Source organism: Embiotoca jacksoni, unplaced genomic scaffold (genome assembly GCF_022577435.1).
Source record: "Embiotoca jacksoni isolate LCO1_2020_lvr unplaced genomic scaffold, fEmbJac1.0.p SCAF_17, whole genome shotgun sequence".
In the NCBI taxonomy this organism is placed as follows: domain Eukaryota; kingdom Metazoa; phylum Chordata; class Actinopteri; family Embiotocidae; genus Embiotoca; species Embiotoca jacksoni.
Window position 1 is genome coordinate 11,650,686 of NW_027185307.1, and position 243,793 is coordinate 11,894,478.

The 243,793-nt window shown below is 41.1% G+C and overlaps 6 protein-coding genes across 7 annotated transcripts; 2 read left to right on the plus strand and 4 right to left on the minus strand.

Moving 5' to 3' along the window:
- Positions 1 to 84,435: 84,435 nt before the first annotated feature.
- Positions 84,436 to 91,404, minus strand: LOC138199501 (suppressor of cytokine signaling 6). Its single transcript, XM_069151627.1, has 3 exons — positions 91,346 to 91,404; positions 90,770 to 90,839; positions 84,436 to 89,608 (listed from the first exon to the last, which is right to left on the minus strand). Exon 3 carries the CDS (start codon positions 89,480 to 89,482, stop codon positions 87,872 to 87,874), a length of 1,611 nt encoding a protein of 536 aa, XP_069007728.1. The 5' UTR covers positions 89,483 to 89,608; positions 90,770 to 90,839; positions 91,346 to 91,404; the 3' UTR covers positions 84,436 to 87,871.
- Positions 91,405 to 97,964: 6,560 nt separating this feature from the next.
- Positions 97,965 to 129,619, plus strand: rttn (rotatin). The gene is made up of 49 exons (XM_069151650.1): positions 97,965 to 98,108; positions 98,386 to 98,573; positions 99,183 to 99,357; positions 99,563 to 99,649; positions 99,756 to 99,846; positions 100,137 to 100,251; positions 101,902 to 102,052; positions 102,459 to 102,627; positions 103,259 to 103,449; positions 103,729 to 103,844; positions 104,745 to 104,912; positions 104,999 to 105,211; positions 105,353 to 105,465; positions 105,574 to 105,700; positions 106,029 to 106,154; positions 106,730 to 106,846; positions 107,387 to 107,526; positions 108,163 to 108,334; positions 108,422 to 108,521; positions 109,367 to 109,452; positions 110,152 to 110,269; positions 110,820 to 110,916; positions 111,012 to 111,077; positions 111,200 to 111,391; positions 112,405 to 112,647; positions 113,309 to 113,465; positions 114,595 to 114,761; positions 115,185 to 115,404; positions 116,430 to 116,558; positions 116,762 to 116,872; positions 117,423 to 117,581; positions 118,018 to 118,095; positions 118,802 to 119,000; positions 119,135 to 119,232; positions 119,330 to 119,417; positions 119,759 to 119,960; positions 120,347 to 120,437; positions 120,738 to 120,888; positions 121,150 to 121,287; positions 122,056 to 122,258; positions 122,435 to 122,540; positions 122,774 to 122,871; positions 123,128 to 123,205; positions 123,624 to 123,750; positions 126,462 to 126,655; positions 127,596 to 127,869; positions 128,828 to 128,931; positions 129,249 to 129,318; positions 129,452 to 129,619. The coding sequence occupies exons 1-49, from the start codon at positions 98,078 to 98,080 to the stop codon at positions 129,529 to 129,531; spliced, it is 6,714 nt and encodes a 2,237-aa protein (XP_069007751.1). The 5' UTR covers positions 97,965 to 98,077; the 3' UTR covers positions 129,532 to 129,619.
- Positions 129,620 to 130,338: 719 nt separating this feature from the next.
- On the plus strand, positions 130,339 to 133,901 carry cd226 (CD226 molecule). The gene is given in 8 exon segments (XM_069151653.1): positions 130,339 to 130,445; positions 131,212 to 131,535; positions 131,747 to 131,820; positions 131,822 to 132,152; positions 132,683 to 132,788; positions 133,015 to 133,069; positions 133,768 to 133,858; positions 133,861 to 133,901. Coding segments are annotated over 8 exon segments (1,086 nt in total). The 5' UTR covers positions 130,339 to 130,381.
- Positions 133,902 to 138,832: 4,931 nt separating this feature from the next.
- On the minus strand, positions 138,833 to 185,180 carry dok6 (docking protein 6). Of its 2 annotated transcripts, XM_069151629.1 has the most exons (9): positions 184,882 to 185,180; positions 161,927 to 162,034; positions 156,956 to 157,070; positions 151,961 to 152,080; positions 148,991 to 149,180; positions 148,417 to 148,555; positions 147,185 to 147,290; positions 141,242 to 141,274; positions 138,833 to 139,925 (listed from the first exon to the last, which is right to left on the minus strand). In XM_069151629.1, the coding sequence occupies exons 1-9, from the start codon at positions 184,945 to 184,947 to the stop codon at positions 139,771 to 139,773; spliced, it is 1,032 nt and encodes a 343-aa protein (XP_069007730.1). In that variant the 5' UTR covers positions 184,948 to 185,180; the 3' UTR covers positions 138,833 to 139,770. The 2 variants fall into 2 exon arrangements, with proteins under 2 accessions (XP_069007730.1, XP_069007731.1); XM_069151630.1 differs by lacking the exon at positions 141,242 to 141,274 and having other exon boundaries at positions 184,882 to 185,176.
- A 10,843-nt stretch (positions 185,181 to 196,023) lies between these two features.
- crispld1a (cysteine-rich secretory protein LCCL domain containing 1a) lies at positions 196,024 to 208,350 on the minus strand. The gene is made up of 15 exons (XM_069151176.1): positions 208,276 to 208,350; positions 207,347 to 207,712; positions 202,496 to 202,614; positions 201,560 to 201,692; positions 201,331 to 201,446; positions 201,017 to 201,117; positions 200,738 to 200,932; positions 199,974 to 200,034; positions 199,821 to 199,887; positions 199,369 to 199,499; positions 199,190 to 199,233; positions 199,041 to 199,113; positions 198,850 to 198,925; positions 198,591 to 198,724; positions 196,024 to 196,411 (listed from the first exon to the last, which is right to left on the minus strand). The coding sequence occupies exons 2-15, from the start codon at positions 207,605 to 207,607 to the stop codon at positions 196,360 to 196,362; spliced, it is 1,563 nt and encodes a 520-aa protein (XP_069007277.1). The 5' UTR covers positions 207,608 to 207,712; positions 208,276 to 208,350; the 3' UTR covers positions 196,024 to 196,359.
- A 10,985-nt stretch (positions 208,351 to 219,335) lies between these two features.
- Positions 219,336 to 225,604, minus strand: pi15a (peptidase inhibitor 15a). Its single transcript, XM_069151177.1, has 6 exons — positions 225,518 to 225,604; positions 225,019 to 225,343; positions 223,972 to 224,090; positions 222,295 to 222,427; positions 222,089 to 222,204; positions 219,336 to 220,772 (listed from the first exon to the last, which is right to left on the minus strand). Exons 2-6 carry the CDS (start codon positions 225,292 to 225,294, stop codon positions 220,637 to 220,639), a joined length of 780 nt encoding a protein of 259 aa, XP_069007278.1. The 5' UTR covers positions 225,295 to 225,343; positions 225,518 to 225,604; the 3' UTR covers positions 219,336 to 220,636.
- Between the last annotated feature and the right edge of the window lie 18,189 nt (positions 225,605 to 243,793).

Genomic DNA, 243,793 nt, shown 5'->3' on the forward strand with positions numbered 1-243,793 from the left:
CTTCGGTGAAATGGTATAAAAGATCAAATGGGACACTCCATTGTGACATAACACGCTGCTTGCATGGCTATTGGAAAGGAAAAAATGCCACAAACCCCCAAAAAGAGAATGATTAAACGAATAAATACAGCTATTTTATATATATATATGTTGATAAATGTTTATACATTCTAGCTAATTACCCGGTTGCGACGTCGTAAACACTACATCATCATATGCACTCTTCTCGTTTACACAGTAAATACGAACCCATTTGAACGCAACACTTTTCACTGTACTCCTATTGTAACCCTTTACACAACACGACTAAGCAATACATAAAAAACTATGTTCAAATGTTCAAATCACACATTACGTCCTGCTAACACTTTACTGTACATAAGGCTGTTTAGCGTGTATTTAGCAGCTGCAGTGTGAACGCTTTGTTTTCTGTCTCCAGAGGCATCAAGGCAAATTCCGTGTATGCCAGTTGTGCTGTTTTGCTGTTCGGTATATGTGATACTGTGTAAATATACGGTGACGGCATCATGAAGTACAGATGCAGGATGAATCATTATGCATCGAATTGTTTTTTTTGCACAAGATGTATTGGACCGATCTTCTTGAGTTTAATGTAATCAGTTGCTGGACCGAGTTTCAGTTGGCACAGACAGGAGTGACATTATGGAGTATGAAGGCTGGCTAAGAATACACCCATGTGTTAACGGTCCGTCACTTATGCTATACTGATGAATACGTCGTTCTCAGCTTCATCTGATGCTGAACCGTCCAATTTACATGAATTACCAAATTAGATCTGCCCATGCGTGTTACAGTGTGAGTGTATGCGGGTGTGCAGCCCAGCGTACGTGTGTATAGACGGTGTCACTTCTATGTGTGAAGTAATGCCTCAGATTTGTTTTAAAGTCTCACTTCAACACATACTCGATGTAGTTTTGAGACTGTGTATCAAAAGATCCAGTATCAGAGAAAAATGGTCAGTTTTTGGGGGTTTGGAGTGCCGAGACGCTCACCTTGCGCTCTCTTATCTGAAACATAGGTATCAGTATAAATGGTTTGACCCCAGACCTTGAGGCAAAGAAACAATTCAAATACACCTTTGATCACATCTGATTCAGTTCTCTAAGTCTGCAAGTTCAGAGAGAGAGAGAGAGAGAGGAGCCAAGAGAGAGTTAGAGAGAGTTGGGGTGGTGGCCCTCAGCGTTTATCAAAGAGCTTTTCAGAGCCTTTGACAACGCTTCCTCACTTGCAACGGCAGCATACTGATACAGGAGCCCACGCACAGGCACACAGAGATCTCTTCAAGGTTCAGATGATGTGTGTAATGCCAAACAGAGCTCTTTAGTACGTGGAAACAGTTTGTCCGGTATACCGGGGAGCTATACTTCTATTTTAATGATTAAAATTCAGATTAAATTTCTGACTGTATTCTAGATTAATACATTCCAATGTGCAAAAATGCCGTTTACAATTACAACTTCCAAATTCCCTCCATTCAAATCCAAACAGCTTGTTTTGTCTGCCCAATGGCAAAAAGCAGAACTTATTATTTTAAATACTGTTAAATTCATCAAACACACATCATAACATCATAAAGGCTTAGTACTGTTGCATTGAAAGCCAAGCAGCCTGACACGGCATTGATATATGAAAATGATTCCTGGGATTTTCATTTTTCTTTGCGTCTTTTTACATGAAAGCATGTAGGTGTGATTCCAAGACTGGTTTTACAAGGTTCTCCTTTTTAAAGAGTCTCCTGGAAACATTAAAAAGTCAGTGAGACACGGTTCTCAGCTGACTCATTAGGCCAACGTTAGCTTGTTAATTATATAGCTGTAGCTGAGAAATAAATCAAAAACAGATAAATAAATAAGAAGCTGCCAGTTGTCATGTCAGCTGACAAAACTGACAGTTGCCAGCATGAAATCAGAAATTTTAAGGTTCAACTGTTTCAGAAATTACTAAGAATTTCAAGTAGGAGCTATAAATCTGTTGCTGTTATCATTATTCAGATGGTGCTGTGCTACACAGGAAAGCTTCACAGGCGTAGCATCAATAACTCGGGCTTAACAATTTGTCAATTATTGAAATTTACATCTTAAGAAGTTATCAGTGTCATTTTTTCAGTGCACATCTTTGTTCACTCACTCCTTCTCTGTTTCCTCTCGCTCTTTCTGTCTCTCCCCTGCCTTACCTACAGTACATACCACACACACACACACACACACACACACACACACACACACACACACACACACACACACACACATTAACATGCTACATTTACAGTACGGGTCCTGTGTTCCCTCCAGCAGCTTGTGGCCTAACAGAACGTTCCCTCAAACAGCGATGCAAATAGCCGCCCCAGCTGTCACCTATCAGGGAGGATCGGCGGCGAGTACATAACCGGTCGTGTCCCACCACTGCAGCCTACGTCTCCCTTCATTTTGCATTACAGCGGGTGGGAAAACATTGGTGGAGGCAAAATAATGGGCCTGCTTAGATATGAGGAGGAGTAATCTAGGACAGGAATTAAACTTTCATCTCCTCCAAACAGCATTTCAACGACTCGACTGATTCGTCTCTGCGCAACAGTGCCATTTGTAAACTCAGACATGAATTATTAACAGCGGAGCTTTGCATATCGTTGAGACTCATCGGACAGCTTTTACATCTTAGCACTCAGTGGGCTGCAGCCTCTCAGGCTACAGACGAGATACAGTAATAATGGAGCTTAGTACAAAACCAAATAAGAATTCCATTAATTTGAACTTAGAGCATGGTACAGCATGTTAAACACAGATTATCATTACTTACAGAACAACCATTTCTCTCTCAACACGAAAACACACACCAGAGCAAAACTACTGAAGTCAAAACTTCATTTTGTCATTACAGGAAGGCAGCATAAGGCTCCAGTTAAGGTTTCTGCTGCCTCTGCAGTTCCACCTATATATATTGCCTTGTGTATAGGAATTGCCAACAAAGTGACGATTGCAACCATATGCCAGTCATTTATAGCAATTTTTTTTCTTCTTCACAATCAGCCACAAAGATGCAGACTTGTCATTTACATATTTGCATGCAAGACAAATGGTCGATTACATCGTATATCACCACCACACACCTTCTGCAGGGAGGGACGAGGCTGATGAGGAAACAGGTTTACAAGAAGAAAACAGTAGCACAGATGTTGTTGAGATGTGAGTTTATCCTACAGCATGACGTATATTCTAACATGCATGTTTAGATTTATTGAATTGTCAGGGTTCATGTCCATTCCAGTGTTGCTCTATTAAGCAGACGATTTTATGAACTGGTGAATAAATAACAGGCGACATTGCTATTATTACAACAGGGACAAAGTGCAGGTCGTAAAAAGTTCTTCATTCCGTTAAACACAAGTGAAAAAACTCTCAAATAGGCCTTTTAATCTCCCTTTATTGCTGCAGCATATATCAAATGAATATTTAAATATTACGCATACGGTGGCCATTAAACGTGTTTTGTATACATCCTCAATTTATGCCGAATCCCCCCAGCAGACTGGAGATCAGTTTTCTGGGGTATGCAGATGATCATTGACCAAATTTAATTATAGACAAAGCGTCGGATCTTATATTTGCTTTCAATTTCTCCGTCTGTGTTTTTTTTCTTATTTAAAAAGAAGTTGTTACTATTGATTCAAGCGTGATTAAAAATTGATTGGCACTTGCGTCAGGTGCCAGGGCGAGGAACTCCCCGTGCATCACTGCTGTTTTGTACCTCGGAGCATTAACTGCAATAAAAGTATATGACTCCGGAGCCACCAAAGGGCCGACCGGGGCAGAAGGTCCCGTTCATGGAGGAAGGAGGAGGAAAAATAAGCAATTTATCCCAGAGAAAAGCAGCTCACCTCCAAGACCTCCGTTGGCAGCAACTCAAAGAGCTGGCTACTGCAGCAATATAGATACACCACTGTCAAATGGACCATGTTCAATGGCGTATTTGACCATATTAAAGCGATAGTTCACAGCAAATAGAGCTTGTAAAGATCTGATAGTAGTGTCATGTCCTGTAATGTAAAACGACATTATCTACACTGTGGAGATTTCATTTAGCATAGGTACAGAAAACGACAACGCCGGCCAATTGTTGAAGGGCGTCAAAACAACCAAGATTAATTTTTATTGTGACCACTGGTGGTGGTAGTAATTATGACTGGAGCAGTAGGGAGAAGGTCGGGGTGATTAATAGATCACACATGCTGTTTATGTCCCACGTGGAACGCAAAGTCAACACTGACTATTTTTTAACATGCGTTACTTAACCTACGACACGTATTTGAACTTCTGTCATGCACTTAACGCAAGTTACGTGACTAACATAACAAATGTGCTTAACTATTGATGCCTAAACCAAACCAAACGGAGAATGTGATACAACTTTAACCGCGTGTTTATTTTTGTTACCAAGTCGACAAAGGCCATGGTGGGGTTAAATGACCAATTGTGTCATTTTAGTGTTAAGTTGTGTCAGATATTCACAAACTACAGAGACAGTAAATAGCAATGTGTGTGCAATTCTATGCTTCTGGATTGAGACTTATAAGTGTGTCCGTACTTACAGTACTGCATTCGCAGTGCACTCGCTTCCATCTGTTTCGACAGTATGGTCATTGCTTGGGGACAAAGGTCAAACTGTGTGACACAGCGAGGTGTCAGGTTATGACGAACCTTCATAGCTCAGGGAGGTCAGATGAGCTCTGAGAGATGGAAGAGGTCGGGGGTGGTTGTGATGGTGGTTGTCGTGGTAATGCTGTGTCCCTGAAGGTCAAACTGGGAAATGGTTTTCCCCGATACATTTAAGTTTGTTAACAACAAAGTAGCCTCCTTCAAAGTCAGACACGCAATTATGACAGTATGAGTTTTGTAAGTTCTATTGTGGCTATGAATGGGTTCATACCACATTTTATAATTTTATGTTTATTTTTGTTGATTAACCAAAATTGAATCTGTCAATTCAATTTCTGCTACAAATTTGACCAATTTTAGTTCCAAACACAAAAAACACACCTTTAATTTCTTTATATAATTCCTTCAAAGACTTTCACTGAAACAACAAATTTTCAGCTATTATGGATGTGAAACTGTGTTGAATAGCAACCAAGTGAACGCATCTTCAGAAAATGTTAAAGAAAGTGTTGTGTTGTGTTGTGTTGTGGCCATTGTGCTTAATGTAAAGCTAACGCATACGTGTGTGAACACTTCTGCATGCATCCGTGTGTGTGCGTGTGCGTGTGTGTGTGTGTGTGTGCGTGTGCGTGTGTGTGTGTGCGTGTGTGTGTGTGTGTGTGTGTGTGTGTGTGTGTGTGTGTGTGCATGGGTGGCTCCGTGGGGCCAGAGGCCTGGATGAGTGCGTACAGAGTCATGTGCCCAGCAGCTCCATGCAGCAGCCTTCGACAGACACAGCACCGCTCTAATTAGCTGACCTGTCACCATCGACACCCACAGCTGTGTAGCGCTCAGGGAGCAGACTGAGCGCAGACAGCGGCTGCAAGGTGCAGTGAAAGCCAGCAGTGAAAACACAGACACTGATGAACACATTCAGGACTTCTGTCATTGCCTTCAGGGCAAAGGATGCCACCTCATACTTTTGCCTGAGAGGTCCTCCCGAAGCTTTACATCCTTCTTCGTGATTACACTGGGACTTTTTCTTCTGCTGCTTTCTGAGGTTCTTGTGGACTTTAGTTTAATGACATTTTCAGTACAGGTTGTTTTAGGATAAAAGTATTTGTATAAGCCTTGTGTTTTGCTGACACTGACTTTACTCCTCCAGTGGTCTGTGTTTAATATTTAAAAAAAAAAATCAACAAAATCAACCATTATGAAATGGTAACGTTATAACGTTGTTAAAAACCATTGAGTGTTAAAATTGCAACACTACCCTTTGCCATAGGTTGCACATTTGATGAGGGCGATAACGACGTAGAATTGTTATTACACCAAAAGGCAAAATATTTCATGTTTTATATGTTCATCTGGCTTTGCAAGAACAAATGTATTCCTGTTGTTTGGCAAAAACGTCCCTTTCCAAATGAAATGTAGTGGCTGTTATTGTACACACGTTATTTTTTGAGTTATTTAGACTCCTTGAGAGTCTCAGAACTTAGTCACTCTCAAAAAGAAGTGGTTCGTATGACATGTTGTCTCACCATGGTTGAAATCAAGAGTGTTTAAAGCTATTCCAAACAGCATTTGAAGGTGAGGTGAAAAACACTCACTTCAAGATCATGCTTATGTGAAATCCTCATACAAAGAACAAAGACAAACAAAAGGAACTCTGAAAGTTGTGACACAGTCAAGGTGATAAACTAGATGCTGTCTATCAGGCTGAAAAGATAAACATATTCTGAAGTGCCTTAAAGGGCAATACCACTGATGGCTACTAGGGCGAAGAAAAAAAACTTCTAAAAAGCTCTAAATGACTCCCACTCAAAAAGCCTCAACTTGTGTAATGAGATACAGAGTCAGTACAGTTTTTACACAAGTGATTATGGTGTCATTCATGAAATTTACTCCTGATCAGTGTTATGGTCGACCTTCTAAAAAAATTAATGGACCGATTATCTAGATATTAGGCCTCAAAGACAGGCACGTTTGGGGGCGTGACTGGTTTAATTGGCATGCCTGAGGTGCAGTCAGGTTGCCAGTACAGGTGGGAATGTAAAGTGTCGCAGTCGCATCCTCCCTTTGATCTTCCCCAGCTCGTCCAAATATGGATACTTCTGGCTCCAAAAAAACAAGATGGCGTTGGCCAAAATGCCAGAATGGAGGCTCCAAAACAGCAGTTCTCAAACTAAAAAATGACCTCGTGGTGGTCGATTGTGTAGACTTTAAAATCATTTTATCCCAAGTCCTCATTAAAAATCAACAAAAAGAAAGTAACGAAACTCCTAAAGTTATGATACAGTCAGGTAATAAAATCATGAAATATTGTTGACTGCTAAAAAGGACCCCGTATCCCCAGAACCTCAATAAAACATGAAGGTTAAGAGACTTTTCTGCCAGTAGTAACCAATGTTTTTGCTGGGAAAAAAAAGTGTCTAAAACCTATAAATATATAAAAATGAACCCCCAGTTGAAGAAAACTCTTGCCAATGAAGCATAAAGCGCATGTTTCCATCCACACAGCTCTGTAACCTAACAGCTGCTTCTCGGCACTCTGTGTCTGAATTGGCTGTTGTTTGTGCTGGGCTGCGGGTGGGAACATGAGGGGAGATGACACCGGGGTAGAGATTTAAGACACGGTGCACTGGCTATCGGAGGTCTCCTGGTAGGCCTCAGACACGGTGCTTTGTGCCTCCCTTCCTCGGCCCAGACTTATTCTCAGCCTGGCTGCCGCGCGCACACACACTTAGGCAGGGCAGAGAAATCCCTCATCTTGTATCTGGTTCAAGGTCCACTGCAGTTGATGACAGTTGATGACAATCCAGCGGGGAACAAGGGAATATCACCTGCGACTTGAAATGTAAAGCAGTGAGGGGAAGTGAAAAAGATGGGAAACACAATGCCGTTGCACGGAATAAAACCACAGATTTTGGACTTCAATTTGAAATATTGACACAGAAACCTGACATTTGCTCTGTGTTATGGTTCCAATTAGCATCTTGCTCCTCACCAAGTACCACAGAATAACGTTCAACTACAGAATCGTGTTTTTCATATTTTCTTACACTGACTCGAGAGGGATCATCAATTGATTATAATTGGAGCACACTTATTAAAATGTGCAGTGATCATACATTTTGCAACATTAAAACAATAGGGCTCTGTCTAAAAGCAATCCCTGATTTTTTTTTTTATAGTGGCAGAACCTAAACCACAAACAAACCTATCGATCTCCCGCACAAACTCACACCTCCTCCTCTCCTGTGTGCGCACACTCTAAAATATGCATTGTGAATCCACATCTGCTGAGAGCTGTGTGCCCCTGCATTATGCTTGAGTGATACAATTTATATCATTTCAGGGGGAAGCGAGCAAATCAATGAGATTTAGTTGGCAGCATAATTCATTCTCAAGGTTTGGATAAAATGTGCGACTAATGAGGGAAAAATGTAAATGTTATAAAGTTTCACTTCACCACCACCTCCCCCTCAGCCCCACCGCTGCCATAATCGAACTTCAGAAAATCAATAGACCGTCTGCAGGAATTACTTTAACTTGTCTCCATCTTTGCTAATATTTTTTTTTATTATTTTTATTTGTGACAAGTGTCCTGTTGTTGTCTGTACATAATCTCATTAAAAGTAGTATAGTAGTAGTAGAGTATGTTTTCCGTACATGTTAAAAAAATAAATAAACGCTGCTCCTCCCACCTTTAACTGGCACGCTCAGTACAACCACTATCAGTGAACACTGTTTAAAATTATACCACATTTTCTGGCCTTTTAGCAAAGTAAACAGTCACAATGAAAGAGGAAAAACAACTACTGATGTTTTCAGAAATATTTTTCTTGGATAAATATTAAAAGTCACTTCAAACTTTGATCTAGGTTCTTCTGAGCCTTTTCCACATCAAGGAAACTACCCACTTTTCATTCCACCTGTCAACTGCCACAATCTGTTTTTATTTCCAGCTACCATCTCTTTTTGGGCTGCAAATCTGCTTCCCAGACTGAGTTACCTGCCACTGAGCTATTGTCAAGTATGTTCGGGGAAAATGAAAACCACTGTGAAGTAAGTTTTTGGTTTGTGATTTTTTGTTTGTTTGTGGTGTTGCATTATTCACCTGATGCAAATAAAAATAACATCAGAGGTGGGGAAGTATATCTGTACGAATAAAGCCACTGCGGGGCGCGTCGCTCCAACACGGTGCAAACCTGCCGTCTGGTACTGTTTAACACAATTAGTGGGCATTATTGTGGATTGCATACATATTAATTAGGTGCACACAAAAACAAGTGAAATGTGCAACTGTAAGCTCAATAGTGATCATGTTACATCCTTCATCAAAGTCAGCCTCACAGCATCATAATCAGCCAACCAAGGACTAATTACTGCAGAGGTGTGATTGAGACATGCATGGCAACGAGGAGGCGGCTCAACTTCATGGTCCATCGCTGTGCATGCATTATGTGTGCACGGAGGATGTCTGAGTGTATATATGTATGTATGCAATGTATGTATGTATGTATGTATGTATGTATGTATGTATGAGTGGTGGGCTGTGAGAGTGTGAGGGTCAGGGCCTGATGAAGTGTACTATATTCACCTGGAGATGCACGTGAAAGAAGAAAGACGAGGGGGATAGATGGAGGACGGTGTGTAGGTGAGAAGGGGAGGGGGGGGGGGGATGGAGAGTGAGCGTGTGGAGGTGGTTGTGGAGAAAGTGTGTGTGTGTGTGTGTGTGTGTGTGTATGCTGTGGGGAGGGTGGCAGTGAAATCTTTAATCTGATAGGAATTCATCCAGGCAGAGGAGCTGAGGAGCCATGCAGAAAGGCAACAGTGATCTATGAGCAGTGAAAACAGCCGGGATGCAGTTAAATGGATGAGAGCCACAGTGTTTATGCCACTGACATTAAAGGAGAATTCTACCCTCAGATTCACTCACACTATATATCATCAGCTTGTGATACTCAGCGCATCTTTATGATAAAGTGCCATAATTTAGTTGGTTGTAGGACACACTTGCTATCAACTAGCCTGTAACTTTCCCTGCCTGCCTTTCATTAAAAAAAAAAACTTGCCTGGACTTGTTGCGTTCAACTCAGATGCATGTCAGAGGAGAAGACAATGATTGTGTTGGTGCTCATTGATTGGTAAAAAGCACATGTTTATAGCTGCATTGTAATGTGGACAATTGGTTTGATCACTCCAAATCTTTCCAATATTATACTGCACTGAATTGTAAGTGAGATAAAAAAAATATTTTTGAAATACCTTTGGCCAATTACCAACCGTAAAAGACTGAAAAATGCAAGTTACCCTGTATGTGGCTGTTCCTTTAATAGTGTTCAGCATCACACTGTGAGCTGGCGCATCGTTCAGGTTTAAACAGAATGCTCCTAAACTAACTTCCCCGATAGCTCTGTGATCTTTGTGTCGTTTAAACATTGTTTCAATTGCTACATTTCCCTTTCAATTGTTTTTATGCTTCCCCCAATTTCGTCTCCATCACCATAGAGGCTGATAAAACACCAAAGGGAGCACGGGAAAGAGGCAAAATCATAAATTTAAAAAGACACACAAATTGTCTCCTGAATATGAGGGAGGCAGTAGAGGCAAAAAAAACTATGATGTATCCCAGTTCCCGGTGTGTGGTTAGCGAGAGTATGTAAATTTGGCATGTCATTATAAATAGATCTGCATAAAAGTAGTAGATGGAGCACACTGATTCACATCTCCATTTGACAAAAGTTGTGTTCCTTGCTTAAAAACGTGTGCAACATTTTCACTGACAAGGAGCAGCTGTATTCATCAGAAAGTTATAAAACTTAGCTTTAAAGTGCTTCACAGTGTTTGTTTCCGTAAAGCTGCGATAATCAATATTTTACTGTTAAAAATGGAAACATTAAAGGTGGCAATGTGCAGTTCTGCTCAGCTCTATTTATGGAGAGTTTTAGCCTTCTTGTTTGTTTGTCATTTTGGACCAAGTTAACAACTAGATGATGAACATATTGGAGCATATGGCAGCTAAAGATCTCTTCTGCAGGGAGTCATCACGTGCCCAAACACGAGTCCAGAATGAGAGCTAATGTTATTCTGAATATATTGGATGTGTAAATAACCCACTGGTTGTTAACAAGTACACCATATAAACATACACACAAAATTAGAAGTGCACTCAGAGAGCACAGACATCTGTCAAGGCCAATAGTCCACTCTTTAAGATATGAAAATCTGCAACCCCAAATATGTCTAGATATATTTCTGAAACTATTAGAATGATGTCATAATATGATTGTTCCCATCTGATGAAACCTCTCTCCTTGTGTGTTTCATGATGACAGCCTGCTGTTTTAAGTATGTATTAAGTCCATGTGTTTCCAATAGTATTACTGCTAGCTGTGAATGTGAACTGTGATATAGAGTCATCGTATTTCTAGACTTGCGTTTTGTCTCGACTGAATTTTACGGCGATCGCCTACATTTTTCAAAGAAATTCTTTTCAATTCAGTTAAATTTATGTTGCGACAAACCACAACATAAGTTCAAGGCACTTTACAAAGTAAGGTAAATAACTTAAAGTGTTACAGAGAGAAACACATGAGCAGGGATTTGGCCAAAGTAAGGAGGAAAAACTCGCTCTTAACAAGAAGGAACCTCAAACACAACCAGGACCAGAGGTGAGCGAACATCCTTCTCATCAGTTACCACAGGCTTCTGTTCGGGGTCACGCTTGCTTTGCACTGTCGTCGAACCAACCTGGCTTCCCAGCTGCAGTGGGCCTGCTGGGAGACGGCTAACGGAGGCTTCGTTGGGTCGGCCTCCTGAGCTCTGATTAGATACGGGAGTTAAAAGGTAGCTTTCCATGGTGTGGAGCGGTGCTTCCAATTTAGTAGGCCTCACCTCTTATGCAGCAAAAAGACTACATTTATTAAAAATACTAGTATCACTAAAGGAGGCAGAGGAAAAACGAAACATCTCGGAAACACTCTGAGCAGGAGAGAGAGAAGGAGAAGCAGAAGTGGGAGACCGAGCCATTACTAACTGCTAAGCGAGCGAACGTGAAAAGGCACGTTGAGTATGAGATTAGCGAGGAATTTGACCACAACGGCTTGAGTAAACATATCTTACAACAAAAGCCCCCTACAGACAGATTTAGTGTTGGTGAGCTAAGATTTCTGAGTTAAGATCAATACAATGAACAACACTGTGCGATGGCACCATGAAGTGACACAACACGCTCACCACGACGTCAGACGTGACACAGGATGTACGGCATCTCACACTGTTAATGATAAAAGTGGAAAATTATTTGTGGATCCGCCTGTTGTTTCTTGTCAGGATAAAGCCAAATAAAGATATGTTTTTCTCAGAAGTGTTTACAAGAAAACAAGTGAAGTAGTTTCATTTAATGATTTAACCCCCCCTGAAAGTTTTCCAAATTCGTTTAGAAACTTCTTTCAGCAGGAGATGGCCGATATCCTTGTGTACATTATTTCTACAAATATACATAAATGCATTAAGTGATGCAATAATAGCTATCTATAATCTGTCAAAAGAAACTCCAAGGGCCATGCTGGCATGCTTGCAGCACACAATTCTTTGGTGAGCTGTTGCATATACAGGATGTGAAGTGTTTTCATCTCCTTGATGTTCCACAGACTTAAGCAACACACGGGAAAGGCAGGCAGGGAAGGAGATGTTGCTCTGGGCCTTACAAATGACCTAGATACTTGAGTATGAATTTCATTTACCTCTATCACAGCATCTAAGTGTACCTCACTTTCCTTACGCATCCATATGGCAACCATGGAGCTGGAGCAGATACAAAAACAGCCCACAGGTACGCTTTTTTTTTTTTTTTAAATCAGCATTTATTCACTCTTTCACTCACTCACGTGTTCACTCACTAACTCAAAGTAAATGAGAGAGAGGAAAGATATAGAGAGAGACACCTCCATGCTTCTAATCCCGCAGAATTTATCTGCTCAGTAGGTAAAATGTTTTTGCAATGAGCAGGATTTGGCTGTCGCCAGGATAAGGTAGATGTTTGCTATTCTGCTCCAGGACTGAACATTTCCCTCCATGTAATGCAGAGGTTACAGGTGTTAACCGCAGCCAATGGAAGTATTGATTAATCGGAAAGGCAGTTTGGCAAGCCTTCTCAGTCCACAAAGTGGCTGATCAGAATTCTGGAGCTGCCGGTTCCAACAGTTTCTCGCTGAGCGCGGAAGGAGAGGTGAAGAAATGGTGGAGACAGAGGAGAAGGAGGAGAATAGCAAGAAATGAGGGCGGTGGAGACGGCGGGGAGAGAGATATGACACATGGGGGTAAAGAACAGATGGGGGATGATGGAGTGAGGATAAAAGTGTGGAGGGAGAACAAGTGAAGAGAGAGAGAGAAAGCGAGAGGAGGGGGATGAATTGCGAGGCAAAAAGAGATGTGAATTGAAGGCCAAGTATCGTAGGTTATCATATCTGAACTGCGAGACATGAATCTCAATCCATCAATAAGAGCTGCATTTTGTTAAAAAAAAAAAAAAAAAATACCCCTGCTGCTCTTGGCCTTAATGGATAGTGTGCCGTTGAATGCATCACTTTTACTCTTCCCCTGAAATACCCGAGAGAATGGGTCTCACTCCACAAAGAGATCTGGATCAAGGTCAGTGATCAGATAAAAAGCAATAGTGGCCCTCACTTTCCATATATGCTCCGTCTGAGGACTTTGTGAATCAGAAAAGCTTGCTATTTCTAAAAAAAAAAAATCACAGATCTCCCACAGGTATAGCATCATTTTCATAATTAAAAATTCCTTCGGCTGAACCGCAACTTAGTTCAATAAGGACGCGTGCATGAGACTGTTATTCTAACATAGCTGTGTTTAGCTGATTATCTTACATACTTGGACAAGCAAGACAGAGGTTAGATTCATGTTTTATCTATAACTTGAATACGTTTCTTGGCTTTGGACATTGGATGTGTTTGCAAAGGTTTTCCAAAATGGCAAAAAGTAAAAAAAAAAAAAATGTGGACAGTAAATTTATATTTTGTCAGCTTATTTCAACCGTGTAGACTTTTTTCTTCATATTTTAATACGTCGAAAGAAAACACTAATGTTCTCACAGCCTCATTTCTTCCGTCTGTCATTAGCCTTTGAATTTCCTGCTTTACGTTACCCGACTGCCTGCTGGCAGTTGTTAGCTTTGTGCTCGTGCTGTAAAGGTTCAGCATGCTAAATAATGAACCAATCCTCCTCTTGTTTCCAGTCAGCTCTAAATCTACCTCCACTCGGCCCATTTCCACATCAGATCCTGAGGACACTTTCAGTTAACACACACACACCGGGAGGTTTAGAGCAACAGAAGTACCAGTCGTGTGTGTGTGTGTGTGTGTGTGTGTGTGTGTGTGTGTGTGTGTGTGTGTGTGTGTTGTGCGTGTGTGCGTGTGTATGGGTACAGAGCACTAACATGCAAATACAAATTGCATTGCGACATCTGAAACGTTGTGTCACATCACTGAAAGAGGAAGGAGAAGGCAAACCAGCCACCCCGGAGCAGAGATGGCAGTGGGGAGGGTGGGGGGGGGGGGGGGATTTCATGCTAGCTTAAATTTAGGCACGGTGTTTGGGGTCTTTATTGTTCCTCAGAGACCAAACTTTAAGTGAATTTCTCCACCAGGGGGGCTCTCCAGTGAACGGCAGCAGCACCGTGCACAGTAGAGTGAGCAGAGGCAGACATCTGCAATCTGCCAACGCCTCGCGTAAAACTCTGTCCTTCTCTGTGCTGATCTCAAATGAGCTTCTCCATCCCGTGCTGTAACGACTTTCCAGCCGTTGAAAATAATTCAAAAGTGGTCTGCCGTCTTGTGTTTGGAGACAGCTGTGTAATGCTTTGTTTAAAGGCTGTTCCAGTGGCAGAAAGGGAGAGCGCTTTCAGAGATGATTTTGTCCCCCTTATAATTTTTCATTGTAGATATTGTTGTGAAAGCAAGCTTCTAACGTCGCAAAAAAAATTAATATTACATTTCACAGTTTCTGCAAAAAGCCTCAGGGAAACAAACATACAAATACACAGGAGATTTCATCACATTCAAAGCTCTGTGATGTGCTGTGACCTCAGCAGTGCCTGTTTTCTCATGACTTCTGTCATGTTTCAAGGTGTAGTGAGCATGTTCGCTTTAGCGAGGCGTGCACCGAAGCAAAAGTAATCAGCACTGCGGGAGTCTTTGGAGAATACATTCTTACAGGTTTTGCAGGCAGACATTTTAAGACGACATGATAGCCGGAAAGGAGATATAGGTGGCGGCCAAAGGTCCCCGTAGGAATGGCCGGTACCTGACCTGGTGGCTGACAAGACTAAGCTCGCATTCCCATTTCACGCTTTGTGTTGCAGAAAGATTTAAGAGACAGTGGATATTATTCCCATGTTCTAGACCCCGCTGAGGTCCGATCAAAGATCCAAGCCTTTGATGTTTTGACCCCTGGCGGTTTGGAGAAAAAAAACGGGGAAAAAAAACCCTCTTCTGAACCAGATGGTGCCTGTTGCATGCTGGGAGCAGCCAGGCAGTGTTACGGGTCCCACCTGTGGTTGTAATTACAGTGCATGACGAGGGGATGCGGTGGAGCGGAAGGAGAGAGGAAAGTAGGGGTGACCCTCGCTGTTTGGTAAGGGTGGAGGAGGAGACACTGTACGTTCACCTGTATGGATTATAAATCATCGACTTTTTTTTTTTTTTTTTAAATCTCCATCTGCCACTCTACTTCCTGTTCTGCCTTGACTGACATACATCAACTAGTGCCTCACATTAAATGCGTAGTTCTGTTAAGCAGCTGAGATATAGCTTTACACGTTTACCTTTACCTGACTTCAGCTGTCGTGTTTTCAAAGCACCTCATGATGCTTCTTTTCTCCATCTTCCCTCCCCTGTCACAAAATCATCTGAATTCCACACACACGTCCGTATATTCTCTCCTGTCTGACTTCTCCTCTCGCTGGTGTGTAATTTGTGCAGATCACTGTTGCTTCTCTGCATGGCTCTCCAGCTCCTCTACATGGATGAACTCATATCGGATTAAAGTGGCACTCACTTGATTCTGACCTCCCTTCCCCTCCCCCACCCCACACCGGGATCCCTAAGGTCCAACCCCACTCCCCCCCCCCCCCCACCCCTTTTATTATTTTTTTGGCCATGCACTTCTCTTTCTATCCTTCTTTTGACATTTCGGCTCCTTCTGTCATCGAAGAGGTCCTGCTGAGCACGGGGAGAGGCAAGAGGAGAGGAAAGGACCGTCCCCTCCCCCCCAAAAAACTGCAGGTCTTCATTCACAAGGTCTTGATTATTTTCTGATCTTGCAAGCATATTCCTGTGTTGTCATGGAGAAGGGAAGTTTACATTTTACACCTGCATGAATCCCACATAATGCCGGGTCGTCGATTTTTCTCTGGTTCCCTTTCTTCGTAAGATTATGTACGCATACGCAACACGGTGTGAAAAACATTTGAAATACAGAGGGTGTAAATGTATGATCTCAGAAACCTTGTCGCTCCTTTGCCGCACTCCTGAGTATACTGCACGTTTCATCTTTACTTATTTTGACCCCAGCTTTCGGGACAAAAAAAAAAAAAAAAAAAACTTCATGAAGTTAGATTTGATTTCTCCGTAATGTATTCAGCCAAGATTCTTGAGGAACTATATATATATTTTTTCTTTTCTCCCTTCCTCTCCCCGTTTTCTGTGAGCGTGTGGAGCTGCGTGTCAGATGTGTGGGATGCCTGTAGGCTGTTCCCAAGAGAGACACGGTACGCTCATCCAACACAAACAGGGTCACAAAACAACGACTCAACCACTTGTACTGAGTTTACTTCAAATTAGCCCAACTCTTGTATAAGTGCATCGCAGCCAATCAAGCTGATGTCACGTCAGACAATGAGCTGACAACGTGAGCAAAAAAAAAACAGAGGTGATGCCAAAGGTAGAAACTGAAACAGATCGCATCAAACTAAAATGATGAGAGTCTTCTTTTTTTTTTTTGTGGGGGTAATTTTAAAATAAATTCTGCACAGAGAGGTGCCAGCAGTGAAGCAGAGAAGCTAAATACTCCCCCGAATGACAAAGCTAATCTTTTTGTTGCTCATTGTTGTGTCTGATCCACCAAATTAATTATACATTTTTTCAAGTGGTCTAACCCATGCTTGGGCGAGACAGTCATCATCACTAACAGGCAAACGTAACAGGGCTCACTGGACCTTCTGAGCATCACGAAAAGCTGCAATAAGCAGAATTAGCAACGCAATTAATATTCCAGCCATATTTTCCGGGGAGGAAGCAGAGGGCACAGCAGCTGCTCCCATATGCAGACCTTGCTGTTATGACCGTGGGGGTGATGTCAGACACCCTCCCCCCCTCCCCCACACCCCCACTCCCACCACCACACCTCACCTCCTTCCTTCTCATCCCCCAGCAGGCAGCCCCCCGCCTCTCCTCCTCCTCCTCCCACCCCTTCCTCTTTTGGATTTACGTTCCCCTTCATTTGCATTTTGAACTCACCCCATTGTTTTGTTTTTTTTCCCATCCTACTCTCCCACCTTTTCTCCAAAAAAATATGGGTGAACAGTTGGGACCAGCCTTCACTTCTGCGTGAGCAAGCATCCACCCTACTGACGTGCCTTTCAGCAAGTCAGCGGCTGTCTACCTGCTTCCACTCGCGGGGAAATTCCCAGGATAACTTGAGAAGCTGAGCTTCATTATCACATTCCTAGTTCTTTTTCTGCTACCAAATATGGTGGAATCAAAGAGGCTGGAGAACTAATTCTCCTGATAAAACTCATCTAATTGAAGAGAGCTTGTAATACTCCTAACAGGCATATTAACAAATCCCAGTGATCCTCGGTGGTCTGTGTTTTAGGCACACCACGAATCAATCAAAAAGGAAAGGAAACGTATTATTTCTCTAATTATTTTACATGACAAGCTGATATTTCCGACCCCATCCAAGCAGAGTGTGATATTCACCCACTGAGAGGAAGAATACACCATTTTTTTCACTCTATACTGTACGTCTCACACAGTTTTGACCTACTGAATTGCCATGACTTGCAGTGCACAGCTGGCCTGAAAGGGTTGCATGTTGACAGTGACAGCAGCTCTGGTCTGACAGAAATGGGGGTGAAGAAGGCGGGGCTTGCACAAATACTATAGGTCAAATACAGTTCAGTATTGATGCACTAAAGCTGTGCCCTAATTCCAGACTACACACTAAATCTAACCAAGTTTTGATTATACAGCATCACAGTAGAAAAAGTCAGAATGGACGCTAACCGTTACTTTTTTCTGTGATATTCAACAACCCAGTAGACGGTCCTCCTCCAAACAATGACCCCCATAGGTCTTTTGTTGAAGCAGATTATTACAATTCACCGTCATGTTTCAAAGTTAAGCAACCTTTTAGGTGCCACATAAATAACAACAACCTGGGTGTCCCCCGGGAAGTGGCGCAGTTCACATTACGTGATGACTTTTTCCTTGATGAAAGGAGGGGGGGTAGGATGGATGCTTTGATACAACAGTGCACTTGGGTGCAGCAGACTGCTGTTAACTCTTCCATCACCATTACAGTTTATTAAAACGGAGTTTACTGTTGCCATGACAACAAATAATACATACCTTTAAGGAAGAAATAACAGCACAGCTCAAGTCATCATTTTAAACCAAACCATTATCTTTCCTTAACCCTCGTGCTTTTGTCTGCCTAAACCGAACCAGTGGTGCTAATTCAAGAAACACTCCTGTGCGTGTTGTATCTGAGGAACCAACTTCCTATGTGGTCCTATGGGTTGGATAAAATAGTAACACAATGAAATGATTGTGTAATGAATGCAAAAAACTGTTTACTGTGACTATTAGTATGTCACTGTCCTGTTAATAACCATATACATTTGGTAGATAAACTGAAGGATTGAGTAGTCTTTAATAGGTGAGGAGAGCTTAAAAAAACCACTGTCACACAACTAAAAATAGATTTTATATTTGCTCATCAATGATAGTGGTTTTCAGGGGACAATGTACAGCAGTATGGAGTTGGGACACAACATATGTTACTGGATAATTGTGTGGTACCAAGGTGAAATTTTCTAAAACTTGAATACTTGTACCGTACTATTTCCTATTGTAAATTAAACTTGTACTGTGGTTCATTTTGTAGTATTTAGTAGCTAATTCAGTCTGGTTTTTAAAATTTTTTTTTTTTTAAATTTGTTTACAAACAGACCTCCTGAAATAATTAATTGAACTTCATTAATACTAAACAGGTTAATTTGTGTGTGTGTGTGTGTGTGCGTGTGTGTGTTCTAGGTTTGTAAAGAGTCGATTAGGTCTCCAACCTCCCCAGTTGGAGGTGTCAGGGCTGACTTGCCTGAATATAGAGCTGAGACTTTACTGCCATTCGTGTTTGTACCGTGTAAAAAAAACCCCACAAAAACAGCCGCAGACTTTGAAATTTCCCCAAGCAAGATAATGCATCACAGTCTGAATAAAGTCTTAATTTCATCTCGTCTCTGTTTTATTGTTATTGTGTTGTGACTGGGATGAGTGTTTTCATGTCAATGCAGACATTACATTACACTCTGCTTTCTGTCAATCAGCTGACGCCCACTGGAAGGAACATCAGTCTCCACCAGAAAAGGATCCCATGAAATCAAAACATTTTGCCTCAAAATGTTTATCTTATATTCCTATTAATAATTTGAAGATGGATTTGATGGTGTAATGTTTTTAAATCAAAAATGACAAAGGAACAAGGAAATGCTGAAAAATAAAATCACACACTTTGTTGCAAATGTCAAAGCATAAAAGAGGAACAGGCTATAAATGGGCCATAACTAAAAGACACCAATATGCTCATTTAAACCTATTATTTTCTGTTCAGTAAACCTGTCCTCACCTTCACACACACACACACACACACACACACACACACACACACACACACACACACACACACACACCTAATCAATGTCAGTCACTACAGCTAGCTGCCACCAGCCCTTTAAGGAACCTAAAAAATAAATGGCATACTTATATGTGCAAATGCACATATCAGCTCTAACAGGGGCAAAATGTAGACATATGTACAGCCGCCATTGTCTATCTGTGGGTCATGGATTAATAAGAGGTGCTGGCATTGCAACGTCGGTAGGAGAGTGTAATTGTGGCCGTAGTGAGACTGCGCACTGACATGTAGTCACACCTGGGTGGTTGGCAGCACAGCGAGGAGGAGAGGATCCCCCACAGTCCCCGTTATTGGTATGCTGAAATACTGCAGTGTTACAGTGAGAGGAGAGAACAAGGAGGCTGTGGAGCGCATAGAAAGAGAGCATGTTCCTCTCTGGCACTGTGAAACACAGTGAGAAAGACAGAGAGGAGAGCTTTGCCGGCCCAACAAGACATGTGTCACAGCCTGAGGAACGGTGACGGGCATCTCCTCAACCTCCAGCACCGGTGACGTTTCATCAGACCACATTCAGGGTGGGACTGTCAGCATTAAGCTGCGTGTTCTGTATATTTCACAACACACGGATACAGCAACACAATCTCCGGCAAAGAAGTTTAATATGTGTCAGGCAGTTAGGAAACAATGCTCCTGTAACAGCGTGACACGGGTGTTTAAAAGTTTAAGACTTTTTGTTTTTCTCTTTGCAAAACTTTGCTGTAAGTGACAATCCGTATGCAGCACTTTTCTATGTTAATGCAGATAGAAAGGAAGGGAGTAAAAAGCAGGTCCTGCACCAGTATTGAGTGCACTCTAAATCAAATTTAGAGAGTTTGAAGAAAGATAGAAAAACATAGCTTTGTCTCAGGGAGAAGGGAAAATGTTTGCTAATATATACCGGGGGATCAGGGTGAGATCAGTGGGTATCGGCACTGTCCAAATCTGAAAAAAAGGCCTCGATATTACAGTCACCGCCCAATTCCTGGAGTTGGAGGATTTGATTTGATTTTTCAGATCATTTTTATGCTGTTTGCATCCAAATAGCAGATTTGCTGATTGAGGTTAAATAATAACTCTTAGTTATATCCATATTTTATAAATTTGTAACACGATCGATCAAGACTAATTTGCTTCATGGTGGGCTTTTTCTAAAAACATTTCTCTTGGATGATTTTCAGGAAAACATTCAGCAATGTTGAACAGTTATAAAGGACCTGAGCAGCTCCTCCACCCATCCTCTTAAATCATGCAGTGGGTGTTTGCAGCCCGTACGCCATCATGATTAGAAAGCCTTTTTTTTTTTAACAAAAAGTACTTATGAATAATTTACATTGTGTCGCATTATTGACCATTAAAATTAAAAGGTTTTTGATCCTGGATCAAAATAAAATCCTGAACATGAAACGATCATCTTAATTGTTAAAAAGCATTAAAAAAGTCTCCAACATATACAGTATGTTTTACTTTCATGACATTTGATTTAATCTTTTCCTATCCAGCCCTGTGTATCTGCACTTTGTACAGAGTACTTTACCATTCAGAAAAAATAATTAAATCTATGTGTTAATGATTGTCTGAAATCTGCTTTATTTAGTACAAACAGGATACAGAGGATAAGATACAGTGTTGACTGTTTTCATCTCAAGGCCAGGCTGTGATTAATGTTAAATCAAACGTCTCAACATGAGTGATACATTTTGCATTCAATTATCATATAAGTAACATCCATACTTTTTTTTTTTAAGTATTTTGCCATATATATATATTCTCATGGTCAGAAATGTTTTCACTAATTTATATTTGTATACCAAGAAGCTCTCCGTCAAAACTCATAAAAAAATAAACTGTTAAACCTTAATAATTTCTTAATATGTTTAAACAATATCTTCAGTGTAAGACACAGGATTTGATGCTCTATAAAAACGTTTATGAGAAATCAACACCTTGGGCTCCAGTTCTGTCAATCCAGCTGTGCACGCGAAGTGACAGCTTTATTTCCCCTGATTCCATAACATTTTGCAGTTTAATTAAGTTAACAAACTGCATATATATATATATTGTGGTGCGTTGGCTGTACGAGCTGGTTTTCTGGTTCAAGTGAATTACAAATGGATCTTCTCTCTTTTAAGGGCTTAACCAGGGAGCTGCCTCAAACAGACTGTCAGAGGCTCACACTGAGTGACTTCAGGCCCAAATCTGGAGCAAGAAGTGAAGGTTTGCAGAGTGAGGCTGAGCGACGGCAGAGAGCGCGCTCTTTGACAGTGGATCAAAGATGAGTGGGAGGTCAAAGTGTACAGCTGGTGGGGATGAGGAGAGCACAAAACGCAGCGGAGAGATGGAATCACATGCCAGTCACAAGCATATTGCGGACAAACAGTCACACACAGACAGATGCATTCACATGGGCACACGGTTTATAATTGGTGGATGTATGGGCCCTCTCCCTGCATACATCATGCCCAGAAATGAAATGCAATTCAATTAAATCTACTTTCACAATGTCATTGCAGAGTGATTCATACAGATCAACTTTAACTGCTATGCAAAGGTTTTAATTTTCCCACTCAGTAAGGCAGAAGAGCATTGAGCGCTTTCATCATTGTAGCTCCAGTCTATAGCCAACAAATTAGACCTCCAAGATGAGATGAGGGATCTTTCATATTACAGCTAATAGTGACAAATGAGACTGGATGATAGCTACAGCACATCTAGAAATGTGTGGCGGTTTCTTTTTGGCAAATGCCATTAGAATCAGACAGTTTATGGTGCAAATTAAAATTACGGACTGTTTTTGTTTTTCATGTTAGGAACTGAAAAGACATTAAGTTTGTGATTTGAGAATTGAAAGGCCAAGAAAAGAAGATCAGCCTTTTCTCTTCTTCTTGGTCGCTAATTGCACTTGGTTCTGAGCCACTGCCTCTTTCCTCTTGTCAGGGATGTTAGCAGAATATTTGGATTGAAATGTTGATGCAGTCAACATAGGGGGAGCTAAATATAAAATGGCTGCTGTTATGCTAATGGCTGCCACTGAATAATTCAAGCATGGATGATAATAAAACTGGAAAAAGAGGGGACCTGTCGAGACCCACCACCGCATGTGTCACAGCAGGGCACTAATTTGCTGTCAAGCCTCATACTATACTTTTTGCCCCCCTCCCTTACAATGCAGCTGTGAAGATTAGCAAATATTTTGTCTGTCTCTCTGCTGTAAACAGTCTGGAGGAGACAGTGGAGAGGGTTGTTGGGAGCTGGTTTGGTGGGCTCTGGCAGGCTGGGGAATTTAACTCAGGAAGGCTAGCTGCTTTACTCGATGCTCTCTGTCATGTGTTCTCAGGAGAAGCTGAGGCTGAAGGTGGAGGGGAGAAGAAGCTCGCCTCCTCCCTGCACACTGCAGGCCATCGGGGCCGACACACAAGGGTGAAGGCCACGTCAAAAGGCAAAAAAAAAAAAAAAAAAAAAAAAAAAAAAGAGTTAAAGAAAGAAAGAGACAAGAGTGGGTCTCCAAATTGGAGAAGGGTGCTTTCTTTCCTGCACTTGTCTCAAAATCGCCTTTCCCTGCTTCTCCCTTCACTGTGCAGCACCCCTCCTGTCACCCACCCTCTCCCCCACCCTCTCCTCCCTCACTTGGCTCTCAGCGTTCACTGTCTTTTCTCTGTTAAATCAATGGATACCTGCCAAACACTCACACTGCATCATTCCTTTCCAGAAATAGTCCTGTGGGATAAATGCGCACACACTTCAAGCCAAAACACATATTCACACGTACACAAAATGCAGATGTACACATACAACACACTGACTTCTCTGTGTTGCCGAAGCTCCCGCAGCCAACCATGGTGTGTGTGTGTGTCGTCTGTTGATAATGAGATGTATGCTTGGCTGCTTTGCTATTAACTGTAATTAATATCATGTGCATGGGAAGAGGTGCAGCCGTACACACATGTTGCCAGCTGACGTATAAACACACAGCTTAAAGGTGATGTGACAAAGCCGACTGTAGCCACTTATGTTTCATTTATATTAGTCTGTTGTTTTGCTGCCTTGGCATAAAGTCCCCGTGTGTTGGCTCCAGCGTTGCTCTCATTAGCCACATCCCGCTCTTCCCCTGGTTTTTCTGCAGTATCCCTGTCCTGGGAATGCTCTCACACTATTTAGCACTGTCCCCAGGTATTGCTACCGTGTTTCCTTCTGCTTATTCCGGATGCTCCCATAAATAAAGTCCTCTCTTCCTGGCATAATACATCTTAATTCCCAGCTTTACACGAGGCATGCGGTGGCCCTTTCGCCGGCTCGGCGCCTCGCAGTGGCAAGCTTCCTGAGACGGATGCAAAAAATGCAAACGTTTCACCCTTTCACTTACTTTCAATTTAACATTAATGATGTTATTTTACATTGAGGCATGAAGATGAAAGATGTGCGCAAAGTAGCCTTTAATGAGTACTCATAAACGGCCTTCGTGTGTTCAGTAAAAATATTGGAAGAAAAAGGCAATAACAGCGCAGTCACTTTTCTTATTATTGATAATCACATTTTATGATATGCGATAAACTTAGTAATGGTTATAAATGCTACCACTATTATCCATTAAGCAAATAATAGTCAGAATGCAAGCATCGTTGTCATTTGCATACAAGGCTGAACACATCCGAAGAGACACAAGATGCATTTCAACATCCTGCTTTATATTTTTTCATGGCCTCCAAGTAAAATAAACACAGCTGTCCCTGTAGTCTGCTGGACCTTCGGAATTTTGTATTCATCGGATTCACAATTAAGGTATGAGCTTTAATAATCTTTTTTCTTTTTTGAATGGCACTGCATTTACAGTGATCATGACGAATCACTTGCGATCCGTTAGTTAAGTCGAGTGTTCATTCATAAGATCCATCTGTTCCACTAAAACTCTGGGTGAAAAGTTGCCCCTGACTTCCATAAATTAAGTAACATTTCATAACTAATGATGAGGCAAAGTCAGTCTGTGTCTCCCTGCACATCCTCCTCTGGCATAGTTTTGTCATTATTTTATATTATGCTACATCCTAAGGGCATCTCTCAGAGATAAAAAAGAAATATGCAATGCAAGTTGAGCATTAGTTCATTATTTAGCAACACTGACTCCTGAATTAAAATCCATATTATTGTGCTGTGATAATGATATAAATATAACAAAATACAACACGATTTGCATATTGCATTTCAGATGCAGGCATCATAGCAAATTAATTATCGGAAGCCAAAAGCCACTGCAAATGCAGCCCTTCATTCCGCCTGATTTTGTCTTCTTATTATCTGAAAATGAATAACGGGGCTGAGTCACACAGTGAATAACTACTGATGAGTTTATCCTGCATTAAATATTGCCATAAACACCACAGCTTTCTTACATCATGCTGTCGCTGAATGTCTTTTAAGTGTTCGAGCCAAATGTGTGAGACTTTAATGTGTCAGCTGAGAGGAATTTGAATCTCTAGATTTCTTGGAGGTAAAGTGCTGTGCAGAGATATCTATTATCTGCATATAGGCAGAAACACAATCGTAAAAAATGTCTAAGCCAGTTACATCTGTTTGTGGGCGTGAAAATATTATAAGGTGTAAAATTGAAATGTGGGAAAATGCATTGCAGAGCTGAAGGGAAGAGACGTGCAGACAAAATACTGTAGATGATGGTGATGCCAGTGAAATAGTTGGCAAACCCCATCAGATATGGAAGAGAGATTACCCCTGAAAACTAGCTTTGTCTGATGCAACAGCAAACTCATAGTTTGTGTCAAGAGCCATTTTGAATCCGCAGCTCTGCAAATATGTTTAATAATCGCAGTCCTCTGCTGTCCTCTGTTTTTGAAGTTTGACTTCTTTCAGATTTGCAAGCAAACCGTATCATTCCTTTGTTTGTTTTTTTTGGTCCTTAAACTTCTTTTCAAATCATGCCGCTCTCAGCTTTTTTGGTTTTGTTCTTCCAAAAAAAACGGATTTTTCTGGTACTACCCTAATGAGACCCTCTCACCGTTTCCATGGAGACAGTCACAAAACTGTCAAGTTTCCACTCTTTCAAAAATCTTGTGGGGGGTGTTCTGCAACTGTCAGAGATGCACTTTCAAACGGCACAACGTTTCTTTCAAAGGTAAAACCTTTCATTTTCCGGTGAATTCAGCCAGTTTGTGAATCCTTTTATCAAAACACACAGCCTGACAGTGTCGAAGAATGCCAACGCGCCGATTGTTGAATAAATAAAGCACATAAGCAGCCGAGCCATTTTTAACTTGTCGGCTGGTTCTCTGCAAAGCTTTCTATGGCTTACACTGCACAATGTGACTGTTAAACGATCCCACAGAAGAAAACACAAACCATCAGAATGAACATGTCAGGATAATAATCCAGCTAATGAGTCGCGGTTTAAGGGCAGAAAAAAGGACTGAAGTATTCTGAAATTTCTACTTTATGGATTAGATCACAAGAAACATATTTTCCTCTTTTATTCTTTATGCAACACACCAGCCACATGCCCAAAATTATTATTTTTATATATATATATATATATATAATTTTTTTTTTTTTTTTTTTTAAAGAGATTGCCTTGCCGACCTTCACTGACATCAGTAAGGCACACAGTGCTTTGATTTGTGCTCTGGTTTAAGAGCCACTGCCCTGCAACAAGGTAAATGTGACCGCAGAGGACACTGACGGATTGAAGAACATCAAAGCCTAACACATAGCAGCCTTTTGTAGAGAGAAAACGTGTGTGTGTCTCACTCGGACCTTAGGGTGTAAATGCACGCTATGGTGTCGTCCAGCATGTAAGGCCTGCAGATGAGCCCTGTCAAACTACACCTGTGTACCTGTCATTTTCTGCCGGGGCACTTGTCCTGGCTGGGAAACATTAGATGAGGCACAAAAGAAAAAGATTTCACAGTCTTCACTCGCAGCTTTGCATACAGGAATACACTCAGGAATACACGCAAACGCACACATAAGCAACAGCTCACGCTCTGTGAAATAACCCCCCTCCTCCACGCAAACACACACACACCCACACACACACACACACACACACACACACACACACACACACACACACACACACAGACACACAGACAGACACACACACACACACACACAGAGACACACAGATAGACACACACACACACACACACACACACACACACACACACACACACACACACACACACACAGACAGACAGACACACAGACACACAGACACACACACACACAGAGACACACAGATAGACACACACAGACAGACACACAGACACACAGAGACACACAGATAGACACACACACACAGACACACAGACAGACACACAGACACACAGACACACACACACACACACAGACACACACACACACACACACACACACACACACAGACACACAGACAGACACACAGACACACACACACACACACACACACACACACACACACACACACACACACACACACACACACACACACACACACACAGACACAGACACACAGACAGACACACAGACACACACACACACACACACACACACACACAGGGGACCGGAATTCGGCTCACATAATTGTATCGGTATTTTTTTTTTCCTTCCTCGTCTTCACAGTTTCTTATTCTACCTAAATGTCCTCATTTCTGTTCACACATATTTTGGCGCACTGAACCGTGTGAGAGACGGCCCCTTCTTCTCAAGCGGATCCAGACGTCAATCAAACAGCACATGGCATGCTTCCCTGTGAGTGACAGGTGATGCAGATGCACATTTCAAGAGACGAGTCGGAGCAGCGCAGCACTGCTGGCAAAACAATGCGGACAGGAGGGAAGCAGGACGGCGCATTGCATTTATTAAACAAGACAGGGACATGGACCACAATGAGCAGAGATCGGTTACACTTGGCAACGTGGCCTTCATAACACTGAAACACAACTTCCATAGTGTAATGTTATTGAAACCTGCACTGTGTAGAGTGAAATCACAAATAAGCAGCTTACAAAAGAGAGTGATCGTCTCATTTCGTGCCTCATCAATGAGCAGAAGGTTGTGTGAAGTTTGGTCCTTGTTCAAGGTTATTTAAAGCCATCAACTGAGATTTAGACAGGCTTTCTGAGGCCCTTCGAGGTGAATGATGTGGTCAGAGTGTGAGCTTTGTACTGAGACCTTGCTGTCCTCTTTGTGAGTGGCTACCGAGGAGCGAGTGAAGGAGAACGAGAGGGGGGAGAGGAAGGAGGGCGAGATTAGCCGGTGCCTGTCTGCAGGCGGCGGGCCACAGGGCAGGTGAAAGGTGAGAGGCAGTGAAGTGAAAGAAGAGTGAGGGGGTACCGGATGACTCAGAGAGCCCACGGCACCCCCTCCTCCTCTCTCTACACGGCCCTCCAGCAAATACACTCGTACTATATTCACGTATAGAAGAAAAACAGTACGTTACTAAAGATGACCCAGAATTTCTGCCCATCACTCATGGAGATATATAATAAAATGCACTTCTGTAGTGAATCATGGACTGTAGCTTCTCCCAGCTATGCCAAAACATGTCAGTAAATCCAGCTAAAAATATATTTGGCATATCACTGGAAATTCAAATGTCTGTTTCCCCCTCAGAATAATTCTATTTTTGTTGTTTTTTTTCCCTCTCCCTTCCTGTCTGTCTCTCTTTCTTCAGTTGACTGAATAATCTACTGGCATTTCGGCAAAGTTAAATGTCAAGGTCATTCAACTTTGTTTTTCCAGAATTATTGATCTTGGTGTCATCTTTTTTCGCGGCCTACGAGAAACTGTTTTTGTTGTTTTTTCTAATTATAAAAAAAAAAGATAAATCAGATGTATGTGTATGTAATGTGGATGTATTGTTCCCCCACTAGTTGAATGGCTTTGAGACAGACAGAGAGAGCAGTGTCATGTCTGGGAACAGACTTTGTTTGAAGCGGGCTTTGTTTAGGATTTGGAAATGCTAGTGGGATGCCGGTAATGGGACGAGGGAGAACGTGATCCTGTATCATTCCTTATAATCTGCTTGTATCATAAAGAATGGGTATCATCATCTACCCACTGGTTTAATATCTGATGGCTATGTGTGAGCAGCCTCACGCACTCCATTTTTTTTATACATGATATTCCTGGTGAAGACATGAATAATAAGAAGAAGCACTGTTCATTTTTAATTTAGTTCTGTTTTGTAGTTTAACTTCAGGGTGAAGAGGTTGCCATTTTTTATTGTACTGCGTATGTTTTAAATATGCTCTCCAAACTCCTAAGTTCCATAAGCATGCCAAGTCATGCTCCTCCAGCTGTCCTCTGGGACATTAAAGGCATATTTACCTGAACTGCAGCCCTCTAAGTGCCCCGATCATTCCCTGTGTCAGAAGCAATCCACCGAGGCCACCGCGTGTTTAATTAAAAAGACAAGGTTTACCCAAGAATATATCCCTTCCAGCATTCCACATACATTTCAATGAGATGCATCTTATTTCTGCTGCAAAAGGAGAGTGATGGAATTTCAAATGGCAGCATAATTATGGTGTGCTTTTCCTTCTGACAGAAAATCAGTAGCCAGTCCTCAAGGTGGAGTAAGCTTGGCTGAGTGGAGCTGATTAGAGGCCATCACGGGAGAGAATACACCTTTAACAACATTGACGCCAAACCTCAGAAATGGTCTGCATTAGCATACACCTCAGCTATGGGCTATGTAGATCATTGGATTTGTTTGAGGGAAACAGTTTAACGGTCAATTATTCAACAATACTTTGGAAAATATTGTTGCTCTCTTGCTCCTTTGATACCACAAATTCCTCTTACCTCTATTAAGTGATGCCTCACCTTGACAGTCCTAATTACAAATCAGAAACAGTTAAACAAAGAAGACTACTGTGACACACAGTGGAGACTAAATAGCTTCTGCACTGTAATGGAAATAAAAAAAACATGGGAGACCTGGCTTCCTTAATGTGGGATTTGCACTTACACAAAGGTGGAGAATTTAAAAATATAAAAATCAAATCGATGCAGTTGAGCATTTTATTGACTTTTAGTCCAGTATAAAGCAGCTTATAAAACTGCTCGGTTCTACATTTCCTATAATGCAAGGCTATCATCAGTTGTTTCGTTAGATAATAATAAGTCGGTTGTTTTCTAACGCTTTGGAAAAGTCCCCCCAGAGCCACAGAAGACACTAGAAATGTTTTGCTCAACAAGGGCCTTTAATATGTCAACCAGGGGGGAAACTCTGTATTTTAATCTGAAATATTTATCGAAACAAACTCAGTTCAACATATATTATTGATATGTTTAGCTCATGGTCTAAGTGTTATGTAATACAGGTGAAGGAGAAAACAACTATCATGCAGGTTTGACTAGCCAGTTAGCAGTGTTGTGTATTACTGGAAGTGTTGTTTATCTTCCGGCAACCATATCACCACACAGGCTCTTCAGGACAAACAAGGCCTTGAATGCTCCCGGACGCACACATACACATGGCTCCACTGTGTTTTGTTTTTTTTATTGTCTTGGTGGTTGTTGTTTTGTTATACACACTGCACAAGGACAAACAGTGTCTTCTATCTCCATCACTGACACAATGCAGGCAATCACTCCATACCACTTGACTCTGATGGGCTGCCTGTGACTAGACGGCGCCCCACACATCAAACAGAAGTGGAATGATTACTAGTTACTCAGCCAGCCAAGTGTCAGTTGTGGAGCTATGATTTGACCAAAAAAAAGGGCAATTTAGAGAGACATTAAATACACGACTGCTGTTGATGCAATAATAAGAAGACATGAGATGACAGACATGGACACAAACTGCATGTGCACACACGTACATATCCAAATATTCAGATGAATAATCAGCACTACAAAGAGAGCAAAGCATGCCGACAGACTTTTAAAAAAAAAAAGTACCACCATATGTTGTCAAATGACCTTGTGTCACTTTCAGAATAATGTATTTTCTAAAATACGTCTCTGATATGGAAGTGAAAGTGTTGTCACATAATGTGCAACATGAAAAACGGTTCTCTATTAATGATTCTTTTTTTTTTGGTTGTTTGCACTTAGCAGTTCCTCCTTTGCAGGCGAGGTGAATGTCGACCACTTGTAATGTTGTTGCTAGGAGCCATCAACGCAAATGTCAGTCGACTCAGCAAGTGATGAGATTTGACATATGGCATCAAAGCATCATTAGACCCGCACCTGCTGCAGATGGAGTCTGCTCTTTCACAAGGGGTTCAGCACCAAGGGGAGGCCTATTGAGGGATGGAGGAGGATAAGATGACCGGTAACACCCCCCCCCCCCCCCCCCCCATTGTGTCCAAATTACAATCTGTCTCATAATATTTAAAGATCTCACAAAGGCTACCTTTGTGTAGAATGACACTAAGTTTATTATATTATTTTCCTGGTTATTAAGCAGTTTAGAAATACTAGGGCACTTGACATGATTTAACCTCAAACAAGCTTCAAAACACCAACTATAAACTTCTACAAGATCTATTACGTTTTGTTCTACCCTGCTGCTCCTGTGCTCAATATTCACACTCTCAGCTTTGAAACAAGCCTGCAAATTGAACTTGTATCACATAAATACATTCAATCTAAAAATATATGTTTTAAAAATATGTCTTTCACAAATTTCTGGGGTTCATTTTGGGGTAAAAGTCCAACAAACCTACTGTATTCTGAGTCTATAATGAGTCCTGCAGGTCAGATTCAAATAGCAATGTTGGATGATTACAGCAATTTCATTCTTACAAAGATACGTTGAAAAAGCACATTTTTAGAGTATAATTATCATAGAGTGTGCTTTGTCTGTGGTCATAAATTACAACAGGATGTCAAACAGAATAACTGGAACAAAGAGTGAAGACCAGTGACAAAAATGAACATCTGGCAAGATAGTGGTTAACAGCTACAAATATACAAGCTCAGAAAAAAAAATGTCAGAATTTAATTAGCACCTCTGTCACCCAGTCACAACCTAAATTGCTGGTCGTGAGCTCACCAAAGTTGCAATTTATGGCAGATGTAAAGCGGCTGTGTGGAAGCTGCTTGCATGCCAAGGTCCTGTATGCATTAATAGTTTAAGGAGCTAAAGCTGAAGCAAATTCCTACAATATGCTCCACTGTATATTCATACAGGCTGTACGTATTTCTTCATCCTTGCTAGTTTGTAGCCAATCTCATGCAGCCAGTCTTCAGCCACCATTGTCGGTCGCCAACTGTTCAACATAGAGGGGGATCCATAATGGTGTTCACCTTGTGGCAGTCATTAGCTCTAATGACACGTCTGCAAGGTCGCACACCAGCCAAGGAATATTTGGCCATTTCAAAAGGTCCAGGAGCAGCTAGAGTGCACTCCTAATTACATTCATATACAAATAAATTGCCACAAATTGCTACCCAGTTATGTTTAGATGCAATGTAATCACTAACATGATTATATTCAGAGGCAGAACTCCATTTGAGTCAGCAGGAGATGGTAGATAAAGCAGGATGGTGGGCCTCAGACCAGGGACCAGGCTTCATGTCAGTGGTTAGGGGGAAAAAAAGCACTTTGGTCAATGTTAGAAAAGATCAGAGTCTTCATTAAATGTGAATCAATCATGTTACAATTTTTTTGTGTATTTAATCAGACCACTTTAATTTTCTGATGTTAAATGAGTCCTAAAAAAGGGAATAACGCTTTAGTCACAATTAGATTTATTAATGCAAGATCAGATATTTTAGAAATCAAATATTTTTGTGACCTTGTTATCAATATGTTCAATAGCAATGTATTTGTGACTTGTCAAATGTGTTAGAACAATTTTATGTTGTTGTGTTAAATCTGGTTGCACTTTTGTTTCCTTCAAAATATGTGCCTTTACCATGTCGTTATATGGAAACTAAATTTCTGGGAGACAGAGCTTCTGCTTTCATATCTGAGTATGCAGCAGCCATAAACGGCAAAAAACTAATTTAGTAGAGGTTTAATGAACATTATTTTCTTCCAAAAGTAAACTTTCTACTTCAAGTTTAATGCAGAACAAATCTCAATTCCCTGCTACTGTATTCCTCAGCCTGTACTTCCCCTCAAGAGGCCTGCGATGAGCTGTCTGAGCTATAAGTTAAGAAAAACAAACAATGATCATAATGTGTCAGACATAAAACAACACAACATGCTGCATCCCAAAGATGTAACTTTTTCTATTGCACGATAGCCCGTCAGATTTTTCTTGACAAATGTTTGTTGTGTGCAGCACAGCTGCCACATGGAAGATGTTTGTGCAGCACATTGAGACAAGTGTCAAGCTCTGGAGTAGAAATCCAACTGAGGAGGAGGCTAAGACTTGAAATACACTTTCTTTACGACCAAACGTTACATCGATTAAGACATATAGATTTAGACTGGAGGCTCTCCATCTAGATCTTCTCTAATTTCTTTAGTTGCCAGATGATAACAGAACTAACTGAATGAACATGAAAACATGGTTTCTGTTTTTCTGCACGGAGGGCCTGCAGTTGCTGACAATAATCACACAGTCTAGCTCAGGGTGTATGGACAGAGTGATTTACCCTAACCATGATCATTCTATCACCAGGCCAATTATGTGGTAATGAGGACCTACATCATAGATAACCACACACCAGTGCAAAAGCACATGAACACGTCTGTCTGCATGCACACACACAGACACGACCACACACACAGGCAACAGCCTATTGGTGAGTACTGAAGCATGGACATTAGAAGGGCATGATGAATGACTATTTTCCTCTTTCTCAGCATTGCAATATGTTTTAATTCAGTGTTGCACTGTACCCTTTTCTGCCCCAGCTTCCCTCTGAGGAATCTCTTTTTCTTTATTATAAACCATTAATTATACTCAACACATCTAATGGGTAGGAATGCTTTGTGAGGAAAATATTACAATCAGAGCCTTATTAATGACTATTGAACAGGAGGAAAAACGGAGTCAGCTAATGTATTGTAAAACCAAATCATTTGTAAAATAGACTTTATAGCTTATTTTACACTGGCAAACAGAAGTCCAGGCTTATATCAGAATCATAGCTAAATTGTCAGTGTCAATAAAGGGGATTGTTAAGCTCATATTGTATGTTATTGCTCCACTTCATTCAGAACACAGCTCTGAATGCTTGCAGAAAGTAATTTAAAGATGCCGCAAGGTGCATTCAAGGCCTGCGAAGTGGTGAAATTGAAATGAGTGACAGCATAACACCTCAAGCACAGATATTTGTCGGAACATAAACAGCTTAAGTACAATTTTTGTCAAGAATAAAGTGGTAATTTAAAGATTAGTGAATTCACAGTGTTACAATATTATGCTTTCAGTCGACAGTTTCCTTTCCGTTCATTGGATAACACCTATAAACTGTGAAAAAAAGAACCGAAAAGAAGAGAGCAGACAAAACACATGAAATGAGAGTTGAATAATGATCCCAGAAGATTTAGAGATATGCACTAAGTTTAAATTCTCTCAATATAGAAGTAAAACGTCATTCAGATACAAACAATCAGGAGTGATTGATTGGGGTTTTCATTTTCTTATATTTACAGTATGGTTCTTGTCAGATTACTGTAGATCCAAACTGATTGTAATTTTTCAAATAGTGACAAGAGCTGCATATTGTAAAGTGCACTTCCAACTTTTTCCAGCACTCAGGAGTTGAAAACTATCCTTTCTTTTTTTTTTTTGATGATTCTTTGTGATCATGTTTTGTCTGAGAAAAAAGACAAGAGAGAAATATATGAATCTGAACTGAGGCATATTTTTCCTGTGGGATAACAGTGTATAGTCTTAATCAAATCAATGCAGATGGCAAAGCCAATTACATTTTTGTATGGGTTTCTACTGATTTGTGATTAGCCGATGGCAAAGCGTGTTTATTTTATCGCACAGCACTACAGGCAGTGAAGACAGTGGAGGGGAATAAAAGCAGTGAAAAAGACAAAAACGTAACTAAACTATAGATCTATATCAATGCTAACAACTTTACGATACTGTAGGTACAGTGTTGATTTGAGCTAAATGCCAAAGTCAACACTAAGGCTTTGTTCAGACTGCAGGCCGATCAGATTTTTTTCTCAAATCAGATCTTTAGGACCGACTGTCTGCACTGTTATTTGCAAGTGAACAGATCGGATTTGGTTTGTCCAGACACGACCAACCTATCTGCATGGGTTGCTGGGGTAATGACGTACGAGCAGCTACGCTTGTGACGCAGCTTCCTAACACGGAAGCTGCCGGTACGGAAGTGGCAGCAAACAGTTTAGTTCGGCTTCTGTCCATGAAGTGTTGTTTGTCGTTGTCCCCTACAGTGCCACACTTTCTGATAACTGTGCTAGCAGTTGCATAGATCCTGCTCACTCTGTCTCTGATGTTGTCGATGTGTCAATCTGGATATGACAAAAATTGGATTTGGGCTGGCAGTCTGCACATAGCCTAAGATGCTGACAATGACAGCGTGGAAACATCTGACTCAAAACAACAAATGTGAACCTCATCGCGGTGGATATGTCCATTCACTGAAAAAAGTTGATAAATGTCTGTAGAAACTAAGTGCCAATCCATTGCATAGATTTTGGATATTTCACTGGATGTGAAAAACAACCTGCTGGTAGCATTTGATGAAAAGTTAAGAGACCTCCACAGTCTGTACGATCAATCCACTGAGTACCATTAGAGACGTTGGAAGTCTTTTTTTGCGAGGGGGGGGGCATTACAAAGGGGATGAGGGGGGCGGTATGGACATGGGTTACTTTCACTGTCGCACATTATATCTGTTTCTGTTGTCAAACAACAAGATGAGGATGAAATAGGGACTGAAACACAGCCCATTAAGATGACATGTTAACCTGTCACTTCTAAACTGCTGCTATAAATCCAGATTTTGTAACCATAACGTCGTCTGACAAAAACACCATACACGTATTTCAAAAGGCACACGGCTGTGCTGTGATTTCAGCTGTATTTACGAGTGAAATAATCTCTCAGACAGAAAGCTAGAAGTGACACAATGTCTTCACTTGTTCTCTCACACTGTGCACAGCCTCGCTGCCTCTTATAATAAATGCAGAGAGAGGTGTGTCTTTGGTGTGCGGGGCAGTAACAGAGGTTCAGTTTGTCTAAAAAGTCACTAGATTTGTAAAATAGGTTCCTAGTTTAAAAAAAAAAAAAAAAAAAAGGCGCAGAAAGGGTCTGAAAAGTTGCAAAATCTTGAGACAGAGTTGATACGTTGGGGACACTGGACTGTCCAAACATGTACATGAAGTTTAAAGCAAATAAGTGAGGCGCTCATCATTTCTGACAATCAGAACACTCAGCTATGAAAGCAAATACTTTATGTTGTAAGGAAATATGAAAAACTTTGTTTGGCAGAGTAATGAGGCTGAAGTTGTCAATTGTGACTATATGAACCGCGTTTCATGGCAAGCCATAAACAAAATCCCCGTGTTAACTTCATAACGTCTCCAGAGAAAAAAATCTGAAGATCATCAGAATTATTTGCGATTCATCAACTAGGGACCATGAATCCTCGTACACATTTTCATGGTTATTGAGACATTTCTCTCTTGACCCAGATGGTGGACTGATAAAATAGAAAATGAGACAGAAGTTGAGAGGAAGAATTTGGGAGTATAAAAGGTGGGAAAGTAAATTGTATTATTTTCTGCTGGGAACCCAAACTCCACTCAGCCCATACTATCCCTGTCACACATGCAGTATGAGTGCATTCACTGGCCAAACCTTCAACACACACACACACGCACACATGCACGCACGCACGCACGCACACACGCACACACGCACACACACACACACACACATACACACACACACACACACACACACACACACACACACACACACACACACACACACACACACACAGTCTGCTCCTTATCAATGCACTCCAGAGGATTTGATGGCTTTCAGATCCCGCCCCTCTTATTATGGTCATCTTCAGAGCACATTCACAGTGGGAGGATTGAAGGGACTGAATCTGTTCCCAGCATCATTCAGAAAATTCATAGAGGCCCTCAACAGGGAAATGAGATGGATGATTTTTTTTTCCCCCTTATTTTTTATGTATCCATGGGACACTTCACAGTAATATGCTTCCACTCTATTTTACCTTCCCTCGGTATTTGGCTTCAACTCACAGGCTAAGGCCCCTTTTTCCATTTGGAAGGCTGGCGTCTGGAGATAAAGGCACTGAAAACAAAAAAAACAAAAAAAAAGAAACAGTAGGATGCTGAGAATGATTCTGACTGACTAGAGTGACTATGGATCTACTGTGTGACCTTTGTTTGCATTGGAGACCCATTTCCTTGGGATTACAAGCTCTTGTAAAAACAATGCAGTCAGAAAAAACACGACAAAAACATGGAGATGACATTGCAGAACCTCAACAATTCAAACTGCACACATGCCACACAACAATCCCAGTTTGGTCCTATATTGCCCTTTGCCCATTGTCTTTCAATTGCAGGGAGAAAGACGTGATTACAGGAATCTTTGCTCTCTTGCTATCGCCCGACAGAATTGAGTTTCAGTTAACAGGACCAAGCTGTGAACAGTTGTTTACACACAGATGAGAGACAAGGGGGTTGATGCCATCTGGCCTCGCTGAGAAACAAACCCAGAAAGTGGCTATCACATGTAGACGTTCCTTCTGCCCTCCCTCCCATTGTACACGACGTGGAGACCGAACAGTTCAGGGAAACAGGCTTATTTTTTTCCCTTTGATGACAGCCTGGGAAAGCCAGGCTTTCTTCTTTGTCTTTGTGTCATTGTTAGAGAAAGTCATCATTATCTGTGGCAATTGCATTCACTCCATTCCCTGTGGCAAGGACAACAAGAGATGAAGAGTGACAATTACCTTTAACATTCAATAGCTTCGAAATTTGGATTATTCGGCCCATAAAAAATGTTGCCATTGAGCCAACCAATGAAAATCTTGTTCGAGTGAAACCCTTCCTATTTTCTTACAATTGGGAAAAGGTATGTTTTAATTACAACCAAGGTGACAGTTTGATCTTAACCTTATGTCCAAACATGAATGTAACCCAAATCTTGCTGAGAATTTGTGAAGCAGTTGTTTGTTTGGCTAAAAATCAGAGAACAGAATCACGGCCTGGGGATTGTTTCACAAAACCTAGATAAGGGATGGTTTCCAAGTATCATGGCTTAATTAAGCCTTGGTTCAGTTTCACAAAAGCAGTTGCATATAAATTACCATGGAGATTTAATCTGTAAAACTAACCTGGTCCAGACCAGGCTAACAGCCAGGCAAACTTAATTGTGGTGTCTTTCAGTCAGTGTTTACTCTGATCAGAAACCAATGTCTTACAGTTATTCCTTGTCAAAGGGAAGTTTTGCTATAAAATAAATAATAAAAGAAGTTTCACTTTATAAAGATTACTGTATATATTAGGTTTGATTAATATTTTATTGCAGTCCCTGAGATGATTAGAAACAGACAATAAAGTTGCACAGGTGTTTTGAATTAATTCATGAAGGCAAGAAAGTATTAAAAGATGGGTGTTTCTCCCTTTACAATCGCTAGTCCGTGATGATGTCATCGATGATGAAACACATACGCTACCTGATGGAAAAAGGTGTTTCGTGACCGGACGGACCCCTCTGCTTTTCTTAATGATTGCCTGCATGAGCGTTCCCCAGATTCAGCCCCGCAGAGCACGGAGCCCTGACCGTCCCAGATGATCTGTACTGGGCTAAAAAAAATAATTCAAGTGACATGTTTCTCTTTATGCAGCAGGAGATGCTCACCTTTAAGGCATTAAGGTGTACAACTGATCATTTGAACCATTAACTCCTTGAAGTAGGCGATAGAATTAGTTTAGATCCGTGTTCGGTAAATGTTTATTTTAAGGAAACAACGCATTCAGTCAGTCCACTGCTGTCTGCCACACCTGTTGAGCTCCTTAATTAAAGCAGCATTGTTCTTTTTCACATTTTGTCCCTTTTCTCCTGGTATGCTTCCATTAAAAGCTGTTTCTCACTGGGATTTCAGCACGTGACACGCCTCTTTTACATTTCACACGCACTCAAGTGAAAAGATATGACACTGACGTTGGTGTCAATATGATCACACAAGGGCAAGTCCCATGAGTACACATACGTAACACACTCACAAACACACACACATTTACAAATACACTGGGGACTGTGATGAAGATGAAGGAGAGGGGAAGGACTGGAAGCCAACTCTGCCCTTGGGGCACAATAACTCGCTGGTAAACTGTCACAGCAAGCCGCAAGATTAGGCCTGAATCATATTATTTTTTCCCTACCATCATTTTTCCTCTGCCAATGATTAGCATGATGTTGGAGTACTGAAAACCAATGGCAGCCTTGCACTTATCCCCCTTTCTCACTGACAATCTGAAGGCAGAGCAAAAGAAAGAGAAAAGTAGCCTGTAATGCGCAGAAGAAAAGAATAAAGGTAGCGAGAGGGAGAAAGTCTGAGGCAAATGAATGAAGCGGTGACTTCCTAATGATGGAAGCACTTTATGTGATTGTAGGGAGGAAAGAAAACTGATAGCAACATTTCTAAGAATTTACCAATGACAGCTGACGAATTATAGTTACACTTTTCTTTCCACCGAAATGTCAATCGAAGTCATGCCTTTGTGTTTTAATGCGAACAGCTGCGCTTATCCAAGACCTGACATTAGACGGAATAGCAGAGTTGAATATATTTACAATTTTAAAGTGCAAAGCCAGCTACTGGCCATAAAAGAACATCTAATGAATGCTTCATTTTACAATAAAACTGAAACATCAGTGACATTTTCTTTGGAATTTGCTGTTGTCTAAGTAAGCAGGTTAACACACAGCTTCTTGTTACCAGTAATGTCTCGAACATGTCAAAAAGTCCTGCTTGTCACTTGATCTTGAACTTTAACATCTTTGAAGCAAGGGGTGTGTGTCTTTACACTCATAAACTTAGACAGGTGTATTTGAGGTGCTGAGTGTTTTTAATTGAAAAACAAATCCTAAGTGTCATTCATGGAAGATATATCGTGTCTTGAATGGGACCAAGAGTTACTTTTGAATTCCTGATAACAGCCTCCTGTGAAATTTGAATTATGCACAAAATTGATGCCGCAACATGTAAAGTTGACTGCAAACAAAAGTAAGAAAATACTGACTTTTTTAGTAGTTAATTTGGTTGTGTTATTTTCAGGACACATACAGATATTGCCAAACCAAAGTGTACAAATACATTTCATTTACATAAAGCAACAGCGGAATGCCTTTCCTTTCGTTTTCCTCGTATGGCTTTAAACAAATTCAGCCAATCGCCAGAATATATTGACCAAGTATTAAGAATTTGATAGAATATTTCTTACAAAATTCATATTCAGGAAGAACAAAAAGGATTTTCTTTAAATCTATTTACTTCCCCTGCTGTTTTTGCAGCTGAAGTATTTTACACTGTTCTCTTTTCTCTGCTGATGGTTTTTAAAGTCTAGTTTCAGTTAAAACCAATTAATCACTAACAGTATTCAGGAATGAGAAATTTGACGAATGTCCAAATGGAGTTAGCTGGGATGGAAAAGTTAATTTCATTGCTGGAGAACTTTTTTTATGTGCTCCTCTCAACCCTGCACTCTGAACAACAACACTACAACAGAGAACAGTCAGACTGGTGGGATGCTGGCAAGTAGAGTGCCAGTGTCTTATGAGAGCAGATGGACCATGGTGCCCCAGTAACTCAACAGACCAAAAATGACTCATGACTTCTGCCTTTTAACTTGTGGCATCTGCTTCAAAGTCTGAATGATTCAAAGTTTGGCGGGCAGCAAGCACCGAAGTCCCACCACAGTGTCTCACCCAGGAAGTTAAACATTTGTTTCACAAAATACAACTTTTGTTAAAAGCTGGATCTGAGTAGTTAACATGTTACATCAGACCAAATGACTGCTAGATGAGGAGCCAGTTCAACTAGAGAGGCCTTACTAAACCTACTGATAGACTTCAACAACATATATGACAATTAGATTGTATAAGTGACCTTCAGCTACAGGTGTCATGGGCCTTTGTCGTCATGGTAACAATGAGAAGAAAGTAGATGTTATGACACGGTCGCAGGTTAAGACACTAAAATTACCCGGTCAGGCTGAGGAAAAATGTTTCAGTACTTAAAAACCTCATGTACAATAACTTGCATATACAACTTTAAAAAGGTAAACATTGACTTTACTTTGACACTGGAGATGAACGGGACTCAACACCAGTCTTCCGAGTGAAAGTCAAGCGTTTGACCCATGCAACCATCTCCAATCTGTGCATGGACTTTTTCCACTCTATACTTGGGCATCACTTGACTTTTTTTCTTTTTGACCCATCATAATAACTATGGCCACACAAAGTCGTAATATATACATTTGGGACAGATGTGAGAACATAATCACCTGTTCAAAAGTCTGATACCAGTCAGATCGGGTTGTTAAAGCTCACTGCTGGTCACTTTTTGTCCTGTTGAATAAAACATTTTAAGCATAAAATTCATTCATTGAGGTCACTTGTTTCCAGTCTTCATGCTAAGCTCAAGGATCTGGTGGTAGTTTCATAATGACCATACAGAAATATAAGTGGTGTCAACTTTCTCATCTGACTCCTCCAAGAAAGAAACTCAGTAAGCTTATTATCAATGCCAATCTGTTCTGAAACTACAAATCATAGTGATATCAGAGGCTGAGTTGAGCCCCTTTTTATTACTATTAATAATTAGACATAAGCATGCCAGATATTCCCTGTGCAGATCCACAGGGAGTCTGGATTTACAAAACTGCTCTGCTAAAATTGAAGTATTAAGACCCTCTGTCTTCCACCTATCACAGTAATGGTTATACTTGCCACTTTGTAACTTTGGGGCAACAGGATAGTACTCTTCGTCCAATTCAAGTATAAAGACCAGACAACACAGCTGCGCAGAGCTCTGGCAAGCATACAGTAAATGCTCTCTAGAGTGCAATGTAATGGTTGTACCTTGTCTACCTTTATCAAGGGGAATGTTACAAAGCCTCTCTAACTGAACTACTTTAATTAATGCAGTGGGAACTTTTGGGGATGGGTAAGATTTTAAAATGCTTAATAATTCAAAGAGCACAAGCTGTAGCATGTTCTGGTTTTCCTCAGATAGTCTGTCTGGCTTCGGATTAAATATTCACTCAGATATCACGCAGACTGTGGAGGATAATTATTTTTTGTTACCTCAGCTGAGTTGACCAATGCATGTGTGTGTGTGTTTGCGTGTCAGTCATGGTTGATGCCCCCTCCTCTCTCAGGTTCTATCTAGAAGAAATGTGTACTGTAATGAGATCATTATCTTCTGTTATCCAGTCTGAGTTGCTTTCTGGTTTTCTGCCAAGAGAAATTAGAAGGGGAAAAGGGGTGGTGAATATCTAGCACATTTAATCTAATTGGTGTCACTTTTCTCCCTCCATTATGGTACGTTAATAGCGCTATCTGTCTCCATGTGGCTTAGTGGTGTTTAGGGTCAGTGGTCAGGGCCTAATCTTCCTGCTCTGATCACATTAACACAGCACAGATCCTCAACACTGAGATAAACAAACCCTCTGTACACAACAAGAGCAGCAACATTGTATTTGTTTTAATTCGCATCATTAAAAAGTAACAGCGTGACTCCGATCTAGGATTTCACTTTTAGTTTAGATACAAGCTCAGAACAGATGGGTGTCTTTTTTCATGCTGAGGAGAAACACTTGACGTTCTCTCGCAGTCATCTTCGAGAGGGAACTCGTGGAGATCTTAACAATGAGATGCTGGCAAGGCTACAATACTCGAGGAAAGCCCTTTGAACGTTTCAGTGCAGCTTTGCCACTGAAACGAAGCTGGGCTGTCTGACACTAGTCTGGGATTTTCGTAAGAGGCTATTAGTGCCTCCCCACCAGCAAAAAGAACTTGCCATTATTTCTCCTGCAATCTTTGGTTAAGAAAGCTGAAAGGCCCCAGGCAGTGTTTGAATTGGGGCAGCATCAGTGCCCCTTTGCTCTGAAATCTATTATGCACTCTAATCCCACCAAACTCCAGCCCCAACAAATGTCTTTGAGTCATGAGCAGACTGGGAGTCCGTTCCAAGCCGGCATTTAGAGACTCCTCTCTGTCTCTCTCCCTCTCACTCTCCCTGGATGGAGGATTTCCACCAAGTGCCTATTCTCTGTGTCAGTTCAACGTGTAATACAGGATCATCAGTCAGCTGTGAGACGGCCAGAAGGCTTCACTGTAAAAGGATTTAGATACTCCGAGGTGCCAAAGGAAATGTCCCTGTAGGCTTGGAAGGAGGAGGGAAACAGTATTGATTGCCTGACAGGCAGAGGCAGGAAAGGAGATTTGCGATGATGTCACAGGAAGTCATCTGCGGGTCATATTCGTCAACATTGTCAAAGCTTAACGCAATGAGGCATAGTTACGAGTAAGAAAGAGTCTGTTTTAATTTTCTTTGTAAATCATTGGGAGGAGAAAAAGAAATATCAGTGTACTCCAATTGAATAAACAAAGGCACAGATATACATATTTAATGGCATGCATAATTGATCGATTTCGCTCGCAGGGAGTCCTTTGCAGTATACGCTGAGCACTGGAGAAATAAAAATAAAACATGAAGTGGGAAAGTCATTAAAACAGTTTTAGAAAACTCGTGAGCAGAGTGGTACTGACGGCGAGTTGCTTGCACTCGCAGCTTCCTCCAGTGTTGGCACAGGTGCCAGTGGCTAATTGGCCAGTGATTAATCACATCCACTGTGAACTGCGTGACCAATTAAGGGAGCCAGGGCTGCTCAACTCGGTGAGTGCAGTTCGCTTCCCAAGTCCATCACTGAAATGTCCCATGCCGCAAAAAAAAAAACAACACATCAGGTAGAGTTGTGTCAGACTGGGGCTCATTGTCTTGTAGAAAATAACTCGGGTGACCTGAGAAGGGTCAGGCAGAGTGAGAGGAGACAGGATTGTTCAGGATTGCTCAAATGGAACATTTCCTGCAGAGCTACACGCCAGGTCAAACAATCATATCACACACTGAACTTTAAACAAAATGTATAACACTTCGGTATGTTTAAACATAAAATATTAACACTCGCAAACCAACAGGCTGCCACTTACGACCTAATTAGTTATTAGGGCCAAAACACTTGCAAAGGAATGGGATATGAATTATATACTATATTTCCTAAAGGTCATTAATGTTTAATTTCAGTTTATTGCAACTTGGATCTTATTTTTCCATTATGGCCATCAACCCTTTCTGTAGTAATAACCAAGTTAATGACTGAGTTCTGGGAGTATTTATTGACAAAGATAACTGTCCAACTGGTCTCATAAAAACCCCAAACATAGCTAGGCTTATTTGCAAAAGAGAGCAATGGTGATGGTCACTTTATGACCCAAAGTCTACCTTAAAAATGACGTGTATACATAAAATTCAGCACATCATGAGAACTAAAAATTGTGAAAATAAGAAAAAATTAAGTAATGAACCAGAGTTGTCATTTAAAGATGCGGTTTGATGTCGTGGGAAATATATTTTTGACGTCCTTTCCCAAATTTGGATAACATGCTCTAATGTGTGTAAGCTATATATTTGGCTATTGCCTGTAAATGATTAGCTTAGCCAACCATAAAGATGGCGCTCTCTGCAAGAAAGCAAATAAGGGTGTTTCCCTTTATATAAACTACTCCTTTTCAGGAAAAACAGAGATGGACTAGCTAAAAAGTGTGAGCTTGTTTTTCTTTCATCAACTACCTCTGTAGTAGATTGGGTGCCAGACGGCGAGATTGAGCGGGTGTGGTGCCGCTGCCTCTGCCACCAGTTAAAGCAAGGTGGAGGTGATTCATCAAGGGCTCTGTGGGGCCATCTGTGGAACAGACTGACAAATGTCTCCCTCCTTTGTCATAAGGACACACGTCTCACAAAGCCGGCGATTAATGCCCCTTTTACAACACATTTATTTGTCACCCAGGTATTTATCCCTTTAGTGTCCTGCACTGTATTACCATGGCTGACAAGACGATGGTGCCATTCTTAGGCTGACCTCCAAGGAGCGCGATCCACCAGGGACCATCCTGGATGATTCTTGCAGAATTTTGATGGGCTCTACTTGCTGCTATCGACGCACCTTTACTATCCCGGCTCTTTGCCATGAGAGTGGAAAAGATTAGGGATAGAGATTGCCCGCAGGCTTCATTCACATTCTGGCATTCACGCATTTAATAGCAGTAAGCGAGGAGGGAGGGATGAAAGAGAAAAAGTTGGAGAGGGTATAACCTATTGTTTAAACATTCACGCGCCGATTTGATCACTTGTGACGAAATGAGACTGTAGAACAAAGAGCTGATGGTGCCCTTGCCCTGACAAAGGAGAGGGGGAGCTTGTTGTGTCAGTGATGAAATCCCTCTTGTTCCCTCTGCATTATGAACAGGTTGGAGTTGGAAAAAGCCGCCGTAGGAGCACAGACCCTTGTGGCTCTGATTGCTTTGTTGTCAATCTATCCATCTCGTCTCAGCGGTGGTGAGTGCTCCAAATACCATTTGGTAAATATGACGGAGGTGCCATTAGACAAGGTCAGGGCCACTAAGCTTGTTATCTCATCACTTCTGTGTTTTTTTTTTTTTGTATCTGGAGAACCAGTCCCTGGCCCTTCCTAAAGGAACACTAATTCATTTTCAAGAGGGACCACTCCTGACGAAATGTTGTATCTTAATCATTACACCCTCAAAAAGAGAAAATTACACAGGAACACATTGTGTGTTTTACAGCTAGTCCTATTGTTTGGCTGCTCTTTATTCGCTGCATCTTTCTTTGTAAAAGAGTGCAAATACTTTGCCTTTGTAAATGTCACCCCGGCACTTTTGAAACCATTACCGTTTTTCCTCCATCTGCAAAACAGACCATCCTGCTGCTTCTGTTCTATGAGATGCAGAAAAAAAATGATGCACACAAAAAGAGCAGTCGAAGACAAGTGTCTGTGTGTGTGTGTGTGTGCGTGTGTGTGAAACAAAGGAAATGAGACAGAGAGGAGTATAGAAAAGAAACTAAAATTCACACTCCAAAGGATGTCAACCCTTCCTCTCTTTCACAGACTTGCTCTCCTCCTTGTGTGTGCATTCAAGGAGACACACGCGCACACACACACACACACACACACACACACACACACACACACACACACACACACACACACACAAGGGTGAAAGTGAAGCCAAAACTCACACTCCAAAGGACTTGCCCTCCGGAGGTGAATGTGAACACACCAATGCAGAGTCACTTGTTGGTAATGAGGGTCTCAAATCAGAATCAATTATGAATGTTCCATCAGGAGGTTTCGGGGCCATATCAAGGGAGCCAGGTATTAGACACTAATGAGAAATGGAACAGCGAAGTATGGCCCTGCAGGCTCTGATGTCTCCAGGCGGCATGTGATTCAGTGGTTTAAATACATTTGCATTCACTCAATTCGCAATAAGGCCATATTTTATTAAAGTGAAACGACTTCCTTTATGTGCCTCTAACAATCATGCGGGTAGACAAAGCCTTTGATACTTGGTTCGATGGAAACCGCCTCTTTTATGACTGGTATGGACTGACACTATTCTACCCAGCGTTGGCTCTGTGTGTGTATGCGTGTGTGTGTGTGTGTGTGTGTGTGTGTGTGTGTGTGTGCGTGCGTGCGTGCGTGCGTGTGTGTGTGTGCGTGCGCACACGTGTGTGTAAAAGAAGAGAAAGAAAAGCGAGAGAAGGGGAAGGAGAGTGAGTTAGTTCTGGCTGTACTGATTCCAGCCAGTCAACTTGCTCTCCGCTGGCAAGAACCTCATTTGCTGCAGCCTGATGATTGATTCTTGTTTGGGGCCATACCTATGGGCCTTATTAAATCAAAATGTAAACTCACTCTCATACCAAATTGCAGGGAAAATGCCAGTAGCCAGCCCCCCCCCCCCCCCCCTCCCCTTTAGGGGTGGACCGGGATTAATCTGACAAGTTAAGAACCCAACGAGCTTTCCAGAGCTCTCCTCACCTACTCACGCAGTTTGGGTATTTCCCCTGAATTCCTCGGATATTGAGGATTTCTTCCTCTCTTTGTTTTCTCTGTCTTCATAAGGCCCTATGCAGTGCATTCGCCACTAAAATGGATTGTTCCATTCCATCCAAATAAAACATGTACAAGTGAAACCATGATAAGGTGAGATTCAGTGTGTTTTTGTACACAAATCCAGCAAAAAGACCAAAACCAACAATGAATTAATTCTTTAATCAAGTAATGTCTGTGTTTACAAAGCCTGATATACAGTCGTCAATTCCTCTGTGCTATTCCTCTGTTGTTCAGTAATATCACTAACACATCAGTGAATCACACTCTCATTCATTAGCATTAAGGCAGTGTCGTTTATTAACCTCACATACCGTACATCATCATGCTGCTGTCAACACTCACAAACACACCAAATGGATAATATTGGATATTCAGCCTGAAAACAGCCCTGAGATGAAAAAATAAAAACTACGAGACAAGATTTTACAACTGCAAAAAGTTATCACAAGTGATTATCTTTGGTCTGCCTGTTTCCAAGGAAAGCAGTGGAAACACAACAATCCCATTACAATCAGAAACGTGAACATGCATGTACTTGACTGGCCAATCCAGCTCCCCGTCAGACGGCATTGCAGCTGAAGCTGATCCTTTCATACTATTTCGTCAAACGACTCAGTCCCGTGCAAATCAACGAGAGGAAGCAAACAGTCCTCAACAAATACACTATTTACTCCCGTCTGAGTGAATCGTGTAAAAAGAACTGCGATGCCCAGCCATTTAAAAAAAATTGGGCTTGGAGCTGAATGCCACAGACAACCGAGGCAAGCTGGAAAACACTGAGAGACGGACTGAGTCATTGTTGGAAGATGTTGACGATAATAAAGGTACAGAATAACACCAGCACTCTTCAACTGCATTATTCTACTTTAAATGCTACCGATTACAGGTGAGTAGCGTGCACATGCACATGCATAGAAGCACACACATGCACACGGGCTGTCACCATCCCTCACCGAGCATAGCAGGGTTCTGAAAGGGCAACTTGGCTGGCCATCTGGCCTGTATATCAGCAGAGGTTATTGTGTCGACATCATCATTACCGAGCACATTGCTGTTTAGCAAAGGTTATCCGGAATCTGCACAATTATCTGTTGCTACATGTGTCAAAAACACAAATAGAGATATCACTGTGAAAACAAACCCAGCTATCACAGCAGAAGATTTGGATTATACTAAAGGACTAAAGGATTTAAAAATGAATTAGCACATTTTAAAATCAATGTCCTTTGAATTGATTTAAATATAAAACATGATAAAAAGAAAAACCTGTGATTTGCTTTGCAATTTTTAGCTTCTCCAGTAGCTAGCAATATTTTAACATTTACCCTACTAACTTAAATCTTCACAATCACCGTAAACTACATTCACGCTGTTTTTGTTGCTAATGTCCATCTTGTTCAAAATTCTCTCTGGTTCAGAATTTTAAATGTGAAAACTGATTAAAATGCTGATTTGTAAAAGCTCCTGTGTTATATCGATAATAATTATGATTCATGTAGATATTCACTTGCTGAGGGTGAAAATGCCATTTCACTCAGAGCTGAGCTGGTGGGAACATGATGGGTATAAGATGTTGCTGAACCTGTTCTACAAATACACACACGACAGTAACCACAAGTGCTTCACTGGGCTCAATCCCTGCCCATCTTCTAGTGGAACCATCATCAAACATGAAAACCTTCAGGCTTTAAGAAGGAAGGGGTGATGAGAAGAAGAAGAGAAAGAGAGAGATGGAGAGATACTTTGAGAGGTGTTTGATATTCACACTCGGAGGCTGAGCTAAATATGATTCCTCATTAGACAGCAAGCCAAGGCTCTTCCCAGGTACAGCCATGCACTGGTGAGCTGTAGCCACTTAGCACCTGATTAAAACGTGGAAATACTCCCTGTGGTGTTATGGGATCTGTGTTAAGCTACTCCCCCATAATGGCATTAACTATGTTGAAGTGCAAAGTAAAATGTCTCATGTCTTTGCCATGTTGTTTAATTATTTTACATGAATCGGCTGGGCCTCCTTTGCCATTTCAGACAGGGGTAGTTACAAGTTCTCCACGGAGGAGCTTGTCTTTCTCTTTGAATTCTAGGTTTGAATGTAGACTTTGCGTAATGAACATGAAAAACATCCAAACATCAAAGGCACAATTTCCCCACAAATGTACTTATCTCAGTTCAGAAAGGTTCACTATAGTAATTAACAGCACTATAAGACGCCACTACCCGACAGACCCGCACAGAGACAACCAAAGTCCCACCGGCCCTCAAAGTCTGTCAGACCAACGTTGCTCATGCTGACACCACCACCACAGAAAATTGACAAATTTTAAAATGTCAATATGTCAGGCTCCATGTCATCTGCAGCTGCAGGTCTGTCACGGTATTGTTTTAGCATTGACATGTGGCACTTTTCTATGATACAGTTTATACCATGGCTGTCAAATCATTTGTCCCATTGGTTTGGACACCTCCACTACTACTTCATATTCAGCATGGGTTTACTGACCACAAACATTACTTGAAAAAAATGTTAGGGACTTAACACACAGATATTATATGAACACAGCTGGAATAAACAACAATAGTCGTAACATCTACCTATCTATCTATCTACTTATCCATCTATTGTTCAATCTCAGTCAAAATTAATGAAACTCTGTTACCATCATTTACGATCCTTTCTTCTCAATATTGTCTAATACTCGGTGATTTGAAATTTTCAATCTACTGAGGCATAAATCAATTCAAATAAAGTTCTTAGCTGGGACTACAGGCATGGCTTGGTGACCAGCAAGGTACAGATATGGCAACATTTCACCAAGTGAGGTACCAATTAGCTGCTCAGAAAGTTACATGCTTTACAGGAAGGACTGTAACCTCAACACCTCTTCATTAAGATAGACTGGGTCCAATCCAAACTGATCTTAATGATTATTTAACCTCAAAGCTAATTTCAGGTAAAACTATTAAAAAAGGCTGCAGCTACATCTTCACAACAAGAGGGGCCTTAATGAGGCCAAAAAGCTTCAAAAAAAGACATTCTGTAGGTTAAATTTGGTCCATTTCAGACCCTATTACCACTATGGGCTGGAAAAATCAATGAAAAATCAACACTAACATGGCTTTACTGTTTTTTCAAGGCAGTTCAAACATGCCTGCCAAATTTTGTGCTATTTGAACTGAGGCACTGAAGTGGCATTTACAAACATCGAAAAGGCCAAAAATGTTAAATGGACTTCAGTCCAATTAACACTTCTTTTTTTGTATACTCACTGTGCACTATACTGTCCACATGATAACGGGCCAAGAACACATTTAGCCAAGTACTTCTATATTTCCAATCTTCTTCAAGGTTCCAAAATGTGATTGTCAATCATTTGAACTTTCAAAATATTTATCAGTGCTTCAAATGCCCCCTCCCAGGCTTAAACTCCCTTTTAGCTGCTAAATAATAAATGGTTTCGCTTATCTTCATCCCAGTATTCCCAGTGGATATGGGTATTCTATCAGCAATCTCTTTTTATAAGAGGCCCCATTTTGTGATCACTGCCCCACTTTTTCCACCCTGAAATACCATTACATTGTTAGATATAACTCTGTGACAGTCAGTGCCTCATTTTCTCCTCTTTCATTTTGTAACCTCCTAATTTTAGCAAAATGCCTTTTGACTCTCATCCCAATAAAATGTGATTTTGTGTATAGGTCTGGGCTTTCAGTTCTCTGCTCCCTACAATAAACAATAATTCTATTAAGGTTTTTGGTACAACCAAACAAACATATATTTTGGTTTTGTTATTCTCTCCTTGGCGGCTTGAATTGAAGGTAGGAAAGCTGGTAATTATGCATTTCCCACTTCTGTCTTATATACTATAAATAAGCACGAGTTATGTTTTAACCTGTAGCATCCAGTTACATGCGTCTGTGGAGAGCCACCGGCAAGAGAGTTGTTAAGGTTGAGAAGAGTTTCAGGTTTTCCTCCAAACACTGCAAATCTTCCAGATAAATTCTGCTCTGATCAATTGCAGCTGAAGCGTTTCTCAACAGAGACGAGATGTAAACGCAGAATGAATACTGAGGTTGTGTTTCTGACGTGTTAACGGCATTTTGATGTGCAGTGTTCCCTTTTTAGTGCATTAAGTGTTTTTTCCATGCTGAAGGCGCATCTTAATTAGAAAGACACTGAGACACTTTAATCCTGAATTTATGCATATGTTTTTGTTTGTTTATCTGATCAGGGACCTCAGCCATTCCTGGGGCTGTTCCCGCCTAAAGATTTTCCTTCTCAAATAGTAGTCGTTCAAGCCAACAGTTGACAACTTGTTGCACATTTATGATATCAATTTAATTATCTGACAGTTGTTTGAGTTTGGACTACAGACAAAGTTTCAGATTCCACCAGATGCAGCAGATTTCAGAGGCGTCACAAAAGAAGCCAGTTTATTTTGGATGGAGTCCCTGTCATGCTGCACAGAGCAGATCAAGTCAGACACAAGAACAGCATAAAGAATTCAGTCAATTTTCAAAATAAAACACTGTGCAGACTCACAATCACATATCACATCACTACGTCAACATCTACTGCCGTGGTTTTTCAAGTAGAAGAAATGTGTTTAAAATGTGTCTTCTAAAACGTTCCCTGTGAAGTATGAAGCTGTGCAGAGGACTGACTAAAACAGCGTTGCAAATGCGGTATTGCAGACCCATGCCATGTGGAATCTGCAGGTTTAAAGTCCAACTTATCGCCACACCACACGTTATTCTGCCTCATACCTTGTGTACCACTTAAAAAAACGATTTTCTTCCATTGTTGTTGTTACATTCAAACAGCTTTCCGTATTGGGGTTTTATTCATTGCTTTTGTAAAAAGGAAAAGCGCATTCACCAATCAGAGCAAAAAATGTAAGAGTATGTTGGTTTATTATGTTTCTGACTTATATCCCGACATTTGCTTCACAAGCTGCAAAAGTATTTTCATGGGACCACAGGACCATGATGTTCACACACTTATCTGATCAATCGGTCTAATTGACTGCAGGACAGATATTATACAAGTGTGGCACACTTACTGAAATTACAACATCCAAATAGCGAACATTTTTACTCAGTATTAAATTAATGTTGTCTTATTTGACACATCTGAACTATGGCAGGTCTATACAGTAGTCAAGATACGGCCACTTATGATGTTCTGTTCTGCTATGAGTTGTCAGTCAGCGAAGTTGAGAAAAAGTTCCCTTCTTATATTCTCTTTATCCTTTAATTACAGACCGATGTGGTGATAAAAAAATTAGATTTAAACTCGCCATCCTGTCTTTTATTAGGAACACAAAGAAACTTGGAACATGAGGCAGATGGAAGTGGCTTATGTCTCCTTGGTAGCACACTGAGATGAAACCAGGATGGCAGCCAAAAACAAACAAACGCGCACGCAGGCAGTCACACAGCTACATTTGCACGCACACACAAACACAGTCGATATTTCACCCCTTGCATCTGCCAATTATGAACTAGATTCGTTTGTGGAGAAAACATACACAAGTCTAAACTTAGCAGTGTTCCATACACACACTGTGAGTCAGTAGTGCAAAACACAACAGCGGAGGACCCCCCAGGTGAAATCCCAGAATATCGACTGGATGATTCAACTCTTTAGAGTCGTTAGGCTTTTTCTTTTTTCAAAATCTTTAAACACCCAGTGAAAAACCTTTACTCAGACAACCCCCACCCCTATTTCTTTTTTTTTTTTTCAGTTGAAATAATCCTCTGTATGACAGCACATATTCATCGTGCTTGGATGACAACAATGCAGAGTCCATTGAGAAAACCTCAGCATCTGACGCCTACCTCGCAAACAGCTTGAGGGTGGCATGGCCTCCAGGCTTCCCTCTGCCCAGGTTTGGACACAATCGTTTGATCTGTGGAGGAAGGCTACCACATGCTAAGAAAAAAAACTCATGCTATGCTAGGTGTACATTCCTTTCATGCTGGACCAGAATGAAATACGATAAGCACTGAATTGCGAGTCTCTGTGCTACACCGACCCTGATGTGCTCACTATCCATGTCAGACACTTCCCGGAGCCTCGTTTGCTACACCCTTAAGAATGCAATAGATTAGATGAAAAACTCTGGGCAGGAAATACAATGTTTGAGCTGTCATGCCCTCTCCACTGCCTCAAAGCTGTTTGTTACCTTTGTTCTTTACCCATCTGCAGTTTTCCACCGAGCAGTTCAAACTTTGCTGAATTCTTGTTTATATTAGAGGATGCAATATCTTACCCCACTCTGAGAATACATTTGCAGGAAATAATCCAATCATGTTCCATTTCGGTGGGACGTTTTATTGTTCTCTTTTGTTTCCTAGTATACAAAACTCATTAATAAAATCTTTGTCCCTTCCAAGATGTTGTCTAGCTTTATTAAAATGTTTTTATGAGACTCAGCTGGGAAAGAGGGACGGAGACACTGCTGAAACAGCTTATAGATATAGCAATGTGCTCGCTGTGATTGTAAAAGTTGCACAGTTAGAGGTTCTGGTAAGGAGAGACGTTGACAGTGAATACGGTGTGACAAGGACAGAGAAGGAGAGAGAATAATGAGGGGCTGACGGAGTGCAACATATAGAGGGGGGAGAGCATGTTGAGGGGTCCAGACAAACTGCTTTCATTAATTCCATTTGTATCTGTAAAAGGGCGTGATCGGGTGACCTTTGTAGCATCCAACCCAGCTCCATCATTTTTACTCATTATGCAAGAGCCGACAAGATTCAGGCTGACACCTGTCTCCTCGGGGAGCGATTAAACAATAAATGAATTTGCTGGAACTTTGTAAACTTACTATCTGTGTCTTGGTCAGAGAAGAGAAAAAAATAAACCACAGGATGGAGGAAAAAAAACACACTGGGAAGCTAATAAGATTTCAGGGCATTTCAAGAACCCGTAAAAGCTGCCAGTAGCCATAATAGTTTGAGCTTCAGTTAAGACAAAAGCAGCTGTTTGGCATAATAAAAATAATAAATGTTGAGCATTTACTCTGGTCTTGCTTTTCTTAGTCACTGTTGGAAATATCATTGAAAAAGGTTTACTGACACTCAACAGTCCACTTTTTTAGGTTAACAAGATATCTGCAGGACCAGCAGAACTTGTTAGATGGGAGCAAACCATGTCAGAGAAAAAGAAGCAATGCATGTTATCCTTTTCAAGTCTGAATACTGCATTGCCTCTTTAAAGATATTTTTTATCCCACTTCATTAATTCAAGCACGACAGTTAATTAGGCAATGGGTTTTTATATAAGAGAATTCCGGGCTGCTGCAACGTGGTGCACAAATATTCTGCTTTCACTGGTGAATTTCAATCAGCTACAGTGCAGCTGTTTTTTGTTTTTTTAAACAATCGGCATATTGTCAGGCAGCAGTATATGTAATGTATACATACTCCTCATGACAAACTTCTTGGCACCTCCACATACAGTCTTTCCCAGTGGAAATGATGGAAGATGTGGATGATATTGAGAGTTGTCAGTACAGCAGCTTCTACAGTATGTTACCACATGCTTATATGTTGCTACTGTATGTAGTCACCGTATTCCCACGACTTGCACTTAAATGTGTCTGATTATGTAAACAATGTGAACATTTATGAAATATGGCAGAAGTAAGTAGGGTATCAACCACTAAACCCATCAGGTTACAGAGGTGTTCACGCTTATTTTGTACAATTATATAAGAACAATGATGACTAAAAGATATTTTATAGAGATGAACTACCAGTTGGCAAGTCAGCCTCAGTAAGAGAATTAATCATTTTCTCTATTTCGGCAATTATAATGGTTATTTTTGGGTAAAGGATTAGTTCAACAGGTGCGTAAAATATTCTTACAATTTCTTTGGAGCTGTGAGTTAGATGAGAATATAGCTACTTAAAAAAAAAAAAATACAACTTTAAAATAAAACAAATTAAAAAAAATGTTCCTATTCACTGAGAGTTGTTATTATGATACCAAAAGCACACAAACAATTGTTTTCCATCGTTTAGTTTCTGTGAAAACCTGCAAATGTTACATTTTGAGTTCAATCAATACATCTTTTTTAGTCGTCACTTAATTTTACTTTTGATGCATGTTTAATCGTTTTCTGAAATTTTGCTCAGTACAATAAAGTCTAACATTGTTTTTCCACTCAACTATTTAGTTACAGTTCAGTTAAAAGACCCATTATATATGTGGTGAAATTTACCTGTAATCTAAGCGGAGAATCCGGTGCGTCCATCTCCACATAGTGGCTCCCCTCGTCCTCCACAGCCAGCAGCAGCGCCCACATCAGGCTTCCCACGCACTGGAAATCCTCAGTCGTCCTCTTGTACACAAAAAAAATTCAACCTGCATATTGTGCATTTTGATTGTCAATTGATGTCAATATTTTAAAAAATATGCAGATAGCGTGCAGTTATCCTATTTCGGATTCACATGTTCATTAAAAACAGAACATAAAATTGTTGTCAGCGACTAACATGAAATTCCGCCAGACACACGCTTCTTAAGCAACAAAACTCCACATTTCAATCTTTCACACAGTAATTTCTACATGCTGGACTCCAACATAGGTACTACGCATCTCTATGATTGTTTTTTTTTTTTCTGTAGAGCTGCAACTCGTTTAAGGTAGCATAGAAACCGGAAATAGACTCACTGGAGGCGAGTCATCAAAACACGTCAAATTCTGGTCCTCAGTAACTTTCTTGTGAACAAGAAAATACCGAAACACGGCACCGCTTTCATTTATAACTAACATCCACTTTGAAGTACAAAAACAACTTTTATCTTCTCACGGTAGCTAGCTCGTATACCCTCCTTCTTTTCCTCTTCCGGTTTTGTATCCCTCTTTATTTTCACTTTGACCTCAGCTGAGAGTGAACGCTTTCTGAAGGTGCTTAGCGCACCTTAAAGGAAACCCCACAGTAAATGTATGAGGTTTACATCGTTTTTCCAGCTCTTTGTTGCAGAATGATATCTTTTCCCCCTAAGTTGGGTCTTTGTCTCTTAGCTGTTGCTCCAAATTAAAACTTTGGGGCAGGAAGCAATGCTCCAACCACTTCCAGCCGTTTCTGTGGAGCTCCCACCCTGTGAGGGGCAAGAGGAGGCCATGCCACAGCCCTCCTTGAGGCGCCTGGGCGCCAGATTGAAATACATTAACTTTCGCATTAGAGCCTAATAAGGGAGAGCAGCGCAGCTTCTGCACCCTGCCAGTATCTTTCATGTGCCCAATTACTGACAGATCCCCAAAATCATATTCACCCTTTACCACCTTTAATTAGTTCTTTATCACTACTTCTTTTCCAGGATGTCGTCTCCGGGCCCAATGCACTCATGTCAGCATGCTGTGAGACGACTGCATTAATCAGGAGTTGATATACCCCAAAGATGCATAAGCATTTATGATGTGTCTCACACAGTGGATTCCAAGGGTTTCTGTCACCATGGGTTATCTACACTGAGCCCTGTCGTTGTGGGCAAAAGTGTAGTAGATACTGTGGAGCTCAATGGAATAAAGGAACAGACAACTGCAGGGAGACAAGCAAAGCAAAGAATAGCATGTCAGGTAATGTCAAGTAAAGGTTTCATGGTGTGTGAAATATCACTGTCATAAGCAAAGGCATCACATTTCTCAAATAAACTGAATTAACACTCCTGCAGTTTGTTTATTAGTGAGAATCCTGACAGCCAATATGGATTTAAAGTGAGAACATGTAATAGTTCTGACATGTTTTTTAATTCTACATTAACATCTTCCCGGTGGAGCCAAACAGGCTTGCCAATAGACATTCATTATATTGATTTTGCAGCAATGTCAAGTCTCATAAGAAAATGAGGTTTCTCTCCTTTTTGTCTGTCACTTAATTATTGAAAACAAGATTTGCTTCTGATTAAGGCAGCAGATCGTTGTCGCTGCAGACACATTGACATGCATAAAACACCTGAGGTGAGTGGGGGGAGGTGGGTGGATATGGTTGGGGCAAGGTCTTTCCTCCTTAAGCCTATTAAAGAAACAGATGCCAGATTTTACAAGGTTTGCTGTAACGAGATGGATTAAATGGCACCATATGTCTGGATTACTTTTCACCCATTTTAGGTGCTGAATTTGTGCAAACATTTATGTAACATTGTGACTATGTTTACATTACCAGCTAAAAACCCACCGACTGCTTTCTGGCTTTGTTTTGGCGGAGAATTGCTGCTGATTTTTCCAACTCTGTCCTTGCACTCACTGTAAATGGCACACAAACAAACAGCATAATCTGTTCATGTTAGCACACAGATCAACATTTCAAAATTATCCACCGAAAACGTTCAAACACTTGTCAATGGATGAATGGAGGGATGTTACCGTGTTCCAAAATCAGCCTCACCTACATTCCTTTGACCTGTCCAAATGTAAATGTCATTCCTCTCCATCAACTCCACTCACCAGAGATAAACAAGTGACCTTTTCTACCTCCTGCCTGTACTCAGCTGTGTGAGTGTCAACATGAAAGAGGCGGGTTAAAAGAAGGAAAGAAAGGAAACAGTTGTGAGCATACATCATTTACAAGTCCCCTATTAAAGCAGTCTCAGTTGTCGAAAGATTAAAGCTTAATTGACTTTAAGGTCAATGATATTTCACGGTTTTAACAAACAAGGGTTGGATATATCACGAAGATCTTACACATGAACTTCTCTGTGTTGTCTTATGAGGAGTGCCCTTTGCTATGTGTAAAAGGATCACACTGCCTGACACAGGTTTCCCCATCTCATATCAAGCTGTATGATAAATCAGTAATGGAGGGATCCGATGCTAGTTTGCCCTATGAAGCTTGTCCTGCCCTTTGACCCAACACCATAAACAGCCTCCCGTCTCAGGAGGGAAAAAGTAATTGCTCATTCTGTAGATACAACCCCACGTCACCAAGTCACTACTTAATTATTTACATGTCCTCCTGGTGGTTCTTTCCTGTGAATCACACAGTGATATTGAAATATGACAGAGAGGTTGGAAAACTCCCTTCTCTTCCCACCTGAGATGTCTTTGCAAATGCACAGAATTGATTTCCTTTTTCTATTTTAAGACAGTAAAAGTGTGTCAGACTAGGATGCATATTTTACTTGCATGTAGCGGGGTGATTTTCCTGTGATGTAGTGAGGCTACAGGCCCGAAGCCATCGGTAGAATGCCAGAATGCACAATGTGTGAGCTGCTGGAGTAATTGATCTGCATTGCTGTCTATTCTGGGTTTCACTGCAATATTTCTGGATCACGCACTGTTGTACAAACCCTTGATCAACATGCTGAATCATTACATGTAATTTTCCAGCTAAGTCATAAATCATATTGGGATGGAAGGAGGAGATAATGTTTTGTTTTTTCCTGTGTTTCTCTGTTTTACATTTTTCTCCATTTTTTTCCTCATTGTTATTCAAGTGCATCCCTTTAAAAGAAAAGGTGGAAAAATATTGGCTGCCTAAGTCAGACTTTGTCTTGCTACACATAACTTATTTTAGAGGTGTAAAAAAAAGATTCAGGGTACAATACAGTTGCAGACATCCCCACCCCTCCCCAAAAAGAGGAGAAAATCAATAAAACTGATAATAAAATGTGTAGCCGAGCTTTGTCTTTCTTTGGCTTTCTGTGCATGGGTGAGGCAGACTTTGGATGGCTTTGTGGGAATATGAATAATGTATTTTTCATCTACATTCACCATCATCCTACAGTATGTTAGGGGCCTTAAGAGATGGTGGGATGTACAAACGCTGAGGTTAGAAATTAGACGATTCCAGAAGGACTGTGTGAAAATGCAGTGCATCTGTTGTTTATAATCGGGCTATTTTCTTCTTCTGGCAATAATTCAATCTGTGTGAAGGTGGGGCTGATTTCAAATATAAGCAAATGTTCTCATGCAGCACCATCCAGGCAGCTAACGAGCAAGGCAGAGAGAGGAGGTGAGTGTGAGAGACAATCCTCTCAGTGTTTATCAAAGTGGTCTAATCAGGTCAGTTACTCATCTCTGACGTCAAGTAATCTCACACTTGTGCGTCCCTACCGCAGACTGATGACACTTTATGAGCCATTCTTCACTGATAATATTTACCCGAGTGCATTGTTAAATGCATTATGTCATCCAGTAATATTAAATCACACATTGCTCCATCATAAACTAAGTTTGTACCCCAATGTCAGGGGAGATAGAATTTAAAACCAAAGTCTAAATTGTAGGGTGGATGTCTGTGTGGATGAATACGGTGGGACAGATAAGGAAACCGAGACTAAGCCAGATGTTGTATTCCTGGGTGTGTCTTCGGAGTCTTGGCTTGGTTTTTCCTGGTTGCTGAGCCGAGCTGTTTGAGCAAAGCATCGTGGGAACTGTCATCTCTGCTGAGCAGTAGATGAAATCAGGCGGTCATCGCACAGAGAAGGGAGGCAAAACTAAACCAAAAACCTCCATGAAAACTTTTATTCTCATGGACACAAATGCTTTGAATAATCTTGCTCAATAAATGCTTAATTTTCATCTGAAATTAAGACAGTACCCCCCCCCCCCCCCCATCTCACCTTTTTTTTGTGCAGTTGGCAGAATTTTTCTAAACTGAATTATGTAGCAATTTGCTGCGTCTTTGATGTGATAAATTTGAAACCCTACTGAAATGTACACAGACTTGAGGGTTTGTGAGGAACCATCAACTCTGTTGTGCTATTCGGGTGTAGCGCGCCGTCCCCTCCCGTCCTGAAAACAGAGAGATGAGACCGTAGCTGTTGGGCTTTTCTGCTTTAAAAGCGCTTCATTCGGAGTCCGGGGGCTTCCTGATTGGGGCTGATTATACCGCTGTGGCTAGAAAAAATGATGACTATTCAGGAGTTGGGAAGGATGCTGACTGGTAGTACCTTGCAGGAAGAGGACAGTGAAATGAAGGCTGGGAAGCTGTTTGCTGTAAAGGCGGGGTCAGACTCATTATAATTAGAGACTGAAATTAAGAACATTTATCTGGGATGATGTTTCCTCAGTGAAATGTGAAATACAAGTTTCAAATGTGCCCATTTCCATCTCAGGTGTAATTGGTTTCTGATTGAATTTTCCTGCTAGTATACAACCCCTTTCTCTCTGTTTTGATCTTTGAGAAAGTGTTGCAAGGATGGAGGTGTGTTGTGTTTTTTTTCTCTCTTTCATTCGGCCTGGGAAAAATGCATAAGGTTCTGTGGTGTTTGTGGATCAATAATGTTGCTCCATTGGTGAGTTCCTTGGTATGGGTGACACAGCTTTGCAGTTATTTGGAATTGAATTAGGGAGGCTGGGGAGGGAGGCAGAGATGATGAAGAGTATCAATCATTCTGTCTCTTGAGTGAAGTTATTTGTGGGTCGACAGAATCTGCCATAATGAAAGTTCACTTGTTCACCACTGAGGGTTTGTGGGTAAATTTACTTTCCCCATGACGCCAGAACAAAGGGAGCGACGCCTTGACAGAGGAACCAATGTCAATACACTCTGAATGATTCTTTACAAATGTTTGTCCTCACAGTTTTTTGTTATGACTTAAGCCTTAGGGGTCTCTCAGTGCAGCACTGCTCAGCCCAGACACAGATGGCTGTGTCCGTTCAGTTTTATCGCCACTATTAACAGAACTACGTCTGCTGTTATGAGTTTTTCCTCGCACCTAACTGATGTCTGACACTGCACCTACTGTATCACCCTTCCATTTTGTAATGGGTAGTTCATGATTGCTTTCACAATCCAAACACAAAAATAAAAAGCACATTTACTGTTCTCTTTTCCCACCTTTACCCCTCACATACAAATCCGCTTTACCCTCCTCTTCCCCTTTAATCTGCAGGAGAGTGATCACCCCAGCCCTTCCAGAGAGATGTGATGACATTACAGTGGAACTGCCCTCTCTGCTGTCTCAGTATTAGAGAGCGTGGTTGCGATGGAGAACAGTTTAAGTGAGATTGATTGAACCCAGCTGGTCTGGATTCCCGGTGTGTCAGAGTCATTTATGCAGGGATTGGCTCATAACCTGTCAATCAGATGGATAGATGGACAAGGCGGTTTAGTAGAGGGTGGGACTGAGGGTGCGGGAGAAGTCGACACACATGACTGAGGGTGCTGGGGTGTACAATCAGAGTGTGTGGCAGGTGCAGGTCGCTCCTGTTTAACCAATCTGCCACCCAACAAAGATCACTGAATGGGTTGTAACTTAAATTTGGGCAACCTTCAGTGTGAGGATGGCCAGGCAACATAGACCATAAACATCTATTCAACACTTGACATTAGCTTTAGCTCTGGAACGAGCCATGCATAAAACCTGTGACTGCACCATAACATTGAAAACAAGTCTGGCGCAAAGTAGAGACGTTTAAATGCAACAAACAACATTCGATCCACCCAATTAAAACTCAGATCGTGAGAGAGTAATCCACTCAAATTAAAATATATGTGCACCTTCTGCAGGAAGCTGTCCACTGAACTCCATGTCAGAATACTTCATTTTGAGGGGTTCAGATAAAACTAAGAATTAAATGCCCTGTTTGGCTTGATATGGTTTTTCATTATCTTAAAGTTGTAATCTTTAAATGTTGTTTTTTTTCTAAGGAAATTCAAACTCATTTTTCATACTATTTAAGGTTGCCAGTTTTCTACCCGTTTAATTACTTTACTATGGACTGGAGGGAGACTTGTAGATGGGAAGCGTCATTACTGTGAAGGGTTAGTTCACTGTTATTTTATATTTGGGAGTTTAAAAAAAATCCAATAACAACATAGATTCAATAAATGGATTATATACAGAGAAAATTTAGATTTGTATTAAATCTAAAGTGCTCCCTAGTTGACAAACTACTCAATAGCATGCTTATTCTTATCTGAACACATACATATCTTTGGTATTCTAAGCAGTACAATAATGATAAAATATATATATGTGAACTGACCCTGTATTTATACAATAAAACACAAACAATTAATTTAAATCCAGTGACATTCAGAATGACAACACAGAATCTGAAACCATTTTACACTAAAGTCAACTGAGGAATTTCTGTGATTAAGTGAGTAATATTAAAAAGAGACTTGGTTGAGTTATCAAGTCTGACAATTCAAGTAAACTCCTTATAACGTTTTTTTTTTTTCTGTATGACAGATCATGAGACATAAATTGAGTTTATCAAAAGAGACAAATGTAGTCTGGCATGCATTCCTCTGGAAAAATAAAAGCATTTTGAAGACAGCTAGTGCAGCAAAAGAATTTCAGTGGAGAACAGCATTGTGTGAATTTGTAACTCTGCCAATTCAGCCAAGAATCAGAGAGGTTGATTTGCACAGCTCACATTATTTCCACACACATTATTGCCAGTAATTGCACGGCCACCCAATTTTGTATTATTTCATAGAAAGAGGAATATGAAAAACAAGCAGCTGTTCTTTACATAAGAGGTTATAGTAATGACACCATGGGTCTTCTAAACTGAAAGATTTGCATACTGATAGAGAACACCATGCAAACACTCTCCCAGTCTCCCTGATGACTAATAACTCACTTTATCTGAATATCAAGAGAAGACTGGAAGGCAGAGAACAGAAATTACTTTCCATGATTTCCCAACATCCTTTGTTTTCATACATATTCCTGTAGCTTTCAAATCTGATAATGAAAAGTGAAGTGATCCATTAACATTTCTTTACAATAACGGTAATGTGATGCACCAGTGAATCACTTTGATGTGCAGAAGACTTCAAACCAGACCATAGCTTTCTTTTTTGAAATTACATGCACTAGTGGAACATGTCTTTGTCTGTGTATTAATGTAAGCCAAAACCTTTTGGTGATGAGCTGTCTAAAACAGACAGCATTCCCTAATTTGTGTGTAAACTGATCAAGAAGCCTGTTGCCGGTTGCTGCGACTCTACAACGAATAACTAGAGAATGAGCTGATAAATGAGGTGTCTGACTGTCCGGCTGCGCTGTTATCTCAGAGCTGCTATGTACAGCAGACTGCTGTGTAGGTGGTGAAGGCAGGTGACAGAGGGAGAGGGAGGGAAAGGAAGGAAGGAAGAAGAAGGTTTGGAGGGAAGAAAGGGGGCGACAGAGTGACAGACACAAAGACATACAGAGGGTGGAGAAGACAAGAAGAGGGAAAAAAAAAAAAAAAAAAAAAAAAAAAACGAGGGTAGGGGTGGAAGCCTGTGGGTGCCGGGTCTGTCAGGAATGTGATGTGTGATAGTGGCTCATTTTTTTTTCTTATTCCACCACAGAATATAGCTAGGATGATATTTTGTCTGTGATGGTGCCACACCCCTGTCAGAGGGGAGCTCAGCTGGGTCTGAAACTAATTAGATGAACTTTGCTCCACACTGAGGTGAAGCAAATATGTGAACTCACAGTGATGGAAAACGACATACAACATCAGACTGATTTAGGAATGGATGCACATATAGGTGACGTGAGGGCGGATGAGTTTAAATAAATATACCTCAGTCTGCTGATAAATAATTGATAATGAACTTTTTGCTATGACTAAAAATGAATTTTCACTTCTTTCCTTTCACAATGCATTTTTTTTTACCACCATTTTGCAGGATTTTAATAAAGCATGGGGCACAAACTATCTAACGATTCAGCAATACAGTTTCATTTGGTATGAAAATATTCTGAGGATCCGGAAGATTCCCAGCATCGTTTGCGTTACTGTGTAGCTTTCAAATAGATTATAATTCATGAGCAAGAAGATGTTGTACATTTTGCTTACCCTTTTCCTTACCAATGAATCGTATATTAAGAAGAATGACAATTTGCAGGATTCTTGTGAATATTTCAATTATTTTGATGTCTGATGTGGGTTGCCAATCATTTAATGTGTCTGTGACATTAAAACAATGTGTTGTTTTACATTCATTGTATTTCTGAAATTAAAATGTTGTCACTTAATTTATGCGTCGTTTTATGGAAAATGTTACGGGTGACTTTGATGTTTGGTAACCTGATTGCAATATCAAAGTGTCCCTTTTCAAAACTTAAATCTATAAGGTGTATAAGCTGTGTACAGATGTATTCTTTTGTCTCTTCCCCAGCAACAGTCGTAGCCAGAGGCATTTTGTTTTTGAGTTGTTCATCCATACGTCTGTCTCAGCTTTTTGAACACAATAACTCAGGAACGCCCTGAGGGAATTTCCCCAAACTTAGCACAAATGTTTACTCTGACTTAAGGATGAACTGGTTAAATGTGCTCATCCCCTCTTGTGAACGTGTTATGAACGGGAATTTCTTTAAATCTGGCACAAACGTTCATTTGGACTCTATAATGAACTGATTCCATTTTGGTGGTCAAAGTTCATAGGCCAAGGTAACTAGGACTTCACGTCCATCCCCTGTTGTAAATACAATATCTCAGGAACGCCTTGAAGGGATTTCTTCAAACTTGCCACAAACATTCACTTGGTCCTGAGGATGAACTGATTAGATTTTAATGGCCAAAGGTCAAAAGACACGGCAACCTCACAAAATATATTTGTTGCAATAACTCAAGAATCCATATATGCTACTGGTGACAACTTTTCATACATATGTCCAGAAGAATATAATAATAAAATGATGATATTTTATGTCCAAAAGGTCATGGGTCAACTTTTGCAGACATCATGATGTTCTGCAAAAACACTTCTGGCCGTTATGCAACACCATAACTCAGAAAAAGAAATAGAGATTGTGACCATATTTTACATTTGGTCAGATTCTGAAGTAGTGACACTGATCTTGTGTGTCAGCCTTGAAAGTGTGCTGATTGTATAGATCTTTTGTGCTATCAGATTGAGGATATGTGAGGCATCCATGTTTTAGAATTTGTAGCTTAATTGCAGTAACATCTACATTTGCACCATTGTCTTCTGTCGAACATTTATTGGCCAAGCATGTGAACACATCAGACAATCAAAGTCACCACATACATTATGAGTTGAGACTAACAGATGTAAACTGTGACTTGACTGATTGGCAGGGGCATACAACCACAATTTATTATTTTAGTTACAGTTGTAACAGTTTCTACACTTTTGATCCTAATATGATGGAAATAGTAATGATCTTACTGTCATGCATTACTTTCTTAAAAATATCATGTCAAAACAATAATAGAAAGATTTTTTTTTTTTTTTTAATTTTTTAAATAAGCCCTGCAGTGCAATTATGTTTGTGCAGATTTAAAGGTTATTTAACAAATTGACAAATTTCAGTCTGGATTTACAGTATCAGTGCTGGCAGCTGGTATAGCATTAACAACTTTTATAAAGATAAAGCACAATACTGCACTTTCCCACTGCAAATTTTTAACCCATGTTTCATTCCCTTTTCACTATATATTCGTAGGATGACAACTACAAATCTACAAACCATGGAAACCCTGGCTAAAGTCTGGAGAACAGAACATTTACTATGGACTAAACACTGCCTGCTCATTATGAAAAGACGTGTAGCTGTGTGATGAAAACCCTATTACTAAAAGGTTCTTCAGTGCATTCAACCATATGCATAAGTGTGGTTTAAGAGGTGCTATTTCTGTACAATACTGTGTTTTATTAATAACTACAGTGTGTCACTTTTTAACATACAAAGAAAGAAATATATGTGGGTAAGTGCAAGGAATATTTTAGAGACTGCTTACGTCATATCTATGATGTATTTTCCGTTCATATTTCTACTAGCTCCTTGAGTGTGCGCCAGATTATGTGCCAGATATTGGAGGTGGCATAGGAGGGAGGAAAATAGAAAGAGGCGGTAACAGGAGGATGAAAAGAAGTGAAGCAAGAGATAGGAAAACGTGGATGGTTGTCGCTAGGTAGCATGCAAAAAGATGAAAATGAGGAAAAGATTAGATCAACCCAGAGTAATATGGGATAATATGGGTGGTGGCTAAGAAAAAAGAAGAGAAAGGCGAGCTGGGAGTAAAAGTCTGAGGCTACGGTGTCTCCCACGTACCGCATTTACACAAGCCGATCACCAGAGAAGCCAATAATCAAATACAGGTAATTGAGTGCAGTGTAAACTAGACAGTGTTCCTCAAGAGGTTCTATGTGTTTGAGGAGACCCACTGACCTCTTTCCTCTCTCTAGTCTCTCCTGTGTGTGTGTGTGTGTGTGTGTGTGTGTGTGTGTGTGTGTGTGTGTGTGTGTGTGTGTGTGTGTGTGTGTGTGTGTGTGTGTGTGTGTGTGTGTGTGTGTATGGCTGTACAGCAGCGTGGATGTGTGTGTTTGAAGTGTGATGCAGGGGGTTGGCAGAGCTCTGAGATACACTCAAGCAGAGAGTGAGTGGGGTGATTCAGGGGCACGCCTGACGCAAGTGGAGGGGTTGGAGGGGTGGGGAGGCTGAGCTTGCAGATGGGCTCAGCGGGGAATGTGTGTGAGCGGTGGGAGAGCTGAGGACTCTGAAACAAGACTCCATTGAGCCTCAAAGGTAGGGAACCCACTCACAAGCTGAAATATCAGCCTTCAATGTGCAAATGACTTTTAGTGAGCGGGCGAATACGCTATATTAGACCACCACTGTGTGAACGTGTAGGAGAACGTGAAATGTGAAGTTGACACTTTGGTTTTTTTCAGGGAGTTACTAAATTACTGCATCAAGTACACCACCTAAAACCACAAATTGTTGCATAATGTGTTAATTCATGAGCTTTCCATCTGTTGTTCGGCATGTTTTGTTACCTTTGCACAGAGCAAGGACTTGCTGTTTCCTGTATTCAATGCGATGCAAAATTTACCATCAAGACAGTAAATAAGCATATTTTCCCAAATTTGAAGCTGTTCCAAGATTATTTTTATAACATTGTGTTTATTAATGATCAACATAATTTATTAAGATTATTATCTGTGCAGCACAACTGTTTAAGGTCACACAAAATACTTTTCATACTGTATCAGATTACAGCTATGGATTAAATAATTCGGGTGTACTAATTAGACACACACAAACACACACAGTGCCACAATAATTGAATACCACTGGAACACGCTGTTGCATTAAGCCATTAATATAAAAACAAAAATATGATTTGGAATTAGAAGACAACTGTGGTTTTACCATCTGTTCATGCATTTGCATGTGTACATATATAAGTGTCCAAAAATATGGACATAGTAAAACATTAAAAAAAGCAACAAATATAAGTGGAGAATTACTCTTGTTGCCCAGAAATGAGCAAATGCAGCTCAACAAATATGGAAATACTACATAAATGATAGATACTTAAAGGTAGTCATTATTATAAAAAAAAAAAATTAAAAAAATTGGTGAAACTGATTAACTATGTAATGGTCAAAATGTTTTTTTTCTTTTTAGTTATAACAGTGTTTGGATTAATCTGGTAATATCCTTTAACTACTGTGTTGGTCACATTGTGCACATTCATGCTTATTTGTGTGCATCAAAATGACATAACACTGACTGTGTTTACAGTACACATGGAGGAACATCAATGTAGAGAAGTGGACATTTTAGACTCTGACATAGTTAGCCTTTCGTCATGCCATCCATGATCAGGTAAGCATCTCGGCTATATTTGTTGTAATGTAAATGACATCTGTCATTTTCTTACTTTGGAGTTACAAATCAAGTGCTCGGGGCAAGAACTCTATTTTTTTTGTTCTTGTAATAGAAGAAGACAGCAAAGGCAACCTTGGCACAATAGTCCTTTTCTGCAACTGCTCAGGCAAATAAATGGCCAAAAGGACAGGAAGGTTAAATGAAGTCGTGTAAAGGTGTTTGCACAAAAACATAGAATATTTACATTGCCTATGTGAGGGCCCTTTGAGAAGAAGGACGATGTCCCTGAACTCTCTTGTTGATATCATGCACTTTCTTCCTTTGCTCTACCATCTTCTATCTCTTGCATCCCACTCTTAACACAATTGATAAAAATGACATGTTTGCATGGAGACTAACTGTTTGCCATGCTCCACAGATGATCACAGCAGAGCTCGCCAAGGCTGCTTTGCCACAATCGCCACAGTCAAACAGAGGCAAATGGTGGAGCCAGAGAGGGGAGGGCGAAGCTAAGTGAAAGCCAAACACTCCACAGCCCTCTGGGTTCATCTTTTTTGTACACTGAGCTTGCCTACTGCTCTGTATTTATGGGGGGAAATCTGATTCTACAAATGACATGGAGTCCCCTCCAATGGCGCTGGAGCCTCCTCGTGCAGCACGGCGCGTGGTGCTGAATGCAGGAGGAACAGCTTGGCGGTTCCCACGGGAACAGACCTGCCGACTATCTGCAGCTGTGTCGAGAATTGTCATTTTTAAATATTCACATATTTAATCAGCTGAAAGGGCTCTCACAACACTCTCACACACACACACACACCCTCTCACACACACACACACACACACACACACACACACACACACACACACACACACACACACACACACACACACACACACACACACACACACACATTTCAGCTGCATGGAAAGGATGTGCTGTTGGGTTTTCTGTCAAGAAACATATTTATATTGGGATTAGTCTTTATGATTGTCCAATTTGAGATTTAATAACTAGGCTTATTAGAGTTTTGTTTATCTTTATCTGAGAGAAGCAAACAATTTTTTTATGCGACACGCATCACACTGAAGTATACTTGGAAGGATTTAATGTTCAGATTTGTGTTTTATTTTGTAACAGGATGGAAGAGGGTTTTTACTTGTGGATCTATTTCTTTTTTAGAGGTTTTACTTCAGCAATTAGTATTAAATGACCCATACCATGATCATGAATCATTAGCAGGACCATTTAGATTTCAAATACCAACACTCTGTCCTTCAAGTTGTTAATCTGTGTAGGTAATGTTTTTCTGCAGGTTTATAAATGATGCTGGCCTCAAATTGACTCAAAATCTAGATAACAGATATCAAAATCTTATTAAATTAAAAGCCAAATTTTTAATACAAGGGTTCACAAAATTGGAAAAGGAGTCTGGTTCGACAGTACATATTGCCTTGAGCAAAACAAAATATTTGCTGAACTGAGAGGAATGAATTCTGACAATATCAAGCGGAAATTAATAATAATACCTGACCTCCTTTTCATTGTTTTAAGGCAGGTACTAAATGGAAGTGATTGTTTGACTAAAAGTATTATAACAGGAATGAATTCTGGTTTACACCCACGAGACTAAATATGCATGCTTATTGATTTGAAAGTGCCAAATGTTTCTGATGCCTCAGTGAGATTGTGAGGCAGCATCAATTAGTTGTGTGTGTTGCTTTGACCTGTCACTGGGATATCTGAGCACCTTTTATCAGTGTGCACAGTGTGGAGTGTGAAAGGCATCATCTTTAATCATCTGTTGTTGTTGTTGTTGTTGTTGTTGTTGTTTGTTGTTTTTTCTTCTCTTTTCTTTTTTTGTCTTTCTCTGCTGGGGTAAAAATATGTCCCCAGACAGCCATGTTGTTTACTGCCGATTAACAAAGGGAAGGGAAGTCAAGACTATGACACCAGGTAATGTGAATGAGGTGCCACAATACCACAGCAGGAGCACAGCAAGAATTCCAAAGCAGCGCGTTTGAAAGAGAGAGAGCAAGAACAGTGGAAGAGAGCAAGACAGTGACGGAGAAAACGAGGGAAAGAAGAGGAGGAAGACAGAGACAGTGGCATACACTCTATCGATCTTCACTATCTGTATTCAACAGAATACAGATAGAGTGATTGGAATGTGGACTTCCACTGTATTAAATTATCAGAGAGAAAAAGACCCGATTTCTAGGTGTTTGTCAGACATATTCAAATTAATTGAGTTGCTATTGCCAAATAACAACATTGGAAATTTTTCAGGTCAAGTGAAAAGGTGTCAGAATTCAAAGTAGCTGACTCACGATTATTCAACATTTACAGATTCAAAAATTTAAATCCTGTCCTTTCTGATGGTGTTATTTTAACTTTACATTTTGCACCACCGCTGGATGTGGTCTTGACTGACTCACCGCGCAAGACAATATTTTAAAACCTTCCACCCCGGCAGGTTTGCAGCAAGTGACACACCTTCATTTGAGTGAGAGACACTGTGTGCTTGTCTGCCAGTCAGGATCCTCTATCATGACTGTTCTGCCTGTGTGGATCTATTTCACATTCACATGCTGCTGGATATATGAGGGAAAACATATCATACATACATTGACATTTTTATATAAATGGCATGCAGTCAGATAGCCGGTTGGTGACGTTTTCTATTAGGCTATATTGCCTATCATGTTGCTATTTTTTTATGCCTCTGGTTATGGCTGTTATGTTTTCAGGTTGTCCATCCATCCCAAAGATGCCTTGAAAGAATCTCTTTAAACTCGGCAGGTTCGCTTGGTATCAAAGAAGAACTGATTAGATTTTGTTGATCAAAGGTCAAAGGTAAGGTCACTGTGACCTCACATCTGTCCCATTCTTGTGAACATGATGTATCAAAAATGGCTTGAGGAAATATCCTCAGACTTGACACAAAGCTTTACTTTGTCCCAAGAATGAACTGATTCGATTTTGGTGATCAAAGATCAAAAGTCAAGGTCACTGTGTCCTCCCTCCCTCCTCTATTGTAAATTCAATATCTTAGGAACGCCTGGAAGGAATTTCTACAAACTTAGCACAAACATCCTCTGGGTCCCAAGGATAAACTCATTAGAATTTTCTGATCAAAGGTCAGAGGTCACAGTTACAACCATGGGTTAGTAATTCTACCTTACTATTTAACTTATGTCCATCTCCTGTTTTGTGAGACATATTTCACGAGTGTTCTTTTTTTGGTAAAAAAAAAAAAAAGGCTTACATTGATATGAATCACTTGTGGCTCATCAGCTGATGCTAAAGTTACTTTGAAATAGTAACTTTCAGAAGCTCTCAGTAACTTACAAACTCAGTAATGTCACACTGTTTTCACGGCTGGAGCTGAGATAGGTCATTGACACCTCACAGTGAGGTTAACACCACAATTAACAACAATTCAACATGACTTCCAAAGCTGAGCGGCTCTATTAGCTGCTGCTACAACACAGCTCTCCAGATGGAAGAAGCCAAATAACCTAAACAGAGAAAGAGGGGAACTGTGCGTAGCAGTCTGACACAAATATACAAATATAAATATAAAGGCAAGTGCCTTTGTTTTCTAAATTTTATGAGTAATCAAAACACAAATGAAAATAGAATGTAACACTTTCCAATGCATTGCTATTGAATCCTAAAAAAAATTAGGGGGCACATCATCTGGATCTGAAAAGGATAGCTGGAACTTTGGGGAAATCTGCTTCTTTGCTACCTGGCTGAGTTAGGCAGGAACACTGATATCAATCTTGTGTCTTTACACTTCATGTGAAGCAAGAGCCAGCCAGTGGTTAGCTCACATGAACACTTGAAACGTGGGAACAGCTATCTTGGCGATATCGGAGTGCTAATCGAGCTCTACATGTGGGGCATTACAGGTTAGCTCTGGACAGTCAGGGAGCTTTTTTGCCATTTTTAGTTTTTACCCTAAGCAAAGTGAATGCCGGCTGTGTCCTTCATGGACAGATATTAGAGTGGTATCAGTCCTTTTATCTAGGTCTGTAGAAAAGACATAGTATCAAGTCAAGTGAAGGTAATTGTTTAATATTGAGGTTGCAAACCACCTCCTCATCTTAATATAGACCACCCACCATGGTGTAACCAGGAACATGCCACAAATAACACACACAGCAGGACCAGGCATATCCTTCCCTTGACCCCGCTTGACTCTGCAAACATTTTGAGAGAAACTAATAAGAACTGACATGACACCTAGCAGAAGCAAGATGACACATCATCCCAACATTACTGTGGGCAACATCACTTCCACATTTTTCTAAAATCCTAAAAATACACCTTAAATAGGATGGGGAACCTGCCAAAGGATCAAACAGGCACAAGTGGTGCACCAGCTGGTACCGTGGAGAATACCTTGGATTCCTGCGGCACAGAGACTGACGTAGCTCTGCACAGGTCAAAGGATTAGCAGGGTTGTTAGTGACAAAGATGAGTAACAGGAAGGAAGAGGGAGGTAGAAAGTTGTTGCTTTTGTTTGATGTGCTTTTAGCTGCTTTTTTTTACAGTATGTCATGGATTTTTTTTTGAAACAGAAATATCTGACTAAATATCCAACTACAGAAATAAACTGCTTTCTTTTCTCAAGCTGATATACAACATTGAAAACATGTAAAAGACTATTTTACTACTAAATTGAAAATAAGCAAGCCCATTAGAAGAACATTAAAACATACTTTTGAATTTATTTGGAAGGGCTCTCTTCTAATTATGCCTTTCTATAGACATCATCATGTCTGATTCATGATTCAATGAGCGTACATTACTGCATAACAATAGGATGATATTCTACATATTCTCCTATAGTTAGGTCACTATTTTCTATCCCCATGGAGCCGAGTGTCAGTTGGATGAATATGGCCTATTATTTTCCTCTTCTGCTTTGCTCTCACTGGGTGTCTATCACCACACCTGAACAAATAAAGAGCCGAGCTCTGTGCATATCACTCCTGCTGGGAAACTTGCACTAGTACAAAGACACAGTCAGTTGGTGGAGGTTCTTCTGTAAGCTCCAGCTCAAAATCAACTACAAAAAATAAAATTCATAAAATGTCACCAGGAGTGATCCAAAAAGAAAATTTGGATGAAATTTGTCAGATATTTCAAATGCTTTTATTTATTTACTATACTGAGATTTTGGAATAAAAAGTTCTTTTCTGTAATATGAATGGATTTGAGATATTGAGGTTCAAAATGTTCACAAAACTTTTTCACTTGAATTAAATGTACGCTAAATAGGCCTAAATATTTTAAACAGGTGAATTGTAGATTGCATAAGCTTCTACTAAAATAGTTTTAGGAATCATGAATGATTATGCATGATGATTTAATACAGAAAATCAAATAATAAATTGATGAAGCAAGTAATAAAGTATGTTTGTCCATACAAGGAAAAACTTTAATCAAGAATAAAAAAAAAAATCATCTTTAACTTGTTTCTTTTTCTTTTTGCAGAAGGAGGATGATATTTCTGAGCTTTCACTCACCGACGAGAGGCATCAACCAATCACATTTTGTGGAACTGGACAAGGTTTAGGACAAGATCATCTTCACTGGATGATGTTGAATCCATAATTTATCTGAAGAATAAGCTGACGTGAATCTGTTTGAACCTTTTTTTTTTTACTTTTGCAAATTCGCATCATTGCCATTATGAATATTTGTGATGTTCACAGGCAAGTATTTCGCATTTTCACGTCATATATTCCTCACGCCCCCAGTAAAGACCTTAACGACCTTGATTGGTTCTCTTCTGTATATTCTGAACACTGGTTGGCTATGTAGTGACTTTGAAATAGTTGTGTCATTTAAATAATTTATGTTATCCTTCTAATTAAAGTAAAACTATAAAGTAATATTTCTAAAATGTAGATGTGGTCTCTCTAACAGTGAGTAAACCAGCGGTGCCTGTACTATGCCACAGCAGGTGACATCGTGAACAAAGAGACTGTCCTGAGGGTGGGGAACCAAGGTCCATGCCCTGGTGTGGCCTGAGTGCTGCTGAAGTGTCCCTGAGCAAGACTTTGAACCTCTGCCAGCTCCATGGGCACTGCTGTGTTGCTGACCCTGCATTCTGCCCTGCTGCGAGGAAGTGAGCAACCAAAACGGGAGGTTCCCCAAAGGAGGCAGAGGATGGTTGTAACACTGTCAGTTTGACCAGCCAGGAATGAATGATGGGGGTGTAATCAATATTTCACATGCAGGCTTTCTTCTGGAGCTTGCAGACAAAGTTCCATATGTATGTTTGTGTTTCACACGGAGAAAAAAAAATGGATTAAAGACAAACAAATAGTTATTTTGAAGTAAGAAAATTAAATTGACACAACTTTTAATTTGGGTTGACTTGTGAAAATTAAATTACATGTAGCTTTGGAAAATATTGAGGTTTGGTTTAAATGTGACAAGGTTGCAATTTGGTTGGGGTATGGCACCAAAACTGCTTGGTTAGACTGAGTAAAAGATCATGTTTGGGTTAAAATAAGTAATTTTATGTAAGGAGAGCTACGTACTAAATTACTTTAAATACATTACGTAAATGACTTACTGAAAAGATTTCAATGTTGACTTTTGTTTACTCAGACTCGAACACTGATCTGCTGGGTATAAGTCCTGTGTTGTTTTTTTTTAAATTTAACCACCACTGACCTCCTTTATTCATCACTCAAATCGTCACATTTTATGACCTCTTTCCTTGACACAGGTGGTCATGGTGGTCAACGCCAAAAGGCACCTTGTGCTCTGTCTGTGATGCCAATGGCTTTGACAAAACAGCAGTATTTAACACCCTGGGAATGAGAACAGACTGGGATTGCCTACGATTACTTAGTTAAGCAACATTAACATTAGTTTGGACTCATGATTCTAATTTCCCCGTTTTAGCTCTGCCTTTGGTCACCACCAGCCCTTGAGGGATATGTATGGTTCTTCAGCTGAATGCTACGCTCCACAATGTGCAAACAATATCTAACCTTGTCTGCCATTTGGTGCAGGGTAGGTAGCACGGATCACTGGACGTTAACACCTGCCTGGTGTGGCTAGAAATGAGCCAATAGGAACAGTGAGAGTGAACTAACAAGTTGCAGTCCAGGAACAACAACAACAACAACAACAATGAGCTAATGACAATAAAACGCCATGTAAATATAGCTGCTTTAAAAGATATTTAATTGCAGCTGACAACTAGGGGATAGCTTGAATCGAAGGTCGGCACAAAAGAAGTACAGAGTTGTGGATGCAAACATGCTACACCCCCCTCTGTTTCACTTCTCTGTAGGACCACACCTCATCCAGTGGGGTAAAAGATTTATTGGAGACTCAGTGAAGGATGTGGGTGAAATTCAGAGGCACATGTGCACTGAGTGGATCGGTTGAAAAAGGAGGGAGGGCAGGAGGGAGGTGGTGGATGAAAGGAAACCTCAGAACCCAAAGCTGGACAAGACTTTGAATGGGTGCGTGTCCGTCTATGGAGTGGACATTTACAGCTAGTCTCTGTCCATCATGGCCCTCGAACGAGACACAAAGAGGAGCGAGTGAGGCAGAAAAAAATAGACCTAGCTGACTATCTTTAACCTTTTTCTTCCAGTTAATTAGTCATTACCCATGTGCATACCAACACTACTTATATACTGCTGCAGTGTACAGGTAAACTCCTAGTTTTTACTGATGTAAATGACACTGCAGCAGTTGGATGAATAGTATTGAGGAAGTGTCATAATCCTTATTGTTGCTTTCAATGGCACTAATTTGGCTCCTGTTTCTGAGGAGGTTGTTCCACCAGCTGCTTTAACTATCACCTTTCAGTGCAGCACATCCACTTGAACTGTACATGTGAATATCACGTTTCCACTTCTGAGGAAAAAAGACTCTGTAACTCCTGAAAAACTGAACAATGAAATGGCTCTTTCCTGTTCCTTTAGGAGTGGCAGGAATTAGTCGCTTTGAAACTCCATCCTCTTGGGGTCCTTTTACACTTTTGAAAGCTCAATTTGAATAATAAGACAAAAAGTGCTCCTTTATGGTCGGCATTCATGGTATCCATTCTCTAAAGTGATGAAAGAATGGCAACTTAAATGTCTGTGAAGGTGATACCACTCAGAAACTCTCCTCTCTGCATGAATGAGGCACATTGTACATAAACGTGCTCCTGTATGAGTCACAGGTGTAATCAAACTCAGTGTAGTGATAATTCTAGCAGGTTAAAAATATGTTAACATGCGTGGAATATAAATCTATCAGTGCTGAGTTGAGGCACATGAAGATTCAAGGGTAAACCAAGAAAATTAAGCAGCTTTTGCTCTATTTGGATTCATCTCACAAGAGATAGCTATCAGCTCAGCGATGTAGGTAGGACTTATTTATTTATTTTCACCTTTTATTTATTTATATGTAGTTTTAAATACCACCCACGTCTGCTCCACATTCCTCTTGTCTCCTCACTCGTTAAGATCTAGGCACTGCAGCACCGGAGCTGACAGTCTTTTACCTTTGTGATTCATAGTTCCAAAAGCCTTACATACTGCATATTTACTCCTCTAAATGTGGGTTTATAGATATTGCAGCCCTGGCAGAGGATTCATATATAAAATGTGCATATTTGAGGGTAGAAAATGATTTCTGAAATACACCAAAACAACTGCGCAGACATGAAATGATAGCGCCACAGGTAACTTGTGATCTGTTCCAAAAAGGGAGTTTTAAATCTTCATTGTTTTTCATGTTGAATCGCAGGGGACATTTTTTTTTAATTATCTTCTTAATAACTTTGGACAGTTCAAAAAACACATCAGAGGCTTGTAAAACAGTCCAAGAGCATTTGGAGAGACGTTTAAGATCGTATGACAGATTTCAAGCCCAATAATACTGAAACTGTTGAACGTTATGCTTACAAAAGGTCTTAATAGCAATCTGCTGAATTATCCCAATAAATAACCACATCTGAAAGTTAAATTAATTAAAGGCAGTCTGGATTGATTCACCTAAAACATAGAGACCAGGGATTGTGATTAAACATTTTTTGACATGAACAGAAGAAAAGTGATACATAACCAACCATAAATACTTTATTTCAGACAAGCATGTGGTATCACATCAGTATATTCTCTTACTGAAGAGAATGGATGTTTTATTTTCACTGTGCTCAGAAACAGAGGTAACTTATTTTTAGAACACAATCAGAACAGAATCACTTGCTGAACAAGGACATCTATGGGTCACATAGGAAAATGCAAAAGTCATGACAGACTAATACCTTTTTGTTGTGGATGATAATATACATTTAAAAAAATGCAACTAAACCTATAATTTTATAATAATATTTTTGTTTTCAATAATAAACTCAAACTGACAGGAAATCCTTTCCACTGTTTTTATTTACCATATTCATAATATGACTATGATTGTCTAATAAAGCAAATACTGGTTCAAATATAAAAAATTGTACAAGTCAGAATAAAAAGGTTTCCCAGTTCCCAGTATTGCATATAGAGGTCGCGACCTGCAGTCCATTCCCCTCATATCCTTATGGCTCACAGCTTGTATGATAAAACTGAGTAACATCCTCCACCGTAATCTTCCACAGAGTGGAGGAAGCAAGTATGGTGAACATTAACCTTACTTTAAGCTGCTGTTTTTCTCGAGGGGATTTGGAAGGATTTTTATACTTAGAGCTGAATGGCACACTTCAGTAGGAGGAGCGGACATGCATGGGCCAAAGCTACTTATACTTAAAACGACACACTGAACTGATTTTTTTTTTTTTTTTTTTTTTTTTTTTTATGTCTCTCCTGGAATTAAGTTGCATAAACACAGCATGCACGTAATTGTTCACTTCATTCAGGGGATGCATCACAAAACACACCCAAATCAGCTGAGAGGGTGCTTGTTAGTGTGTGTGTGTGTGTGTGTGTGTGTGTGTGTGTGTGTGTGTGTGTGTGTGTGTGTGTGTGTTTCCTTTCCTCCTCAGAAATTACCTCACACCACAAAGACCACTTGATGTCTCTAAAGGCTCTCATTCAAATGGGAAACACCATGGTGCCCTTTTCAGGAACATTCATTTTCCTCATCATGCTCAATCATTAAATGTAGAGGATTTTGATTTTGATTCAAGAGGCTGCTTCGACCTTTGAGACCTCAGCAAAAAAGACGTAAAAAATATTACAATATTAAATGTTGTTCTAACTAATAACTATCAAGTATTTAATGTCGTGCCATAGACATGAGCTTTTTTAACTGTCAAATCTAGCTGTATGTGTATTGTAATTAAATATTTTACTGAGGTTGGTAAGTGCTGAGTCATAAACAGCAAAAATACTCTCTCAGTCTTCTCTTTTTGCACAACTATAGACTTAAATAAAGATGTCTCCGAGCCTGCCATTTGCAAATAATGCTTCCAATCAAACCATTTTCTCTCCATTTGCACCCTGACGTTAAACAAACTAGCAAGTCTTTAAAGCACTTGACAGTTTGTGAGATGAATAAATAAAGGAACACATTGTGTTATCCGAGCCCATCCCCATGGATCTTTCTAATGACAGCTGTGGATATTTAACCGTCCTGCTCAAACAGAATTATTTCAGTTCTGCTTGAGCCCGCTCCCACAGTTCATTACTATTGCATGGCCCATGGCCACTTTTACTCAAGACAGCATTACATTATTTACAAACTGGAAACAATTGAGGGAGCACTGTATTACAAGACTCATAGACACCCATTAAAAACCTAATCCTGAATTATGAATGAGTATTTCATTTACTTACATTAAACCCTTTATATGGTGACGGTGAAGGTGTATTAGGGGGACTTGCCCTTCTCTCGGGCTGCTGTTTGTCTCTGGAAGAAGAGAAGAAGACAGATTCAGGACAACAATTCTCCATTTGACTTGCTTTGGGGTGACATTGGGCAAAGGCATACCTACAAAACCTAATAGGATTGAAGGATCTCAAGCAGAGGCTACAGGGCTGCAGGGAAGCCGGGAAGGACAGACTGACAGAGAGACAGACTCAATAAATGGCTGACTGGAGACAACGTCAGTAAGATTAGCTGATAAACTAGAGAGGAGACTGAGTTAGCCCAACTCGAATGACCCGAGTCATGGTTGGCATTCAGGGAATAAATAGTGTTCACCCATTAAGCTTTCTAAGTTTGATTAAATCAAAATCACAAGCTAGCGCTTGAAAAATGTTTACACTTCACTTCTGATTAATATCCAAACATGAGATGTAAACAACAAAAAGTCAGGGGGAGAGATACTCTCATGCTGCACATCTCCAAGTCGTGCTCCAGCCAATTTCACTCACAATTCCTTCAGTTTGGATCACATTTTAAAAGACTTCCCTCCAGGTCCACTTTCAAGCCAGCAACACCTGTGTGCAGGTTTAGATTGAGCTCAGCGTTAGAGATAGTGTCCGCTCCTCTGATCTTCTCCATCAGAGAGGGGATACTGTATACATAGGATAAACACTTTTTTTTTTTTTTAAAGGGTTGCTGCATCCAAATCACAAAAACAATATTTTTCCCCTTACTCTTTGACATGCAGATTGTTGATAATGTTGCCAAAAGCTTCTTTTTTTTCTCTCACAAAATCCTGATATAATGGAGGTTAATGGAATTTGAGATATGATGATTGATGATTAAATCACCCTCTGGAGACCATAAATGTCTTTTTAAAATTTCATGGTAATCCATCTAGTAGTTGCCTAGTCACTTCAGATCAAAGTGACCAATAGATCAACCAATAGACCAGCCTTGCCAGTCGTAGAGTAATGCTAAAAGAAGGCCTAAAAAACACATTAACTTATGATGAGTAACTATTGGAGGCATTAAAATAAAAGTAGGATAGTTTTCAGAACCATCTTAAGTTTTATAAAGCCAATACAAGTACACCAAGGATGTCCTGTAGGATATTTCAAATCACCTGCGATGGTATCAAAGACATTTTGGGAAAAAACTTGTTTTACTTCAACAGATTACAGAACTGAGGGAGCCGAGGCTGCCATAACAAATCCGTTTCTCACCTAATTAATTCTCCTTTCCTATTTCCAGAGGTAGCTTTTAATGTACGACTGTGTTGCAGTGCATGACACCAAAGATAATGCAATTAAGGTTTAAAGTTTACAAAATTTCAAACCTTTAGGGTTGCCAATGTCAGCATGATGGGATTACATCATACCATAGTGGATGAGAAATTCTAAACTTACTGTATATATACATAAACATTTAGGAAGATTATAAACGGTTTAGGACAGCATACAATAGATCGAGAATTTTCTACTGAAAAGATAATTTAAAAAAAAAAGAGTTCTGGGAACGAATAAAAACGCACTGATGGTTTCAGTTTTTCTCCAGAAAGAATTTATTTAGATTTTGCTATTATGATGAATATCAGCCAGTGATGTCAAACAGTACAATTAGCATACATCTCAGTGATTAGATCACATTAACCGCCTTGGAGCTGTGACTATGGAGATGAAGTGTTTAAGCCTCACAGTCACGTAGACTAAAAAAAAAGATGGATAGCCATTTTACTTGAGAAAATATCATATCTAGGAAGAGAAATTACAACTCTGGCTTAATTGTCTGGTAAATGTTATCAAACAAAGAACTGATGGCAGCATGCGCAAAACGAATTAGGTTGTTTTTTTCTTGTAGCTACAATGGCTCAGTTTAAAAGTTACAAAGCAGATGCTACTGCATGTACCTGAGGTGTGTTGTGCAGAGAGACAGAGCTCATCGTAGCATCAGGGGCTCAGAAGGCCTTGAGCTACTGTAGCCAGCACATCAGGGTTGGAGGGAGAATATTAGCAGGACGTGGCTGCAGAGCAATACACACTCAGAGGTGGGGGAGCTGTTAATTATCATGCAACAGCTCAGCTGAGGGAGCATGAAGCACTTGTGGGACAGTGGCAGTTCAAAGAGTGGGATGTGTGACTGCAATTCAATCAAAGTACAAAATGATAGCAGCCTGGCCCCTGACCAAAAACAGATTAGAATCAGGTGTTATCAACACATTGTTCATTTTCTTCTGGCAGTGCACTTTTTTTTGTCCCAGGTAAATGTTTCTATTTGTTAACTGCCACACTCAATTAAACCAGCACTGTGGTAGCCTTTACATGTCAAGCTTTACCAGTGAAGCTCTTTTGTTTTGGATACGTTGTGAGGCTCACTGAGACCTGCGAGCAGTAGGGTAGGGAGCCTGTTGAGAAGGCGCAGTACATACCGCTTTATTGGCTGCGCTGTCGCAGACCTGCGGGGGAACTCCATTCCTCGTTAAACGACAAACCACCACCTGTTCTCATTTCATCTCTCCCATACTCGCTGTGCCTCTTGGACCGTTGGTGAAGGGCAGACACCCAGGTACTCCGTGAGCAATGGAGGCAAGTTTCCCATTCAAAACATTCCCAATCCATTTTCTGAGGGCTGCCACCTGTTCACCCCACCCCTAATCCCTACCTCACCCGCCTCCTCCCCACCACCCTGCCACACACACACACACACACACACACACACACACACACACACACCATGTGCTCCAATGTGAGGGATGGGCAGATTGTTGGGAGGGAATGAGAGTGGATTGTCGGTGTCACAGAGGGGCAAAGGAGGGAAGGAGGTGTTACTCGATGGCCCCCAAGTTCCAGATGTCACTCTTTTTAATGACATAATTATGACCATCTTACGACTCCCCTTGGCCATCAGTCTGTGCTGGAAGCTATACACTTGGCATAAGCACACATGCACATAAACACACTCATACACACACAATTCCTGCATATTATTATCATTCGATGGCTGTGCACAAATTCCACTTGTAAGTACGGGGAAGTCTTTCTGGAAGATAGTTTACAAGTAGCTCGGGTAGCTAATTTGCATTTCCCCCTGCTTTTAAATAAAATCACAAAGATAAGCGTCATAGTTAGAGGGAAATCATATTGTAATCGTATGAAATGTGAAGCATGAAAGGGTCTCACAAAAGGAATTCATTTTCTTGACAGATTATCAATCAAATATCAAAGAGGCCAGCCTCTTCTTTGCTGACACCCTGGAGCTGAGGCCATCTGGAACGGCCATTTTCTGGTCATTAAGCATGCTCGCTTCTCAAGAAGCATTGAATTTCTGCTTTTCCCTGAAAGAGTAGCTGAAGCCGGGAAGTCAATGTTCACAGTCTGAACCACTTTGTGAGATTCTATCTTTGCTCAGTGTGGGGGAGATATTGGTTTTTGGAAATGAACCACGATGAAAGGCGTTTTGATGTGGAGGCATACATCACAACGGTGTGAAATGCACAAACGTGGTGGCTACCTACTACTGAACTTCAACAAACACACTCTCCACGAATACATCGGAAACTGTGAAGAATGATCACAATGACTACAACGATGAGCTGTTGTTTCAGTGGGGACCTGCTAATGATGAAGGCAGTCCCAATTCTAACAGGGCTAATTGGGGTTCAGAGACATCTAATGTATGATAGATGGAGAGAGAGAGGGTCTCCGTGGTGTGTGGCACTGCTGGCATGAGATCACAAGCATTAATAGAGCTGAACCTTTCACTCTGGGCTGAAAGACATCTGTTGCCAGCAGGTAACCTCGGCTTTATCATTACTAGCTAGGCTCACCGATGTATTCCTGGCATGACAATTTAAAGCGATATATATGTTTGCTGGCTAATTCAAGTTGTCAACATCATCCCTGTTTGTAGGTGAAAAATGGGTGCACCATGCAGCGCACCAGATGGCGGGAGCGGATCATCAATCTGAAACAGCAGACATGTGATGGATGGATTCTCCAGAGTAAACAGTTTCAACCTAAGAACCACACTGAGAGGAAATTTGCTCACAAATGAGCACTTTTGTGTCGACATTATGGACTGAAAGAAATGCAAACGCTGCAAACACGCTCAACTTTTGCACTGAAGACTTAAAAGTTTCACCACCTAAAAATCAAAAAAGGGACACAGTCTGCTTTTACCTGAGTACAAGGTCTAACACTAGTCAAAAAACAAGTCGACAAATGTCTCCAGTAAAAAATTCTTACAGCAGCTTTAACTGTTTTTTTGGTTTTTTTTTTGTCCAATTAGGCATATATGTAAAGTTTTGTCATAATTTTCCAATGAGTGAATTTGATAATTATGACATTGGTGACCTTCAACCCCCAACATGTAATCAGGTCATCCTTGAGTCAAAGTGAACATTTGTGCCAAGTTTGAAGAAATTCCCTCGAGGTGTTCTTGTGATATCGCATTCAAAACAATGGGACAGATTTGAAGTCACAAGTATATTGCAGTTCTGACGAAAAACCAATCAGTCAGTCAACAAAGCCAATAAATGTATTTCCTTAAATATTCAGCTACTCCTTTTAATTTAACTGCAGTCTCTCTACACCACCTTCCTATATTCAAATTGTATCCAAAACAAACTGACACATGAACACAAGACGTTATGCATACACTTGTTAATGTACATAATTTCAATATCAATTAGCAGATGGGCTCTATAATCTGTTGGACACAGAGGACTCTAAAATTGACCAAATTGTGTGTGTTGCATTTCATGCATTGCATTGCATTGCTGAGGAAAGAAAACTTGAAGAAGGGCCAAAATTTACAGAAATTTACATTAACGTGTCAAGATTGTTCACCTGTATCATTTAAATCAAGGGTCTTCAACCTTTGTTTCTCTGAGTGCCGCGATCTAGCCGGTAGATCTACTGGTTAGAAGCCCCTGATTTAAGTGTTTGCTGAAAAAGCAACACATATCGAGTGACAGCTTTCCTTCAAAACGATCACACCAAAGTGAAGCACTCTGGGTAAGCATGCAACATACTGGGTTGAGAGCAGGGCGAATACTGTGTTTTCAGACAAATCCAAAACGACTGAGATGCACTGTTACATCATGACAAGTTGCACTCGCCGAGCAAAGTAAAACTTCTCTCACTAAATTCTGAACACAAACAGTTTGCCAAAGCTGCAAATAAAAAAAATAAAAAAAAAAAAAAAAAGTGGAACGCAGAGATGAGTCCTTTTATGATGGAGGAATCTCTATGACATGCGACCACCATCGTGTGCCATGAATAAATCATTGTGAACCGGGCAGAGAGAGTAAACAGTTGTGCATCTTCACCTCGGATGCCTGGAGAGGCCTGTCAGACAGGGGAGTTAACAAAGCCTACCTCCTCATCATCATGCGAACCATGTTTCAACAGATCCAAGTCCAAACCTGACACCGTTACCCCACCCTCCCCATCTTCTTCTCTCCCTCTACGACACAAGAACTCACTCTGTTTCTCCAGAGTCGACTTCAAGCGAAGTTAAAGCGAGGATGGTTGCATTGCCGATACTCTTTATCGAGTCTCTGCTTCACTTGTTTGCATTTAAAGGCCGCCCGGATTGTCTTTGTAAATTAGGGAACCGGAGCTCTGGGATAAGCTGCCAATTTGTAGCTACTTTGGAAAGAATCTCGAGACCTCTGTGGTTTTACCTATTAACACTGCTGCAAGCATGACCGAGTCCATCACTGGGTCCAAGCTATGGTATAATACGAACTGTGTATGTACGATTCATGAGACTGATGACAATAAAGCTAATTTCATTTCATACGAGAGTGTACACTAATGGTGTGTCATAGTGTGTCGTTCACAATGAGTTATAATATTCAATATAAAAAAGGCTGCACATTGTGATAATATTCAGACTGGTTGACAAAATGACATCATATCGTTTCATAGTGTAAAGTCATAATGTACAATATATGTGTGTAACTTACACAACATCAAGAAGCATGGCTGAAATCAGCTCCACGATGGAGGATATCGTTTCAAAAAGTGAAACAACTTCAGTAGTGTGAAAGGGGTTTGATTGCAAAAAAATAAAAAGTTTTACTGAGTATTCCCAAAAAACGGTTACATTTATGCAGACATATAAAACTAGAACACTTGTTTTGTTCTAGAAATCAAGAAAATGTTCAGTATTTTATCTTACTGTAAAGAATATTGTTATCACAGGAACCCTGAAATATTGAGACATTATTTCAGACACACATCCACCCTCACACAGTGTAAAAGTCTTATAAACAAAGCTATTTTTTTTTTTTTTTTTAGAATATAGTTTTATTTATAATTTATAATTGGCAGATACAAAAAACTCTTGAACTGTATCCAAAATGTGCAATAAATCACTGTTGATTTTTTTTTCCAAAAGAAAAATACAAAAGACCATCTACTTTGGAAAGTTGACAGTTGACAACCAATGTAAACTGGAGTGAACTGGTATTTCTACAGAGGGTTGACTAATCGCTACTAATTCTCTTTTCAACTGACTACGGTTGTTAAATCTGCTTCGCTCTCCCAAGATGATAACCAAAGTCATTACGTGTACATACATCTACATTGGTGACATTCTATTTCCCCCATTGTTAAATACAAGAAAGGCAATCATATCCATAAGCAGCACGAATGTGTATAACACATCAAGAAAAACGGAGTTTTCAAATTGTACCAAGATGTTCTTGTGAGAGAGGGTAAACAAAAAGGGGAGGGGCATGTCCAAACATAATGCTGTAAACAATTACCTTCACTCACCGAGATGCACAAAAGAAAAAAAAAATATAAAGTTGGCGCTTGTTAAGTGCTAAACAGCTGGTGTTAATTCAAAACAAGCATCAACCTCTGGAATCAAACGTTGAAGGCAATAATCCTTGATAATAAACTAGTGTTTAGAGAAGTTACAGCAGCATACCATATGAAACTGGCTCCTGCTTGTCAAAATTTTATAACAAACTGCAAATTAAAATGGAAATACAATTAAAAGAACATTGTATTTAAAAAAAAAAAAAAAAAAGACTATCATTTTACTTTCACATTTCAACTGAAACACACATACACGCACACACAAAAGAAAAAAGTACATCCACATTCTTGCCATGATCCCAATTCTTGACAGCCAATTAGCATTAGCAGAGGCTTTGAAATGATGCTGGTGCCTTGCCCTTTATATCCCACAGATATGACAAACACAAAACAACCTTGATTTAATCTAACAGTTATATGAACACATACGGACAAGTGTGTGACTCGATTTCTTTAAAAAAAAAAACAAAAAAAAACTGCCATCTGAGGGAGAAACTCTAGGCAGGAGAGGATCCGAGCTTGTCAACAGAGAGTAGAATGTTCAAGTGCAAATAATGTGTCATTGTAGTTTGTCTGTTTGCAATGCTTTCTGAAACTGGTCTGCAGGCCGATAAAAAAAAATATGGATGCCTCAAACAAGGGTACATTCCTTTAGTACAGCCCCATCCCCAGATGGCAAATGTCACAAAACAAAACAGAATATCACTCGAGGATTCTCAAAAGAAAAACATACATTTCTTGTACACAGAATGTCCAGCCAATGTTTGTGACAGAAAAACCCCTCTCTCTACACAGCCAAACACACAACCTAAATCCTTCATTCCTATACAACTCAAAGCTTTAAAATGCTAAAGTCTTTAAACATGCAAGACCATCCAAAGTTCCTATCTAATTTCTGCTGTGCTAGACTCATGGTAACTTCCTCAGACACCAACATTTCCAGCTCACTAAAACTAGAACTATGCGCTAACGGCCTACCAAAGTTGCCCGAGAGACCATTTTCCAAATACTTTTTAAGGACGCTGATGTCAAAAAAGATGCTCATTCATAATGTGAAAACACGATTCCCTGTCAAGTATCCATATAAAGCACTTGCGTAGAATACTGTGCGCTCTTCCCTTTACTCCGGCACGAACAGCCCAGTAGAGAGATAATCTGTGGGGTAGTGCAGCTCTGTGGGGACAATGTGGATAAGCAATGACATAAAATGTATGCTTTTAAAAACCCATATAACACTAATGATGCCAAGCAGCTGTGATTGAACTTTTTGTCATATGCTGAAACCCTGGCATCACTCCGAGATGGCAAGCAGGACTTAACCCTGGCTCTCCCAAATCCATTTGCCCAAGCTCACACCATTTTTGGGATTCCTTTGATCTGGGTCCAGCGCGTCGCTGGCATGAAGGGACTAAGAGAACAGCCTTCTCTATGTACAGATTCGGGTCAATGGACTGCAGAGCAGTTTTACAATAATTGAGGGCAATTTTCTTTACGTGTAAACCGCGTAAGGTGAATGCAACTGTGCATTTAACAGCCTTTTACTCAAGAGTTGCGCTTTAACAACACAAGCCAAAATGTCTCCCCCTTTAACCGTGACATCTCCTCTCATTTAGAGTAACTCTACAGTGCCTTTAATTGACAGTCTTAAAGCCTTTTACTACATGCACATACAAGCATTACAGATAGTGACAAAGTTGTTAGGCCTGAGCTGCGGTGCAGTTTTTGTAACATTCCTAATGCAGAGAAATTTCACCTTTAATATTAACATATTTTCCAAAAGGTTTATACATTTATTTGATGCCGTTTCTACAAACAGCACAACATTATAATCCAGCATTAGAAGTACCTTTAAGCTTGCACAATGTATAATGGCCACATGCAGCCATACAATTTAAAGCTACTGTTAAAGCCTCTGACAGACTGGCAAATTCTGGATCTCTTTTGCTGCACAATTTATTTTTGTGTTGTAAATCCTTTGCTATCAAAGCAACTTTATGGATATGGAGCTTCATTTAAATGTAAGGACTTTTCTTCAATAGATATCCATGCTCATGTTTGTACACCAGTATAGCTGGAAGTAACAAACATGACAAACTTAAAAATTAAGCCAGCACCATTTTAATACTAAAGGACAAAAGTATTTGTAGTAAGTCAGCCTTCATATTCCATTAAAGACCTGGATAATAATTTAGGAAGAAATAGTGTCAACTGAGTGAGCAATAATAGTTGTAAAAATGACCCAAAAAATAAATAAAAATCAGAGGTCAGTCGTCACCGCTTGTACGATGAAGCCTTACTTTACTATTAGACTAACTGCAAAGCATGAATGCAGAATGCCGCTTTAATTAGCAGTCTGCTCGAGGTGAAAAACAATTTAAATGCAACAGATGATCCAAAATTGGTCAGTCTGCAGAGACCTTAAACTCCAATGTAGCAGTATCTTGAAATCGTCTTTGAAATGTACAATTTAGTGGATAAAAAAAATAAAAATGAAAAGTTCTCAAATTAATAGTGGAATATTATTTGTCCTACACTGGCCCAACTTCAATGCAGATAGGACATTTATGAAAATCTGCTCTACTTGCACAGCTGGATACTACACCATACATCACAAGTGTCTAACATGTGCACTTGATGTATTCATCTAAGATTACTTGGCTGTATACCTCTGCTATATTTTTGCAATAGATTATGTGCTGGCCTATATTTCTGGAAGTAGAGCTATCTAAAACCAGAACAGTGGAATGGAGGACTAAACAGCGACAGGGACACAAATCAAGAGCCATCAGAACCAATCATCTCAAAACTGTGGTTGTCTGTAAACCTTGTTTAAATCTCTTAACTGAACACAAAAGTGCAAATTGCTACCACTGTCCTGTCTCTGTGTCCTCAGTAGTGCTTTTCCTGCAGATAATCTTTCATTTTGTTAGGTAAGGGCAGTTTTTGGATCAGGTCTATCCTTGTGTATTGCCTAATGACAAAGCGGCAAAGGTACTGCAGGGAGCGCACTTGCATAAACCGAGATACCGGGTTGGTTAGTCTGACGGGGTAGGTTGCAGACCCTGGTAAGCGAGACCTGGAATAGCAAAAAGCTCCATTCTCTGAGTCTTTGATAGAGTGTTCGATTAAGTCAACAATTGACGTGTGTCCCTCCACATCAGGCTGCTCATAGAAGCTGAAGCGTCCATTGGAGTGTTCAATGCGGGTGTGGAGAGTTTTGTTCTGTGACCTGAAACTCAGGCTGAGCAGGTACCTATCATCTGAGCTGTCTCTGACCAGAAATGAACCATCAGCCAAGTTGATCAGCTTCTCCTCTGCCTCCCAGCGTGTGATGGGACCCCAGTACCACCCCTGCCTCGCAAGCTTTTTCAGCTCTTCAGTCAGGCTGGTCACGACCATGGGCCCGCTGCTCTGGACTGAGTCGTACACCCGACTAACTCCAGGAGCTGAATTTGGGTCAAAGTTGAGGTGGTGTCTTACCCTCTCAGCTACCTGGCTGTCTGAAGAACTGAAGCCCGAAAAAGTCCTGGGGATATGTCCATTACTTATCATGGGTGGCAGGAGTGGAGAGAGGGGAGGCGGGACCTCTACTCTGGAGCTTTGGAGCATCACACCAGCAGAACCAATAAGAATACTATTAACTGAGGTTTCCATGAAGAGGTCCGGAGGCATCCCGCTAACTAGTTCGTGTTCCTCCTGTCCCTGGTCCGTGTGGAGGGACCCATTGTCTGCCTCTGCCACCACCTCCATAGGAGAGGAGCTGTCCAGGCAGAAGGAGTGGGACCCTTCCGGATACATTCCCTCATCTAAAGGCATTGTGTACTGGATGTAGTCCTGGGGCGTCAACCCCAGCACCACAGGCACGTCATTTTCATCAATATTTAGATGCAGCTCCCCATTTTGTGGTTGCTGGAGATTCTTGAAGGACTCCGCCTGGTCCTGAAAGAGCCCTTCCATCTGGAAATCATGAAATCCTTTTCGGACACCATTTAAGTTGGGACTCGGGCTAGGAGAGTGAACCATGGCTTTAACCTTTACCTCCATCTTGATACACGCGTCATCAGAGTTGACTGACCGCAGAGGCCATGGTGAGGGGCTATAATGGTGACTCCGTAAGGAAGCAGATCTAAGGGGTCTCTGGGCTTTCACCTCATTGAAGCTGATAGGCACAGAAGAAGATGAGAAGGTGTCATCATCATCCACTGAGCCTATGGCAGAGGAGCCTCCTTTCACTTTTGCCTTCTGCTTGGCAGACAGCCTCCTCTTTAATGATCCCATCAGGCTTTCACTCTTTGAGCGGCCCTTATTCTGGCCCACTTTCTCCTCTTCTGCACCAAGGTCACAGCCAGAAAGCTCTTTGGTGTAGCAGCCGCCAAAAAGTGAGTCTTCCTTAGAAAACTCTGTAGTCACTGAGGGCTGCTGTAGCATGACAAAGTCACCCTCCTCTTTGCCCTTTATGCTGAGGGACTTGCGGATGGTCTTAAGGCTTATCTTCTTCATTCTGACTGGCCCTCCAAAGTGGGGGCATGGGATGGCTCTCCTTGTATCCTGATGAAAGTACTATCCACAATGTCCTCCCATCGGGCCACACGAAACAAGTCATGCATACAGTGGAGCCATCAAACCCTGCAGAAAGAACAAAGATACACAAGATGTCAGCAGTTTGGTAACAAAAATACTTACAAAAGTTTGTACACGATATGTTCATGATATTAACTTATGCCCATCGACAACATAATGCTAAATTCATAAAGATATCCATATACAATGATTTATTATAGCAACAATACAGCACATTACAGCCACATTTCCAGGGATCATGACAGCGATTTTTGGTGTCAAAGGTTTGGCAGTTTTGTTTTTAAAAACAAAAACAATAAATTGATTATTAAAATAGTAAGATCATTTTTTTCTTTTCATTAACCAAGTGTTTGATCGCTGAAGTCAGAACACCCAGTACAATAAATTGAAAAGTAAACAATGGTTAGGATGTTGAAGTGCTGACTTTTAAGATTAAATTGCTGTAAAAAAATGTTTTACATGCAAGCTGATCTGTACAAATATGCATTGTGACCATTAACATTCATTTTTAGGGGTAAAGATTAAATGTGACAAGTTAAATACTTAAAAATAAAATAAATACATTTAATATCAGGTTGCAAATCATTTGTAATCCTCGACTGCTTTAAGTGTATGATCCAGAGATCGCCCTGGTTGTTTTTTTTCTTTGTATTTAGGATGACTGCTTTGCTGCATTATTCACTGAGGACCATAAACTGTAAAGCAAGGATGTGGCTGCAGAAGTCAAAAGTACCGGCCAACCACAACATTAAAAACCACTGACAAGTGAAGCATTAAACCGCCCAGCAACGAAGATCCCCTTCAGGAGTGAATATACTGTACTATACAAAATATTAGGAGCGCCTCTATGATTAACTCAGTACAGTTCACAGGTTCCACCACAAATTAAGTTTGTCAAAGTGACCCCGTTAAATGAATCAATCAATCAAACTGAATAAAAAAACAGAAGTTTATAATTGGCCTGTTGTATTAATTCCACTTAATGCTTCAACCAGTCAGCGGTTTTGATGTCCCAAGTATTCACTGACCACATTGACTAAAAGTCAGGATTTTACGAAAACGAAACACTAACGCCATCTGTCAAAAAAGCCATCGCAACTGTGCCAGACAAAAGACTCCCGAGCATCTATCCGGAGACATGTGCCGCTTAACAGCACCTAAATAAAGCTGCTTGATAATCAAGACAGCTGCAATCTGATTACTCACCATTATGTGCAGGAAAATGGTGACTCAGTCGGATGGGTCAAGTTCCACTTCCACCACCTTTCATCTGATGCTACGAAAAACAAAGCCAGCTCGTTTACAGACGTCTGCGGTGCTGATTAATAAACACACGACTTTTCAAAAGAAGAAGAAGAAGAAGAAGAGAAAACATACATGTGCTTGAACCTACATACTTCCGTGACGCGCCGGGTGATAAATAAACCGCAGGTTTTGTACTGAACCTGAAAAGGCCCACGGAAACAACAAGCATGCCTTTAGCTTCAGCTGCGCATCTTAGCTTTAAACTTTTTTTCCCCCACTTTCACGTCAATATCTTTTAACAGAATCGCACAATTACTGAGCAACTACAACACTTTAACAACATTAGGAAGATTAAAAAAAACAGTTAAGTTATGTAAACATCACTTGCCAAATTGACAAATAGTTATGTTGCTTGTATGCTAATAGCAAATTGCTAACGACCAGTTACTCTGTTAGCACATGTACTTTTGTAGTAAATTGCTGTGTGGTATAAACGTGTGGTTTTTTTTTTTAAATGTGCACCATATCGTCTCTTACCTGCTCGCTTCTGCTCGTATTACTGGGCGAAACAACCCAAAGGTGTTGTCGTTTATCTCGTAACAACACGTTCATGAAAAAAAAAAAAAAAAAAAAAAAAAAAAAAGCCTCGCTCCTTGACGAGCGTCGGCTACCGTTAGCTCGGCTAAATGCTGGCCGACTTATCTCTCACTACATTTCCTGTAGAAAACATTCACCGTTTCCTTCCCTTCAGTCGACTTCAGCACTCAAAAAAAAAAACAAATGTAAAGCGTTTGCACGGCCGGAGTTTTGCACTTCTCACGGGTTCGTGTGGCGGACTGTGAAGACACAATAAGGTCGGCTAACGCTCGGTAGCTCACGGCCTCTTTTCCTTTCTTCCTTTGTTGCCTGTTGAATTGTGGGAGCAGATTCAGATTCAGCGAATCAGACTCAGCAGCTCCGGCAAGTTTTCACATCCCGGAGGCAGACGACGCGACCTCTGAGTCGGAGGATTCATGTGCATAGTCAACACCAAATCAAGGATTAAAAATAAAAAATAAAAAACAAAAAAAACAAAAGATTAAATAAATGAACCAAGAAACCTGCATGCTCTTCAAAGTATTCGAGTTGCAGCAAAATAGATGTTTTACAAACAGCAAAAAATACTTGTTATTTAAAATAGCCTTTTCTTTTTTTTTTTCCCCCCTTGTGTTCCCTGCAATGGCCTATAATTTAAACAAATATGAACTTAATCTCTCCACTTAAAAAAAAAAAAAAAAAAGTATAATTATAACCGATTACTGAATGCATTTTAGGAAAAACATTTTACTTTCACTGCTCAATGGCCAAAAGTAGAACGATGCGGTTGAGACAGGTAGCTCCCACGTATAAAACTTGGTCAAATATATTTACACATACAAGGAGGTACCAAATACAGCTATGTAAATGCTTTATACTTTGGTTTAGATGCAAAAACAGAAGAAGTAAAGTTGCCTCACTGTCAACCTGCAGTCTGCAATTAACCAGACTAACATTATTAGGCTGATCTGAAACACATGTAATGTTAGTTATATCAAACATGATGCCACGATTCTGAACATTTCCATCAACATTAAAAGAAATGCTGCTTTGGAAAAGGAAATTTAACGCTGCAGAAAAAAAGAGTGGGAACGATAGACTTCTTAATGAGAGAAATATGAAAACTTGGAATAACGAGTGGCTGCTGCAGAAAGTTCCCTATTCAGGTCAATCATAATAGCAGAGACATTAAACAGCTTTCTGTGCCACATGAAAGTATTAACTGCAGTCTCTGAAGTGATTTTGCACTTTAACAAATGACTGAAGTATATTTTTTAAAAGGTGCCGCCACCCTCCCACGGACTGTGAATTTAAAATGCATGATCCAAGCTATTTAGGCTTTTCTTAAAAGGACCACAACATGGGAAGATTTAATGCAACAAGAGATGCATCCTTCTTGAAGTTGCTTTTGTTTTTCATTGTTGTCATAAATCACTACTTTGTAGTTCAATGTTTTCATGCAAAGTGTGTGTTTTGTTCAGGCAAGTTCTGTAGACAGTGTGATTACACTAGCAATGTATAATATGCTGCTGCTTGTAAAGTTAAAATGTCAACATTAAATAATGATTGACATGTGTTTTTATTTATGGGTTTATAGGTAATACATGTAGAAAAGAATTTGAGCTTTCTTTATAATTGTTTCTTTCTTGTTTGCATGGGATTTATATTATACAATATAATGCTCCCTCTGTGAACCATAATAATCAGGATTCCATGTTCTACTAGAGACATCATATAACAGTAGAAATATCAACCACGACTCTTTTTTCACATAATGCCAGCTGCGCTTAGCTTTTATGCAAGAAGATTTTTTTCTAATTTGTATTCATGAAACATCAAGTTGGCCTTCAAAGTATTTCCAAGTATTTGATACAGCAACTAAAACTTGAACTCTGAAATGATACATTGGTTGCCTAATTAGTGTCAGTATTGTTTTAAAGTAAATTGTGTTTACCACTGCCAGGCTAATTTGGTCCATATACCGAACATTACATTGTTTTTTCCACACTGTCAAGTGTATGGCAGTCCTTTCCCAACCTGCTTAGGGCAGCTGCGTGCAGACAGGCTCTATGCAAAGACTCTAATTACCAGGCCCTATTAGGGTTGATCAGGCTGCCTTCACTTGATGTGTTGGCACAGGAAGGGAGGGCTGGCAGTGGGGGAGAAAGGAGGGGTGGCAGCTTTTACACATAATACCAAGGACATCGGGAAGCAAGGATGCAATGTTTCTACAAGCTAAATTAGACCTGACAAACAAACTTTAGTGCGGTTGATATTTGTTGCCAGACAGTAAAAACAAGTAAATGTTCAGCTGTGGGAATAAGTCTGTTTTGTCAGGATAAACAGATCAAACAGTTGCTAATAGCAGTCTGTTAGGAATTTACATAAATGAAATCTTGCTCTAATAGTTTGATGGGAATTGAGTATCTGCACGATGGTATGAAATCACACACAGCACAACTTAAGAGTGCCTCAGGACCATTTCTCTCTCACACACAAGATCAATGTTTCCAAAAGAATTTGAATATTATGTGTAAGCACGACTCAAAACACTGACTTGCAAGTCAAGATGGAGCATTGTACGCATGGTGTAGGCCACACTGTTTAATGAGATACCCCTACATGTGGGGAAGCTCCTCGTGTTTCATCTTAAATTTAAATGAACGCTGTATCAGCCATAAATTATTTCCACAATATGTCTTGCACTTGCTTCACTTTGGCTCAGGCCTTTTGTCTTGACTCCGCTGCCGATGGGGAATTGTCGATGGCCCCCTCGGTGCCCACCTTCATATCCTCAACACTTGCAGCGGAGCGGAAGACGGGTACAGCAGGCATGTCAAACAGTGACGGGGCCAGCGGGACCACTTGAGTTTTGTTTCAGGAGTGGCAGTGGAATAATATAAGAAGTGTTTGCCTCAAAATACAATCTGAACATTTATGGTAAGGATGATGTCCACACCCCGGCCTCATTGTTTTCGTGTCTTACTATGATTTTAGCAGATTTCTTTTTTTCACAGTGGCTGGGTCAGCCTGTCGCATCACCTTTTCCCACCCAGAAGTTTTAATAGGTCCTAAAAGATGTGCAGTAATTACTGTTACACCAGCTGTGTCCATGTACAATGTAATGACTCAGCTATCGAGCTTGGTCCAAACAGCTGCTTGGTTAAAACAATGAATAAATTGTTCATGCTTGCTCAGGCTCTTCAGGTCTGTTATAACATCACCCTGAATTTCACATCATTAATGCTGCTAGTTACTCCTTTTATTTTGTTGCCATATGGGGTGCTGAATTTTGGGCAGTTGCAAAGATGATCTGGTTAATTAGCACGAGGTGACCTTGTTTCATGCATGAAAAGCCAAAATCTAATGCTTTAAGTCCCAAGCATGCTCATGCTAAACATTTGGAGATACACTTACACAGCTTTTCATTCAGCTTTCTCACAAATTATTAAAGGAAGAAAAGGGTTAGAAAAAAGGGATGGCTATGTTTTTTTTCCCCTTTTCGCTGAAGGAAGGGTACTTGGCGTTTTTGTTAGAGTAAAGAGTAGATTTCAATTTCTACTCACCTTAAGTTATTTTTGTAGCCTACTGAGGATTCTTCTACTTTTTCAGGGCTTGATTTTTCTTCTCATCCATCCATCCATTATCTATACCCGCTTTATCCTGAACAGGGTACAGTCTATGTCAATTATGACAAATGTAGAATAGACTACTATGGATCTTTGTGGATATTAGTGATTAAATGTTAACTTTGCCCGTAATCAAAACTCCTCCTCCTTGGTCAGCAGCATGACAGTAAGTCTAAAAAGGTTATAGATGTCATAAAGTTGCCTAATATATTATAATTTTGCATTATATTTCGTATTTCTTTCTTGTAAAACACAGAAGCTGGAATATCTATGCTTTTATTGTGGTTGACTTATTATTATATTATATTTTGCTTCTAATGACTGCATTGGTTGCAAATGTGAAAATTATTATTTCATTTCTTAACGGTAAAATTAGTTGTATCACCTCAGGACTATATTTTGAGATATCAGGAAGGTGAGGAATTTTACATCAAGAGACAGATCTATAGAAAATATGAAAAATGTTGTGGTAGCTATCGCTTAAGAAGGGAAATATGTAATTAAATCTTGCCTCATTATGCCAAATGTTTCATACAGTCCATAATGTGTTGTGCTTTTGCTCAGTGTTTTAAGGTTGTCTATATCTTCATTGTACTTTTACTGATCTCTAAAAGGATGTAGTCGTGGCTCCAAATTGAAAAGGACATCAGCAGTATAGTGCTGTTGGCCACTCATGTTGGCCAGTATGGTCAGGCACAGGATAATGACTCATGATCAGCTTTAACCATGGTGAGAGTCCAGAGACTGAGATGCTTTGAGAGTAAATCTGGCTTCAAAGTATTTAAATTGGCATGATTTCCACTCAGAGATCAGACTCATGTTCATGAATAGCCTGAGGTGGTTTCTGGCATAAGACTAATTTAGCCTGATGAGAAATTACTGACAGATAACAAGTAACTGTTTAAGACTTACAATGTTAAAAATCCTTAAACTTGAAAGTACACAAAACACAAAACATACCTTGAAACTAAACATGTACTTATAAAGCTACAGTAAAAAAACATTTACAAGGGCTATGAATGATGGGATGTGTGCAGTTTTTAAGACATGATGGAAGATTCACATAAATCTGAGGGAACATCATACACTCATAACAAATATACACAGCTGAATAACATACACCTTGTTATTTATTTAAAGTAAACTTTTGCTTCCTGTCTGCAGCCAGTGCTAACAAATGATCCAAGACACACGGTGGTTGTCAAACAGTGATTCGATGTGCACTTTGGAGAAGACTGAACAGCTACCGAAAACTTCTCGTCTGACCTGGGGCGATGTATTTTTTTTCCAGCCTCCTCAGCTTTTTGGCTGTCAGAACTCTCACTCTGTATTTTCATTGTACATTTGTAGAATGTCAAAAGCATTCACAAAAGCTCAGTCCCATCTCCGGTATCAGAGGCTGTGAGAACTGGAATAAATGTTTTAACCTCCACAGGTCAATGGACCCTCTGGCAGGTCCATCAATATGACTCATGGTGCGCAGACAAGCTCTGTTCCAACCCACAAACCTTTATTTTTGAATTCTGGTCAAGATGCAAGGGTATCCAAGGATAGCAATGTCCTTCAAAATTGAATGGATGTGTGTATAAAATGATTTTCTATTTAGATTAATAGTGAAACTATTAAAAAAAAATATCTACGATATATGAAGCTCTGGAACGCTTGTAAATATGTGATGTTGTCAAAGACTAAATTTGAAGGAGCAAAAGCAGAGGCTGGAAAGAGATGTCAATAAAATTTGCCTAAATGTGGTGCAATAAAACTGTCATGAAAGTAGAAATCATAATTTTCTTTTCACCCCCTCAAAGTTTTAAAGCATCAAGGTGACAGTTGAACATATAGCATGCTGCCAAATTAATTATGATCTTGAATCCCTCTGGAATTCTCAAAAGCCTCAAAATACTTGTATATTATTAATACTAGCATGATATCAAATTATCATTTGCTAAGTTTGTTAATTATCACCCTGTTGACTGATCATACCTGTGTCACATCTCAAGTGTGAGTTCTTGCACAACTGAATTCATTTACACACAGGGTATGAAACTTGTGTTAAGAGGCAATGCACATCAGCTTTGATTTTTGAGAACATCAATGTTTGAAAAGATTAATTTAATGACAGGATAATGTGGCTGCTGTCAAAACTTTATTCAATATGTTAGCAATTCAGAAGGCTTCAATGATTTTTTTTGAACCATGCCTTGAAACACTGATGATGCAGGAGAGACAATTTGCTTCAGCGTATTTACATTTCCAAAGATCAGAGGAGAGTGGTATGCAACAAAATGGCACATCACATGGGTCATGTGACAAACTCTGTTGACAGAAATGCCAGCTAGAGACAGGATTTCTTGGGACATAATCTGACCAGCTGTGATCTTTTGAGCATATATTTGAGGGTCCTTGCCAAATTGATGTTTGGTCCTTGTGCTGATAAGGTTTAAGGACTGTTGGTGTCATTGCTGGTGTATAAAATAATACCTCAAGTTTTATCTATTGCACTGCTACAAAGTGGATTTGACGTAATGCCAGGGGACAACCCCTGATGACGATAACATCCCTTTTGTCTTTGTTTGGATTCGCTATTGCAGTTTGTGTTTGCAGTCTATTAATGCATCTGCAACGTGGACTCCGATCATTTTTGGTTTCATTGCACATTTGCAGTTGTATTTAAAATGTTTGTAAAATATCTTACAAAAGTTATGATCAAGTCATATAAGACTACTTTTCCATGAGGAGCTCATACCGTTGCATCCACTGTAGCCTATAATATCCCTGTGGCAATGCACCGTTATTCCTGTCGCGCATTTTTTTTTTTCTTTCATACAAGTCTATGGCAGTACTCCGTTTTCCTACACAGTTGGCTTCTCTTGAACGCGCCCTGGTCCGGACTTGTACAGGAAGTGGAGTGACGTTGGCGCGGTCGTTGAAAACAAACCCGGGCAGACGTTGTTGACATGACACTGGCAGGAAACTTCTCACGAGACAGACGACCCTCGGTCGATACCTCAGCTTTTATAACTCGGTTTTGCACAAGGAAACGTACTATAACAACACACCTGGCATGGAGTTATCTGCCCTTATAAGGAAAATAGGTAGGCAGAACCGAAGTATGGAGACCTTAGCTGAACTTAGGTGAACAAACCCTTTAGCCGCTCGCATGCTAACTCACAACAGCAACTGTCTATAAGTTGACTCTAAATTACTTTCAGTAGCTGCTTTTGTTCAGAATAATATTACTAAACCTGCCCAGCATTATCCAAGGAACCTCCAACTCAGTGAAGCGTCGCTGTCGTCCCATAAGATTAGTTTGCTAAAACTTCGCTTCCTCCGCTGTTTCAACGTAACACTTTGTTTTCTACAAACCTTTAGGCCACTCTCTGGTGGAGATACGAGGTCGAGCACTGAAGAGCATCTTGTGTAAGCTGGACCATTCCCTGATTTCCGTCTGTGACATTGTCCAAGAGAAGATGCTGTTTGTGTATCTACTGGAGTGGTTCAATTTCCCCGAGGTGCCATTGAAGGAGGAGGTCCTCGGGTTGCTTTCAACTTTATCAAAGGTAGATACACACATGCATGAGATGATAAGCTTTAAATATAATTTTGATCTTGGCTTCAGCCTTTCTTTAAACAGGCTAACCAAACTTTAACCAGTCAATTGAAGGAGTCGGGCTTAGATGATACGGACAAAATTAGATTTCACAATAGTTTTTTTGAGAAAATACCTCAATATTGCAAAAAATATTGCAGGGGTGACTATTGGTGCTTAAACAAAATGTTGACACTGCAAGATTTTTAGATAAATCATTGTTGTTAATGTGGTTGTTCTGATTGAATTGGTAATGACAAATGATAGAAAAGCCAGAACAGTGCTAAATTCAGAAATTGCATCACTTTCCTAATGCAATCTTAAAAATCTGGAAAAGACAACACTTCTGGCATATTATAATATTACAAAAATTGTGTCCATAGTTTCATGGCAGCCTAAAGTTTCCTCCACATCACAAACACACTGCACTTGTATTAACTATTACCAGCGGCATAAATGTGTTGAGATTTGTCCAGTGATATTTTCAATAGCATCTCTCATGATAAGTACTTTTACAATACCACACGGTAAATCACACCAAAACTTGTGACTATTTATGTTGTTGCTTTTGTCTTCACAGCATCCTAGTGCAGCCCAGATGCTGAGAGACGTTGGTGCAGTGGACTTTCTTATCCAACTATCTCCTAATATGGAGCCCAGACTGCGAGCTGTCATCGATGGAACCCTGGACCAGCTGTTCCAGCTACCTGAGCTACTCCCTCGTCAAACAGTTGTCTCCTCGCATGGACCACATGGTACAACTCCAACAGGTGGTGCAAGTTAAGCCAAATATTTGTTTGTGTTTAGAATCTGTCATTTACAAAACCCTAAATGTTCACAGTCTTACATTAGAGACAGGTGGCATGCGATGATGTGTGTTGTCCTCTTATGGCGTATTGATTAAATATTTGCACGATGGAAAATGTTATTTCATTAACAAATCTAATGTTTCCTCTGCAGCTCCAATTGAAGACAATTTGCCTAAAATGGGTTTTTTCCTCAAGAGTATGCCAAGAAATACAGATGTACCACCTCAGAAGATAGCAGGTGCACTTTGCGAGAAATTAGCCTTTACTTTTGTCTTATGGATATGCTTGATATTTTTTTTTTATATATATGGCTTCTTTTACCATTTTTCCTCTGTGTGGTTTAGTGCACGAATCTGTGAGGTGTCTGAAGTTTTCTGTGTTTCCATGGCTGACTTTGACAAACACAGACAGACACATACTTTCGTCCAATGAGAGGTGAGAGACAATACATTTCTGTAACTAATACTATATTATATCTGTCGTTAAATTCACTGTAAAACTAAATTACGAGTCAATATAATTTATTATTATTTTTTTGTTATGCAACAGTTTCTGAATAAATAAAAAGATTTGGTTTAATACCCAACTCCACTGACAGGACAGATTGTATTTAGTTGTTTTTCTTATCACTAAACTTTTTCAGTTTAATCAACTTGACAAGCATGTATGATGTAGAAATACAGAGCATTAAATACGGTATATCTGCTTTAATTCTTTTTAAATAGCTCTCTAGGGAGCAGCAATCCCAATTTGGTACGGACAACGTGTGAACTGCTGTGTGATGTCATAATGCAAGACTTTCCTGCTGAGATCTTCCTGCAAAGGCCCAGTATTGTGAAGGTACCACTACATTACCACGGTCTTGCACAATAGTAGTACTATTGTAAATGTGCATACATTTCTGCTTACCTCTGCAGGTTTATTTGTAGAACACGGAGGGACCCGTATGGGCGGGGGTGTGCTATTGTAGCTGCAGTTGCCATTATTGCATTATAAGAGAATATGTTAGAATGACTCATATTTTAATCATCTTCAGATACCATGGATTTCTTTTGAATAATTTATGGTTATACTGATCTCAAATATGTCATGAAAAACTTGTGTTGAGGATTTACAATTTCAGCATCTTGTTGCAGGGCATTAGAGTGGATGTCGGTGCCATCACATTTTCTTTGAAGGCTCTGATTTTTATCAGTTTAATTTTTTGTAAGCGTCAGGTGAAGTGCTTATGTTCAAGACAAGTCTCTGTGTGCGATGGATAATCTACACTGTCTTAACTTTAAAAGGGTTGTTTCACTCTTGCTGTCCAAAGAGATAGAGATGTTGATTAAGAATGCTGGGGCTTGTTTATCTTCTCCTGGTTTCTCGACAACTAGTATTCTTTATTCACATCAATTATGTGGAGTGTTTTGTTTTGAGTTGCTCACATGACTGACTCATAATGGATTTGTAGGATGGTCACTCCAACTGTCAAATGAATAACCTGTCAAATAGTGACCTTGGACAAAACATCAATTTATAATTCTGTGTCCCTGATCTTGCAGGAGGCTGTGGAGGTCTCTGGAGGCTTACTTTGCTTGAGTAGGTACTAGATTGCTTTGAGGATATAGTTTGGTCATAATGTACCTCTTACGGGGTGTGAAAGTCCTTGTCAGAACATTTTACTTCTTTCCTCTAAGGCCTTATTCAGTAGCAGAGTTTCTGTATAACTGGACACAGTCGTCCGCAGGCTTTGAACAGCTGTCGGCCTTGTCATGCCGGCTTTTGAGGAATATCAACAGCTGATGCACGGGGTCACCATCCTGAAGCCTGAATGAACTCACACTTTTTACATTCACGAGAAATACTCTCTCTCCGTCTCTATGGAAGTGAGCTACACTTTTTGATGCATCCACCATTATCCTGTCTGTAACAAAGTGCATCTGCTTCCGAGCTCTACATTTCATTGGCATAGACAGTGTTGGAGGAGACATAATTTTGCCCTGATGAGCCACTATGAACATTTTGTTAATAAAGTGGTGCATCAAATTGCATTGGTCTCCGGGTGGCATTAGCATGCTGTCACCCAGCAGTCTCATCATCAGAAAGGAATCATCACAGGAAAGTACTTTTCTACTTGTGGCTTTACTTGCTGCTCCTTTGAGTTACTGGCGCAATTAGGCAAAATTAAAGGGCTTGAATTGAGAGAGATGACATCATGAGCTACAAGGGCAAGAAATCTGGACTTGGAACAAATGGGCTGTTTCAATAATTCAATTCTACTTTCCCTTCTAGTTTTTTTTTTTTTTTTACTTTATTACAACTTTTCTATCACTGTCTGAGTTTCAGTCTTATTTATACAAAGTCTTTGGAGATTGTTTGTCTCAACTTGGCTCTGTATATTGTCCAATATATTTGCCTACTTGGAAGACAATCCAAATTGGATATTAGTAGTTGTTCATCCATAATCCAGCTTCAAAGTAATACAACACCTCTGATATCTGTTTCCAGAACCTTCTGTCCCTCTTGAGGATGGGTTCAGGTAAAGGTGAGGCGAGCTACCTCCACTTGCAGGCTCTTTCCTGCCTGCGGCAGCTTTGCGTGGGGCTGAGGAAGAGACTGCGCTTTCATCAAGATCCAAGCTTCTACTCTGCAAAACAAGGTAGCATGTTTTACTAGGTCGCCTCATCTGTAGATCTTTTTACAGGTGTTTTTAAATGCTGGTATGAAGTGATTTCAGTGGTTGCCAATTATATTTGTTTGCTTGTCCTGTTTGTGCCCATATGTTTACATTACCAACTGATATCTATCAGCAGGTTGCACTTGGGCTGATTACAGACTTTCACTAAAACCGCAACAGTTTTATGTGCTAATCATCCATATCTTTCCTCTAATTCAACCTGTTGTAAAAAAATGGTATTGCTATCTAATCCGACTGATTAATTTCAGACAAGGGGGATATTGTAACATCTCTATATTAATCTTTCCACTCTATCATAAAGGCTTAATGTGCCACAAATAGCCGAGTATGCTCTGTTTTCTACTTTTTTTTTTTTGTGGCTGTGCAGATCCAGTGTCCCAGAACTCGTCCTTCTCTTACACCCAGGAGGTTTTGGGAACCCAGCGATCACAGGCCTCCTCTCCCGGGGCAGAGTGCTCTCCTCGGCCTTCTGTGGTGGGACGCACAGGCCAGAGAGCCAGGGGAGATGGTCAAGACGGCGATACAGCCTCTAACAGGTGTGTGCATGTAGGAAACTACATAACTATACATTTTAAACAGAAAAAGGGACATTGAAGGTAAATAAATGGCATCTCCTTCTGCATGTCTCTTCTTGTCTGAGATTTCTGTGGATGTTGTTAGTAATGATGTTGGCAGTGAAAGGAGAGATTCCTTCGGTTTGAGTCTGTCACACTTCAGAGGCATAAATTATATTATGTTAGTCAGTCTGCCCTGCTGGTAGAAATAACATTTTGATATGATTCAGCATTGTAGTCGATGCTGTTCATCAGATCTTAGAAGCGAGTCCTATACTTACTGGCTCTTTGGAATTTTGTGCACAGTGGGGTTTCCTGTGGCTTTGATAATGACAAAATTACTACTGACACGAGCAACTCACACAAGGAAGATAAAACAATGTAAGGAATGACAGACTGTGAAGGATTTTGTCCTTCTTAAATATGAACAATGCTAGGAGCCCCCTAGCGGCTGGTCTGTAGTGTTTAAAAATCAGTTTTGATTCCCGTGATGGCATATTCAGTTTTATGATCCATCCCTATACAGCTGATACGTCACTCCTTGTATTTGAATGGTTCAAGAACAGATCATGAATTTACAGTTGTCTCCCTCTCTTGTCTGTGATTCATCCAGTGGCAGCTCGCACAGAGGTGGAGCAGCTGTGCAGGCCCCCAGACAGATTCCCCATTCACCTGCAGATGTGGCCCCCTTGGAGCTTCCTGACCTGGGTGTTGAAGATGTCCTGGAGCTGCAGTTACGGCAACTTACTTTGGCTCAGTTCACCGTTATGACTATGGAGCATGCCATACCACTGCTTAAGACAGGTAGGAACCAATGTGTTGTTTTTGTTTTGTTGTTTAGTGAAATTGGGAGGGTAAAAAGAACATTTTTAAATACATAAATCCATAATCTCCGTCTGTTTTGCTTCCTTTTTTAATTTTTTTTTTTTTTTTTTTTTTTTTTTATAGCTTCAGTAACTGTGAGATACTGTAAATATCCCCTTCCTGTTTTTCTACTTTGACTGGATTCTATCAGCTATTTGATCTTGTCAAAAAATATTTTCTGCTCCTGCTCTGTTTCCCTCTTCCCCTCCTGTTTCTCAGAAGGTTCGCATGTGTTCCATGGTGTTCTGGAGCTGCTGTGTGACTCCGTCCTCCTGCTCGGGGACAGTGTTTGCGAGCTGGTCTGGGACGAACGCAGCCTGGTGGGGATGGAGCTGGCAAGTCAACACAACTCATGACAGCCTCTTATGTAGATGAATGGATACACTTCACTGAAAAGGGGAACTGGGTTGGCCACCAGACAATTTACCACAGACACACAAGCATACGGCACTCAACTGTCAAGGAGAATTGTGGGCATGTGATTGAGCTGAATGAATTATATAAGGTTACAAAGGCTTTCTACTGGATACAAAGAGCTTCTTACACATGCATGCAAACTTCACGTGTTTATCCAAGCACAGAATTGCTGGGTTAGTAAATGTCTTCATTTATTATGTGTATGAAGTGCACACAATACAGTAGATTGTGTTAAACAGGTGTGTTTTTTTTTTTTTTTTACCATGCAGAATCATTTGTTATCCTCCCTGGCTGTTTAAAGGGTATGTTTCTCTGCAGGGGGATTTACACACCTGTCAAGCCCAGGCCCCTGTGGCCCTCTGCTGTTTAATACATGCCCAGAGCCTTGCAACCTGCGAACTATTTTGTCATCTTTATGTGGAGAGCAGCTTCTGTGTGCCAGACCTCTAGGTTTTTCCTATGGGAATGGACCGAAGTGTTCATGCCAGCCTCAGCAATGCATAGGGCATGTACTGCCCCCTGCTGGTAGTTACCTTCTATTGTGCAGTTTCTACACCCAGAACAAAGTAGCTGAGAATAGATTGTTCCAATTTATTCATACAGAGATAGGGTGGATCTGTATCTTGTCCCAAAATAACCCTGAAATCTGATTACATTCAATTCCTAACCCCTGGAACGAACAATATTTCTCTTGGCTCCCAGCCAGTGGCTGTGTCTGAGTGTGTGAACATGCACGCGATCTGAATACATGTGCATGTGTTGGTGTGTTTGTGTGGCATGCGTGCTTTTGTCTACATTTCTGTCTGTGTGTATTTTAGAAGGAGAAGCTGCAAGCCTGCATGGAGCTGCTGGGGGATATTCTGAGCTATCACCAGAGCTGTTCAGCAGACACTCCCCACAGTTCTCAGCTTCACCACAGAATGGCCTACATAGGCACTGCCATATTCACCATTAAACTCCTACAGATCATCCTCCCTCCTGAGAAGGTGTGTGTGTGCTTGTGTGATCCAATCACATCAATATATTGATTATGTTCCATTTGAAAGTTAATGTTCCTTTGAACCCTGCACAGGCGAGTGATAATCTCCCAGAGAGCACGGCAACAGCTATTTTCCACTTATGCTTGGACACATCATTGGGAAGTTTATTACCCAGCATGCAAGAGACCGCAGTGGCCTACTTGGAGCAGGTGAACTCAGACAGCCATGACCTCTACAGGAGGTTGACCCGAGCTGCCCTCTGGATGGAATCCACATGCAACTTTCTCAAAGAAGCACAAGCTGAGGTATGAGCTGCACGACACATGAGCTCAAGTAGAGATACCGGTCATCTTTTACAGACATGGAGATTTACAGTATAGTTATAAGAAAATCTGTAAGCCTCTAACCCATACCACAGTTCTCAATTGATGTGTTCCTTCCTCAAGGGGAAAAAGAACTGGTTGGAGTTACTGGAGCTGGCAGACCAAGCCATAGATGGCCTTCCATTTCACCAGCACTTGCCCATCATCAAAGAATGTGTTCACATTTGCTCATACCTGTAAGATGATGATCTTAGTTTATGTGATGTAAAATCCTTCACACGTGCTGCTGCATTTATATATCAAGTATTTTTTTGCCAGATTACATTTTGGTTGTCCTTCATCAGGTGGAAATTCGATCAGCCCAGTCCCCTCCTCCAAACTGAGAGCCAAAAACTCTTCCTCAAGCTGCTGTCCCATCCTTTGCTGCCTGTCAAGACGGAAACATATGAATTCACTTTAAACCTGGTCAAGGTCAGAGCAAGCCATCTTATGTAGTCAGTCATTGTCTAAATGAGTGTAAAGGATTCATGGCAGAAGTATAGCAGTCTGATGCAGCTTCACTGTGGGCCTGTTTGGTGGAGCATCCCTGTGTAAATACGTAGGCTGAGTCACAGCTCTTTGACAGTGTGCCATGAAACCCCCACTTGACATTTGAAATCAGCCTTTCTTTTCATTTTACCAATCACTGTCTGAAGAGCATAGCTACATTTAAAGTGAACTGAAATGCTTGTATGTGAGTAGGAGTGAGGGGTAAGCGATAATTTATGATATGCTCTGGTGTGATTACATATACCCCCAGGACTGCCTTGGCATCCAGAATATGTCACGACAGGCAACAGGGTCGTGCACTGGCGTCAACTTCCTTCTCCACCACAGGGTGCTCTATGAAATGAGCACTTTTGGACTCCAGGACTCTGCAGAAAAGGTAGATGTTCTTGCACTTCTTTTACTTAAGAAAATATATATATATATATATATATATATATATATATATATTAAACGTGTGACTTTTAGACCTTTGAGCTCGGCCATTCTTCATTCAGTCTTTTATATGTCAGTTTAGGTCTGTGTTTTAATCTCATGATAATATTGGTATAATTCTTTATATGATGAAAAGAAATTACATTGAGATAATAGCAACATTCTGAATTGTTGATTAAATATTACCGTTACGCAGCGTAACTTGTGCACAGCAACAATAAACATCACTAAAAGTAGATATATTTCATACAGAATCTGAATCTCACTGTGTTACTGTTGTTGTTTACGAAGTAAGAACTTGGAACCCTAGTCCCCCTAGTCATGACATTAAAAGTAGAGGCATTTGTGTGTGCTGTGTGTGTTTTTTTTTTTTTTTTTTTTTTACTGTACATCAGTCTAAGGTCATACTAAACTGTCATGTAATTTAGACATTTAAAAATCTGTCACTTACATTCCTTCCTAGTTGATTTCTTATCAGTAGTGACTTTGTGACTTCAGCACTTTGCCTGTGATCTATAGGTGAATGTTCCTGCCAAGGATATCCTGCTATTCCTGCTCAAGGGACGATTGATGATGACAGCATCAACCTGGGACAGATTCAATGAGGCACTTTACCCGGTCATGCCCATATTACAGGTGTTGTGCTCTTTCTAGAGGCTGCGCAGTTATTTGCACTGCAGAGCTCATAAAGCAGAATCATGTTTGGAACTCATTACATTATATTTATGGAGGGGAGGAAGCAGTGTTTGTTCTCCACAAGCAAAACAACTGCGATCAAAAGTGCAATATTAGTGCTCTTGGACCGCAAAGACTGCATATTGAGCTGCCAGTGAGAAAAATGTAGTTATTCTCTCATTTACATATTCTATGTTATATTGTTTCCTATTTGGCTAGAAAAAACAAAACAAAACTTGTATTAATTGTTCAGTTTCAGGCAACAGAAAGCCAGGAAATTCTTCATGAATATACATGAGATTTTGACTAGGCTGTCAAGTGTGATTTAATTCAAGGAGGCCAATCGGAGATGTCAACAAGAGATGAAATGAAACCACCCGTAATCAAAGCAATACATATTTTAGCTACTGTCACACTGCTAAGCTGGAATTCCCCATTGTTTGCTCCATTGTATGCCAAGGCAGTCTGAGAATTGTGTGTGTGTGTGTCTGTGTGTGTTAGGGTTACGCCAGCACCGAGGACTCACTGGGAAACTGTGTCCTGTTGATAAGTGACATGTCGGACGTGACAAGAGACGACGTGTTCCCAAGTACAGCGAAGCTCAAAGCAGCGCTCAGACTGCTTTTCACGAAACAACCCACGTGAGTCAGGGCCTTGGGTCCTTCTTTTGTCAATGTTTGTGGTTTTTTTCCCTCTCTGTTTTATTTTGGGCATTATGCGCCTGCCCAAATGCGTGTGCATATTGGAGATGTGTGTATATTTCTGTGATGTGTATACTTCATCTTCTGTTTCTTTCTTTGTGTGAAGCCGTTTGATGGTTTTGACATTGGGTCTCAGGGTTTTTTGTTCGCCAGATAAGCTCCTGAGAGCCCGAATGTTTTGCTCTACAATACTTGTGGTGGACATATTACCCATATTACCCATGTTCCTGTCAGATGATGTACTCATCAACTCATCTAAATGCTCTTTGAGGCCTGTGTAAAATAGCTTCCCATCCAGTCCCAGCCTATGAATATTGATAGAGATGGAAATTAACACCCACAGAAGCCCTGGTAAATTTTGGCAGCAGCTAATAGATTTGTCTGCCCTGCCAGATATATTTTGACAACCAATTGCTGTTTGAAAAAAACATAAAAGCCTGGTAACATTTTCAAGCATGTCTCTGTCTTGCTTTATCACATGTAAAGTTATTTGATGTTTTTAATACATTGTATTATTTTCAACAACATTCTCAACTACAGAGTTGTGTAAATTGTATTATTACTTGTTATTAACAGTGTGAGAATAGTAGCAGTGCAACAAATCCTGCCCCACCTGACCTGCAATGATGCAGCAAACGCAGTCAGACCAGACCTGGATCAACCAGTGATCGCCTCACTCTCCAACCTCTACTGTCTCAGAAACCCTTTAGACATCACACTGGATACCAGCAACAAGTCCGTCCTGAAGGTATACATCTTCATGCACAGAAAGAACAAAAGAAACTTGCGCACAGACAGAAATAGGTACTTACTTAACGTGCTTAATGATGCCCAGGTGGAGTCAGTGGAGAAGCTGTATTGTATCCTGTACTCGGACACTGTTGACATCTCCCTGAGAAGATCGGCTGCAGAACAGCTGTCTGTAGTGCTCCAAGGTGAGCTGTCTGTTAAATGTAATAATCCGTATTATGAACTCGGCTAATGTGTTATTTTGATATGTTTCCAAGCTGAATCTTAAACTAAAACAAAGCCAACTATATTAACTTTGTCTGTAGGCTACAGCAAAACAAAGTAGGATATTTTTTTATTTTTTATTATTATTTATTTCAATGTTTACCTGATAGAAGCTCAAAAATCAAGAAAAAATGACCAGATCAGGAAGTTAGACAAAACTTTTCATCTGAAACGCTCCTGATGGGGTGTGAAGCCATGCAGAGGACAGAACAAAGCAGACCTGTGCCCGGTACAATCCACGGGTAATACTTTTAAACCACTCTCTTGGTCTACCTTTGTAAATTTCTCTCTATATCAGATCAGAGCTTGTACAGACAAGCATATTTTAATTGGAAACTCTGACTGTGGTTACATTTAGGGCCCCTTCCAGCTCCTGTATTTTTAAATTAGTCCTCTCTGTTTTCATAGTTTTACCCCACAAGTGCCAGCAAACCTAAGAATGGGACAGTAACACTGAAAAATCTACAGGCAAAAGGCACTTGCTGAAAATTCACCTCCATGTAACTCCTGATTTAAGTGCTGTACTTGTTCCAATCGGAGTTGTATATGAACTTCTATATGCTTAATAAAATATAAATACATTTTTAAAAGTTTGTGAGAAGTGAGAGCTTTCCCCTTGTGAAAACTGCAATTTGCAGCGAGTGCAGCTGTGTTTGTGCCCTCCCACTACCATATGTTTTAGACAAACGGGAAAAAGAAAATAGCCAACAATTATGCAAATGTTTATTTTTGTACTGTATATTGAAATGTTCTTTCTTCCCCTCAGACACATCAATGCACCCTGTGCTGAAAAACCTCGGGGTAGCAGATAAAGTCATTTCTTTCATTATGGAGAGTGTAAATGGCAACAAGGTAAAAACCAACAGCTTTGGCAAAATGATAAATAGGTGCATACTGAATATATTGATTTCAAAGCCAAACAAAACAAATCCTGTATTTCATGAATGCGGTACCATGTGCTCCCGTTCGCATACTTGTCCTTGTTTTTGTGGGCTTATGTGAGTACATGTGTTGCCAGTGGATGTGCAGGAAACCCACTGAGGCGTGGATGATAGAGGGATGAAATGGCCTGTATTAATAGTGTCAGACAGGCCCCGGTCAGCAGTGATTTTTACCCTCGAGTCACCGCAGTCTGCTGATCATTCCCAGGCCTGGAATCACAAACTGCCAGGGGTAATCGTCCCACATTTCTTGCTACATGGAGGTGGAGTAACAGGGTTACGGAGAATGACTTGTCTCAGCTAACAAGTGTGTAAGGAGGATGTCTGCAGGTCGTGTTTGTCCCAATTCGCCTTTGCCTGCAAACTGCGCAGTCACAAATTTAGCTTTTAGCTTATGTGAACTGACAGTAAGAAGATTCTTTTGCGTTTGCATATGAGACGCAGAACAGGAGAAGGCAGAAAGAAGGTGTGTGTGTGTGTGTGTGTGTGTGTGTGTGTGTGTGTGTGTGTGTGTGCGCGTGTGTGTGTGTGTGTGTGCGTGTGCATGTGTGTGCGCTTGTGTTTTTCCCTGCAATTAAACATCAAGTGAGTAGGTTGCTGTTGTCCCCAGAGCTTGGATTGTCTGCTGGAGCCTTGTGTATGCATCTTGAGAAAGCTGGTGTATGCTGATCCGTCTCTGAGGCACAGCCTGGCGCAGCGCAACCTCCTGCTCCTCACACTGCTCAGGGGTACGTTCACAAGACAACTCATTAAGTAACAGCTATACACGTGTCGTGTAGCTCAGGGGCACATTCTCAAGTCATCCACTGATGCGTAGCTTTAAAACATGTTGTCACTCTGCAGCAAGTGGCATATTGATATGATGCAACTTGTTGCTATGGAGCTCAGCTCAACACAAGCACACCGTCGAGAGCTTCATCTTAATGGTAGTTGGGAATGTTTATAGCAATTAAAATAGTTGTTGCATGCAGCTAAATTGTCAGTCACTCATTTAGATTAGAGAATATTTTCAGGTTCATGGTTACTTCCTGTATGTTCTTATGATGTTATCAGTCTGATTTGGACAGAAAATAGAGATATATCGGGATGTTTATGCAAAAGATAGAAGATGTTTATACATTACAAGGTTTTCCAAGCTTTAATTTAGAAATTAGTCTACAAGTGTTTACCACTTGGAATTCCATGTTTAAAATTCATTGTCATTTATTCATGAGCTTGAGTGATAAAGTTTATGGTTTGTTTATTATGTAAATTGCCTGTGTTGTGTCTCCATCGTAGCATCCTTGATACTGAAGGAGAATAAAGGCAGCGGAAGTGAGGTTGCTGTCCTGATGAGTTTACTATTATTTGATGAGATCGCCAGCATTGAGATATGGTGAGTTCATTTTTCCTCTATTTGGGCTTTCTATACTTTTCACGTTAGTGTGCCTCCATTTAATATTTTGTTGTACTGCTCGTTTGTGTCATCAGGTCGAACAAATCCAACACAAACGTGACCCTCACACAGTTCTCCCTGCCGTTGACAGTAGTACGCAGGTAAGGCCGACAACGGACAATTTAACATTCTCTTGTTCGATGTTGTCGTCTTTTTTTGTCCTCATCAAAGCACTTTTCAAACAATATTACATTTTGTAATCAATGCCTCATGTTTCTTCAAGGTACAACATCCCGTTTCAGGCGGCGACTCACCACGCTGTTAGCCCGTATTGCTGCATCCTGGCTCCTTCCTCTGACCTCCAGACCCTCAGCTCTGCCCGCCAAGCCCTGCAGGTGGCCTGGAACACTGCGTGGCACTCTGGGATAGATAACCTCCTTGAGGAGCTGCGTGGCGTTATCAGTGATGTCAATGAGTAAGATTGTTGTGTTTTCCAACTTAATGTGAGACATTGCATAGTCTAATTTCAAAAAAAAAAAAAAAATTGGAACACCAAAGTCTGTTGTCATTTTATCTTGTATAACAATTGTGATTAAATAACAAATAGAGTTAGATCAAGGTTGATCAAAGTTTGTGTCAATCAAAAGTATGCACTCCCTTACTGCAAAAGGCATTTGAGGGATTATTTATAGTTTGAATTTTCATATATGCCCATTAATCTGTTAAAATTTAGCGCTGTCGATACTCTGGCAGTTTACTTTGTGTTTAAATAACCCTGCAGTATAGTTAGTTTGGTCTAAAGAAGTAGATGTTGAAGAAACTGACCACAACAAAAGTTTGCTGGCAGGATTTTTTATTTTTTTTTTCAAAGAAAAAGTCTGCCACATATCGCTCTGGTAACAACAGTCTCTCTTGTGGGGAGTTTTAGTGAAGAATTAGATTCAGACTGTTGGCGTCTTGTGTTTCATCTATCTTCATTTACCTCTAATGTGACCTAATTCAAACAAATGGGAATGTCTCTCACAGTTTTGAACAGCTTGATTACAGCACAGACGTTTGAAGCACACTACCAATGGATCAATCCATCTAAAACTACATTTTGTTCAGCGCTATGATTGGGAGAAGTGTACTTGTTTAAGATGGATTCGTCAATGAGAATTGACCGGAGTCTTGTTTGTACTTACCATATGCTAAATACCACAATATAGAGAAGTGCTCAACCTAAAATATTGTGGCTTCTCACTACAAAGCTCAAAATGCAACAATCTTTGTTAGATATCGTCACGACATAATTCAGTTTGTGTCTCATCCCTCCGGATTGGTAATCAAATATGTTTGTTAACACACTCATTACTATGCTTCCATGGGTTCTGCTTATGCAACACACTTGTCGGCACACCACTAGTCATGTAATTTGATTTAGAATATATATATATATATATATTTTTTTTTTTTTTTTTTAACCATTTCCATTTTTGTTCCCCGCAGCTTTCATCCTGACTTAAAGATGTCAGAAGCACAGGTTGTGTCACTGCAGGCGGTGTACCCCCCCACGGCCCTGCAGGACTGCATCCAGGCCATCGTCACTGCAGCAGGACACAGCTCTGTGGCCTCTGCCCTGTCCAGGCTCAGCCTCTACTTGTTGATTGACAGGCTGGCTCTCCCTCACACTCCCACCCACAGCTGCAGAGACATCCTCCGCTCCCTCAGTTGGCAGTCAGCAGTGACCAGGTATACCGCATGCACATCCGTCTTTTATCTATATTTGGAAGATTTTATGAGTATTAAAGATTGCCTAAACAAGTATAAGGAACTTGTATTTTTTTGACAATAGTCTTTGCAAATTAAATTTTGCACTCTTGATGGAACTGTATGTCTATTATCTGCTTCATATTGTCCCTCAAATTTAAATTCAAATTATCTGGTGACATATATCTTTATTAGAATCTTTATTATTATTATCTAAAAAAAAACAAAAAACTAATTTCACCATCCTTAAGATGAAAAATTAAAAGGACTATAAAGGAATTTAATACTTTTAATATTGAATACATTGAAATGCAAGCCTCCACAAAAGTACATTCAAGTTTGTCAGTTTAAAAAAATGCTTTGGATTCGACTGATTCCATCAGGGTTTTTTTTTTTTAACACTTTAGGTTTCACCTGTCTAGTGGCATGTGTCTTGAACTTGTTATTCGTTTGTGCAGTTTATATTTTTGCTGTATGACATTTTTTTTTTACAACAGAATGAGAGTAAAATAGACAAGAATATGGTAAAAAAAAAAAAGAAAAAAAAAGAGCGGATAACACTTCAGCTGTTTAGAATATGTTATTGTTCCAGCCATGTTCTCCTCCTCCAGTAGTCACGGCCCCCATCTCTTCCTCCCTGCAGGTTTCTCCAGGTGCGTCCAGCTTGTGTTGAGGATGAAAGGTTGCTGGTGGGAATTGTTGCATTTCTGAATGCCTTCTTCAAATGGATGTGCACAGAGTCTGTGTCTGACCCAGAGGACAAAGACCTACGCTGGATACTGGAGCTGCTTCTCAACCAGGTACAGATCATTTACACTTTCTGCACAAGCATGGAAGTAAAGCACAGGGCAGTATTTCTTTTGAGAATTCAGACCCAAAGTGATAGATCCAATTCTTTTGACACAATGTGGTATAAGTTACATTGTGGATGTGGTATGGACGCGTTGGCATCGCTTCAATTCCTTCTATCTGAACATAGATTTCCCAGTACATTAGTGTCCATTTTATCAATATGTACTATACTTATCTTATTAATGTGTACTACTGTAGTATGCATTTGATGTGTTCGTGTTTGTAAAATTTGTGTATGTATCTCCCTTAGCTAGCAATCTGGGTTTGCTCCCTCCTCTCCAAAACAGAGGGCTATAATGTATTCGTGCCATGCAAGCCTGAATAAATCACACACGCCGTCAAACAAACTGAACATATTACTCCGTCACACCGACAGAAAAGTAGTATCACAGCTTTCCACCTCAGATCTGTGGCAGAGATCATTTCCTGAGCTCTTAAAACAAAAGTTGAATTCATATCATTGCCTGAGGAGAGACACTGTTTTAGCGAGGAGAGCTACTTTTAGGATCTAATCAGTCTCACCTTGGCTTTTTCATTAATGTGTGTGTAAACAATAAGTCCTCCCCTGGCAGCTGAAGCAGACTCAGACTGGATGCCTGGTAGGGGTGAGCTGCGCTGCTCCGCTCCGACTTTTCTGTAATTACTGAGCTGTTTCGGGAACATCTGTCGCTTCATACTGTTGCATTAACTACCCACTCCGTGTGCACTGCTCTGTAGGAAACGCTGCTGCTTGGTACTGCCAGAACAGAGTTTTTTGAAAGAGAGAAGGAGGTGCTCGCTTGCATACACTTCTCACCCTCTGCTACCTTTTATCTCCGGGGATGAGGTTGTCTGAATTTAGAGAGGTTGGCAGATAAATTACGCAACTTGTGTTTTACTGTCATCATATCATAATGATATCACTAAAGTTAATAAACCCTCTGGGGGAAAAAAAAAAAGGATGCATTGTAAACTATGTTGGCAGTTTAGAGAACAAACTGAAAACAGAGCAACATTAGGTAAAAACAGACACGTATGAATTTAAAATAATAACATAAAAACAAAAATCCTTGGTCTCCTTTTACTTCAATCTTCCAGGAGACGGCGTCTCTCCTTAATTTACTGCTCGGTGTTGAGACCCACAGCTCAACTCAGAGCCCGGGAGAGCCGGAGGAACTGAAGAACCATGTCAGCCAGAGGCTGCAGAGAGAGCTCACCAGCTTCTTTAACACCTTACTACTTTGTCTCACACGCACCACTGACAGGTAGGTTGATTTCATACACACAATTGTGAAGCACTTTGAATTGCAACTTTGCTCCATAAATAAAGTTGACTTGACAAACTTCTGGCTGTCCACTGGCAAAGTATATGCTTCTTCTGCATTGACTGTATCTTGAAGTCACAGAGACACAGTTGGCTTTGAGGACCTTTCCTCTGCTGGAGATATATGTTCCAATATTTTCTACACAACTAATGAATTCCATTTTTTTGTCATTAAAAATGAATGAAAGAAGTACTTCTTGTAACTGTGTGAGGCAGGAAAATGTGCACTCACTTGCAGCCAACTTGTAGGGTTAGAAAGTTGATAATTATCATCAGCAGGAATAGTCAACCATTCTAAATCTTTATTCACTCCCTTTCTCTGCCTGCCTGCTCTTCTTCGCTCTCTCCTCTCCTGTCTGTCCAGGCTTTGTTTGGCATTAGCAGGCCCCTTCAAGAGCCAGCTGGCAGTCCGTTTGCTTCAGAGCCTGCGGGTATCTGACGCCCCGCGCTTCTATGGCCTTCCCAGTCTGGAGAGGACACTGCAGGGCATGGTCAGCCTGACTGCCCAGCCTGGCTGGAGCTCCCACTGCCCTGACCTGGAGCCCCGCTCCCTCTGCTCAAAGTATCTCAGTGGGTTGCTCGAGGTGTGTGTTTGTGCATGGCCTCGTGTTTGCATGTGAAGTTCTGTTTCAGTACATGCACATATGTTCATCTGTTCCATGGACACATACAAGCCTCCTCCCCTCTCATCAGATATGAGAATGTCTCCAGAAAGGAATAAAAGGAGAAACATGGTTCTTTCTGAGGAATTAATTAAAATTGAGCAAAATGTGGTTACGGGACATGAATTGCAATGGATAAAAATCTCAGTGATTGGATATGCCACAGTGTGAAGATGCTGATGAGATTAATCAACCTTGCCTTTTCCATCTGTTTAGCTGTTCAACAGCCCATAAAACAATGGCGTAAAACAGTGCAGACCAGCTTGCACAGCAGTCCTCAGCACAGAGGTGTCCAAACTGTTGTTTTTGCCTGGGAATGAAGGCCCCTGTGGAATAGGCTATCCTGTTTACACGATACATGTTTCTCTACATTTCGTTTGTTTTATTGTGCAGCTTTCATTCACATGAATTAGCATTAAAAGAAGATTGTAGGTTACATTTGTTTTACAGTCAGGACTTCTGGGGGCTGATTCCATCTGTCTGGTAACGATCAGATACCGAACTCTTTCAGGCCCGCCTTTGAAACGCTCGGACCCACCTCTCACCTGACACTCCTAGCAATGTAGGGCCCTAAAGCCCAGCAGGCCTTGGGCTCCTCTCTTTTCATCTGCTCCTCCTGTGCAGTCTCACATCCTGATGGCACACCAAAGAAAAATAATTAGTCTCTGCTGTATTTAACTTTCATTTAGATGCAGTGGGCTGCATGACAAGCATACGGTTAACTCGGAATCAAGCACTCTTTGTTTAGTCAACTGACTTTGGTGTTCAGGGGACAATCGCACATACCAGAAGCAGCATGTGATAACAACTACGTACCAAATACTGATAATGATTATTTTTACACTTTAGCTACATCTTTGTATGATTTGAAAGTGCTGATTGGATACACACTGAACTGCAGTATTTGTAATGCAATAATGCCAATTTAATCTGTGTCATTTACACAGGTGATCTCCTCATTCTATGTCGAGTGGGGAGGTAACTCCTTGTCTTTCATGGGGAAAGGTGTGACCAAGAATGCTATCATCTGCTTGCTTCACCTGTCCCATGAGATGATGGCCCAAAACAAGGAAAAGGTAAGTGTCACCATCCTTTTTTGTTTGTTTGAGGGCACTAGGTGCAAAGAATGCTTACAGAACTGACCATAACCATATGGCTATAAATAGCTTTCACTAGTGAGAGTCTACTGTCATTAAATTTAGCACAGTACTACACAGTATTAAACCATTTTGGAATTTAAACCAAAACTATGTTTTCCTCTGCATTTGTTCTGCACCAGGACTTGATTTCCCAGTGGTCTTTGGGGAACGAGGCAGCTGCTGAGGAGGCTAGTGCTTCTCAGTTGGGTTTGGCCTGGCTGATCCCGCTGTGGGTGGACCGAGATCAAGAGGTGAATACAATCCCTAGTTTGTAGTTTCTATGTGTTTCTACAAATTAGTACTTAGAGGAGGTTTTTTTTAATTTATTTATTTTTTATTCATTTTACTGCTTCACTTTATAAACTCTTTCTGTCATGAAATGAAGTTTTAGATGTTTGGCTTTTGGGACAAAATGAAACGCATAACAGTTGCAAAAGAACATCCCAGACATAAAGAAGCACATGACAGCTCGTCAAATCAAATTCTCTGTCTGTCTCCAAAAATAAGTTCCTACACAAGTCAGTCTTCGCGACTCCGTTGTCTTTTGTCATCATCAATCTGAATCCCAGTCTGGTATTCTGAATATCCCACATGGCCACATTTACGGTTACAATTGCTATCGATGTCAGTAGCTATCGGTGGCCCACATCGTCAGTATGTTGTTTGGAATCCATCACTTTTTAATCTGCAGATGCATACCACTGTGCATCCCATAGCTTATCGCCCTCTTGTCTTTCTCTTCCAATTTCTCTCTCTTTTCTCAAACATCCATCCGAATGCGCATCTCCCCTCTCATATCAGGTGAGGTTTTCCAGTTTGGGTTTAGGTGCAGCTCTGTCCACGATGCCCAGCGGGTGCCAGGCTCTGTGTGCCAGCTGTCAGAACATCAGCGGGGGTCTGTGGGGCACGTTGCTCAACATCCTTCTGGATCAGCAGGAGAGCAGCATGGTCCGCAGAGAGGTACAATGTTAGAGCTGCAGCTCTGCTCTGTAATTGTTTGTTGCAACCCCAGAAACCTTTTTTGTGGTTTACTCTACTTCTACACAGTAGGTAACCTTTTTGGATGAGTCATCGCTCAAAATATAGAACGTTTATTTTTTATTAATACAGAGATGATCAACAAAATTATATAATTAAATAGAATCAAATAAAATAAGTCACACCAGTAAATAACAAGGCAAATGTCACTTTCAGCTAATCACTGGTCAGAAAATAAAGCTGGACCTCTATGTATTACCATCCAAATACAGGCAGATGGCGCTGTTGCTGATCCAGTGTAACTTGACTTTGTGTGTGTGTGTGTGTGTGTGTGTGTGTGTGTGTGTGTGTGTGTGTGTGTGTGTGTGTGTGTGTGTGTCTGTCTGTGTCTGTTTTTTTCTCTGGCTTGTGTGTCCAGGCTGCATTTATCCTGCAGAACTTGCTGGTGATGCCTATGCCTGCCAATGCAGAGGAGGCCAAGGACTCCCACTGGCAGGTCAGCAGATCTGCCAGACAGTTAAAAAGCTTTTAAAGACCATGAACTGTTTTCTCTCTCCCTCTCTTTCTGTTCTTCTGTTTATATCCCCTGCTCTCCCTCCTTTCCATTCCTAACCCGCCTCTTCTCTCTTGTTGAGCCCTGCAGGGTTCAGGCGTGTTGCTAGAACTGAAGCCGTACTGGAGCTCAGGCATCCAGCACTCACATCCAAAATAATTAAGTTTAAATCTCTATCAAAGCACCAAAAGCATCTTAATTTAGGATGCCATTACTTGTGAAGAGAGCTGCATGTCAGAAGTAAAAAAAAAATAATAAAAAAAGATAAAAACCTATTCGTTCTTATCTTATGAAAGCAAAGCATGTTTAGTTAATCTGATGTAGGTAAAAATGCAATGTACAAAACAAGCCATGTAAAAATAAGATAAAAACAATTGGTCTTGGTGACTTGCTGTGCAGGAGCTACTTAACAGAAGGAAAAAAAAAAAACTAGGACACAAAATATCATCCTGTAGATATGAAGTGACATTCATGAAACGAATCAAATGCTGTTTTATATCACTGCAGCAACGTAACAACTACCCTTAACTCTTCTCCGGTTTTTCATCTCTCTTAATTTTACAGTGAAATTTCAATAGAGGTCATAATGTTAAAATATAATTTGGATGTTGACATGCATGCGTTCTACATTTACCTTGTCCTCCTCCAGCACCCATGTGTCCATGATGAAGTGTCTGGCGTGTCTTTGGTGGGTCTTCCAGCGCTACAGGCTCTGCTCTACCACTGTCAATATTTCCAGCATGTGGCTCTCTGTGCCACCAGTTGTTACCGTGGCAGGTACACTTTCCACCTCCAACCATATGCTGGCACCAGCAGTGACCCTGGTCCTCAGGGGAGCACTTCAGTGGGTAAGTGCTCATTTTTTTTCATGTACCGTGTTTTTAATTACTGTCTGAATGATGGATGACAGAAAGAGAAATCCATCAAAGCTCTGATAATGTGAACCTTATTTTTCTACCCATATGTCATGTTACTTTTCTAGATTCTGAGAATTCTCTGTTGTTTTGGAGATGTGACCCACCAGCACCCACCATCAACTCTAGCAGACCCTCCAGCTCCCTCTCCACTTCTAGCACTGTGGTCAGCAATGCCCTTGTATCTTCTGATATGCAAACCCAACAAATGAACGGCTGCATTTAAGTCAAACGAACCCTCATCCTCACGTTGTCCGTTATAGGTAAGAGGTTCAGGGCTCCACACCCCGAAGGCTCCCTCCCCATTGAGCATCACAGAAGAAACCCCTGCCAGCAGACTGATGGCTCAAGGTACAACAGAGTGAAATGCCTGTGTGTGCACATGTGCATTCACTATCACTGCATGTTTAGTTCTTTATACCACATAAATCTTCACAGTATTTTCCTTTGGACACAGTGAACCTGAATTTGCTCAATGACGATTATAAACTAAAACCATTCCTGGCATTTGTGTATTAATGTTAGTCTCTTAAATATACAATCCTGAAAGTAAAACACTGTTCTCTGGCATTTGGTTTAATGCTTTTGATTATGTGGTCAGAGAATGGCTTGTGACAGATAGAGATTTGATTCACGCAGTGTGGGAAACACCGGAGAGGTGTCTATTAGCTGTCTATTGATGTGTCCCTTAGGCCAGAGTGATACAGACACCAGCAACTCAGTCACCTCGCAGGACTCCCGACAGGGCGAGCCTTCGGCCGCGGAACCTGTTGTCATGGTAACTCCTGACCTTCTGATGGCCCACTGCGGCCTGCTGGCCAACCTGCTGGCCATCCTGACAGGTTTCACACTCACTGCCATCCGACATAACCGGCTCCTCCACGTCCTGGCCAGGTAGGAGGCCACATGCTCAGGCAACATCACACCACTACCTCCCTACTTAAGTGCTATCATGAAAACAGCTGGACATTATTATATTCAGCGTTTAGTTGGTCAAGCAAATAGTAATATAAAGGTAAGATAATAATTCATAGTTCTGAAAACCAATTAGAATATCAAACAGTTTCTGATGACGGGGAGTTTTTGTCAGTGTAAACACAAAATCTGAAATTTGCCCATGCACCATATTTTTGTCATTATTTATAATAATCAAAGATTATGTGAGTAAATGTGTGTACATTTTATTCAATAGAGAATTCAAGTTAATTGTAGCCCGAGTCCCCTCCAGCTAGTTTCTTGTAAACCCACTTATTTTCCATCATGTTTATTTCCCTTCTCAGTCTGGTGGATATTGGACTCATTGAAAAATGTGTGACTGAGCTGAAGACACCCAACGTCCTTCCAGGAGAAAGAGAAGACATCAAGAGTCAGGTGAGAAACGCAACAATCGACACTTCTGAAGAGTTTTTCAACTTTGTTTTGTTATTATTACAAAATATGTAGGCGACTACAGTACAGTGCCAGTTTTAGTGCAGCTCCAGGTTATCTCAGGGCACCTCCGGATTTCAGGGTGGGTGGAATACTTAACAAGCTTATACTCAAAGCAAAGCATTGTTTCTGCAGCTTTGTCGCTATTTTTAACCATATACTTTTTTCTCTAATCTTAACTGTTCCATAAATGTTTTTGCCTGCAATGTGGTTAAATAACGCTGTATGTGTGCGTCTTTCTAGCTCAGTACCACACTTCAGTTCCTGTCCAGCTTCTCCAAACTGCTGCAGTCATGTGTAACGGCGAGCGAGGAGCTGATTGGCCAGATGGACTTCCTGAAGCAGCTGTTATCTACTCTGGTGGCGGTGCTTATGCTGGATACCAAAGGATTAGGTCTGCACCTTCTGTTAAATTCAAAATGAGGGGGTCATTTTTAGGAAATAAATAGTGGTAAAAATAGTAGACAGTATATGATTAGTAAAGACTTTAACGTACCCGATGTCATCGGTACTGATATGTTTTGATAAACCCTCAAATGCAAATTCTGTGTAGACATTTGTCTAACTCTCTGCGGTATGGCTCATAGTGCGAGCTGTGTGTGGCTTTGTGGCTGTCTCATGTCATAAAATTATGACTCACTCTTTCCCTCCTCAGATGCAGGTACCCAGGACGTGGTTCGTGTGTGCTGGGTAGACGTGTTTATGCTCCTGGCTACTCTGGTGAGGAGGGACAGCTCAGCAGCGCACCCATCTGTCTCTGCTGCGCTGGGGAGACGCTGGCGGACATTTGCAGGTACACAAATACTCTGCTCTGTGAGCAAGTAAATGCAGAAAAAGTAATTATTCCAGTTTAGACTGCATAAGTAGATGTTTAATCATATATTATGGATCACTTCTCACATCTCACAATGATATATTATTGTCTTTTTAGTAAAATTGAGGTATTCCATTTAATTTAGACAGCTCACTGAGGTTTAAGAGACAAGATCTTACTTGATGAAATGAGGCCTTACATCATAAAAGACTGATAATTGTAAATTAGGGTAATTATGCTGATTGCAGTAACTGACTAAATATTCAGGATTAGCATTTTAGGTATAATTGTGCAGCCTTCATTTTGGTAAAGGAAAAAAAAATCCATCATTTTGTCATGGACGTTGCATCATTACTGTTTGTATTAACTTTCCTGAACAGATGCTAGGGTAAGATAATTGCATCCTGTCCTTATACTACCTCTACTCCTCCTACTCATCTTCCTCTGTGATTAATGACACAGCAGGGAAGTCAGTAAAAGATGAATGTAGAGCCATTGTGTGTGTATTTTTGTCTGACAGTACATGTTTATGGTGTCTGGGTGTCTGCATTCACATCCACATGATTAGTGTGTTCTTCACCAGTGCATACTGTCTCAGTCATGGACAAATATCTCACTGTCAAGAGGTTTAAACTATGGATTTGCCATTTTGTCTCCCTGTGATTCAGTATGTATTTCAGTGTCATTCATTAAAAGAAAGCCATCCTCTGAACAACTCACACTTTTGTTTCCCCTGTATGTCTGCAGGAACATTGTCAGTGTGTGTGAACGACAAGTTTGCAGACCGTCCTCTCCACACAGTGGCTCTGCAGTTTCTCTGTACCATTTTCACAGAGGAGACAAAGAGCCGGAGTGAGGAAGTCACAACCTCAAACTCTGAACATGGCACCCCTCTGTCAGACATCCTAAATGGTCCCTCGGCCAGCCAGCTGTGTGAACTCTTACTGCAGGTAGGTGGAGGGGTTGCCGATACATTGTAGTGTCTCGGAGGTCATCGGAGGTGGGGCTAATCTCAGGATCCTTGGAACTCATCTGGAGTTATCATTGACAAAATGTAATAATCTGTTTACGATCCACATTGTATGTGCTCATGATCACTCTTTCCCTCTTTGACTGTTGATGTCAGAGTTTTGAGAAGAGGACTCTTCAGGACCCTTTAAAGAGGCTTACAGCCAGAGCCCTGATGACACTGCTAGCCTGCAGTCCCACAGCTCAAAACTATGCAGTCAAAGGTAATTTCCTAAACTTCAAGCTTGAGTTAGACTGTCACCTGTCATTTAGTCTTGGCACTTGCTGTAGTTTCTTTGTGCTGAGGCACATTTTTATACCTCGTCCCATGATGTTCCCCGAAGGTCATTTTTACCAAACCATTTTCATTGAGCGCTTCCTATTTCAATTTGTCAAATGTTAGGTAAATTAAATCTGTATAATTTCAACTTGAACCTTTGACTGCCTTGTGTTCCAGCTGGTTTAATTGACAGCTGTGTGGAGCAAATGAAGCAAACTCACTCTCAGCTCCACCTGGAGTCAGTCCGACCTGGCAAGGCAGCTCACCGCAAAAAGGTGAGCAGAAACTGGCTGGAAATTTCCAATCTCAGCATTTCTATGTTGCCTGTGTTTTTTTTCCCCCCGTTGGATAGAATACCAAACTGAATGTAACATGAATGAGTTTTTTGGATCGATATTATGAATATGTATTGTAGCTCTCAGCAAGAAGTCCACTTACTCTTCTTGTCAAGCCTGTAATGAGTGCAGTAAAGGGTGTTTTTAACTTGGGACAATTAAACATGTTGGTCTTTGTTTTTTTCCATATCAACAGGAAGAAGGCTATTTAAAGGAAGTCAAGCTGACTGTGGAGATCCTGCAGAGTGCTCTTTACCATAACGATGAATGCAAAGTGAGCCTCTGTGCCTGCCTTTTAATTCCCCACTGCTAATTGGCTTTTAATGGAACCTCAGAGTACCAGTGCTGTGCCTGTAAATGAGATTTGCCTAAATGTGCGTGGCCCTGCTAACATCTCAGCAAGTTTAGCTCCTTATTGGCATTACTTATGCAGCATATTAGCTGGTTTTCATTTTCTAAGTGGCCTTTCAGTCACTGGTGGTTACCTCGGACTAAAAAGCCAGGAAGCCTCGACTGTAGTGTTTACCGTGCCGTAGTCTCCTCCCTGCGTGCTTTTCCTGCACACTTGGAAAGACATTGAGGCATTTCATGCTGATTACTGCCATCTGTGTTAGTGCTGTTGTATGCATCTGTAATCCTGTGCATGGGGGCCTTTTTCCCCCGTGAAAATGCATGTGTTTGTGTGTGTGTAGGTGGCGGCCACAGATGCTCGCCTGACACTGGCACTCTATGCTCTTTGGCCTTGGCTCCTGTTGGACGACCCCGCCATGGAGGCGGTGCTGGAGCTTCTGTGTGTCTATACGGCCAACTGCACAACGGGTCTGTATGTGTGTGTCTGTACGTTTATGTGTTTGTGCAGGCACTGTGCCTGGCCCGTGCCTGCCCATCGCCTCTGTCTGCGGTCAGCAATCCGACTGAGTCATACACACTTCGCTCTAAGAGTCCCATTGTCCTGTCCAATGACCACTGAACAACATTGTGTCTCACTGTAATAAGACCAGTGCCTGCTTGCCTTGCAGTCACAATGGACACAGTGTCAGGACCCAGAGATCAGGCTGCGTGGCTGTCTCACTGTATGTATGGCAACCAGTTTCAAACCAGTGGGATAGGATGTGGGGAAGAACAGAGCTTCTCTGTGTTGCCTGATGATATTGGTATTCCATCATGCAAATGTAAGAACCGTATATTTGGAGATCAGAACACCAAAAGGACTGGAGGAAAAAAAAAAAAAAAAAAATTAAACACTGCTCGAGCAGAGGAAGACAAAGATTCACAGGGAGGAAACAGTTGGGAAATTTTACTTTGATAAACGGCTCGTGGTCCCTTTGATCTGTTTGTGTGTGTGTATGCATACGTGAGTGGCTGGCATAGTTGTGCAAGAGAAATCAGTTTCATCAGCGAGAGAAAGAAAGTTTTATGTGCAACACTTATGAACATTCCTCTGTGTGTGTGTGTGTGTGTGTGTGTGTGTGTGTGTGTGTGTGTGTGTGTGTGTGTGTGTGTGCGCGTGTGCGTGTGCGTGCGGGTATGTATGTGTCAGCATGTGCATCTCTATTTGATTGGCACCGGTTCCTCAGTGGATGCGTGTGCACGCTCTGATCTAAACTCACTCGCTTTAGACCCCCTGTAAGCTCAAGCTGCGAGGCATCAGAAATCAGTGAAGTCAGGCGCAGTATTTCCCTAAAGGTTAACAGAACAGCAGGTTGTGTTCAGGCTGCATGCAGCCAGGCTTAGTATTACACCATGCACCCTCAGGCTACCATTCAGTCTCCTGAGACTGCTACATTCCTCCTGGATCTTTCATCTCCAGTCTACCTCCTTCATCCAAAGCTTTGTTAGCTCTGCTAGTTCAAGTCAGATTGTTGTTTTCATCTGTGCCACACATCTTTTCCACAGATATTTTTGTAGCAGCCCCAAACGTTGCTTCCACAGACACACAGAAAGTCAAACCAATGAAAATACTCTCTACTCTTACAGGGGATGATGTGTCCTATATGTTGCATGACTGCGAAATAATTTATGAGATTTGAGGCAGCAGTTGAAACTCTCATCAGAGAAATAGATCCGTTATAAGGCAGACCTCACGGTCAATTTCATGAGACACCAGGTTTCTTGACAGATATTGAGATAGCCTCAGGCTAACATCAGCATAAGCCTGTTGCTGCATTTTATCATTCCATGATGAGCATAACCAACAAGCTGTCATGTTCTCCAATAAGCAACGTCAATCAATGTCAGACTATGTCTTGTCAGTGCTCTCTGATCTAAGCTTGGTAGTTTTTGTATTTTGCACGTAATGTGCACCTGTGGCAATTAGTCATGTCAGTTTTACTGATGTGAATGTGGTGCTGAATCAGATATTTTATTTGCACCACGTATTGGCATGATATTACAAGTGTTTACATTTCTGAACGGCCTTGTTGTAGAATACATTGTAGCCGTAGCCGTAAACTAAATAATTCCCCTCCCTCCCAAGAGCACGGTTGTCCTCATCAGTCAGAGTCCTTTCATGGCGAATGAATATTAAAAGTCAGTTAAAAGAAGAACAACTTTTGCAGGTGTTTTTAAAGCTCTCTGACTCAACCTGTGAAACTCCTTGCTTTTGAACTTTGTATTAATCTTGAGCACTTTTTCAAAAAAAATTTTTTGGCTCTTAATGTTCTTCTCAGCGGTTAAGTCTTTATTGCTCCATTAATTGTACGTGAGTTTAACTTCTCATCATTTGGCCAGACAGTTTTTACATCCAAACAAGCTGCAGCGGCGTAGAGATGTTTTGGTGTAGTCTGCAGACAGCCGTGCAGCCCAACGGGTCAGTCTTTATTTTTGCAGCTATTGGTGGTTGCTGGCCTGGCTGGTTAGTCAGCTTTAAGGTAAACCGAAAGAAGCAAGCAGTTCCAACAACAAGAAAAATAGTTTCACAATGCAACTCACGAGATTTAAGTGTGTTGTCTTAGTAGCGGGTAATTTAGCCTGTTAACATCAGTCTCAAGAAGAGTCGACGGTTCGCAGAGGTCCAGTAAGCCCAGTTTATTCCACACACCCTCCAGATGTAGTAATGTTTCAACTTACTTTTCAGCCTTAACCAACTTGACATCCCTGAGGCAGTCGATCAGGTTTAGTGCTGCTCCTTCTGGAGCCACAAAAGGCTTATTAATACAACTTGGTTCACATATGCAGATTTATAAACTAAAACTGTAAAATATGTCGTCCTCCTTTAAAGACACGGAGCTGAAGTTGGAAAATAGGGGAGTATTCTTTAAAAATAGAAGTCCAACCATGATCTGCTGGGCTCTAATAACAGTACTGAGGCGCTCCAACCAAGACACATTTTACAGTTTAGGTTTGGTACATGGATGTGTATTTGTTGGCTTGTAAGATATGTTGATGGTTAAATGCCTTAAACAGCATCCACAATATTTTATTTCTGAAACCTGTGACACCTTGCTTTTTTTGTTTATAAAACAATTTAAACAACAGCTTAATTAAACTGGTACTTTTGTTGGTTTGGTTTTGTTTTTTCCCGCTCCCAGCATGCAGTTCTCTTTGTGGCGGTGGACCTGGTGTGATACCAGGATCTAAAGGCTCCTCCGGTAGCTCTCTGATGCACTCTGTCATGAAGCTGACCTCGGGGCTTGCCCCAGACAACAGCCCCATCCAGACTCTAGCTTTCTCTCTCCTGGCTAACCTGGCCATGTCCCGGGACTGCAGATGCCTCCTGCAAAAGGTACGCAATGACGAGAGATTGTGTTCACGAATTTAGAGGGAAAGACAAGTGCCAAATCAAAGGGAAAGGTGAAAACAGTTAGACGCAGCGTAGTAATCGGTTATTCTTCTGTGGGAAGTAAAGGATTCAGGATGGAGGGACATCAGTTATTTTAAGTTTATTTTGAAGTTGAAAAACAATTTAACAATATTAAAACTGCAAGCAGTGATGTACGGGCCCTCGCACTCCCGCACGCCGCCTCCCCGGAGCCGTCTCCCCGACGTGCGGCGCGCGAGGGACCGCGTATCCCCGCTTCTCGCAAAACAGGTATATAATGTGTGGTCTCACCACGCCGGATGTACTGTATGTCACACGTTTTGTGAGGTTTCAAGCATCCGTTGACCTTAAACATCAACTTCCTGTGACACGGCGGGGGAGCCGTTTGGCCACGCCCACTCGCAAAACACATATCACATGTATCGTCTCACCACGCCGGATGTATGTGACACGTTTCGTGAATTTAGGTAAATGTGGCCGCCGGGGCATCTCTTTAGGGGGCGCTCTCGAGCCATTTGGCGACTCCACTAGAATACGAAATTTTTCGTAAATTTTACACGTGTGTATCCACTTTCATGAGTTTTTGAACATGATAAAGCCTCCAAAAAGGCAAATCACTTTACGTGAGGAGAAGAAGAACGACTAAGACTAAGAACATTTTTACGAAAAACAACAGGGCTTTCGCACCGATGCTCGGTGCTCGGGCCCCAATAACATCAGTGAGTTACAAAGTGACACCGAACTATTATTGTGCCTACCCTGTCCACAATCTGTCCCTCGCACCCTCATTTCGCTGACTGGGGGACCATTTTCTAGACGAGGGAGGGCAGCGCTTAACGATCTGTTCAAATGACACTAAAACCTTCATCCTCGTCTCGTCTGCTTCATTTCCTGTGATTCTCAGAACAATTTTGTTCAAGCCTTCCTGTCAGTGCCGTTACCCAAAGCTGCTGGTGTGAAAGCCACACCCGCAGGCGGTGGTGGGGGGAACCTCCTGGGCCTGTGGCTGAGACTGCTGGTCAGCCTCTCGTTCGCTGAGGACGGCCAGCAAAGTATTCTCCGGGTGACCGGAGCCCTGAACCTGCTGGCAGACTTGGCACCGCATCGACGACACGCGCTGCTCACCCTTCACAACCTCTGCTTCTGCCCTGCCAACAAGTCACACGTCATGGCCAACGGTACGGAGGGGGAGGAGCAGAAATAGAAGTTATTAATCTGAGCCAGGGAGATGTGAAAGTGCCGAAGCAGCAAAGTACAACAGGACCAGTACAAAAAGGCAGATTTGCCCGTGTTTGGTGCGTCCACAGTGCACACCGGTTATTATTGACAGCTAACACCCACCCCACCCTCCCCCCAGATTTTTGTTGTTCATGATAGAAATTCAGTGTACATTTTATGTTGATCTGTTACGTTTTAGAACGAATTGCATCTCGTGTTAAGTATGTAGGACAGACACTGCAGATGTATGAAGATGAATGATTCTGACATGCAAGATGATGAAAGCTGCTGAGAGTGGAGGACCGGCCGCGCCCACCACCCGCCCCATTCCACGCGCTTTCGTACAATACGAGCTGTGGGTGTTAGTTGTGGGACCAGGTGCACAGGAAACTTTGTGTTTCCTGTGGAAAGGTCACATTTCTTTCGCATGCTGTGTAAACAATACGATCTCAGTCAGTCAATCAGCTTACAGAAAGAAAAAAAAAACCTCTCATTGCCTGATCCGATATCAACCAGATGAGCAACAATTTAGAATAAATGCCCCAGACCTCGCTGTGGCATTTATTCTGAAAATACGGGCGAGGTAATGACAGCCTGGTGAAACTTTATTCCAGTGTTCAGTTTATCAGTTACTGTATTTGCACCTTAAGATATAATAATGTTGTGTTGTCTATGTGAATAATTTATATGCTAATATCTTACCTGGGTTTTCCCCGAATTCTCTGTTAAGTACATATTTGGTTAACAGCAGTGTGATAACGGGAATCCTTCTAAAGGTTATTGCTCTTGTCATTTTGAATACAAAAAAATATATATATATTTCTCTTTTTTTTATTTTTATTTTTTATTTTTTCTGCAAATCATTGCATATTTTATGATTGATGAACTCCGCTGATTATCTGCATGTCTCTCTTCCAGACAAAGCAGTGAAAGTGTTGCTACGCTGTCTGGAAAGTAAAGAGATGGAAACCCGCTGCATGGGAGCTGCTGCACTCTGGGCGCTGCTCCATAACAATCAGAGGGTACGCACACACACACACACACACACACACACACGCACACGCGCACACATGCACGCACACACGCACACAAGTACTAAAACTTGAGTTTATTGGCTGGTGTTGGGAGTTATTGGTGATACATGTCAAATGAAATCCTGCGGTGTCCTCTCTCGGCTTTGTTCTGTGCCCGTAAGTTGAGCAGATAATTCTGTTTGAAAGCTTCACCGTTCTCTCACATGCAGTACAGACGACTACTTTTTGAATCTCCTGAATATAAACACAAAAAAAAAAACCTAAAAATTCTCCCTTTAATCTGTTTTTCTAATTTGCTCTCAAAGGCCAAGACTACTTTGAAGTGTCCCTCCGTTCGATTGAGAATTGAGGAGGCACACACCATCTCTAAGAAGGGTATGCATATATTCACTTTGATGAAAGCATATTAGCATCTGTCCTGGCACTCCATTTGAACATAAGGTTGTCCTTGTTCCATTGTTAACATTTGTGGTTTGTTTCTTTTTCTTTTTTTTTTCCCGAACTGCAGATGCAGAGAACAAGCAGGAACCTACGAGCAGCTACCTGCTCAAGTGCCTCGAAAACCTTTCCCAGCTGCTCAATAGCTGAATGTAGTATTATTTATAATGTTTTCTATCATGTTTTAAATCCAACAAATATTATTTCATGTGGATATTATTAAAGTGAGTTCAGCTCAGCTCAGTATGTTGTGATTTCCGTTCAACTCAGAGAGCGGCGTTCTGACCAGTTGTGTCTTTGAACACGGCTCGTACGGTGACGGTGACGCCAAGCTGCGTTTGCACCATTCTGCCTTTGAGCTCGTTGCTGTAAACCACCAGATCTTTCCACAGAAAACCTTGTGTTGAGAGGAAGCGCACATCTTCTCACGTACTGAATTCAGCTTCGGTTTAACCCTCGTGTTGTCCTCGGGGCAAAATGACCCGCGGCTGTGTTCAACCAAGTTCGATTTTATTTCTATATTTTTATATTTTTTTGGGGATCATTGGTCGTCATTCTTTAAAGAAACCCTCACAGCCTCCTCGTCACCAATGATCCCAAAAAAATATGAAAATAAAATAGAACTTGGTTGAACACAGCCGAGGGTCATTTTGACCCGAGGACAACAGGAGGGTTAAGATTTGCAGTCTGAAATGTAATACTTCAACAAAAACAAAAAAAAAGTGCTCAGTTTTCATTTTGTATTAATAAAACTTAATTGTAAAAAAAAACAAAACACCAATGCACTATTATTGCACTATTATGTCATAGGCTTGCCGTCCATTCTCAGTCCTTGTTATAAAGTGCCTCTGTGTGGAATTAGCCAACAGTGGGCTACCGTGAAGTGTGGACCAGTAGCTCAAGTGTTTGTCTGTAGCCAGAGAGCTAACAGGAAGTGCAGCTCGGGTGCCTCTCCACTCGTCTCATCAATGCAGCTTTCATTCTCCGTCGGTGGGGCAAGATGGAAGCTGTACAGAAGGACTACTGGTACTTCGTGGTACTCATCTTTCTCCCTTTTCTTAAAGGTATGTAGTTGAAATATATATATATATATATATATATATATATGTTTTGTTTTTTTTTCCTTGAATGGTATTGTTTCATATGGCAGCACTTTTACTGACCGGGTCGAAAGTGATGTCCTCTGATGTCGTCCAGTTTATTGTGAAAACGAATTTACCTAAATCTATTTGTGATGTAGTTTTAATAAGTTGATATGTTTATATCTTATAATCGGTAATTCAAAATAAGCATCCTATTTTAGTGAATTGTGAGACGATGGGAAAGCTTGTTTTCCTAAGTTTTGTAAGACATTATTCTAACCCTGCCTCAGCTCTCCCGGGGGCTTCACTAGACTGGAAATCAGCTGTCATTCAGCTCGGATAAAAGCCTTTGAAAACTTTGGATGCTTCCTCACCAACTATTGTCAATTGTGTTCATGCGTACGGGCTGAAATTAGCCTAATTACCGTTACCCCGGGGATGGCCTCAAAGCTGTGAATAGCTGTGTAAGTCTTCAAGTAGGGGAGATTTGGGAGGAAAAAAAAAACATGGTCTTTTATGCCACACTGAGGAGGTATAAAAACAAATGTAAAAAAAAACCAATATATCAAAATATAATCAATAGTGTCAAACTAGTGAAATTTAGATTTGCTTTCTTTCTTCTTCTTCTCCCCCCCCCCCCCCCCCCCCCCCCGAGTTTAATCTTAAGAATGAATTTGTAATTCTGTGGAAGTAATGATAGACATTGTGTCGGGGCGAAGGCGTTAACAGACGTAATCCCTCCGTCCAGTTGCAGTCCAGCAGAAAGACGTCGTCACGGTCCGACTGGAGGAGGGGATGATTCTCGGCTGCTCGTGCCCCTGGGACGGCAACCTCAGCATGGTGTCCTGGACTAAAGTACCAGACAAGGATCCGGTGGCAGTTTTCCATCCCGAGTACGGAGTGTTTTTTTCTCACCGTTACCGAGAGAGAGTGGAGTTTCTGAAGACGACGCCGATGGACGGAAGTATTTCCATGAAGAACGTCACTCATCAGGACATCGGCCTTTACCACTGCTCTGTTCAGACTTTCCCTCAGGGACCCTGGACCAGGAACATTCAGGTGGAGGATTTAGGTAAATACCACGGCGGGAAGAAGCGAGGTGGAAATTCTTGAGTTCTGAAAAAAAAAGAAATGATGGGGGACGCCCCCCCCCACCCCCGGGCCGCTCTGCGACTTAAGAACGAAGTGTCGGTGGAAATGAAACTTGGAACAGTTTACTGTTTCTGTCATTTCCACGTGTCGGTTTCTTTCTTTTGACGAGCGCCTCCTCTCTGTTCTTGCAGACGATCCGCCGGAGGACGACGACGACGACGGCGTCGGCGGCGACACGGAGCCCCCGCCGCCCCCCGCCGCGGGGGGCCGTGGCCGACACGCGCCTGGTGGCGGAGCAGAACGGCAACCTGACCATCAAATGCAACCGCCGGCACAACGGCACCGTCCACCAGGTCATCTTGGAGCGGATGCTGCACGGCCAGCCCTGGGGCATCATCGGAGTGTGCAAGAAGGTGGAGGGGGGCCTGGTGGGCGAGGACTACAGCGACAGGGGCCGGGTCGGCTGCGACGACGGCGTCGACATCAGCCTGCACCTGACCGGCGTGCTGCGGGAAGACGGCGGCTTCTACCGCTGCACGTTCAGCACGGACGCGGGAACGAAGACCACCACGGTGCAGCTCACCGTCGCCGCTCCAGGTGCGGAAAACGGACGTCGTACGCCGAGACGTACGCCGAGACGTACGCCCGCGTGGCGAACAGTTTCTCGTGTTTGAAATGAGTCGGGGACGCGAAGGTGCTTCGCAGATCGCGGCGGAGCAACGAACGCAGAAAACCGCAACAAAGCGCGCGGTGTCGGGCCTCGTGCGTTCGGCGCCACGACACGGAATCAAATGTGCTGAAAGGGCAAATTCCCGCGACATGGGGTCTCACTGCTGTTGAACACTGAGCTCTGTGTGTGGGTTGGTGGGTGTGTGTGTGTGGGTGTGGGTGTGTGTGTGTGTGAGTTTGTGTGTGTGATTGTGGGTTTGTGTGGCGGGCGTGTTATTGTCGCGCAGGCTGTTAAGTGTGATGTACGTGTCACGAAACAAATATATGTCACCACAAACATAAGTGAAACTGCTTTTATCATCGCAAATGAAGGAGAAAGCTCTTGAGTTCAGGCTGGTTTGGTCCTCGTTTTATTTCAGTTTTTTTTTTTTTTGTTGTTGTTGTTCTCTTTTCCTAAGCAGGTGGATTCAGCCTGTCGTTATACATGATGTACATCTACATCGGGGCCGGAGCTGCTGGATTTATTCTGCTCGTCGTCATCCTCGTACTGGCAGTGAGGCGCGGGTAAGGAGACCCCGCCGTGTTTTCAGAGAACTAAAACTTCATTCTGATAAATATCCGTTACCGTTGTGCGTTGAATAACGGCTCACTGAACGTGCGCTGGTGCTGTTTCACAAGGAACGTATCGATAAGAAAATGTGATTTGGGTGTTCACTTACATTACATTATGGAGATCCGGTGTGATTTTTGTTTTTGTTTTTTGTTGTCTTCCGCCTGATGATGGCCACAGAAAGAAGAACAGGAGAGAGGAGTACCGAGTGAAGCTGCACCCGTCTCAGGCACAGGTAGATGTCGGGTTATTCATTTTGTCCACTCTCATCTTCGCACTCGACGCTTTCAGGACCCTTCCTCACCTTCTCATCGGACGCGCACTTCGTTATAACGCCGTCACGCGCGACGATTAATCTCGCTTGATGCGGCCACATCCCGTCGTCATCAGCTGACCGGATTCTGCTCGCTGACTTTAACTGATGCTGCCTTAACATAACCGGCAGGGTGGCGGTGGTTGGACGATGGAGAAGAGCAGCTCGTGAAAATGTTATTATTACTGTGTTATATCTATCTTTTTTTTTTTAAATATATATTCTAGCTTCATTGCTGGTTATAGACACAGTGTCACGGTGTTTTCTTAGACGGGGACACGTCTTTCCTGATAATGTAATTATAATATTGAGGAAAAAAAAAAAGGATACTCCTAATTCCCTACAAACAGTTTGATTATTAAATACAAATAAAATACATAAAATGATTTAATTACAGCAAATTTTGCAAATAGTTTCTAAATTCACATTACTTACTGCACCTTTTCTGATTCAGGATGAGTTACGTGTCGTAATCGCGTGATTTTTAGTTCATTAAAAAGCGTATTTCAGACCCGGCCGGATGGATATTTTATCGCATTTTGCCGAGCGGCTTCACGCCATCATCGCATGTCTTTGCCTAACAGCCCGAAGACTACTAACACTTCCTTCATCCCTCACAGCTCAACTACTACGAGAACGTCTCCGTGTGGCGTCCCAGGACCGCAAAGAAGTCCAGGCAGACGAGAACTTGCCCGATCTATGCCAACCTGCGCACCGATCACTCAAAGCCCAACGTCAGCCTCGTGATAAATGAACCCACGTAAATATGATGCACTGCATAATGCGAGTGCTTTTTAAAAAAAATATATATATATATATACAGTGGGTACGGAAAGTATTCAGACCCCTTTAAATTTTTCACTCTTTGTTTCATTGCAGCCATTTGCTAAAATCAAAAAAGTTCCTTTTATTTCTCATTAATGTACACTCAGCACCCCGTCTTGACAGAAAAAAACAGAAATGTAGAAATTTGTGCAAATTTATTAAAAAAAGAAAAACTGAAATATCACATGGTCATAAGTATTCCGACCCTTTGCTCAGTATTGAGTAGAAGCACCCTTTTGAGCTAGTACAGCCATGAGTCTTCTTGGGAATGATGCAACAAGCTTTTCACACCTGGATTTGGGGATCCTCTGCCATTCTTCCTTGCAGATCCTCTCCAGTTCCGTCAGGTTGGATGGTGAACGTTGGTGGACAGCCATTTTCAGGTCTCTCCAGAGATGCTCAATTGGGTTTAGGTCAGGGCTCTGGCTGGGCCAGTCAAGAATGGTCACAGAGTTGTTCCGAAGCCACTCCTTTGTTATTTTAGCTGTGTGCTTCGGGTCATTGTCTTGTTGGAAGGTGAACCTTCGGCCCAGTCTGAGGTCCAGAGCACTCTGGAAGAGGTTTTCTTCCAGGATATCGCTGTACTTGGCCGCATTCATCTTTCCTTCAATTGCAACCAGTCGTCCTGTCCCTGCAGCTGAAAAACACCCCCATAGCATGATGCTGCCACCACCATGTTTCACTGTTGGGATTGTATTGGGCAGGTGATGAGCAGTGCCTGGTTTTCTCCACACATACCGCTTAGAATTAACGCCAAAAAGTTCAATCTTGGTCTCATCAGACCAGAGAATCTTATTTCTCATAGTCTGGGAGTCCTTCATGTGCTTTTTGGCAAACTCTATGCGGGCTTTCATATGTCTTGCACTGAGGAGAGGCTTCCGTCGGGCCACTCTGCCATAAAGCCCCGACTGGTGGAGGGCTGCAGTGATAGTTGACTTTGTGGAACTTTCTCCCATCTCCCTACTGCATCTCTGGAGCTCAGCCACAGTGATCTTTGGGTTCTTCTTTACCTCTCTCACCAAGGCTCTTCTCCCACGATTGCTCAGTTTGACTGGACGGCCAGGTCTAGGAAGAGTTCTGGTCGTCCCAAACTTCTTCCATTTAAGGATTATGGAGGCCACTGTGCTCTTAGGAACCTTGAGTGCTGCAGACATTATTTTGTAACCTTGGCCAGATCTGTGCCTTGCCACAATTCTGTCTCTGAGCTCCTTGGACAGTTCCTTCGACCTCATGATTCTCATTTGCTCTGACATGCACTGTGAGCTGTAAGGTCTTATATAGACAGGTGTGTGCCTTTCCTAATCAAGTCCAATCAGTTTAATTAAACACAGCTGGACTCCAATGAAGGAGTAGAACCATCTCAAGGAGGATCAGAAGAAATGGACAGCATGTGAGTTAAATATGAGTGTCACAGCAAAGGGTCTGAATACTTATGACCATGTGATATTTCAGTTTTTCTTTTTTAATAAATTTGCACAAATTTCTACATTTCTGTTTTTTTCCTGTCAAGACGGGGCGCCGAGTGTACATTAATGAGAAATAAAAGGAACTTTTTTGATTTTAGCAAATGGCTGCAATGAAACAAAGAGTGAAACACGTAAAGGGGTCTGAATACTTCCCGTACCCGCCGTACGTCTGTCACAGCTGTCGCCGGGCCCTCAAAGCCTCCCGCAAAACGAAGCGCGCCCGACGCGCGCGCCGAGCAGAAATCGGCACACGGCGACGAGCGCGGATTTACAACGAACTCGTCGGGAACTGGTTTTAATCAGACGCGGCGGTTCGCTCTGGACCGCGGGTTCACGTCCCCCGCCGCCGTTTTCGTCAACAAGCCGAGGCTCTCTTCTTCAGAGTCGGGACGGCTCGACGCGGGGGGGGGGGGGTTTTCGTTTGCCGCGGCCCTCGCCCCCCGCCAATCAAACGTCGTACGCGCTGCATAATAATTTACCGTCGAGGAAATATTTGTTTTGGGCGAAGCAAATATTTGACGGGATAAACACCCGCCGCGCAGAAGAGCAGACAAAAAGCCCGCAGAATCGTCCCGTTGGCTTCTCTAACCCCCCCCGAGTAAAACCACTGACAATAGCCTGTGGAATTGCCCTATTTTTTTTTTTTACTTTCATTCCTCCTGGTTTCCATTCAGAGCCTGACTAATCATCTAACGGGGAAGAAAAGCAGTCACTCGCTTGAGACCGTCGCTCTCCCCGTCCGGGACGAGGGCTCTCCCCGTCCGGGACGAGGGCTCTCCCCGTCCGGGACGGCCGCATTCCGGCTGCGGCACGAACGCTCGACTTGAATTAGCTCGTCCCGCGCCGCGGCCGAGAGCTCATTGTACTTTTGTCTGCTGTTCATCGAGGAGTGTTTGTGTTCCATTTCATAAAACCTTTTGTTAAAAAAAAACAACAACAAAAGTCCTTTTCTGTGAACGAGCTGGTCAAAAACTTTTACCAAATCGTGTCCGTTATTTATTTTTTTCCCGCATTTTTCCCGAGCCTCCTTTTTGTTTTGTTTCCGGGAACCTTTCCCAGGTTGACGGCGCTCCCTGTCGCCGTGCCGTTTGGGTAATCTAACTCATTTGTCTCCATAGAAACGGTGGCGGAGGCAGTAACGGACTGCGAAGCCCGTTCCGCTCGGAAACGAGGACGGGAGGGAGAAACGCGCGGGACGTGAAGGGACGGTAGTTTTGGGCTGTCCAAAAAAGGTTCGGCCTCCGTCCTCTCATCTCGCTCGGGCCCGACGCGACGGCGGAGGACGTTTGACCGCGAGGATGCTCGCGAGGACGCTCGCGGTGCCGCGTGTGACCGAGAAAATACTGAAACCCGTGTGTGTGTGTGTGTGTGTGTGTGTGTGTGTGTGTGTGTGTGTGTGTGAAAGGTAAATGACCCAATGTGACAGAAAATAAAAGCCAATGCCACACGCAGCCTCCACCTCCTTGAATTTCCTGTCGCGTGCCAAGTGGGGAGACCCGCTGCGGAAACCGCGTCGTTCCGCGGCGAAGCGGAAGTAAGCGCGACGCCGAAACCCCCCCCCCCCCCCCCCCCCCCCCCCCCCCGCCCTTGATACCGGCTCCAAAAAAATCCCCGTCCACAAAAAAAAAAAGGCTCAACTTCTCCCTTTTGAATACAAAGTCGATCTTTTTTTTTCTTTTTCTTTTCAATAAATCCTGATGGTCTCGGTCCTTTAGAATCGGGTCCTCTGAACAGGCGGGACTTCTAAGTCCTTTACTGTCGGACGTACGGACGTCTCCGGTGGTTGATTGACAGCCGGCTGCTCCCCCCCAACTCTCACATTTGCCCCGTCTTTTGGAGAATCCTATTGAACGAACGAACAGGTTTTTTTTTTTTTATTTTTTTTTTTATTATTATTATTATTATTATTTTTTTTTTTAATACAATACCAATACAATGCAACTGAAGTAAGGGTCTCTGTTTCCAGTGAACTCGTGAGTTCTCTTGTGTGTCTCTGTTTGGCGTGGAGAAGGGGAAGCGTGTCACGGAGTGTGAAAGGCGACCAACGCACGCTTCTTCTAAAGGAGCCATGTTTGTAAAACTCCTCGGAGCCGTGAAAAGTGGACTTTTATTTTTTGGGGCGAGTCCAGCTTCATAGAGTACCGGTCTTCTGACGCAACTCTCAACGAGAACCCCCCCCGACCCGACCCGACCCGACCCGAAACGCGCCCGCCGACCTCAAGAAAAACGCCGAGGCGTGATAGAACATTCAGTTTATTACCTTTTTTTTTGTTTGTTTGTTTTTGTTTTTTTTAAATCATCAAAAAACACGACATATGTACACTCAGTGAAAACTGCAGTCCTCCACTCGTGTATTCAAAGTGCTGTTTGACGCGTGAACCTACGACGATACGAAACACGGCGGACGCAAACGCGCGGCGACGGAAATCTTGGCGGCGCGTCTGCGGGCGGAGCGCGCGGGCGGCTGCCGCGGACAACGCAAAACCGCAAAAAGGACCGACGCGACCGGCGGAAGCGCGGCGGAACGTACCGCAACGCACGTTCTCCGGCCGAGAACCGCGAGGGAACCGGGGGCGCCGGGGGGGGGGGGGTCGAGAGGACGCGAGACTCTCCTCTCTCTCCGCGCGGACCGTTTCCAAGGGACGGACCGGGACCGTTCCGTCGGCGACGGGTGAAACCAGAAAGCCCCCGAAGGTCGCTGCTTTTTGGTTCGATCCGGAACCGACCGCGGTCCGTCAGAAGGCACTTCTTGCTCGTTGCTCGGGGATACGGAAAGGAGTCCGTGAGCATCATTTCTGGGGCTCGCTGCTGCTGCTCGCTGCTCGTTCGGTGACCGTGACGTCGCTGCCTTCCAGCCGGTGCTCGTCGGTGGTGAGCGGGAAAGAAAACTGCGGAGGGCATCTGACGCTCTTTTAAAAAAACAAAACATAAATAAAGTCGTTATTGTAGTTTTGTCGGGCTGTCGGGAAGTTGCTCGATTTTTAACGTCGTTTTATTATTATTTTCAACATTTTGTAAAATATATATTTTTTGGTGGAGGGGGGGAGGGGAGGGGTGTGGAGGGGGGGTTTCCTGACAAGATTCAAGACTCAATTCAATTCAAGATTCAATTTAACTCCAATCAAGAATCGAGCAAATAAGCATATTTCCCAAAAATATCAAACTTGACCTTTTCTGAGTTCTTTGTCAAATGTACTGAGCGCATTTTATTTTTATTTTTTTTTTTTCTCAAATGAAATGAGATTCCATTTTTTTTTGGTTTTTTTTTTGTTTAATTGAATTTGAAAACTTCCTCCACGATGTTTTATCATCAGTGCCCATCTTGAACCGCAATGCCAAATTTATCTCTGCTTTGCATAACCCCCCCCCCCCCCCCCCCCCCCCCCCACACCACCCACCACCATCAGGTCACCCTCTCTCCACCTCCTGCTAATGAACAGAGTTATCGGTTCCTCCCTGTGTCTGGAGGCCGGAGCAGAGCAAGGAAGCTATTAAAAAAAAAAATCAAATCGCTCTAGTGAAAGGTAAGGTTGGCAGTTTAAAGCCGAGGCTGCGAGAAGGTTGCGTTTCATCATTTCTGACGCGACAGTCCGCTCCCGTATCCTTGAAGCGCATTTCCGAATGACTTTTTTTTTTTCTTTTCTTTTTCTTTTTCTTTTTCTCTCCTCCCCCTCCTTTTCGCCGGTTGTAACCGATCAAGGGCTTCGGCTGATTCATCACCGCCGTCGAGCTGTTCTTGTGTGAGGCGTTGATCAATTTCACTTTCTTGAGAGGAAGCAAAGTAAGTGTGGGAGGATTACGTGTCAAAACCGCTGGAAGTTGTTCTTGAATTGGCTGCTGAGGCTGCTGAGGCTGCACATTGTTGGAACAAGCCTGATGCGATTTCATCAATTTTCGGTGAAGGAAAGCCTTTTTTTTTTTTTTTTTAAACATTGTTTTACAGTGGACCTCGGTGGTTTAGTACCTTACACTTCCTGTAAGGTGTAGTGCAGTAATAGCTTTTAAAAAAAAAAAAAAAAAGAAGGTAATCATGCTGGCTTTAACAGGATAATAACAACATAAAGGACTTTCCTACTACACTAAAAAAAAAAGAAAAAAAAAGAAAGATGTTTGGTGCAATCTTTGAAGCTACCTCTGCTGTCACACAACACACAAGAACTGATACGATCCTCCTCGAGATCCTTTTCATGTTCCACTCGCTCTACAGTTGACACTATTTGTTTGTAAGTATCACCGGGAAATGATATGTTACACATGTCACTATACATATTTCTACATCCTCTCTACGGCGGGTGGGGAAAAGTGTCCGGTGTCGGTAGAGCAAATTCCCTGTCATTGAAGGGCTCTCTGGCTGCAACTCGATTCGCAGCCACTAGAGGGCGACGGCGCCTCTTCGTGGTGCCGGCTCTCCTCCTGCTCGCGCTCGTCGGACAGAAAGCTGGGGAACGTCTGCGCTCGAGGGATAAAGGTCATCGTCAGGCCGGTTCCTGTGCGGGGGGAAAAAAGGTGGAAAATAGTCGGTGGAGAATTGTTTTTTTTCTTTTTTTTTTACAGGAATAAAATAAGGCGCGTTTTATTTAACTGAAACAATGCAACACTGTTTCTTGCACTATACTTGTGATACAACTGTTGCTAAGTTACCGTGCACAGTAATAACCCCAGCATTCTTCACTTCGGGTAAAACAATCTTTTAAAAGCAACATTTCATCTGAGAAAAACAACTTTATTTCACAGGCTCGTCTTCTTCTTCTTCTTCCGTCTCTCCTTCCTGCTCTCCACCTTCATTTAAATTAATTGGACCAATTTGCTCTGCAGTTCATGTTGGTTAAGTGCACTGAAGAGGGAGTAATGGATACTTGTGGGTGGGGGGCTGTTCTTGTGCAACTGTGAGACCATTAATAATACATTAGAATGCTGTTTGGAGATGTGCACGCAGAGGTAGGTTGAGGATAAAGTGGCTGGCAGCCTGCTGATCATGCACCAAACAAGGAGGAAGTGGCCAGTGATCAATATTTCAGGAGGTGCAAAACCCAAACAGCACTGCAGTCAACTCTAACCTACAGCGCATACGGGACGCAGCGGGGCCAGGAGGCGTCGCTGCACGTCGATAGATTCCAGACGTTTTGAATCAATTCACCTGCAGAGGTTAATTGAAATTTGATTAAGAAATTAAAATTGGATTGTTTCTTCCAGGGCCATACGGATGAAATTGACAAAGAGATCTTTTTTTTTTTTTTTTTTTTTTTTTTGCTACTGTTGTTTGTGCTGAAATGCTTATTAGCAAATAGGATTTTAAGCAGTGCAAATCATTCATAATATAGTCGATGTGTGTGTGTGTGTGTGTGGGAGGGAGAGGGGTGTGTGTGTGTGTGTGTGTGTGTGTGTGTGTGTGTGTGTGGGGCCAGCAGCGCGAGTCAATGTGCCACCAAAGGGAACAGGGCTCAGGGCTCAGACCGCGAGAGACACTGCAAGCTCACCACGACGTGGAATATAAAACATGACCCAGTCAGCCTGGCAATCAATGTCAAGTGGCTGCGTGAGAGCGTGTCAGAGCCGCAGAGAGAGAAGTCTAGTTAAAGAACAAAAAAAAGAAATGTGTGAAGAGACACGGTGCACAAGTAAAGGAAGACACCGAGAAGGAAAGAAAAAAAAACACAGTAAAAGCTTTTTTTTTTCCTGTGTGAAGCAGCTTTCAGGGAGAAACACAGAGGGACCGGTGTGAGGATGAGGTTGAGGATGAGGATGAGGATGAGGATGAGGCCAAAATAACGTCAGCCAGAACAGGTGAGTCATACATACACACCTCTGCCTGCTAGTCTTTCCCCTCCACCACTCCCTGAAATAAAGAAAAATACGATAAGGCTCTAGCTTCCACGTTTTAAAAATGCTTCTCAGTCCAAGAATAAAAATTGTGCAGGTGAAAAAAAAAAAAGAGGGACACTTTCTCTTCTCTCCGCGTTGTACTTAATTGATTGCTGAAACGACTGGTGCGCAACCAGGCATATCCTTTTCACATCTTTGCCAAGACAATCCCTCTCCTCAACCAAGGCCAATTTAGGCTGGGAAAAAAAAAAAAAAAAAAAAAAAGGAGGCAGAGAGCCCAGTGCAGACAGAGGGAGGGGTGAAGCAGATCTCATCATCTCCTCAGTCATAAACAGTGGCGTTTGTTTTGTGGTGCCAGGGCCCTGACGAGAGCCACGCTTTCAGACAGGAAACACAAATGCAGACCAACTTTTCCCCAAAAATAATAATAATAAAAAATAAAAAAAAAAACAGAGAGAGGCAGAGAGAGAGAGAGAGAGAGAGAGAGAGATGATGGTGTCAGCATTCCTCTTTCTCTCCGATCCCTACGAGAAGCAGACAGTGATTTGTCAGTGCCTTTTCATTACCAGGGAAGGTCATGTCATCCTATCTGGCCCGGGGTGGCAGCTGCTGGGCCGGAGCAGACAGGACAGGCAGGGAGGGCAATCACACACCCTGACAGAGGGAGAATAGTGGACCCGGGTACACAAGCGGCTATTCATGCACGCATGTTGACACACACGCACACACACACACACACACACACACACACACACACACACACACACACACACACACACACACCTGTCTGCACCTTCCTTCTTCAAAGTGCACCAACGCAGATGGCATCCCAGTAACAGCTGTAACCAGAGAAATGGAGGGTGAATGTGCCTCAAACTCCAGATTATGCTAGACTGCTGACATGCATGTCTGTGTCGTGAAGACATCGGAGCAACAATGCGCTGCAGGTAAAAAAAAAAAAGAAAAAAAAAGAAAACATCAATCTAATGCACCTTAAACTTTGGGTCAGTTCATTTAAATTTGGATTCAGCTGCAGTGCGCTGATGACTGAGATTAGAAACTTTCCAGGCATCCACCAGGAAGAGCCTGAAACAGTTGAACTGAGTTTTACCTGCATGAATATTTCATGGGGTTCAGTTTTTTTTTGCATCTACAGCTACAATATTCCATGTTGCCTGTTGGAGATAAGGCAGCGTTATCATCCTGCTCCTCTGTCATCTTGCCCCCGCATCTTTGATACTTGCTACCTCTCGGTAAGATCCGCTCGTATCACTCCCGGCCGATCAAACTATGAACAGAGCTCCATTTTAAAAAAAAAAAAAAAGTATTATAATTGCTAATTCTAAGGCACTTAACTGTGGAGCACAATAAAACACAGAGTGCTTGGGAGAGGAAGAGAGAGTGCATGTGAAACAGACCAAAAAAAAACAAAAAACACAAAAATGGGTACACGAAAATATGCAAGTCCCTTCTCCATTCCAATATTAAAGTTGGTAATTGAACTCTTTCCGACAGGCGCGGCGCCTTGCTTTCAACTCGAAAACTTTAAAGTGCACTTATTTCAATGCATCAGCAAACTCAAGAGAACACAGCAGTTTCACTGAAATGCAAAAGAGTGAATAACATTAGGAGAGGAGATGTGGAAGACAGCAGAAAGTAGATGCATTGTCTTAGTATATACTGTGGTCTCTGGAGATTAAACCATATAGCTTAGGCTTTATCAAAAAGCTCAATTCTTCGGGGGCTGAATTTTAGGCCACATCTAAATATATATATATATATATATATTTATTTATTTATTTTTCTTAAATGAAACACATTTAACAATTATTATTTTCAATTATAGCAAACGAGGCTTCAGGGAGGTATTTTTGAGGCATTTCCAGGTAAACAAAAAGCAGATGTGCAACATATTCAAATGAAAGAGTTGCACTCCTCCACTGCCAGGTCCCCTGTCAACTGAGGAAAAGAAATAAATAAATAGGTGACTAAACCTCAACGGGCTAAAGAGACTATGTTCCTTAATTATTCCCCCGCACCCGAAGGGTATTTGAAAGCAACCCGAGCATGACTCAGCAAATTGACTGTGCTGATTGGATATTCATCATGCACACAGTGATACAGCCAGCGAGCAAACACAGCCAGCCATCACAGTCCAAAAACCTGATTTCTTGCCTCTATTCAGATCCAAATTGTTATTTTGGGAACTAATGGTAGGTACAATTATTACTAAAAAAAACAAACAGCTAACCTGCATTTATGTCAACCGACTGTCAATATGTATGTACAAGTATTTTAAGTGTATTTTGTCATTTTCCCAGTGTTAATCACAAATGTTAAATGCAAATGGTTGCAAAATAGCTCGTCAAGTATGACAAAATTGAAGTAATGACTTGGTTAAAAACAATTAAAATGTATTTACATATTGAGTCTACCACCTAACACCTTCACACGTGTCAAAAACCTGTTAGAAATCAATCAGAGTGGTGAGTCAGCTCATTGATAAATGGTTTCAAACAGATTACAAAGTATTTGGAAAAACAGCTGAAACGTGACCAAACATTGACAGCTGTAGGAGAAAAATAGGTAATATCCGCTGTCATATATGCATAACATATTCCGATACAAATCTTTAGAGGGTGAGAGTGTAGCCCGGGTTGTTTTCTATCGAGCACCAACTTGCAGATATTCCCTAAATGTCTCGCGTTGTAGTTATTTCTCGATACTGTAGTTTACCAACGTTCCCTAAACGCCTCACATGCTGTCAGCAGATGCCATCAAGCCAGCTGCGCACAAAGAAGCCTCCAGTGGACGTTCGTTCCGGCCGGCATGAGGGAAAAAGCTCGGGTGCGCTAACGAGGGCCGCGGCCCACTTAAGTGAGGTCCACTGTCGCGGTTTACCGGGGAAAGACTAGACAGCGTCAAAGTATTGAAGTTTAGTACCCAGCCCAAATGCCACCGGCGAGGACCTCCCTGTGTGCGCGCATAACACGTCAAATGCCGCGTTCGAATGGAACTCGTGAGCTCCTGGTTACAACAGAGGACCGCTCGGTTTTCAACAGGTTCAAGGACTCCCTTTGAACGCAGCATACGACTTTTTTTTTTCAGAAAGGTGGAGACCTCCTGCCGACGAGGAATCGATGTCTCTGCGCTCGTCTCGGAACGGCACGCAGTCACGCGAAGAGGCATCACCGGCCGCCCACGCGCCTTTCACAGGCCGAAGCCACCGCGTGTCACAACAGGACGTTAACTCCCATCACTCCCCAGAATCACCTTGTCGTCCCCGCTTGTGCGACGAGACCTTCTTCAACCGCCGTCCTCAGACACACCGATGCATTCAATTTATTCATGGGAAAGGAGGGGAGGATAATGGCAGCGCTGAATGTGTACGAGCAGCAGAAGGTTGAGGGTTGTTCCGAACCGGACGGACGCACGGAGGGAGTGTGGGAGGACCAGTGGCGACGCCAGGTTGATGGATGAGGGGGAAGCTCCTCTGCTCGCCAGAGTTTGGAGAGGAAGAGTTTAAAAAGGAGACTTTGCAGAGACTGAGCTTATAAATAATGACCCCGAGGTGGAGCCTTCTCCGTTTAGTGTATATGTGGAATAACATGTTGACGTTGGGAAAGGAGGTTCTCCTGTTTTTTTTTTTTTGCTTTTAAGCTTATCGGGCCACAATTAAATGATAATGAAAAAAGAAAAAGAGAAAAAAAAAAAACACAGCCGTAGCTTCTTTAAAGAAAATGATGACGTCAGAGGGACTTTCATCTTTGCCTGGCTTTCTGTTTTGCTCTATCAGTGAAAGCCAAAAGGCCCATAATCCTCAGATAAGTCTACTAATCAACTAATACCATGGACAGAGCATAATCGCATCAGCTCACTAATCACCTTTCTGCCTCTGGTCTACATCTAGACGGAAACACACACACACACACACACACACACACACACACACACACACACACACACACACTCTCTCTCTCTCTCTTGCTCTCTCTCACTCACAAGTAGTAGACATGTACATTAAGTACACAAGAAGCACAGCTGAGTTTGGATGCTGTAAACCACTTGCTGCATTTTAGATTTTTGATGTGTGTAGGGCGACTCTCCCTCCGTCAGGAACATGAACCCGTTTGTTTCCTTGCGGGACCACACTCGCAAGTAACTTGTCGTCTTGCGTCATGTCGTTTCTAGATTATAGCTGTCTGTTTGTGTGTCTGCTTTTGGTCATCAAGGAAACAATAAGCCTTTCTTCCAGAACTGATCCAGTTCAGCCGTATTCGCGGTTTGTCTGGTGTGTTGGTAGGACTTGCGGTCGTCCTACAGAATCTCCGTCGGGTTAAAGTCTGGGCTCAGACAGGGGCAGGCTCTCCTCGTCGGCCTCGCTGCAGAAGATTTACTTTGATGTCATTGTCCAGCTGCATCGCTCTGATTCCACTGAGCCTCAGCTGGAAAGCCTCCCTGACTTTATCGTCTAAGATACCTTGATAAAACTTGGGAATGTGCTTTCTCCGCGACGACAGCGAGCTGTCCCGGCCCAGAAACAGAAAAGCTGTTCGTGATGTCGCAATGATCCCCATGCACTGTACCTCACCTGTGGGTATCCATTGCTTGTTTTATGTCATAAATAGCGCTGTGTGTTCTTTCCAAACAATTTAACCTCAGTTTCACGAGGCATTGAACATTTACGAAGTTTCGAGGTGCTCATTGGTCAACTTTACGCGTACAGCGATGTTCTTCTTGAAGAGCAGTGGCGTCCTCCGTTGTGCCCCGCCCACGGACACCATGCTCCACGCAACCTTGCAGCATGGTCTGTGTATGTTAGAGTCATAAACAGACCTGTTAACCGCTGCCCAGCTATACCAGAAACCTGACTGCACCCCAGCCATGTCAATCAAACCAGGCACTCCCCCAAACCTACCTTTATCTTAGGCCAAATATCTAGTTAATTATGTAATTATATTTAGAAGGACCCCCTGAAAATGTAAAAAAAAAAAAAAAATCAGCTAATTGACTTGATTTATTGAGTATTTCATTGGAGAAGTTGTGAATGGGAGTCTATTGGAACCAGATGTTTTTTGGAGCCAGCCCTTAGCGGCTCTGATTTTATTGCATTTGAAGGCACTTCTGCATTGGCTTCGCTCTTCAAACACGGAAATGAAGTCCTTTTCTGTTTAACAGTTTACAGCTGTTATTTGTTGTTCTTGTTTTACCTCACTTGTTGCTTGTCTGTGTTGTGCTTTTGGAGTCGTCTAACCAGGCGCCCACTTCCAGGGAGGGTAGCTCCAGAAAGAGTGTTTCCATTTATACTTAATTTGTTTGTGGACTGATAAATATCTGAATTCTTGGCAATAACTTTGTAACACTTTCCAGCTTCATGAAAATCAACTACTCTTGATCTTAAGTCTCTAATAGCTTTAATCCACGCGGCCAATCGTGCTCCATTGATTGGACTGAAGATTATCAAACTCCTGACACCAGTCAACTTTTGCTGATGTCGTTAGCCGAGAGGTACAATGTTTTTCCAGCCTACACTGTGAATGTCTCAATACTTTATTGAATATTGACAAGAACAATACAATCATTTGTGTGTTATTAAAACACTGAATTGTGTTTAGTCATAATTGTAACTAAGAAGAAGATCTGACCATATTTCAAGGCAAATCTGGACCGAAGCTACAATATTTCAAAAGGGTTCAGTTCGTTTTTCTTGCCACTGCGTAATTACAGAATGACATTGTTATTAATGGAAATCAAGTCCCTTGGGCTGACTATTGGTAAATTGACAATTGTTGTATAAATCCTCATTAGCACTGTACAATATTGGCTCGCTGTGTTCCTGTTTCTGCCCTTGTCTTCCCTTCACAAGCGGGTGAAAGAAATAGCAACACCACGCACATGATAATTAGCAACTTGCTGTTTGTACCTTGGTAACTGTAGAGATCCCCCACGCTGGTCTGCCGCGTGATGTGCTGCCAGTAGGCGCTGCGTGGCAGGGAGATGGACTTGGTTAACGTCTCTCTGGAATGGATCTGAAACAAGACAGCGAAAGCTCAGTGTCTCTCAGTTTTTCTGTCATTCTCACTCAGTCACAGCAGGGGGAACTGCTCCGCGTATGTCGGTAAACAAAACGAGTGAATAGTACGCTACATTACAAGTTGAATGGCATGTTTCCGCCCTGAATGGCTGTTTGATGGGTGAAATAAGCATTCATCTGGGATCATGATGTTGTTTTGCCACCGGATGATCTGTTTTAGATTTCTACTTGCAATGTGAAACCAAGAGCTCCATCTAAGAGTCAGAAAACGTCTTAAAATATGTGCAGTATGTTGATATTTTACCAAAAAATAAACATGTTCTCAGTAGTGAGCATGTTGTTTTACCCATTCTGCGACATGAATGGTCAATTTTGTGTGGCTTTCCAGACAATTCGTAGAGCTGAGGGTAGCTGCATTTGGAAATGTTCCTGAATGGTGGGGTCCAAGAGCACGGCCATATGGTCAAGGCTCATCAAACACTAGGCAGGCCTACATAAATAAAGAATACAGATGATAGCGGGGAGGAAGGAAGGAAGGGATGGATGGCTGTTGTGATGGAAGGAGGGAACTGAGGCCAAGACCAACGGGGTGTCGGAGGGCTCCTGGTCCAAAGCAGCACTCTTGAGGGAAAGACCAGGCAGCGGTAGCTTGAGAGAAATGTGTATTCTCGCACGTGTGTGCGTGTGGACATCTCGTGTGAAAATCACGATTTCTTGCCTTCGCCGGTTTCTAAAAATAATTCCGTAAACATCCTCGATGAAATGCTTTTTTGATCAGCCTAAATCGAACAGGCAATGAAGAAACCATTGAAATACGAGAGAAACAAGGCATTTTTCAAATGAAAATGTGTTTCTGTGTGTGTGTGTGTGTGTGTGTGTGTGTACGGACACAGTGTGTGTGCTCTGTTTTTTTGTTTTTTTTCTGGCGTCAGTTGACACGGGATATTTTAGTGTGTATGAAAGCGACGCACACTACGTAAGTATCGTAATTATTCCTAAAACAATGGCGTGTTGACACCCGCGCTCGTGATTAGCTGTTTGTAATGCTGGCAGGACAAGCATACAGTCGCCGGTCTTATCATGAGCAGCTGCGGTTAAGAGATAAACAACCGCAAATGTACCTGGGAGCTCTTCTCCATCTCCTCCATCATCCTCTCGTGCTGCTGGGCGATGGCCAGCGTGGCCGAGTGGACCCGCTGGTAGATCATCTCCCCCTCCCGCGTCTGGAACGTGAACAAACCCTCTCCTGTGTCACACATCCTGCGCCAGGAACACACACACAGAGATGCACTTTGATCCGCGCTCACTCTTGGATTGCTGATTTACAAATATGCACGGTTGAATGTTCAGTTACAGAGGCGCACTGCTACAACAGTCGAACACACACACACGCACACACGCACACACACACGCACACACACACACACACACATAAATGCGTCAGCAGATACAGTACACGAAGAAAGACACGCATTCACAGAGGGACCTGTCACATCATCGCCTGAAGGGCTGTTGATATCCTGGGATGTTTTGGGTCTGCAAAAGTTTCTGTAAACAGTTCCAAAACTAAGTTTCTCCCTCCCACTGCTAACATTTCAACCGCACAAACACACACACACACACACACACACACACACACATACACACACAAGAACAACACGAGCAGACTACACCCGCGTGCGCGCCCACACACACCTTCCGGACTCGAAAGTGAACCAGGTGGAGTCTCGGCCGTATCTGCGCAGGGAGCTGAGAGGCCACATGACGAGTTTGAGGCGAGCGTTGTGGATGTCCCACAGGTAGATGTTTTCGTGGGTGATCTGCATGGTGCACTCCCCGTAGATGTCCAGGTTGGGCGTGGGCATTAGGTACACGTTGAAGCGCTCTGAAAGAATTCACAAGTGCACTCACCGGTCAGTGGGATCTCACAGTGAACAACGCTGCTTAACTGAGCACACACTCCGTTGGCCAGCCGGCGTCGAAGAGGTGGTTCATGTAATTCATGAGAAAAGAAAACATAATCTCACTGACCTCTGGTGGTATTTAGCTGCGCAGATAGTTAGAAAACTTGGAGCAGTAATTTCTCTGATGTTGTTACATTCCGTTGAAACCACAATGGCAACTAAAAGTATAATTCACAGCAGCTTCACAAAGTGTGCTTGAAACCTTTCTGTCGTATTTGTAGAAAAGTAAAAAAGGTGGACAATTAGTAAGTCATATGAAGTGAATACTCTGGTGTGTAGCTTTGTTTGAATCTTTAAAGCATTCTTATCCAGTCATGGATTATTCTTCCCTGTGTGCTATGTGTGTCACGGTCCATGTCATGACTCCTTGTGTTTCTGATGTTTCCCTTTTCTCCCGTGTCTCCGGTTGCATTTTGTAATTCTCACACGGTTTGTTGTTCCTGGTTACATCACTTCCTGTCCTTGTGTGTTTCCCCGCTCGTGTGTTTAGTTCCCCATGCACTGATTCGTTTCATCTGTCCCTGATTATCCTCCTCTCCTGTGTGTGTTCCCCTGTCTTTGTGTCAGTTTGGCTCCATTCCTGTTCGTACTTTTGTGTTCTTTGACTTGGCCTTTGTAGATGTCCCAGCCAGCTCCCTGTGTTATAGCTGCTTCCTTGTGTAACAGTGCTCATCTCCTCTTGTCTGTGCTGAACCACCTGTTACACCGCTGGCTTTTAAAGCAAAGCTTTGGATTGCTCGAGCCTTCGGCCTCTTGTGTTGTACATTTAGCTCCTCTCTTTCTCCAGTGAAACTCAGGGCGTTTATACACCCGAAGGTCCAGACCGAGGTTTGCGTTGTTGTCACATCGTGTACATCGGATCTGGTTAGTTTTGGTTTCACATTGCAATTTTTTATGTTTATATAAAAATGGAAAGACTGTGAATGCAGAGACAAATGAAAAGAGTTTGATCGATAGATCGATAGATCGATAGATAGATAGATAGATAGATAGATAGATAGATAGATAGATAGATAGATCGATAGATAGATAGATAGATAGATAGATAGATCGATCGATAGATAGATAGATAGATAGATACTTTATTAATCCATCAAAGTGAATTTGTTACGCTACAGCAGCATGTACAGGGCAAAGCAATACAATTTACAAATAAAAAATAAGAGGTAGTAAAAAATATAAATTTTATTTAAAAATGCACATTATATACAAATAAGAATAGAGTAATATTAAATTTAACTAAACTAAACTAAACAACAGTGCAATGAATTAAACAAACGGACAAAGAAACAAACAACAGTGTTTGGATGTTTTTTTTTTGTATGTCCAACCAGTGATACAGCCACAACGTAAAACTGAGGTTGCTACAACCCATGTCTCAGTTTTACGTTGTGGTTTCCATCCAAAATAGAATACTTCACCTGACTTCAACTACAGCAAGTCTATTTAACCATTTAATCAGGTGGACTGGGATCAAGGACCCAAATCTGCTCATTCACATTAGACTATCTCTCTGAGGCAGACAGAGCGAGCATGAGAGGCAGGGAGAGAGAGAGAGTTCTCCCGGATCTAAATTAGTTCTCACTAATTACGCTTAATGATTCAAAATAAGCCTCGCGTCTGCAGTGGATAGAAAATGGCAATGTCACGGTGTGGCATATTTTTAGGGACAGTGAAAATGAACTCTGATCTAATTATCGGCCCCTGCTGTTTGGGGAGGGCTACTAATTGAAATTGCCTTTTGTTTCATTCACTGAAAGTGGCAGCAGAGAGGTACGAGTTCAGCTTGTCTCCATAACACACGGCTGAAACCTTTGTATGAATGCCAAACAGCAGGATTTCAGCCACAACAGAAGGTATTGTGTTGTTACAGTTCAATTGGTTCACCGCAGCTCCGTCAAAAACTTGTGAATTGATATCTTAAATAAATGAGTTACGTTGAGGGGTGCATTTTCACTTTACGGCTGCAGTGAAATGAAATGGGTTGAAATGATGGCAGATTCTTTTCAATTACTCGCCCTTTTACAACTTTAAACTGTTTCTTTTTTTGCCTGTTGCCTTTTCGATTTCCTCCGTGAGTTTACAAATTACAGAGAATGAGCTCTGCTGTGATAGCAGAGCGACGTTGTCTCCTCTCTTTTCCATTTCCTGTGAGTGGAATATATAGGGAGGCACATTTATTTCACACGGCTTTAGGAGCCATAATCTCATCCATCTCTATGACAAGCTTCATTATGAGGGAAGCCAGTGATGCACAGCACTTCTCATTAGGCCTGGAACAGAGCCCCGGCCACAGCCTGTGACCTGTACACACACACACACACACACACACACACACACACACACACACACACACACACACACACACACACACACACACACACACACACACACACACACACACACACACAGAGGTTTCATTCAACACACACATCCAAACATACTTCTGAAGTTGAGCTAGTGTAACTAAAGACTGTAACGGGGGACTTCGAACCACGTATTGACAAAAAAAAAAAATGGGCCCTTATTAGCCAGGCCTAATTGGACAGTGGCTGTTCCACTCCCCTAACCCTCTGAGATCTCAGTTGCTTTAACACATAGAGGGCCGGACTGCAATAGCTTACTGCTTGGTGGCGGGCGGAGTGAGAGAGATTGACCCTGAATGGCTGTCTGTGTTAGCAGGGACTAATTGGGCACTCACCGTTCTGCTCCCGCTGCACCCCCGCTGCTAACAGGTCTGGCTCTCCCAGGCTGATGTCGTTGAGACGGCTGCCCAGGCACTCCACGCACAGCAGCTTACACCATTCCTCTGCATCCAGCTCTGCACACAGTGGCACAGCGTTAAGGCATGTCCAACATCAAACACACACACACACACACACACACACACACACACACACACACACACACACACACACACCTCCTCCAAAATCCACCACTGCATACATCATAAAAGATGCTGTCCAGATAATACAACCACAACTCTGTTGCCGTTAGTGTGTTAGTACATATGCACATAAATCCCCCCCTAAGGAATTTCAGAATAAAATATATCATGTACAGAATATGATTACAGCAAACATTAACCTGGGGGAGAGTGTAAGAAAAATCAATCTGATCGATTCGGTGCAGATTAAAAGAGGCGGTGGGTTCAGCAACGGTGAACGACAGATGAAGGCCGGGTTTCTCCTCCCTACTTTACCAATACTCAGTTCAAAGGCTGCACAATATAAGTACGGCCAGAGTCACTGTATTGTCTGCACTATTCAGACAATCAATAAGCTATTTTCCAAATTGAAGAAATTATTTTAGCTTGTTAACTGGAAAGGAAATGAATACGGGAAACTAAATAATGGATATTTCACCTAAACAAGTGGTTACAAATATGCTTTTTTCCCTTTCTTGCTGCGAGTTGGATGTGAAGATCAGTACGACTATCATGTTAAATAGGAAACTACAGCCAGCAGCCAGTTAAGTTAGTTCAGATCAAAAGACTGGAAACTGATAACCCAAAGGAAGAATATTGAACACTTTTATCTCATTTGCCTAATTGAGCTGCTGGTGGGTAGATTTCTTTTTTTTTTTACATTCAGACAGAGCCAGGATAGATGTTTCCCCCTGTTTTCAGTCTTTATGCTAAGCTCGGCTAACAGTCTACTGGCTACCACATCGCATTGAGTAAATAGGCAAGACAGCAGTATCGATCCTCACATCTAACTCTTGGCAAGAAAATGTGGACGTTTCCTACAATGCTGAAATATTCTTTTTCAGCTTAAACGGACAGAATTTCTGATTTTTGAGGGCTGCTTAAAAAGAAAAAGAGCGCTCAAACAAAACCCACCTACCAGCTGTTTAATGGTGTCACAGTGGTATCAATTGTCTCTCTGAACTATCAGCAACAGAGTAGATAAGTACTCCTTGAAGGATTTGTTGTAACAGTAATTTTGAGAAATTCTGGACTAAATCAGGACAGTTATGACGATGACTCCTTTCAAAGCGACAGCCTTGGTCTTAGGAACTGATCCCGGAGTGGGAAGTTATGTCTGCTTTATGCATAACAGCTGGCACTTAAAAAAAGGGAGAGCATTCATTGTAAGACAGATTTTTTTTTTTAATTAGAGGTTAAGGGGGGACAAATCATTTCATGAATCAAATCTAGAAGTCTGTGTGGTCGTCTGTTGTTTGTAAATACAATTTTTTTTTCTTCCTGTTAAGTCAGAAAAAAAAATTGTGTTTACAATGCAGAGGATTTCCAATTGTCTTATGTGAGCTTTTGGTCAAAGTCACTGAAGTGCGAAATGAGGGAGACGCCAGAGTTGTTTATCTTTGTGAAGCTCCCTGGCCCTGGGGAATTCTGGGATATGTAACTGTGGCCATTCATGTGTACAGGAATACATGTGGAAGTGTGGGAATGTCAGCATGTCTCTGTGTCTGCTCATCAAAAATCATCACGGGCTTGAGTAATATTGTCTGTGTGCATGGATAGCTCATACACTTTGTCTTATATACTTACATAATCTATCTTGTGTAATTGGTGGCATAGATAGGCTGCAAGATGTGTTTGTCAGATGCACTCTTAGCAAAAAGTGTAGAAGGGACAGATCTATTCTACTTTGCGGGGTGAAGGAAAGGTCTGCTGCTGCCTGAAGCACTTCTTTCACACATAAGAGAAAGCCAACGCAAATTCATAGGCAGCAGCTGCTTTGCACTTTAGCTCCTTTCCTCATACTTCCCCAAATGCAGCTTTTCTCATTCAGAGTTACTATGGCCTTCAAGTGCCTCTAAACTCCCACACTTTTTTAAGGCCACTGAGTGGAAAATCGGCTAAACAAACACCTCATCACCAAAGAGGCAGCATGGTAACACTGCGTGTGTGTGTGTGTGTGTGTGTGTGTGCGTGTGCGTGTGCGTGTGCGTGTGTGTGCGTGAAGGTGTGTGATGGAAAAAATATGGAGTGGGGTTTTGGGTTCGCAAAGAGTCCTAGCTCGCTGGAGTGACTGGAGTGAGTATATGTGACAACTGAATTGAACAGTCAGGGCAGCAGCGAGTGTCATTCTACAAACAAATACAATATGTACCACCCTCTTTCGACTGGGTAAAATGTAAATGAAGAGAGAATGTGATGTTTTGCAAATCATTTAAACCTATATTTTATTGAAAATAGACCCGAAGACAACATATCAAATGTTGGAGCTGAGAAATTGTATTGCTTTTTGAAAATGTATGCTCATTTTGAAATGTCGTTAAGCTCGAGCGATGATTTCCACGACAGAATCGCATCTGTTTTTAATGCAGTACTGCACGAGGGCCCGACAATCACGGCCATCCGATATTGGTTCTCAGCTTTGTCCCTTGCGTACAGAGATTTCTCCGGATTCTCTGAATGTTTTAATGAGTTTATGTATCATTGATCGTGACCGACCCCCAAATTCTTTGCAATTTTACGTGAAGGAACATTACTCTCAAATTATTGCACTATTTGCCCCTGAGGTCTTTTACAGCAGTGAACCCATTCCCATCTTCACTGCTGAGACGCTACCTCTCTAAAATGCTTCTTTTTTTTTTATACTCAATCATTGTACTGATCAGTTAACCTTTTCAGTTGTGAGATGTTACACCAGGTGTTTTTTTTTTTTTCAGAATTACACAACGTTTCCAGTCTTTTGTTGACCCTGTCCCAACTTTTTTGAAATGTGTTGCTGGTATCAAATTCAAAGTAAGCATATATTTGTCTTTGCTCAATTTTAAATTAAGTACGGTATAACCCGATCTACAAATCATCACATTCTCTTGAATTTACATTTTACACAGTGTCCTAACCTTTTTGGAAATGGGGTTGTGTATTCAGTTCTATTTAAATTTTTTCAGACCCAATTCAGCTGTGACATTTAAGGAATTGACGCACTGGATAGTATTCATATCTCTCACCAATCTCCAGGTCACTCTCATCTCTCTTCACAAGCACATTTATCAGATGCACCCAAAGCTGTCAAAAAGACATTTTATTATTATTTTATCCTTTTGTTCCATTCCTTGGTTCATTGACAGCAAACTAAACACATAACACTGCTTGGGTGGAGGAATCATAAAGATTTTTTTCTAAAAAGTGAAATATCAGGACATCTTCATGAGGCCTAATTACATTTATTTTCTTTCAAAACAACAGTCAACACTTCTGATTTTATTGGGCGTAATTGTACAGCCAAAATGTCTTCATAAGACGCTTGCGGTTTGCCCTAACATTGCACTGTAGTGAAAAGTCGCAGCGTGTCAAATTAGAATGTGGTATAGGTTAGCTTTAAAGCATTCATGTTTACCTTTTTACAGGTAATTTAAATGATTAATCGTGTGTATTTCTTCATAGTGGATATGGTCATCATGTAAAAGCTCACATGAGGTACTGTGGAGTGAAGGGTGAACAACTGAAGGTGTTCCAGGAAGTGAAGGACTGCAGGAGGTCAGTGGACACAGGGTGATAAAGACATCCATATGGTGGTGTGAGGGCAACGAGCCAACGCAGAGGAAGAAAGCTCATGGGAAAGGGAGTCAAGACAAGAGAGAGTTCACCGCTCGAAGTTCAATAATCTACCCTCTCTAAATCTCATGCGCACACACATGCACACCTGCAAGGCTGGAGTTAAGACTGATACATTGGTTATTATCTGATAACAGCAGTGCATTAAGGTGCATTCACCTTATCGTGCCCTCGCCTTTTCTCCATGTCCAGCTTTGCACTTAAAGACAGTTGCGTCTCAACCAGCCACGTGCAGATCGCGTGCCTCCTCGGCTTCCTCTCCACGTATCAGAAGCCAATCTCTATTGTTACAGTTCATAATTGGTTTGAAACAAACCGCAAATTATGCCCAATATCGGTTTTCAGACCTGCACTATGAAAATCAATATTTCGGAACAGATCCTCCCACTTCTTAATATAGCGGCAAATGAGCATCACTTGGCTAAAGTCCAATCCTCCGCCGCTGCCCTCATTTCATTCTTTCTATTTCTCTTTCTCCTTCAGCCTCTCACTTGTTGTTCTACCTCCACCTCTGTTCAAACTTTTCAAAAACCTTAAGTCTTCGTCCAACACTTACGAACATAAGCTCGACAAAAATATAAACTCAAGACTCCCAATTTTCACGAGTTGACGTAAAAGATCTAAGACTTATTTTTTGCTCACAAAATGTTTATTTCTCTCAAATTGTTTTTTTTTCACAAATTTGTTCAAATCTGTGTTACTGAGCCTTCACCTTGGCCAAGATAATCCATCAACCCGACAGGTGTGGCGCATCAAGATGCTGATTAGACACTATTATTATTTCACAGTGTAGTGTGTGCCTTGCACCAGTCACAATAAAAAAAAAAAAAAAATTGTAGTTTATATTTGGTCATCATGTGATATGCCACACCTGTCAAGTGGATGGATTGTCTTGGCAAAAAAGTTAAGTGTTCACTATCTGAATTTTAACTAATCTGTAAAAAGAATTTGAGAAATAAACATTTTGTGTGCATACAAGATGGGAGCGAAAACATTAGTGTTGTGTATATATATATATATATATATATATATATATATATATATATATATGTATTATCATTTTATGAGTTGTCTTTTGAAGAAAAAAACATACTCCCTCCCTTGCCGTGCTGGGACCGAAAAAGACTAATCTTAACTTTGCATGGAGGAGAAGGCACATACCTGATTCACAGGCGAATGTCTTGGACGTGTCGTCACAGAAGATGATGGCCACGGCATGCTTTTTTGTCTCCCGTGGCATCCGGGTAATGTTCTTGATGTTATGGAGCTCAGTGATCTAAAGAGGAAGGCGAGAGTGGCAGAAGCACATTACCTTGAGTGAACACAGCCTCTAGCTGCAACAGCAGCAGCGAGGCTTAATTGCCATCTTGCACGGCTTTGCTGAAAGTGCAAAAGTTGTTGGAGGCTTAGCATATAAAGAGTCGAGTAAAACAGAATTTGGGGTGTGATCTTCAGGGGGGGAAAAAAATAAATAGCAGTAGTTATTCTGCTGATTACAAAAAGCATCTTCAAACAGTAAGAAATCATCAACAATATGATGTGGCTGCAGTGTGTGTAATACACATGTTATTTTAAAAGCAGCCTTTTTTATAAATGTGACCTGCTGCTCATACTGCATACGCTGCACATTCATTGTTCAAGTGCATCTCATTGAAACAGCTCTTCTAGTCAATAGAGAGCAGTGCGATCATAAGTATCTAAATCACTTTACCAGCAGATTGATCGTCAGTGGGGGAAAAAAAAGAAGAGAAGATTACGTTTAATTGAATATCACCCGCATTTACAGGCCATTTTGCTCAACAGCCTTCCCTCCGTTCACTCTGCCTAGTAGATAAGGCCCATTACATTATTGTAGGCCATTGTGTGCTAACCGTGGGCCCTTTGCCAGGCTGTTGGGAATGAATTAGCTGGGCTCTCTGCCCGTATCGTAAAGCCTGACTGTTAAAGGTTAAAAGACCAGACCTTATGACACGCGCAGCATATGTGGACTACAGATTTCGTTGTTCGATAACATCACATGTAATGAATTTCCCCTCTACCGTCAGATCGCCTCTGCTCAACATTCGAGCTCAACAGAGGGTTTTTCATAAGCGTTTCAACAACAATGCCAGATGAAAGAATGGAGCACAGGCTACAATACTGGAAGATAGCAGATATGTTTCATTTGTTATTTCTTATCCCCTCTCAAAGAATCTAAATATTTAATATGATATGCAGTATGTATTTGTCCTCAGGCAAGCAATTCATACATACAACTGACACAAAGTCAGCATCAACAGTGAGAATGTCTGAGCCATGAATTCCACCAGCCTCGCATCCTTTTCTTTGTTTATGCTTAGTGCGTAAATGTGCCTGTTTTGGTCTTTGTGTGTGTGTGTGTGCGTGTGTGTGTGCGTGCGTGTGTGTGTGTGTGCGCGTGTGTGTGTGCGTGTGTGTGTGCGTGCGTGTGTGTGTGTGTGCGCGTGTGTGTGTGTGTGTGTGTGTGTGTGTGTGTGTGCGTGTGTGCGTGTGTGTGTGTGTGTGTGTGTGTGTGTGTGTGTGTGTGTGCGCGTGAGGGAGAGATTTGGGTGCATTCCCGGCCTGAGGCGCTCGAGTCCGAGCAAAGTGAATCATTTGTGATGAGACATATTCCTCATTTCCTCTCCTATTCTTACCTCCTCATCTTTATTTTCCTTTATTCAGCGTGTAAGAAAACGAAGAGTCTCCAACCAGCTCAGTGAGGCTGCATACTAATATCCCACCATGACAACGCTAACATGCTGATGTTAGGCGGGTATAATGTTCACTGTCTTAGTTCAGCCTGTTAGCATGTTACCATTTGCTAATTAGCACTAAATACATAGAGCAGTTGAGATTGATGAGAATGTCGTATATATGCAGTGTATTTTGCATGTATTGGACAAACTGAAGTATTTTGCATCATGACACAGGTTTGTGTGCCAAATTTCACAGAATTTTATCTAATTCCTTTTGAGAAATGCCACTAGAGGCCAAAAGTTTCACAATGTTTGGACTGAATGTTTGGAAATCATCCACCTTCAGTGTCCATGAGTAGTGTTTGCAAGGACCTGAGTCTGCATGAGTTCGGTTGAGTTTTTCTGTTTGTGCTTTAGGGTGGCGCTTTAGCCTGCATCCCATGCATTTGTTGGCCTGCTGTATTTCTGGTAAATCAACCTTTTTACAAGAAAAACCTCGTTTAGCCTTGACTTGCTGCCTCAGTGTGGTACCTTTGGGCTCTGCTCCTTCTGGCAAACCCGAACAAACAGTGCCAACCTCCTGGGGGGTGAGAAGAAAACTGATAGGGTCACCAACTTTTCACCATGAGTTAGCCTCATCCTTATAGACCATGAATTTCTGGACAGAATTTAAAAAGGAATCAATCCAATAGCTGTTGAGATATTTCAATCTTGACCAAAGTGCTTGATCAACCAACTGTGCCAGTGTGATAACAAACTGACCGGCCCCCCCTTACTTAACTGATTTATTTCTACCTCGTCTACAAATTGTTTCTAGGCATTTAAATACAGCTCCATCTTTTGATATTAGATGTCTCTGTCGGGAGCTCGGGAGAGCTCGGGAAGTGTAGCACCCAGAAAAACAACTTTACAGAGAGTTAAAAGAAATTGCTAAAAATATTCAGGGACTGTTCTACCGTGTGGCCCAGTGCTCCTCAGACATAGAAAGCTGCACAAGGAGAGAGAGAGAGAGAGAGAGAGAGAAAAAAGTGGGAGAGAGGAGAAGGAAATGGAGAGAGGAAGAAAAAAGTAAAAAGTGAGGGAGGGGAAAAAAAAAAAAAGCCAATCCTCTTTGTGTTGATTGTGTAAATCAGCCACCAGTGCAGCCTATTTCCCTCTCCCAAAGCACCGTAGCGTTGAATGAAGCCCTCAGACGGGACCTTTCTTGATCTTTGTGGCGATGCATTACCAGGTGCACTGGTGCATGTGCGCACTCATCGCTCACTCCAGCGCTGGGTGTATGAGATGCCTCTGGGAGGGGGGGGTTACAGCAACACAGGACGCCCCGTGTGACAGCATGATGTAGTAGGCAGAGAGACGCTTCATTCACAATACATGGCTCATAGTGTAGCAGCACGGCGTGCAGACAAACTGGATCAAAACACCAGCTAGCTCGTGCTTACAAGCATTCTGGGAAACTGAGGGGGGGGGGGGGGTGCTTCATTTCCAGCAGAAATGAAAACTCCCCAATCTACAAGATAGTAGAAAGAGTAAGTCGTCTCTCAAACCACAGGCACATAAGAAACCTGATGTCACAGTCCCCTGTTATCTGCTGTTATCTCCTCTCATTATGATAAAACATTGTTCACGGTGCTACTCCTTTAACATCATCTCCACTCACCATGGTAATGAGCTATAATTGGAGTATTTCAAAGGATTTAAGAGGCAGGGATAGAGACATTATACTCTGGATTATTACTTTCAAAAGGGAGGAAAAAGGTCCTATAGTACAAGATAAAGTTGCAAAATGTGCCTTAATAGATCCTTAACTCTGTCATCTGTGGCCGATGGACAGAACTTTTTATATGAAGATGAAAACAAGGTTCTTATCTTGTGTTAAAAACAGCTTCGTGCTCAATGATATCATTTATTCCATAAGTTTAATACCTTTTCTCCTTTAATGCAATGTGTAGAAAACACCATGAGTTACAGAATCTCAAACAATAAGAAGTACATTTTAACAAATCCTTGAGAACCTTTTTTTCTTTCAAATCAGCTCATATCACACTTATAACAGAACACTTGTTTCAAAAAGGTACTTTAAAGAGAACACATCCTCAGCCAACATACACTTCCTGTCTTATCATTTCAGGGCCAACCAATGGCGTCAGATTTTATCAGCCGAAGTTAATTAATTCCAGCAGTTGGCCAAACTGCAGGATGAAACTCTTGGCTGTTGTCGGGTAATTGTGCTCTGCATGTCGATGTCAGTAGCATTTAGGCTCGGCCAGAGGCTGCACCCTGAGGAGTGACACTAGGTTTAATCTCCTTTTGGAGTTCAAGAAGACGGAGAGTAAACAAACTTTAAGCTTCGTGGTCTTCTGAGGACTACGAATATCCTCAGGATACAGTTCATCATATTGGTTATCGTAGTTCAGTGCTTCAGTGCTGTCAAATGGAAACGGCTGTCTGATGACAGCGTTAGACAAAAGGTAAAAGTGTTATCCAAATCATTAAGAATCATACCACAAGATTATGAATATTGATTCTTAATTTCACGGAGATGTGGTCATACGTGCTGCATTAGCTTGATCGAACAATGAACTGACTGACATCGGCATCCTTAAATCTCACTGCTTTAAAACAAATGCTCATTTGACTTGGCTCGCTGAAGCATGGTGCAGAACACAAAAAATAAATATTGATTAAAAAAATACATATAGCGTCAGACAATCTTCATATACTTTGTGTTATTTGCTTTTGTTGTAAAGCACTGTTAAAACTTATATTTTAGAGAATCTGTTCCCAGTTACCACTACCTGGTAAGCTATTTGTTCAGAACCCTTTTGCAAATGTTTGTGATTCATCTACTAACTACTTTATCGGTCAGTTGTTCGGTCCACAATATGTCAAAAAATGATTTCAAAAACGCCCATTACAGCTTCCCAAAGCCACGGGAGACATAATGAAAATCGTTTTTGAGTTTTGCCAACAGTCCTAAACTCACAGATATACTGTTTGTAATCATAGATGACAAAGAAAAGCAAAAAATCCTCACAGGTGGATTATTTGTTTAACACATTTTTAGCAGTGGATATGCTAAACATAGACTTCAGCGTTTGAAATGTGAATTATTTATATTTATAAATATAATACTTTTTTTTTTTTCCACTTTTGCTTCCTTTTAGTAAATTGGAAATTTGGGTGGCTGGTCCAACTAACTTGGGAAAATATGTCAGACATATATTATATACTAAATTAATCCTGAAAATAATTAGCAGATTAATCAATGATGAAAACACTTATCTCAGACTGATTATCAAAATAATTACCGGTTGATTTACAGTTCATCATGAATCACATAATTGACTAATCGTCTCATCTTCCAAAGGAGATAAAACAATGGATTGAATAAAAGAAGAATGAAGTTAATGATGTGTCTCAGTCATTTGTTTACCTTGTGGAAGCTCCTGAAGTAGGCTGCCTTCTCATCTGGGTACTTCTCTAGCCGTCTGGGTCCTTTGCTGGAGGCCTTCTTGAACACGAGCCAACACCTCCGGAAGATCTGACAACAGACAGCGAGCAGAGAAATACATTACAGTAACTGCAGAAACACGGCAAAACGCAAACCCCGTCCAGAGAGGTCGACCTCAGTGACCACTCAATAACAGACCAGGAGAGATCAACCTGACATCAAATTCACGAGACACAAAAATTCCTGCTGTACCAAAACAAACACAACTACCATCCTACGATCCAACCATATTATTACTGTAACTACACTAAACACCACCTCGGCAAAATTTCCAAACAGCGAAGCAAATAAACACATTCAAATCAACTGTGTGTATGCTTTTCCACTGATCAAAATATGGATTGGCCCCTGGGCTCTTTCATGTAGTTTATTATGAGAAAGCACTTATATATTGTCAATGATTCTGATTTTTACACTGATTAATTAAGTAAACAAGCAATAGGGAATATACTTTTATATGAAATATAATAAAATATGAAACTAAAAACTTTTTGCAATTATATTTTTGGAATACATCTCATTCAAATCTCAGTATTTCATGAATTTTGCTCATAAATGTGTTTATGATAGCTGATTGTGCATTATTATGAGTTTTAGCACATTGAGGTTTCATTTAGGTCAGTGGCGTCTCCAATTACTCTTCTTTTGATTGAATGCATGGATTTGTGACGCTTACGTTTTGTGGACTCAGAGGACATTCAGACATGCGCCTGCAGCATTAAAGAACCTGCTACTCTCAGTACTTTGATGAGATGCATGATTAGAAAACATCTAAATGTGTGTTGAAATTCTTTCGACTCTTTTGAAGAAATCATTTTCGAAGGCACGAGCACGATATTGTTTTGTATTTGCCAGTACAAAAATAGGCTACCATGGACGAACTATCTGTATGGTAATGATTGAGGGATTTACATCGACAAATAAAAGTCAAAATGTAGTTCTGGGACCAGAACAAAAAAATTCCGCAAAGCCAAATCTTGAAATCAAACATTTTAGAATGACTTCAATAAAAAAAAAAATAAAAAAAAAATAAAAAAGTCAATCTACTCTCAGTGCCAGGACACTTGAAGTCTTAAGGATTGTCTCTGTGTTATCACATTAAATATTCATGACAAACTAAGCAACAATTTAAACAAAAAAATCCAGGAAAAGCATCCTCAGTTATTACTTATACAACTTATAGAAAGGTAACTTTAGCTAAACAGTGACTATTATAAGATAATTGTAAAAACTAAAGTGTTACAGCAGCAGAAGTAAATATCAAACCAGTTACATAGCAACATCAACCCGAAGTTTTCTAATATTAGCCACTGAGGTGCTGAGGTGCAATGCATTGCTATTGAAGTGAAGAGAAAGAAAGTGTTATTCTTCTTTCAAAGGTTAGATTGTCACACGTTGAACGCTCCGAACTCCCGCTAACCTGCTTCATCAGGTTTGTGAAGGTGTGGTTTTCATCAGATTTAATTGATGTTGACTGGCAGTAGAGGAAAAAAAAAAAAAAAAAAACTCCAGCTGTCATCAGATTCAGATTAAAATGTTGCTAAATCCTGCATAGATGTGACATAACCTTTTCCCAGCTGAGCACAGACCTCTTCCACACAGGGGTAAAGTTTTTATTGTCCACATTGTATTTTTGTAGACTGAAACTCACATTGAAGATGTAGTATTTGATAGAGGGACAAATACATTTCTAACCTATGCAAAAAACATCAATAGCGTCAAGAAAGCAAGCCTTAGACTGAATCCAACCAAAGCAGGAGACTTTCCCTCATGCCCCATTTGCTTCTTTGCATGCACAGATTATTATGTAATAATTGGGTTTGATCCCTCACAGTGTTCATAAATGGCAGAATCTCCACCCGCAGTTTTGTCCTGAATGTTAAATATAAAAGCCATGCCCACCAAAAAAAAAACAACTTTGAGCATATGCTAAAGGGAATATGATGTACATATTTATCAAAATATTTCACGAGAGGAAATCAAGTTAGTAAAAGATCACTTGATTTATTTACAGATCTTTCTTAGTTATTAATTGATATCCTAAATTCTGCATATTTCACTTTAATTCAATTATGAATTCATTTCGTTTTTTTTCATGGCACAGTGCAGTGTTTATTTATAAATACGGCCTGAAACTGGCAGCATAAAAACTGCATTTCAGACAACACGCAGACACAAATATTGTCCCAAAACCTGAAATTAGAGCTGATGTGTTCAAAACACTTCAAAATCAACAAAAAGAACCTCGTGTTCCTGAGAGATTTGGACACGTCACTGTAAAAACCGAAGAAATGTATAACTTAGTTTTGACCTGGAGTAACGTGATTCCATTTTTAGATGCTGGGGAACAAACACACTCTTTCTTTCTCCTGTGATACAATGTGCACGCGTACTCACACAGACACACATAAACGTGGAGACACACACTGTTTTCCTCTCTGGTGCAGCTGATTATACCAAAGGACCAGCTTAGGATAACACCAATTCAGGATTGCTGTATATCGGACTACTTCAAGATCCAATCATGAGGCGGAACATAAAAAAAGTCACACCCACACTTACAGTACGTAGTGCAGTACAATTTTATTTCCTTTTTTTTTTTTTTATTATAAAAATAACAGAGTACACGCATGCATGAATACACAAAAATTCATCAATCTGTTTTTGCAACCGCAGACTGTATATGAAAGTGGATGCAGCTTCCAGGTCTGAAAATTGAGGCCAACGTGGCAGTGCCTTAAACTGCAAAACATTTTTTTTCATAATGTCATAATGATGTCATTCAATAAAATCACTCCTCATTAGTTTTCTGGTGGTCCATCTGAAATAAATTCCATCATTAGTTAGATATCAGGCCTCAAAAAGTGGAATTTTTTTCTGTTTAATTGACAGGTTTCTGCTGTAAGTGGACGAATCCTTGCGTTCCCAATAAAACCAAGTCGGATCACCCACTCACTCTTCCCCAGTTTGTCCAAATATGGTCACATCTGGCTCCAAATGAGCAAGAAGGCGACAATCAAAGTCCGAATTCGAGGCTTCACAGCTTCAGTTCACAAACCAGTGGGGGATGTCGCAGTTGGTTGCCATTTGATTATAACCCTGATATTTATTACTGTCTCTAAATATGAATCAATACAGAGAACTCTGGAGATTATTATTTTTGCCTGTTTATTGCTTTTTTTAGTTGGACAGGCTATTGGGTATTTGCTCCAATTTATAATGCTTGCAAGGCATTTGGAAAAGCCAGAATTCCAAAACATAATCTCTGTCTTTACAAAGCCAATAGAAACCACACAGCTCAGCTGAGAGACAGAATATGTGTGAAGACCAACAGCCAATGAGTCCTAAGTGGTTGCCCATCTTTAACAGTAGGACCCTTCTGCTTGCTGGGGGAGACAGTCGCTATCACTCTGTCTGATGTATGATTGCCGTGGGCTGCATGGTTGCTTTGGGGAACCACGGCTGTACAATTAATTTGTTTACTCAGCTGGTGTACTTCATAAAAGGCCCACTGAGTTGAACTTGGCATTTTGCAGTAATTGACGAGAGTGGATCCCTAGGTCCTTATCAGTCTGCCTTGATTGGCCTCCATTCTAGTTAAGTGTAGCACAGGCCCATTATAAACAGCAAACAACAGTAAGGGTCTACTCGCTCTCCAATGCACTGTGGATCATTTTCTACACCGTCTATAAAATGCTTGAAAGAAGGAAAAAACAAAACAAAGGGGTGATAAAAAAAAAAAAAATCTTCATCCAAATTGAACATACTGTATTTAAGTCCATATTTATGGCGATAAGAAATAAAACAAAACTGCTGCTTTGACAGAAAAACACATCGATGTGAATCCCTTTTGACAATGGACATTCCTATGTTTGCAACTTTAAAACAGTAAAATTAAAGCAAGCCTCAATTCCCCTTTGGGAACTTGAATCAAAGCAATGCTGCCTGCTTGCTGCACACAAAGTAATTCACCCTAGGAGTGCTCAGATTAAGTAATTATACCAGCACAAAAGCAAGCTCAGTGAGATAGCTTCTGCATAATAAGAACTAGGGGGTATGAATGGAGAGGGCTTAATTTTGCCTGTTCCACAGTTGTCGCTTTGTCGAGGCAGTTCTTTTCTCAGGCTGCTGGTGGGTCTTATTCAGAGTCGCTCTTACACTGATTGTAATTACATAGACGTGAATGAGACACTGCTAGTTTGGTGTGACTCATTTTATTCCAGGATAGTGAAGAATACAATGTTTGGCACCAGAGATGAATTCACCAGTTCCAGGGAAAAAAATAAATAAAAAAACATGTATTAATGAAATAACAGTTCTGGTGAAAATAAATTGTCCTAGTTTTTACTTTGAATTGTTTTCTGATTACACGTGTGAAAGCAGTACCACCTCCTCCCACCCTGCGGTATACATTTGGTTAATTACACAAAGTCGTAAAACTTTCACACACAGATTTTGGCAAAATGGCAAGCATGTGACCAAAAAACAATTCCAGCTTTGGCTTTGATCACTGCAATGTGCTGGCCAGCCGGCCTCGTTTCCACAGCCTCAGTAATTCGTGCTGCTCCTGAAACTCAATGACAACTAACAATGTCATGATTGTTTTTTTTTTAATTTTTTTTTTATACTAAGTCTTTTGAATCTTACTTTTAACAAGTCATTGTACTTCTTGTTTTTATTCTTTATATCTACTCCAATCAATCCAATTTCATTTCAATTAGGAAAGACACCACAAGTGAGCAGGAATGATGAATTATTCAATAGACTCTAGCTTCACCTTGTCACTTACATTAACCTTTAAGAGGAGGACCATGTACATAGAACTGCCGGTGCTGCTGGTGAGAAACAAAGTAGATTATCTGGTTTAAATATTCTTCTGTGAAGATGCTCATTGGTTCATAGAAAAGCCCAGAAACAGATTCCAGTGAAATTATTCAATATCAACTGAGAGATATTTGAATATGAATTGTCTTCCTGCTTGAACCTGCGTGAAATGCCTAATTAGTGCGCCTTTTTATTTTTTAAGATTAAGCCAGAACAGAAATTCTTGCAATAGTCAAGCCTGTTTGAGAAGCCTGCTAACTGTATATCTGTCTCTGTATCTGTTGCTTAAGAAGATAAATCGACCCTCGCTTTTTTTTTTTTTTTTTTTTTTTTATTTAATCCTAAAAAAGCAGATGTGGTGGCATTCCCATATAATACAGAGGTTTCATGCCTGTTGGCATCCAGGCACTGAAATACATCTAAAATGAATATCAGTTGGACGTTTGTCATCAGAAAATGCAGCCACATATAGCAACGTGTCATCAGTGTATAGCGAGCGATAGCCTGTCCACTGTTGACTCCACCAGGGGACGTCTGTTGACTGAAAAGTCTTGGTCCCAAAATAGGTTGTTGAGAAACCCCACAAGTTATTTTTTTGTGTTTTAAGAAATAATCATCCATTGAAAAAAGACAAGCATAGATTTGCATATTGAAGGAGACTCAGTTAGACGACTCAGTTTAGGTTATGTAAGAAGAATTTGATGATCAGCAGTTTCAAAAGCAGCATTTACACCAAGTTTTGCAAAACTATGTTTGGATGACATTAAACATGCCTGGAGTAACAGTGGTTCTACTGGTATTCACTTACAGTTTTCAGAGAAAACACTGAATTCTGAATGGATTTGTTTAATTTAACGATATGAAGCAGTAGCTCCAATTATCGCCTGCGTCTTCTACATCAGCAGGTGTCCTCATAAAGATTAAACACAGCTCTGATGTCTGAACATTTCCCATAATGCTGACTGGCAGTTCTTGTTCAGTCTAATTTAATAAGCGAGGGATATGTCATTAATAGTCAGAAGGCTTAAATATTGCCAAGTCTCTCTGAGACATTCATTCATATTTGTATGATCCATTGGTCAAAATGTCTCTCAGTGAACAACAAATCCAGCAGGTTACTAAGGTCAGAAAACATGAAAAGCCGTCCATGAAGATTAAAAGCAGTCAATTTATTGTGTATTCAGTGAAGTTCTGGGTGGCGAGGTGAACCCACAGGGCCTGAGGGTCATTAAAATTTAACACCTCATTAACATGATCTGAGAAAGATGTATTAAACAAAATGATTTTTCTCAACAGAAGTTGCCCATGATTTTACATAATATGTGTGCAACTGTCCTCTTCATTAACTGAACCAACCAAAAACAGGAGCTAATCTAAAAACAGTCAAAAATCTTAAAATGTCCGGCATGTTTTTGTATGTACATTTGTGTTAATTTACATCTCATCAACTAAATATTACCCAAAGCATATTCAACCGCTTAGAGGTTGACCCTTCTTTGCAGTGAGGGGTGAGGGCATCTGTCTTTGTGCTGTCTCAATTATTTAAGCAAAAACTAAGGAAGAAAACATGTTTTTAAATAATGAGTCATTCTGCATGTGCATAAATGCTTTTTAAACCCTGAATATTTTGGGAAAAGTGACAGTAAATAGTACCTGCATTGTTAACCAGGACAAGTGTGACAAGATGATCTACATTTTCCAATAATATGGAATACTGTACAATGTGTTTTCCATTTTGCAAAATAGACACATACAAATGGACAACTTAAATATATGAGTTTAAAGTTAAAACTGCTGTAGGTTCAAAATGACTTTCGCATGACTAAAGTTATTGTGATGACTTTTCCTAGTGCATTTGTCCCAACAAACTGAGCAACAAAACAACAGTGACCTTGACCTAATGGAGTTAACAATGTTTGAAACAAGAGCCACAACCAGGCTGCATGTATTAGAGGCAGAACAAAAAGCCATGTAAGAGAGTCCTAAAGCAACATATTTTGAAGTCAGATGGGAAAAAAAAAGACCAAACTCTTCAGTTATAGTGCAAGACTGTATCTGTAAAAAAGAAGGGCTAAGCTCCTAATCCATGTACGCTTTCTTCCATGAAGAACACTGGTGGCAACATCAGTCATGTATTCTCATGTAAGGATGCAGAAAAGAATAAATGGAGTCATATCATGTAAGCCGTTGATAAGAATCTGCTTCAGAGTGCTCAAGATCTTTGATTAGAATGACTCTTAGCAACCAGCGAAATCAACAATGAATTGGCTGCCGAGTGGTCCTGCCTGAAATTATGTTCACTGAAAATAGCATTGCTTGAAAATTGCTTTCCACTCACATCACCAATTCAATTTGACTGACCTTGAGCAAATAATGTAAGTCATTTTCAACACGTATTTTTAGGTATAGGCTGACTGCAGATGAAATAAATGTTATATTCCATACTAAAAAATGTGAGAAAAGTCAAGAGGTTGAATCCATTCTTAAGAAAAAATGAAAAAAAGGCAATTCTTGAGTTCTATAGAGCATCTTTACACGATCAAAAATGAGGAGCACATCACCACACATCCAGGCCTTGTGTATAATAGAGCAGCAAAACAGAGAGAACATTTCAAGGACAATCCAGTCACTTTTAGGGAGGTCTGTCCGTGGCAAGGATAACAGTTCAGGAGGTACTTGGCAAGGTGCAGTTAGTTCATCATTGTGAGCTTGACCACGACAGCAGAGACTGTTGTACGAGGTGGACTGCAGGAAGGATGAGTCAAAGTATGATCACTGAGAGACAGATGGAAGTAGAATGTTCAAAAGGCTCTAAGGTTCAAAGGGAAGCTCAAAACAGATGTGTCGACTTAGAAAATAACCTTGTTTTATGATGGAGTGACATTTAATGTGACAATAAATATCTTAAAGTTCAACTTAGGTTCCTAACACGAGAGTATACAACCGTGACTGAGAGGTCTGCTAGAGAATTTAAGGACTCAGACACCTCATGGAACAAAGTAATGAGCCATCTTTGAAGCCACAGTCATTTTCTGTAAGTGGCCTCAAACACAAAGTCCATTCACTTCACAGAGCATTATCAAACTTCTGCCATTATTGAGGAACTGTCTTGCCTCTCAATAAAATATGGGCCCTATTCCCCCCAGAGGCAAAATCACTCGTCATTTGGATGAAGTGAGGAACTGTCTAAAGACATGAAAATGATTTCCTATGACAGCTCGCTTCAGCTAAATGACTAATCACAAGGCAGAATAAAAATAGCTGTCTGCTGGATTAGGAGAACTGGTGAATATTGAAACACAATCGCAATACCTCAGAGGCACGAAAGCATTTATTACTCCTCAGATATTTGATAAAAAAAAAAGAAGGGACAGATGTGGGAGGTTTATAACCTCTTGATGATTCATGTCCTACAAATTCTGATTTAAAGATGATTGCTGCTGTACTTGGAGGCAATATGAGACATGAGAGCACTTCAATCAAGGTAGTCCTGCAACACTCAGACATGATGTTAACTCACTGAATTAAGCTAGTACTTAGGCTGCTGAATAATTTGCTATTTTTAACGGTATTCTGAAGAAACTGATAAACGTTTAACCTTGAAATGACAAAGAACACATTAAAAACATCATGTGACGCACGGCTCCGTCTGTGTTGTTGTTTTCTGTCAAATTCCTGCCAGTAGTGTGGATGAAGTCTTCCTCCTCATTCAGCTCTGCATAAGGTTTAGTGCTCCCTTGGTGATAATGACGCCTGATGGACTATGACAGACCAGACCCGGCAATATCAGCTCCTGGTGCTTGCAATCAATTTCAGAAGGCGGCGGGGTCTATGCTGGGATGTCCATCTTTATAATTTGATTTGTTATCCCGTCGGACAGTTGTTACAGCAATCATTGCAGCGATCACTCCTCCAGCCGCGACCACAGCCCGCGGCTCCCCTTCCCAAATCCTCCCAAGACTCTTCCACCATTTTCACAATTCTCTGCCAAATGCGACGGTCACAAAAAAAAAAAAAAATGTTGTGTTAATTGCACCACCGCTCCCTCTGTCACTCTCTTCCCTTGCCGCCGGCAGTCACCTTTGACTTCATACATAACTCTCATCCCATCCAGCCTACTCCTGCCTTGTATGGAAATATATTTCCCGCCGCATCTAAAATGTTTGGACATCCCATAATTTTGTAATTCGCCCCCGACTACAGCTGTTGGCAGGGTGGCGAGCCAGCCGCGCCCCAGTTAATCATAGATTACTTTATCTGGGCCATTCCAAATCCTCATGTGTAATGCAGTGCTACCTCAGCAGCAAGTAATCACTACCCCCCCCCCCCCCCACACACACACACACGCACACACACACACACACACACACACGCACACACACACACTCCCCCTCCTCACTTTCTCTCCAAGTCTGATTTGTCTCTTGCCCTTCTCTCTTCTAAATTTCTCCTCTCCCATTCCTCATCTCTTTCTTCTGTCTATGCATGATTGGACATTCTCATCAAACATTCATGAGCCAAACTGGTCCCAAAATGTAATATCATAGTATTAGCAGCCCTTATTTCATTTGTTAAGGCCTTGGCTGTGACTGTGTGGCATGACACACAGTATTCATAGTCGAGTATTCATAGCAAAAAACTGGATCCCGGTCACAACGTGGCATGAAATATGATGGACAACAGGTTCCAGCTGATTCCTTGCCAAAAGCAAAGGGTCCGTCTACCCAAGATGACAAAGAGCGCAGGGGCAGGCGGTATTAAATGACCATGTAATGGACAGTAATAAAAGAAGGCAATGGAAAAAAGGGGAGAAAGCCAGAGAGAAGGGAAAATAAGAAAGTAAATAAAGAGACAAAAATACGAGTCCAAACGAGAGCTGAATAAATTTAAGTCTAAATGGCCGTGAAGTGGTGAGGGCCGCAACTGAAAAACGGCAGGCCAGAGCCAAGGAGGCAACTGGCTTCTGTCCTCCATTAGGATTCAAGAAATATACATTTTTCAAGATCTGGAAAGCTGCAGGCCGGAACTTTCTCCAGCAACCATATAAAGTCCCGGCCAATTCACATGCAAATAACATTGGTGAGCGCAGGGAGAGTATTTCTGCTGTTGTTCCTTATTACGGTGGGGAAGACAAGGGAGATGTTTGACCCATGCTGAGCACTATAGCCTTGAGCGAACTAACATTAGTTAAAATGTCACACACTGTGTGGATCCAGCCATCACGCATCGCGGAACGTTTTTTTTTTTTTTTTTTTTTAAAGCACAGTACAAAAATAGCACCCAAATTCTTCTGAAGGAGATGTGGGTCAATATTGAAGTTTCTCCCTCAGGTATGAGGGAGCCAGGAGAAGTAGAGTGGGGATTTTTTTTAGGGAAATTGTATAAAAAGGGCGGCACGTTGCTCGTGTCGTTTTACAGAACGGCTTTTACTCAAGGGCACTGGGCATGGAGACAAGTAGAGGAAACAGTGTTTTTACAGGAAAGGAGAGGACAAAAGATTACACTGAAATCATAATCTCATAATCTACCAATACAGTTTCATAATGTTGCTTACTTTACTGTTCACTATGGTATTTTTACACCGCTATCGATTCCAATGACGCCGAGGTTGGCAGGAAGTTGGCTACAAGGCTGCGGTGGACTTGCGTGCACGTGTAAAACATTTTTACGGCGGAACAGTTTTGCTTCTAGTCCTCATTACGACAATTGTGTGCTCTTTAAACCATCCCTCACCCAAACCTCTTTATGTATTACAGCTTTAGTCAGCAATCCTCTGCGCGCGCGCACACACACACACACACACACACACACACACACACACACACACACACACACACACACACACACACACACACACACTGCAATTTCCATTTAATCCATGTACAAGGCTGGAGCTTTCACAGACAATAACACACAGACAAAGAAGAATTTGACTATGGCAGGATGCCCTCGCCGACAAGCGCACTGAGCCCACCACAGACAGAGGGCAACAATACGGTGCAGTGTTATTTTCTTTTATAAGACTGGAATGAGTTGTCCAACACTGTGTATCCTCGAGCCAAGCGGAATATTAAACTGAACTAAATCCATAAATGAAGGAGAGTACAGTCTGAATGCACAAAAAGGCACAAAACTCCATTTAGGTCTGGCTGTAATGTAGGCAAAGCCTCATTCTCCGCTTTAGTATGTTGGTGCTCGCGTTGCCGGCAGCTTCCAGACCAGCAAAATTAGCATCTAGGCCAACAGGTGAGGGGTTGTTACATGGAAACCAAATCCAGTGCCTCAGAAGTGACCGACTAGCCTCTGTGGGAAGAGAATATAAAGTAAGAGGATGAAAGGTGCTCTTGCCCACAACTTGCATACGACTCCAACAATTGGGTAGCTTAATTACCATTAGCTGACCGCTTGATTATCATATCAATAAAGACTGTGAAATTGAATGAGGCACAGAACCACTGTGCAGTGTTCCAGCAAATATTTGCATGTTTAGAAGGATATTACGAAACGCTGAGTGTTTTCCAGGACACTTTGTGCGAGCGTTTGTTATTTGAATTTCATCAGAAGCCCTAAAAGCAGTAATCCTCATGCATTGGTGCAGTCACCCCCCCCCCCCCTCTCCCCCCGGCTCTCTCTCTCTCCACCCCCCGAGGATTAATTCTAAAGAGGTACTCGCTCACTGATGTTCGGGCTGCTTCTCTGATACGGTTAGCTGTGAAAGCAGCGGGCTCTGTGTCTGCAACAACCATTTCCTCACAACCAGAAAGCAGAGATTTGTGCTCGCTGGAACTAACTTGACTCCGGCACATTCGGTCTGCGAATCAAAGAGGACGCTGGGGGAATGCACGTGTGAGGGCGCGAGCGCGAGGGAGATGTGGACTTCTCTAGTCAAAAAGAACAGGGTCCGATGGAGTTTGTCATATTGTTTTTGTCTCATTTCCTCCAAAAGAACACACTCCCTTGGAATAAGTGGGCTGTGATTCAGTGTCACTCTGTGTCTCAGCATGAAATCATTGAGGAATGCAATTATCACTTCGCCCAACAGACATTTCTCTGAAATGAGAGCGAACAATTGGGAGCATAAGAGGCGGGTGTGAGAGGGAGGGAGGGAGGTAATGTGTCTGAGCGGGGAGGAGCGGTAACACCAGTTAATGTCGACCCCAGTGCCTGGACTGAACTTCTAACTTCCCTTTGGTAAATTAGCTAAATCCTAATCTGCTGGCGTATTTACAATTCACGATGGGTCAAAAGTTTGCCCCATTAACTTCTCTTTCTTTCATATTTCACTTTCAAACTTTGTCCAATAACCGCATGTTTTCGATTGTTTTATGACTCTTAAGAGCCATTATTTCCTCCATTATGACCGTTAAATGATCCGCTCAAACTGACACTGCCAAGGCTACTATTGTGTGCTCCATTTCCCTTGGCAGACCTTATCCAAAATTCATTCCCCGAACAATAATTCTCAGGGAAATATTAAAAGCTGTTTAATAGAAAGGGGATCAGATCGCTGTAGCCTAGACTTGAGGTCATTTCGGCTCATTAGGACGGAGTGCAAGTTTAAAATGCAGGCAGCTTTTGCAGGCAATGGGGGCAATGAAAGTAGAGCTTCATGCCGAGCTGGGCAGGTACCAAACTGTCACCCCAGTGCTCAGCAAGAGGTAAACTATCAGCTTCTTACTATTAAAAGAACTCCCCTGAGAAAGAAAGAGGGAGGGAATGAGAGTGGAGTGTACAAACTCAGCCTCAAACAAACAGAAACAAACAGAGCTCACACACTGACGGGCGACATGAACCGCTTGCTTTTTTTCCCCCCACTTACACAAGACTCTGAGGTCAACCCTTTCTCAACAACACATTAATAATAGAGCGTCTAACAATTAGTGCCACATAAAAATGCCTTGCTCAGTTGATAGCTTGGACATATTTACATTATTCAACAAGGCAATTTGCCTGCATTTAAAGCAGATGAGGTGCAATATTTAATTATTTGTTAAGTAAGAGCATAATAATGTTTACCTATGCACCGCATTGAGCGAATTAAGAACACAGACACAAAGACAAGCCCCTTAACGCACATAGACACACAGCGGAGGCTATCTTTGGCTGCGCGCTGCACTGAATGTGCTTGGCAAGCAGGCCGATGAAAGGTAACTGCAGGAGAAGAACTCTTTATAGATTGTGATTCAAACATAAAAGGTAGGCGGGGCCTTTTTCCAAGAATAATTTCATCTGCTTCCCGTTTCAAACTGCATGTACACATTTGACTTCTGGGCATGACAACTCATCGGGATTTGAGACAATTTCTCCGGATCACATCGCAACTAAATTGAATTTGGCAACACTTTCAGAGTGATGACTGACTGATCACAGATATCTCAGAGAATCTCTGACAAATCTCAAATTTGTATCTGGTTCTTAAAAAACAAAATGAAATAGCGCACTTTGATACAGAAAGCCAATCACCCTGGATACAAATCATTTGCACACACACACACACACACACACACACACACACACACACACACACACACACACACACACACACACACACACACACACACACACACACACACACACACGAAATCGCCCAAGCGTGTGCGCATATACAAATGCACACAAACACATCGCCCACATACTGTACGCAGGCACACAAACTGAAAGTGAGCTTAGCTGCAGAGTAGAGGCCCCAAGGGGCTGGTCTGTTGATTAATGAGGGGAGGAAGGGAAGGAGAGGAGGATGAAGCAGAAGTGCTAATGGAGCTATGATAGATTCCTCTAGGCCTGTTGTTTTATAGGTGAGTCTCTAGTGTATCTGTGCAATGTAACTGTAAAGCCAAAGCCCGACATGGGGGGTGAAATATGTCAATCAGACGGAGGCAGATATGGAGAAAAATACCCGTACCTTTTGAAATCACAACATTTGAATATTATTTAAATACTTTTTTGAGCAACAAAATAGAGATTCAAATCCAAAACAACTCTACCAAAACCAGGCTCTCTTGTAAAACATTACAAGGAAACAGACCCTTTGCTAACTAACTTCACGAAAACTGTGACTGCGGGAACATCCAATTTGTTCATGACTGCAGGCAGGTGGAGAAAAATCTCATTGAAGTAGAAGTACAGTATTAAAATAGTCTTAAAGAGAAATAGTCTTTCCCTAAAAGTACTCACTGACTTGAAAGAAAGTGGTAATGCTCATCTAAAATAAATATATTTGGTCTAAAATAGACTTTACTGTGAAGAGAAGTGGGTATAATTCATCTCTGAGATTTGGCTTTGATATATTATATTGATGTTGTCCATTTTTTAAGTTTTAGAAGATTGTCCAGTATAATACAGACATGAACCAGCAGAACAGAACAGGAATCTGAGAGAAATGGAAACCATTAGTTTGAATACCTACTGTATTTTGTGCTAATGTATTATCTTTTTCTTGATTGCATTTTTAATATTGTATGGCTTTGTGGCTGTGCTCAACCCCATGAAGATCGCATTTATATTTAGCAGGTACAAACTGTTCACCATTCACCATCTCAGGTCATTTTATTAGTGTACTTTGTTCAAAGTATTGGACAAATTACAGTTCTGACTTAATGGTGGTGCTGGAGGAAAAACTCAAAGGATTACAATTCATCCTAATGGGGGACATGAGTATAAAAGAGTTCATAGCAAGCCATCTAATATTTCACTCAAAACCACAAATGTGAATCGAATGGTGGTACTATGAGAAAGGAGCCTCGCCAAAGTTTGTACGTCTCACCCTCTGGGGACTATGAATGTCAAATGTACAAATTATCATGACTATTCGTATAGTTATAGAACTCAATGAAGAGATATTTCAGTCTGGACCAGTGTGGTGGGCAGACTGTCCAACAGACTGTCAGCCATTCATACAGAGCAATACCACCACGGCTGAAAAAATACGAGGCACAATAAAAGAGAGTGTTGATACAATGAGGCTTTATTAACCACAAGCCTTTTCATGGTGCATTACTTAATGAACTGGGTTTTGCACATTACTAACTACTAATAACAACATCTGTCCCTGTTCACGACAAAAAGCTTTTCTTATAATTAGGAACAACGGGAATCAATGAGGTGAAATGTTGGAGTGAGGTGAAGGCAGAGATTTATTTGTGAAAGTGACTATATAATAGAGGTTCATTTTTCACCATGAATAACGACTGTTGGGCTGTTGTCCCCATGTCCTGCTGGAAATGTAATTCATCAGGGCCAATAAGAGCTGGCGATTTGTCTTCAGGTCTTTGTCTGATGGAGGAAGCTGATGAACACCAAAGGAAATGACCAAACAATGTGTAGCTCTGCATATCTGTGAATTAATGCACCAGGCCCAAAAACATCCATCACAAAAAGAGGAACTAAGAGTAAGCTATGCAAGCGCCCACAAGGCACAAATAAAATCATGAACAAAGCTACATTCAAAATCCTCTATTTGCTTCAGTTATATAGTTAGTAATAACACAGAAGAGCAGAATGCAGATCATTTTAGCCAGTGATGGTAAGAAACAAGCGTTTTACTAATATATATCTATTCTGATTTCATTGCACAACCTCAGTCACATTTATCCGTGTTGTTAGGAAGTCTCAATTGCTGAAAGTCTAACACAGCTGACGGTGTATTTTCTACGCTCCACTGACAAGTACAGTTCCTGCGATGAAAAATCTCCTGACATCCACCATTCTGGACAGCCTGTCATTGTTAATAGTGAGTGCATGGAAGTGGCAAGATCCTATCTTAAATAGCTGTGCCATCTTGGACAATAGACACATTGTTCTGCACTCCTTTGCCTCTGCTTTGGGTGGTTGCCTGTGTGCCAACACAGGGGGAACATACCCACACACCATCACAATACATGCCGTCCTCATAAAGGCCACTGGTTGCTGGACACAAATACCCACTTGTGAGTCCAAAACAGCTGAGAGAGACAAAAGAGGGATAAAAACTGTTGATAACGGCTAATGGAGGGAGTTACTGTACACAGACGGGAAGAGAGCAGCACTGGGTCCAAAAAAGTACTTAAAGTGTAATAACTCTTGATTTTGTGGTTATATTTAATGACCAAAAAGACAAAAACCTACTTTATTTGAGCTTTTAATGTCTTTGTAACTATGTAGTGTAAGCAGTCAGCTAAGTCTCAGACTCGGGCACCAAAGGTCTCCATAGCCAAGCCTTTTGAACGTTTTAGTATCTCTTTCTAAAGATGTGCGTTTTAGAATCACTGAAGAAATCTTACTCATGCCAATTTCAGTCATGAATAGTATGTAATGGTATGCACCATTGTTATGTTTTTCCCAATAAGAGTCTACATTGTTGGAGTCCAAGCTGAGGAAAATATTGTTTGTTCTGAAATGGCTGTTTTAAAGTGGTAGATTATGTTTATTGAATACATTTGATGATTTGGAAGTTCCCTGTGTTGCTTGAAACTGGTTGAGGATGAGCATTAAAGTTACATTGGAATTTATCTACAGTTCTTTATGTGGTCAAGACATGAGAATCGGGAATGCAAGAAATAATTATTTTCATTTTCAATTAATTAATTCTCAATTAAAATAATCTCTATGTGAAAAACAAACAAACAAACAAACAAAAAAAGGCTCTTCATAATTTCTTATAGAGTAGTCTGACTCACCGGATGTAGAATGCTGCTTTAAACCTGCCAATGGTGGACTATTTCAGTCAACATTCTCCTCCCCTCCCTTGTCTTTTCTTTTTTTTAAATCCCCATCACAAATGGGAAACAACATCAACAACATCCAGGCTGCAACTCACACCCTGAAAGAGGAAAAGTTTGACGAAGATTTGGATCAAGCAATAAGACCGGCCAGCTCACTGCTTTTTGGTCTTTTATTATAACCATTCATTATGCCCCTCGGGAAAGTGTTCCACAAACACAAGTTCCCGCCAAAGCTGCTTTGCAATGGCGCTGTCACTGTAACCAGTGCTTAGAGCCGCCCAAGACCATTGTGATTGGTTTAAAGACCATTCTCCAGCGCTGGGACAGTGGGACAGCAATAGGTCTGAATGTGCGTGACTAAGAACTCTGATGTTTTCAAACACATTGGTGTTGACCGATCAACTGTCCAATTATCCTAACTGAGAAGTTGAAACCAGAGAATGTTTGTCACGTTGCTTAAAAACACAGGTCAGGTTGTTCCTATTCAGTTGATTGATTTATAAATCAAATAAGTGCCACTTCAACTGGAGTATTTACAACCCTAATTTCTTTCCCAATAGTGCAAAGACGAATAGATTCATGCATTTTATATTAATCCCATGAGTAAACATTCATGATTAGTGTCTAACCACTGAGCCATTATGGCTGATTGAAGTATTACTCCATGTAATTTGATGTGTTCAAACAGTCACAACAAATTATTCCTCACTGTCAATTTCTGCCAAATCTTTGCGGGGGAAACTTTGTTTTGTACTTCTTTAGTCAAACACTGAAACCTGCAAAATACCTCCCAACAAGACCAGAGCTGGTGAACATCTAACACACACTCAGCTGCAGGAGTTGTTTATGTTCTAAGTCCTTTAATTGCAAAGGGCTATTTGCAACAAAACTAACTGTACTCATACACAACACTCATAAAAAAATTATTTCAAGGCCCCAAATCACTTCTGCAAACCTATCAACAAGACTGTAGTGGTCTTTTTGCAAATGATATCCTTGTGTTAAGATGATGAATACCTTAAACTCTCAGCCTGCAGCCCCGATTATTGGTTTACTGATTATTTGTTTACAGCCAGACTTTTGGCTGATTGTATTTTTACTCCTCCATATTCTGGACCAGAAATAATGCCTTTTTAATGTGTTTTCTGCTTTGACATTTAATGTTGCAGTTTGACCAGAGCGCTCCCAAAACTGCACTCATACGGCAGTGGAGTTGTCCCTTTCTATTGTGACTCGCATTAGCAGTACATTATGTGCTGTATTTGTATATTTTTACAAAATATGTTACTTTGTTGATTTTACTTTTAGTTGTGCTTGAATTTAAAGGAGAAAGTTAGACCAACTGTAATGGCGGTAGACTCCCTGATGGTCTAAAGCACCTCCGAATCGTAAGAATTTATTCCAGCTCACTAACTGATTTTGAAAATCAGTACAGTTCACAAGATGTTGAGCGAGAGGTGGGGAAATGTGGGATTTGTTCTTCTAACTGGCAGCAAATTAAATTCCATATCAGGGTTTGTAAAGGCTATGGTGGTGTTACCTTATAAAATATGACTGATCCTATTTTTAAAGGCGCTATAATCAATACTTTTTATATATAACAACAGCTCAAAATATGTGTAACATGAAAGGGGTTATTTGTTGTCACCTAGCAACAAAGAATTATGATTCTGTAGTTCGGCTCTATCCAGCTTTATAGCATCTTTCAGCTAATTGTTTTGCTTTTGCAGTCCCCAACCTTTTCTGTTTTGAGTCATTACCATCGCTCTAACATTATTATGGCCACAGCAGAAAGCTGTATTCAGTGAAAAAAAAAAAAAAAAAAAGGCTGACAAAATGACACTTTACACATTACATTTGACCCCTTTAACATTATGCAAAGTCATGTGAACCGTTGGTAATAAAGGCATTTTAAGTTTGTATGTAGAATAAGCAAATGCTGAGTTTACTACATGTATTTGTTGAGATAAAATGATTCTGTTTCAGTGGTGAGAAATAACATTTTAACAAAAACCCATCTAAGTGTGAAGTCCATGTGTGAATTCCTCTGTTTTCCTCTTAAAACACTACGTACCTACTGTACCTGTGAGCCAGCATCTGACCTGCAGCTCCTTTGAAGTGTCAAAGCATGTTTGTGAGAAAATGGCAGACAAACTCACCTACAGTGAACTCAAACTGACCAATTTTGTCAAGGCTCAAAGAAAAGTTGGAGAGACGGGGGAGAAAATATTCAACAAGTGACCTTTTCTATTTACCACCGTGATCCTAAAGCTGCGAAACATGCACCTGGACTGAGACTGTCACACAAATTACTAAAAGGTCACGTTATTCAGCCTTTCAAGAGGAGTCCATCCCACTGATAGCACCAGCCTGGTTTTGCTGAAAGGTAACAAAGAGCCTGCATTGATGACGCCAATATCACTTCTGCTGTTTTCCAAGACACAGCCGGATTTTGTTTTTCTTTGCACAGAGACATTTCACTTGTTTCATGTAGTTTGTCTTCATGTAGTAAAAAAAAATACAAAAAAATACTCAACGGTACAAAGCCAGAGGATTAAAATTAATTGAGAATCCACACACTGTTCTCTGGCAGCAGATTGTTTACTTGTTTGTCGGGCGCATGTGCGTGCCAACTCTTCAACGTTGAACCAAGCTGGTTTGTGTATGTGTGTATTTGTGTCTTTGCACTGTGTCGGGGGGGGGAATAGCCTGTTGGGGTTATGGAGGGTGCAATGTGGGGTGATGAATAGGATGCTTTTGTGCTCGGTCCCACAGCTGTCTACAAACCAGCGAAGGAGAAGAAAGGTGAGAGAGAAACGGGGGACACGGTGAGGGAGATGGCCAGATATAGAAGAAGAAAAGAGGAAGGGAGATAAAGTAGGGGAGAGAGGATGAGAGCGACACGGTTACATGTGGGGAGTGCAGGTGAGAGCTGGAGGACGAGAGGTGAGAAGAATGGGTTTCAAGGTGAGGAAGAGGAGGGAAATGTGAGAAAGCAACGGAAAGAGAGACTACTTGTGCATTCAAGAACACTTGCATTGTCTCTTCAGCCAATGAAGAGACAAAGAAGTTGGCAAATGTAGTAAACCGCTGACATTCATGTCAGTGAAAAAGGAAAACAAACGTCCCCCCCCTCAAAAAAAAAAAAAAAAAAAAGGGTAGAGAAAGTGCCCCAGTCGGTAATTTTGATCACTCTGCAGAACACAGGTCTGACCTCGTGGCCTCAACCTTCACACATGATGGGGTCTGGAAATGAGCCAATCATAGTGAGTGATGCTGATGAGTTCAGCCAAAGCTGTTGGTGTTGCTGTGGCCACTTTAATACATATCACATAAGGAGAACCATTCAACTACTACTTTTTTTTTTTTTTAATAAAAAATAATGTATAATACATTTTAAATGGCACAGCATTACAATGGAGACCAATGTGGGAGCATTAGAAGGTCAGCTGTGATGCAAAGTCTTGATATGTGATATTTGAGAGACCTTTAAGGCACCGGAAAAACATTAAATAACCATCACAAGAGGAGGAAAGCACCAAGGACCTTTCTGGCCTAAAACTCCAGCTGAGTTGAAACAGTTCACACAGAATTCAGCTGCTGTGACAGGCCGGGCATGAAACCTCAATACTTCTTCAGAAAAGAGCAAAATCTGAGAACCAAAGCCATCAAGTCTCGAGTCATAAATCCATATTGTTTCCTTCTTTTTTTTTAATCAAATAGCTCCTAATTTAGATTAAAATGTTGCCAATTTGAGGGGATTTTTGATTTGACGAACTTTCCTGAAATGCTGCTAGTGTTGATACATTCAATGTTCAAGCATTTTGGTTGTTGCGCTGAATAGATTTGACATGATGAAAAATTTATCCACAAAAACGTTGGTGATCAAGCAGAAAATGCCTAGAATGCATTAGTTCTGGTTTCTTAAATGTGAAGATTGTAATTTTCCTTTGTCTTGTACGATAATAAATTTAATATCTTTGAGTTTTGGACAGTTTGGGCAAGTAAAATACGGACGATGAAGATGTCACCTGTTCTGTAATCTCGCAATGGGAATATTTAACAATTAAATATTAAACTTCTTTTTTTTTTAAATTTGAGGGACAAAACTTGACTAAAGATTTGAGAATATGATTTTATCAAAGAAAAAAAGGGCATTTTTACAAAATAAAATGGTCAAAAATAAGTTAACAAGAAAAATATTGGTTTCATATCAGTAACAAAACTCCGGTTGCAAATCAGATGTATTGAAATATTTTAAAATTAGACCCCAGTGACAGGATGGATCGATGGCTGGATCGCTGTGTTGCACTTTTTCCTGCATTTCATTGATGAAAAATCCAAAGAAGCAAAGAAGTCGGTGCATCTCCCTGTCCATGTTACTGAATATGAGCGTATTCAGTTACCCCTCTGGTCTGAATCTCTCCACAGCATACTGTATGAGAATAATGATGCCTCCAGTCTGGCTCCACAGCCATAAACATTATTGAGCTGCTGAGTCATCAATAACAAGAAAAAATTAGGATAAAAATAAAATAAAGTTAATATGATGCAAATGGGCTGCAAAACAACACTTTCTTTGGATTTTAGCCAACTGTGAATCATCCCGCTCCAACCATACGTGTATCTTTCCGGTCAGCCCACACGTGTCCCAAATTTGGATTTTTATCTCTCATAATACTCAAAAATAACAAATGAAATGATCCAGTTTCGCAATGATGATGATTACCCCTGCAGAAACAAATGAAGGGTAATCACAGAGATGTATCGGTGCCTGTTGATTCAGACATACAGCTGTCTGATCCTCAGTTTGGTTGTTTTGCTCTGTCCGATTCAAAATGAAAATTGTCCTGGAATAACTAACCCCAGCGTGGACGGATAAATGCTTTTTTGCCTGCCCACGCTGGGGTCCTCTGAGGCTATCGCAGCATGACTTTTCTATGATGACACGGAAGCGAGCGGTGGAGGGCTGAGGGAGTGGGCGATCAGGACACAAACTGCTTCTTCTTTTTTTTTTTTCTCCACAAACAGCAGGATGAGATGCGGAGCTGGCAGCGATATGCCATCCATACCTCGAGCGCAGCCAACACAGCATGCGTCCTCACTGGCTTTGCAAAGTCACAGGCTATCCACATCTCCTTAATGCATCTCGCTAGTAGCATATGCACCAAGTAAATAAACAAGAGTCAACTGTATATGAGCAAGCTAATTTGCATGTCAGCAACAAAGAGATGTCTTGTGCTTCCATTTGTTCACGTCCCTCGCTGGCTGCTTCTCTTTCTCCCAAAATCTCCAAGAGTAATCAAAGATAGCCTCAATAGCGGCAAACAACGGCAGAATAGTGTTGATGAAGCCAGGTGATGATGTGAGGAGACAGACATCATTAGCCCCCATCATCACACTTCATCAGAGGACAGGAAGTGTGGCCGCTCTGTTAGCGTAATGAGCTGGAAGTATGAACAAAAGCAGATGGCTTTATGAGTCAGACAATAGGGCGCTCATAATTGAATATATATCATTCATTTCAATTTAAGCAGTCGAGGCATTTTTTTTTTTCCCTCCTTGCCGTACCTCAATGGAAATCCATTATCTAGGCATTGAGGAGCTGAATCAGCTGCACTTCAATGAGACTTTACAATTATGGGAACAATTCGTCGAGGCTGAAAGAGAATTAAAGTATAGTAAGGCTGTGCCGACTGACAATCCCCAATGCTACAAACAACACTCGGCGTTGCTGTCGTCCATCTTACAGTCATCATACCACAATAATAAAAGGACTTAAGTTACCTTATTAGACCCACCAGTATGTCACAATACATGTATGGCGTATTTGTGTCTTTGCTATAACATCTCTATTATTTCCTATTATTATAAATTATGGGATGAAATTTGTAAAGTTGGTTACCTGTTAAAAAAAAAATGTTTTACCTGAAAGTCGTGAAACTAGTTACAGCCTTAACTTTCTAAAAGAAAATAAAGTTACAGGCTTCAGAAACTGGAAACAAAAAAGGGGGTATGATTTCTATCCACATGCACATGACATCAGCTGTCAATCATTCAGACTTCACCAACATCTCAGCGTGTGCAGAAGTGTTTGTGCACGAGGCACCAAGAGAAACTTGCTGCTCGCGCTGCTCTAATCTGTTTTTCCTCTTGAAGAGCTCGCAGCAGGACGGCTGCCGATGGAGCAATAAAAGCCTCTTTCTTAATCCAGCTGCCCTTGACTGCAAACAACTGGAACTCCTCTTCCCCCACTCCTCCTCCTCCTCCTCCTCCTTTTCCTCCTCCTCCACCACCTCCTCCTCCGCCTATTTCTCCTCCAACGCGCCAGACAGCAAGTGCAACAGTACTCACCCCCAGTTTCTTACTCCGTATCCTCACGTATCCCTGCTTGACTATGTCGTTGAAGTTGGAAGCCATGGTGAGGGGAAGCGGGCGGCTTCCTGTCCGAAATGAGGGGGCAAATCAAATAAAGTGACCTCTTTTTGAGTGTCGAAGTCTTTTACTTTGAGGCGACTCGGTCCGTCTGACATCCAGCAGCGGGAGAGCGAAGCCGTGGGCAACCTGCTCCGGTGTCGGCTAGCGCTCAGGCTGGCCGGCTTCAGCGGCGCGATCCATCCGGGAGAGGAGGGAGATACCATTCGTCAGCTGATTCACTTCAACCGGAGAGGAGAGCAGAGCAGAGGCGCGCTTCCTGGACCACACCATCCCCGGAACAGCGAGGGGGTGGGGGATATCTGCTGAGGAGGGGGGCACTTTTTTTTTTTCTTTTTTTTTCTCAAAAGCCATCGACTCATTCAGATATCCTCGCACTTGGATATTTTCTTTCTTTTTTTTCTTTTGTAATATTATTATTATATATATATATATAAAAAAAAGTACTGTGCACCTGGATTGATAACTACAATGACTCATTTCCCCGAAGGACCTATAGGTTAAAGGTTGTCTACTGGATTAGCCGGCGTTGGTCTTATTGGTGGACTGATTATTTCACTCTAATTATTTCAGTCATTTTATGAGGACCGAGTTCGGTCATAATATTATTGTCATATGGCTATGATCAAATATTTGTATAAGTAACTTTTAAATGAGAAAAATAACACAGTATTTCACGTACAAATAAATAGCTAAATTTAGTCAGTTGAATTCATTCAATTTGTGGATTAATTACGAGTTTATTATTTCAACTAATGTTAATTACTTTAGATTTTTGCCCTATAACTGCATTGCATGAAAATAGTTTTGTTTTTGCTGATCACAGCCAGTTGAATTAAATTGCTGACTTGTAAGCTGTTGAAATGGTGCTATGTAGAACCAAACATATTAAGATATTGGGTCATTAAGACAGAATACATTGTTGTATATTTTTACATGTTGCCACTTTAAAATTTCCCAACTTCTCATTATAGTTGTTCTTTTGTTTTGTTTTTTTAAATCTGAAACAATTAGTTGATTAATAGATTAAGCAAAGACAGAAATTTAATTGGACTTAATTTAATAATCATTCAAGCTTTTTATTTACAGTTTTTGCTGCTTCCAGCTTGTCAGATGTGAAAAATTTGCCACTTTTCATAATTTTGTTTGATAAAAAATTATCCTACCATTTCATAGATTAGCCTCTCAGTTAAAAAATCTACAACAATTATCAGACCAATACTAATAATACAATTATATGTTTGTTGTAAACCTTATATTTTTAAAGGCACTCGGTTTTGTAAATGTTGACATTGAGTGGTCAATAATAATGTTACACGCTCATGTCATTTGAAATATCGGCAGTGAACCAGTTAAAGCAACATATTTTTATGTTTTGCTGTACAACCAATACAAACGTGGATTCTTTAGATTAGCTCAGGAGTTTGTCGTTCATCCTTTAGACCACTCAATTCCTGTTAAGCTGGTGCTCAAGGTCAAAATCAAGGTGCTCACTTTGATCATTTACAACACTCGATGTATTTACTTCTTGTTTTGTAAATTTGTATGTAACTTTTGAAACCTGAAGTAACCATTCAAATTCAGTCCTCTGCTCTTTCCCCTAAACAATATGTTCAAAGAAAGTATGCAAATATACAACAGAGCTCAGTGTTCAGGCTAATTGGCAACACACTTTGTACCTTGCCTTTTGGTTATTACCTGTCTGAGTATGAATATAATTTCCATATTTTTCACCACACAGCCCACTAATAAGGAAATACATTTTTAGATTGCCTGTGTGCTAGCGCTGTCTTTTGTCATGATTAGGTGGCCCTGAATTGATGCTGTTTGATTTGTTGAATAATAAAACAAGATTGTCCGGTTGCCCTATAAAAGGATCAAATGAGATGTAAGCAAAGCAGACTGTACAAAGCATACAACCGCAGCGTGCTGCTTGTATGTTGTGGATACAATGCTGCAGATTGGCAATAAAAAAAAAAAAGCACAGAAGCAAATTTTGATCCCTGCCAAAGCTCTAATCCAAATCAGGATGTAGTGAGAGGGGTAGCTTGGGTTGTGCAATCGCAGTGTCAAATCCTTGGTATTAGACAGCAGATGGCTCAGGTACATTGTTATGACAGGCTGCTGTTACTTATGTTGTTTAAACTGTGAAGAAGAGAGGTGGCTTATGTAAAGAGTTATACAGTGCATATAACAATATGATTAAGTGAAGCTCCGAGTCTTTTAATCCCAGAATACATCTTTCCAGATTTCCTTTCTTTATCACTTTCAAGTCCAACAAGCAACAGAGAAGAGATTTTATTTGACAAATGAGGACACAAATGTTCCAGTGCAGCCTGTCTATTGTTTCTCCACACATTATCCTATTGCTCGTACTAATTTATTTATTTGTTGTTTTTCTCTGCAATGAAATATCCTCTGCTGAGGGGAGGCTTTGTTCGGCGCGGCATTGATGGCTGCCACTTTGAGGAGTGCTATTCTGTCAAGCGTCAGCTTTTGAGTCCGGAGGTAAAACTCAATGTATTTTCATCACATTCACAGGGGCACACAGAACAGCAAGCTGCCACCCCTCCAACAAACAGCTTGACTTTGATAGTCTTCATATCTCCCTGGATGTGTCCTCAAATTTCAGACTTGTCAAAGTTGTTTTGTCTTCATAATCCTCTTTGTACAACATGGCCCCGTTCCATTCCCGCTGCCTTGTCATCCCCTCTCTAGGAAAACAATGCTGACAGCAACAATTTCTTTTCATGGCACTAAACATTGTGCTCTGGTGACTGTCATTACTAGGAACTGTCCTAGTTTTGGGGAAGTAATTGCCTGCCGTGCTACAAGGACCAACAACCGGCTCGGCCTCATGTTGGTCTCAGGTAGCGAGGCTGCATGCTCAGCGTGTAGTGCTGCCACACAAACCAACATATGGCTCCGACATACATGAACGGCTGCCAACGGGGTCAGATGTGGTGAGACTCACTCAAGAGCAGAGACCTTCACCAAGGTCAGGAGCAAAGCAGCCAAATATGTGCTGAGCTGGAGAAAACAACTCTTGTCCAATATGGCAACTTATCAGGTACTGACCTCATAATCATTGCCATTTTTCATACACGTTTCGCATCACAACTCCCTTCACGTCTATGATGATTAATACGGGGTAGACTGAGCTGCTTGCAGAGAAACCAACATCATCCATTAAAGCGCTAAGCATTCCCCAAAAAAACTACCCCGAATTGTTTATTCAGTCACCGCCGAGGCAAAAGCAAAGTTTAGATGGTTTTGATGGTCTGGTGAAATATTAAAATTGCCTTTTTCATTAAATGCTTAGTTTGTCTCACAGCTATTTGGCAAACATTCACAAGCACAAACAGCTAAATAATTAACACATTCTAAAAAGATAAGCAGGGTGAATGAGAAGAAGAGAGGGAGCGTGAAAGCAAACTGCTTAGTTGTTTGCCAGGTAAGCATTTTTGCACGTAGGCGGAGGAGAGAAAATAGAGATCACACAGGCAGAGTTATGGTAATGTTCTGCTCCGGGTTTTTGTGCTCAAGCTTTTTACAGCAACTCGTATCAGCCTGATATGTTAATAGGCACAATGGGATTTGGGTTTGATTAAATGTCAATGCCTGGAGGAGAAAAGCTAGTGTGGAAAGAGAAAAAAAAAAAAGCTAGTTTCTCAGAATAAGAGAGGTAGGTTGTTCTGAGCTCAGTGGGTCCTTGGCCAAGCAAGGAGGAGGTTGGTCAGCCACACAGTATTGGACAGCAAAGGTTGTATGTAGTCCCAGAGGAGCAGGCCATGACATATTTGTGATTTACTCCATAACAGCTAGAGGAAGAAGTGTTGGAGGGCTTCTCTGTCCTTCTATAGAAGGTGAATCATGAGAGTGGGCGAATCAAGAGGGTCCCTTACTTCAGTCACAGATGAGTGTTCGAGCAGAGTATATAAGCCTCTTACAAGGGATCCTCTCATTACCAAATTAACCAAAAAAATAGAAGAGCTCAGGATAAGATTTAATTTGCAGCAGCATGTCTTCTTCTACAAATTAATTTGCAAAGTGATCAGATATACCTTTCCTTTTAAATTCCAGCCATCTCAAATGAAATAAAATAAAGAGTGCATTTGCATTCAGACAGGAATTATAATTGTAAATGAGTGCACAAGTCAGAAAATGAACTTTGGAGATAAACTCTGCAGGTACACCAATGATCATTATGTTAATGGGAGAGGATGTATGGAAATACAAAGAGAACGCTGGTAAATAAAGTGAGTGTAGAAAAAGACATACGAGGATGAAGCAGAGGGGAGAATACAAAACAAAATGAAGAAGAGAGGCAAGGGCACGGACACCTGAATAGAAAAGGAATGGATCACTCTCAGGGACAGAAAGGACCATTCCTCCTGTTGGTTTGACCTAGTCTTTGTGTCCTAAATTGGGGTCCATCTTGTGTCACAGTGGGACTGAACTCTGGGCTGGATCTCTGGAGACTTAGCCGTTTTGCTGCTGTGGCATTTCTTAGAGAAAAACGACCAGGGGAGGCTGAATCCACAGTTCATCAGACTCAGCTACTCATGGAAGATAGAGGAGTAAAATAGCTGCCTCAATACACTCCCACAAGGGTGATGAGACGCCTGTTTTGTCTTTTTTGTTTTTGTTGATGTTGTTGGTACTGCACAGCTAATGTAGGGACCCAAAGTCGGATTCATCAACCTTCTAAGTAAAGGAGTGGCTGGTCTTGGATCACTGACCGGGTCCTTCATGCAACTATCTCATTAATTTTGATTGTGTGTTTCATACTCAGACAAGAATGATGATGAATTATAGACTGGAATTGAATTATAGCAGACTTTTTAGAGTTGTTATTCTAACATGTCACTAATCATTTTTCTCAAAACATTATTATTTTTATGTTAATCAATTCATTTAAAGTTACAATGCCAACATCATATTTGTCGTGCATTTTCTTACTCTTGGTCACCTTTTATTTTAAATCTCAGTTTTATTAATTCTATCCATGTCTTCATCAGTTGTGCCCTCCACAGTGAGGTCAAAGGTCAAGGTCAACTACAAAGCACCACACATTAAGCCAGTGGGGATGTTTGCTGGAGGACACCCCAGCAGGACAGATGCTCATGTCAAGAGGGTGTGATCCAAGGTCTTCAGGTCTGATCACACTCTCCCTCCTCAGTGTGCCACCCCACAGCCGCTGGTCCTCAAGCTCTGTAAACACTCTGTAATTATACATTCATCAGCTCATGTGGTGCTGAGTTTCTTTAACTCATCATAGCCTCCCCAACTGAAAAAAGAAATGAGTGGAGACAGACAAGCGTGACTAATGTGTATGCCCTGTAGAGGGCAATATTGTCTGCAGCGCTAGGAGTACTTTGAAAGGGCTGTTTAAATGTCTTCATGTTTCATCTGTATGACAATGAGATCTCTCTCCTTGTGCTATAATTTTATAAGGTGATGAATAAGCAACATAAGCTGTGTCACAAATCATTTATATTGCAGCATAAAAGCAAATATCAGTCAGTTACAGAGGAAGTGATTTGTCATTTATGTTTTAAATCCATATATATAAAGATGCTTTGTGGCCTGTTGTTGCTTGTGCTTGCTCTTTATCATTGTGGATCTGCTTTAATGTTTAAGTGAATCACTGTTTAAGTGCAGATCCATGCATTTCTTTACAAGAGGTGTTTTTCCTGTCCCACAACTCAGTTTAAAAGCAGTTATAACAAGTATTATCAGAGCAGCTGAGGGGCAGATTTGGCTAAAACTTTGCCTTGAGCACTGCAGGTTATTGACTTCCGTATTTAATCTGACAGGTTTAATATAAAACAGGTTATCCTTGTGCTTCCCTCAATGGCCGTGGCTTGTGGGCCCTTCCTTCTTCGGGACTGGCAGAGGCACATGGGACTGCAGGACTCAGCGTCCAGGTTGGAACAAAGCTACTCTTTTACCTCCAGGGCCCGCTTCACAACGGCTCATGTGTGAGCATGGAAAAAGAGTGGAAATCAAACCTCCTCCATAAATACATGAAAGGTCAACGATGACGTCAGAGTGCAGGGACAGCCCCGTCCATGACTTTGCGGCCCATCTTCGGTGGTTGATTCGTTGCAACTCTTTATATTTTGCACTCTGTGCAGCTTTGACCACGATCCCAACACAGACATAGTAGTGCACTACTGTCACAGAATTATGGTAGCCCACTGCTCACAGTGTTTAATGTGCTGCAGGCTGCTACAAAAGGAATTTTGCTGACTTGCAGAAAAAACTTGAAATCAAACTTATTTTTGGATTCCTTTTGATGTAGTTTACAATGAGCTGTTGTTGTTGTTGTTGCTTTATTTAATGAGTTTTCTCAGTTTTCACTCTTCATGCTGTTATCCTCTCCCACTACCCCTGGGCCCTCTAAGCCTTGGCCTAAGACTCTCCCACTTCTTTTTTCTTATATTATGACTGACTGCAGAGGAGTGTGTGTGCCCATCTGCCATGCATGGCCTTATTGTTTGGCCATGACCCTCAACTTGACTGCATAGCTGTTCAGACTGTTTTTGTTGTACTGGCAGGGATCTTACTTTCTGTTCCAAATCTTTCTCAAATTTTATTTTCCTTCTCTTTGCAAACAAGTTTTTGTTTTACTCACAGGTAGTCAGATTGGGCCTTTGAAACTCAGTCCATTTCCTCTATTATCCATGGCTTTGTGTGTGAAGATTGATGCCACATCCCGTGCAACAATATTATTATTGTTGTTATTATTAATGTAATCTCATTTGACTCACATCTGGCGAATAAACAGGAAACCTCGGCCCATTTAGCTGCTCACTTGTAACAATACCCACTGTAAAATTAAGATTGCTATTAAAGATTGTGCTTTTGAAGTATCTGGAGAAAAAATACAAGCTTAAAAATTGTTCCACAAAATATGACTTATGCTCCTCAAAAGGAAACATATTAATGAGTTTTTTAAATGGCCAGATTTGATGCAGACTGTCATTATTTGCTCGAAGGAGCCGTTTAACAGCAGTGCAGTCTGGGAGGCAGCCAGCCCCTCCTGGAGAGGTACCGTAAGCACAAATTTCCCTTGTGCTTGTTTTAGGAATACTTCTACATGTGGCTCACATCTGCATTCAGAGCATAAAACTGCTTCACTGACACCTATTTACACAGGAACAAATGTCCGTTTTGGTGTCGAATGTGTGCAAATTGTTGACAATAAATCATCTGATGTGCAGGGTTTTTTTCACCTCAGTAACTAAGAACCACTTAAAAATAAAGCTGTAGCCTTGTCATGACAGAAGTAAGATGAATGTATGCTCATCATTGTGTGGAGACAGAGATGCCAGTGTACATGAGAGAAGAAAACCATGACAGACAGCACATGTAAATATGCAGATAGGAAATATGTGTTTAGCATAATTTGGAAAGAATAACTCTGCCAGATGTTCTTAACTGGGTTTACTCACCTGGGTATACATGAACAAAATAATCTTGCTGCAGCAAAAGCTCACAATTCTTAATTTTCTATCAAACAAAGGAACCTTTTCTTGTGGAAAGCCTCTTTTATTTGTGTTGGATTGGAAGACAGGCAGGATTTGATCTGTTAAAGTGCCCTGCAATTAACCTGGTACAACACATCAGCCAAGTCTGAGTTTTTGACATTGTGTAGCTGCTGTAACTAAAGCACTCTCCAATGGCACTGTTTTGTTCTGGGATTCAATAAGCGCCACTGCGGCTTATGTTGCAAATATACAGCTGCATGCCATGGCCATTCACACGCAGGCAGCCGTTAGTTTGACACTTGAGTCACACTGCCTGCACCCCAACATGTCACGTACTGCTCTGGCTTTTGTGAGGATATAAATAATGGACAACCTGTTTTATGTTTCAAGGTGACATCATTATAAACATGTTTCATATAAGAATACGAAGCATGAAAACATGTACAAATGGATGTCCAGAAATCCAGTTTTATTGCAATTTGAGCAATACATGCAAAACAATTTCCAATTTCAGTTAAGTTGGGTGGATTGGTCACAGGAGAGCCATTTGGTAATGAATGGTTATTATAAATCAAATGTCTAAGATTTGTCAGAGGTTTGTTTTACAAGCATAGAGGCCTAAAATAACTAAATAATTATATGAGTCACCTTGCCACTCAAAAGCTTATTTTTTTCTCCACCAAAGTACCCACTCCATCTTTGCAAAAACTCATTCATAGTGTGGCTATGTACATGTAATATTTTTGGATCATGCGGGTAAAAAAACCCACTCCCTGTCAAATGTTATGTTTTGTTCATCTGCCAAAGTAAAGGTATGACAAGAAGGAACACAGTCATTACCACTGGCAACCATAACTTTTCACCTCGGTGCTGACGGCTTCCCTGACTGCATCACTGCTATCTGATTCTCATCCAACTATAGTGGGCCAGGCAGCGCAGACACAGCACATAAACAAACAACTGGGTAAAAGAAAAAAAAAAATACCCAAAAATACAGCACATGCACACACATATACAGCACAAAGCACATACAAACTCTGTCTGGCTGCCTCTCTCCACTCTCTTTCCCTCTCCTCAGGTATATATGGTCTCTTTGACACAGTCTGCCAGTCTGCTGCCATGCAGCGCCACATTTAGCTCTGCAAGAAGCGCCAGACTGCAGCAGAGCAGAGCACAGTGAGGAGGTTATTAATGGCCTTCCTTATTTTAAACGACAGTCTGAAAACACTCGTGGCACCATGCAGACCCTGCTAGCTGCAAGCTTGTCTTTCATCCCATCTGTCTTCACGGCACTCAATCTCCTTGGTCCTAATGGGCCTATGGCTGTCGCTCTGTCAGTTTACTCCTAATGCATCCGCCTCTGTCTGGTGGGTCCAATGAACAGTCTCAGTGGGTTGCATGTGAAAGCGCACAATAATCTATCACTATCAAGTAATTTGTTGCAGTTCTTCTTTAATTATTTGAAGGCTCGCAGTATTTTGTTTGTATGTCTAAGTTCTAAAACTCCTCCTGGAAAACTTTGTTAAATTTGTTTTCATAAAGTCTAAGATGTAGGAGAAGATGAGAAACTGTGCAGAGGGTATCCTTATGTTATGCCCATAAAGGTGTCAGAAAATCAAAACTTCACACTGTTTTCTCTAACCTTCATGTTATCTCCCTGCCCTTTTCTCTGTCCTCTGGTCTCTCCCTTTCACTCTCCTGCTCGTCCTTTTACCTTTCATTCTTCAGAGCCTCTGAATGCCACCTATCAACGCACCATGCTGTGAATTTTGACACCTGTCTGATGTATGCCTCTTTTTTCTCTCACAAGACCTGGGTGCACATGGACAGCCTATCAATCTCTCCACAGACCCTTCTCCTGCAGAGCTCGACCAATCACAGGTGATCAAGTTTAAAAAGGACACATTACATTGAGATGTGCAAGGAAGAGCAAGAATATATAAATACAAATAGTGCTAAGGTGTGTGGGAATAGATATAGATAATAAGTTACTTTATACATACTAGAGGTGGTTATGCGTATGTACAGTATATACTGCTGGCTTAGATTGTATTTGAACAATTTGTAGCTACAATAAATAAATGTGTTACTGGGTTTTTGCACAGTGATTGTTTTTGAGTTTTTGGGCGACTCAACAATGAACCTGAAATAATATATAGTACACACTCAAACACACAAATTATCTCCTCATTTCATTGATTTACAACTACACTCATGCGCTTCTCAATGTGTGCACTGACATTTGCTAATGCAAATATATATGTAATTACGATTTCCCTCCCACTGACACCTGTCTAACACAGACAATTAATCTAACAAGATTGCATTAATGTAGTGTCACATTGGTGTCACCAGGCCAGTGCCTCTGCTGTCCATTCAGCCTATCATAGAATATTTAGTAGCACTTGTCAGGGGAATAACAATGACTGGCAGCTTGAGTCACAGCCTGTTGGAGCCAGCAGACATCATAACACAATCAGATATGGATATGGTGGGAAGCCATTATGGGTTGGTAGTTTTGCTCTACTGCTGCTCAGAGGCAAATAAAGAGTGGCGACCTCACTCCCATGTGACAGACACTAAGATGACCCCACTACAGATTCCCAGCGTAAATCAAATACTAACATTAGTCTGAATGAGACATTTGTGATCTTCAAAAGTAAAGTTTGGAATTAAGAATTTCGGGGCGGATAAAACAGATCCTTAAAGTCCTTTCTAATGTTCTGGAGGATTCATGGCAGAAGGACATCCAGCATTAAACCTAATTATAATACAACTAGTTACAGACATGTATACAAACAATAATGCAGAAGACTTTCAACCAAAACATCCGTGAACTATGAAATTGACTTTAAATGCCAAAAGCAAATGTCTGATAGAAAATCGTGGTCATTCTATTGTTTTATTGCAAAATGAACTTTTCCTAACCAACTGAGGTAGGAAAATCGATGTAATGCAGAGAGGAACAGAGACAGCAATACAGTTAATTGCTCATTGTAATGATTGCAGCTCAGAGTAAAGCAGAGAGCTGGTAAAATTATGAACAACCTACAAATTGTCTGAAAAAAGCTTTTGCATATTATTGTTTCAGTTCATCAAAGTCAAATAGAGATGGTTAGATATGACCTGAAAATATCTTTGGAGTAGCAAAATCCAGCAAAAATGCATCATGAAAGCACGTAGGTTTTGTTAAGAGAATGACAACTCTAAGGGATGAGTGTCCTTCCCGACCTGCAGGGAGTTTTAACTAAACCACAATATCTGGAAAAATACAAACAAAACCCATCAGAATTAAAATAACAACACATAAAACAAATAGCAGCATCCTTTACAAATCATACTGATGTAAAGCATAATCATATAAAAATAAATGCATGACATTTTTCCCCCAATCATTAAAAAAGTACAAAATATAACAGGACACCTCTCCAAAGCACCAATAAATGTAAAAAAAAAAAAAAAAAAAAAAAATGTGCCAGACTTAATACAATGCAAATGATATTCATTTAAAAGTGCCATTATAATGTTATATTATAGGATTTCTATACTCAATATTAATACAGATAGCTGTTTAAAAGGCAAGACAATGGCACATAAACAAAACAACTGTAATACTATTCACAAATATGTACAACTAAATAATCAGCAATATTTACAGTTTATAAAATAACAAAGCTGACAAACTGCGAATTCCATGAGAGTGAGTACAGACAGGTTCTCATTGTGTACATGTCAAGTTTTTGTTGCTGGGTTTACGCTGTCATGGTGACGACCTCTAACCTCTGAAGTGTAGCAAAGCCAGAAACATTTCAGTCATTGAGTTTGACAACATGGCTTGATTACCCCCTATTCAACAGCCCAAGTGCGCTTTTATGTTTGGCGAAGCCGCCCTCTGGGGCACTCAAATCACAGCGAACACCCGGAACGCCTTCCCTCCAGGAGGGTTTTGAAGGCTGAAGGAAAGAAAGACACGAGAGGGAGAGTCAGTCTGGGCACGGCATGTGTCAGATACAGAACATGTCCCAGCCTTTTGCGGGGAGACGCGGATGACAGACACACACAAACAGATAGGCTGTTTTTTGTGGAGAAATGTACGCGTCAGTGTGTTGTCTGACACTCTGATGACAGATAGGACACAAACAGATAGAGGCTGAAGTTCCCTGAGAAAACAAATAAACCAACCATTTTTACACAAACATAGCGGCCTTCACGTGTTAATCCTACAAAGACAGACATGTTGTAAAGTTAAAGGAGACAGATAAATGATGGGCAGACGTCAAGCATCTCAGCAGTGTGACAAAGATAAATGAAGTGGAGACAAGGGAAGTGAGAGCAGACGAAAGGAGAGAGGAAAGGGCTTTTAATAAATCAGACTGTGCAAATCAGTCTCTCCTCTACATAGGCCATGTTACCAATAACTATTCTGCAGACCACAGAACAATCCAAAGTAGGTGCAATTTAATATCTCTTAAAAACTGGAACACAGTATGTGGGTCACTTTTAACTTAGAAAAGAGGCTGGTATGAACCTGTGACCCAAATGCTGCAGGAGGGTGGTACAGCATGTATTCAACACATGCCCTCACTTTATTAGCATCAACAACGTCTTGACTGACCAGCGGTTTTATTAAAAAATGGTCCCCTCCTTCATACCGGAGATAGGTTAGAATCTCCTGACTCAGATCAGATCTGCTTACTTCTCTTCATACAGAAGAGCTCTGCAAAAAACAGCATTTTTCCACGGCATAGATTTGAATTGGGTGAGTGCTTTATTGCCTGAATTAAGCTTCTTAACATTCCAACAGCCACCGTACAAACCTATGATGTCGCTAGTTTCCTCCTCTGTGTTAGCACGTGGCACCAACAGGGGCAGGCTACTCTCAACTCTCCTCTTCAGAGTAAACATGGAACAACAGTGGGGTGATATCAGCAAAAATATTCCCCTTTGTGGACGATGAAGTGCTCTACGTGCAGACCTGCCTTGAGGTGTTTTATCGTCTCTGACTGAGTATACTATTGTTAACCTATGAATTTGCTGTCTTTGTCTCAATTTTCACGAAGCTTAGTCCTCCCTCTATGCAAAGATATTTTTGGTTTACTTGCAAACTTTCTCAGCATCTTCGTGTAAATTACCGACATGGCCAATATAGTCTCAGTGTTTTTGACCCTTGTATGGGTTCAGATGCAGGAAATTATTCATTTCCTTCTACTGATGACCAATTCTTACTGTATTAGAACAATTAACCACTCATGAAAACTATTCAGAGGTCAATTTAGGTTACAGGTAAGACTTATTCTCACTTTGTTAATTCGTGACCTTATGTTGTTCTGTACTAGGTTACAATTATGTTTACAGTCTTGAATATCATAAACAAACCTGAAACAGTCCTACTTTCAATTATTACAATATTTCAACCTGTTTAACATTAATTATTTCACACGCTTCTGCAAAACAAAAAACTCAAACTTTTTTTTGCATTTGCTTTCATGAATCTTATTCAGCTCAAGGTCATCCACCATATTGTTTGGACTAAGCTAAACCTGTCAAAACTGTCACCCAGTATTGATCCCCTTTGGGATAACTGCTGTTAAGATGCTATTTCCTCACTGCTTTGGCTTTTCACTGCTTTATGTGCTTGTTTGTTGATATGTGTTTTTTACTTTATCTGGGCCACCATATTAAACATTTGACTTGTGTTTACTGGTTGTCCTTCCTGACTTACAACCAAAACAAAACAAACCAATAAAGATGCAATCAATTTCTCTGAGCTAATTGCAAAACAATTAATTATTTCAAACCAGAAGCATGCTAATCACCCTCCCATGTGCACTGCATGCAAGATGTAATGAACTGCCTGAATCTTGAAAAGATTGGGTCCACAAGGAGGAAAGAGTGGATACATTTCTCTCCACCTGTGACCCATTGATTTTTTTCCTCCTCCTCTCTGGGCCACAATGCATTAACCCCTTCACTTTCCTCCCTTAGTGTTTCTACAATGGTGGTAAAAGTTTTCGTTGCACAATGACAACAAAAAAGTGTTACTAATTTCACTACATAAGCCACATGCCAATTTGCCCACACATGCTATCCACATAGGTCATGTTTGTTACATGTAGATGAGCTATCTCTTACCTCTCTGAGGAAATGCCATTTTGGTATGAGGCGATGTAGTATTTCCGTTTCTCCACTGGCATCACATCGATGTAACCACCCACATTGTTCCTGATGACTCCAGTGTGGACTGCAGCTCGACAAATACTGGACTTCTGCAGGATCATGACATAGGAAAAGTAACATTTCAGAAAAGTAACACGTTATTTCTGTTTCTAAATTCATGTAGAACTCAGACGGTTGTGAACAGGTACTTTAAGCTTCATAAACAGGGACTTACATCTGAGTATATTCTGGTACCGATTACTCTGGATATGTGAGGATTCTCTTCTAGACAGTTTCTTGGGCAGTACAACCTAAAAAGACAACAATTTGAAGGTAGTAACAACTGTAATAGACATGAAGCTGGGCACCATAAGTTATTAAAGAGACTGACATTCGGTAAGACATACAGTACAGCAAGGTCCATACCTCGGACAATGTTTTGCAGGTTTTTCAAATGGACACAGTAGTGCAACTGTGGTTTCACAAGTGATGGCTTTAACTGTAAGAAAGAAATACAGTGAGTGTCAACATACTGGTCTAGCAAATTTTATAATAAACAACATTGTCAGACTAACCTGTCACTCTGGAAACTGTGAAGGAATTAGCACTTTGGTACTTCCTGTTGAGAGGACATGCAGACAACAACATCAGATTTCATTATTTCCATTAACACTCATTGTATTCTACCAATATCACAAACAAATATCTTCAGTATAAGTTTACAGCAATGTTGTTTCTAATATTATTGTCCCACCCAAGCGATTGAACTCCGTTCTTGTTGGATTTGATGAAAAAGTCCTTTCTTCCTTGTCTTGTTACATCCATCCATCCTCCATCATTATCTATGATACCAGCATGCAGACCGGCTCTGCACGCACTTGATTGCTGAAAAAAAAAAAAAAAAAGATTTTATTGACAACATAATTTACATTTTGTTGACACAGCAGTTAGAAGTTAGCACCTGTCTTTCCCAATGATTTTTTTTTTTATTGAATAGATACAGGCTGTAGTGAAGCGACACAATTTGGTTTATGCCTTGTTTAGACTACACTGCAGTATGAGCATGAAAGTAGCTTGACCCAAAAGACGGAGGGAGTTGGGTTCGAAAGTGGGCGTAAGAAAGGACAATTGATCATTGTATCCTGTGTAGTGTGTAAATGCCTCATCTTGGACGCCTCACATGAGTACATCCACTTGTGTCCTCACCATTTCATAGTAAACTGTCCCAACTACTTTTCCTGTAGTATCGAGGCATCCAGCTGGACACTCATATCTGTAAATAAAAAAACAACCATTTGTAAATTGACTGTATAGTTTTCTTTGTGTTATGGTTTTTATCCTGTTGTACCTTCCCCGTACCTGTTACATGGTGTTCCTTTACACTGATCTCGAAGCTTGGTGTCACAGGTCACTAGCTGAGCTGAAACACATAAACACAGATGCCTTTGAGAACTGGAACGGGCAACAACACGTAGGTTGTAGCAGCTTTGATGCAGGTGACTGCTTTCTAAAAGCTTCAGTTGAGTGAAAGTCGGTGGAGACACTGTTGTGATGCTTCAAGAACCAAAGACAAGAATTCCTACAACAAGATTCAGGGTGGTCACTAAAACTGGAGGAAGCATCTCATCTTACAAGCACAGGCCCCTCGCGCTGCAGAGAGGAATCCATTTAAAAACCACAGCGAGCCCCTCTCACCCCACAACCCTCCTCAGCCAGCCAAAAACAAACACACACTCTGAGTATCATGCTAAAATAGACCTCCCCTCCCTGCTCCAAAGAGTGACTTGCAATATTAAGTACACTTCAGAAACTGTCAGGGTTAATCAGGGAGATGACATATAAAGGCCACAGAACATCAAGGCAATTTAAGATAAATTGCAAGAAAAATATTTCCGGTCAAGGTCTATTTTCTTTACGCTTGTTATACATTATTGCTTGCTCAACACTTAGCAAGCGGCTCTTCTCCATTTCTTTGGTCACAATTTTGAAAAGTTTTCTTTTTCTGTAAAGTGCACATTGTCCTGTACTTCCACTCTCTGCCCCTCCCACTCCTAAAACCATATCCTACAACCCCATTTTGAGATGAAACCAGATCCAGAATAAACAGTTAAATGGCAGCTTACACATCTGCTGTGTGTTGACCACTTCATTCTTCGGCAGGTCCTCTGTGGGGGGCTTGGTGGGGGCCAGGGCGGGGAGGCTGGGAGGCTCAGGCTTAGAGGCCCTGGACCGGGGCCTCATAGTACGGGGGGCCTCCGGCTCAATGAAGTTGTTTTCTTCTCTTTCCTCTGGTGGAGGATTGGAACTGTCATCTTCAACTAAAGTAACAAAAACAGGGTGTGATGTGCAGTTCTTTCCTCAGGCTGTCTTACTCTGTCTTTCTCTGTGTCGCTCGGGCATACCTTTGTAGCAGAGGTTGTCCTTGCAACCTCCTCCATAGCTGGGAGGACAGGCAGAGCAGGAGGTGCCATGTTTATAAGGTGCGTGGCCCCACCAGTTTCCTCTGTTCAGGTGAAGTAACAAACAAGGATTATTGAAGCGAACACATTAAACAAAACTCATAACCCACACCCAACTTCAAGTATGACTGAAAACATTTTCCAATTAATCTGCAAATGATACTATGATGTCCCACTGAAAGGTTATGTGAAAGATTCTTGTTACTTTTGAAGCCTGTATATCAGTCACGCAGTTGACACACAACATATGTGCTTACTTTGGTGAATAGTTGCAAACAAGATAGACTGCTTTGGCCCAAATCTGTCCCCACACATTCATGTCGTAACACAAGTTGACGGCACAGCCGATCCGACTGCTGGTGGCCCAGACCAGCTACAGAAGAGTGACAAGATGGACAGTGAAACACAACTGAGTGACACAAATTTGCTCATTGTACAGTCTTAAATCTCTAAAGTCTTAAAAAGGTATGGTAGTGATCTCACTACCTGTGTGTAATGTGTACAAACTGGGCCGGAGCATCTGAAGGGACAGTAAGGGTTGCACTCCTGAGGGTAAGGGAAGGAGTAGTCTTTCACTTCGTCATACCAGGCCTGCACGTGGAACGTGGGTGGACGATGCCTGAAGAGATCAGTAGCCAAATGTATGATGACAATATTACAAGAAACATTTCTTTAGTCTTGTGTCTCTGCTGGGATGTGTGCAAGCTCTACCTACAAACTTTCAAGAGTGTCTCAGAGAGATTCTACTAATGTTATGAATGGATGTAATGCATTTCTCACAGTTATGATCTTCTGTCTTTCTGCTTCTCAGTTTTAAAAATGTGTTTCCTTCATTGTCACCTCCACCCACCAGAGGTTCCCAGTCTCTCTCGCTCTCTGCCAATTTATTTCCTGCCACACCCACCCTACCTGCTCCCACTTCCTGAATCTGTTCACCTGTAGCCACACTACCATGCAGTCCACTCTGTATGTCTGCTCTCTGTTTGCCATATCTTAAGTTTTTGTGTCCCAGATCATAAACCTTAGTTTCCCTAGTGTTCTGTTTCTGTTAACTTTGTACCCAGCCTGTTTTTTTGCCTCTTGTTCCCCCTCTGCATCGTGTCCACCAGCTTGGGATTTGTAACTTTACCAATTGTTGGTAAGTAAGTTGTTGTTGTACAACCTGCCTCACTGTTGTGCTTTTGGATCCACTTCTTTACAAAAATGACAGCATTTTACAAAGCTAAATTGGTCATGTGAAACAAAACAGATTGGTCTGCAACAAGCAAGCCACAGTTCTTGTGATCCCACACTGACAGAAAAGTAAAAATGACTAGTTTTAGAGGGAGAGAAAAGAACATGTTTCATGCCTTTCTTTGGGCTTTATTTGGTCATCAAATGTAAAATACTTGCACAAAGTGTCTATACTAACAGATTGTTTACCTTCCCCAGTGTGCCCCCAGGTTCTGCCCGATCTGTGGCAATAAGCTCGCCGGACCGTGCTCCCACAGACAGGTCTCTGCCCACTCCTCTGCTGTACGCTCCAACTCGGTGTCCCACACCTGCACAGGAGGTATGATGGGGAAAAAAAAAAAGTAGATTTTTCTCGATTTATATTTGATGCAAAGTGGTGATAAATAATGGCAATGTCAGGTTAGAGGAGTGCTAGTGAGTACATGGAGATACTACTGCTGTACAGTCTTTGTTCTGTGGTCAGTAATGTGATGAGAGATGGTAGACTAATTAAAAACATATTGAACAAGCATTACTTATCATATGTCATGATGCGTAAGAGGGACTGAGCTGCTGAAGAGCTCCACTGATCTTTAAACTAAACTGTCTTGATGTGTTGCTGCTGCTGCTGTGGAGCTTTTTAAATTTTCTCGCTGCCACTCAGCTGACTTTTCTCCGGATGGGGTTTCCCGTGAGATTGGATGTTATTCAAAAAATGCAAAAGCTGTTTTTCTTTAAGTAATACCTTCCATATGTCTCTGGTGAGATGACTGGGTGCAAGCTTTTTTTTCTCTTTACCTCCCTCTGAATTGCCCTCTCAAGTCAAGTTTGGCTCTGGTAGGATACTAAAGGATCGTATTTCCATTCTGGGGTTTTCTGGGAATGCAAAGAGCGTCCATCCTCCCTGCTGACCTACATTCTACTATTCAAATTTTTTTTTAGAATAATACCAGCTGTAACTCCTCTGAAGGACACGGTGTGTTCCTTTAATTGCACACCTTCACTTTCACCTTTTGGGATGACTAATATAACAGGATTCTACAGGGAAGTCAATTAGTTTTGTGTGTGTGCGCACATGTATTAGTATACGAGCGAAGGTGTGAGAAGTTTTTGCATTTCACACATCGGGCCCTGGAATTCAACTTACCCTCAGTGAAATCTCATCCAATAACAGACACTAAAATAACCCCACTTCCACCTCCTCCTCCTTCTCCATTATCAGTCACCCACTTTCAGTCCCACCAGAAACAACTCCTGCTCTCTGCATTACTCCCGAAACACACACCTACCTAACAACAGGATGTCTGGCAGTGCTGCAAATTAACTCTTAACTGAGCAGTTTCTTCAGCTGTTTCTGGGAATCCTGTTGGCTGTTGAGTGGACATATTTGTTTAAATCAACAACACCAGCGTGATATTGTTTGACACAGAGGGGAATGTTAGATCTGAAGACCCGAGACTTGTGGAAAGGTTACATAACTGGCATATAGAACAAACACATAAAAATTCTCCTCTACACCTCCAAAGAGGGAGCATATCAGTGTTAACGGCAACTTCATCTGCAGTTGCCCGTGGTCTGTCTTTCACAGTAAGGTCAGATGACGACTGACAGAGCCAGGGCTAAAACAGGAATGAGAATTTGTTCTCATGAGTTTGAGTTTGACCTCTGTTGGCAGTGAGCTGCAAATAAATATCCACATGTCAATATTGTCATATCTGTTTTTTACGTCACCAACAGATTTAATCCTGGTCATCATCCGTATTGGAGGAATGTTCAAGGAAGGCCATCAATTCATAACCTTGATTTCTGTCTACATCATTTTCCTCTTTGATTTTGCCAAAGAATGGCTTCCTTTTGCAAAATTCATTATTTATGCAGATTAAAATTGAGTTGTGGTAACTGCCAAACGATCTGCAAACCACAGCACAGAAGACACTCTGTACTTGAGTGTGGTCGACATAATGTTTTGAACCATTAATAACCGGGTATGGATCTGAAAACACAGACATGATTTGTGATAAATAATGATAACTATAAGCAGCTCCTTCAAGGTGAGGGACTCATTCCATTATCCAGAAAAGTTGCAGTAGAAGCAAGCTCAGAAAGTGGCGACTGAGACATATTTTTCAGCTGTTGAGTCTGTACAGTGCACAGCCGGCATGTCAAGCTGCTATTTGCACAGTTAGCCTGGCAGAGCAGGCCTTATAACCACAAACCCCGCCGCCCACCAACCTCTCCGACCGCACTTCTGCGGGGCCCGTAAAGAAAAACACCTCCCCTGCTAAAGTCTTTCAGCGCTGTGCACACTGCATTGTTTATTTCGCATAACACTTCATTTGTGGCCGGGTTTTTTTTTTCTTCCTCGGTCATCTGGTTGCATTCTGGTACGGAGGGCTACTTCCTTTGCAAGTATGGGTTTCCTGCTCATAATCAATGGTGCATGCCGAGAAATACTGAAAAGCAGGGGAAGATATGAGAAATGGGAAAGTAAAGCTGAGGGAAGGATTAGATAGGAAGCCTTTGACCAAACTGTTTGGAGTAAGGGTTGGGATACAGTCAGTTCAGGTGAGGCCCCATGAGCGTACAGCTTTGTGACTTCAGGGTTGCTTTTTTTGGGATACTGTTGTCCTTTCGACTTTACAGGTCTGAAGATGTATTTAGCAGCTTTATTAGTCTAAGCCAGTTTTCCTACCATTCATCCTGTCTAAATACTGTTTCAGAAGCTTGTCCATGTTGCCATAATTAAACATATTGGATAAATTCAAGGCAAATGTATTCGCCAAGACCTTAATTAACATCTCTTTTGGCTCCACAGGTCATGAATCACATCAACCACATTATTCAACAATAAATTAAAACAGTAGATGCTTGCAGGGAAGCTCCACTTCACCCTGGCCCTAAAAATATCACCAGCGCTTTATTATAAATCACAAATATCACAGCCACCTCAGACCTGAGTGCAGGCCAGCAAAGCCAAGTTAAACATCAAGGCAGGCAGGGCCCTTTCTCCCAAGATGCCATCTGTTTGTCTTCCAGGGCTTCAAACGCTGACACTTCTCTGTTTATACCTGTGGGTCAACATTTGAGTGAGAGGCAGAACCGCTGTCCCCCCCTACTGACGCTGCGTCGAAGCTTTGTGGATCACTACGGAGTGTGAATGCTTATCCGGGGAATTTTTTGGGCCTCTGTGTTGGATAATGACAGAATGGGAACGGAGCCACAGGGATAAGGGAGAGGGAGGCAGAGAGAGAGAGGGCAAGAAAAGGAAGCAGACGAAGGGGGAGGAAAGAAGGGGATTTGAATCGATGTTATCTCCAAGTCTCTGTGATGATTGCCACAGAGGGTCACTCGGGTTGTGGTTTAGTACAATGGCGGACAATAAAAGAGCTGATGGGCAAATAGTTATGTATGTGCGCATGGATTTGTGGGAGTGTGTGTGTGTGTGTGTGTGTGTGTGTGTGTGTGTGTGTGTGTGTGTGTGTGTGTGTGTGTGTGTGTGTGTGCGCGCGCATCTGCATGGATGAGTGTGTCGGGAGAGCAGGCGAGCATGTCTATGAAGTCTTCCAGTACAGTGAAGCTGTGAGGTTTCTGAAAGGTGACAGCAGTTCAACACAGACAGAAGGAGAATCTAAGAAATATAGGGACCCTTTCAAAATAAACTGCAAAAGCAATCACTGAAAATCCACTTTGTGACCTAAACAGTTTTAGCCTAAAAGATATTGACACCAACAGAAATGCATGTAAGATTTCAGCTTATTCTTACAAGTGTTCCAAATGTCAGTTCTTTTCTGATTTCTTCTAACCTCACCTCTTCATCTTCACTTTAATTATTTTGATACCTGTTTTGCTATGCTGTCTCTCCCTCCATCTGCCTCGCACTTTAATCATTTTACGCGTCTATTTCTATTTGTCTTGCATTCCTTGCTAACTTTCACTCTCATTCTCGCCCCTCACATCCTCTTGTTGCATGCCTTTCCATATTTCACCCCTGGGTGCCCCTGGAGTTAAAAAAAAAACAAAAAAAAAACAGCCAACTGTAACAGGAGACAGTAGAAAAGAGCTGTGCACTGCTGGCTCAGCATTTCTCCACTCGCATGTGTCTGTGTCTGTGTCTGTGTGTGTGTGTGTCTGTGTGTGTGTGTGTGTGTGTGTGCGCGTGCGCCTCAACCAGAAGCCTGCCAGGCCGAGACACACACACACACACACACACACACACACACACACACACACACACAAGTGGTCCCCAAGTCGAACCTCTCAATTATACAATTACACAGTCCAGCAATTGCCCCCAGCAGGAACTGTTTATTTGCCTTTACCACAGAATAATCCTGCCTTTTGTTCTGCAGCTCTTTAAATGAGGATGAAAGGACGATAAAACCCTCATTACCTCCTGCACATTGTATTGATTTTTAACCTCCTACCATTGGTGACAATGCACTGTATTGGTCAAGCTGTGCCTACACATGTAGTGCATTTGGAAAAGTTCCAGATCTGTGCAGCACTAAGTTTCAGAAGGTGTGTGGTGCCCATGTGCATGTGTGTGTTTAGTGGGGGGTGAGACAGCTGGTAAAACAAGCCCTGGTGCCGTGCTCTGATTCTAATTGCACTGTGAAAAGTGATCTGGCACTGTACATACACGTGATGGCTAAAGGATAAAGTCAAACAAATCTCTTAGCATGAGTTAAAAAAAAAAAAAAAGAAAGAAAAGAAAACGCTGGAGAAATGTGATTATTGGCAAGTTGATGAAATTCTTCTCTTCTGGCAAAACAACCAAAGTCACATGGGTACAAATGTGTGTGTGTGGAGGTTCATGTGTGAAAGTGCTTAGATGCTGGCATGCTGCATGTGTGAGCCAAGTGGGCGAAGTGCCAGGCAGTCTGGTGACTGGGTCACTTCACTAAGCTATATGGCCCACAAGTGTGCACGACTCTTAAGGAGTTCAGAGTAGGGTCAAAATGTTTTAACACGTATAAACAGCATGGAGATTAAATGCACAGCATCATGGGAATCGATCACAAAGCTGCACAGACAACACCTCTGCATCCTCCATCCACCTACCATGTACTCCATGTTGGAAGCAGGAGGATAAACCTGGCCTCTGAGCTTGTTGTGAAGGTCCAGGATTTGCTGAGCATCGCTGTCGGTAATGGCCCTCTTCCCCCTCTGTTTGGCCTCCCACCAGTCCCCATCCTCGTCCAGATACTTGTCCAAGATCTGCCCCCAGCCTGTGGAGTTTGGAAGCATCACCATGGATGTCGCTGTCTGGAGCAGCAGGAATAGGGACATGCCTCTCAGCCAGTGCGGGGACACGCGTCTCATCCTTGGAAAGTCTGGTGCTAGCAATGTGGGGATCCTCTCAAACTCAAGTGGGATGGATGGGGTGGAAAAAGTTGTGTGCCAGAAGAAACTCCTCTACAATGTGAGCTGGTAAAAAAGACGAAAGGAGAGAGAAAAACAGGATTATTGGAAGGATTGGAACTGACGTTCTGTATCAAATTTGCTGAATAACTTGGGTCAATATTGAACTTGGTGAGGATGGTGCACTGGCTTGCAGACACTTGGTCTGTGACTGTGCCACAGGTAAATGAATGGGTTCAGCTGGGGTAATCTGGCAGGCTGGGAATGACTAGAGGATTGAACAAAATCAATAACAAGTGTCCAACCTTGAAGATTTTACAACTTTGTCCCTAAATACAAATAAAAAGAAGGACATCTTTTCGGAAAATAAATACTGCATTTCAAATTTAAATGAGTAGTACAGCTGCTATAAATGTAGTTAAGGTCACAGAATGATGCCTAATGTGGCTCCTGTATTCACAAAGCTCGATGTAAACGTATGCTTTCATTGAACTTTTTTAGTATGCAAGCAGCGATGCTGACATAGGCTGATGTAACGAGCCAATATCTAATGGAAAATGTGAAGAGTAATGCGTTTTGAAACAGCAATGGAGTGGTGTGATTTAATGTAGGCTTTGGAAATAATTTACCTTTAATGAATCGGAAAGGAGCCCGCTTCTGGAGATCCTGACAGAGATCTGGCTGTGAGAAAACGTCTGCACCAAGAAGGGTGTTTAAAAAAAAAAAAAAAAAAAAAAAAAAAAACGCTCCAAAGTCGGTAGCAGAGCTCAGGTGGAGCGGTGATGACTGTCGTTGTTGGGTGCCATATCAAATGACTCAAAGATGAGATGTGGTCGCTTTACTGGGTTGTCATCAGTTTGAAAGGGAAAGGTTGGTCTTTCTTCTTTCGGGATTTTTGCACCAAAGCAGCTAAAGCATCACTTATCCACATTTTATCCTCAACTTGGCTTCGCTTGGAGAGTGCCGCCTCTGACCACGCCTCTTCAAAGGTTGGAAACAGCCCACTTGCTCCTGCCAAGACCTCTGTGCGTGTCCGAGGTAGTGCGTGTAGAGCCCACAGTGTGTTACAAACAGAATCTCTTTTTATTTTACCCAATAATGCGCTCAAAAAGTTCAAATTCAAACTTTATTAGTTTAAAATTCACAGAAACCCTGCAGAGAAAAACATATTCACGGACTTTTATTGTTTCCATGGTGATCTTAAGATCTTATTTATTAATTGTGCTACCTGACCTCCTTCAAAATAACTCCATAATCTAGTCTGATTAAGTGTTATAAAAGATAACAGATTCTGTTTTTGCTATGATGTTTTTGCCATAAATCTCCTCAGAACAGTGACATACACTAAAAGGTTATTGTTTGAATGTTGCCCTCTTACCTGGTAAAAATACATTAACTTAAACCAGATCTGCCTGCTGTGTGGGGCCAGGCAGCAAATGTGGCCCCATTCTCTGGAGTCTAACTGTTCACAGGTGACTCCTTGGGGGGATTAAAACACAAACCAACTCTGTTAATTCCAAGACCTGAACCTGTCGTCACTGTTTCCCCTCTCCTCCGCAACACAGGGCGAATTCCATAATGGAAACAGGCAGGTTTTGTCTTTTATCATCTGGTCATTTTCACTGTTAGCTGTGGCACATGTGGAAACAGTAGCTGATCACCAGGCCACAGTGCGTTTGCCCCCCCCCCCCCCACACACACACACTCCTCCCCCGTCAGCCTTACTTTCCACCAAGGGGAGACACAATCTTCTTGTGTTTTGACCTGACAAACAGAATAAACCAAACACTGGCCAAGTCGAACATGTGCCTGCAGTGATTTTTCTATATGTCCTTTTAAGTAAATCCACTTGTTTCCATGACTCCCAGATGTTTGTTTTTTTAGCCCTTACACATCAGGTGCATTAAGGACTACATTGAAGGCTCTGTCGTTCTATCAATGAGCTTTGTAGGGTTTGACATCTTTGTCAGATTTCAGATTCAACATGATTACTGGACACACAATTTTACGGTCAGGATAGAGTGTGAAATTATACTTAAAGCTAGACAATACCAGCTTCATTTTAAGGACCTTCTTGTCAGTGGTGGTAAAAGTAGCCTACTTTAATAATGCAATCAGAGCACAAGGTAAAAGTCATGAATTCAAAATACAACTTGAGTAAACATACGGAACAGTTATGAGGGAAGTGCACCTCTGCAGATAGATGGACTGCGTTACCAAAATATGAACTACATTGTTACTACTAGTAATGTGTAAATAGCTTTGTACTGTTGCAGCTGGTCGTGGTGGACCTTTCTCTGATCTCTGCTTTTAGATGAAATATTGGCCTCAATGGGGATCAAACAGAACATATGAGTTGAAAAATCTGAGTGGACGGGAATTTGTTATTTAATTGAACTGCTACAGTAACATCTTCAAAGACATGTGCACTCTTTTTTATACATTGTATTTTGTCAGCCTTCAGATAAATATTGCAGTAAAAAAAAGTGTATATTCCTCTGAAATATCAAAGTAAAAGTGTGAAGTGTCAAAACAAAAGGATCATACAAGTATGTCAAACTTACTTGAGTAAATGTTCTTTGTTGCTTTCCACCACTGGCCCCGGTTGATGAACCAGATCAGTGTGTACTGAAGACTACAGACATACAAAACTTTGTCTTCCAGGGTGCCTCTGCAGTCTAACCTACTTCTGTAAATGTGATCCAAGAGCTCTCACATTGGGGACCCACCGCATTCTGAACTTCCATAAACCCAGGGTTTACTGTCTGCTCCCTGGGTCAGTAGCATGGACCTCGGCCACAGCCCCAACAGCGGCCGCTCTGCGGTCAGACCCAGTAGCACCCTCTCCTCCCCCCTTTTCACCGCAGCTGAAATAGCAACGCTCTGCCTTGCTCACTACTCCCAGGAGGGAAACAACACCGACAACTCTCATTCATCTGCCATAGAATTAATGCTGCACTACATTTAGGTTTGTGTGTGTGACAGGATAGAAGAGTGTGTGTGTGTGTGTTTGTTTGTCTGTCTCCGTTTGACAGTAAGAGAGTGAGAGGTGAGGCAGCAAAGAAGTGACGGGGTGCATGCGTGTGTGTGTTTTGGCCCACATGCCTTCATAACATAAATATAGGAGTCAATACATAAAACATGCAATTATTTGAAACACTCAAAATAAGTTTTATGGGCAGGAGGTATGAAAGAACCTATATTCCATTAAGGTCATAGCTGAAATACACAGACCCCGACTGTAAGAGGATGCCTCTGACCCCGACTATGAAAATTAAATTGTGTGGATAAAGGAAATATTTACCAACTGCTCAAGGATTTTTATGATTTACAATGTGGTAATTTAGGTCAGGCCATCTGTAACATACAAGATATTCTTTGATTAATGTTTATTACAATGACTGCCAGTAAGTACACATTATTCGCGCCAGCAGTGGAGCAATATAAATGATTTCATGCCAGAGCTTTTCGTGTTCGCAGATTTCAGATTTCTTTCTATCACCCTTTCTTTTTGGTCATCTATTGTTATCTGCTGTTCTGTTTGTCCTAATATTTCACATTTTTCTTTTCTATTATCTGACCTCCTCTTCACCTGTATGTTTCTGCCAGGCATGTGCACACACACATTTTCTCTTTTTCCTTTGTTTTGTCTCACACAGTATCCTTCACTTTCCACTCCTCTGCTTGCCCCCCACCCCACCCCCCACCCCATCTCCCTCCCTAGCTGCGCTCCCTCTTGCTCTTTCTATCTTACCCACACAGTCATTGTTAAGCCTTGTGCCCAGATGCTCCATTTTGTTCCTCCTCCATTCAGCATGTGGTCTTGTGAGAAACCCCGTGAACCCAGCAGAACGCATCGACCGTGCCAGGCATCCACACAACAGTAGCCTCTGGACACAACAGCAAATCACACAAACACTCTTGAAGAAACACTTTTCTTTGGCCCATGTTATCTGGCCCATTGCTCCCTAATGGTTCTGGTTGAGCTGAATTGAGGTCAGTGTTGGAACGGCTGCGGGGTGAGAACGGGAGTAAAGAGCATCAAGGTCATTTGGCAGATGTTCTACATCATTGCTTGTGTGACATTATCAGCAGTGTTCAGCAGAAGGCTGCCTGAGATAGCCACCTCGGGTCAGTCTGGGCTTAGTTTGTCTACGTCTACCTCCTTGTGGTCAACAAATGCCAGTGCATCTGTTAGGAATGAACGTACTAGCAAATGTTATCTACTCTAACTGCAGGGTTGTAATCAGGGTTTTTGTTTGATGTTTTCAACTGAAAGACACAAAGTGGGTAAACACAGAGCACACATTTTTAGTGATCCCTTTTATATCAACCAATCTTGCATCAAAATTCCTCCACAAAGACAATGATTTTGTTAATCATATATTTTATGATCTACCCCTCTCTCCTTTTTACTTTTCATTTTCATGCACAGCACTTTCAAACCACATATCTAAGCTTTACAGTATGTCAAAATACTTCACAACAAGTAAAATTTAAGTATTCTCCACAAAACTCCACATGTAAAAGTACTTATGTGGGACAATGGCCTTTCTATTTACTACATCACAATGTTATTAATGATGAAAGTAGCAGTTTACTGTGAGGTGGAGCTTATTAACCTGCAACAATGCACCAATTTTCATGTTTAAATTTATATTAAATTGATCCCTGTACACTGATCAGCCATTATATTAAAACCACGGAGGGGTGAAGCATTAAATAAAATACAACAACTCAGCAATTATTCTTCCCTTAATGAGGATTATAATGTTTAGTTGTTATCGCGTCTTATTGAGAGAGCTGTTGATTTATTTTAATGGTCAACAGCACTTCAAAAAACAGTTTCCAAAATGACCACTTAAATAAATGAACGCTTCTCTCAATTAGAATAAATAGCAGATTATAGTAGTTTTGGTGCTGGAGAGGAAGTATTGTAGGAAATGATGTTAATACTCGGGTAAAGTTTCAGTTTCAGATCTGAGTCTCATTTATCAGTATCAGTGGATCTTTATCAGTAAGTGTTTTTGTGGACCAAAAGGAAAAACTCTAACATTATGTGTCATTTTTAGTTGTGCTTGTAGTGTTTCTTTATCCTCCTCCTGTAATACAATTTACATGCATTGTGTGTTTTGCAACATGTATACTGTAATTCTGTGGGTTTTCTACAATGTTCTCTGTCACAACTTGAAGAAAACTACCAGGAATTGATCCATATGTTCATGTGTTTTATAGAGAAAAATGAATTGTGAATCTTGCAAATAAGTGCAATAGATATTTATATGCAGTAGCCTAAATAAGCCTAAATTAAGATTAATTATATGTCATAACTATATACAGTATTATTCAATCTTAAAAAAAAAGAAAAGAAGGTGAATGTTCAGCAGGGGTCCAGCGGTTCTTTAACAACAAGATAACATTGAGTGCAACCCCTGCATCATATCGCCTCACATGACATAGAGCATTTCATTGAATTACTGTTATGCTTTTCCCTCTGAACAATAGTGGATGTAATTTTAATAGATTCCACATGATACGACAACTGCAACATAAAACTTTCAAGAAAATTTGTGAGGAAACATCTTGACTTAGTAGAAAAATGCATGACAAATGTCAACTGTTCTTATAACCACCAGGTGTCAGTGTACTTTAACATAACGTCAGCATGCTGTGGCTGTCAGACAGAGTGCATCTCATGGTAGACTTCAGTTCAAGTTGGAAATTTTCTTTTTCTTATCTTGACAATAAATTGAAATGTTTCAGCACCTCTATTTTTTCAACAACAAAAGGAGCTCTTGGTAAACTGAGACAATTATTCATCTCTCACTCGATTAGGGTGAGATCCAGAACAAACAAAAAGGCCAATGTTTTGGATGATGTAGAGGCACTGGGACTTGTAGGAATTGTTGAAATCCAAATACCCCTTTGTTTTATGTCAAATTTCATGAAACTACCAATCAGCAACTTCTAGCAGAAACTCAGATTACACTTTGTTTTTGCTTCCCTGAGCTGAATGCTTTACTGATTGCTGCTTGTGGTGCAAAAACCATAAAATTTCACAATGATGTTAGATGCATTCTGGTGTACTATCACCAAATATCATCTCCTGCAGAGAATTCAACAACCGAGCATTTTCTTGGATTTGATGATGGCTGGTTTGCCACATTGGATGTTGGAATTCTTTCCGTGATCTACTCAAAAATTATGAAAAAAATCCACATTAAAAAGTTGTTTTTTATGAATTAAGTCAGTAAAAAAGTAGAAATTGTGATTTATTCTATGAAGCTACAATGCATTACTGGAGAGGGCAGGTCAGTGTACTGTAAGTAAATATCAGCATCAAAGCCTCACTGAGCTTGTCGTCTACGGGTGCAAAAGAGAGTTGAGAGAGAAGGAGGAAGCCCATCTGATTAGGAAGCTCTTTCCCAGCACTGTGCTTCTGCAAGGACATTGATTTTGGCCCATGTCTTGCAGCTGCAGGATGTCGCTTGTCTGAAGTCCCTGCTTAGCCCCGCAAGGAGGCTAATGTGGCCCCATCCAAGATAAAGACTACATGGTAGGATATGGAAGGCAAACACGGAACACGGTCCACCTTCTCCTCAGTTTGTGTTCTTAGACTAAACCAAAGTCCAGTTTCTTTCAGCGTCAGACATCGACTGCAGATTTATTCTTATATTCACTGTGTGTCTGACCTGTTGGATCGACAACATGTGATTACTTTTAGTGTCACATATGAGGTCAATATAGACTATACAGTTTTATGACATAACATCGGTTTAAGTCCTCTGTTGTAAAATGGAATATCTGCTCTGAAGTATGCCAGATATGCTTTATTTATATTTTACTAGACCATGTTAGAAACTTACATTGCCAAGGAAAAGTCACCAGACAAGAAAAGTGACCGTAATGTAAGCCATCCAGCTCAAACTGAACTAGTGTCGTATTTCATTGTGGCTGATTGCAAGGAACGTCAGCACTTGCTGTAAATCCAGCCTTAGAAACCTGAGAAATGAAACATTTCCCCACATATTATGACCACACTGTCCTAAAAAAACAGCATTATGGACAAAAAATAGCCCCCTGAGACACCGCAAATGATTTGTGTACCCGAAGAGCTTTTTTTTTCACTCCTTGTTTGAAGTAAGGGCATCCAGCTTAAAAGGAGAAGGACTGCAAAAAAACGTGCCCTGCAGTTAACTCTGTTGCCCCGAGAGATTTATGGTAGCAAAAGGGTTTTAACATGTACATGCCAACATTTGAGGAGATCCCAAAACATGCTTCAAGTAGCTGACATCAGTCTGTGGGAAACACATATGTCAACAGGCTCCCACCTGACCGATACACATGTCAGAGCTATGAATACAGTCAGTTTACTTCAGTTTAAGTGATATTACAAATATTTGGGGAAAGTCACTGCAGCCAATGTGAAAAAACTGAGAATCAAAATTAGGAGAAAGGTTGTGTTTTGTCATGTCTGCTTAGTCTTTGGAAAATGTTTAATCTTGTAGCATGGTCAAATGGGGTTTGCTTTCATAGACCAAGTTGATTTTCCTCATGGACTTGAACACTCGTCTACTGGGTAAAAGTCCTTCGTTTGATCTGTCAAACCTCCTCTATATTCAGAAACTGTCACTCTTTTTTGGTTCTTTCGCATTCAGTTTATTATCCAACATACTTGTCTGTAAGCCTTTCTGGAGTACAAGGGCTTTGTATAATGTTTGGTTCTTAATGATAATGATCTTTTATGTCAGTACAGCAGGCTGAAATCCCAACTTCTCAGGATGACAGATCTTTACTTAATTTCGTATTTATTTTCTGTTCAGCAAATGAGCACAAGTAGCCCAAGTACAACTCTATGAAGATACCCTTTACCTCGAGTCCCTAAAGGCAATTTCATCAAAATGATTTATGCTTCAAATATGAGGTGATTTATTTTTGGGGAATTTTCTTTTACATTTTGTCCACAAACAAATTTACAGTGCTGTGTACACACAGCTCCTTTTCTATCCTAAAAGCAGCTCCACTCTCTGCCAGTGGAGGATTTTTGGGGAGGTTTGAAGACGGAGTGCGGCTAGGACCGGGCACAGGGTGCATTTCCGATGGTTGAGCTGCAAGGGGAGCAAAATAAACATAGTTGTTGTGCTTTCAAGGGGAACTGAAGAACAAGAAAAAAAATACAATGAATTAGAGAGAAGTCTCTCCCAATATCCCCCTGGAGGCACAAAAAAGCCAAGTTTTCAACCGCTCTGTGAAGTCAGGGAGGGCAGAGAGGTTGTAGAGTACAGAGATGATAAGGGAGAGGAGAGTCTCTGCAGCTGCACAACAAATATAAAAAATTAAAAAAACTCAGAACCATTACCAAGTTTTGTGTACACAAAAGATTTTCCCTCTTTTTCATTAACGTGCCCTGTTATAAACTCTTTAACTTCTCACTATTACTGGAGTTGGATCACTGATTCCACATTTGGAAACAGACTCCCTCAGCCTCACCCACTTCCTGTTAATAATCTATTAACCTGCCACGCTCCCTATGAAGTCTCCATCTTCTCTGTAAATAACCGTCTCACCACCTTCACACTTGAGGGAGACTAAACTCCTTTAGCAGATACAATTTATCTGACTGGTCAGATGAGCTTACAGATGCGTCACAGTTACCTCAGTAGATGTTGGCACTGGCTGATAGCACGAGTCAGTTGGATTTATTCCTGCAGAAACTGCCGACTGAACATCTTTTTTGGCTCCATCTTTTCGATTGTGTTTAACTTGCTCCTGTTGGTCTTTTTTCTTAACTATCTGTTGGGTGGGGAATCAGTACCATAAGAGCAAACAAAATTAAGACACTCGAAAATTAAAACAGTCAAACTAAAACCCTGAAGTTCACATGTGCGTATAGCTGAAAGTTATACACTTGAATATACATATTTAAATATACATACTTAAATATATATATATACTGAAACAACTGCTGTTTTGATTCTTAAATACAAAAAGATGTTGAATTATCAGTCAAAATGTAAGTGGTTATTAAGGTTGAAGTGTCAATGTAAGTGTATGCACTGAGTGAAGTTAAATCAGAGTGATAAGGGTTGAATATTCAGCTGACATTCAAGCACTGAAAGACATTTTGGTCCAACTTTAATGTTAGTGGAAGAGATAAATTGTGGTGCACGTCCTGAAAGAAGTCAATGTTGGTATTGGCTGATAGTGTATGAGCTGAAAGCTCATGCCAGTTGAAGTGTTTGCTCATCTTTACTGACGTATAAAAGCTGTCATAGTCAAATATGTATTAACAGTGGGAGTGTTATGAGTTGTTGTTGCGGTTCAAAGGTGAGCACCAAGAGAGTTTAAAGCATCAGCCAACAGGTGTTTTTCAGTGTCAAGGATACATCCTTGGTAGCACAGTTCCTTCCATGTTGGGTCCTATGCAGCCTTGACAAGACGTCTTCCTGGCATTCAGAGAAAAAAAATACAGTCCAAAGAGTGTGCAGGTCTGTGTCCTTCTTCTTGGCAAATTGCAACCAGGTGGAGCATTATACCCACCTACTGCTTTGTTATAGAGTTCTTTATATTCCATGTGTGTGTCACTGAAAAGGTCCTGCCATTGTACATGCACATAATATGGTGTGGTGCTTTAAAAAATGCTGAGGATGCATCCTTGGAAATTCTCTGAACAAAATACTTGATCTGGGAATGGTCCTTCGGCAAGATTTGATGAGAAGCTGAAAAGATCCAATTATGGACATAAAGTTCAGTGTTTCCATCCAGTCATAAGAAGAAAAAAAAAAACTCCAAAAAAAAGTTCAAACTTATGAATGATATTAAAATATTAAGAAACATACTAGTCTTACAGAAGCCGAACACAAAAACATGAGTGTGTCATGCTGAGATTGAGCATACTAATAATTAAATTATGCTGTAATGTTATTTGTTTCCAATTCACACTCTCTTTGCAGATGTTTTTCTTTTCATATCCTTGAGCCATCAGAGCTTTCATCTCAACTCAAATCCATATCCTTAACCTTTCGTCTTTCTCCACCATTGATGGATAAGCCAGGTAAATGTCGACAGCAGATTGTCGAACTCATCATTGCATCCTGCTCCACATCCAGATAATGTGCCTTTTTAAACATCCACCAATCATCCATTTGGCTCTGCGTCTGGCATTTGCGCAGACCGAAAGATTTTTCCCATGCATACTAATGCATTCCTCGAAAACTCTCTGCTGGTTGTTTCCAGGGAATATGCTGGTCTATTAGGGCTGGTCGGCTGGCTGCATCAATGGAGCTTCTTAATAATGTGCAGGAAATGGTTTGAAACCCTCATGCTATGCAAAGTTTAGCATTCAAATGTGAGATAATCTGACCCGCCAACGTGTCTTGCAAATGTTTCAGTCTTGAAAAGATGTTTACTGCAGTCATGTTTGCACTTGAACTAACTGTTCATGTCTTACTTGTTTTTCCCTTGATTGGTAGCCAGTTGATCATACATATACCATTAGGGCAGATTGGTCAGGGACAATTCACACGATCCATGAGTAGACATCTCGTAACTTCCGGGATAATCATGGTGCACTTTAATGTTTTCAGTTGTAGTTTATTGTCGTAACTGTGAGGAGAATTGCGTGAAGACCTGGATACATTTTTTTTTTAATGATGAGTTGTTTTAAGATTAAGCAGAAATGATTGGTTTATCAACAGCAAAAGAAGAAAACGTTACTACACTGTTGTGTGGCTCGATGTACTAATTCGTTGGGCAGAGGCTCAGACTTTATACAAGATCCACAGAGATGAATTTAATCCAACTCTAAATACTCGCCTCTGTTGTAAGCATTTCCAGCATGTGAAATTGTTGTGACAGCAGGGATACTCAGCAAAAGACTTGTGCATTCTCTGTTTCACTGGAATTTAGACCAATACTCTTATTAAGGGAACAAGGGAAGGGAATCGGCCAAGATAGCATTACCAACCAGCAGATGACTCCAGAAGAGCAAATAGCACTTGAATCTGATTACTGCGTTACCTCATTGGGACCTTCTCTGGTATAAACACCGACTGTGTCGACACCAGTGGCCCTTTTGGAGACCAAAACTTGGTCCAGAGGCAAGTTGTCATCTCTGAGGTCCTGGTTAAGGTTAGCGGTAAGATGTGAAATTATTATGGTCAATGTTAGGGTTTGGGTTAAGCTGTCCATGATGACTGGAAATCAATGCAATGTCCCAACCAGTGTAGCTGTGCGATCTATGTGTTAGTGTGTAGAAAATCCTTTTGTCGTCTAAATCCAGCATCAGAAAGTTAACATGCCTGTGCTCACCGTCCTCAAACAGGAAATCGTACAAACTTGACTTGGACAACTAGCCAATATTATACTATCCAAGCCGCAGAGAAGAGCAGGAACTTCCGCATCTGTTGTACACATCAGTGTATTAATGGCTTTATGTAGACACACAGTCGGGGCCAAAGTCAACCTTCTCTTATTAGGATTCAGTTGTAGCTCCAACATGTTTTCCCTTCTCCCTCTCAGCCTTTGATATGCAGGATGTGGGACTTTTCAAGGGCACAGTTTAATTGAGTATGATAACTGAGAATCAAAGAGGCAGACTGATGCTTTGGGCAGAGCAGCTAATCAATATCAGACAACACAGATCAGACTGTGGACGATGATACAGATTTGGCAGGTGGCAAGACATGGGTTGAAGATAAAAAATAGACCATTTTATTACAAATACAAAACACAACAGGAGAAACAGTTCATCGCATAAATAGCTTGTTGTTGATTTAAATACAGTCAGTGCTGAAAATGTTATTTTACTATTTTTTTTTTTACTTTTGTGTTCTTGAATAAGTTGAATATGTTTTTATTACACTGCAATATTTTTACAAAACAATACAAAACAGAATATCACTTAAATATTTAGTCCAATATAAAAATGAATAACTTACAGTATACGTGTTTTAAGATAGTCAAGGTATAATGAGTATCTACACATACAAAAAATAATAATTTCTTGGTATTTTGGAAATTTACAAACAATTAAGGTGCACTTGAGTGCCTAACAAACTACATCAGTGATCATAACAAAATATAAACAGTATCAATTGGTATATGGTATACCAATATAACAAGTATGATTACTAAACAGATATGTGGGTCAACTTTATTGTATGTGCTCTGTCTGATATAAATACTATACGAAATATGAATGTAATCTGTAAAATGCCCCAATGGATGAAATAATTGTAATGAAACAGAAGTGAATTAGGGCAGATTAAAACTGAAAATCCACTGTGTAATTGTTTAACCAAACTTTTGACAACAGAGGTAGTATGTATGCCGACATCCAGCCTTAAAATGGACACTTCCCAGTCTGACTAATGTATTTCCTGTAATTTTGTCGACAAACCTTTTTGCCAATTTGTTTCTGGACGCAAATAGGAAATATACTTAAGTATGAAATTTGCAAATCTGCTGTAGGAACTAAAGAAACTGCGAGGCTGAGACTGCTGGTCTCGGTTTCCCCTGAGGTCAAAAGCTTTGATCATTGTATCGCACCATTCCTGTGAAGGCAGAGCACACAGCATGAAGGTGTGATGCCCATAGCACCAAAGTGAGCAAGTATGAGGAGCTGTGCTGGTTGTAATGTCCTTAATTGCCACATTGTCAACGTAAACTAGTATAGTAAAAACATGTGTCTGCAGCACCACATATCTGTACAGTATGTACTGATTAAGGACCCATTTTACATATAAATTATATTTCATCAGTTAAAATAGTCATAGCCATTCTAGTAAAATGTAACAAATTAATTTACAGATTATTTACAAGTCATCAACAGTAAATTGTCTGCTGCCTTCAAATGTATGTTTTTGTCTTTAAATAAGCCCATATATACATAATAGTGTGGTCCACGATGATGTGCAAATCCTCACCGGATTAAGATAATGTCTCTGTGGTACTGTAGGTTGTCAGCTTATGTTGAGAGGAAACCTGTGTTTATTTGAACCAGTGCAGGTAGTTTGTCTTGAGAGCGGGGAAGCACATGTTGTTGCTGCATGAGCCTCCGTAGCTGGGGGGGCAGGCGGAGCAGGGTACGCCCACTTTGTAGGGAGCCTCTCCAATCCAGTTCCCCCTGGAAGACAGAAACACCCAGTGTGAATGAAGCTGGCGGTGACCACAGAGCTGCTGAATTTGAATCAGTATATCTTTCTTGTGTAAAAATGCCTAAAATGCAGTGAAAGGCACCTAAAATCAACTGATCATCAGATAGTTGTTGTTTCAACATTAAATTATATTTACATTGTGCCTCCTCTGTCCACATAAACAGGAAAAAGTTGTTCAAATGTGAAACCTTACAGCCACAAAGCAAATATTCATTTTGTAACATGAAATGTCAAGATGCACAGGAATAAGGATAAGAAACTAGTCATTGACATTTTTAAAAAGGAGTAGAGGATAAAAGTTCATTCTTGACCTTGGAAACAAAAGTTCACGAAACACTCATTTCCAGATCCATTTTTTTGTTGCTTTCAGTCGTATCACATGGTCTTCATTAGCAGAAAGAGTTTGCCAGTGATATGATTGAAAGCTCCAGGACTGCTCCTAAATGGACCTTGAGTGAAATTGCTTTGTAAAGCAAGTAAAAAAAAAAATTCACATTTTGCATTAAATATGTATTAAATATCACATTAAATAGAATTCTATTTTGACCCCGCTCATATTCAACACAGACCTTTTCACTGCAGACATTTTGACTTGTCATTGTAGGGTAAACACAGGTGTATAATGATGGCTGCATACCACTTTGGGGAGGTCCTGCTTTTGTGCAGGTTAGTTCACTGTCATGACTTTCAAGGACACTCAGTGGAAGCTAACCCATCATTAATACGCCTGTGTTTACCCTACAATGACAGGTCAAAATGTGTTTGATGCAAAAAAGATCTTTTATTGCCAGCTGTCACGACAACAGGGACCTCTACAGAGTAGAGAGCGAGATTGTGTCCCAACGTACAACCCTGTGTCTCAAAGATTGGAGACCACATTTCCAGCTAGCGGTGCTAAAATAGGTCATGGGTGTCCTGAGCCTGTTACTCTTACACATGTCTCAAACCAGTAGGATTTAAGAACCTAGGTCACAAGTCAGTCACAAGTCTGGGCTGGCTTTCATTCCTCAAATTATTTAAAGACTTTCTCCTCTGGTTTGCAGCCGTCTGATGGGACTGGTAATGCAGTACCGGTTCACAGGCTTGTATTGGGGTTATCTGAATCTTCCAGAAACATGGGTGGCATTTCACAACTCGGCACAAAACGGAGTTGACCGTGTCATGAGAAAGCCTGTCGTCACCCAAACGTCATCAGATCAACAGGTTAGTCGGAGTTAACAGGCCCCCATATAGCATGAAATGAACACGATATAGGATTGACTGTCAGGGTACCAAGAATACTTACTTAGGTGAGTAGTTGCAAACTAAATATGTCGCCCTCTTCCACACCGAACCCCATACATTCATATTGTGGCAAGTGTGTACAGCACAGCCGACTTTGTTAGACGTTGCCCACACCATCTGTAAAACAAAAAGATCAGTTCTCACTTCATGTCACTGCTGCAGCAAGTCAACTGCATTATATGTAATACCTAATAATTGTCTGTGTACCTGTGTGTAATGGGTACACATGGGTCCATAGCATCTGAGTGGGCATCGAGGGTTGCAGTCACGAGGGTAGGGAAAAGAGTAATCCTTCACCTCATCGTACCAAGGCTTCACCAGCTGAAGAATGGATCGATAGCTGCGAACAAAATAGTGACGGATTCAGTGAGTGACGAATCATTAATCACAAGTGAGGATTAGCAACACCTATTATAACTCTTACTAATGCAGATGACCTTGTCACCAGAGGGGTCAGACCATAACTGCGTTTGTCATTAGTCATAATTTAAGAAAAATGACTGTTACACCGTAACCTTGATACTGACTAGCAGCAGTAGTTTCAACTGGCAAACATGCCGTCTTTAGGGAAAAATGAAAGTACAAGATTAGCATGGTAAGAGGCTGTTGTGAGTGAATCTTGCTTCCTGTGGCCCTGAATTTCATAGTCTAGTCCAAGTTTGTGTGCAGGTGCCTCAGTTTCCTCCCTGACATTCATACATAGCCCCACATTTTTATGGCATTATGTTTCTTGGTTGTCCATCCGCTTGGTTTCATGCTTGTGAACACGATATCTCAGAAATGCCTCGAGGATTTCTTCATTTGGACTCAAGGATGAACTGAGTCAGCTTTACTGGCCAAGAATATAAACACATAAGGATTTCCTTAAAGTCTTGCCTACATATATTATGAGTCTGGACAGATATGGATGTAAACTGCATCTGCAGTGGTTGGCAGAGTCATACAACCGCAAGGCATTAATTCTAGTTTCATGTTACTTATGCACTTTAGATTATTTTCTGGGTTTTTTTCAACTTATTGGACAACTTTTCTAAAACTACAAAGGTTTTGTTTGCTGTTTTGAACATCTGCTAAAATTACAATTGAATGTGCCAAAGTTCAAGGATACATTGTATAGTGTCTGTACAATCACAACTGCATACAGCTGTGAGAAACACAAGTACAGCCCCCCTGAGTCAGATAGTTTGTTGCCAAACAACACTTGATCAAATTGTCCACATCCATGTTTATTTAATTTTGTGATCTTGCCCATCATGCTCCATCTGAAGTTCAGGGATTCACTTTTGTGTGTAAAGAGACATTGTTTCAACACAGGCATCTCGTTCAAACCTGCCAGGACCTTTAAGGTGGATTATTGGGAATAAAATATGTATATAGTGTTTTCTGCAGCTTCTTTGTCTAATTTTGTATCATAAAACCTTTTGGTTGTGCTGGCCCTCTACACATAAAAGATTAAATGTGAAAAAGGGACGGCAATAGCAACGCAGTTGTAGTAGGTTTTGTAGAAAATAGCTTTATGGTTGAACTCTCTTAATGAGTAAAGAAGGAGCAGTCAGAATAAGCTGTATCCCCTTTAGTCTCGTTCCTAAATAAAATCTGAAAGTGTAGGAACATGTAAAGGTGCCTTGTATTTGCAAATGGAAAGTCAAGACCCACTAAAGGGATAGGCCTTTGTCCTCATGGGTCATGGCTAAAAGTGCAGCTTTTGTTTATTTGGAGGGTCACAGGAGCATTCCTCCAGCAGTCACTGGGTCACAGTGCAAAAACCTTTAGCAGAAAGACGAAGGGGGCTACGCAGCAACGGCCATGGCTGCTGAGAGAGAGTCATCCCTGAGAGGAGCAGCAGATGTCGGGCAGGGGGGAAGTGAGTCAAAGGTCACTCACCGTCCTGTCCTGACAGAGAGGTTTTGACCCAGGAACCTGAGGAGGTGAGGTGGACCATGCTCCCACAGGCAGGCATGGGCCCAGTCCTCGGCCGTCTTTGCCAGTGTGTCATCCCACACCTATACACATGTGGAGATGTGGGCGAAGCAGGGAAACCCATTACATAACTGATGGAAAAATATCAACAGTAGATCTTCGTGTAGCAGCATCATGTGAGACAAGAGTCGGTGCTTTCTGAGTTTTACAGGTGTTGGCACGGAAAGACGCAAAAGTCAACCATCAAATCAGTTACACAAGAGAAGAGACTTGGTTCCCGAGTGTCCAATGTAGTGTCACTCATTCAATAAACTGACATTTCATTTTTTGTGATGAAAGAAGGCTTGTCCATGTCAACAGTTGCGCTCACGTGCACATGGTTTCACTAGGAAAGGGTTGTGAATGGAGTCCTGTAAGAGACTCTTTCATCGGTTTCCTCAATGGAAGAGATATCCCTAATGCATTGTATAGTTAATACGATGACAGAGATATTATGCCAGTTTGAAACACATATATGTCCGCCTCCATTGTCATGATGTTAAAGCAATTTATCAAACAAGTACAATACATGTTGTATGTGAAATAACGTCTGATTTTGCGGGTTTGGGACTTTAAATTATTTAAATTTTTTCCATTGAATCTAAAAAGTCAACAACTGACCACTACTGTTTTCTCCATACTCCACTCCCAGCATGCTACTGGTATCATACATGACCCCTCTTCCTTTGGAAGGGACTACTTTGGTGGTCTGTGCAGTACAATCTGCTAAACAGCTGGAGATACAAAGTAAAGACATTTGTCACCTGGAAAGCTACACATCTCCTCTTTGCATTATGTGACACATTATTTCGTTAGCTATTGTATTTGATTGATGGCGTTTGGACAATAGCAGAACATATTAATGCAATTAAATAGTTAAGGAACATATGGCTGACATGAAATCATGCAATGACTGAGAATAGCTATATAAACTTTTAAAAACATAAATTTTGACTGACAGCTTCCACTTACCATGTATTCCATATTGGAGGCTGGAGGAAACACTTTCCCTCTCACTTTGTTATGGTAATCAAGAATGGCAAGCATGTCGTTCTGACTAATATAACGCTTCCTCCTGGTTTTAGAGATAGTTGTAGTGTCTGTTCCATAGCTGTGCGATGCGCCAAAGTTGGTGAAATTGGCGGCTGGCAAGGACGTGGACGCAGCAGGAATACTCGTTGCCAGTGCACTTGCTCCGCAAGATAAGCACAAGAGTATTACGTCTATGGCAAATAACTGATGTTTCATGTTTGCTTTTAGGAAACTGCAGACAGACTATCTCGCGTCCTGGATGGCTCTGAAAATAAACCAAGGAGACGAGACTTAAAGTGCGCACTAAAGAGGTATGTTCCAATTACACATGCATCAACCGGGCAATAAATCCTCCGCTCTTTACAACAAATACTCTCCGCTCTTCACAATGAAATACAGAAACACCAGCCGCATTCCTTCACACAATCTTTGGTCCTACCTTTTCTTGCGCTGCAGTAGGCTACCTTGTTCCAGCGTTGCCAAGGCGGTATCACCTCTAAAGCCTCTTTAATGGATCGGAGAGAGGGAGGGCTACGAGGGAGCAGTTTTTGCGCTTTGCGAACTTTGTGAGTGCTTCAGGAGAAGTCCGTTTTTGCGAGTTTATATACTGCATTGGACTGTACAGGAAGTGCGCCTGCCTCGGAGGTAGACGCGCAGCCCCTCCTTGTCACCTGAAACAAAACATCATTTGGAGGCGTTGTGTTTGGATCCTACTAACCCGTTCGCTGCCTGATTCCATCAAGACTGTCAGCTTTACGTTCGCACAGCTTTTGAAAGTGAGAAGGCATTTGATTATTAAAGCATAGGCTACAAGGAGGAGGGATCATATTAAATGTCAATGCACGAGTTTTTATGGCTTTTCCCATGTAAAAAAAATTGTGATTTGTGGTGTGTTGATATGGGATGTGATTTATGGTGATATTTAAAATTATGTCTTTTCAAAACAAGTGACTAATTTAAGTGAATTAACTTGAAGGGTTTCATAGTTCTTCATCAGCCTGGCACTTCAGCTCCATGTGCAGGTGTTAAGTTTTGACTTCCCACATTATCCACTGGTCACTGATCCGGACATCAACACATATTTGGGAAGACAGCCAGCGGTTTTATGAGTTAAATCAGTGTGAGTGCTGGGTCCATGGGTCCTATCAGTCTCTGCTGTCGTATTCATTATACTATAAAGATTACACTTGTTCAGAGTGTGGCTCCAGCTGTGTGCTTTGCCAGTACAAATGCAGAGCCAAGAGAAAGGAAAAAAAGAAATCCTTCTGCAGGTCATCATTTTCATTGGCAGCTGGTGAACAAATTAAAGCAACGTGACGCAGGAGCACTTTTTCTCCCCCTTTTCTTCTCTCTCATTCTTTTTCTCTCCTCCTCTCGTGTTGCCGACAACTGGTGCTTTCCCAAAAATCGTCTTGGAAGTGATGGACTTTTCAGCTGCGTGAATTTGTGGAAGGGATATATCATTCAAGAGCGGTTCACAGCAAAGATGTTCTCTTCCGTTTCACACCGTCCATAGACTACATTTCGGCTCCTTTAGTCTCCACTGCTGCACTTCCTCACTATAGTTAAGGTTTCACTGGGATGAAAAGTTGTTAAATAGGTGGACGCATCATGATAGATTTGTTGGATATTTCTGCTCCCCAGAACCAGATCCAATACTTACCTCAATATCTGGATACTAAGCAGAAATGTCTTTTTCAGGCTATTTTTGCTTAAATAACATGTGAAGTAAATTAAAACTGAAATAAATGGTAACCTTTGAGTGAACTATGCAAACGTAGTCAGAGTCAAACTGAGCTACAAATAAATGTGAATTTTACCACAAAACCTGCCTTTTTTTATGAATAGTTTAAAGTCATTTTCTTAGAATAATACCCACCTATAATTTAATTTAACTAATTGAGGATCTTTTGAGGTATAATGTGATTTTGTTTCCTTTTTTTTCCTCTATTGTGACTACGCACCATCACATCTGCTCAGTATTTTGACTCATCCTCTCATCTGGAATCAATCGTCAGGCCTCTCTGCAGCCAGCTCGGCTCAACAGCCAAAGATTCTGATCGACACAGTGCTGAGATCCCATCCCCACGTTTATAACCATATTATAATCCATATCATCAGATTAGTTTAATATGCACGTTTCTTACAATTTCACACTATCTTTGTGTTTTATTAGCATGCTTCTGATCCAAGACCAAACAATACAGTCAAAAGTTCTGTTTCATTGTGGAAAAGCTGGAACCAGGATTGAGTAGAATACTGTACTTTTACAGTGAGTCTTTCTTCCTGTCTCGCTCGGTCTCTCATACACACAACTTCTTCACGTGCAGCTTCCTCAAGGCTCCAGATGATATTCCCTCAGTCTCAGAGTGCTGGTCCTTGTTTGTGCAGTGAACCCAGTGACTTCGAAAGAGCTTGAAGCATTATTATCATATTATCAGAGGAGTAATTGGGGCATTATTTGGGGCATATGCTTCTCTAAAAGGGCTTGGGTATGTTTTGAAAAGGCATTCTTTTTCAGACAGAGCATTTATTTACCTACAATATATTGTTCCAAGTTTCCCCCATGCTTTCCCCCCTCTCCAGAGGCCTCCTGAAATCTAGTGTTGATGCCAGTACAGCAGAGAGAATGAGGTACAGCAGGGAGCAAAAGGGAAAGCAAGAAAGAGCAATAGCCTGCAGACTATAGACAAACTCAACAAGTGTTCCATTAGGTTTCTATGACAGAAGAATTCACAACCCAAGGCCAGGAAGGATTTTGAGCAAAACAGAATTTGCATGGTTTTAAAGGTGCAGAGCATCGTACACAGCTTGTGCAATGGTATGGTATGGTATGGTATGGTATTTACTTTATTAATCCCCGAGGGGAATTTTTTTTTTTGAATGTACAGAGCAACCAGTAACCTTTAATGAAATAAGTCTGGATGGGCAGTTATTGACCCAGGTCTGGAGTAAGGCATACTGACCTGGAAAATTGAATAAGTAAAAAAATATCTTAAAGGGATGGCTCCCCACTTTGTCCACAATCCCAGCAGTCAAAGTACACACTGTTCACTCGGCTCAGCTGTGTACTCCACCCAAGGTTATTGTTACTGCGCAGGCAGGATCCACCATGCATGGGAAAGTCACCAAGAGATCGGCAGCATGTGAATAGATGGAAGAAAAGAGGTTGAAAGATGTGAAAAACCAAAACTTTTAGGCGCAGTTTGGCTAATTAAATATTCAGCATTATATATAGTTTGGTTTTTAACAGGGCTGCCCTCATTGCTTGCATTAGATAAGCATTTGCTCTGTGACTTCTGATTTGAAGGAATCGTTCGAATGCATGTCCATTCGCTTTCTACTCTGCTAACTGATTGGAGGGGAAACTGTTTCCCTAGTTTGTCTGCCTTGCTCATGTGCCAAACTATTTCCTGGCCAGGTGCACTCACATGGAGTCTCCTCTGTTTGCCAGGCAATCTCAAGGTAGATATGAACACCCTGATAAATAATCTAATACAAAACCCTTATAAAACCACACTTTTACACTTAGGTTTCTCAAACAAATTAAATATATTCCATATAATATCTTACTCTACAGATTTTTTTTTTAGGCAGATTTTGTTGATTTAGCCGAGTCCTCGCTTCCCGTCTTTATGTTTTAACCAATGTTAAGATTTAACAAAGCTTGAAATGTTACAAAATTACAAAGACAACAATCTCAAGGATAATGTGTAGAGCAACAACAACTAGGCTATTAGGACAGAGAGCAGTATATGTAGTTTACCTTGGGATGTTACAGTTGGTAGTAAGAAGTCAACAGTGTCGCAACAGGTTTGTTTAATGTACCAAAATCTTCTCTTATGTCACGTGAGGAGGAGCAGGACTGTCACAAATTCACATAACTGCTGGTACGAATAGTCTTGATGCGAAATATTCACCTGAAAGTATTTTGCATTTTTGTGTTGTTTATCTGTCACACCCCTGTAAATACTTTAACTCTCCACAAGTCATGTGAATAAATGAGTTTGATTTTTTTTTTTTTTTAACTACTTATTACAAACAAAAGGTTTTGTACTGCATATGGACTTTTTGAAAGGTAATTGTATTGAGGCAACTTAAGGGTTCGGAAGCTGTGATGTCATGAGTCAGTTTTTGCTGGCCAAGGGACAAGAAGAAATAGTGACATTTCAAGAGTGGTTTGCATTGGTAGGAAGCCCAGTCTCTAACTTCAAGCTGTCCAGGCTGCTTTCTTCCTCACGCAGCTGTTAAACATTGTATTGGCGGAATATACAGTTACATAGCAAACACTGTAGGTTTCACACAGTCTGCTACCTTTACAACAGGACTTGTTGACACTGAGAAAACTTCAACCCTATGTCCCCGTCCGGAGTTCAGGAGTGGAGTATTACTCCTCCCTTGTCCGAAGAGTAACAAGCACAGTAATTAAGTCAATAAATATCTGGGTCTTCTGATCAAAGAGTGCCCTTGCTGAGCTTCAATTTGATTCTAAATTAAATTCCTGCTGTGTTTAGACTGTACATACACCAAGGTGATAAAATAATATCACTGTTCAAGTCATTTTTCATGGACTCTAACCAGCAAAGACTGGCTACCAGTTGGTACTGTAACTACAGTGCGTGTTACTGATAGATCACCCAATTTAACCCAAAGCCACTGTCTTGTATTTACAGAACAGCGACTTCCACAAACACGACCATAGAGAATCTATTTCGGGATGTTTTTCCCCTGTTGTTGTCTAGATACATGTCTGGCAGTTGTTTAACTGCTCAGTGGAATTTAAGGTGAGTTTGTCCCCTTGGCCACAGGACGCGAACAGACTGTAAAGAGCATCAAGGCAAGTAAAAGAGTAAGCATCAAGTGATAGAAAGAGCAACTAAGGTTCTGCAGCATTTGAAGTAAAATTTTGCTCCACTTGAAATGGATAATAAACCTGAGAGACAATAGGTAAACTAGCAAGTTGCTAAACCATCAGCTTTATGCAGGGACCTGTAAAGTGCTTCAGACAATCTTAACAAACATTATGTCAGCAGAACATACACAATTAAACACCCCTTTTCCCGTAACACTGTTCATGGTGTGGGAAAAACCTGAGGGATTACTAGCGGGGGGCGAGGGGGCTTTTTCTAAAGGAATAAGTCCCTCAGTTTGTGTATCTATTTTTGACATGTTACATTCCTTTCCCCCAGATATTCTCATACATATATAAGACATTTACAGCCATCTTTGATGCCTAGGCCTTGTTAGACTGGACAGAGGCGGGGGGCTGTGGTCGCACAGAGACATTTCTCAAGAGGTTCAGATGTCAGCTGAGAGAGACAGGCAAACATGAAAAATCCACCAGGACCTAAAGTTAGAGCTGGGACTTTTTATGATGTATCTTCATGACAGCAGGTAACAAAAACTATCACCTGGGACTCAGGAGGGAGCTGCCAAAACTAAAACAACCAATGTTGAGTTTTCTGAAAAGCTGTGATATGTTTTTTTGTATTTTATGCCAGGAGGTTATGTATCATTACTGCAGATATTATAGAAACGTTGCATTTATGAAGCAGTTCTTTTAGCTTTTATGTCTCAACAGTAGATGCTTGTATGTGTGAGCTTTTGAACTTGTGTGGCTATTTGGGAAATATGCTAATTTACTTTTTTGCTTTCTTGTATTGCGTTGAAACAGGGCCATATTTACCGTGTACACGAGAAGAGTCCATATGAACGCCACCCTCTTGTGGTATTCACAACATCGGAACTCAAAATTTTCTATCAGCCTTGAGTTCACGAGTTGTGATGTGTTTGCTGCTGCTGAAATGGCAGAGGCCATTTTTCATTGGATGATTAATTTTTTGTTGAATGTTAAGCTAATATATTGTAATTTTAGTCATCTAGAGATTGTCTTCATAATTCAGATAGTAGCCTATGTTTGAGGAAAATGTTGTTCTTCCCAACGGCCTCATCTTTTCCGTCGGTGTCTTTGCCTTTCCTGCTTTACCCACCTGCTAGTTTGCTAAGCTGTTAGTCTGTGTGGCATTCAGACGCTGTCTACTTTGCTTTTGCCTAGTAACAGTGTTTTTACGACTTAACCACTTGAACGGCAAGCATACAGAACTCTTGACTTCCCATGTTGTAACCCCGAGTTCATGAGTTCCATTTGGGTGCAGCATTAGATAAGAAGGTCGGTAGTTTTGTAATCTGTATACTAACATTGAAGCGAGCTCAGAGATGGCTACTGGCCCCTTACATAGTTTTGTCTGTACAAAATCTGAAGAGTAAAACGCATCAGGTTAGTAGCCACGCTGGGTGTTTCCCTTGCTCCTGATGTTATTGCTATGCTAAGATAACTGTCTCTTTGTTATAGCTTTTAATTTGCAGCGTGAAAGATGTGGCATTTCCCAAAATTCAAACTCTCTGAAACTAGTAAAAATCTGATGTCTGAAATTAGACTGGAGGCAGATTTTTATGATAAAGGTCGATTTCTTGTGACCTGTCATGGCCGGTTGGGAGTAAAAGTGATGGTTTGATGCTTGCTGGTTGGCTGCATCAGGCTGTGGCTGGATAGACCTACAGGCAATCTAGACAGGAGATGAGCAGTGAGCTGGGCCCTGGCAGACAGGCCCTGTGGCTGGGCCTCTCTTGGGCAGGGCAAGGCCTCTGGGACTCCTGTCTCAGAAATAATGTGCCCTCTAAATAAATCTAAGGCGGACACATCTTAGCCTTTGGGATCCTGATAAACTGTTGTATTAGGTCTTGTGGGGAGAAAACTGAGAAATCATAACCAAGCTAGCTGAAATCCATTTGCATATATTCCTACTGAGCCCTACTTTAAAATAATGAGTTGCAAAAATAATTTTTTCCTATAATCATAATGTTGCTCAGGATTTATTAATAGACTCTATTTTTAAATAGTCCTGAAGAAATGCTTATTATCACAAACGTGGGGAAAAAGAGTCTGAAAACCTACGTGGGTGGTTTAAGACTTTATCCTTGCTTATTTGGCACCTGGTAAGCGCTTTTGTGTGGCTGGGAAGCACAGGAGAGGCCCTCAGCTTGCAGAACTTGCGTCCAGAGTGCAGCGGTGACATCTGGGGAACTGTACCATTCATCGTTAAAGAATATGCAAATTGTTATGTGGGATTATTTTTTAATGTCAGATTTTCTTCCTTGATCCTATTAGAGCCCGTTCAAGTAGCTACCTGCCAGCAAACCCGTGCAACAAAGTACAATAACACGAGTGATACCATTGTTACACTCTTGGTTGCTCCTTTCATGATCTAAGTAGACACTTTTGATACTAAACTTTCCACTTACATTAGGCAGGTTTGAAAGTGGACTTCTGTGCTTTATTTTGGACAAAATAGATAGAACAAGACGCCACCAAAGCTTAGATTTTATTTTGTTAACTAAGTAGGTTGTAAGTTGATTAATGCCGAACCTAACTGCCGATTTTTCGAGCTCCAACATGTTTCATTATATAGAGCAGAGTGCTGGAAATACATGTTCCTCCTTATGTACAGTATTATTGGGTATGAGCCTCTGTGCTAATGTATTTACATACAATTAGACCCAAAGTTGTGTAAGAAAAAAAAAAAGTCTGATCTGATGCTTTTCTCTATTTTTCCTGTTCTTCCACAGTTGTTTACTCTGTTTTTTTGCCTTGAGGATAAAAGAAATCTGGAAACTAGGCCACAAAGTCCAAAAAGAGCCATAACACGGGAATTCAAACAGCTTCTCACGTTTGATTTGTGAGTAACATGATATCATAAAAGAAACGTAAGATGTTCATCATTAGAAGGGCTTCTTGCGTGTTTATCTCATTTGAGTTTGGGTCAATGACGTTGAATGAATAATCATCAATCCATCACAAGCCGGCTCTTGCCAAGGCCGTATTTATGATGACATCAGTGTTTGTGTTGGATCCAGCTTATCGGTAATGCTCAAGCTCTCTTGTGCTCTGTGTGCCATGGAAGTGATGGATTTCAAGTTAAGATGAAGCAAAATCTCTGTGGATTGCTGGGAGTCCCCTCTTTTGGCCCCTTATCTTCGTCATCCCTGCAGAAGGCTTTGTGTTGTTTCTAGGTTTTCCCAAGTTCTCCCAGGTGCAGCTTGGACTGGTCAAAGTGTCTCATACTTTATTGAGTATTTCCCAAAAACATAGCCAGTACTCAATGTTCATGAGGTCAAGGCTGAGGACGTGGTTGAAAACATAAATTTAGAGGTTCAGTGGTGCTTTAAGACTCTTCGTCTTCATTTCTTTCAGACTGTTTTGGTCACAAAAAGGCGACCTCAGATGTTTTGCACTGCACCCCCTTTTGTGAGGCTTGGAACCCACTGCGGCAGGTGGCATCCCTCGTAAGAATTTACGGCTTGGTTCTTCTGGTTCAGTGTAAACAAGCCAAGTTTTATGGAGCAAATACTTCGAGGTCATGGTCCCCACAGTTTGATTGTAGAATGACAGGGAAACATGGCGTCATTTATCCCGTGGTACCTGTTAGATGTTTCAACAAATTAAGAGAGTTTCCAGGCAAGATTACACTATGACCTCATGGAAAATAATCATTCTGTGTCCTACAAACAATGAGTACTTAATCATGGCAGTTTTGCACATTGCATTGTCACAGAGTGTCACAAATACTGGGTGTAGCAAAGGAAAAAAATAGAAGCAGAGGGAGAAATTCAGACCTTTTCCAGCTCCTTTGTCAGCTCTGCTGCCATCATTAAGTGGCTGTTAAGGTCAGATTTTTTGGAGCGTTACAGAAGTGGCACAAACACCTCTAATCTTCCGATGTTGCCATGAGATAAAAAATTGGTGGCTCTGAGTGTCGGGTTTGGACAGCTATTGAATGGATTCCTATGACATTTAGGACAAATATGCAAGTAATGTCTTCGGTTGTCCCTTAACTTTCAAAGTTTTAATCTGTCCTTTACTTTGGTAATGACTAAATGTCCATAAAAGCTAATGATATTTCCATCAGCCTCATCTGTGCTTTGTATTTAGTGTCTATTAACAAATGGTAGGATGCTAACATACATGCACAATATATTCATCACAAATTTGCCTTGAGGGGCTTTAGAATCTGTACAGCACCGTCTCCTTTTAGACTCTCAAATTAAGATAAAGAAAAATACCCCAAACAAAATCTTTAACGGGCAGAAGAAATGCACATCAGAAATAGCCACTAAGGAGGGATCTGTCTTCCAGTAAGGACAAACATGAAATAGATGTAGTGTGCACAGAAAAGAAAAATAGCTGAACAACAATACAGACACTGGAGATGATCAAATTGGCAAATGTAACTTATGAAAAATTTGATCAGGGAGGACGAAAAGCAAATTCCAGGTGTCGGCAAGCAGACCTCAGCTCTGGGACCTCTTCATCACCTTGAAGGAGGATGCAATGCAATGTTAGTTGTCATTTTATGCATGTAACATGCAGATGTTAGCATTTAGCTCAAAACCTCACTGTTTACACTAAGGCTGGCTCTTTACTCTTAACCCACCATCAAACACACGCACACACAAAATACACTGTAAAACATTCCTCTGTGACTAAATGGAGAAATGATGCGGTAGTCTGTCAATACGTTTCAACTTTTCTGCCTGCAGACCACAAATGTACTGTTGTGCTGTATTATACAACAGTAAATGAATTTTCTAAAGGACTAAACGATTTTAGAAAACGTGGACTATTTTCAGCTGTAGATGAATAGACATTTGGTGCTGCAGAGCAATGATAATTAGATCCTTTACTTCAGTAAAAGTACTAATTATTGGCTCATTTAAACATTTATTGAAATTAAACCATGTGAAAAGTTCAGATGGAAAAATCACTCGTTGGTGGAGCAACTGTTGTTTTTACTTTAACAATTGACATAGTTACCCCCTTGATCAAATACACTCATGTTGTGATAATCCGCAACATCTGGTATGATCTTCTGTTCACTGTAGAAATTCAAAATGTGATGCCAACACACGGCAACATGTGAATAAGGGGAGTACTGGAACTTTGTTTTTTTCCATTTCAAGCATTGGCATTGTAGCATCCAAAATGGCCATGACAACAATGTGTCTTCTTAACAGTTTGTGGTAAACAACAAGTCTGTGGCACAAATTATTCCATTTAACGAGAAATGTCGACAACGTGTTAGTCTACAGCAGAGAGATGAGAGTTCATGGAGTAATTTATTTTCACCTAGTAAAAAAAAATGTCAATCATCCTTTTCGTTTGTCATGTTTGTGTAGAACGGTTCTTTCCCTCTTCCCATTTCTGCTGTTTACATGAATATGAACTTAGGTAGAAAATAAGCAACATCTCCTTGAACCTGGGTTAAAATTTCTAATATTAATGAGCTCTGTCAAACTTTCATTCAAAACCTGACATCATGCGAGGGATGTTTTGTAATTCTATCCTTTTGAATCTGTCCACATAGTAAACCATGTCTTTGTTTCCATAAACCTTTGACCCATGTGGCGTAAATATGTGGGTGTGTGTCTGGCTGTTGCAGACTGTTGTGGTGGTTTCCACTCTCGTTGCATCAGCGAGTGTTTTGACTTTTCTATGCAGCTTGGTAGCTTTCCCGTTCGCTTCTTTCTACTGGCGCCGGTTCTCACACTAATCCCCATCGGCCAAATAGTTTCACACACTTGAGCTTAATTCACCGAAAACACTGGGCCGATTCCAAATCATCCGACACATGCACATGTACAGGATAGATTATCAGGTGATTGACATGCAGTTTGTGAAAATGATCACTAGACAACAAAACATTATTACTTCACTTCCTATCATGCCTTCCCAGTTTTTTTTCCCAATTTATTAAACTGGCCGCAGATAATGTCATGTTTGTTGCAGTCATACTGCTCATCCAAAGTTCGTCATGTCAAGAGAAGAAAACTAAGCCAGGTTACTGTGAGGACCATCCAGAGGTCATCATTATTTTTCACGTCATTGTTGTATAACTGAAGACCGCTCCTATAATTTACCCCTGTACCTGACCTGAGCAGTGTTCAGCTTGGCAACAGTTTAAGCCTTTTATGTTATCACTGTTATGATAGTCATTTTATCCATATAGTACTAATACGATATTGATTTGGACAGCCTTAGGGTCTTTTACTTTTCAAACATTACAAATAGCATGTCATGATAAAAATCTGCACAAAAACACATTGTTATTGTGAGTGTTTTAAGGGTGGATTTGTCTTTTTAACACCCTTCTGAAAAGGTTAGAAAGCACTCCCAGTCCATCTTGCTAAAGCTGTGGTGCTTGCTGTGACAGAAATTGCTTGTTATCAACCAGGAAATTTGTCTGGGTCTTGGTAGGCCCTGGATTGGTCAGCCCAGGGCCAAAACAAATCCAACCATCTGCTGGATTTCTGCTCTGGTTTGTTCAGCAGTGTGTGTGTGTGTGTGTGTGTGTGTGTGTGTGTGTGTGTGTGTGTGTGTGTGTGTGTGTGTGTGTGTGATGTATCCCAGCATCCCAAAGCCAATGCACATTTCCTGTCCCTGTTTCCTGTCAAATATCAAAGTGCTACAGAGACTCATCAAGAGACACTGCTGCTGCACAAGCAGCCAGTGTTCTCACATGCTCCACATGGTTACAATTAATGCAAGAGCTGGTCTTATTATCTGGTTTTATTGCTTTTAAGCAGATGAGCACAATCGGAGGATATAGGACTGAATTTGATGCGAGAGGAATGAAAATAAAGTTAACCTAAAGTGCAGATATTTGCTTTCTGGGACTGCTGGCAAAATAAGCCAAAGTCCTTGGGAAAAGTCGTCTAAATGTATTGAAAAACCTACAGCTGTCAATTCAATGAAAGTAAATTCACAGTGGTAGGATCCAGGGAAATATGAAAAAGCAGAGAATTCATAGCCTTGCTCATTTTTCACCGCACTAAATCAAACCATGTCTGTCATTTTATAAGCTGATATTGGTCCAAAAATGACAATAAAAGAAAAAAACGAATGGTGATTTCGTTGACAGATGTGAAACGGCGATTTCCATTCCTTCAGGCCTGATTATCCACAAGTGTCTTTGCAGCTCATCAGGGAGTTACATCCACGCTGCCCCACCTTAAACCACAACTGGTTTACATTGTAAACGCCTATATTTTTTTTAATTAATTTTATAATGCTGATTTTAAGTTTGGAAAATGAGCCTAATGGCTGAAAATGGCTTCCTATCCTTGCAACAGTCAACTTTACAGTCTAAAGTATACATGTAAATGAAAAATTTCACAGTCTTACTCCGTAATGCAATTCATCACAAACCCTTTGACCTCAAACGTTATTTTCTGCTTTTTCTATGCAATAAACGCCCAGCTGTAGCAGCTGAAGCCAACATTAGTATGTCTTGTCCCCTGGGGATACACCTCTACTATCAGGTTAGTGATATGTATTGTATGTGTATCTCTGTGTGCCCTGCTGTCTCCTCCTCAGTTTGTAGGATCATATGCTGCTCCTCTCTGTGTGTCTACAGAGCTGGGCCTCCTCCATATTTCAGGTTTCCTTGCCTGCAACTCTATCAGACTTCTTGCTCTGAACAAGCTTCCCTACAAGCTCCCCAGTGCACTGACCCTACCCTCCAACCCCTACCTCACCTACCTTGCACCTTGGACTTCTGAAGAATTGACCATTTGTTGTACTTTTTAGAGTCCAATTTACTTCATTACTGATTTAAACATCAGTTCCAACTGTGGCATTACAGCCCCTTTGTGCTCAATTGGTTGCATTTACTTGTTTTTACCTGAATAATCCACCTAGTACGTGCTTTCCTCATGTGCCGAAGTCTTTCCGGGAGTTCTCCTAAACTCCTGCTATTGTTGCAAGCTTGTAAAGCCCACTGGTATTTTGTATGTGATATTGGGCCACAAACACACTTGTCTTGAGTTAAAATTAAATGTAGACTTGTAGGAACGTTTCAGTCCTCCACACTGGCAGTAGCTTGATGTGATCACACAATTTGTACACGTGTATAATAACATTCTACTGCATATTCCAATTTACATAGTAATACTTAGTTTGAATAATAATTTGCGTGTGATATGGGTTTTCCATTAAAAAGTTCACTCACATGGGTCAAAATTCTCAGTGATATCTAAACACAATGAGCACACAATGTCTCCCACATCACTGAAAGACCAGCAGGAAAACGGCTTTCCCTCACTACTTTGTTTTTATCTAAGCGCTTTGTTCACAACTGACCACCATTCCCATCAGCTAGCATTACACCGCCTCCTCTATGTCTATTGTTATTACTGGATGGACCATTGTTCAGCAGAGTAGCAGTGTCCTTACGAAGTATTTCTCAGCACTGTTTTAATGACAAACCGTTGTCTGCCCTCTGACCCGCGCTGCTCCGTCCCCAGACACAGTAGCAGAGTGATTCCAGATGGAGGGAGTCTGTGGTAGGAAAGGCGTCACTGTAGGAGCATCATCGCCACAATTTCGTGTTTTAATCACATTCCAAGACGAGCAAATCCCAGTAAAACCAGTGACTGTAGAAGCATGGATTCTGATTATCTGGTATTATGGCCCAACTTGCCTTGAACAGTGTTTAACCATATTTCATTGTGACCTGTTTGATTGATACAGACTTGCAGACAATCAAGTCCACTACCACAAAACAGTACCAGGTGTTGTGTAAAAGAGCCAAATCCCCGTTTCTTCCTTGAAAGCTTTATAGCTTCTGTAATTCCAATCAATATGCAATTCAGCGTGTGTTTAAGGAAGGGTAGTTTGTCCACACTATCAAATGACTTCTCACCCAGTTACATTTCCCCAGCACCAATAACGCAGTCTGTGAACTTTCCTCAAAGTCCGTCCAACGAGTGTGGATACACTAATGGTATAAACACGGCCATCAATAAGAAAAACAGGTGCTCTTTTAAACCTGCTCCATTCACATGTCAGGATACACTTCAGCTGCCATGATTGCGGTCCGTCAGCGAAAGAGGTGGTTCCAACCCTAGTGACCTTTGGGAGGAAGAGACATTTCCCAAAAAACAGGTTAGTCACCATAGAAAAACTGTCTCAGCAGTGATCATTCAGTCCGGTGCAGTCACCTCTGTGTGTCCATGTTTGGCTGCAGGAATCAATTGGAAAAGGTTGGACATAGATCTTCATGGTGTCAACTGCCATGCAGACGCATATGCTCAACAAATTATGTAATATTACCTACTCTTAAAATTCTACAATGAGATCAGTTGGCAAAATATTCTTCTCTTTTTCAATGGCTTTTCTTAAGGCATGGTAAGATTCTGAGTCACCAACATTTCCATGAATCAGACACCAGCTGGATACCTTTTTGCCTCTGGGCGAGATGATTTATCAAGATTTGAGTTATATATATATATATAATCTCGCTGAGAGCTTGCCCAGAGAGCTCAAGAAAATAATTGCATGTGTGTGTACATATACACATATATATATATATATATATATATACATACATACACATACATATGTACACTGCTCAAAAAACATAAAGGGAACACTTAAACAACACAATGTAACTCCAAGTCAATCACACTTCTGGGAAATCAACTTCTCCAGTTAGGAAGCAACACTGATTGTGAATCAATTTCACCTGCTGTTGCGCAAATGGAACAGACAACAGGTGGAAATGAGGCAATTATCAAGACAACCCCTATAAAGGAACGGTTCTGTAGGTGGTGACCACAGACCATTTCTCTGTCCTCGTCCTTTCTGGCTGATTTTTGGTCACTTTTGCATTTTGCCAGCGCCCTCACCACTAGAGGTAGCATGAGGCGGTGTCTACAACCCACAGAAGTTGCTCAGGTAGTGCAGCTCGTCCAGGATGGCACATCAATGCACGCTGTGGCAAGAAGGTTTGCTGTGTCTGTCAGCACAGTGTCAAGAGCACAGAGGAGATACCAGGAGACAGGCCGGTCCACCAGGAGACGTGGAGGGGGCCATAGGAGGACAACAACCCAGCAGCGGGACCGCTATCTGCTCCTTTGTGCAAGGAGGAACAGCAGGAGCACTGCCAGAGCCCTACAAAATGACCTCCAGCAGGCCACTAATGTGCATGTTTCTGCTCAAACTGTCAGAAACAGACTCCATGAGGGTGGTATGAGGGCCCGATGTCCACAAGTGGGGCCTGTGCTTACAGCCCAACACTGTGCAGGGCGATTGGCATTTGCCAGAGAACACCAAGATTGGCAGCTTCTCCATCGGCACCCTGTGATCTTCACGGATGAGAGCAGGTTCACACTGAGCACATGTGACAGACGTGACCGAGTCTGGAGACGCCGTGGAGAACGTTCTGCTGCCTGCAACATCCTCCAGCGTGACCGGTTTGGTGGTGGGTCAGCGACGGTCTGGGGAGGCATTTCTTTGGAGGGCCGCACAGCCCTCCATTTGCTGGCCAGAGGTACCCTGACTGCCATTAGGTACCGGGATGAGATCCTCAGACTCATTGTAAGACCATATGCTGGTGCAGTGGGCCCTGGGTTCCTTCTGATGCATGACAATGCTAGGCCTCATGTGGCTGGAGTGTGTCAGCAGTTCCTGCATGATGAAGGCATTGAAGTTATGGACTGGCCTGCCTGTTCCCCAGACCTGAATCCAATCCAGCACATCTGGGACATCATGTCTCGTTTCATCCACCGACGCCATGTCGCACCACAGACTGTCCAGGAGTGGACTGATGCTTTGATCCAGGTCTGGGAGGAGATCCCTCAGGAGGACATCCGTCGTCTCATCAGGAGCATGCCCAGGCATTGTAGGGAGTGCATACAGGCACGTGGAGGCCACACATACTGCTGAGCCTCATTTTGACTTGTCTTGAGGAATTTCCACAGAAGTTGGATCAGCCCGTGATGTGATTTTTCCACTTTTATTTTGAGTATGATTCTGAATCCAGACCTCCATGGGATAATGATTTTGATTTCCATTGATCATTCTTATGTTATTTTGTTCTCAACACATTCCACTATGTAGTGAATAAAGATTTTCAACTGGAATATTTCATTCATTGAGATCTAGGATGTGTTGTTTAAGTGTTCCCTTTATTTTTTTGAGCAGTGTAGCTAGGAGCAAGGCCATCTAAGGCCTTAAAAGTGAACCATATGATTTGAAGATCAATTCAGAATCTAACAGCAGCGAGCATAAGGAGGCAAGGACATGGGTAATCTGATTCTGCCTCTTAATAATAAGTAAAAGTAATATGAAGAGCGTGGCATCTTATTAACAAAAACATAACAGCAGTCCGGCACCTACTATCTCCTATTCATTAGTCAGGATAAGCCTTTTATTTCTATGTTTAGTCTTTCCTTGAGGATCCTTCGATGCTCATGTTTTCGCTTTCTTTGAAAATAAAAGTTTCCACAGTGCTGCCATGCAGCACATAGATGCTTTTGTAACCACAGCTTCAGTCCCATGCCAGTTGCCCCATCCTGTCCCCCGCATGGAAAAAGGCCTTGGCCACCTCCCATTGGCTTACAGGAACATTTTACTAAAGAAGTAAGTGGATAAAGCTGACACCATTGTCGCCCTTCTTTGTCTTGAATAGTGGGATGAGTGCTGTACGTTTGGAGATATATGGGGGAAAAAAGGTAGCTGTTTGTTAATCCTAGGTGATCTCTGCAACATTTTCTGTGTTTGTCAGAGAATCCTGTCGGCTGTGCCTTTTTACATGTTGTTGCGAAACTGCAGTTACTTGCAAGGAATGCTATCTTTGATGATAGAACCATTTAGGGATACAGATCAGATGCAGTGTTGGTGTTATGAAGTTATTGACTGCAATGTATTTAGGGTTCTTTGTTTTATTTTTATTGAAACCTTCAAAAAAAATATGTTTGTTGTGTGATTTTCTTTTTGTGGTAATAGTACTGACTGAATGGATTTGATACAGTGTAATACAATGTATAGTTTTTTGTCTGTTTCTCTCACCCTTTGTTTCCCCCTTATTCCCTCTTTGCCCTCCTCTCTGGTTTTATTCTTTGTGGTCTTGATATTTTGTTGCTTATTATTGCCAGCCTTTTTGTAATTCTCACCTTGTGTTTCTTTCTCACGTTCTCTCTAGCCCTAAACATTCCTCCGATGCACAGTTTCTAATCATTTTGCTGTATTGTCTTTTCTCCTCTATATCATCCCCCCTACCCCACCCACTCTACAGAGCCCTCAGATGGGGACTTTATATATATATATGTATATATATGTATGTATATATATATATATATATATATATAGTAATTTTTATATTTATATATGTATATATATAAATATATATATTTATATATGTATATCTATATGTATATATATAAATATGTATATATATGTATGTATATATATATACATACATATATATATACATATAGATATACATATGTATATATATATATATATATAGAATATTTATATATATAGTAATTTGCCTCAACTCTGCCATCAAGATGCAGCACTAGAATTTGTATCCTGTGAAACCTGTCAAATATTTAGTGATGTCACAAAGTAGCCTTAATGAGGCTGTACTTTGGCACAGCAATACTTTAAGCTACATGCAAGTGTCATAATGCTGATATGCTCACAATAACAACACTAACATTGAGATAGGATTCATGATAGGGACAATGATCACCAAATTAGAATAGCGTATTTGCATGCTAACATTTGCGAACTAGCATTACACAAAGTACTGCTGATGCTAATGAATCCCATCATTAGTCATTAGTTTTGCAGATATTTGATCAGACAGTAAACCAAAAAAAAGGGGATTCATTGAATATTGATCATGGCTCATAGCAGATCACCAAAGTTGCTACATTTCATCCTGATGGGCTAATCATTTTCTGAACCAAATTTTACAACTGATGATTTTCTTATTGCTCATAGTGATTCTCAGTCTCTGTGATTAGATTATAGAGTTTTACATCAGTGTAAAACAAAATTTCCAAATGGGAAAATCTGCAGATTTTGTGAACACTTACTCATGATATTACTTGATCCTACACGTGGTGCAAAATCTGGAAAGTGCAGACACCACAGTGTGTAAACACAGGCCAGCTGTACATACATATCTCAATTTAGCATTCAGCTGCATCCAAGTGGCATCTAAGTGGGAATCCACAGGCTGTTTCAGTGTTTTAACTAGATGACTTTGAGCTCCAGATTTGCCTGAAATCCTCTCCAGCTGGACACAGAGACAGCTTTTACACCAAGAAACCAACCACCGGGTGTGAAATGGATTATTTAATGAAGATTTCTTTACTTTGCATATGCGCTCTAAAGAGTCAGATTCTGTCTAACAAAGTGTTTGGATTTGCTTTAACGCAAACTAAATTGGGGATTTCCAGACACCTCAAAGTTTTATTTTGTTAGTGTCCCTCATTCTGAGATTGTCAACAATTTTTACAGTGTAACATATTCATTATATTGTGTGAAGAAAAATCTATCCAACAAAAGTCAGTCATTCTTTCTGTGGAAGGAGGACCTTGGTATAGTCTTCTTCCATCCCATGTGTTTATGCAACTGTCATGGAAAAAAGTGAAATAGTCCAACATTTCAACTGAGGATCTTCTGCTGCTCTAATGTCTTTGAACTGAAAACTTGAATGAAACTCCAAATTTGCTGCATTTCATTTCAATGTATAATTTGCAATTTGGAAAAAGGTATATTTGCTTTCTGTGAGTTGAAAGAGGAGATACCGCTCTCATGTCTGCAGGGGAAGTGAAAAGCAGGAGCCAGGAGACAGTTAGCATT

What these genes read in the sequence shown, in the direction of transcription:
- LOC138199501 (XM_069151627.1), bottom strand. Translation starts at nt 89,482, where the DNA reads ATGAAGAAGATAAGCCTTAAGACCATCCGCAAGTCCCTCAGCATAAAG.
- rttn (XM_069151650.1), top strand. Translation starts at nt 98,078, where the DNA reads ATGGAGTTATCTGCCCTTATAAGGAAAATAG. An exon ending in GTTCACATTTGCTCATACCT is followed by an intron (nt 105,466 to 105,573) that starts GTAAGATGATGA and finishes GTCCTTCATCAG; the next exon opens with GTGGAAATTCGATCAGCCCA. An exon ending in TCCAGGACTCTGCAGAAAAG is followed by an intron (nt 106,155 to 106,729) that starts GTAGATGTTCTT and finishes TGTGATCTATAG; the next exon opens with GTGAATGTTCCTGCCAAGGA.
- dok6 (XM_069151629.1), bottom strand. Translation starts at nt 184,947, where the DNA reads ATGGCTTCCAACTTCAACGACATAGTCAAGCAGGGATACGTGAGGATA. An exon ending in GACATTCGCCTGTGAATCAG is followed by an intron (nt 152,081 to 156,955) that starts GTATGTGCCTTC and finishes CACTGTGTGCAG; the next exon opens with AGCTGGATGCAGAGGAATGG. An exon ending in AGATGGAGAAGAGCTCCCAG is followed by an intron (nt 147,291 to 148,416) that starts GTACATTTGCGG and finishes GTCTTGTTTCAG; the next exon opens with ATCCATTCCAGAGAGACGTT.
- crispld1a (XM_069151176.1), bottom strand. Translation starts at nt 207,607, where the DNA reads ATGAGACGCGTGTCCCCGCACTGGCTGAGAGGCATGTCCCTATTCCTG. An exon ending in AAAGGAACACCATGTAACAG is followed by an intron (nt 199,888 to 199,973) that starts GTACGGGGAAGG and finishes TTTTATTTACAG; the next exon opens with ATATGAGTGTCCAGCTGGAT. An exon ending in CACAGTTTCCAGAGTGACAG is followed by an intron (nt 199,114 to 199,189) that starts GTTAGTCTGACA and finishes TCTTTCTTACAG; the next exon opens with TTAAAGCCATCACTTGTGAA.
- pi15a (XM_069151177.1), bottom strand. Translation starts at nt 225,294, where the DNA reads ATGAAACATCAGTTATTTGCCATAGACGTAATACTCTTGTGCTTATCT. An exon ending in TGTGTACCCATTACACACAG is followed by an intron (nt 222,205 to 222,294) that starts GTACACAGACAA and finishes TTTGTTTTACAG; the next exon opens with ATGGTGTGGGCAACGTCTAA. An exon ending in GTTTGCAACTACTCACCTAA is followed by an intron (nt 220,773 to 222,088) that starts GTAAGTATTCTT and finishes TCTGTCTTCCAG; the next exon opens with GGGGAACTGGATTGGAGAGG.